A 282,989-nucleotide genomic window follows, 5' to 3' on the forward strand; every position below is an offset into this window, starting at 1 on the left:
AAGGACTTGGACTACTCAAGGTGTTTTAGCAGAAAGCTGGAACCAAAGTGTGGGGGAGCTGGGACCTGAACTGGCACTGCAACGTGGGACGCAGGTGTCCTGAACACCACTTTAACCTGCTGCACTACAGTGCCCAACTGGTCTCCTCCAGAAAGTTTTCAAAGCCCTGTTGGAATCTGTACTTGCCAGTTTAAGATACCTGCGAGCGACCTTGCATCACTTTACCCACACAGCTGCTTCAGTTCAAAAATCAGGAAAGAGTAGAGGGAGGGACACCGCCTGCTGATAAGCACAGGTCCCTGGTCCTGTTCTGGAAGGATGTAGTATGCTAGCTCCTGTCAGCTTCAGACTCTAAGAGTATAACATCCACTCGTGTTTCCTCTCCACCTATTCACCAATGGGTTTCAAAACTTGTCTTCTGTAAGATATTAGAACTCCCTTGGTAGTTCCACTGCAGACTAATTTTACTGCTTCAGACTATAGTTTGCAAAGCACCTTCTTGATGAAATGTCCAGACTGATCTCCCTCACTCCAGCAAACTCCAACTTCACCTTCCAGTCCACCCTTCTCACTGCTACCAGAAGTGGCTTTCCTTTGTCACTGCTTGAAATTGTTCAGTAATTATATGTGGCTATTCCCTCAGCACTCACATTTCTTTGCTTGTAAATAAAAATCTTTGTGACCTGGCTGGCTTGCAAAGGCACAGGCCCAGGGACACATCTTGTACCACTTCAGTACAGCCCCATCTCCTTTTGCTACCCCTGGATACCCGTGGATTCAACAGGAGCTGCCATTTTTGGCATAAGTCATGATCTACAAATAAGACCAAATTTCATCTGGCACAGAAGCCCATTGTCTGGTTGGATTATGCAGTACATATTTTTTTCTTTATTTTTGACATTCTTTACATAGCTAATTACGGCAAAAAGGTTCAAGCGCTACAGGAAAGTGGGGAAGACTAGCATTTCCATGTTTTTGTCATGTATCTGGGGTAAAGGGAGAGATAAAGGGAAAAGCCCCACCCAGTCTCCCACTCATCCCAGGTCCCTGATGCGGGACATGCTCCGAGGGTCTTGCTCAGGTGGTTTTGATAGTTCAACAGTTATGAATTGCTTCCACTCTCGCCATTCCAAGCACAAAGAAATCACTGCAGGATCCACTGGTTAACATAGTCCATCTTAGAGTCTCCGTTTGCCCAGTTTTTCACTGCCAACATATGGCTGAGGTAGATGACTGACTTGTTCTGTCCTCTGTCTTTTCATGGTTAGAGTTCTGAGTCCAGCAGTTCGATTGGGGAGATCCCCAAAGAAACTTGGTCTGAGGTGTTCCCAGACAGATTCTTGTATGTACTAGCAAGTACAGGGCCCGGCACAGTCCATCACCCCAATCAGCTGGTGGTTGCAATTGCTAGGTTGATTCTGTTTCCAGCCCTGTCTTCCACTGGAACCAATGGGTGTTGCAGTCCAGCCTGGTTCTTCCCAGCACATACTCAGTCCTCACATAAACCAATGGGAGCTGCAGCCTCGTCGGAGTGACCCGCAATAACCCCCACCAGGCCTGCCCCCTACCCTAGTTCCCATGCTTGCCATTATGTGCAGCAGACTAGTCCAGTCTGTCCCACATCCCATTCAGCTCTCATACATGTCAATGGGCATTGAAGCCTAGTTCAACCCAACCAGCCCGACTATCGAGCCCACACCCATGCTGTTGGGTGCCCTTCTGTCTAGCCACCCCTGTCCCTGTCCTGTTTTTAGTACCCTCCAGTGGTAGTGGTAACCCAAGAGGGAGGAGCCCACTATTTCCCTCCCAGGCCACTCCCACTCCCGTATTATGCACTCTCCAGGTGGTTCTGCAGTGTAACTTGACAGAATTAGCCCCCAGTGCCAGCTTCTGCCAGCTGATGCTGCAGCAAAGCCCAACCAACCCTCACGCACTCTAATTTTTGTTTGCACCAGTAGGAACAATCAGCCCAGCCTAGCTTTTCCCTGATCTATCCACATGAGGCCCACAGGTGTTGTAGCGCTGCCTAGTCTGATCTGCCCCCATCCCAGCTCATGCTCTCCAGTGGAAGTGGCTGTCCAGCAGGGGAGCCCCCCCCCCCACATTTCCCCTGCCTGCTCTGCCCTCTCCCTCCCTGGTTTTCATGTGTGCTGGTTGGGCGCTGCAGCCACATCCGTTACAGGTCATTCACCTTGGCATTCCGTAATGTGCACTGGTTTTTGTCGTGACCAAACCTGGCTCGACCCACATTCTGTTCTGGTGCTCGGATTCGCCAGTGGGTGATGTGAACGGGTTCAGCCTGGTCTGCCCTCAAAGTACATATTTTTTCTTTGCTGTTTAACCAGACATGAGAGAAAGAGAAAGACAATGCCCCTAGAAAGAAGACTTTCCCTGACTTTTATGACTTCTTCAGCAGTGTTTTTCAGACTTGACCCACTGCAGTCCATCAAAAAAACACAGACTTTAGATACATGATTCAACAAACATTTTATTTAACTATCTGTGCTAGAGGCTTGGTATAGAAAAATGAATACAATTAAGTTGGTACCTTAAAAAGACGAATAACTTTGGCTGGGGAGCAGTGGACTAAGGCAGTTATTACAGAAGTGCCACTTGGTATAAGAGCAGGAGCAGAGTTGTATGGAATACATATTGAGTTGTATATCTGAATTATACAAGTTGTATGATTATGTACTTCTTTTATTTTTATTAGAAAGTCTGATATACAAAGAAGAGGAGAGACAAAGAGCAAGATCTTCAGTCCACTGGTTCACTATCCAAGTGACCACAATAGCCAGAGCTAAACCAATCTGAAGCCAGGAGCCTCTTCTGGGTCTCCCACTCAGGTGCAGGGTCCCAAGGTCTTGAGCCAGCCTTGACTGCTTTCCCAGGCCACAAGCAGGGAGCTGGATGGGAAGCAGGGCTGCCAGGATTAGAACCAGCACCCGTATGGTATCTGGGCACATGCAAGGTGAGGTCTTTAGCTGCTAGGTTACCGTGCTGAGCCCTGATTATGTACTTCAATAAATCGTATTTTAAATATAGTGATGTACAATATATGCCCTATAATAATATATAATACATAACAATATAATAACAATATACAGTCATGTGAGAAAATCTTCCCACAAAAAAAGAATTTAGAAGTTTTAGCAATAACTGTGGTCTTTATAATTCTTTACCCATGCAGTTTTCCTGGGCACATGCTTTAGTTTTCCTCCCCAGAATTGTTAAAAAATTCAAACTTAGGAAAAAGTTGCAACTCCAATACACGAACTTTTTTCCCCTAAACCATTTGAGAGTATATGGCTAAGCCTGTCACTTCCAATGCTTTGGGGTCTCCTGCCACAAGGACATTCTCCTACTTAACAAGACTACACCATCAAAAGTAGGAATGTAATACTGATACATTCCTATCATGTAATGTTCATTTCCATTGAAGATCGCCCACTACCCCACATGTGTCCTCGTGAAAGAATTCGTTATATGAGCATGTGTTGGACTGAGCATCTCAATAGTCTTCTGAACCACAATGCTGAATACTAGATGCATCAGAAATACCCTTTAACTTCTAAACTAAGAGCTGAAGGCCAACCCGTCCTGAAGACTAACCTACGTTTCTCTAGCCAGTATAATATATATAAACACTTGTTACCCCAGGATGAGATTCAAAAAGGCACACATAAGGTAACACCCAGCTTTTCATCTTAATTTACTTAACATTATCCCTGTGAACAAAGGACAGTGTCAAGTCCTCTGCCTAGCATCCTGGTTAGAAACCAAACCAAGAAGCAGAGGTAGTATTCTGGGGAAGAAGGAAAACAGAGTGAAGGCCTAATATTCTGCATGTGAGGTGGTCCTGGAATGTAGAAGGCAGAAAGAGGATGGCAAGTGCCCTCTGGAAAAGCTCAGGGTAGCCAGCAGCCAGGTATGGAGAGCCATGGACCTATAGTAGAGCGAATATAGGACTTCCTGTTGCCTCTCCATGGCCCTTCCTTCCCTCTATTCTGATGTTAAATGGTCTCTTAAGTTAAATGGTGAAGACAGAAAGTAAGTGAGTTGTTTAGATAGATAAGAACATTTCTGGGATTCGGGATGTTGCACCTTCACCTGGAGGAACTGCACCTCAAAATTAGAGTAGGGTCTGTTGGTTCCATCCCCAACTTCCATTTTCATATGTTTATTTGAGAGACAGCAAGAGACAGGTACAGAGCCGTTACCTGCTGGTTCACTCCCTAAATGTTCTTAATGGGGACCAGGATTGTTAACTGAAACTCAATCCAGGTCTCCCACGTGGGTGACAAGAACTCAAGTACTTGAACCATTAATGTTGCACTAGCAAGAAACTGGAACAGGAGCTACATCTAGGAATCAGAACCATGTACTCTAGCATAGGACTCAAGCATCCCAACTAGCACCTTCATGCTAGAACAAGTCCCACCAACCACCAGCTTCCATTGTTGAGCCTGTGTACTTAAGACCCAGAAAGCAACCAACTATAGGAGGAGCCACACTATAGGGACAGACTTCAAAGGTGAGAACCTTCAATCTCTCTGAGGCAGAGTTTTGAAGCCTAATCAGGCTCCGTAGTAATACCAATCTGAAACTCCTGAAAGGATAGAAGCAAAAGTCAGCTATCCACTGTGAATCGTCTTGGCACCAAGGATGAACCCTTTTCACCTGGAGATCCTGCTGAGCCACTGAAGAGGCAGCTGAGGTGGCAAAACAATGTGAACTTGGTCAGTGTGTGTAAGTACACATGCATCAGCATGTGAGTGTGCATTCATCCGTGTGTACATTTGCCTCGTGGTCCAAAACTAGATAGAAAGTATCTCTAAATTCTCTACCAGTTGTGTGAAAGCCTCAGTCCTTCCTCCTGCAAGGAGAGCTTTTATGGATCAGGCGGGTCCCAGTTGTGAACCTGAAATTAAATCAGCCAATAGGAGAATGTGAGACAAACACAGGTGATGCTTAATGGGCACAGTACGTGGACCTCAAGACTTCCTCACCTCCTCTGTCCCTTGTCTGTCCACATCTCCATTCTGACCTCCTTTGGTTCCACAACCCATGTGGCAGGGCCAGGCACACAGTAGGCAATCAGTGTATTCTACATCCTGAACTCAACTGAATGCTTAACATTGATATATTAAGTCAGCAGGGTTACCACAACACAATACCATTCACTAAGTGGCTTCAGCAGTAGAAATTGAGGTTGGTTGGTTTGTTTTCACAGTCTCATAAGCTAGAAGTCCAAGATCAAGGTACCAGCAGCTTTGGTTTCTGCTGAGGTCTCTTTCCTTAGTTTACAGATGACCTTTTTTCTTGAGCTGCTGTCTCTTCCTCTTTTATTATCAGGACATCAGTTCTATTGGACAAGGGTTTCACTCTTCTGACTTTATTTAGCCTTAATTACTGCCTTATTGGCTTTTTCTCCCAGTGAAGTCACACTGGGGAGTTAGGGCTTTAACCTACAAATTTGGGGACAACACAATTCAGTTCTTAACAACTGATGAAACAAGCTTTACCTTATCCCAGCAATGTGCTTCTTGGGGAGTAAGTCTGTTGCCCTTTGGGAAACCCAGCTTCTCTCTATCTGTAACATGTGGCCAGTTTTCTGGGAGTTGTCAAGTAGCTGAAATGGCATCATGACTGAGGACATTTTCTGAACTATATGTTCCTACACAACCATAATAACTTGATGTTTCCTCCCATTAGGGCATCTTCTGAAATTTTACTACGTGGCTTAAAATGCATGGTATTGGGGAGATGGGAAGCAGGAGAGGGTTGGAGGAAACATCCCTGAGTCTAAGGAACTGTACTTTGAAGAATAAAAAGCAAGAAACAATTAAAAAATAAAATGAGCAAGGGGGAAAATGCATTGTATTATTCCACCTGCCAAGAATTACTGCTGTCATTCTAATTACAGAAACACCTAAAGAGGGAGCGTGTTTACAGTTCATGCCTAGAACTTGCTGAAGGGGTCAAGGTAGCTAATATAGAGGCTTTACCTATCGCTTCTCACAGAGGCTGCAGAAGATGCCCAACAGGCTGTTGATAAGGTGAATGATCACCAGGAGAAGCTGGAGGAGGCTGATGCACAGTAGGACACAGAAGAAGGACACGTGCCAAACCACAGCTCCAGAAGGTTCCAGACACACAGAGGTCCACAGCGAGTGGTCATACAAGTAATTCCTGTCCCCACAAAATATAAAGATCAGTGACTGGGGAGTAAGGAAAGCTCGGAAACTGGGACCTCTGCTATCCTAGGTCATAGGACTAGATTCATTTTATTTTATGAGTTATATGCACAGAAAGGGGCAAGATGCTAGACTATGTGACCCCAAAGGAGTTTTCCAACCATTTGTGAATTTGGGGAAGGAAGCTGCAAATTCAAGTGTCCCTCCATTTACCTGTTACGAAGGTCTTTGAAAGGGTAACCATATTTCCAAGCTTGTGTCTGATTGGAGGATGAGACGTCAAACATGCACAGAGGACCATCTTTCAGGGCTATTCCAGAAGTGATAAAGCAAATCATGGCTCCGAACAAAGCCAGGCCACTTGATAACAGGGTCGCAAGCATCTGCAGAGGGGACAGAGGGGAAGCAGCTAGCTGAGACTGGTGACTTGGGCTGAGCTGGACAGGTGTGACTGCTTTGGCTCCCAGATTTTCTCCTGTTCTGTAGCAGGGGGATAGTGGCAGCCCCCTGATCTGCAGACTGCGGAGTTTCTCAGGGTGGTGTCAAAAACCTGCACACGCACACCCCAGTCATTCAGCCTCTAGGTTAAAGCTCAGACTAGCTGTCACATGCCCACCTCTGACTCTTCTAAAAAGTATATTTTTAAAAAATTACTAAGCTTCCCATCCCTGCTTCCTCTTTTTCTCAAATGAAACATGGATGGATATTGGAGAGAGTGCTGGTGGAGAAGGAAAAATTGTGATCAAATTCTGGCATGACTTTAGTTCCAACCAACCTAGAGTGCCTTTGCTTAGGAATTTATGCTCTGCAACTCCCTCCCCCCAAATTACCTGAATATCTTGGTTGGTATCTAGTCTGCTTTGCCTCTGGCTTCCTAGGATATTAGAATTTTTTTCTCTACCCTAAACAGTATGTACTTTAATAATTTGAAGAAAACTTATAAGACTAATGCTTTGGCATAGCAAGTTAAACTTCCACCTGCAATGCTGACATCCCATTTAGGTACCAGTTCAAGTTCCAGGGTGCCAAATATTTGGGTGCCAGTTCCATGACAATGAGCCAAGTATTTGGGCTCCTGTACCCATGTGGGATAACCAGAAGTTCCTGGCTCCTGACTTTGGAAAGACAAGTGCCAACTGTTGCAGTCATTGCCATTTGGAGAGTGACCCAGTGGATGTAAGCTTCTCTCTTCCTCTCTGTAACTCTGATTTTCACATAAAAATAAATAAATCTTAAAAAGAAAACTTGCAGGCCTGGCGGAGTGGCCGAGTGGCTAAGGTCCTCGCCTTGAACATGCCAGGATCCCATATGGTCACCGGTTCTAATCCCGGCAGCTCCACTTCCTCTCTGTCTCTCCTCCTCTCTGTATATCTGACTTTGTAATAAAAATAAAATAAATCTAAAAAAAAAATTAAAAAAAAAAAAAAAAAAGAAAAGAAAACTTGCAAGCCCAGTGCTGTAGCCTAGTGGCTAAAGTCCTTGCCTTGCAACTGCTGGGATCCCATATCAGAGCCGGTTCTAATCCCGGCGGCCCTACTTCCCATCCAGCTCCCTGCTTGTGGCCTGGGAAAACATTCAGGATGGGCCAAAGCCTTGGGACCCTGTGTCAACACAGGAGTTCCAGAAGAAACTCTTGGCTCCTGGCTGCAGAATGACGCAACACCCGCCGTTGCAGCCACTTGGGGAGTGAATCATCGGACGAAAGATCTTCTTCTCTGTCTCTCCTCCTCTCTGTATATCTGACTTTCCAATAAAAATAAATCTTTTTTTTAAAATTATGGTTTGCTAAAATCTTACTCCTTTGACTTAACTCCAATTTACAAATGATACATGAAGTCAGAGAAGTTAAGCAACTTGTTCAAGAGCTTAGAGCTATTAAGGAGCATGATCAGGGCCTGAGAGCGAACCTATAGACCACAACTGCCTCTTCCCATTCTACCTCCAGCACAGTAGGCTTGGGGAAACGTTCGAGGTGTGGGCAGAGTAGAATCCCATGCTTACACTTCGGCAGGGCCCACTCTTACTGAAGCAGCCATACCTCCAGCCCATCAAGGAGATAAGGGTAGCTGCCATGAGGACCTGCAGAAAAAAGTTGAGAACACATTGAATCATTTATGTTTGCATCAGTTTCTAGCTGCTACCTGCAACTATTGATATAAAGTTGGTGACCTCCATAATACTGTTGGCTTTGACCCCTGGGACCCAATTTTGTATGATGAGCCTGATTTGAATCAGGATGCTTACATTCACACCCCGCCTATTTAGGCCCAAGCTAACCCCTGCAGCCCTGACCCCCCTGAAGCCGCTAGGAATCCTATTTCAGCTCCCAGCATCAGGCCTTTTTTTTTTTTTTCCACAAGAAATTCAAGCATTCCCTGCCTATCAATTTCTGGCCCCATCCCCGGGGGAATACTCTGGATGTTCAGACCCAGGAAGTCCTAGCACTTACCATGAGGCCTCCTCCCCAGAGCCCAGAGCCCAGCATGGCATGCCTGCCAATGAGGCCCCTCAGCAGGTAGATCACATCCCAATTAGGAAAGAGGAGTGCCAGGTTGGCCCCCATGGCAAACAAGGCTGAGGTTCCAAGGCTGAGCCCGAGGATGCGGGAGCAGGTCCGTGAGCATGCCATCCTGCAGGGAGAGGACAGCATCACAGCAGAAGTCACAACACACCTGCTGGCAGCAGTGTGAGGTTGGAAAACCCTAGAAGCACACAGTGGAATGGGGAAACACTGTGGACGTTGTCAGCATGTCTAGACACCAGTAAGCAAAATCAGCCCCTACCCCCATCCCCACTTCTGACAAACCCTTTCAAGGCAAATTTTCCTAGACAATCACATACGTAAAGGGAAGGTCAAGAACTTGAGAGTTGCCACTGGGATGAGTAGAGTTGGGAGAAGGCCAGCCAGCTGGACTATCTTAAAGACAAGCTATGGCTTAGCTGGGATTTCACTTCCTCAATCTACCTCAGTTCCCCTAGAAATGACAGCCGTTTGAGACATGCTTCCAGTGCCGGCTAGACGGGAGATCAGCAAAAAGCGTGGCTAACTTGGTGTGTAAGAAGACAAGTGGAATCGGAAGGTGAAATCTTAACAGTAAAATACAGGGGAGATTCCAACAGGCCAACATTCCAACTAGCAACTTTCAAGCGATGAGGCTAAAGCGATGGAGGCAGAAAGAGGTGCAGAGGTCCCTGTGCGTCTGTTTAGCTGGCTGGCTGCCAACTAGGGGCTAGGGACACAATGCTGGTAAAGATGGGGACCCTTTTCCTGAGGAAATTGGGGTCTAGTGGGGATACCGAAAATACCAAAAAAATAAAAAGTGATGATAAAATGTGACAATCACAGGGTCCGACTTAAAAGAGCAGGGCAGGACGGTAACCACACATCAGGAGACAGCTAACCCTGGGCAAGATAAAGCTTCCTGGAGGGAAGAATTGGCAGGAGAGGCTGGACTAGGAGTACTCCTTCCTGGTGTGTGCCACGGTGTGGCTTGGAGGCAGCACCTGGCCTCAGCGGGTTTGACAGTTCGTGCCCCGCCCGCCCGCTACCTCCAGGACCCTTTGGTTACCTGTCTGTGGCAGCGAGAATCCAGATGGGAGAGGTTGGAGACGAGTGCCCCCTTCAGAAGCCGCCCTGGGGTCCCTCAGCCCCTGCGGCGGAAAGCCTGAGGATCCTCAGGAAACCCGGGAGGCCCCAGTATATACGCAGCTGTCACCCGCGCCTGCCTGCAAGAGCGCGCACCCCCGCCCCGCTGCCCCCGCGGTCACCCGCTTAAGAAGCTGCCTCTGCCTGGACAGCGTCGCTCTGATGACCCACCCTCTGCTCATCTCCATGTGACTCTCGAGGGAAGGAAACGGGAGACATAGTCTCGTGAACCCCACGGCCTCAGTGAATCACTGGGCGCAGCCCTGGAGACACAGCCCCTTCCGCGCTTCCCCCACGGACTCATTCCTCTCCTGTGCGCCGACCTGCTGCTGCATCCTCCCCCTCACCCCCACCATGTCACCCCTAGCAGAGGGTAAGGGTCTTGGGGAAGAAGGGCACGGAGCTCAAGGCACCTGTTGTCACCCTCCGCGGCTGGCCGCGCTCTGGCTACGTGACCTGAACTGGCCCTCTGGTCCTTTCACGCTCCAGACCACCATCATCTCACACTCCAGTCAGGCTGGTTTCCTGGTATTCTGTGCCTTGGAGAGCCAAAGCGTTTTTTGACAAGCTCCTCCTCAAGATCAACTGGAACATCCCTGGGAAAATATTCCTGGATGTCTGCAGAGTTCAGCACTTCTTCCTCTGTACTCTCCCTAGGAAAATGTTGAAAATATGTATACATACATGCAATCAACTGCTTACATGTTCTTATACAATCTTTATTCATCCTTGATTAGTTTGTTGGTTTTTCTAGAATTTCATCTAATGGGACCTACACAATGTCTCTTTTCTTTCTTTTTTTTTAAAAAGGCTTTATTTTTATTTTTTTCCCCTAACCTTTTATTTATTTATTATTTTTTATTGATTACATTGCATTATGTGACACTGTTTCATAGGCTCTGGGATTTCCTCCAACCCCTCCCCACATCCTCCCCCCATGGTGGATTCCTCCACCTTGGTGCAGTGTTACAGTTCCAATTAAGTCAAGATTCTTTCATTGCAAGCATATACCAAACAAAGAGTCCAGCATCTAATTGTCCAGATAAATTCAATGGTTTCTTGGGGAGACCATCTCTGGTCTGAAGGTAGAGCTGGCAGAATATCATCCCGATCAATTAAAATCCACAACATAACATCAACAACAATTTACAACATTATGGAATTAATTGACATGGTATTGAGTAACAAATATGTTTAAAAATGAAAGTTCTTAACCACATCCTATGACTACTTCATTGACCCTTCAATTTTAGTTTATACACAGAACCGGCTGCTATACACCTTGAAATGGCTATAGGGTACTATTCGGTTGTCTTGTGTCTGTTTTCATTTTAGTATTTAGCAGTTTATTGTGTTGAAGCATAATTTTGCTGAACTTGGCAAATTTTAGAGTAATCTAAACTGGCTTATAACTCTAACAAGGCATATGTCAACAGTTGAAGTGCAGAACAGTTTTAGGAGGGGTGTGCAGAGAAATCTCCCATCCCCTTAGTGAGGAGTAACTAATCTTTGTGTCCTACCTAGAAGGGTATGTGTGAGTCCATGCTGACCACTTCCTGTCTGGTTCTAAGCTTTGCTTGTTGTTCTCTGTCTATCTATTCGTGTCGTGTGTGTGTGTGTGTGTGTGTGTGTGTGTGTATGTTTTGGGGTGGGGGACTCCGGAGCAATCCTGATAGTCATTGTAAGAGAGGGTGGGGATCCAGAGCCGGAACCAAACAAGGACCAGAGAAAGCGCCTCTCCCTGGTCTGAAGGAAGCTTACTGCTCTTCTGTTTCTGCGGACCGCTCAGTGTTCCTGGCTGTTGTTCCAATGACCTTGGATCCTGCGAGGAAGGATTTGGGCTTCTTTCATCCCATGTGGTAGATCCAATTGGGGGTGGATGACCTCAGAGTTCTTGGCCTCCGAAGGCATTCCAATTCCCCGTGCTCTCCTTGGCAGTTGGGATGTAGTCCTTGGTGCCCGTATTGATTGTGAGGATCCGGGAGTCTCCAGGGTCGGGATACAAGCCTCTTCCTGTCCACCTGCTCCACTCTGGGGTCCCCCCTACTTTGTGCATATTGCCTCCTGTTAAGAGGTTGTCAGGATCGCTCTTGATTCCCCCTGCATGTCTTTGTAGTTTTACTATTGTCTAATGCTGATTCAAGTCTGTTGTCTATAAGTTATCTGTTATGTTCCTGATAGGTTATACTTCATGTCTTCCTCACACAATGTCTCTTTTCTATCTGGCCTTCTTCACTCAATACTTAAAGATTTAATTTGAAAAGTAGATTTACAGGGCCCAGTACCATAGCCTAGTGACTAAGTCCTCATCTTGCATGCACTGGGATCCCATATGGGCATCAGTTTGTGTCCCAATTGCTCCACATACTATCCAGCTCCCTGTTTGTGGCCTGGGAAAGAAAGTAGATGGCCCGAAGACTTGGGACCCTTACAACCACATGGGAGACCCGGAAGAGGCTGCTGGTTCCTGGCTTCTGATCGGGGAGTGAACTAGTGGGCAGAAGATCATTCTCTCTATATCTCCTTCTCTTTACATATCTGCCTTTCCAATAAAAGTAAATAAATCTTTGGGGCAGCAGATTTACAGAGAGAAGAAGAGACAGAAAGAGAGATCTTCTATCTGCTGCTTCACTCCCTAAATGGCCACAACAGCTTCGACTGGGCTGATCTGAAGCCAGGAGCCTGAAGCTTCTTCCAGCTCTCTAATGAGGGTGCAGGAGCCCATGGAATTGGGCCTTTTTTTTTTTTTTTCTGCTTTCCTAGGAGCATTAGCAGGGAGCTGGAGCAGGGGGCAACAGCAGGCACTTGAATCAGTACCCATGTGGGATGCTGGCACCACAGGCAGAGGCTTAAGTTTATATGCCACAGTGCTGGCCCCATTATTATTCTTTTTACTTTTAAATATCATTCCATCATGTGACAATATTATGATTTTTTCTTGATGGACATTGATTCTATCATAAATAGTCCTTCTTGAGTACTCTTTACCCACATACTTTTATAAGAAGATGTATTAATTTTTATTGGAAAACCAGGTTTACAGAGAAAAGGAGAGAGTGAGAGAAAACTCTTTGATCCACTGGTTCACTTCCTAAGTGGCTGTACATCCAGAACTGAGCTAAACCTAATCCAGAAGCCAGGAGCTTCCTCCAGGTCCTCCACACATTTTCAGGGTCCCAAGACGCTGGACCATTCACCGCTTTCCCAGGTCACAAGCAGGGAGGATGGGTAGCGGAGCCCTGAGGACACAAACAGTGCCCACATAGGATCCCAGCACTTGAAGTGGGAGGATCAACTGATTCAGTCATTGCAATGTTCATATATACACACACACCCATATTAAAGATTTATTTATTTCCATTGGAAAGGCAGATTTGCAAAGAGAAGGAAAGACAGAAAAAAAGATCCCCCATCCACTGGTTCAAGTCCCAAGTGGCCACAATGGCCAAAGATGAGCTGATCTGAAGCCAGGAGCCCAGAGCCTCTTCTGAGTCTCCCATGCAGGTGCAGGGTCCCAAGGCTTCAGGTCATCCTCTGCTGCTTTCCCAGATCACAAACAGGGACTAGATATGTCCACATAGTTCAAAGGAACTATTTTTCTAATAAATCTACCAAGGAATTTAATTGCTAGGTTATAGGTTAGATGAATACTTTTGGCAAAAATGGCCACTCAGTTTCCTAAAGGAGTCTTGCTAATTCACACTCCCATCAGCAGGTAGTTTCTCCACAGCCTCCCCACAGTCCTAATTTTAGTGTCTCTGGTGGGTGTTTCACGGTTTGTCTCGTTATTATTTTAGTTTGCAATTTTTGATGAGTCAGCCCTCTTTTTCTATACTGTTGGGACATTTGGAAATCCTCTTTGGGGGAGGTTCCTATTCACATCTTTTGCCCATTTCCTTCTATCAGCCATCTTTTTCTTACTGGTTTGTAAGAATTCATTTTAACTCCAAGATATGAAACTATTATGGATGGAACCAGACTTGGCTCCCCAAAATTGAACAGTTAAATTTTTAATTTTTAGGTTAGCAGTGAACGAATTATTGATGGTGCTTGACAGACATCTGCAGGTCACTTGGGGCTTATGCTGAAAAGGTAGTTGTCGGAGAGGGCCTGGCCTTCTCTCAGGTCGCCAGCACACGCAACTGTTCCTCTGCACATGTCCACAGTTAGCCACCTCTGCCAGATGCCAGCCTGTTGGGAACCTCCAAGCTGTAAGCCAAAGCAAATCTTTTGTCCTCCTGAGTTGCTCCTCTGACTGATACAAATAATTTAGATAAAGATTTATTTTTAGTGGAAAGGCAGATTTACAGAGGGAAGGAGAGACAGAAAGATTTTCCATTCACTGGTTCACTCCCCAGATGGCCAGAGCTCAGCCAATCTGAAGCAAGGAAGTTCTTCAGAGTCTCTCCCATGGATGCAGGGTCCCAAGGCTTTGGGCCATCTTCTGCTGCCTTCTCAGGCCACAAGTAAGGAGCTGCATAGGAGGCGGAGCAGTCCTGGATCACAAATCGCCACCCACGAGAGATGCTGGCGCTTGCAAGCAAAGGTTTAGTATGCACTGCATGGGCTTCATATATGTAATTTTTATGTATCAGTCTTAAACATAATTTTTTAAAATATTTATTTTTTTTAATTGGAAAGTCAGATATACAGAGAGGAGGAGAGACAGAGAGGAAGATCTTCCATCTGATGATTCACTCCCCAAGCAGCTGCAATGGCTGGAGCTGAGCCAATCCGAACCAGGAACTTCCTCCGGGTCTCCCACACGGGTGCAGAGTCCCAAGGCTTTGGGCCGTCCTCGACTGCTTTCCCAGACCACAAACAGGGAGCTGGATGGGAAGCGCGGCTGCTGGGATTAGAACTGGTGCCCATACCGGATCCCAGTGCATACAAGGTGAGGACTTTAGCTGCTAGGCCACTGCACTGGGGCATTAAACATAATTTTTTAAAGCTCATTAATTAATGCACTCATACACTGAATAAAGTAACACATAACTTCAGCATAGAGATTTTACTTCTAATAATGAAAACAAAATTGGTGAGGAAGCTTTTGTTGTATATGTATGAGAAGGGGCCCTTCTCATATTAGCTATTTGCATGGCCCACCACAATAGCTTGATTGGCTAATATACCACCTTGCAAGTGCAGGGATCCCATAAGAGCACCAGCCCTTGTGGGGAGTGAGCCAGCAGATGGAAGGTCTTTCTTTCCTTCTCTCTATGCTGCCTTTCCAATAAGAATAAATCTTTAAGAAAAAATAATAAACTATTGTTGTACAATTCTTTTAATTAAACTGCATGGAGGTTACTGTCTGTGTAGGAATTCCCATGTATATACACATGTGTATGTATCAAACTAAATCTAATAAACAACCATGGAAAAGCTCATTAAGCATATAATTTATATTTTCATTGCAAAAGATAATCTTTCATGGGTTGTTGTGGCACAGGGGGTTAAGTCACCCACTGCAATGCCTGCATCCCACATGGGTGCCAGTACCATGGCATGGGAAATTAAGCCTCTATCTGTGGTGCTGGGATCCCATATGGTACTGGTTTAAGTCCTGGCTGCTCCACTTCCAATCCAGCCTCCTGTTAATGTGTCTGGGAAAGCAGAGGAGGATGGTCCCTGAGCATGAGCCTGTCACCCACGTGGGACAGAAGAAGCTTCTGGCTCCTGCATTCAACTTGGTCCAGCCTTGGCTATTGTGGCCATTTAGGGCTAATTGTTTGGGGTTTTTTTTTTAAGATTTATTTATTTTTATTGGAAAGGCAGATATACAGAGAAGGGAAGTCAGAGAGGAAGATCTTCTGTCCATTGATTTGCTCCCCAAGTGAACGCAGCGGCTGGAGCTGAGCCAATCCAAACCAGGAGCCAGGAACTTCCGCATCTCCCACACGGGTGCAGGTCCCAAGGCTTTGGGCCGTCCTGGACTGCTTTCCCAGGCCACAAGCAGGGAGCTGGATGGGAAGTGGGCCTACCGGGATTAGAACCGGCACCCACATGGGATCCTGATGCATTCAAGGCGAGGACTTTAATTGCTATACTATCACGACGGGCCCAATTTGGGTCTAATTTTACTTTTAAAATAAATAAATGCAAGTGTGAAGAACATCCTAGTAAAATAACAACAGAAGACTAAATCAATGAAAAATCCATTACTAAAATGACAGGACCAAGTCACCACCTATTTATATCAACCCTGAATGTAAATGACTTAAATCCATCAATCAAGCTTCATTAATTAGTAGACTGATTTGAAAAAACAACACCCATCTATTTGTTGCCTACAGTAGACAAATCTCACCAACAAAGATCAGTGGAAACTATATCTCATGCATTTTGATGTTTTTGTTTTTAGTTTCGTTTCTCTAAAACACTTCCTTTCTGATTAAATTCTTCAATGACTCATAGATCATACAGTACCATCATTTTCAAGAAGGTTCTTGGTTTTCTTTTTCATTTCTTTTTCATTTCTTCAGTGACACATAGTCATTCAGCAGCATGTTACTTCATGGTGTTGTAAAATTTTCTTTCTTTTTGTTGTTGACTTTGTATTGTGGCTTTTCATTTAAGGGGATGTATAGTAACTGTAATGGAGACTATCATATCCAGATGTGAGGATACAATGCATCTGTACTTCCAGACAAAAATGGACTCCCAATGAAATTGTTTACTATATCTTGACAATAGGATGCTGGACTCTCTGCCACTGTCGATGCTCACAATGATGGACTTATGACTGTATATGAAGAACTACGCTACTGTAATAATATAGGGGAACACGGGGGAGGGGGAGAAGCTCTTGAGGGGTATCAGTTAAGACAGGCCCTGGGATTTCCCACATCCCACACTGAACTACTTGGGTTGGAGTCCCAACTTCAGCTCTGGTTCTCAAGTTTCAACTTCCTGTTGATGCAGACTTTGGATGTGTGCAAGTTATAAGATGGGAAGTGTAGCAGCCGGGGTCAGAACTGGCGCCCATATGGGATCCCGGCACGTTTAAGGTGAGGACTTTAGCTGCTAAGCCACCACGCCCGGCCCTAAGATACCTATTTTTACAAAAAGTTCATCTTCATTTTATTTGAAAGTCAGAGAGTCAGAGATCGTCCACTTGCAGGTGGTGCCCACAAGTCAGGCTGGTCCAGGAATTTCAAGTGGGTCTCCTTTGCAGGCGACAGGGACCCAAGTGCTTGAGTCATTAAATGCTGCCTCCCAACGTGCACATTAGCAAGAAAATAGAGTAGAAAGTAGAGCCGAGATTTGAACCTAGGCACTGACACAGGATGCAAGTGACCAAGTAGTAACTCAGCTGCTACAGTAAGCACCTGCCCCTCAGACACCTTTCTAGAAAACTACATCCTTGCAATAGTCAAGTTTACTAAGTGAACTGCTTTACTTTTCGATGGTAAGCCTTCCATGTTAATAGAAGGATGACCACTGCCCCCAACAAACTAAATATGATCTTTTTATGCATCTGCTATACTATCTTAGAATTTGGCTAAGTAAACAAAGCTACTATTTAATACCTTTGTGGTCATATTTCTAGGGAGAAGTAAATGAGAGTCTGAGAACACAGATTAGGAATGGTGTGTGTGTGTGTGTGTGTGTGTGTGTGTGTGTAAAATAACCCCATAACAAGCTTGAGAACAGGGCAGATGTTCAGTTCTCAGGAACACTGTAGGGACTGGAAGTGCGCCTTGAGCCAGGAATAGAGGGAGTAGAGACAATGGGATCCATCCACTGGCAGATGGGAAAAGGAAAAGATGATACAGCTCAAATAATTGAGCCAGCTGTTTTCCAGTCTTTTGAAGAGTGACAGACTAGCCAGCTTCCTGTGGGTGACTTCCCATCTCAACTCACAGCTGACAACAAAATGGTTCATTTCCTTAATTGGAGAGAGGATAAAAGAGATGTCAAAAGTTCTGTCAGTTCAATAAAAAGGAAGTTTGGGGTCTGGCATGATAGCATAGTGGTTAAAGTCCTCGTCTTGCACGCGCCAGGATCCCATATGGGTGCTAGTTGTAATCCCGGCGGCCCTGCTTCCCATCCAGCTCCCTGCTTGTGGCCTGGGAAAGCAGTCCCAAAGCCTTGGGACTCTGCGTGGGAGACCTGGAAGAGCTCCTTGCTCCTGGCTTCAGATTGGCTCAGCTCCAGCCACTGCGCTCACTTGGGGAATGAACCATCAGACGGAAGATCTTCCTCTCTGTCTCTCCTTCTCTTTCTATATCCGCCTTTCCACTAAAAATAAATAAATCATTGAAAAAAAAAAGGAAGTTTGGATCTATCCTCACCCTACTCCCAGCATAAAAATACTGCAAACTTCAACCCCCTCTCAGTGGACTTCTGGCCAACACCACACTGACACCATTCTTAGTTTCTGAACCTGATGGATGCTTCATTGCCCTGTGCCTGTAGGCAGCCCAAGACATAATGGCCTCTAGGTTCTTGTCATTCTTAGTTCCCTGGACATCTCTGGTGTTTTTCCTGCAGCTCCTTGACTGGGTCTCTTTCTGGCTGTGGACTCTCCTAAATCCCATCTAAATTGCCTATTCCTTAAATCTCACCTCCAGGTTTCCAACTCAGACGTTAAACTTTCTATAATACATCTGCACTAGGAACTATCTACAATTTCTCCCTCACCAAACCGGGTCATCCACCATTCTTGTCTTCCTCAGTAGTGATACCACACTCCATCAGTGAAACAGGGTCCCCCCCCCCTTTTTTTTTTTAAGATTTTATTTGATTGGAAAGGCAGAGAGGAGGAGAGACAGAGTGAAAGATCTTCTATCCATTGATTCACTCCCCATGTGACCACAACGGCCGGTGCTGTGCCGATCCGAAGCCAGGAGCCAGGAACTTCTTCCAGGTCTTCCACATGGGTGCAGGGTCCCAAGGACTGCTTTCCCAGGCCACAGTCAAGGAGCTGGATGGGAAGTAGTACTGCTGGGATTAGAACCAGCGCCTATATGGGATCATGGTGCATTCAAGGTGACGACTTTAGCCCCTAGGCCACCGCGCTGGGGCCCAACTTTTAATTATTTCCTCCTTCATTTCCCCCACATTCAACACCAACTCCTTTCATTTCCATCTTCAAAATGCATCTGTAACATACCCAACACTAATCCAGGTGATCTATTTTTACTTTAGTTCTTCTTGCCTGCTCTCTTCTAGTCCACTCTCCACATATTAATGGCTTCTCACTATACCCAGAATAGCATTCAAGCTCATGATCAGGGTCCAGTGCCTTTCTCACTCTCAACCTCCCAATGCCTGACATCCCTCCCCCGCACCACCATCCCACATCCTTAGCAAGTCTCCCTCCTGCTCTTAGCATGGACTACTTCTTTTACATTCATTCGGTTTTCAGTTCTGCAACTTCCCAGCTTCCTATTTAAGGATGTTTCCATTGATTTTTCTGTAATATCAGAACCAAATCTGGCATTTTTTGCTTCTTATGATTATTATGTGTCCTGAACCAGAAAGTTCCTGACGGGGTAGGAACTTTCAACCAACACGTCATCCCTCCCATTTGGCATGTTAAAGGCACTACAGCAAGGTGACAAGCAATGCTCCACAAAACGAGAAATACAAACTAATCATGGTGGGATGGTGCACCAGCTGCCATCTCCACCTCATTACAGACGTCACGCTGCTCCTATCTCCCAGCTGTCCTCTCATTAATGCTTGCTCTTTCATTCTTCACTAGTCATTATTGCTGATCTGAGATTCTGGACACATGACTTGCCCAGAGATCAAAAACAGAATTATGCCTTCTTCTTCTTCTTTTTTTAAAGATTTATTTATTTTCATTACAAAGTCAGATATATAGAGAGCAGGAGAGATAGAGAGGAAGATCTTCTGTCCATTGATTCACTCCCCAAGTGAGCGCAAGGGCCGGTGCTGCGCCGATCCGGAGCCAGGAGCCAGCAACTTCCTTTCGCATCTCCCACACGGGTGCAGGGTCCCAAAGCATTGGGCCATCCTCCACTGCTTTCCCAGGCCACAAGCAGGGAGCTGGATGGGAAGTGGAGCTGCCGGGATTAGAACCGGTGCCCATATGGGATCCCAGTGCGTTCAAGGCGAGGACTTCAGCCGCTAGACCATGCTGCCGGGCCCAGAATTATGCCTCCTTAACAGGGTCAACCAACCCAGTGTTTTCATAATGCTTTCATCAACATTTGAACAGTACTCACCATAAATGTCCAGCACGCTATAAAGTTCACAAACATTAACGCTTGGCAATGGTACTATACATATCAGCCTGTCAATCAATATTCAATGTCTTCCACAGGAGAACATGAGACACGCATCTGGAATCTGAATTGCAAAAGTGGAAGTAATACATGCAGCCTTTTTTTTTTTTTCAGACTTATCTATTTTTATTGGAAAGGCAGATTTACAGAGAGGACAGATCTTCCGTTCACTGATTCACTCCCCAAGTGGCTGTGATGGCCAGAGGTCAGTTGATCTGAAGCCAGGAGCCAGGAGCTTCCTCTGGGTCTCCAACGCAGGCGCAGGGTCCCAAGGCTTTGGGCCATCCTCTGTTGCTTTCCCAGGCCACAAGCAGGGAGCTGCATGGGAAATGGTGCTTCTGGGACATGAATTGGTCCCCATATGGGATTCCGGTGCCTGCAAGGTGAGGATTTAGCTACTGATCTATCATGCCATGCTGGGCCCTACCAAAAGTCTTATCTTAGAAAAACAATGACACAAAAAAATGATACAGAAAATTTTTGTTTTTATTTCCAAGATCAAATATTACAACAGGACATTTACATGTATTTATAAAAAAATGCAGCAGTTGAATTTATAGATCAGAGGTTTCCTTGAGTTTGGTCCCTCTCTCAGCACAGTGAGCTGATGTCTTCAAAATAATTATCATCCCACTCCCTTCCCTCCCCACGCTGCTCTCCCACCCCACCCACCCCAAGTCAAGTTGCAGTATTAATATAAAGCAACTGGGTACAACACAGCAAGAATATTCACAATTTGGTACAGCCAAAACCAGAGGACCACCAAGGGAGAGAAAGATCCTCCTTTAAAAAGCATTTACCTATAGACTACATGTAGCTATAGATTTATCACTCCCAGTTATTGAAGAGTTCCCTGGTTTTAGAGCAAGTGGAAGTTCCAGTGAGTATTAGCTAGCAGTTACAGCTCTGGTTTACTTATGGGCATGCCTTTCTCCTCCAAGATTTTCTACCACTCCACATTTCTCCAAATTTAAGGCTTTCCCTAGCACCTTTGTACAGGAGGGTTTCTAGTATCTTAAAAGAATTTAGTGGCTGGTCCAGTTACCCCTTCTCACTGGTCCTAAAGCCTTCTTCCCACTTTGGGGAAAAGCTATAGAAACATGATCTCCTAGCACCATGGGATGAAAGGGCCAGAAAACTGAGAACTCTGTGTGCATTTTAGGGAGAACTTGCCAGAAACCAACAATTGGAGCACTGTCTCTGTCCATTGTGTTCTTGTACTGAGTCACCACGTTCCACTACTGATAACACTTAGAGCCTGTCCTGCAGTAAGAATTAAAACTCAGGAAGACTACCACTTTGTCAAGGTGAGGACACAAACCTCCCAGGGAATCTGCAAACACTGTTAGGAACTGCTAGAGGAAACACTTGAAAGCATATATCCCAAGTTGACTTCATTCAAGTCCCCAACCCACCCTTACCCCTAGCCCACACAAACTCCACTCCTTGACCAATCTCTCTGAACGAGATGGAAAGTGAGGTTTAGGAAACGATAGGAAAAAATGTTTTAAAACAGTTAGTGACGACATGCCAGAGCTGGAACATCCTAGAGGATTCAAAACACAGTTCCAACAGAACTCATACAAGGCATGCATAGAGCCCACAGTGTTTGCTCCTGAAGGCTTCCAGAGAACAATTAATAGCTACTTTAAAAAGGAGGACTTCCTTAAAGGATGGGGTGTTGGGGAGAAGATCCCAGATGTTTAGTAAGTCATTAATAATCAAAAGGAAAACCATCCTTGGAAAGAAAAAAAGATTCTTAGAGGAGTGAAAATCCTGTCAATGCTTGGATGGAAGGCCCTTGGAGTCCAGGTATCATGCTAACTAGCATCAAGTGGGGTTCATCTGTTTCAAGGACAAGGTGATTATCTCACAGCCCACAAGCCTGCTTCCCAGCAAGTGTCTTATATTGCCTTTGCAAAAGGTGGGACAAAGTGAGGAAAGTAACCAGGCCAACATCTCCAGACAGGTCAAACAGCTCCTACTAGAAGCTGGCTACTCATCAAATGAAAAAATAGTGGATGGCACATTCTACCTTCATTCTAATTAATAGGAACAATGGGATTTTTCTGCTGACAATGGGTCACTCACTCTATGGGAGGTATAACTTAGAGGGCAACAATTTCTGCTATCAAATAGTTATCAGGAACACGTTAGTGTCAGAAACCTACTTATATTTTGAATCACACCATTAATTTACTGATATTTTCCATATTAAGAACACAGACACACTGAAAAAAGTATACTATTATAAAATCATTTTTTTGAAGACAGAAAGGTACACAACTCAGTCCAATCCACTGAGATGGATCCTGGTGACAGGCACTGCAAAACTTGCTATCTTGATGGAGGGAAAAAAAGCATGGACTGGTTCCAGATCAAGATTCTTTCCCATATCAGTGAAGATTTCATGCTATAAAAAAGGCCATTAAAAATGAATTTAAGCAAGGGAGAATTTAGTCTCAGGTCTGAACTTATCATTTGAAATGCTGCCCATTTATTTACTAAGTCTAATGAATAAATGAATCAAGGTAACCTAGTTGGATTATCTTTTTGGGGGGAATGGAGATAAGCATATTACTTATGCTGCTCAACATTAGGTTTCCGCATTTGGAAACTGGAGTGACCTTAGAAGGCAGATAAAATCTTAGGGCATTCTGGTCTCTACAGAGCAAATACCATTAGACAAACGACAAACACTTGAAGTATTTGTTGCCACCAAATCAAATACAACAAGGTTAACTTCCCATATTTACCATTATGATTGTTCTTAGGCAAAAGTCTACCATTGTATCTGCATCTCTAATCTTACCTGTAAATCTGAATAGTTTTTTAAAAAATACCTCACCACTGAAATGCTAAATTTTAAGTAGAAATAAAATGAACTATAAGGATGCTTTTGCCTCAAATTCCTCTCCCGTATTTTAACTTATAAATAAAATGTGAAGACATCAAAGAGAAAAGGCTATGATTTTCTAATTACAGATTTCATCACATTGAATAATCTAAACATAAGAAAAATAACCATCACACTCTACAAAAATTTTTTCTTGATTCTCAGTTGACTCTAAAGCAGGACTGACATATAGGTCAGTCAGAAACCAAATAGCCAACACAGAGATCCTAACTCGCTCTATATATCAGAAGATATCAATATATTGGTACAGTGTTCTGTTGTTTTCCATTTTAAAGAATATATTCTTGCCACTGGACAATACTACATTCCAGGGTCTGACAGTAACTGAAATGATCAGCAAGCAAGTCAACCAAGCAGAACAGTCATGAGCATGGCTGTGTTCAGCTTAGTCATCAAGGCTGGTATAATGGGAAAACGCCATGTTCATCAGAAAGTTTGGCTTTTCCTATCCTCATTACTTCCAAGTTTTTGTCTTATACAACACATTCTTATTCATCAACCTGCAATACATGACTGACTGACTACTAAGTAGTTAAACAAAAGACAGCCAAAAAGAAGACAGAAACCACACAAGGAGGATACACTCCATGGGATAGGAAATGCTTTTCAAAGTTAGCCTAATGGGATACTGAAAAGTTGTACCAAATACAAGAGACAATTCTGCAACTTAGACAAATCAATTTCCCAACTGCTCAGCCAGTGAAGTTTTTTTTTTTTAAAGTAACAAGTAAAATAAAACTCCAATGTTGTGACACATTTAGTTCTAATTACATTTTAGTCTCAACATTAAATTGGCAGTTTAAAATTTAATGAACCGTTCAAAAGATTATGACAAGATCAGCAACTGTGACAGTAACTCTCCTTTTTGGAAATTTCAGTCATCACAGTGAGGCTAGTCAAGTTGTTGGGAAATAATACCTGGATTAACAGTTTCTCTTTAACTAGTCTAGGAATATACATAATAAGGAGAGAAACCAGAAGCATAAAGCATAAAGTCTTTAAGCATAAAGTAATAAAGGCCTTCATATACAATCTGTAATCTAGAATCTGAGTTCCTGGGGATCATCCAAGAAGTCTGGATTCACATGCACACACTTACATTTTTTCAACCTATGCAATTATATTAAACACTTCACCTGCACCATCTTAAAATCACAAGCCCTTCTACTAAAAAAGATCAGGAACTGGTTGAGTTTTCTCACTTTTCCCATGAGGAATTCAAGACTCCCAAGAACGAGACTTGCTAAGGTGACGATCCAGAGTGTACTGATACCACAGAGTAGCCTCTCAGAAGGGCTTAGAGAGCACACTGACCATTCCATACGCAGCTGAGAGACCAGGCCTTCAATTTCATTTGTAGTGGTTCTGGTATTCTTCCTAAGTGCTGAAGTAAGATTCCTGCTAGTTTAGCATTTCTGTGTGTGGGGTGGGGCCAACAATTCTTTTCTCCTTAGGTAATGGTTATGCTCTGTTGATGAATTTTGTGCCCCAAATCTAGGTGTAGTTAAAGAAATATGGATGACTCCTGGGATAATTTGAGCTAGTTAGGAATTGCCTTTTTTCAGCTTGCTTTCTTTGTGAAACCTTGCTAACTACACTTTTCCTTTCAAAATTTATATTGTAATTACACTTCAATCTCAAAAAGGAAAACATTTACATGCCTTCCAATCATCTTAAGTGCTGTGTCATGTCTAACTGGTTAGTAAAAAGGGGGCAGGAATCAGAACTAAATTTCAAAAACTTCCAAATTTGACTAAGAATTCAATCAACAATTGCTGACTTACAGTCAAGGAAACAGAATTTTATGAAAGATTTAAAAACATACTACAAAGTTCAATAATCTGGTATGGATGGAACATAGAATTTTTTTCTGAAAAATGGTTTAAAAAGATAGTTCTTACAAAATTTGTTTCACTTATTCTTGGCAAATAATGTCACACAGTTACTTTCACATTTTCATCAGTATATCATTTTTAAAAGCAATAATTGTTTTTCACAATAATGGCATAAATAAAAATGTATAGGCATACTGTAAATCCCACAAGCTTCACCTCAACTACCACCTATAGCTTAAAAAACTAAAAACACAAGATAACTTACAAATCTAAATGAAGTAACACTAATTTGGGCAAATCGATTTCCCTGCTGTATAACAGTGTGGATATGAAAAGAACATGGTCTTCAGATTCTAATTGTGACCTGCCACTTCCTAGCTGTCACATCCAAGACAAACTCTCTAAAGTTCAGTTTTTTGTGTGCTACTGATTGACTGATTGATTGATTGAATAATATGGGGGGGGGGGAGAAAACTGCTTGCTATTCAGAATTACATCCACACTCTTCCTTTATTTGGCACTGTTCTTTCTCTTATTGCTGAAACAAAAAAAATTTTTTTAAGTATTTTTTTCTTTGCTATTGTTCATTTCATCTCCCTGTATTTTTTCCTGTCACTCTCCAATTCTACCTGTTGCTCTCCTCCCAACATTTTAGCACTCTTCAAGCTGCTTCTGTCACCTCCAAGGAATGACTGAACCATCCTTACTGACCCCATTCAGTCTCATCTCTCCAGTGAGGATCAAAGGAACTGACAGGAGTATGGCAAGCTGGAAGAAGGATGCTCCTTAAGTTGATGAAGGTCTTGAACAAGCCAATGCTTCTTATTCTTCCCAAGCACAATCTATAAACCCTCCCCACGAGAGCCTCCTTATCAAACCAAGATAATCACACTCCTAGATCAGAATCAAACCAAACTCTCTACATCTTGTACTCTAAGAATCTCAGTTTGTAAGTTGCATGGATATGTCACACACTGTCCCTTAATTCATTTTATATACACCTGATCATTTCATAAAGCTGCAAGCTACTTTGGTTTCTCCTAAATGAATGTGTCACTGTTGTGAACGTAGTGAAAAGAACTTCATTGTCTCATCAACAAGAGGATTTGGTCTCGACTTCTCTGGGCATGTCCTAGTACTTGAGAGTGAGGCAGGCCTGCAGGAATAATTCTCAACTTCCCACTTCTGATGGACTTGGGCTTTTGTTGTGACTCCGCCAGGAATGGAAATGAGTACCCCCAAGAGCACAAAATCAATCAAACTCTCACTTCTGACCCTGGGCCTTGCTGACTTTCACTTTCTCACTTTGTCCACCACCAGCAGTTTTTTTGCCCTCCAGTGTACCCTTTACAGTACATGGCTTTGTTTTTCAGATAACAAGGATGCTAATTAAATTCAGAGACACACTGAGGAGTTAACATGACAACCATGTTTCCTCAACCATCACAAGCTGCTAGTTAAGCCTTGGGAGCTTATGGAAGGAAAAAAAAAATCCACACCAAAGGGTATAAAAAACACACCAAAAGGGTATTATTCAGTCATCAATCTAAAGAGAACTTTGACTCAACGTATAAATGAAAGTGTAATTATATAAATATATTTATAAATATTTATACAATTATATACTTATACATAAGCACTTACACAGACTTAGAAAAAAATGTAAGAACATTAATTCAAAAGGACTCACTGAAGAATAAAACAGAATTTTCCATGATTTTCTGAGGAGATACACAACTTTTTAGTAAGGGTCCCTCAAACTGCAACCATCGGAAACCATATCCTATAATTGTGTACTAGCAAGAGATTTATCTCAATTAAAGTAGGCGGGAGCCCAAAGACCTCTGAACAATGCAATTTATGCTCCTCAGGTAGAAATACTCTCAACCTTCAACTGATAAAACAGTTCCAACTCTAGAACAGTTTGATAACATACTGAGTTCTGATTAGGGCACCAGAATCACTGCTCTTCCTTCAGAGGACTCTATTTAAGGCTCACATTAAGAACTGAGCACAAGTGAAACTTACGATGATTCTGTATGGATTCAAAAGGGCATGTTGTAAGCACTATAGAAGTATCTGCCAACTATAATCTGAATGTGGCTTTTGTTGGCAGAAAAACACCTGCATCCAGAAGATGACTAGTAACCTCCCCTATTCCCTACTAAAAGTGTTAAGAATTGAGTTTAAAGGCCTTCCCCTTAGAGAATCTTCCTGTTTATGACATCCTTTGAAAGAAAACAGCATGAAGAAGTTAAGCTTGATCAGTTTCCAGGGCCTTTTACAGACTATTCCAACCAGAGGCTAAAAAAATGAACCATTACTTTTAACCCGAGGAATATGGCTAACAACTCTCAGCTACATTCTTTTCTTCTCCTCCCAGGACACATGTAAGTATGCCTTAAGCACACAGGACAATCAATAACCACAGTGGTTACAATCATAAGCCATGGCACTGCATGATTATTGAACCACCTTCCTACAGATCCCTGTGGACTCAAGACAATGGAAGGGCCAAAGGAACTAACATGCTGTACTGGCAAAAATAGCAAGCATTTTCCTCTCACAGTTACTACAGTATGCTAAGGTTCTACTCTTGGATTAGCAGGATCAATACAGTTAACAGAGTATTAATGAAAAGGGTCATCTCAGGCTAGGACAGACATTCAAAAAAGTCACCCTGTGCTACAAACTCCACATTTATCATTCATTTTGCCAATTACACGTATCACGGAAATACTTTCTGTAGCTGGATAGGAATCCTTTGAAAAAAAATTAAATGCAATGAGCAATAACCCTAAAGATTTTGTTTCCATGTAAATAAAAAACTCCAGATATTTCTGATATAAAGAACAAAACAAAATGTGTGTTAGACAATTTCTTGCACCTACTAAAAATGTGGGCCTATAAGAAAAGGGTGGGAGAGGGTTGTTCTTATGCTGAATCTAGCCATTCCTCTGCCACAGTCTGAGGAGTACCAACTTTATCATTTGATCCAAGAGAAAGAAAAAAAAAAAAAAAGCTGTGTAGATCACCTATTATTGTAACACACATATCCTGCTGCCAGTACTAGAGGTTTACATTTCCATTTGGTCACCAGTTTAGGTAAGAAAACAAGACAGAAATAGAAAATAGAAACAAGAAAAAAAGAGCGGGTATTAGGGGAAGAGACTGAGTATAGTAAGTAAAGAGAAGGAAGGTGACTTGCTTGTCCAACTTTGGCTCTGTGGTCCTATGAGCCAAAATGCATACTTAGTGACATGGTACCTCACGAAGACAAAGGAAGAAAAAGGGGGAAGCTGAGAGAGGTCAGGCCATAGTGTTAATTTCTTTCCTGCACAAACACAGTCTCTTGAGGACAAAGGCCTGCCTCTTGCAATGTGATGTCATAGTCCAGGTGAGACAGTTTCCTTCGGGGGAAGTTGGTAAGAAGTTCAAAACGTTCATTAGGATACCCTTTAGACTGCACGTGCTTCACCAAAGCCTATAAAAACAAGAGGAAGAAAAAGCTGTTAGATGGAAATCAGAGTTCAGTAGCAAATCAAGCACACTGAAGTATTAAAAAAAAAATGGACAGCTGAGTTTAAAATATAAGCTTATTTTGGTTCAAGAAATGTTTAATAATACACAAGGATTCTATACTAAATATAAAAAAAACTATGCATGGATTTCAAAATTGTTTCACCAAAATAAACTTGTACTTTTAACTGCTTCACAAACTGTGTGAAAGATACTCTCAGATAACAACATTCTTTCATACGAGGTGAAATAGTAACTGTGCGTTTTTCTTTCTAAAAACTAAAGCTTAGCCTGTGGAAAGGCCAATAGAAACATTTTAATGGGGGAGATAATGAATCTGTATCAAGTTAGGACCATTAAGTAATACTGAAATGATCAGAATTACTGTCTCTCCTACAACAAATCCAATTGTTTCCTGGAAACCTCATGTCCCAATTTTAAAATGCTTTGTCTTATCAGTTCTCCTTTCTTTTATCAGTGAAAATACATCTTCTAGTGATAATCAACCTTGCCACCCATGCAAATTCCTTCCTGCTTTCTTAGAAATCAAATCACTACAGAGTATCTCCTTCACAAGTTCTTCAATGTCTTCCTTTCCAGATGTTTCCCAGGAAACAGACAAGCTGTCTCTCCAATCACTTTTTCCCTCTGGCTACTGTCCACTCATGCTTCCCTCCAGCTTTACAACCACCTCCAAAAACTCATCTAGAGCAGGGCCCCCTTCTCCATGAGGGGATATGTTCCAATATACTAGTGAACGACTGAAATCACAAAGCACCAAACACCCTACATAATGGTTTTTCCTAAAGTTTAATTTATAAATCAAACACGCTAAAAACTTAAACAACAAAATTAGTTCTGGGCCTGGCGTGGTAGCCTACTGGCTAAAGTCCTGGCCTTGCACAGGCTGGGATCCCATATGGGGACTGGTTCATGCCCGGTTTCCCATCCGGCTCCCTGTTTGTGGCCTGGGAAAAGCAGTCGAGGACGGCCCAAAGCCTTGGGACTCTGCACCCACATGAGACCCGAAAGAAGCTCCTGGCTCTGAAATGACTCAGTTTTGGCCGTCGCGGCAACTTGGGGAGTGAATCATTGGATGGAAGAACTTCCTTTTTTGTCTCTCCTCCTCTCTGTATATATGACTTTCCAATAAAAATCAATCTTAAAAAAAAAAAAAATAAACAATTCTAATAATATACTGCACAACCACCCTTGAGCTTTGGATTCCTTGACCACAAGCACTGAGACACTGTAACAGGTGACTGGTTGGCTAATGAACAGACAGTGTATACAGTATTGGTACACACTATCCAAAAGGATGACTCAAGTCATGGACAGAAGAGCAGGAGACGGTGAGACGACATCACAGTACTCCAGAACGATACACTACGTAAAACATGAACTGTACCAAGCATTATGGCATAGCATGTTAAGACACCATTTGCAACACCAGCATCCCACACGGGTACCAATGTGAGTCCTGGCTGTTTCTCTTGCAATCCAGCTCCCTACTTAGGCCTGAGAAAGTAGCAGAGGATGGCCAAGTGTATGGACCTCTGCATCTACCTGGGAGACCCAGACGAAGCTCCAGGTTCCCAGCTGTGCCCTGGACCAGCTCTGGCCATGTGGTTACCTGAGGTGTGAACCAGTGGACAGAATTTAGCTCTCTCTATTAACTCTGCCTTTAAAACAAACCAGTAAGTCTTACAACACTTGTTTCCATTGTCCGAGTTATCTATCCTACAGCTTCCACAGCTTACTTGCATTACAGTCACTCTTCAGCTGAATTTGCTACTGTGAATGGCCAGAAACAGCACCTGATCCAAGAGGACTTCATTCAGATATCAACCTAAGTTGGTGACTCCTTCTCCCTTCCAGCAACAAATAAACACACAGGGCAAGAAGCAAGAGTTTAAAAATCTTGAGCACATATCTCAGAGCATGCCCCACATCCGGGACTTGGGGTGGGCGGGAAACCGGGTGGGGCTTCTCCCTCAATATCCCCTTTTACCTCAGATACATGATGGAAACAATATGGACATAATAGCATTGCCCACCTCCCTATCCCCCTGAACCTTTTTTTTTTTTCTTCTCTTTCTTGATTTTCCTTCAACTATAGTTAACTATGTAAAGATTGTCAACAACAATACAATAAAATGGATTATAAAAAAAAATAAATAAATAAAAATCTTTTTTCAAATGTTTAAAATATTTTTAAAATTTTTACATTAATTTTATTGTAAAGTTAGATGTGTAGAGAGGAGCAGCCACAGAAAGGAAGATCTTCCGTCTGATGATTCACTCCCCAAGTGGCCACAATGGCCAGAACTAAGCCAATCTGAAGCTAGGAGCCTGGAGCCTCCTCTGGGTCTCCCACTTGAGCACAGGGCCAAAGGCTTTGGGCCATCCTCCAGGGCTTTCCCAGACCACAAGCAGGAAATGGATGGGAAGTGGGGCTGCCAGCATTAGAACTGAAGCCCATAAGGGATATTGGCACATGCAAGGAAAGGATTTTTAGCTGCTAGACTACTGCGTTGGGCCCTGAATTATTTTAAAAGTAGATCCACACACCGCCCATGGGCTGGAGCATTATTCAAATCCCCACAAAATGCTTAACTGAAACCAAGAGCTGGAAACTCAACCTGGGTCTCCCATGAGGGTACCAGGCACCTAAGTGTTTGGGCCATCACCTGCTGCCTCCTGGGGCTCATCTTAGCTAGAAGCGGGAATCAGGAGTGGAGTAAGGACTTGAACCTAGGATTTCTGAGATTCGATCAGACTCTTACAATGAGTGTGCTAACTGCTTACCCCAGTGGTAGATTTTAGGTTAAAAGGTGCTCTGCATCTCCACCATAGACCACATGCAAGCTGAAAAGTACACAAACCTACCAACATAGAGAGGAGAATGTGTAGGACAGAATAAGAGGCTACACAAGAAGAAGTGATAAGGGTGCTTAACCAACTGACAGTTTCAGCTCCCAGGGAACAAACCCAACAGCCTTACTGCAGGTCTTCAAAAAAGCCCCACTCCTCTTTGTTCCAGAAATACATCATTCCAGTTGGGTTTCTAGTCCATACAGACAAGACACAGAAAAGAAGCTAGAAAAAATCTTGTGCAACTCACCCAGGACTCTCTGGAAAGGAAACAAACTGACAAGAGGTAAGATTCCACTATAGATATGAATTTCCAGTTAGAGATCAAACTGAATATCTAACACCTACTTCAAAAGCTCATTTAGCGGGCCCGGCGGCGTGGCCTAGAGGCTAAAGTCCTTACCTTAAACGCGCCGGGATCCCATATGGGCGCCGGTTCTAATCCCGGCAGCTCCACTTCCCATCCAGCTCCCTGCTTGTGGCCTGGGAAAGCAGTGGAGGACGGCCCAAGGCTTTGGTACCCTGCACCCGCGTGGGAGACCTGGAAGAGGTTCCTGGTTCCCAGCATCGGATCGGCACAACACAGTGAATCATCAGACGGAAGATCTTCCTCTCTGTCTCTCCTCCTCTCTGTATATCTGACTTTCCAATAAAAATAAATAAATCTTAAAAAAAAAAGCTCATTTAGCAATACTCCCTATCTAGCTCTAATTTATTAGTCTCTCTGCTTTCAGCAAATGCTTCCAATTACATATACTTACCAGCAGCTTCGCTTGTTCCGGCAGAGTGATCTGCTCCCTTTTTCCATCTGGATATCGCAACATCAGCTGTGCTTTTGGTCCTGATGGAAAGGTTAAAAAAAAAAAAACACAAGAGCTTAAGACAGATTCAGATTAATACATAAACAAAGCTATTCAACAATGCTCACATTTTCAAGTAAGTCTATAGTGTAACCCACCGTTGACATCTGCCCCCTCCACTATCCCATCTGACTTTTCAGCCGACATCTCCAAGATTTCAGAATCCATAGCTGGCAATCCTTGGTGGTTCGTGGTTGTTGCAGGCTCAGTTCTAGCAGAGGGCTCAGGGAGTGGCCTTCTGATCTCTTCTTTTCTATGCCCCAAATCTTTGTGGGGAGATTTTCTAGACTTGGCAAGATTCTCGATTTCCTCTTCTTCATCAGAGCCACATACAGATATGAACTCCTCACTACCAGAAAAAAGTTCAGAGTCAGATTCCTCATCTGAACGACTATCTTGCTTCGTCTGCGTGGAGTCAAAATGTGTCTCCTGCAAAGAGGCTCTGATGGCAGCTTCCAGCTGGCTGTCCTCACTTGCATCTATCAGGCTTTCCTGTGAGACGAAGGCAAAACACGTGGAAAGACAGGGGGAAAAAAGCAATTAAAACAAGGAACAGTCACTTCAAACAGGGCAGAAGTAACATAATAACTGGCCAGGATTATTTTCTGGTATACTGTCTCTTTCCTACTGAAGTTTAAACTACTGGAGAGCAAGGAACCTATCCTTGCTAAATTAGAATGGATATTTTAAAAACAGAACATTAAGGAAGAAATCATGTAACTGGAAAAACCAAGAAGCAAACACTTCTTAATTCACTGTGAGGGCAACATTAGCCTGACACCAAAACCAGACAAATGACATTACAAGGTATTACAAGGCAGAGGGGAATAAAACAAAGTCCTCCATCCCAAAAAACTGAAATCAACAAATTTCATGAACACAGAAACACAAATTCTTGACAAAATCAAATTCAATAATATATGTATGTAAAGAAACTAATGCTTGGCCTAGCAGCATGGCCTAGCGGCTAAGACCCTCGCCTTGAATGCACCAGGATCCCATATGGGTGCCGGTTCTAATCCCGGTGGCTCCACTTCCCATCCAGCTCTCTGCTTGTGGCCTGGGAAAGCAGTTGAGGATGGCCCATGTGGGAGACCTGGAGGTAATTTCTGGCTCCTGGCTCCAGATCGGCACAGCACCAGCCGTTGTGGTCACTTGGGGAGTGAATCATCGGATGGAAGATCTTCCTCTATATCTCTCCTCCTCTCTGTATATCTGACTTTGTAGTAAAAATAAATAAATCTTAAAAAAAAAAAAAAAAAAAAAGAAAAAAACTAATGCTTACAACTAATGATGTTTTGCAAGGAATGCAAAGTTGGCTTAACATCCAAAACCCAACCAATGAAATTCACTCCACAGAAGCATTTGGCAGCAGTTAAGATGCCACTTGAAACCCTCTGAGAGTCTGGGTCAGAGCCTCAGCTATGCTTTCAACTCCAGCTTCCTACGAAAGTACAAGTTGAAGGCAGCAAGCAGTGGCCAAAGCATTTGGTTCCTGCCACCCATGAGGGACGACCTAGAATGAATTATAGCTCCTGCTTTGGCCTGACCCAGCCCTGGCTATTGTAAGCACATGAGGCATAAACCAAGAAATGAAACTTCTCTCACTCGCTCTCCCCTACTCCTCTTAAATAAATTTGTTTTTAGAAAACAGAAAACTCTTCTATTATCTCCATAGATGTAAAAAAAGAAATGATGGCAAATTCATTCTGGATAAAAAACATGAAACTAATGGTAAAAGACTGAATATTTATCATCTCAAACTACAAACTAAGTAGAGATTTCTAATCTCATTATCTATATCTAATGTTGTACTGAAGATCATGCTCAAGTCTATTGGCTGATAGTATGAGCACAGAATCAATGAATTTAGTGAGGCTGCAAGCTACACAGCATTCAACACTATAAAGTGTTGCTGCAAGGAGTAAAGACAGGGACACATTCCATGCTTGCAGATTTGAGGACTCAATATTACAATGTAAATACTCAAAGTGATCCATAAGCTTCTAAAATTCCAGTCAAAATTCCAGCACCTTGCTGATACAAAGGGACAGGTTGATTCTAAAGTTTAACATTAAAATGTAAGGGACTTTAAACAAAATAATTTTTTAAAGTTGAAGGTCTTGGGCCCGGCGGCGTGGCCTAGTGGCTAAGGTCCTCGCCTTGAACGCCCCGGGATCCCATATGGGCGCCGGTTCTAGTCCCGGCGGCTCCGCTTCCCATCCAGCTCCATGTTTGTGGCCTGGGAGAGCGGTCGAGGACGGCCCAATGCATTGGGACCCTGCACCCGTTTGGGAGACCTGGAGGAGGTTCCAGGTTCCCAGCTTCGGACTGGCGCAGCACCGGCCCGTTGCGGCTCACTTGGGGAGTGAGACATCGGATGGAGGATCTTCCTCTCTGTCTCTCCTCCTCTCTGTATATCTGACTTTGTAATAAACTGAATAAATCTTCTAAATAAATAAATAAATAAATAAAGTTGAAGGTCTTCTATCATGTGATTTCAAGACTTACTATAAAGTTACAATAATTAAGACAGTGAAATACTATTACAAAAGACTGACAAAATGGTAAGAGTCCATAAACAAATCTAAGCATACAGAAGACAGAAGGGAATTCAATGGGAAAGGAAAATTTTTTCCAACAAATAATTCTGATACCCATATACACCATAAAGTTGAAACTCATATGTAACAAAATAAAAATTAAAAAACAAATTTAATCTGACACATAAAAAATAGTTCAAAATGGATCACAAGCTCAAGACCTAAAATCATAAAAATCTTAAAAGTAAAACCTTTGGTTCTGTAAATACTTCATAGGCCCCAAAGCATAAAGTGTAACAGAAAAATGTTGGAGGTGGTATTTGGGCCAATGGGTAAGGTTCAGCTCCAGCCATTGCAGTCATTTGGGGAGTGAACCAGCAGGTGGAAGCTCTTTCTCTGTATCTCCTTCTCTCTGTAAATCTGATCTGTCTTTCCATTAAAAATAAACAAATCACTTTTTTTAAAGATCCTCAACATCAAAACTTGGCAAACTTATTAAAAAGAATGAAATTGTACCATATGCAACAAAATGTTCCCAACTAGAGACCATTACACTCAATGAAATCCCAGGCAAGAAATCAGCAAAAGGATCCTGGGGGTCAGCGTGCGAGTGGACATGGACCCCAGAAAAACAAACAGGACCCCAACCAGCACACCAGCAGACAGGGTCTGGGAATCCCTGCACACGGACATGGAACAGCTGGAAAACCTGACTTGGGGATCTGTGTACTCCCAGGAATGGGGACTGTGAATTGCTTAGGGAAGGGGATATGCAAATGGGTAGGAGAGTGGTGATGGGCCAGGCTAGCATGACCATGGAACTCACCAACACTCATGAGTACTGGGGCCGGGAATAGGCCAGGCTGGTCGAGGCTACAGCATCTGCAAGTGCACTCAAGAACTGGGTGTGTAGGATGGTCCTGGCTGCAACATCTACCAGCATACACAAAGGCTGAGACTGGGGGGACAGAGGGACAGAACATATCGGCTAGAGGCCTAGCACTCAGTGGCCTGCATGAGATCCGAGTCTGGGAGTGAACCTAGTAGGGGAACTCCTACTAGGCTGTAGCTCCCACTGGTGAGCCCAAGAGTCAGGGGTGGGTGTGTGCCACACCTGACAAGGCCGCTCCACTTGTTGGCAGGCGTATGGCTGGCTTGCGGGGTGGACTAGGCAAGGCTGAGCCAAACTGTAGTACACTGGTATGCACAGGAGCCAAGATGGGATGTGGGTCATGCTGGGCTAGGCTATCATACCTACCAGTTTGCATGAGAGCCAGGGATGGCAACAGGCTGGGCAAGCCTAGGCTGCAAGACCCATTAGCGAGAGTTAGGACTGGGGATGAGCCAGGTCAGGCTGGGTCAGAGCAACCACCAGCATGCCTAAGATCTGTAGCTGGGAGTGGGCCTGGTAGGGGAGCTAAGGGGAACCTCCTGCTGGGCTGCAGTTCCCACTGGTGAGCTTGAGAGCCGGGAATAAGGGTGGAATGGACTGAACATGGTTATAACATCCTTCATTATGTGTGCACTGCATCTGGGTGTGTGAGTACTGGAGTTCATGAGACCAGAATGGGTAGAGGTTGGGCTGAGCTAGGTCATAGCACCATGATCAACATGAGATCTGGGCCTGGGGGTGGGCCAGGTAAGGCTTGGTTGTAGCATCCACCAATGAGAGCCAAACAGGTGTGGGCTGCTCTGGCAAAGCCACCATATCTTCCAGTGAATGTCTGGACTGAAGGTGGGCCAAGTCAGGCTCAGTCAAACACTCACTGGTGTGTGCAAGAGCTACAACTGGGTGCTGATCTAATAGAGGACCTTGAGGAACTCCCCTGTTAGCATAGCCCTGGCTGGTGAGCACAAGACTCAAGGCTGGGGGCAGTCCAGGCCAGGCTTGGCTACAGTACTCACTGGCATAACCTGAGTCAGATATGGGGGTGGGCCAGGTTGGACCAGTCTACAATACCTTCCAGCAGGTCTGGGAGTCAGGACGAGATGGCAGACCAGGCCAGGCTGGGCTAGGCTGCAGCACCCGTGGCATGAGCCAGAAATGGGGAGAGGTCAGCTAATGCCAAGATGAGATGGGCCATGGCAGCCAGTGGCACATGCCAGACCCCAGGCTAGGAATAAACCTAGTGGAGGGCTGTGGGACTCCACTGCTGAGCCACTGCTCCCACTGCTGAGTATGAGAGCAGGGACTGGGGGCACTCTGTGCTGGGCAGGGCTGCAACAACTCTTAGCCTGCATGTGAACTGGGTTTGGGGGAGGGCTGGACTAGGCCAGGCCACCGTATCCACTGGCCAATACAAGAGCCAGGATAAGTGCTGACGGGCCAGGCTTTGCAACAGCATCCACTAGCAAGTGCTGGAACAGGATGCAAGTTGTGTCAGACTGGACTGCAGTACTCCCTGTAAAGTGCAAGATCTGTGATGGGAACTGGGCCTAGTTAGGCAAACTGGGCACTCTGTTGGGCTGCAGCTACCACTGATGTGCAAGTGAGCCAGGACTGGAGTGGGCCAGACTGGACAGAAGCAGCTTCCATCAACATACACAGAGACCGGTTCATGGGATGAGCTGAGCTGAGCTAAATTGTAACACCCACAGGTGTGTATGAGAGCCCAATAGGGATGGAGCACAGATTGGATTAGTCTGCTATACATGCTGGTATGTGCAGGAATCAGCGCTGGGGACAGGCCTGGGCTGGACTGGGCTGGGCCACAGTGTCCATTGCTTTGTATGGGATGTGGGGCTGAAAACAAAACTAACCAGTCAATTATTTTCACCAGTGTGTTTATATGCTAATATGAGTGATGGACTGAACTGGACCCTGTACTGGCTGGCACATGCAAGAATCAGGCCTGAGGTCACCTAGGTGAAGTTTCTTGGACCATCGGACTCCAGTTACAGGATGAAATCATAGGATTTATGGTATGACCTTAGAATGCACATATCAGGACTAGGCCTCGACTGCTCATGTCTATGCAGTGGACGGCATGCCCAGGTGCTTAAGGGGCACATGATGGCCAGCTCATTTGGGCCTGCAGAGAACACTGACTGTCATGTAAGAAGATGGAGAGCAAACAGGTTGGACAACTCTTCTGGCCAAGCTTTGGCAGGTGTCTGGGTGAGTGGATGCGCTTGGGTGAACTTTGTCAGCCAATGGACCTTAGAAGTATTTTCTCAACCTTAGAGCAATAAAACCAACAGTGTCTCGGAACTACCAAAACCACTCAAGCAATACCGTCACAACATTATTCTCCACATTGGGGTTTCTTTTTGTTTATTACCTTTTTTAATTTTTATTTTTATTCCCACTTATGGAAATGTATAATGATGGAGTACTGGGTTCTATCACACAGACATGAGGGTACAATGGAACATGCATCCCTGCTTCCAGACGAAAGATGGATTCCCAATGAAATTGTTGGACATGTGTAGACAATGGGATGCTGGACTGTCTGGCATGGTCTGTACCAACAGTGACAGGGTACACTTAAATAAGAGACTGACAGAATTATGATTCCTTATGAAGGACTACACTATTGTAATAAAATGGGAAAAATCTGATGGGGGTGGGAGTTTGGGAGAGAATCCCAGCCTATACGAAATTGTACCTCATAGTTCAAAATTCAAAATTATATATATATATATTTATATATATATACATATATACACACACACACACATTTATCGCACAATTCTGCATAGTCTGGGGTTCCCCTCCCTCCAATTTTTACCCCCCGACTGATTTTTCTGATAACGTCACAACTCTTCATAAGGAGTTACAATTCCATCAGTCTGTTATTTAAGTGTGCCCCAACATTGCTGGTACAGACAATGTCACATAGTCCATCATCCCACTGTCTAGATATATACAACACGTTCATTGGGAGTCCACACACTGGGGTTTCTAAGATGACCTCAACTGGACAGCCTCAACCCCAGGTACTGATGTAGTCTGCCCTCTCCCTCACTCACCTGCCCACAGAGAAGAAAAGGAAAATTGGAAGTATGTGTTCCATCTACTTTCTCCCATATCTCAAACCCTCATCACCCTATTCAGTGGTTTTCAAGGGTCTGCATTCTTGTCAACTATGTAAACATCAAAAATTAAATAATTTTTTTAAAAAGAAGCCAATCCCAAAAGGACAAATATCATGTTTTCCCTAAGGTACTTCATGCAAAATACAAAATAAATAAATATATAGGTAAATATGTATATACATATATTCTCACAGATGAACTGCAGATTGGAGACTACCATACTAAGAAGTGAAGATAAGCTGTAATATGCATCTCCTCTCCAAAATAAAAGGAGGACTCCCAATGAAACTGTTAAATACATCTTAACAACAGGATACCAGTTTTTTTACCGCTGTCTATACCTACAATGCCATGATACATTTCATAGCAGAATGTTGGACTTGCAACTGTTTCTCAAAGACTGTACTGTTACATATATGGGAGGAAAACAGCTGGGGGGAAAGAAGGGGAATCCCTGTGCCTATGGAAGTATATCATGAAAAACAAAACTAAAATACTTGAGAACTACAAATATGTTAAGTTTCCTCTACTAGCTATGTCATAGTATCTTCAAATGCCAGAATGTTAAGCTTGTTACTGCTTAAGAACAAGAAATAGTCTTAAAGAAATGAAGGTTGGGAGGAGCAGGGAGAGAAGGAAGGCATCCTTATGTTTCTTCTTCTGTATCGTGAAAAAGAGCCTGGGTTCCTGACACTCCTACAGGGATCCTAGCTTCAGCCTAGCCTAACTCTGACTGTTGTGGGCTTCTGGGGGAGTGAACCAGAGGATGGAAGATCTCTGTCTCTACCTTTCAAATAAGGAAAAAAATTATTTTTTAATGCCTTAAAAAAGACTCATCTATACTACATCTTAAAGCTTTTTCTTTAAATAATTCAACATTTAACTTCTGGAATAGTTTGCTACTACTTGAGAAGACTAACAAAGTGAAAGGGTAAGAACTATTTCTATACTCATGGACATCATCCCAAATAACAATTAGTGTGAAGCTACTATATTTTTGAAGATCTACCTAATCTTAATACCAATCATCAAATACACCTGTTTAATGAAAGCTTTCTTTAGAAGGTACCAAGTTTAGAAATAATTTTTAGAAGGGGTAAGAGGCTGGTAGTAAACTACAATTAAACCACAAGTTGTTCTAGTAAATATTTCATTTCCATTGCTAAATCTGTACACCAAAAGCCATTTAATTACTTCCTGAAAAAACAAAAGCCTCTCCTAGGCTTGCCAAGTCAGATCCCCTTCTCTGCCCATTTACATCGCTTACTTCAAGATCCAGATGTTAATTCATATGCCTAAACTCTAGCTGCAAGAGAAATTACAGGTTACCCATCATGGGATTGCCTTAAGATGAAAAACAGTAAATATAACACAGAAATCTCCAATATTGTATAGTCAAAAACAGTAACTGTTCACTGCCCTTCAGTATTACCTCTGCCATCATTTTACACAGAAAACCTCCACAGTTACCCTTATTTACCCATCACCACTTCCTAGTCATACTTACTGAGCGGGCACATTTTTTGGGCGGGCCGCTAGAAAGTCCATCCAGTTGCCCATGTTCACCCAGAAATCCTGTCACTTGATCCAAAAAAGAAGACACATCTAACTGGTGCCATTCCACTAGCTTCTGACCTGAAGATTAGAAACCAAGACATACAATAAAATCAACACATTTCCTAAACATTCTTATTAGGTAATTTCTTTAGCACATGTACAATTAAAACTTAGAGTGAATCCATACCTCTATCCCTGTCAGGCTGTTACCTAACAGTGTCTTTATAATCAGAACATACCAATTTAACTCATTCAACAGATTCCAATCCACCATGATAGAGGAAATCATCTGATTGAGACTGATGTCATTTATTACCATACAGAAGGACACAGCCAAAGCAACATCAACATGAAACACATTCAATTAGTAATAGAACAACTCTAATCTCTGTTTCTCTGGTGGGGATTTCAATCAATACCTGAACAATCAATACCTCTATGATTAAACCCTAAAGGAATCACTTATAAAATGATGAGAACATCAGTTCTTTTTTCCAAAAATGTTAAAAAACATTAAAAACATTACCTTCTTCCAAAGTTGTCAGAAAAGTCCTCAAAAATACCAACTGGTATATAAGCAATTATAAAAGGAATGAATAGAAATTCTGTACCTAAATTATAACTCTGAAACCAGATCTAGTCAAATATTAAAGGTCCATCATTTAACTGAAGATACATGACAGTTTGAAGACCATACTGACAGTTCTTACCCGTCCGCGGGTCCAGGATAGACACATAGGGGAAATCCCCCAGCTTATAAAACTGTATGTATCTCTGACCTTCCTCGCTGTCATGATAAACCTGTTAAATCAACGATATAAAGAAAGAATCAATACAACTTTGCTTTTACAACAATACCAATTGATTTTACAAATACACCTTTGATAAAATTGCCATGTGTTGGAATTTCATTCCTTTGAAAAGAGAAGATGAAGGTCATCTGCGAGAATTCCCTCAAAATTTTGTCCTCAGTCCCCCTGGAAACTTAGCAATCATCTTTCTAGGTTAAGCAGAGGTACTGCTCTTTCCATTCAAATTATCTGTTTACCTACTTCATTCTTGACTTTCACATATGTATCTTGATAAATCACAATTTATTAACATTATAAATCTGAGGGCTTAGCACAGTGGTGGACAAAGATGCTCAATCAATATAAACTGAAAGTTTTCCTGCTTTAAGATTTCTTTCTTTATTTGAAAGAGCTAGAAAACAGAGGGATGACAGATCTTCCATCAGTCAGCTGGTTCACTCCCCAAACAGTACAATGGCTGAGACTGGACCAGGTCAGAGCCAAGAGTCCTGAGCTTCATCTGGGTCTCTTACATGAGTGCAGGGGCCTAAGGATTTGGGCCATCTTCTGTTGCTTTCCCAGGAACAGTAGCAGGGAGCTGGACCATAAGTATTGTAGCTGGGATTTAACTGAAGCCTATGTGGTTCCCTGGACTGCAAGTGGCAGCTTAAGCTACTGGACTACAAGGTAAACCCCAATAAAAATATTTATAAAGAATGCAATTACTATTAAAAAGATACACAGAATTCAGGGGCCTCTAAACTATGAATGGACAAATTAATACCACTAATAGTATAAGATCAAATTCATTCAAAAGTTTTTATTTTAATTTTTTACAAAATTTTAGAACTGATACAAAACTATTTAACCTCAGCTCAACATTAAATATGTCAAGAAACTAGAGTCAGAAAGACTAAGTGACATGTCAAGGACATAAATAGTTAAAAGAATATCAAACTTAGGGCCCCTGCACAGGGAAGATCCATAGCAAGTTCCAGGCTCCTGGCTTGGCATAGCCCTAGTTAGCACTGCAAAACTTGGGAGAATGAACCAGCAGATGAAAGATCTCTCTCCAGAACCCCCTTTCCTTCTCTGTGTGCGTCTCCTTCTTTTGCTTGCCTTCCACAAAATTCTTTAATCTTTCAAAATACTCACTTCCCATGAACTTTTTAAAGAGCCTTCCTGTTAAACAGCTGTCCCCCATCTCCTGCCCACCATCTCCTAGAAGTTCACTGCTGTCATCTGCTTGCCATTACTTTTATATCCATCATGAATATTTAAAAAACAAACAAAAAAACTTCACTTCACCTGCCAGAAAATGAAATGTTCCCGGATAATATTCTTTACAGCTTCATTACTCCATACATCACGGTTGAGACACTGGCATGCAAAGTCTTGTACATTCTGGATGTTTATCATCAGCCATTTATTTTGCATCTGGCCACACTCTTTGGCCTATCAGAATAAAGTTACACAACATTTGTTACAAACAATTTCTACCTGGTGATGTACAGCTTCAACTCAAAAGTTGTCCCCTTTCCATGTAAGTATCTTTATATAAACTTAAAAATTTTTCACTTTACTTAATATTTAACAAATTCAGTATAATTCTAAGAAAAGGACATCCCCTCCTCCTCATCTGCTCTTCTTCCTCTAACTTCTGAAATAACACATTTTAGACTTATAACAGAATGCTTCTTTACCGAATATGAACAAGTAAAAAGCAAAGAGATCTTAGTTTAGTGGGAATACAGGCAATGGTTATAAGCAGTAATAGAATAGACAAATAACTATTTCACCTGAATATAGTAAATTATAAAGTAATCACAGATCATTATATCTATAGTTGAATTATGGTCTGACAAAGTATAAAACAAATTTTACAAAACTATCTTTGCACCAAATGCACACCTCCAATATACACAGACATTCTTTATTCTTACTTTTCAGCTGTTTTTGAAATTTTAGCTCCCATGTAAATGGAGGACATGCAGTATTTTTGGGTTTAGTTTATTTCACTCGACATGATATCCTCCAGTTGAGTACATTTTGCTGCAAATGCAATTCATTCTCTTTTGTTAACCAAGTAATATTCCACTGTGTATTTACAAAACATTTTATTTAAAGTTTTAACTTTGTATTTATTTTTAAGGCACAGCCAGTGCAATGGCTCAATTGACTATTCTCAGCCTGTAAGCACTAGCATCCCATATAAGTACCAGTTCATGTCCTGGCTGCTCCACTTCTAATCCTGCTTATGGTCTAGGAAAGCAGTAGAGGATGGTCAAAAGCCTTGGGCATGCACCCACATGGGAGACCAAAAAGAAACTCCTGGCGTCAGGCCAGCTCAGCTTCGGCTGTTGCAACCATTTGCAGAGTGACCCAGTAGACTGAAGATCTTTCTCTCCGTAAAAATCTGCCTTCATAATACAAATAAATAAATCTTTAAAAAGAAAGAAAGGAAAGAAGGGAGGGAAGGAGGGAGGGAGGGAAGCCAGGCAGGTATGCAGCCTCTACTGCTTTTGCAGGAGCATTAGCAGGGAGCTGGATTGGAAGCAGAGTCACTGTCACTACAGACTGCAGCCATTTTAGGATTGAACCAGCAGATGGAAAATACTGTCTGTTGTTCCTCTCTAACTTTACTTCTCAAATAAACAAAAGTGATTTAAAAAAAAAAACATCAAAACAGTAAAGCTTCTCAAGCAAGGCCACACAAAGCTAATAATATAAGAATTTAACAAACAATTTCATACACTGGTAGGAAAAATACACTGTGCATCTTGATAGATGAAATGCAAGTCAAAGTAACCTTTAGTTATATCATGTACTTAATGCTTTTAAAGATTTTTTAAAAAGATTTATTTAGACTTTGAAAGGCAGAGAGAGAGAAATGGAGACAAACACACATGCACACAGAAAATATTCCACTGTTCATTCATACTTCAAATGACTACAAATAGCTAGAGCTGGCATGGCGAAAGTCAAGAGCCTGGAACTCCATCCAGGTTTCCTGTTGGAGTAAACATTCCACAGGTTTCACAAAAGCATTGCAAAAAGCTGGATCAGATAGTCCAACAGCTAGAACTCCATTAGGGGATGCCATCATTACAGGCCATGGCTTAACCTGGCCTACTCCAGAAATTCTTCCAAATATTTTTCTATATTCTGAAAATATTTTTTGGTCTCAGAAAAAGAAATGGCATTAACAATGAAACTCTCAGGGCCAGCGCCATGGCCTAGCACTTAAAGTCCTCACCTTAAATGCGCCGGGATCCCATATGGGCGCCGGTTCTAATCCTGGCAGCTCCACTTCCCATCCAGCTCCCTGCTTGTGGCCTAGGAAAGTAGTCGAGGATGACCCAATGCCTTGGGACCCTGCACCAATGTGGGAGACCTGGAGGAAGTTCCTGGCTGCTGGCGCCGGATCAGCATAGCACTGGCTGTTGCAGTCACTTGGGGAGTGAATCACCAGATGGAAGATCTTCCTCTCTGTCTCTCCTCCTCTCTGTATATCTGACTTTGTAATATAAAAATAAATAAGTCTTTAAAAAAATAAAACACTCTGAAAAAACTTACTGTTTCAAAGCTGCCTTTATGCATTAAGTCAATGGGTGGCCGGAATAAATCTGCAAGAGTAGTCAGTTTCTTATCTATTGCTCCTCCATTTCTTAATTCCTGTTCTTGCCGAACTGGAACACAGGAAGAAAAAGTTTCAATCATATAACAGTCATGAATGCAACAATAACAACAAAGCCTTGTACCAACTGGGAAAATTAATGAACAATGCACTTGAGTGCAACCCAAAAATCTAAAGCTGGCTCGGGGGGGTGGGGTGGGGTGGGGGTGGAACAGAGGGTTAAGAAAGGAGTCTCAAAGCTCAAAGGTGTTCACCCAAGGAAGGATAAAATCACAAAATTAATTAAAAACAGAGACACGTGGGGTAGGCATTGTGGTACAGTGGTGGTACAGTGGTAAGTTTGAGTCTTACTTTTTCTGCTTCAGTTTCCTGTTAATGCACACTGGAGGGAAGCAGACGATGGCCTAAGTGCTTAGTCAAGAGGCCTGGATGGTGCTCTGCACTCCTGACTGGGTCTAGTGCAGCCCTGACTGTTGCAGGCATTTGGACTTGAGCCAACAGGTAGAATATCATTTCCCCCAGGTTTTCAGGTAGATACAAATAAAAATTAAGATCTGAGACTCCGAATGAAAACAGTTTCATTCACATACTCAAAAATTTAGAAGAAAACTTTTAAGCCTCATTTATTTAGCTCTGAAAGTGATTTTTTTATGAGCTATTTATTTTTATTGGAAAGGCAGTACAGAGAGAAGAGCAGAGTCAAAGATCTTCCATCCACTGATTTACTCCCCAAGTGGCCGCAAAGGCCAAAGCTGAGCCAATCTGAAGTCAGGAGCCAGGAGCCTCATCTGGGTTTCCCATGCCAGTGTAGAGTCCCAAGGCCTTGGGCATTTTCTACTGCTCTTCCAGGCCACAAGCAGGGAGCTAGATGGGAAGTGGAGCAGCTGAGATATAAACCAGTGCCCATTTGGGATTCCAGGCTTGCAAGGCAAGGATTTAGCCACTATGCTATGGTGTCAGGCTCTGAAATGATCATAATTCATCTCTGCCTACCTTCATGCTCAATCTTTAAGGATTCTGGCAACAGAGACAATAACCTTTTCAATTCTTTTAAGATTCTCAATCTAGGACCCAGCGCGGTGGTCTAGTGGCTAAGGTCCTTGCCTTGAACGCATTGGGATCCCATATGGGCACCAGTTCTAATCCTGGAAGCTCCACTTCCCATCCAGTTCCCTGCTTGTGGCCTGGGAGAGCAGTCGAGGATGGTCCAAAGCCTTGGAACCCTGCACCTGCGTGGCAGACCCAGAAGCAGCTCCTGGCTCCTGGCTTTGGATTGGTGCTGCTTGGGGAGTGAATCATCAGGCGGAAGATCTTCCTCTCTTTCTCTCCTCCTTTCTATACATCTGACTTTGCAATGAAAAAAAATCGTAAAAAAAAAAAGATTCTCACTCTAACTTATTCCACAGAATGATACATACCTATTCCAAGCAATTGTAGCCAAAATGCTTAAAGTGACTGCTTTGGACAATATGACTTTTTCTTCTAGTTTTCAACCATTTGCAATAGCAAGTTTTGATACAATAATTCCATTTGTTGACAGATATCAGGATCCTTGGGAAAATTAGTTTTTTTTACATTATTATACTCAGCATTTCAGTACTTATTTAGAAGCCAATTAAATTCATAAATTAGCAAACTTCCTAATTATAACATTTATTCTACAAGCAAACAATTTAGAATTTAGAACATTTCAAATTTAGGAGCAAGTTAATCATTTTTAATAGCTTCATTTGTTTTTTTAATTTATCTGAAAGGCTGAGAGACAGACTTTTCATCCACCTGCTCACCTCTCAGATAAAGATAACTGCAACAACCAGTCCGGGAAACTCAATCCGAGTTTCTCACATCTGTGGCAGGAAACCTAAATATCTGGGCAATCACCTGCTGCCCCCAGTATATGCATTAACGGGAAGACAGAACTGAAAGCAGAGCTGGGACTTGAAGTCGGGCAGTCCAGGATGGGACGCAGGCACCCTAAGCAGTCACTGCACCAAAATATACACCTCTGCTATTTCATTTTGTAAACAAGGTGAATCCTCAAAGTAGGTTTAACTGCCTAACGTTAATCATCTTTTTCTTTTTAATAGGGCAAGGGGAGAGGGAAATAAGCTGGTCCACAGATACGTACTAGTTTCAGTTTGAAAATCTCGGAAACCATCAAATATTGATCGTGCAGGTCGTCGTCTTTTAGGAGCTTTAGGGGGAAAATAGAATTTATTTAAAAATAAACATTAAAAACTTTCTTATTATTATGTACTGATGATGCACATGATACTCTCCTTCAAAAACCAAAAAGTTTTCGAAACTTTCATCATTCATAATCCAGTCATCTTTAGTCCACTCATCTTGTGTCACAAATGAAAAAAACTACATATTAGAACTGACTAAACACGTGTGAAACGCCAGCGTCCAAGTGGCAGAATTAGAGAGCAAGATGACTTTCAATCTGACTCCACATAAATAAAATGGAAGCAACAGACACACAGTAAGCTAAACCAAAGAACGTGATGGGGTGCAGACAGATTGTGACACAGAGGTTCTGTGCCCACCCTTCCTACCTCCTCTACTGCCACTGAAGTTACCTGAAGGCCTGTGGCTGTGAGGCTCCTCCTTGCACATGCTCCACCCTTCTGCCTCCTGTGCCATTCAACTTAATTGACCCAGGGAAATGTCTCCAGAGGCTGCCCACACCTGACCCCTCCTGCCACTTTATTAACTAAATGCATGGAAACTTTGTCCTGTATGGCTCTTAATCGACTGGAAGATGAGAGCTTAAAAACCCAAGACTTCGACTTCTGCCTATGCCATAGTTCCCAGAGCACAATGGGAGTGGCTGTCACCAAGACTGGCCAATAAAGACTCCTATTAACATCTACACTTGTGTCTAGTGTAAGCTAACTGCACTCTACAACAAAGGCATCTAACACTATTTGGTGTGTGCCTCAGTAACAAGGTCATAAACCACAAGGTTTAAGGTCTCTTAGTGAAAGAAGTAAAAACCCACCCAAGATTCTGTAAAATTGAAAACCAGTTTTCTGCTGTTTCAGAAATACCTATTACTCATCTTTGAGCAATTAATACAGAATCTTCAATTTAATAACCAAAATGTACCTGGAAAAATTGGCCAGATCACTTATACACATTATAATACATAAGGACCTATTTCCTTTTTTAAAAAATTATTTTATGATAGTTCCATACACAAGGACTTTAAATGATTTTTTTTCAATATAACCACCATGTAACCAGGTCAATGATCATGTTAGTACATGATTAGGGTCAGGATTAGATGAGTATAAAGTCTCCCAAATCATGGCAAAGCATCTTTCCCAACAATCTGTGTTTTCCAATACACTGAACACTACTGAGTAAAGAACAAAACGAAAACACAAAAACTGCAGAACCATATGTTAAAACCTTCAGCTTTGCTGAAAACATACTTGGATTATGTCTTGCATACTTACATAGGTATCAATGTTTGTGTTAAAGATCACAATATTATTTCTAGAAAAAGCAATCTAGCAAAAAAGTAAAATACTTTAATGTTTCAACTCACAATGAATTTTTTTAAGTTTAAAAAACTTATCAGCTCTCCCTCTTTCTTTTGTCCTACTTAAGAAGACTCAAAGAATGTCATTTTCAATCTTAAAATTACTGATTAGAAATTTCTATTTCAAATATGTTTCTAGCAGGAATAACATAGTCTATCAAATAATATGGGTTTTTTAAAGAGTTATTTCTCCATTTAAAAGTAAGAATAATAACGAAAAATGTCTTCCATTTACTGGTTCACTCCCCAAGTGGCTGCAATGGGCAAAGCTGAAGCAGGCCAAAAGCAACAGCCAGGAGCTTCACCCAGGCCTCCTGCACAGGTGACAAGGGCATAGGCCTTGGATCATCCACGTGCTGCTTTCCCAGGCCATTAGCAGGAAGCAGGATAGCAAGTGAAGCAACCAGAACACAAACCAACACCCATATGGGATGCTGGAGTCATCAGCAATATCTTTATCCACAATGCCACACCCAAGTTATGCCTTCTTAAAACCAGTTGTTTGCTATTCCCTAACTATAACAATTAATAAAGTTGCATTAGCATTGGATATAGAACAACTGTGCTATTTCCTAACTATAATAATTAATAAAGCTGCATTAGCACTGGATATAAAACGACCACCTAAGAAAGCCTATTATAGGAGACATAGCACAAGTTTCTTATACTTCAAAATGCCAAAGGCAAGCCCGTTAGCTTTTCACATGATTCACTTTGCTTTCCCATTTCTTCTTTCTCTATTAAGCAGTTTTGAGTATTCTCATTAGTTTCTCATATTGCGAGCCAACTAGCCAACCTTTTAAAATCCTGTGCTCATAACCTGCTCCCACTTTTAACTCCTGCCTCTACTCTAAGTTTAGTCAAGAACCTCGCCTCAGGTCAAAACACGCTTAACCCAAAAACCACTATTATTGCCTGCCTCTTCAATGCTATTTCTTAGATCTTCCAAATTACTACTATAGGATTTACTTTCTCAAGGATGGAAAATAGAAACAGCACCTGTAGAAATTCAATGACAATTCTAATATGCATTAGAAAAGAATGCAAATTAAGACAGTGAGAATATGGTAGTTAAGTGGGTATTCAGAACACAAAAAACATAACCCATCTTTTATAGAACAGATTTGCTTCCAATACAAAGCAAAAATTCTTTTTATAAATCACTGTTAATCAACCGTAGAACTTTCCTGAAACAAGTACAGAAATACAAAAATTGAGCCAAAACTTGAAGTAATCTCTGACCAATCTCTCTGACCAACCTTTCACATCTTTTGATAATTTCATTAAAATCCCCAAGAAAGGTAACCAGAGCAAGTAAACCTGGGGGAAGGGGAAATTCACTTACCACCAAACAAGGGTTCTGGTTCCACCAATATTTCCTGCTTTTGAGGAATTGGGGCACGAACTTCTTCTCTATTTTGAAAGAAAAAAAAAGAGGAAAAATGAAAATGAAAACTGTTTTCTACTACCTGTTTTCTTGCTGTAAGTATTCCAAATGCATTCAAACTAACAGGTAGAATAAATTTTTAGGAAACATGCTAAATGTTTTAGACATAACTGGAATAAAGGACCTGACATAGATAACTCAATTGAATTAAAATCAATATTTGTTAATGTTTCCCTTTCCCGACCAAGTTCTCCACCCAAAAAAATTTCAAGGGGAAAAAAAGAAATTAGAAATCTTTCCCAGGATCTGGTGTGATAGTCTAGCAGCTAAAGTTACCGCCTTCCAGATGCCGGGATCCCACATGGACGCCGGTGTGTGTCCCGGCTCCACTTCCCATCCAGCTCCCTGCTTGTGGCCTGGGAAAGCAGTGGAGGACGGCCCAAAGCCTTGAGATCCTGCACCCACATGGGAGACCTGAAAGAGGCTCCTGGCTTTGGTTAGCTCAGCTCTGGCCTTGGGACCACTTGGGCAGTGAATCAACTGACGAAAATTCTTCCTCTCTGTATATCTCACTTTTCAATTAAAAAAAAAAAAATCTTTCCCAAAAATGAAGGTAAAAGTGAATAACAATTATGCTTTTATCACAAAAATTTCCTAGAATAAACAAACATGTGATATTATACTAATTGTGAAGAAATTTAGGGGCCTGGCGTGGTGAACTAGCAGCTAAAGTCCTCGCCTTGAACGCACTGGGATCCCATACGGGTAGCAGTTCTTATCCCAGCAGCTCCACTTCCCATCTAACTCCCTGCTTGTGGCCTGGCAAAGCAGTCAAGGATGGCCCAAAGCCTTGGGACCCTGCACCCATGTGGGAGACCCGGAAGAGCTCCTGGCTTTGGATTGGCTCAGCACCGGCCATTGCACTCACTTGGGGAGTGAATCATCGGAAGGAAGATCTTCCTCTCTGTCTCTCCTCCTCTGTACATCTGACTTTGCAATAAAAATAAAATAAATCTTAAAAAAAAAAAAAAAAAAAGAAAGAGAAAAGAAATTTAACAAAGTAACAATCTTGACTTACTTGGTAAAGGGACCTTCACATACAGAAGGGAGAAAGTAGTTAAAGGCTATTCTCTTTAAAGCTTATCTACACAATGTCTACTAATAATCATCTTTTCCAGTAAAAAAAAAAAAATACTTAGATATGCCATTAAAAAATGCCTACCGGTAACAGTCATTATTTCATAGTTGTAATTCAAATATTAAACTATGCTGATAAGTGCTAACAGCAAATAACAGTAACTTCCAAATTCATTATTTTCCTGTTCATATTATAAGCATACAAATACTATATAAAATTACATTTAAGGCAGGTGCAATAAAGCTTTTGTTCAGTGTTTGTCATAGTAATAATTGAGTTTAAGGACCTGTTTTCAATATCTAGGAGTTGAAACTGTAAAATATAATCTATAAAATAAAGTATGAATATTCTTGCCTAAAATTACTAACATCCTATAATTAATCACTAGTTAGACAGATAAATCTTCAATAAGCAAAATAACCAAGGATAAGTAAGAAACACTTCTTCCTGTCAGATATCAGCTAACTGAACAAACTGCTCACCAATTTTAAACAATTTGAAATAATAGGCACAAAAATTTAAGAGGAAGCTATTAATGTTTTCATCAAAAAGAAACACATCTGTTAATTATATTAAGAAAACTCAAATTTTAAGGCATTGTTCCCTAAGCAAATCTTTTCATTGTTGACTTATTTCTCCTGAAATTGTGTATGTGTTAGAAATGTCCCTACCAGGCCCGGCACAGTAGCCTAGAAGCTAAATCCTCACCTTGCAACCACAGGGATTCCATATGAGCACTGGTTTCTATCCTGGCAGCTCCACTTCCCATCTAGCTCCCTGCTTGTGGCCTGGGAGAACAGTCAAGGACGGCCCAAAGCCATGGGACCCTGCACCCGTGTGGGAGACCCAGAAGCAGCTCCTGGCTCCCGGCTTCAGATAAGCTCAGCTCTGCCCATTGCAGCCACTTGGGGAGAAAATCAACAGACTGAAGCGATTCCTTTCTGTTGTTCCTCCTCTCTGTATATCTGACTTTCCAATAAAAATTAATGTTAAAAAAAAATAAAGAATTTTTTTTCAAAATTTTTTGAGGCAACTAAAAATTTTCCTGGGACAATACAAGAAAATCTTGAAGTGAGAAACCTGACCATCACGCAGCATTATTTCCATAACAGCTACTTAACCAATGTGTAGTTTAGGAAACGACTGCGCTCCCGCTTCATCAAATAAAAAATGTGCGTAATAATGCATACTATACAACTTTCTTCTTTTTTGGTTGCCACACCTGGTCAGGCAGATCGACTTTCCAGACCACAAGGTGCCCTGCCTCCTGAACTATGCAGTAAGCCCTGATGGCTCTTCTGAGGAGTAAACAAGAGAGAGGATTCAATAACAGCTATCAGAGTACTCCACAGAATTTAAACTATGTAAGTACAAAAACATCGATCATATTTTCCCAGAAGCCTTCAACTTCTAGTTTTTCAAAACCAGACAACTGATATAACTTTTATAAAAATAAAACTACTTAGACAAGAGGTAATATTAAAGAAATTCATACTCTGTGTGTGCTCTGACAGTAGATACACTTGCAGAACTCGTACTGGGCTCCTCAGCAATTCCTCCGCCATCCAAAAACATTGTGACTGCCATTTCCAAGTTATTGTTGCAGGCTTCAAGCATATGTTTTCCTACACTTTCACTTGCACCTGAAATAGCAAAAAAGAAAAAAAATACTTAGAAAAAATAGCTTACATTCAACTTATATTATACTTGGTATTAGCCAAAAGGCTGAAAAGCGATCATTCAGTTTATATTAAAATACACAATTTAAGCATATTAATAGTATCATCTTCCTTTTTAGAATAAATGACCATCTGTGTTTAAAACATGTTTGTTAACTTACTGTTACTTGCATGATATGAAAAATAAAGAGCTAGATAGGGCCCGGCGGCGTGGCCTAGCGGCTAAAGTCCTCGCCCTTGAAAGCCCCGGGATCCCATATGGGCGCCGGTTCTAATCCCAGCAGCTCCACTTCCCATCCAGCTCCATTCTTGTGGCCTGGGAAAGCAGTTGAGGACAGCCCAATGCATTGGGACCCTGCACCCACGTGGGAGATCCGGAAGAGGTTCCAGGTTCCCGGCATCGGATCGGCACGCATCGGCCCGTTGCAGCTCACTTGGGGAGTGAATCATCGGACGGAAGATGTTCCTCTGTCTCTCCCCTCTCTCTTTATATCTGACTTTGCAAAAAAAATAAATAAATCTTAAAAAAAAAAAAGACCTGGAAGAACCTCCTAGCTTCAGGACCCACCCAGCTCCTGCTACTGTGGCCTTCTGGGGTATGAACCAGCAGATGAAAGACCTTGCACTTGTTCTAGCTCTCTGTAACTCTTTCAAATAAATCAATCCTTTTCTTTTAAACATTTAAGCTTTTTTAAATTTATTTTTATATATTCGAAACAGAAAGCCAAGAAGAGCTCCCATCCTCTGGGTCACACCCGAAACAGCTGAGCTGGCTCAGGACTGGAGTCAAGACACAAACACAACCCATGTTTCCAACAGGAGTATGAAGAATCCAACTGCCTGAGTCACCTCCAATGCCTCTCAGGACCTGTACTACTGAGAAGTTGAAGGCATCAACCACAGCCAGGAACAGAGCCCAGTACAGGCCTCTTTAATCACCAGACTAAGCACACAGTTATAATGGCTGGCATTATGGCGTAATTCCATGTTTAAACTGCCTGTGGGGACACCTGTATGCCATAAAGGAGGATTGTCTCACTACACCACGTTTTTCTTCTCTTGTCAAAGATTATTTTAATTGAAACACAGAATTACAGAGACAGAGAGAGAGACACAAAAGAAATCTGCTGGTTCACTCTCCAAATGGCCCAAATTGCCTAGGCTGGGCAGGCAGAAGCCAGAAACATAGAATTCCATCTGGATTTCACACACGGATGGTAGCAGCATAAGCACCTGGACCATCTTTCCAAAGCTGCTTCACCACTCCTGTTAGTAAGAAACTAGATCAGGAGCAGAGCAGGCAGGACTAAAACCAGCACACACATGAGAAGCTAGGATTGCAAGCAGTGGCTTATTTCTCTGTTCCACTGAAGAACCCTACACTGAGCTTCAGACCCTAATTTCCTATTATTGTGCCTAGAGGCAGAGGATGACAGCCCAGCAGCTTGGGTTCCTGCCACTCATGTGGCAGATCAGGATTTTCACTCCTGGTTTTGGGCTGTACTAGCCAACCACTCCGAGTGTTTGGGGAGTAAAACAGCAGATGGACGATCTCTCTCTGTCCCCATCAAATAAAGAAACAGGTTCTTTGTGGGGAGGGGAATCCCAGACTACACCGAATGATATCATAAAATTCAAAACTTAAAATAAAAATTAAACAAAAGAAAAAAGAAACAGGTTCTTCTGTCTCAACGGCCACTGAAAAGCAGTAGCCATGATCCTATGCTACCCCAGAAATGAGCCTCGACAAAGACCAAAAACAGGAGCAGGCAGCTGAGGCACTGGAGAAAACCAACAAGTTCATGTAGGACACGATTCAGGAGGTGTGTACAGATAGATATATCATGGCGCTACTCAAGGTCTCCAAGAATAAGCAGGCCTTCAGTTCAACAAGGAAAGTAGGTAGGGGGAGGGGACCAATGATGTAGAATGACACGTTAAGCTGCTTCCTGCAGCACCAGCAGTACCACCTGGGTACCTGTTTCAATCCTGGCTGCTCCATTTCCAACCCAGCTCCTTGTTAACACATCAGGGAAAGCAGTGGAAGATAGCCCCAGCTGCTCAGACCCTTGCCCCCCAAATGGGAGACCTGGCTTCTAGCTTCAGACTGGCTCAGCTCCAGACATTATGGCTATTGGAGAATGAACAAGAAAGATGGAAGACCTCTTTCTCTATAACATTGCCTTTAAAATAAAGAAATCAATCTTGGGGTGGTGGTGAAGAAAAGGGTAGGGACATGAATCTGTACTAAGAGTGGAAGGAACTGAGCAACATCCTGGCAGCTATGAGAAAAGCAACCCCCAAGGAGGAGTGAGGCCTATCCCTAGCACAGCAAACCCTTCATCTGCCTTCCAGAAGTCCAGGGTTGCTTCCTGGGGAGGATGGGGGAGGAGAGGGCCAGACCACAGGACATGACCTCAGCAAAGCATCCCGCAGACACTGGAAATGTTTTTAATTACAGTTAAATCACTCACTCAAGTCAAATGATGACGACGACGACAATGATAATGATAAGCAACACACGATCCAAAGAAGATAGCATTTTCTTTTTCTTTCCCCTTTTCTTTTTTTTGGAAAATCAGATATACAAAGAAGAGGACAGACAGAAAGATCTTTCATCCAATGATTCACTCCCCAAGCGGCAGCAATGGCCAGAGCTGAGCCAATCCAAAGCCAGGAGCCAGGAACTTCCTCCAGGTCTCCCAAGCGGGTATAGGGTTCCAAGCAGGGAGATGGATGGGAAGCGGAGCTGCCAGGATTAGAACCGGTGCCCATATGGGATCCCAGTGCGTTCAAGGCGAGGACTTCAGCCACTAGGCCACCGCGCCCGGCCCTAAAATAAACTCTTAAAAAGTATTGTGTAAGATATATTAAGGAAGTAAAAAATAAAACCCATTCCTTTTTAGACTCACTAATTTGAGCTCCTAGTAGAAAAAAAAAAAATCTTTAAAAAAAAAAAAAAAAGAACTTGGGAATGTAATCTTTAAAAAAAATTACATAAAACATTATATGAACAAACACGTCACATGTTAATACTGAGAAATGTGAAACATAAACAGGCCTAACAGTGGAATTTAAATTAAACTATCGATTTGATGGAACACTTTGTAGCCCCTAGGAAGATCAGGGTTTCCATTTAGAACTTCCCTATCTGCATTCTGACCCTCAGAATCTCATTCTGTTGACTAACCTCCTGTCTGACAGCATCTACATTTAGCTGTCATTCTTCGAAGACAGCTTTACTGGGTAAATCATTTCAAGTCTCACAGCTATTTTCTGAGTACATTTAAAACAGCATTCCAATGTCCTATGACTTCTGTCAACACTTCTGGGAAATCAGCTGTCAGGCTAAGGAAAAATATTTTCATAGCAATCTGTAGTTTCCAGCTACTTAAAAGATATTTCTCTTTGGCCCTATGTTTGCCAGAACTGATTTTATACTTATTCTCTTTGGAATTCACTGGATTTCTACCACCTAAGGATCATCTTTTGTCAATTATGAAAAACTCTCAGCCAGTTCTATTTTACCATTGCCTCATCCCTCCATTCATACTTATTTTCTGGAACTCCAACTGGATAAATGTAGAACTCTTCACTCTACCCTTTATTTCTCAACCTTTCTTTCATACAAATGTCTTTCAAAAGTTCACAAAAAGTATATACTACGAAAAAAAACTATGAATGTATTTTTGGCACCTAAATAACCTCTTTCATTCCATTTTCCATGAACTTTCTGAAATATCCACGTATATTTACCATCTTTTTCATCTATGGTGCATTCCTGATAATACCGTCAATGCTAGCTTCCTACTAACACATTCTCTCTTTCCCCTCCCCTTTTTTTACCCTTTCCCTTTCTATCTGTCTACATATCAAATAAATAAAACACGGATATAGGGTCGAGCTCAATAGTCTAATAGCTAGAGTTCTTGCCTTGCATGCCTGGGATCCCATATGGGCACCAGTTCGTATCCCGGCTGCTCCACTTTCCAGCCAACTCCCTGCTTATGGCCTGGGAAAGCAGTAGAGGATGGCCCAAAGCTTTGGAACCCTGTACCTGGAGGAGGCTCCCGGATCCTGGCTTCAGATCGGTTCAGCCCTGGCCGCAGAAGCCACTTGGGGAGTAAATCAGCAGATGCAAGATCTTCCTCTCTGTCTCTCCTTCTCTCTGTATATCTGACTTTCCAATAAAAATAAATCAATCCATACGTACACACACACACACACACACAATATACATTCCCATCCACTGCTGCACTCCCAAATACCTGCGACAGCCCCTTCTAGACAGTCAGGAGCCAGCACGCAAGTCCTGTCCGCTACACAGTCAGCAGATCCAACCATTTTTGTCATCACAGGGTCTGCACCAGCAAGAAGCTGGAGCTGGGAGTGGAGCTGAGTCCAAACTCCAGGCCCTTCAATAATGGGACAGGTGTTTTTGAGGGAATGGAAGAGTTCATATATTCCAAAGCAAATCCTATACTATGGAACTAAACATAAGTCAGGGGAAACAGCACAAATTCAATATATTTCAAGAATCGTATGCTTCCACGACCTTATGCATGAAATCCAATGCTTATTTCAGTGTTTTTGTAATATTTTTACATTGTCTCCAGTTGCGCTGTATTACCATAATTCTTAAACACTAGCCTGGAAGTTTATTATCATATTCTACCACTTTGGTTTATTTACCTACATAGTAGTTTCTGAAAGTTGAAGTTCTGGCACTGGTGCTGCGGTATAGCATATAAAGCAGCCATCTGCAATACTGACATCCTTTATGGGCACCGGCTAAAGTCCCAGATGCTCCACTTCCTTTTCAGCTCCCTAATAGCTGGGAAAAGCAGCAGTAGATGATCCAAGTGCTTGGGCTCCTACCACTCACCTCTACTATTGTCTGTGGTCTAGCCTAGCCCTAGACCCAGTGCAGCCACCCAGGGAGTGAACTAAAGGAGGAAAATTGAACTCTCTCGATCTAGCCTCCTCTCTCTGAAATTCTGGTTTTAAAATAAGTAATCTTAGAAAAGAGGCCCAGTGCAATAGACTAGAGGCTTAAGTACTAGTCCTGCATGCATCAGGATCCCATATGGGCACCAGTTCTAATCCTGGCAGCACCACTTCCCATCCAGCTCCCTGCTTGTGGCCTGGGAAAGCACAGCCCAAAGCCTTGGGAGACCTGGAGAGGGCTCAGGCTCCTGGCTCCTGGCTTTGGATTGGTTCGGCTCTGGCTGTTGCAGCTGCTTGGGGAGTGAATATTCGGACAGATGATCTTCCTCTCTGACTTTCCCTCTGTATATGTGACTTTGCAATTAAAATAAATCAATCTTTTTTTTTTTAAAGAAAACTCTCTGTAGTAGACTACTTTTGGCTATTTATTCCAGCAGAGATGCATGTATTGTTAACACCTGCTTCTTAATTTTCCCTAAATCTGCTTCCCCCCAGTAGTTACTGTTTTATTTTCAAGAATTACATGGCTGAGCTTATGTTATTTTGGCTTTCATTTCTCTAAGTCAGGGACGGGGAACAGCCAGCCACTAGGTCCTATACGACCCACAAGATCATTCTGTCTCGTCTTGCCAAGGAAACCACAGTTGGGACTCAAAATTCAATAAATCTACACAGACTAATTTTTAAGTTGGTAATGATACATGGCCAGCAAGAGGTAGTGTAAGCATCCAAATACCCTTGATGGAAAAAAGGCTCTAAACCCCTGCAGTGCTCACAAAACACTGAAGTACCACAAACAGCAGTGACCCCTTGTACTCATCTGATGTCAAAAATCTAACTCACAGGCAGCACAGCCTCCAGATGCCTCTATCACACCTCCACTAGCAGCAATCTGACAGGATGATTTCCAAAGATGGATACTGAACAGCAGGAACTTAGGACTGTTTTTTAAAGAAGGTAAGCACATACCAAGTCCCGGCAAAACTGAAGAAGACCATAAAGCAGAGTACCATTCATTTTCTTCACTAGAGAAACCACTGGAGCCATTTGGATAAGCATTTTTAATGTATCTCTTGTTGCGTCACTTAGTATACCATTTTAGAAATAGAAACATCATTGAAAGATAAAGAAAGCCTCTTCATTGGAGCTGGAAGAACATTCCTGGTGTTTCAGGACTGGGGAGAGGAAACTACTCTCGCTTTCAGTGGGGAGGAGCCAGGGATGCTGGGAGAGAGGAGAAGGACTGCTCACCGCCCCCACCCCCTACTTCATACTCCTGGCCTCCAGCACTGTGAGCGCATAAATGCATGCTACAACAGGCAATTTGCAGGAATCTGTCGCAGCAGCTGCAGGAAATGAGTAGTACACATGCTAACCCTTCTGCAATGGGCAAGAGTCCCATACCACCAAAACCGTCCCACCACAAATGCTAGTAACACGCCCCCTGAGCTCAACAGAGGACGTGATGGTTAATTGAGAAGGCAGAGAAAAATCAGAGAGGACTTAAATGAAATAAAGGAAAAAGCAAATATTTCAAATGTCACTTACTAACCCAGATGTGTAACAACTTCTGATGAGCCAGCTGTAAAGAACATGGATTTTTATTTTATTGTAGTTAAACAATGAGTTTACCTTTTAAAGGGAGGAATGACAAACAGGCTTGCAGACTTAAGCTATTTATTAACTTGTTAAAATGGTCTTATTTTGTGGTTCCGATGTATAGTTTGAGTCCCTGTACCTCCACAGGAGATCTGAAAGAAGCTCCAGGCTCCTGCCTTCAGCCTGGATGAACCCTGACTGTTGCAGTATTTTGGAGAGATTGACTCTGCCTCTCCTCCTCTCTCTAACTGCCTTTCAGCAGAAATTAATAAAGTGATCAATCCTTGTAAAAATAATGTGAAATAGGGCTGGGGATATGCAGTGGGTTAGGCTGGTGCCTGTGATATCAGCGCCCCAGATCAAAGTGCCAGTCTGAGCCCGGATACTACTCTATTTCCAATCCAGCTCCCTGCTAATGCACCTGGAAAAGGCAGTGGGAGATGGCCCAAGTATTTGGTGTTCTGCCATCCACCTGACATGGGAGATCAGGATGGAGTTCCTAGATCTCTGTTTCTCCTCCTCTGTAAACCTGCCTTTCCAATAAAAATAAGCAGTGAAAAAAAAAATTTTTTTTAAAAAAGCTACTACAGTAAGGAAAGTAGTGATTTGGTTGAAAATGTACAAGCCTGGGAACAGACACCAGGTGTTTGAGTCCCTGTTGCGCCATTATCTAGACCATTACTACCCGCTTACCTCTCCATAACACAATCTTTAAAATAATTAAATAAATAAATAAATTTCAGTGGAAATAACAGTTGGGGTAGTCATGGCCCGGCATGTAAGATCCTGCATCCCATGTTAGAGGCCTGAATTAGATTCCTGGCTCTGGCTCCTGTTCCAGCCTCCCACCAAGGCAGACCCTAGGAGGCAGAAGGTTATGTCTCAGACAGCTAGGTCCTTGACACCCAGCTGAACACAGGGAGAGAACACACATTCCTTCCACCCAACACTCTCCCCACTTTCATTTACTGTCTCTCAAACAAACAAATAAAAGTAATTTAAAGGGTATAATTATACCTTATAAGTATATTTTATATACTCACTATATATTTTAATGCTCACTATATTTTGCAAAGTATTGCACATAAAATTGGAAATAGCTTTAAAAAAAAAAAAGGAGGGTTCTTTTTCTATAAATATATTTGAGGAGCAGTGACTTAAGAGCTAAAACCCGCTCAGTTCATGCCTCTGTGTTTCCAATTCCCATTGTGTATGGTTCAAAAATGATACCTTCCAATCTTAACAAAACACACAAACAAAAGATCTATGACTTTTTACTCCAACAGTGTCTCTGGTCTGGATCACAATGTGAAGTGCCACGACTCCCCTAACTTTCCTCCTACATCTCTGGGTCCTCCTGAGTCTTCCCAGCAGTCCCCCCAGAGGATGGCATTCCTTAGCGTCCAGAAGGCAATCACTTTTATATTATGCTCTCCCCTCGCCCCAGGATGATGTCAGTCATTTTCATAGCTTTAATTACCATCAAAAAGATAGGTCTCCTCTAGATCCAAACAGTCATTTGTTTGCTGAACACTCCATTTGGAAAGCCCATGTACAGCACCCTAACTTAACCAAAATTGAACTAATTATCTTCCCCAAAAACTTCTATCTTCCTATATTGTTATAGACAGAATGCTACACATGTACCACAGACTCATAAACTTTATTCTGACTTAACTGATTTCTCCCTATATCTTTGAATGGAAACTAGACAAAAGGTCAAATATTTCACACACATTTTCTGACCTTTATAATAAATATGTACTCAGTCAGGAATTTTGAACAAAGATAAAACGTAAGACTTAAGATAAAACTTAAGACTCCAAGATTCTATAATCTCAAAAAGTGTGGAGTGCCTGCTCTTCACAAAGTTCTATGAAATTCCATACAATAATCCCTCTTACTCTTTTCAATGTTTTTTATTTGAAAGGTAGATTTTACAGAGAGATGACAGAGTGATCTTCCACGTGCTGGTTCACTCCCCAAATGGCCACAGTGGCCAGAGCTGAGCTGATCCAAAGTTAGGAACTTCTTCCCAGCCTGCCGGCATGAGTGCAGGGTCCCAAGGTTTTGGGCCATCCTCCGTTGCTTTCCTAGACCATGAGCAGGGAGCTGGTTCAGAAGTGGGGCAGCTAGGACGAACTGGTGCCCATTCGAGCTGCTGGTGCTGTAGGCAGAGAATTAGCCAGTTACTAGGGGTGCTGGTCCCTCAACCTCTACTTTCTGTCTCCTCACATTGGTCCTTATTTCTGATTGTCCGTCTATTTCCACCTGTCCTACAGTGCCTATGTATCCCTCTCTCACTTTCACAACACAAACTACCCTGATCAGATGTCTACATTTTGGACGTGTGCAGTTGGATGCCACCTCAAAGTTGGTGTTAATGGAATACTGCCAGGACTCAAAACATTTTTACCAACTGCTCTTTACAAGAGATCTAACAGCACTCTTTCTTTAGGTTTTGTGAATCGAGGGCTTCTGAAAGCAGGCAACAGAACTCCAAAGCCAAGTATGATAAATAGCAAAAGAGACAAAACAATATTACTATAAAATATGGTATGACTGTGAAGTAACAGTATTTGTATTCTTATGTAGCTTTAAAATGACTCTGAAGGCATCAATGGAAAAGGCAGCTTTCCAACATTAACTGCTTCAAAGAACATCATTTCTCCTGGTTGTTGCTTATCAGCTTGATCACAGAAGAAACCTTAATCATGTGAGGTGAAAACTAGAGGATTTTATGTTATGTATACCATAACCCACAATAGGTACACACATGTGGGCAGGCACTGTGGCACAGCAAATTAAGTCACTGCTTGGGACACCAACACCCCCTAGGAGAGTGCCAGTTAAGCCCCAGCGAGGTACTCCTCTTCTAACCCACCTTCCTGCTGATGTGCCCGGGAAGCAGCTAATGATGGCTCAGTACCCGAGTCTGTCACCCATGCAGGAGACTCAAAGATGGAGTCTTTGGTTCCTGACTTTAGCCTGGCCCAGTCTGGGACACTGTGACCACCAGGGAATGAACCAAAGGATGGAAGAGTCTTCTTCTGTTTCTACTATACTCTGCCTTTCAAATAAACAAGAACTGGAAGATAAAACGTAACATAAAGGCTGTTGTCAAAGTGAAAATACAGCTTCCTCCACTTCTTCCAAACTACTTCACATTGTGACACAATCTTTTTTCTTTTTACACAATATTTTGAATAGTTTTGTTAAAAATCAGCCATTTCAGGGCCCAGCACGATGGCCTAGCGGCTAAAGTCCTTATCTTAAACGTGCTAGAATCCCATATGGGAGCCGGTTCTATTTTTTTTTCTTCCATTTTTAATTATATTTTTAACAATCTTGCAAAAACATGGAAGCAACCAAAATGCCCACCAACAGAGGATTGGATAAGAAAGCTATGGTTCATCTACTCCATGGAATACTACTCAGCTATTAAAAAAAAAAAAATGCAGTTCTTTGTGGCCAAATGGGCCAAACTGGAAACCATAATGCTAAGGGAAATGAGCCAATCCCAAAAGGTTAAATACCACATGTTTGCCTTAATTTAAGATGATATGATGTTATGTATAACATGTTATGTTTTGAATGTTATATGTTGTGTATAAACTAAAATTGAAGTATAGGTGAGGTGGTCACAGAAGGTGACTGGGAACTCGCATTTACTTTTAACATATTGGTTACTCATTACTATGTCAATTAATTCCATAATGATGTAAATTTTTGCTGATGGTATGTTGGAGCTTTCAATTGACTGGGATGATACTCTGCTGGCTCTGTCTTCAGACCAGAGAGGGTATACCTGAGAAGCCGTTGAACTTGACTGGACAATAAGATGCTGGACTCTATGTTTGGTATACGCTTGCAATGGGGGAATCTCAACTGAACTTGAGCTGTGATTATGCAACTAGGTGGAGGAATCCACCATGGTGGGAGGGTTTGGGGAGGGGTGGGGAGAACCCAAGTATCTATGTAATTGTGTCACATAATACAATGTAATTACTGGAAAAAAAAAAAAATCTTTACATAGTTAATTACAGTAAAAAGGTTCAAGGGCTATAGGAAAGTGGGTAAGACTATTATTTCCATATTGTTTCCTTCATGTATCTGAGGTAAAGGGGGATATTGAGGGAGAAGTTTCACCCAGTTTCCCACCCACCCCATGGGAGCAGGTTCTAATCCCAGCAGCCCTGCTTCCCATCCAGCTCCCTGCCTGGGAAAGCAGTGGAGGATAACCCAAGGCCTTGGTACCCTGCACACCTGCATGGGAGACCTGGAAAAGCTCCTGGCTCCCGGCTTCAGATCAGCACAGTACCGGCCGTTGCAGTCACTTGGGGAGAGAATCATTGAACGGAAGATCTTTCTCGCTGTCTCTCCTTCTCTCTGTATGTCTGCCTTTGCAATAAAAATAAATAAATCTTTTAAAAAAAATCAGCCATTTCAAAAGAATCAAATAAAATTTTAAAAAATCAGCGCCCACCACGATATCCTAGTGGTTAAAGTCCTCGCCTTGAACACGCCTCAGGATCCCATATGGGAGCCAGTTCTAATCCCGGAAGCCCTGCTTCCCATCCAGCTCCCTGCTTGTGGCCTGGGAAAGCAGTCGAGGACAGCCCAAAGCCTTGGGACCCTGCACCCGAGTGGGAGACCATAAGAAGCTCCTGGTTCCTGGCTTCAGATTGGCTCAGCTACAGCTGTTGCAGCTGCTTGGGTGTGAACCATCGGACGAAAGATCTTCCTCTATCTCTCCTCCTCTCTCTATATCAGCCTTTGCAATAGAAATAAATAAATAAAGTATATGAACAAATGCTTAATGTAGTGGCAAGCAATGTTCACCCATGGACCATCTAGTGACAGAAATCATTTATCCTGACCCTGCTAAGGGAACAGTGACACTTGAAATTCAATAAATCTATAGCAGAGATAATTTTTATATTGATAATTTTGTATGGTTCACAAATGATATTATAAATATCCAAATGGCTCTTGACAGAGAAAATAGTTCCCCAACTCTTGTTTAAGTGGATCATGCATTTTAAATGGTTAATCACCATCTTGTAAAAACAGACCCAAAAATTATCAACAGAAATTCACAATACAGCAAGAACAGTGCAAAGTATTTACCCTTCCATAGACTAGCGGAAACTAGGGGGCGCTAATCAGATAAGAGTGGTCACTAGGGGTCATTAATCAGACCCAGCAATACAGAGCCCCGGAACCAGGAAAAACACTATCCACTAAAAACAGATTCACAGCAATTAGTGATTCAATTCATCCCCCCCCCCAAAAAAAACAAAACCAACACTACAAAATAGCTACAAGAAACAAAGCAGGGTGGACATTTAGCAGAGTAGGTTAAGACATGGTTTAGGATTCTCCCATCCAGTATCACACAGCTTGGTTACAGTCCCAGCTCTCTTTGTAACTCAGCTTCCAGTTAATGTGAGCCCCACCTAGCAACAGGTTAGAGCTCAAGCACTTAGGTCTCTACTCTCTTCATGAGAGACGGAGATGGAGCTCCTGGCTCTCGGTTCAGCCTGGCCTAATCAACCCCAGCTGCTAACTGCAAACCAGCAGATGGATGGAAGATATCCACCTCTCTACCTTTTAACTAAAATGAAAGTAAATTTTTAAAAATTTAACCTTGGGGGCCCGGCACAGTGGCCTAGCAGCTAAAGTCCTCGCCTTGAAAGCCCCGGGATCCCATATGGGCACCAGTTCTAATCCCAGCAGCTCCACTTCCCATCCAGCTCCCTGCTTGTGGCCTGGGAAAGCAGTCAAGGACGGCCCAGAGCTTTGGGACCCTGCACCCGCGTGGGAGACCTGGAAGAGGTTCCTGGTTCCCAGCTTCGGAATGGCATAGCACCTGCTCGTTGCAGCTACCTTGGGGAGTGAATCATCGGACGGAAGATCTTCCTCTCTGTCTCTCCTCCTCTCTGTATATCCAGCTTTCCAATAAAAATGAATAAATCTTTTAAAAAAAAAAATTAACCTTGGACCCAGCACAATAGCGTAATAGTTAAGGTCCTCGCCTTGAACACTCTGGGATCCTATACTGGCGCCGGTTCTAATCCGGACAGCTCCACTTCCCTTCCAGCTCCTTGATTGTGGCCTGGGAAAGCAGTCCAGAACGGCCCAAAGCCTCGGGACCCTGCACCCATATGGGAGACCCAGAGAAAAGTTCCTGGCTCCTGGCTTTGGATCGGCACAGCACAGGCCGTTGGGGCCACTTGGGGAGTGAATCATCAGACGGAAGATCTTCCTCTCTATCTCTTCTCCTCTCTGTACATCTGCCTTTTCAATAAAGTAAATCTTTTTAAATATTAAAAATAAATAAAAAAATAAAATTTTAACCTTAAGTGTCACATAAAAAAACTGCAATTAAGTGGCATTCCAAACCACTTTTATAAAGATTACATGCAAAAATATGCTTTTCAATTCTACAAAAATAAATTTGTACAATGTAACATACTAACTTACAAAATAATCTTTCTTATTTTTTTATTGGAAAGTCAGATATACAGAAAGGAGAGGGAGAGAAGAAGATCTTACGCTGGACGATTTACTCCCCAAGCTGCCGCAAAGGCTGGAGCTGAGCCGAGTGGAAGCCAGGAGCCTGGAGCTTCTTCCGGGCTCCCATGTGGATGCAGGGTCCGTGAGCAGGAAGCTAGACAGGAAGCGCCCCACCCCCCACAGCGCCAAACAACGACCATGTTGGATTCCAGCGCATGCAACGCAAGGACTTTAGTTGCCAGGTCACCGCGCTGGGCCCAATTTTCCTTTTTTTTTTTTTTTCCTTTAACATCTGCTTTTATTAGAAAGTCAGATTTGGGCCCGGCACGATAGTGTAGTGATTAAAGTCTTCACCTCGATCGCACCGGGATGCCATTTGAGCGCTGGTTCTAATCCCAGCAGCCCTGCTTCCCATCCAGCTCCCTGTTCGTGGCATGGGAAAGCAGTCGAGGACGGCAAAAGACTTTGGGACCCTGCACCCGCTTGCAAGACCTAGAAGAAGCTCCTGGCTCCTGGCTCAGAATGGCTTACCTCCAGCCGTTGGGGCCGCTTGGGGAGTGAACCATCGGATGGAGGATCTTCCTCACTGTCTCTCCTCTTCTCTATATATCTGCCTTTCCAATAAAAATAAATAAATATTTTTAAAAAGGCAGATTTACAGAAGACAGAGAAAAATCTTCCAACCGCTCGTTCACTCCCCAAATGGTCACAACCACCGAAGCGGAGCTAATCCAAAATCAGCAACCAGAAGCCAGGAACTTCTTCCGGGTCGCCCACGTGGGCACAGGGTCCCAAGGCTTTTCCCAAGCTGCAAACAGGGAGCGGCCTGGGACTCGATCCGGAGCCCCTTTGGGGTCCTGACGCATTCAAAGCGAGACTTTAGCCACTCGTCTACCATGCCGGGCCCACAAAATAATTTCTTAACAAATCCAGTTAGGCACTGGTAAATCAATTGTGTCTATTCTATCTTTAATAAACATGTTTAATGATACAACTTATGCCATCTCCCTGCTGCCAATTTCACTACAAATTTCACTTTACCATTTGATCTCACGCTTCATGCCACAAACCAGACAACAACGCACCAAACACACCTACTTCCCAACACAGAGCAAAGAAATTAAATAAAACCACTTCGGAACAGCCAGTTAAATAAACCTACAGTATTTAAAACAACCTAAAAACTGACCTCGGCATACCCTGCATGCCGCACCATAACCCAGTGGAACTCTTCTGGCAAATCACTCCCAGATATGAAATACAGCTCTTTTAAGAAAAGGAACTAACATTCTCATCTTCCTCCAAAATGACAAACCAGAACTGCAAAATTTCACTCAGGCACATGGAGTCCTAGTCTCTCAAATCACTCCACAGAGAACTTCATCATTTGCTCCGCCCTCTAATAACTCATGCAAAAAAAGTTGAGCACCATGAGAAAGAAACAAGACATAGAGAATTCACAGAATGGCTCTGGGCCTTTCCTCCAAGGCGGTAACTCGGCCAGTGTCCTTCGAAGGGACTGAAGAAAAACCCAAGCCTCAGGTTTTGGGGAGGGGGGGTGAATACTAAACACCCAGAAGCAATTTTCTCCCACAAGAAGTTTCTGCCGCCTTCCCTATTTTCTCGGCGGGAGGCCCCGGCGCCATGGTCTCTCAATCTGGATGGTTTTATTATGGGGAGGTGGGTAACACTATGCAGGCCTTCGGGCTCCCCCTTCCCATTCTCTCCAAGCTTCGGTCTCTGAGGTGCTCTTCGGCACCCCCCAGTTTCTGGAGGCCTGTCCCCCCTGGGATGGGTAAAGGCGCAGCCGAACCTTCCCCGAGCTTCGCCGTTAGAGGCGGGAGGGCCCCAGGCACACGCCAGGGCCACCGCGATGGCTCCAAGGGGCCCACTGAAGGGAAGGACGGGCCAGCGCCAGGAGGTGTGGGGCGGGGGGTGACCCGGCCGGGGAAGAAAGGAAATAAGAGGTGAGGAGACGCACTGCACCCCAAGACTGCACACGGAAGAGATGATGATGGAGGAGGAGGGCGGTGGCCCGAGTGCGGTCCCCCCCACCCGGCCGGCGAGGGCGGAGGGCCTGACCCATCCCCTGGTCTAGGCAGGCTGGAGGTACAGGGGTGCAGGGGGGGCTGTGCCTCCACGCGGCCAGGCGATCGAGGAGGGTAAGGGGAGCGCGGGGTAGGCGGAGGGCTGCCTCCCGCCTGAACCCCGAGACCCCGCCGCCGCCGTCGTCGCCTCTTCCTCCGGAGGGAGGACGAGAGCCGGGGGTGAAGCCTGAGGAGGGGACGCGTGAAGGTAAAGGGGGGGGCGGGGAAGCCCGGACACTCCCGCTGCCCCGTTCTGGACCCCCCTCGACACACAGACACCCTCCACCTTCCGGTAACCGCGGCTCTTACCGGTGATGGCGGTGAACTGCTGAATTAACCCCTTCAGCGCCGAGGACGCCGCGGAGCCCCCGTGGGCAGCCATCTTACCGCCGCCGCTGCCGCTGCCGCCGCCGCCGTCGTCGCCGCCGAACAACAACACAGACACACACGGCCCGCCCTCCCCCACCTCGCCGCCTGACTCGCGCAGGCTCGCTGCCTGACCCCAGGCTCCGCCCCCTCCGGGCGCCCGCCCCCCGCGGCCCGCGCACGCGCGCCGGCCCGCACCCCTCCCGAGCGCGCTGTGGGCTGCCCGGCCGTGGAGTGGCTTCGCTGCTCGCTCGCTGCCTGCTGGCGGCTTGCGTTGCTCGCCGGGCTCCGGGACCGGCGGTTCGGATTCCGATAGTTCTTTTGAGGGAAGCTTCCCTCTCGGAACGTAGTCGGTCGTTCGCACGTCTCCTTCACAAGCTGTTATATCGCCAGACCCACCCACTGATGACCTTTAGTTCAAATCCTACCTCTTGTCGCTGAGGCGGCTAACATCTGAACTCACAGGCTTAGCCAACATAGGGACAAAACACAACAAACCTACTGTGGGCGCACAATAGAGTTTCACAGAGAATTGTTCGTTTGCGACACGTCACAAAGCTTACCAACGCCCAGGGTCCCAGTCAGGGTACGTCAGATTTTCCCCGCCTGAAAAACCAGCAGGAATGCCTCGGGGAAGTTAGGAAGTTTGTGCATAATTTCGTTTCGGCAGCCACAGGTGCCAGTGAATTCTCAAGAGGAATTTGAGGGGGAAGCGGGGAGCGAACAGACTATTTTAAAAAACGATAATTGAGTTTATGTTCCACCCTCCCACCTCCATCTACCTGTTGTGCATCTTTCTAGGGAATGGCCCAGTTAAAGACTGCCTAGGACGTTGGCCTATCTTAACTGCTGGGAGCAGGGGAAGGGGCGTGAACTGAAAATAACCAAAGTAAATCAAGGTATACCTAAGGGCTGTATCTTCCTGGAGACAGGATTGCTATGAAAGAAAAGCAAGTTTCTGATCAACAGGATAAAAGACAAAATTGAGTGCTGGGGGCAAAATCCTGACCTAGCATGAGCCAGGATCCCATGTGGACATCGTTCATATCTCAGCTGCTGCACTTCCCATCCAGCTCCCACCCTGTACCCTGGGAAAGCCTCAGAGGACAGCCCAAGACTTTGGAACCCTGCACCTGCGTGGGAGACCTGGAGGAAGCTCCTGGCTTCCAACTGAGCGGTAGTTGCAGCTACTTGGAAAGTGAACCAGCAGATGCTAGATTTGTCTTTCCATAAATATGAGCTGCCTTCCCAATGAAAATAAGTAAATCTTGGAAAAAAAAAACACAAGAAAATATACTTGGAATGAGCATTTGGCTCAACAGTTGCATAGCAGCTGAGGTTGGAGAACCTGTGTTCCATATCACATTGCCTGGTTTGAATCCCAGCTGCGTCCTCAGTTCCAGCTTCCTGCTAAGGTTCACTTGAGGAGGCAGCAGTGATGGCAATGCTTGGGTCCCTGCCACCCATGTAGGAAACCCAGATGGGGTTCCTGATCCTTGGTTTCAGCCTCCAACAACCCTAGCCACTCCACTGTGGGCATATGGGAAATGGACCGAAGGATGGGCCTTTCTAATATTTTTCCTTAAATTGCACTGTGTACATAAACGAACATAAACTGTAAAACTATTGTAGATTGAATGGAAAATGAAAGGTTTTTTATATGAAAAAGAGCAAATAGCCTGAAAACAAAACATCAGTTACTGTTTGAATTATCATCCCCAATTACACTAAGGTTTTGTTTTTAATTTAGATCTATCTTTAAAGCTCCCAATCTGTTTCCCAACATTGTGTACCACATTATTGTAACTTAATGAAATACAGAGTAAATGAGTTAGAAGGTATAGTTATGATATTCTGATTTAGTGCTTGCCTTTGATCATGACTCTCCTGAAATTTAAAGAGTTTGAGAAGTTTAAAATCACACAGTTGTGGGTAGAGACTGGAACGCAACTCCCTTGAATGCCAGAGAAATGCACTACTTTCATTATAAATTAAAATGACAATATTTCTTCTGCTTAAAAAACATAATTATTTAAAATCCAACTGTATGCTGCTGACAAGGAGGGAGTTATAAAAATATTTACAGAGTTACTTTTAAGGAAATGAAAGCTGGAGTAGTTATGTAAGTTTCAGGTAAGGTAGACCGTAGAGTGAAGTATATCACTAGAAATATAGCTGGTTCACTCCCCAAGTAGCCACAACAGCTCAAGTTGAGTCAATCCGAAGCCAGGAGCTTCTTCCGGGTCTCCCACGCAGGTGCAGGGTTCCAAGATTTCAGGTCGTCCTCTACTGCTTTCTCAGGCCACAAGCAGGGAGCTGGATGGGAAGTGGAGCAGCGGGGACTCAAACCAGCACCCATATGGGATCAAGGCAGTTGCAAGATGTTGATTTTCACAACCTGGTTATCGCACCAGGCCCAACTTTTTGTATTTTGCCTTTGACAGTTTCCCCTTGCCTCCACCTCTTTGAATTTACTCATGGTTTACCATGGCACTTGCATTCCAATGCAATACTCTGCCCACCATTCCTCCTTGGAGAATTTCTCTCGGTTATTTACATAGACAGTATTTGGGTTAAGGGTTTATGTGCTTAAGGGATTTGCTTCCATAGAATGGTATTTCAATGCAATCAAACAGAATACAGCCCCCCTTTTAAAAATATATTTATTTATTTTCATTTGAAAGGCATATTGGGCCAGGCACAATGACCTAGTGGTTAAAGTGCTCGCCTTGAACGCACCCGGGATCCCATATGGGCGCTGGTTCCAATCCCGGTAGCTCCACTTTCCATCCAGCTCCCTGCTTGTGGCATGGGAAAGCAGTTGAGGATGGCCCAATGCATTGGACCCTGCACCCCTGTGGGAGACCTGGAGGAAGTTCCTGGCTTCTGCTCTGGATTGGCACAGCACCGGCCGTTGTGGTCACATGGGGAGTGAATCATCGCACGGAAGATCTTCCTCTCTACTCTCCTCCTCTCTGTACATCTGACTTTGTAATAAAAATAAATAAGTATTTTTTAAAAAAGAAAGGCATATTTACAGAGGGAATGAAAGACAGATCTTCCATTTGCTAGTTCACTCTCCAAATGACCTCAATGGCCAGAGCTGAGCTGATCTGAAGCCAGGAGCCTCCTCTGGGTCTCCCACATGGCTGCAGGATCCTAAAGCTTTGAACTATCTTCTTCTGTTCTCTGAAGCAACAAGCATGAAGCTGGGTCAGGAAGCAGGGCAGCTCTGACATGAACCAATGCTAATATAGACTACTGGTGCTAGCATGTGAGTCACTGTGCTGACCCCAGAATACCGCACTTTGGATTGGCTTTTTGCACTTGCCATAATGCCTGTAAATCATCATGTGTTTGTATCAATTTTTGTTCCTTTCTGTTGCTGAGTAGGATTCCAGTGTGAGGATTTAGTAGTCTCTATCCATTCACTACTTGAAGGACATTTGCATTGTTTCCAGGGAGGGGCAATTAGAATAGAGCTGCTATATACTCTTGAATGACTGTCTGCACAAACATAAGTGTTCATATCTCTTGAGAAAATACTTAGGTGCAGAATTGCTGGTTTGAATAATTGAGTATATGTTTGATCATATAAGAAACTAAAAAAACTGTTCTATAACTTTTTAAGAAAGATTTATTCATCTTTATTAAAAAGTCAGATATGTACAGAGGAGGAGAAACACAGAGGAAGATCTTCCGTCCGATAATTCACTCCCCAAGTGAGCGCAAATGGCTAGTGCTGTGCCGATCCGAAGCCGGGAGCCAGGAACTTCCTCTTCCGGGTCTCCCACACAGGTGCAGTGTCCCAAGGCATTGGGCCATCATCGACTGCTTTCCCATGCCACAAGCAGGGAACTGGATGGGAAAGGGAGCTGCCGGGATTAGAACCGGTGCCCATATGGGATCCTGATGTGTTCAAGGTGAGGACTTCAGCCGCTAGGCCACGCCGCCGGGCCCTGTTCTCTGACTTTTTTTTAAAGATTTATTTTTATTACAAAGTCAGATATACAGAGAGGAGGAGAGACAGAGAGGAAGATCTCCCATCCGATGATTCACTCCCCAAGTGAGCCGCAACGGGCCGGTGCTATGCCGATCCGATGCCGGGAACCAGGAACCTCTTCCAGGTCTCCCACGCAGGTGCAGTGTCCCAATGCGTTGGGCCGTCCTTGACTGCTTTCCCAGGCCACAAGCAGGGAGCTGGATGGGAAGTGGGGCTGCCGGGGTTAGAACCAGCATCCATATGGGATCCCGCGGCGTTCAAGGCGAGGACTTTAGCCTCTAGGCCACGCCACTGGGCCCTGTTCTCTGACTTTTAACTTTCAATTTTCTGATGTTCGACAATCATCACCTTAACCAAGTGTGATATCTAGGAAGTATGAATCATCATTATAGTATATTCTTGGAAAAATGACCACCAATCAAGATTCTAGACCTGATTCCTTTAAAAAAAAAAAAAAAAAGAATTTTATTGGAAAGGCGGATATTCAGAGAGGAGAGACAGAGAGGAAGATCTTCCGTCTGATGGTTCACTCCCAAAGCGGTCGCAACGGCTGGAGCTGAGCCAATCCAAAGCCAGGAGCCTCCTTGGGGTCTCCCACACAGGTGCAGAGTCCCAAAGCTCTGGGCCATCCTCAACTGTTTTCCCAGGCCACAAGCAGGGAGCTGGATGGGAAGTGGAGCTGCCGGGATTGGAACCGGCACCCATATGGGATCCTGGCACATTCAAGGCGAGGACTTTAACTGCTACACTATCACGCCGGCCCAACCTGATTCCTTTTTTAAAAAATTTATTTTTATTGGAAAGGCAGATTTACAGAGAGAAGGAAAGACAGAAAAGATCTTTCATTCACTGGTTCACTCCCCAGGTGGCAGTAATGGCTGGAGCTGAGTCTAACCAAAATCAGGAGCCCGGATCTTGCTCTGGGTCTCCTACCCACACACAGGGTCCCAAGGCTTTGGGCCATCCTCAGCTGCTCTTGCAGACCACAGGCAGAGACTGGACGAGTAGTGGAAAACCCAGAATACAAGCTGGTGCTCATATGGGATGCTGGCACTTGCAAGAGAAGCATTAACCAGTTGAGCCAATGCACTGGCCTGGACCTGGTTTATAAACTAACAAAAATGCAGGAAGATTAAGAAATGAGTTTTTTTTTTTTTAATTATTTATTACGTTGCATTGTGTGACACTGTTTCTTAGGCTGTGGGATTCCCCCATCCCCTCCCCATGCCCTCCCCCCATGGTGGATTCCTCCACCTTGGTGCAGTATTACAGTTCCAATTAAGTCAAGATTCTTTCATTGCAAGCATATACCAAACAAAGAGTCCAGCATCTAATTGTCCAGATAAATTCAATGGTTTCTTGGGGAGACTATCTCTGGTCTGAAGGTGGAGCTGGTAGAATATCGTCCCGATCAATTAGAAGCCCCAGCACAACATCAACAACAATTTACAACATTATGGAATTAATTGACATGGTATTGAGTAACAAATATGTTAAAAATGAAAGTTCTTAGCCACATCCTATGACTACTTCATTGACCCTTCGATTTTAGTTTGTACACAGAACCGGCTCCTATAAATCTTAAAGTGGCTATAGGATACTATTCAGCTGTCTTGTGTCTGTTTTCATTTTAGTATTTAGCAGTTTATTGTGTTGACGCATAATTTTGCTGAACTTGGCAGATTCTAGGGTAATCTAAACTGGCTTATAAATCTAACAAGGCCTTTGTCAACAGTTGAAGTGCAGAACAGTTTTAGGAAGGGTGTGGAGAGAAATCTTCCATCCCCTAGTGAGGAGTAACTAATCTTTGTGTCCTATCTAGTAAGGTATATGTGGATCCATACTGATCGTTTCCTGTTTGATTCTAAGGTTTCCTTGTATTTATATATTCTATTTTTTTTCGGGGGGGGGGGGCCCTCCGGAGTGATCCTGATGGTCATTGCAAGCAAGGGTGGGGATCCAAAGTTGGAACCAAGTAAGGACCAGAAGAAGCTCCTCTCCCTAGTCCCGAAGGAAGTTTGCTGTTCTATTTCTGCAGATCTCTCAGGGCTCCTGGCTGTTGTTCCGATGACGTTGGGTCCTGCGAGGAAGGATCTGGGCCTCTTCCATCCCATGTAATTAAGAAATAAGTTAAGGGGTGCCCGGCGGCGTGGCCTAGCGGCTAAGGTCCTTGCCTTGAAAGCCCCAGGATCCCATATGGGCGCCAGTTCTAATCCCGGCAGCTCCACTTCCCATCCAGCTCCCTGCTTGTGGCCTGGGAAAGCAGTTGAGGATGGCCCAATGCATTGGGACACTGCACCCGCGTGGGAGACCCGGAGGCGGTTCCTGGTTCCTGCCTTCGGATCGGCGCGCATCAGCCCGTTGCGGCTCACTTGGGGAGTGAATTATCGGACAGAGGATCTTCCTCTCTGTCTCTTCTCCTCTGTGTATATTTGGCTGTAATAAAATGAATAAATCTTTAAAAAAAAAAAAAAAAAAAAGAAACAAGTTAAGGGGCTGGTGCCATAGCATAGAGAGTTGATCTTCCACCTGTAGCAGAGGAAATATCTCTGGCTTTTCTTCTCTCTGTAACTTTGCCTTTGATTTATTTTTATTTGTTATTTAAAAAGATTTATTTCTTCTATTTGAAAGGCAGATTTTACAGAGAGAAGGGCAGTTAGAGAGAGGTCTTGCACCCACAAGTTCACTCCTTGAACGGCCATAATGGCCAATGCTGAGCCAATCCAAAGCCAAAAGCTAGGAACTTCTTCCAGGTCCCACACGGGTATAGGGGCCCAAGTACTTGGACCATCCTCCACATCTCTCCCAAGCTATAAGCAGAGAGCTGGATTGGAAGTGGAGCACTAGCACAAGAACTGATACCCATATGGGATGTTGGCACCACGGGGTAGGGGACTAACTGGTTATGCCACTGTGCCAGCCCATATTTATTTTATTTTTATTTAAAAGGCAGATTTTACAGAGAGAAGAGAGCCAGATAAAGATCTTCCATCAACTGGCTCACCCCCAAATAGCTGCAAGAGCAAGAGCTGAACTGATACGATCTTTTTTAAAGATTTTAAAAAGATGGTTGCCTGTTTGAGCTCTGGCTAAACAGAGCTCTGCGATACTTGTAAGCAATTTTTTATTTATTTATTTATTTTTAGTTTTGGTTTTGGTGAGACATCAAAGGACAATAAAGGAATAACATTTTGGTCAAATAAGCATAAGTCTTAGCACACAAACTCATGCAATGAAAGATGTGATTTTTCTCCATAACTCAATTTAACTTTTATTATTCCCAAACCAGAGGATCTTTAAGCAACCTAAGGATGGCATAGTCTAGTTATTAGCTGTCAGTTATTCTCCCAAATCTATTGTGTTTACTCCAGGTTTGGTTTTATTAGACCATCCTGAGACTATGGGTTTAAAATTCAAGTCAAAATTCTGCTGCCCCCTTTCCTCCTTTCCTATTAAATCAAAATGGTTTCCTATTAAAATGGTTTTGGCGGCACATAATACAAGACTTGACTGCCAGTGGCTCTAGTACAGAAGAATTGCTTCTTCGCCAGTGCACTAGGATGCCAAGAGGTAGGCAGGCTAGTACAGGTTCATTGGAGTCAAGACCATTTACCTCTTGGCCTTTTGCTCATGTTTGCAAGCTAATGCATGCACCTGTAGACATCACACCAGTATTTCAGGAAGGAAGAAGGGGCAGGACAAAGCACAAATTGCCTCTGAACCCCCCAGCAGATTTCTGCAGTTTTCTAATTGATTACTATTGTGTTAGAGGGCAAAGGAAGCTATTACTTTTTTTTGTTTGTTTTAATTGGAAAAGCAGATATACAGAGAAGAGGAGAGACAGAGAGGAAGAGCTTCCATCCAATGATTCACTCCCCAAGCGGCAGGAGCCCAGAGCCTCCTCTGGGTCTCACACAGATGCAGAGTCCAAGATCGTGGGTAATCCTCGACTGCTTTCCCAGGCCTCAAGGGTGAGCTGCTGGGATTAGAACCAGTGTCCATATGGGATCCCAGTGCATTCAAGGTGAGGTCTTCAGCTGCTAGGCTATCATGCTGGGCCCTAAAGGAAGCTACTATGCATATGCAAGCTCCCTCACCTTCATGCTGATAGGAGATTGGATTATTTTTTTTCACAGATTAGATTCCAACAGGACAGGAGCTCCCTCTTCCAAGCTATTCAGAGCTGGGCTAGTGATGTTATCTGAAGGGTTTTTAAAATATGTAACACTAGAATCAGAATTAGAGCCAGAGCTTGGATCCAGGCATTCCAATAAGGGATCAGACTTCCAAATTGGTGGTCTCCCCTTGTGCCCACTGCACTGCTTCCTAGTCTCTGGGTTCAGGCCTGGGGAAAGGAATGGCAGGTGGAAGGATGGAGACTCATATTTAATAAGAGGAACAAATATCTTAGAGACTAAATAAATACTGTAAGAATACTTCAAAAAGTTCATGGGAAACTTCTCTTATTATAAGTTGATTTTGATGACAAAAATTTGAATATATACACTATATATATATCTCAAATTCTGATAGGTTTCCCATGGGAAAATGGTACCTAATTCCCCTCCTCTCCCAAGTGGGCCAGATTTAATGATGTGCATCTAATGAGAAGAATCCGGTGGAAGTAAAGTCTTCTAAGATGCGGTCATAAAAGGTACTGCAGCTCCTGTTGGCAACCTGTTGCATCCCCTGCTCTGGGGGAAAATCAGCTGCCATGGACAAGGATACTCAAGCAGTTGTGCAGAGAGGCACATGTGGCTAGCTGGATACTTTCAGCCCAGACAACTTTCAGATGACTACAGACTTACCTGAAATCTTTCTTTCCCCTGGAATATGAAAATTTATTAGTATATGTCTGACACCAACATTTATGATCTTGATCTCTTTCTTGCCTTTGTATAAGGTCAAGAGGGACACGTTTGTTACTTTGACCACCTTAAAAAGAACTCCAGGAATGTCACCAACAGTGTGGCCTTTTTGACCAAATCCAGCCACCAGAACCTCATCATTTTCCTCAAGTGAAGTTCAGACAGCCATCCTTGGGCGTGAAGGCCGTGATCTTCTGGCCTTGACCAGCTATACCAGAACGCATTTCCTCATGGCCACATCGGGCTGCTTAGCTTCAAACCCCACTTTCTGCAGCACAATCCCCTTGGCATGGGAGACGCCCCCGAAGGGATTGGCCTTGAGGGCCATGCTTGGGTACACCTTCTTTTACTGTTTGTCACGCCACTTCTGGTTCCACCGGTGGCTATGCAGCTTTCTGGCTGTCCGGACACTGCAGCAGCTGCCCATCTTGCCCACGCATGGGCATGAGCAAAAGAGCTTCAGTGAAATCTTGACCACAGCTTGATGAGAGCCCTAGCCAGAACTCTGCCGCTGAGCCACTCCAGAATGAGAGGGTATATTGCTAATTCAACCTACAGCAAGGATTTAGGCATTTCTGGCTTAAGATGTGTCATAGGGTCCAGTGCAGTAGCTTAGCATCTAAAGTCCTCGCTTTACACGCACTGGGATTCCATATGGGCACAAGTTCATGTCCCAGCGGTCCCGCTTCCCATCCAGCCCTCTTCTTGTGGCCTGGGAGAGCAGTCAAGGATGACCCAAAGCCTTGGGACCCTGCACCTGTGTGGGAGACCCAGAAGAGCTCCGGGCTCCTGACTTCAGATCGGCACAACACCGGCCATTGTTGTTGCATGGGGAGTGAATCATCAGATGGAAGATATTTCTCTGTCTCTCCTCCTCTCTCCAAATATCTGACTTTGCAATAAAAATAAATAAATCTTAAAAAAAAAAAAAAGGAGAGCTGGTCGTCAAATAAAAAGACAAAAAATACAACAAAAAAAGCAAATTAAAAACAAAAGAGCTGTGCATGTGCATCTATGTATATTTTTCTCTGAAATCAGTTAACGGAGGTGGCCCAGTCTTGGCAATATGTGTTCCATGGTCAGACCACATTTCTATGAGATGTTCCCTGAGATCGGGTATCTTGTTGGTCTAAGGTACCCATATGATTCAGGGAGTCTACTTCGGACCAGGTCACCTGATTTTGTCTGCTCCTCGACAGGTGCTACAGCCTGATCTAGACCACTAACTGTAGTTGTATCAGTTTGGTTGGGGGGACCCCCTCCAGAATCCTTATAAGGCTAGACCCTAGCACTAGATCCTGTGGGCACCAGTGGATATAGTAATCTGATCTGGGCTGCCCCCTTCCACACTATACACTGAGAGTGAACTAGGTGAAAGACCGTCTCTCCATAACTCTGCCTTTCAAATCAAATAAAAAAAGAATGCATATTGTAGGACAACTGATTGGATATCATTTGAATGGGAACAATTGATTGGATATACAAAACAGATATTTTCAGACAAGGATGTGGAAACAATTGATGGGTTCTATAGATAGGCTTATGGGAACTACGTAAACTCCTCAATACCTCCTCCCTTATCCTCTATGACCCTCCGTCTATAAAAGCCTGATGCCACTAATAAACTTCAGCTATTGAAGTTGGTAATCCAAGTGTGTCATTATCGGATCTGTGCCCCAAGTCCATTGCTGCAGGACAGTGAACAGCATATCATGAAAAAGTTGCAGGGATTTCAAACAAAATTGCTGTTTAGTAAACTTTTTTTAGCTGTTTTCCATGAACTCCTATCAGAAAATGTTGCCTCCCAGCCATGTGTTCCTTACTGACACTGAAACACGTCCACAGGTCTCCTGGCTCATTACAGCTGCTCCTTCATCCCTTCGCTGCATCTTCCCTCCCTTTTTGTCTAGTAAATACTTCCTCCCCACCCTTCCCTCAAAATTACTTCTGGACTGCTCCTGCCCCACGGTGCAGGCAACCCTCTCTCACTGGGTCTCAAGCAGCTGATGCTGCTTGTGGTGACAAGTTTCTGTCTTTTCCACAGGATCTGACCATGGGCTGGCTCCCTGCCCACAACAGGCTGTGTCAGGTCCAGTTCCTTATGTTACTGCCTCTCCTCCTCTTCCCCTGCTGCTTTTCCACTAGCTGCTCCCTGTGTCTCCAGCCCCACCCCAGGCCCAGCGCTCTTCTCCCTCAAGATAGGACAACATCACCAGAAGGAAAGGGAATGTATAAACATCACACGCAATAGTTATTTACTCCACAGAATATGAATTTAACAAGGTAGCGCCTTTTAAAATATTTATTTGTATTTATTTATTTATAAATACTTACTTATTTTAATTGCAAAGTCAGATATATAGAGAGAGGAGGAGAGAGGAAGGTCTGACGATTCACTCCTCAAGTGACTGCAATAGCTGGTGCTGAGCCGATTCGGAGCCAGGAGCCAGGATCTCTTCTGGATCTTCCACATGGGTGCAGGGTCTCAAGGCTTTGTGCCGTCCTCGACTAACCTCCCAGGCCACAAGCGGGGAGCTGAATGGGAAGCAGGGCAGCCAGGATTAGAACCGGTGCCCATATGGGATCCTGGTGCATTCAAGGAGAGGACTTCAGCCACTAGACCATCGCGCAGGGCCCTAGGGCAGTGTCTTTTGCTTCATAAAATATTGATGTTTTCCCCCATCCTGTCAGTGCCATCTTCGGAAGTAAGAGCTAAAGTGCTTCCTCTATGGAACTGTGGATACCTCACGCCTATGTCAGGTGTAGAGAACTGTACGTGATCCCTTCTTTATCTCCCAAACGGTGAAAAAATGCGGACCAATAAATTCCCCATGAATTTCAAAAATTGCCCTCCCAAGGCCCCAGGATTGTTGTCTACCTTTTTCCAGGGGGTCCTAGCTGGCTGTCCCATGGCTCTGTGCATCTGTCCCCTGGGGTCCAGACGGTTGAGGTGAAGGTGCAGCGATGCAGTTGGATACAGTTGAAACAAGATCATAGAATTCCACAAGCTTTCTTGCGAAATGGCAGGGAAGCCATGTGGAGATGCTACTCAGGAGGCCATCAGATATCCTAGGGAACAGTAAGTCCTTTATATCCAATAATGGCTGCTCGAATGCTCGTTAACCAGAGGGATCAGATATCCCTTTAGGGAATATTACTGTGGTGCCTTCTCTGTTGAAGTCTCCAGTGTCATTCTGTGGCTCAGTTATATTTGTAAAATTTTTCCAACATTCTCATTTCATGTCTGCAATAGTGTGTCTGTGCCCTGCAGTGTGTGTGTGTGGTGGGGGGGCGAGGGTAGGGGTCAATTCCGCATGTGAAAATTTCATCTGCATTGTGATGTCTGTGGAGGGCGGGTCTTTGGGAGGTGGTAGTAATTCCTCATGAATAGGATGAATACCCTTCTACAAGAGACTCAAAAAGCTCCAGTAGCCCTCCTGCTGTGTGAAGACACAGTGAGAAAATAGCCATCTAAGAACCAGGAAAGGGATCTTCACCAGACCCTGAACCGAGAGCCTCGGTTCTGGACTTCTTTATCCAGAACTGAGATAAAGACCTGTTGCTGATGAGGAAAAAAGATCCCACCAGTGATGGTGGAAGGAAGTCGAAAGCTTTACAGCTTTATAGAGGAAATCCTTTCAACACACATCCAAAATCCATTTCTCCCTGGGTCAGCCCCTGTCACTGTGGCCATTTGGGGAGTGAATTAGTAGATGTACGATCTTCTTCTCTTTTAAAGTAAATAAATTTTTAAAAAGTCAAAATATGAGACCCACACTTTAATAAGACTCCAAATCTGGGCCCGGCGGCGTGGCCTAGCGGCTAAAGTCCTCGCCTTGAAAGCCCCGAGATCCCATATGGGCGCCGGTTCTAATCCCGGCAGCTCCACTTCCCATCCAGCTCCCTGCTTGTGGCCTGGGAAAGCAGTTGAGGACGGCCCAATGCTTTGGGACACTGCACCCGTGTGGGAGGAGCCGGAAGAGGTTCCTGGTTCCTGGCATCGGATCGGCGCACATCGGCCTGTTGCAGTCACTTGGGGAGTGAATCATAGGATGGAAGATCTTCCTCTCTCTCCTCCTCTGTGTATATCTGGCTGTAATAAAATGAATAAATCTTTAAAAAAAATGACACCAAATCTGTTTCTAATTTAAGGGAGAGGTATGCTGATGGCATAATGACACTGCACAAAGCAAACTGCTGATGCCTATCAGGGTTTAAGAAGTGCAAAGGTGGGCTGCCATCATCACTCAATGACTAAATCCTCACCTTCCAAGTACCTGGGTCCCATATGGGTGCCAGTTTATGTCCTGGCAGCTCCACTTCCCATCCAGCTCCCTGCTTGTGGCCTGCGAAAGCTGTAGAGGACGGCCCAAAGCCTTGGGACCCTGCACCCATGTCGGAGACCTTGGAGAGCTACCGGCTATGGATTGGCTCAGCTGTTGCAGCCATTTGGGGAACGAACCAGCAGATGGAAGATCTGTCTCTTCATAAAATCTGATCTGCCTATCAAATAATAACAATAATAATAAATTTAAAAATATGCAAAACAGGAAAACAAAGCAACCAAAACCACTTTTATTTGTGCTTAATAAGGAAGGTGGGAAACCATGATATTACACGTGTTTTTATGTCTTTTTCTCACCGTGAAAAAAAAAAATCTTAAAAATGGCCACAACTGCCAAGATAAAGCCGAGACCTGAACTTTCCCCAGGTTTCAGATGTGGGTGGCAGGACGATTCGTGCTGCCTTCCCCAGCAAGTCAGCAGGAGCTGGTTCAGAAACAGTATTGTGACATGGAATATGTCAATGTTACCAGCAGCAGCTCAACTCACTGTGCCATAACACTGGTCCACAAAACCAACTTTTCTAATTTTCAAAATGAGTTATTATTACTTTTTTATTAATGTGTTGGCAGATAATTTCCACATAGAGAAAATTAGTTCTTTATAATAAACTGCAACTATTCCCACGCTTCCCCCAGTTTTCCAATTTTCTTTTATGGTTATTTTTATAATGTACAATGTATAGTTATGCAACCAATCTTTATTTCTAAACTGTAGTAAAACATACATAATACACAATTTATATTTTTCAATAATTTTTAATGTTTTCAATATTTGTACAGATTCAGCACTCCCTGAGCAATCCAACATTCTCACATCCTTTTCACAAGAGAACCAGAGCAGTACACCCTGTGGACTGATACATTTAATTTCCAATAAAAAGGCATACATGGTAGGAATAGCAGAAGATAATCAGAGAAATAAAACATTTTAAACCAGTTTTAGTCTGGAAGACTTCTTCACAGACAAGTAAAGGGCTAAATACATAAACCCTAAATACATGTATCATCGGCTACCTTTGTTTCCCTTTTGGTGATGGATTATTCCAGGAAGACCGAGTTAGACAATTTTTAATTTGAGGATTTCCAACAACGCTTACCGTAGAACATAGAAAAAATTATTAGTTTGACAAGATGTATTTTAGTTTATGTTAGCCAAATCTGGTCAGTTCTGCCTATGGTTTATTTCACCACATTAATATTCAGGAGGCAGTTACTTGAAAGGTCATTTTACCCATCATTATTTAATCAGTGTTCGCATAGATGCCATCAAGTATGCAAAGACTAACAATTTCAATTGTAAAATTTAGAGAAGAATGTAATGACATAAAATATTGACAAACTTAACTAAAATTAGCTCTAGAACATTTTATTGTATTTTTATATTAACTTATTCACATTAATGATATAGTTTCTAAATTCAATTTCATGACATCACTGTCTTTTGAATTAACTTTTGGAATTAATAGAGGACAAGACCCAGGTATCACATTTTAAAAATTTCTTTTCATAAGCAATGTTAATATCAACATGGTTCAAATTCAACATACTGTGATATATAACATTGCACAGTAAATTCACCCCCTTTTTCCCTTTTTTTCCTGGAATATTAACCTAACAGAAATGTGGATTTTCAAAACTTCAGTTAATTTAGGAACTATTTTTTATTTTGACACCAGTTACTAGCGTCAAAAGCAGTAAAATCAAACAAAGGATGGGGGCAAATACTCTGCCCAGCAACATGTTTCCCCAATTTGGACCCTGTCTCTGGTCACTCACTCAGTTCCAGGTGCTTCCACAGGGTGACTGCACCCCACTCAGCTTCATTTCAATTCAACACTTTTTACATAAGGGATCTGATTTCCTGTCAACTAATTTCTAATTTTCTAGAAAACCAATGTTCTGATTTAATACTGATCCTAATCTATTTTAAAGCAAAGAAAATAGTATCATGCTTCAAATTTTATGAAACGAGATAAAAATTAATTACTTTAGTGTTACAGAAGATACATTTCAAGGGTTCTGTAAACGTATGGGAAAGTAGCAGAGATATGTAAGACTTTAAACTCTGTATGGTTTTGTTAGCTACTTGATTTAGTTTCATCTTGCTTTGATATACTCATAACAAAAAGGTAAGCAAAAGTCATAAAACATGCACTTTTTTGGAAAGGGGATGGTATGAGAAGATTTTGAGCAGTTTTCTATCTTTGGGAGGTGTCAGTCCATCAGTGATTAGCAATGGTAAGAATAACGACCTCTGTTTCTTAAGCGTTCTGCAGAAGTGTCTGTTCTTCTCTTGTGTCCCGCCCTCCTTTCAAGACAGTGAGTGGTGTGTCTACACAGCAGAAATGGATGACCAATGTAGATTCTGGGATAGAAAAGAATTTCATAATCCAACTTTATCGGATTATAAAACACTCCCCTCTACCGATGCATTATTTTGTGTATTTCTGAAACATCTGGAAAATACTTTTCTGTGAATTACTAGGCTGTAAGGAAGAAGCACTTTTAGATATATTACAGTTATCTCTGGTAGAATTCCGCACTCTTCTTCCATTAGCAGCTGGAGTCTTCACCTGGATCTTGAAAGGAGGTTGCCGGTTTTCGTACCCGCAGCCTCTCTGCGGTTTGGAATGCTCCTTATCAGTCTGCCTTCTGCTGTTCCTATCCTTGAGATTCTGCCCCTGTCCTGTGAGCAGCTTGTCTGGAGGTGAGGTTGTAGCTCGCAACTGATACTCACCTGGGGATCCCTTTTGCCTGTTCGGTTTCATTCGTTCTTGATCCTCCTGTTTCTGAAGTTCTAATGCTAATAATCTATCTTGTTCTTCCTGTTTGTGCCTCTCAAAAAGTAGACGTTCCAAATCCAGAAGTTTTTGGGTAAAGGTTATATTTGTTTCCTCTTGACCTGAAGGAGATTTGGGACATATTTTCCTTCTTTTGGCACATAAGTCTGGCTCTGTGACTGTTTCCAATGCAGATGCCTGGTCTTCACTGTTAGAAATAGCCTGGCTCATCAGGAGGCAAGAGTCTTGGTTGGCTACCTCAGCTGTGTTGTTTGGCTGCGTCAGAGCTGATGGGGTACATCCACTCTCTGTGTGGCCAGCAGGCTTCACCATGGCTTCTCCAGCGTCGGGGGCTGTGGGTTTGAGTTCCTCATGACTTAGGACATGTTGTTCCTTATCCTGATTGTCTGGTTCTGCTTTGACTTCTCCCTCAAGGCACTCGTCTACATCATAGGCACATAAACAAGGCATTGGTGACTCTACTGCAGACTCTGCTCTTTGTTCTTGAATTTCAAGGCACATCTGAGGAGAAAGTGTTGGCATATCTTCACTGTCTGTGTCTTGCCATGTAAGGTTTCCTACATCACTACTGTCTGTTTCCTGGAGAAAACAGAAAAAGACTGGGCATACCACAGGAAGACATCAAACCATAATATATTACTGCAGCAAGCTAAGTCTCCACCTGTGGTGCTGGAATCCTATATGGGCACTGATTCAAGTTCTGGCTGCTCCACTTCAACCCAGCAATATGCTTATGGGCTGCGAAAGCAGCACAGACTGGCCCAAGTTCCTGGGTCCCTACACCCATGTCATAGACCTGGAAGAAACTCCTAGTTTCTGGCTTTGGACTGGTTATTTGGGAATTGAACCTGCGGATAGAACCTCTCTCTCCTTCTTTTGCCTTTGTAACTCTGCTTTTCCTATAAAAATGAGTAAATCTTAAAAAGCTTACTTACACTGTTCCCATATCTGCACTGACAATATGTATTGTTAATATTACCAATAAAGTACACTGATTCTTAGCATTATTTTGTGTGCCAATTTAAATGAAGGTATTTCTGTTTTACTCTCATACCAGCATCTGGATGAAAATCTACAAACCACGTTACATATGGAAAACAGCTGGCATCGGGACCAGACCTCTGGGCCACCTTATAAATGTCTTCCAGCCCAGGAGATCTAAATCTCTTTCAGTGCTGGATCCACCTTTAACCATTTTAGGACACTCCTAGGCCTTTTCTGAGAATTATCTTTATATGCAAAAATTAGGATACATGGCCTTACAAGGGAAATAATTTATATTATATCAATTATTAAAATGATTTTTAAAAATTTTATCTATTAATCTGACAAGATAAAATAGAAAGCTTCATAACTCATAGTACGGGTATGATAACAGATGATATTTTTTGAGATCAACAACAAATACAATGTCATGTGAAAATACTTTGAGGTACTATTAACTAACTGTATCACTGCTGTCTAAATTCATACTTAAAAGAAACAATAAAATCAGAAGTCAGAAAAATATCCAATTTTTTTTAAACATTTATTTATTTTTATTGGAAAGGCAGATATATAGAGAGGGAGGTATACAGAGAAAGATCTTCTGTCTGCTGGTTCACTCCCCAAGTAGCCACAACAGCTGGAGCTGAACCAATTCGAAGCCAGGAGCCAGGTCTCTTCCAGGTCTCCCATATGGTGCAGGGTCCCAAGGTTTTGGGTCATCCTCCACTGCTTTCCCAGGCCACAGGGAGCTGGATGGGAAGTGGAGCAGTTGGGACATGAACCGGCAGCCAAATCGGATCCTGGTGTGTGCAAGGCGAGGACTTATGGCAATTCCCATAATCTCAACTACCTGTTGTCGATATGTAAACTCATCAAAGCCTCCCCTTTTATTCTAGATGATACTCAGTCTATAAAAGCCTAAGGCCACTAATAACCTTTGGTTGTTGAACATCAGTGAGTAGTTCAAATGTGATTATTAGCTCTGTGCACCTAGATATAGCTGCCAGACAACAAACAGAAACATATGTTAGCCCTACAATGCCTGTTGTACCTACACTCAGTTCCATTATGAGCTAGACTATCTGAACTGGAAGGCTCTGGATTAACTACTTGAGGGACAGGGGGCAAGTCTCTTCAAACCCTGGACCTTAGGTTTTTTAAACTATAAAATGGGCACAAGGATAACTGTCTTGCAGAGTTGCGGATCATAATAAAAATGAAACAAAATAATCCAGACTACTGTATTATAGGTGTTAGTGGCAGTTTAGCCCAGCAGCTAGGATGCCTGATAAAACATTAACATCTCACATTAAAGTGCCTGGATTTGGGCCCAGCACAATAGCCCAATGGCTAAGTCTGCATCTTGTATCCGAGGAATCCCATATGGGAGCCGGATCTAATCCTGGCTGCTCCACTGCCTATCCAGTTCCCTGCCTGTGGCCTGGGAAAACAGTTCAAGACAGCCCAAAGCCTTGGGACCCTGCACCATGTGGGAGACTGGCTTCAGATTGGCTCAGCTCTGGCCATTGTGGCCACGTGGGGAGCGGACCAATGGACAGAAGATCTTTTTCTGTCTTTCCTTCTCTCTGTAAATCTGACTTTCCAATAATTAAAATCTTAAGAAAAACAAAGTGCCTGAATTTAATACTTGGCTCTGGGGCCCGGCGGCGTGGCCTAGAGGCTAAAGTCCTCGCCTTGGACGCCCCGGGATCCCATATGAGCGCCCGTTCTAATCCCGGCAGCTCCACTTCCCATCTGGCTCCTTGCTTGTGGCCTGGGAAAGCAGGAGAGGACGGCCCAAGGCTTTGGGACCCTGCACCCGCATGGGAGACCTGGAAGAGGTTCCTGGTTCCTGGCTTCGGATTGGTGCTCACCGGCCTGTTGCGGCTCACTTGGGGAGTGAATCATCGGATGGAAGATCTTCCTCTCTGTCTCTCCTCCTCTGTATATCCGGCTTTCCAATAATAATAAATCTTTAAAAAATAAATAAATAAATAAATAAGCAGATACTGGTTGGGAGTGATATTGCTTTGGTATTTACATCCCACTGTATTCATTTAAAAAAACAAAAAATACTTGGCTCTGGCTCCTGACTCAAGCTCCTTGCTAATGTGGATCCTGGGAAACTGTGGTTCCAGCTTAAGTAAATGTGTTTCTCACACCCATATGGGAAAACTGGGTGGAATTTCTGCTCCTGACTTCTGCTCAGCCCAGTGCTGATATTTGTAGCTGGCGAGTAAACTAACAGTTTGGAAGATCTACATCTTTCTTTTTTAAAAAGATTTATTTATTTTTATTGGAAAGGCAGATATACAGAGAGAAGCAGAGACAGAGAAGAAGATCTTCCATTTGCTGATTCACTCCCTAACTGGCCACAACTGGGTCTGAGCCAAACCGAAGCCAGAAGCCAGGAGCTTTTTCTGGGTCTCCCACATGGGTACAGGGTCCCAAGGCTTTGGGCCATCCTTCACTGCCTTCCCAGGCCACAAACAGGGAGCTGGATGGGAAGCAGGGTTGCTGGATCACAAACTGGCACCCATATGGGATCCTGGTGTGTGCAAGGTAAGGACTTGAAGGCACTAGGCTACCAGGCCGGTCCTTTATCCCTTTCTTTCAAATATGTACATTTTAAAAAATAACAATAGGCATCATAAGACAACTTAACTGATATAAACAAAAGAAAAAATGTTAGAAACCCTTGAGTAAATGCTTAACAAAACTGACTTCAGGAAATTGACCTTAGAATCAAGTTTCCCTTTCTTAGCTGTTTTCCTGGAAACCTGACAAAGGTAGAAGATCAGGCCGCACAGGTTACAGGCCTGCATCTGTGCCACGACTAGAGTATCTTACAAAGACAAAGGTGGTCTTCTGAAATGACTTGCGGCTTTTCTGACTTTCCAGGAACCCCTCCCATCTAGGAGCTACGCCTATGGGTTCCTACAGGAAATAACTGACTCTGGTATGGCATGAGTTCTCAGTGCTTGCCAGGGTCACTGTTGCAGCACAGTTTCTAGGTCTCCACCCAGGAGCTCTGTCTCACTCCGTATCCTCTGTGAGCAGCAGGTGCTAGGTGTAACATAGTCTTTCTGGTTTGAATAGTCACGTCAGACATCAGCAAAGTATGGCCCATGGACCAAATCCAACCTGCTATTTGGTTCTATAAACTAAGCTTTATCAAACACGGAAAAGCTCCTTTGTCTACCTGACATCTATGGATCTCCCGTACTATAATGGCAGAGCCAAGAACTCGGTTACAGGGTAGCACTATTGAGCCTTGCTGACCTGTAGTTTAAGCAAGCCTAAGATGACTAACAAAGTTGTTTCATTGACTCCTGTGACTTTAAGAAACTTGCAGTGGATTCTTCAACAATTGGAGTGGTGAGACTGGCAGCGATTCATAACTGGTGAACTATCAAAACCACCTGCGCAAGTATCTCAGAGCATGAACCACATCCGGGACTTGGGGAGGGTGGAAAACTGGGTGGGGCTTCTCCCTCAATATCCCCCTTTACCTCAGATACATGATGGAAACAATATGGACATAATAGTCCTACCCACTTCCCTAAAGCTCTTGAATCTTTTTACCGTAATTAACTATGTAAAGATTGTCAAAAATATAATTTGAAAAAAGAAAAAAAAAAGAAACTTGCCTATGAGGACCATCTTCACATCTACATACCTTGGATGTGGAGTTTTTCCTGATTTCTTGAATAACTTCAGACCATGATGCTGACTTTAATTGAGATTTAGGTGACAAATATCTTTAAAAGGAGAAAGGAGTAAAAAAATTTGAGTGTTTTGAACGAAAGGTGGTACATATTCAAAATAATACAATCAGAAAAATTAATGTGTGAGATTGGTTTTTTGTTTGGCAAATTTATCACAGTGTTTTCATCTCATTTCAGGTATTTTGGTTTAACTTAAGGACAAAAATTAAAAGGTAAATACTGATTCATTAGTGAGAGACAGAAAAGTAAAAAGATAAAATCTAAATATTTATTAATTGTTCAAAGAATTTCAAAAGGAAGACAATACCAAAACAATGCAAGAATTTGTAGTCATTCTAAAAATAATGGAAATGACATTTTTAAGTCAGCAGAAAGTTCTTTTTTCTGCCAGAAATGTGGCCTATTTAAGTTTTGTCTTTACTATTAGAAAATGGTCTATGAAAAAACAAACAAACAAAACCGGTATATGACTATGATCAGATAGATGTTTTACCATGGTAGTATGGATGTTTTATTCCATATGCTTACAATATCAATCATCTACTTAAAATATACATATATAGCAGAATATCACATTAACAGCATATATCTATAAATTTTAAGAATTTTTAGTAGGCTGTTTGCTCCTAAAAGTCTGAAATCTGTAATAAAATGGAAAACACTAGAGAAGAGGTAGGAATAAAAGGTACATTACAATATAAGAATGCTCATTTTAAAAACTGTAAAATATTTAAACATATAAAAATAGTGCTACTAAATGGCAGAAATCTCCCAAAACTATTGGTTGTCTTCAAGGGATGGTAACTCCGTTGATTTTCCAAAGAATAGGGAAAAGCAGTGGAAGATGGCCCAAGTGCCTGGGCCCTTGCAACCACATGGGGGACCCTGATGAAGGTCCTGATTCCCAGTTTTAGATCAGTTCAGCTCAGACTATTGTGGCCATTTGTGAATGGAAGACTTTCTCTCTCTGTAAAATCTGTCTGTTTACAAAAATAAATATAAATAAGTCTTAAAAAGCAGAAGTGGTCGTAAGATGAACCAGGCATCCCGATACTGGACACGGACATCCCAAGGAGACTTCACTGCTACATCAGATGTCTACTATTCTTCCCATTTTAAAACGCTTTGTCTTTAGTTGTCGAGTTACTAGAACTTTTTTCTTTAATGTTCTACAGACTAGGTTTTATCTGTTGTTTTCTTATGATCTTAATTTGGATTTCCCAATGAATTTTTTTCTAAATGTATCAGTTTGTCCTTACATTTCTAGTAATTACTTATCTTCACATATTTCAAAATACATAATTTAGGTATGTCAAGGTCCATAAGGCAGATAATAATCCTGTTAAAATACCCGTGTCTCATGCTGGGGAACTGGGTTTGATGTCTAGTTCCAGCTCCCTGCTAGTGCAGAGACTGTGAAGTAAACTGGTGATGGCTCAAGCAGCTGGGTCCCTGCCACCATGTGGAACATTTGGACTGAGTTCTCAGCTCTCAGCTGGCCCTAGTCATTTCAGGCATTTAGGGAGTGAATCAGCAGGCAGTTTCTATGCTTCTCAAATAGATAAAGACAAAAAGATTGATGAGTTCAGATTTATTGATTTTTACTTGAAAGTCACAGTTACAAAGAGAGGGAGACAGAGATCTTCCATCTAGTGGTTTACTCCCCCAAATGGCCATAATGGCCAGAGCTGGGCTAGTCTAAAACCAGGAGCCAGGAGCTTCTTCTGGGTCTCCCACATGGGTGCAGGTGCCCAAGGCCTTGGACCATCCTACACTGCTTTTCAGTAGAGAGCTGGATCAGAAACTAGATCAGCTGGGATTATAACACACATGTATGGGATGCTGGTGCTGCAGGTGGAGGATTAGCCTGTTGAGCCACTGTACTCGGCCCCATGAGCTACATGCTTAACCAAAAAACATCCATCAATAATACTTATGCTTCCCTCCTTTGTTGAACTCTACATGTCATCAGTATTAATGAGGGGATGGCACTCTGTTGCGGTGGGTTAGGCAGAAACCTGCAAGGCGGCATCCCTATCAGGTGCCAGGGTAAGTCTTGGATATTCTAGTTCCAATCCAGCTCCCTGCTAATGTTTCTGGGAAAGCAGCACATGGTCCAGGTATTTGGGACTTGGTCAACCACAGGAGAGAGTTCCTACTTCCTATTTTTGTCCTTGCTTAGCCCTGGCCATCTGGTCATCTGGAGTCTACTTACTAGTAGAGGGGAGATCTATCTCTCATTCTATCCCTGCAATTTTGCCTTTCAAATAAATGAAATCAATCTTTTTTTTTAAAGATTTATTTATTTTATTACAAGGTCAGATATACAGAGAGGAGGAGAGACAGAGAGGAAGACCTTCTGTCTGATGGTTCACTCCCCAAGTGACTGCAATGGCTGGTGCTGCACCAATCCGAAGCCGGGAACCAGGAACCTCTTCCAGGTCTCCCACGCAGTTCCCAAGGCTTTGGGCCGTGCTCGATTGCTTTCCCAGGCCACAAGCAGGGAGCTGGATGGGAAGTGGAGCCACCGGGACTGGAACCGGCACCCATATGGGATCTCGGGGCGTGCAAGACAAGGACTTTAACCACTACACTATCATGCCGGGCCCGAAATCAATCTTTTTAAAAAATATTACCACATGTATTTTTTAAATTTTTATTATCAACTGTGTATTTTTACTGAACTACCAGACCCCAAATCCAAACTCTGGAAGCAGGTGAATTCTCTGCATATCCTTAATCAGTTGAACTAAGTAGCCCTTAGATGTTTCTTATGTCTACATTATGTTACTATGTTACGGACATTTCTTCTTTTTTTCAAAAGATTTATTTTTATTGCAAAGTCAGATTTACAGAGAGGAGGAGACAGAAAGGAAGATCTTCTGTCCAATGGTTCATTCCCCAACAGCTATAACGGCAGGAGCTGAGCCAATCAGAACCCAGGAACCTGGAGCCTCTTCCAGGTCTCCCACACGGGTGCAGGGTCCCAAGATTTTGGGCCAGCCTTAACTGCTTTCCCAGGCCACAAACAGGGAGATGGATGCAAAGCAGTGCCCATATGGGGTTCCGGCACATTCAAGGTGAGGACTTTAGCCGCTAGGACATTTCTATGTTATGTTAAACTTTTCCAACTGTGAAGTACTATGGGAAAGTGTATATATTCATTAAGCTATCAGCTCTATTTGCTGCTGAAGGAATCTTGGGAGGGGAAAGTAAATTACTCCACCACCGTTTACCTTGAACTGATGGGAAAAGGGAAAGAGGGAGAATGGCCTACATGTCAAACTGTAAATTCCTACAATGAAGAGCTTATGTAGCAGCAGCTTTTCTCACTGGAGTTTAAACCAAGAGAATTAGGAGGAATTCAACCTGTTCATTTGGGTAAATGGTAATAACTTGAACCTCTGAGGAAGCAAGATAATAAGTACAAATCTGCCAAAATTAACTGGCTGGTAAAAACAGGTGAGATTTCAAGTCTCTCTTCATGTTATATAAATCTCAGATTATCTTGAGGATTTTCTGTAGGAGGATGGGAAACCTAGCTAGTGTAAAACTGTAACCAACTGTAATTTTGTGAGAAATCTCCGAGACTTCAGGATAAAGGCCCTGAAGCAGTTGAAATGGGGAAACACAGGCACAGGAACTCCTTTGTAGGAAGACAACTGATTAGGACAGGATAATGAGAAACCTTGCTGGTGTAAAATCATAACCAGCTGTAACACTGCAACACTGCTAGAAAGCTCCGGGAACACAGGGCAAAGGTCCTGAGGCATGCAGAGAGGAAAACATGGGTGTAGGAACTCAACTCCCTGATCCTCCCAGCTTCGGTAAAAGATCAAAGCGGGGTGTTTTTTTAAGTATCTTCCATGTGTATGCTGTTTAATTATTAGTAAACCGCTAGAAAAACACATTGTTCACTGACGGACCACCCCTGCATGCAAAATCACATGCAAATCACGTCCTGCCTCAAACCCTCCCTCCTTTTGCCTATGTGACCTGCAGTCTTTAAAAGTCTTTGCTGTTAATAAACTCTGGCTATTAACCATGTAATTATTGTCCCTGTGCACCAAGTCCCCTCACTGCTGGACAACAAACAATTTTCTTTTTGTTTCATATTTCTCCCACATGAGTGGCAGGGCAGAACTATTTAGGCCCATTATCCACTGCTTTCCTAGACACATTTTCCACAATTTTTCTAGCAGGGAGCTAGATCAGACATGGAGCAGCAGGATCTCAAACGGGTGCTTTGATATGGGATGCAAGTGCTGGCTTAACATGCTGTACCACATTACTAACCTGTTGAGGGCTTTCATGTAGAGCTCTGAAACAAAACTTACGTTTATAAAGAAAAAAAGCACTGGGGTACACAGTAGACATAAAAAGGTTATCATTATAATCACTTACTTTTGAATATTTCCTATGTATCTCTGTTTATTGTTATTTTTCTTTTGTGACTTGGTTGTTACCAAATCAGATTTTCTGGAATCCAATGGAGAATCCAAGATACTTCCTTCAGAGGAATTATTCTTCAACAACAACAATAACAACAGATTAATACATCATTCAGAATGTTTCTTAGGAATTACCCTAATACTTAAATTCTACACATCCATTGAATAATACTCACCATGTAAACTTCAGTATTGTCAATCTACCATGTTTATGGGATTTGCAGCAGATTCATACATCCATAGTTCAAAAATATTTTTTAAATATGTGGCTAAAAAAAATGATCTGCTTTGAACATATACTTTCTTTTGTTGTCATTAATCCCTAAGCAATACTATAACAAATATTTAGATTGAATTAGGTATTCTAAACAATACGCCTGCAATGGCCAATGTTGGCCCAGGCTTAAGCCAAGAGCCTAGAATTCAATCCAGGCCTTGGGCCCGGCGGCGTGGCCTAGTGGCTGGAGTCCTCGCCTTGGACGCCCCAGGATCCCATATGGACGCTGGTTCTAGTCCCGGCGGCTCCACTTCCCATCCAGCTCCCTGCTTGTGGCCTGGGAAGACAGTCGAGGACGGCCCAATGTATTGGGACCCTGCACCCGCGTGGGAGACCTGGAAGAGGTTCCTGGTTCCTGGCTTTGGATCGGCACGCACCGGCCGTTGTGGCTCACTTGGGGAGTGAATCATCGGATGGAGGATCTTCCTCTCTGTCTCTCATCCTCTCTGTATATCTGACTTAGTAATAAAAATAAATAAATTTAAAAAAAAAAAAAAAAAGAATTCAATCCAGGCCCACATGAGTGACGGGGACCAAAATAGTCCCCGTCATGCTGCCTCCCAGTGTATACATTAGCAGGAAGCTGGATCAGCAGATGCAGGTGCTTTACAAGGCTCTTTAGCCGCTAGGCCATGCCACCGGGCCCCAACTTACGAGGCTCTTAAACACTGACAAGTGCCTGTCCTGATTTAGAGATGAGTTGAAGGTATTGGCAAATAGTACACCCTTTATATAAGGACTTTGAGTATCCAGACTTTGGCATCTGCAGGAACTTCTGGAACCAAACCTCCTATGGATACTGACAGATGAATATATAAACAGAATTAAGTCTATCCAAAGTGGTTGAAATTAACTACATTTTCATTGTACATTACGAAGCACATAAATGGTGCCAATTATATTTCTTTAGCTGATAAATTTAATTTTAAATGTTTGATACATAGGTGAAGGATACTACAGACCCATGCAGGTCTCGGAGTGGGATGGGGAGGGATGGAGAGAGGAAGAGGGTAAGGGAAGAGACCCTGCCCTCCTGTGACTGGTGGGGGAAGGCAGAGGAGACGTTGCACTGCTCTTCGCTGCCAGAACACATCAGCATCAGGGCACAGAGACAGCCTCTGTTATCATCTCAGGGACCCTGAATAGGGAAGAATATCCTGAGGTTGTTACTTTAGTCGATTGTTCGATTGTTCTGCTTCATCGTGCCAGGTGTGAGATACCACTTTCCACACTTGCTGGCTGTTAATGTCTGTTTCAGTATGTCCATGGCCTCAGATGCTAGGTAGAGAATTTAGTTTGTAGTTGTTCAGCCTGCCATTCTCTCCATTTTTTATTGAGGCACTCAAGTTCCTCTGCTGACTCACAGAGGCTGCCTGTACATGCCGGTATGTTGTCTCCTTCTACAGAATCAGACACGGGATCAGTCCAGTTCCACAACATATGCTTGGAGACTACATTAGACTTCCATGTGCTGTTTCATGAGATTGGAGATTAGATGGAGTAGACCCACTGGGTTGATTCCTAACAGCCCCTGCTGAGTTGGTTCCTAGACATGGTTTTCAATGTGTGCCAGTGGGTGCCACAGCCCAGCCCAGTATACCCCAGACCCAGCTTTGTGTGTGCCAGAAGGTGCTATAGCTTAGTCAGGGTGACCCCTAAGGATCCCAACCCTGCCTGCGCACAGACCTGGCACCAGTGTATATCAGCAGGTGTTGCAGGTTGGTCTAGCTCATCCGCAGACCCAGCTCTTACTTATACCAATGGGTGCTGCACCCTAGTCAGGAGACCCCTAAGAACCTTTTTCAGGTCCACCACCAGATCCAGCTCTCAAGAGCACCTGTGGGTGCTGCTGCCCATCCTGTCCCAGTCCTTATTTGTATCATGAGGTGCTGCAGCCTAAGCAGGAAGACACCCTAAGGGTCCCTTCCAGACCCGCCCTCAGCCCTGGCTCATGCATGGTGGCCAGGGACCAGTAGGTCTATGGTATGGTCAGCTATGCATCTTATGTTTTTTCTAAACATGTTTTCATAAGATTATGGAAATGACTATTAAGCAACAGGCAAAAACTCAAAAGTTTTGGATATACCAGGAATGAAATTTAGTTTCATAATTAATTCTAGGTTTTAAAGGTATAACAATAAGTATCACAAATATTTACTTGTGCTATCAGTCTCAGAAGCTTCTTACCACCTTAGTGGGAAAAGTCATATAATCTGTGATAGTGAATATGTGGCTGTGGACCAAACTTTCACAAGTAAACCAAAGTTTACTACAAAATACCAATAAATATACTCTGTAACCACATGTGAAAAACCAGAAGGCTTAAAATCATAGACACTTGAAAGAGAGGCACACGTGACTGCAAATTGTCCTTTCTGCTTCACTGTTACAAATCTTTAATTTCCTGACTGGGTATGTTGCTAAAGCTGTTCTATTAAAATTTTGTAGGAAATACAATCTAAAACTTGGAAACATTTTTGTGAACTGCATCCCTTTCAGAAAGAGAAAAAAATGCCGCCAATTCCCATATGTCTCATTTTGGTAAGTATACCTTTAAAGATATTTCTTGTTTGAAAAAAACGAATTGTTATCAGAGGCCTTTAAACCTGCATTTCTAAGACGTACATAGTCAGACTCTATTTTCCCTCCAGACACTCTTCATTCAGTAGATTTAGGATAGGTATGAGACTTTGTGTTTTAAAAGAACCTTGGTAATTCTGCCAGGCTCTCCGACTTACCAGGTTCCACCCATACCCTTTGGTCTTACTGAATGTTTTATTATCCTTTCATTCCTTTTCTGATAGGCAGTAATTTAACCACAGCAAGACAATAAAATCCAGGAGACCGAAGTAATGGACAGGAGGAAGAGCAAAGAGGTAGAATGGGAGAAAGCAAATTTTCATTTTTTTCACTTGATAAGTTTCCCTACATACTAACAATATTTTAAAAATTTTTTTAAATAATCTGATTAGAGCAAGTATGTAACACTAAGTTAATAAAAATATATATTTTATCAACATTCAATTCATTTTCTTATAGGCTGTAATTTACAGCAAGTTGATAAGATCCACATAATACTGAAGAATATTTGTTTTACTTTCAAAAAGTGATTTACGCTGTTGGCTGCTGGTGGGTGCCAGGCCGGGATCATCTCCATGCTCAGAGCCCCAATTCCAGCCACTGCGTACATGTGGGTCTGCCCGAACTCCAGAGTCTGCTCCCTTCATGGTGAGTACACTGAAGGGGGAAGTCTGGAGAGCTGGGCGGGCCTGGGCCCCACCCGCTGCCATCATTGCATGGCGGATGGCATTGGGGCGGGGGCAATCATGGGGTCTGGGGATTAAAACTTGCAGCAGCCTATTGGCTACTGGTGGGTGCCAGGCCAGGATCATCTCCATGCTCAGAGCCCCGATTCCAGCCACCGTGTACATGCTGTGACGTGTACCTGGGTGGCCAGCTCTCGGATTTTGGGGCTTTGAATTGCTGTTTCAGTAGCTCCATATTAAGCCCACAGTACTTCTGGGATGTCAATCAATCCTAAAGACTCCAGGACAGAGTAACTTTGAAGGTAAGTGAGGGCAATGAGACCTGGTAGGTTTGAAGAGGGACCAGATGATCTTTATGGAACAGTTTGATATACCAAACTCCTTTAAATCCTGTGCAGAACTTGTAATCACTGAAAATGATGACTACCAAACACCAGTCCATGCAAAAGCTAAGGCTCGGGGCTTGTCTAGCAGGATCATATCCTATTATCTGACATGATGATGGATCAGGAGACGGGCCTCATTAGGCAGGGCCATGACATTAACTAGCACACAAGAGAACCATATCTGCAGGTAGATTCTGTGGGGGATGTGTGGGCCAAACCCTGTGGAAATACTAGCCCCACTAGTTAGCTCAAAAGTTGGTGTGGTGATGGACTAAGCTAGGTGTGACCAAGCAGCCTGCCATCACTCACAGGTAAAGAAACCGACAACAGTCTGGACTGGTCAAGGCAGCAGCACCCACATGTACATCCTGAATTGGGTGTGGGGTGGGCCGGGCTGCAACGTTCACCAGCTCATACAAAGCCAAATGGAAGGCCAGACTAAGACGGACACTGGCCTAAAACCAACTGGCATGTATAAGAACTGGGTCTGGGAGTGGGTCAAGTGGAAGAACTTGGGAAACTCCTCTGGCAAGTCATAGCTCCCACTGGTGAACACATGATCCAGACCTGGGAGTCAGACAAGCTGGGCTAAGTAGCTCCAATAGCTGGCTAATGTGTGGGTTGGTAATGGAACAGGGTGGACCGGGCAGGACTGAGCAAACCTTAGCCCACAAGCAAAATCAGAAATCAGGATGGAGCACAGGTCATACCGAGCTAGGCTCTTGCACCTACTGATCTGCGTGAGCCAGGGATGCTAAGCCACAGCATCTAGGCAGGGGCCGGGACAGGTAAGGGGCTCTGCCAAGCTGAGTCAGAGCAACCACTGGCATGCTCATGATCTATGGCTGGGATCAGGCCTGGTTTGACAGCTTTGGGGAGCTTTAGGGACACCCTAGCTGGGTTGAGATTCGCAACAAGGAGCTCATGGGCTGGAATCGGGGCTGCGTTCTGATCAGGATATGGCTGTAGTCCCCATTGGCATAAGTGTGGGCTGGGACTGGACGCACCAAGCCGGGCTAGACTCCAACACCGTCTGGTGCTCTGGAGGACCAGGTAGATGTGGGACGGACTAGGCTAGGTCTCAGCCTCTACTGAGCCATGTGTGAGCAGTATGCAGGTATGGAAGAGCCGTGGCTGGGCTGAAACATCCAACAGTAATAACCAGATTGGATTGAAAGCCAGTCAGGAAAGGACACTGTTCCTACAAGAACAGGAGGTGAACTGAGTAGGGCTGGCTCATGGACTCACTGGTATGCGTGAAATCTGTCATTGGGAGAGGTTCTGAAGGAGGAGCCTGGGCAACTCCTCTAGCAGGACACAATCCCTACAGGTAAGCACAAGAAGCATAATAGGAAACAGCCCAGAACAGGACATGGGAAGTTTCCCACTGGCACATTTGGCATGGGTCAGGGGCAGACCAAGCTGAACCAGTTCACATCACCCACTGGCAAATCCAAGCACCAGAACAGAGTGTGGGTTGAGCCAGGTTTGGTCACGACAAAAACCAGTGCACAATACGGAATGTCAACGTGAGGTGACCTGTACCAGATGTGGCCACTGCGCCCAACCAGCACATGTGAATACCAGGGAGGGAGGGTGCGGAGCCAGCAGGGGAAATGTGTGTGTGGGGGTCCCTTGCTGGACAGCCACTCCCACTGGAGAGCATGAGCTGGGATGGGGGCAGATCAGACTAGGCAGGGCTACAACACCTGTGGGCCTCATGTGGACCAGATCAGGGAAAAGCCAGGCTGGGCTGATTGTTCCTACTGGTGCAAACAAAAATTAGAGTGGGTGAGGGTTGGTTGGTTGGGCTTTGCTGCAGCATCAGCTGGCAGAAGCTGGCACTGGGGGCTAATTCTGTCAAGTTACACTGCATAATCCGGGAGTGGGAGTGGCCTAGAAGGGAAATAGTGGGCTCCTCCCTCTTGGGTTACCACTACCACTAGAGGGCACAAAAACCAGGAAAGGGGCAGGGGTGGCTACACAGAAAGGCACCCAATAGCATGTGTGCGGGCTGGATAGTGGAGCTGGTTGGGTTGAACTAGGCTTCAATGCCCATTGACATGTATGAGAGCTGAATGGGATGTGGGACAGACTGGACTAGTCTGCTGCACATAATGGCAGGCATGGAAACTAGGGTAGGGGGCAGGCCTGGTGGGGGTTATTGTGGGTCACTCCGACGAGGCTGCAGCTCCCACTGGTTGATGTGAGGGCCGAGTGTGTGCTGGGCAGAATCGGGCTGGACTGCAACACCCATTGGTTCATGTGGAAGACAGGGCTGGAAACAGAATCGACCCAGCAATTGCAACCACCAGCTGATTGGGGTGATGGACTATACCAGGCCCTGTACTTGCAAGTACACACAAGAATCTGGTCTGGGTTCACCTCAGACCAAGTTTCTTTGGGGATCTCCCCAATCGAACTGCCAGACTCAGATCCCTAACCATGAAAAGACAGAGGACAGAACAAGTCAGTCAACTACCTCAGCCATATGTTGGCAATGAAAAACCAGGCAGATGGAGACTCTAAGATGGACTATGTTAATCAGTGGATTCTTCAACGACCTCATCGTGCTTGGAATGGCGAGATTGGAAGCAATTCATAACTGTTGAACTATCAAGACCACTTGAGGGCTCGGCAGCGTGGCCTAGTGGTTAAGGTCCTCGCCTTGATCCCATATGGCCGCTGGTTCTAATCCGGGCAGCTCCACTTCCTCTCTATCTCTCCTCCTCTCAGTATATCTGACTTTGTAATAAAAATAAAATAAATCTAAAAAAAAAAGACCACTTGAGCAAGACCCTCAGAACATGCCTCACATCGGGGACCTGGGATGGGTGGGAGACTGGGTGGGGCTTCTCCCTTTACCTCCCTCTTTACCCCAGATACATGACAAGAACAATGTGGAAATAATGTTTAACCTACTTTCCTGTAGCTCTTGATCCTTTATGCCCTAATTAACTATGTAAAAAAGTCAAAAATATCATAAAATGAATTTTAAAAAGTGATTTACATCTATACAATGGAATAGTATTCTACTCTTAAAGATTCAGACTGTGTGCTGTATACATAAAAAGACTAGAATTTATAAGTAAGAAAACTCAAGGGCCAAGTGATATGATATAATCCTTTCCAGGTAAATAGGGGGGAAAAGTTGTAAGAAATGGGTAACAATAGTTACTTTGTATTGAGACTAATACAATGGAACAGGAATGAGAGAAGAGAAGCAGAAATGGGGAGAAAGGAAGCTTTCATTTTTCACAGAACAGTTTCTCTATGAAATTTGAATAGACTAATAATTATAACACATAATGAACAGCTTTAAGTCCTCTTCTAACACTTACAATATCAATGCTTAGTCTTCTTGCCAGTTGCTCGTCATTTCTCAGTTGTTCTTCCATCTCATTTCGCCTTTTTTCTGCTTGTTTCTTTTCTTCCTCCTCCTCCTCAGCCAATAATCTCTGTATGTACTCTTCACTGGCTTTGTTTTCTTCCTCCACATTTGCTCGTCGCTCTGCTTCCACCTTAATAAGGATTAATAAACAATACTTCCCTGAATTTTCAACAAGCCTGCAATATATCTTAATAGTTTAAGAGGGCCCAGTGTGCAGTAGCCTAGCAGATAAAGTCCTTGCATGTACCAGGATCCCATATGGGCACTGGTTCTAATCCCAGTTTCCCTGCTTTCCATCCAGCTTCCTGATTGTGGCTTGGGAAAGCAGTTGAGGACGGCCCAAAGCCTTGGGACCCTGCACCTACATGGGTGACCTGGAAGAAGCTCCTGGCTTCTGGCTTTGGATTGGCTCAGCTCGGACCATTATGGCCACTTGGGGAGCAAATCAACAGACATAATAGCTTCCTCTCTGTCTCTCCTCCTCCCTGTATATCTGCCTTTCCAACAAGTCAATAAATTAAAAAAAAAAAAAAATAGTGAAAGAACACAGGTTGGTAGGAATCTACCTCCAAACAAAGTAGAGATCTGGAAAGGTTGTCAGAAAGCATTCTTTGGGGTCAGCCCAAGGAAGCCTTGACCATAGCCCTCTTCTCACCTGTCCTTCCTTCAGTCACTACACTACAATGCCACACATTTGTTTGAGGGTTTCTTGGTAAAACATTCTCACGTAATAGAATGCCATGTTCTTACTGAGGTGCCCCTAACTTCCTGCACCCACTCAAATGATTAAAGGGCCCAGGAGCGATAAGGGCCTATCATTGAAACGGGGATTAATCCCCATAACGTGCAGATTACATCAGTTTCCCAATAATTATGTAGTAAAATAGCATTTTTAGAGATATTGGGTTAAGTACAATATTATCTTTTAAATGTTACTATTAGAACAATTTAAGCTACAGATGGGGTCATGTTGTATTTCTCATGCTGCTCTACACAAAGCAGGCGTGTGGGGGCACTGCTAGGGTTTTTCTAGGGTTGTGTTGGACAAGTGTGAAGGCTACCCTGTCAGCAGTACTCCTTTTTCTACGTAAGTCCTTCCCAATTAGTCCTTTCCGTATGCCTCATCTAACGTTACATCCATCACCTTCTCCATCCTTGAAGCTCAAAACTTCAGAGAAATGTAACCCCTTTATCCTTTTTTTTTTTTAAGATTTATTCATTTTTTATTACAGCCAGATATACACAGAGGAGAGACAGAGAGGAAGATCTTCCGTCCGATGATTCACTCCCCAAGTGAGCCGCAACGGACCGATGCGCGCGGATCCGAAGCCAGGAACCTGGAACCTCTTCCGGGTCTCCCATGCGTAAACCCCCTTATCCTTAAATGCTTAGTCACTATTATAAAGCAGTACTAATTATATCAATTATAGTTCATAACTAACTCAAACACATAATTGAGCCTTTACAAAAGCATGCAATATACTTCAATTTCAATATATACTAGTTATATCAGCACATAGAACTCTACGTAAACAAAAAAAAATTCTATGTAAAACCTGAAACTGAAAATAGAGCAGGAAAAAACTTCCCTCCAAAGACAACAATGGAACACCTTACCTTGCTTATCTCTTCTTCATATTCTTTTCTCAATTCCCCAGGCTTACTTATCAGACGAACTGGTTGATAGTCTTCTGCTGTTTCACATCAAAAAAAGGAAAATATTTTAGGCACTACAGATTTTTATGACCAATCTTTATCTTCCAAGGTTATATTAATTACTATGTTAGAGCTAAATTGTAAAATTAAAATTTCAATGAAAAAGTCAGATGTCATAGCATAGTAGGTTAAGTCTCTGCCTGTGGTACAGACATCCCAAATGGGTTTAAGTCCAGGCTGCTTCACTTCTAATCCACTTCCTGTTTATGACCTGGAGAAGCAGCAAACAATGGCCCAATTCCTTGGGCTCCTGCACCCCATGTGGGAGACCCTGAGAAGGATCTAATCTACTGACTGGACTGGCCAAGCTCCAGCTGTTACTGCTATTTGGGGTGTGAACCAGCAGATGGAAAACTTCACTGTCTCTCCTCTCTCTGTAAATCTATAATTCAAATAAAAATAAATAAATCTTAAGAACAAAAAAAAGGAGGCTGGGACAGGACAGAGGCACAGTATATAAAGCTTCTGTCTGTGACTGCATATGGTGCTAGTTGCCTGCTCTACATCGATCCAAAACTCCCTGCTTACGGCTTGGGAAGTCAGCAGAGAACGGTCCAAATTCTTGGGCCCCTATATACATCTGGGAGACCCAGAAGTTGTTGCTGGCTCTAACTTCAGATTACCTTAGCTCCAGCAGTTATGGCTATTTAGGGAATGAATCCAAATCAGATTTCTTTGTCTTTCCTTCTCTATGTAATTCTGCCTTTCAAATAAAAATAAATTTTTAACAACAGGGTTTTTTTTTGGTTTGTTTCAAAATAGCATACAAATTCATGTATCTAACCCTTCCTCTAAACTCCACTAAAATAATAATAAAAAGATTTTCAAAAGAATGCATTCCCATAGCAACATAGATTAGGAGAAGGAATCAATCAAATAAAATCAAATTTTAACCAATCTCAGGAAAACAGGAAGTCAAAGAGAGAAAATGAGAATGAAGAGAAAAAAAGTTCCGAGATGGTTGTTGGTGGTGACGGTTACACAATGTCAATGTACTTAACGCCACTGAGTTGAATCTTTAAACACAGTAAGATGGAAAATTGGGGGCCTGGCGCAGTGGCCTAGTGGCTGAAGTCCTCGTCTTTAATGTGCCGAGATCCCATAAGGGTGTCAGTTCTAACCCCAGTAGGCCCGCTTTGCATCCGGCTCCCTGCTTGTGGCCTGGGAAAGCAGTCAAGGATGGCCCAAAGTCTTGGGACCCTGCACCTGCATGGGAGACCTGGAAGAAGCTTCTGGCTCCTGACTTCAGATTGGCTTAGATCCAGCCATTGCAGGCACTTTGGGAGTGAATCAGCAGATGGAAGCTCTCCCTCTCTGTATATCAGCCTTTCCAATAAATAAATAGATCTTAAAAAAAAAAAATTTAAGGGCCCAGCAGCGTGGCCTAGAGGCTAAGGTCCTCGCCTTGAACGCCCCGGGATCCCATATGGGCACCGGTTCTAATCCCGGCAGCTCCACTTCCCATCCAGCTCTCTGCTTGTGGCCTGGGAAAGCAGGAGAGGATGGTCCAATGCATTGGGACACTGCATCCGCGTGGGAGACCTGGAAGAGGTTCCTGGTTCCCGGCTTCGGATCGGCGCGCATCGGTCCACTGCGGCTCACTTGGGGAGTGAAACATCGGACGGAAGATCTTCCTCTCTGTCTCTCCTCCTTTCTGTGTATCTGACTTTGTAATAAAATGAATAAAATCTTTAAAAAAAAAATTAAAAAGGTAAAAAGTCCCATAATAGTTCTTTCATCCACTGGTTGACTCCCCATATGACCTAAACAGCCAGGGCAAGACAAGGCCAAAGCCAGGAGTTAGGAGTTTCCTGTATGTCTTATACAGGTAACAGGGGTACAGGTACCTGGGCAATCTTCCACTGCTTTTCCCACGCCATTAGCACAAAGATGAACTGGAAGTGCAGCAGCTGGGACTCAAACCAGCAGCCATATGGGATGCTGACATTGCAGGTAGCAGCCTTGCCCACTACACCACAATGCTGGCTCTTCTTTACATGGATAAAATAAACTTATTGGAAAGTTAGAAAAAGATCTTCCATTCACTGATTAACTTTCTAGATGGCCAAAATGGCTGTGATAGGGTGCAGTCACTTGATAGCTAGCACGTGCTCCTGGGCTAACTGATAGCAGGGACAGCGCAGAAAAGGAGTTTGGGGTCCTGCCCTTCCTACCTCCTCATGCACTGCTCAAGTTAATTGCATGAAACTTGCTCCAGAGGGCCCAGTGTGGTGGCCTAGCGGCTAAAGACCTCACCTTGAACACACCAGGAGCCCATATGGGCGCCAGTCCTAATCCCGCCAGCCCTGCTTCCCATCCAGCTCCCTGCTGGTGGCCTGGGAAAAGCAGTTGAGGACAGCCCAAAGCCTTGGGACTCTGCATCCACGTGGGAGACCATTGGGAAGAAGCTCCTGGCTCCTGGCTATGGATCGGCTCAGCACTGGCTGTTGTGGTCACTTGGGGGAATGAATCGTCGAAAGGGAGATCTTCCTCTCTGTCTCTCCTCTTCTCTGTATATCTAACTTTGCAATTAAAAATAAATAGATCTTAGAGAAACAAACAAAAAAACTTGCTCCAGAGGCCCCATGGTGCCCCATCCTTCCTGCCTCTGGTGGACCAATTCAAGTTAACTGGCAGCACAGAAAAGGCTCCAGAGGCTCCATGCACCTAGCCTCTCATGCCTTACATCATGTTACTTTAGGCTAATTAACTGCAGGGAAACTTTGGGTTGGGCAACTCCCTTCCTGCCTCCTGCCACTTAATTAATTGCATCCTTTGAAACTTGCTCCTATATAGTCCAAGCTTAGGCAATAGACTTCTCCTAACATCCTATACTTGTGTCTGGTGTGATCTCTCACACCACCATAGTGTAACACCACTATAGCTGGGCCAGGTCAAACCCAGGAGCCAAGACTTCATCTAGATTTCTTGTGTGGAGCAGGTGCACAAACACTTGCTCTGCTTTTCCCAGGCCACAAGCACAGATCTGGGTAGGAAGCGTAGCAGCTGGGACACAAATCAGTGCCCATATAGGATGCTGGCACCTGCAGGTGGAGGATTAGTCAGTTGAGTCATTCCATAGCCCCTGACTGGTATTCTTTCAAGAAAGGCAATGATCAGGTAAAGACAGAGAGAGATGGAGAAATGGTGACAGGGGGAAGAGATTGCAGATATGCAGCTGCAAGCCAAGAAAGTGACACTACGGATTATCAGTGATACCAGAAACTAAGAGAAACCCATAACTCTCCTAGAACGTCCAACAGAGCATGTCCTTACTGACATCTGCATTTTGGATTCTAGCCTCCAGATGTGGAGAATATCTATTTGTTATCTTAACGTACCCATTTTGTGTGTACATTGTTATGACAGTCATAGGTAAAGAAGAAATTTCCATTTATGTTAAGTTCTAGAGGAGGCTAAACTTAGCTATTGTGGAAAAAAAATAAAAACAGGGATGTTAATTTTTGGCAGGTGTGGGGAAGGGGGATTAACTGAAAGCAACATGAGATAACTTTAAGGAGTGGTAACATTCTGTATTTTATATTTCAAAGGGTAACATAAATATTAAAGAATCAATGAAGGTAGAATGAAAACATGCATTTCACGTATAAATTTTACATTAAAGAAAAGTTGGAAACTAGTACGTATCTCTAATATGTATACTTGTATGTTTAGGAGAACGTGAAATACATGAAAAAGGTACTAATAAGTGGGTTGAAGTGACATGTGACACAGCAAGTACAGCAAAATGATAATTGTCTCATGGGATTACAGCTGTCTGTTCACCATAATGCAACTTTCTGTATGCTTTACATTGCCACAATAAATTAATACTACTACTAAGTTTGCTTTTGAAAAGCTATACTGGCAAGCGTGCCAGTTTGACAACTGCACAGGCAGAGGTTCTCCACAAATATGACCAGTTACTATGGTTGCTGCCCTAAAGAAGCAAAATGTCTAGTATTCCAATCACTATGTAGATCTCAATAACAGATCATTTTTACAATAAACAATGCTGCCTAGCAACACCACTGACATTTTTATTCTGTTTTAGAGGACTAACACTAAAGATCCAGTCAAAGGTTAGGTTCTCACACAGTGCAGGAAAGGATTTAAACTCTATCATTCCAGAATTCCATATATATATGCAAATATATATATGAATATAACCAACAGAAATGTAGACACACATTCACTAAAATACATGTGTGAGAATGTTCACGACAGCACTATTCATACTAACAGGCATTGAATCTTCCATAGCTTTTACTATTTAATGTCCATATAATAATGCTATTCAGTAATGAAAATAAACCACAATCACAAATAACATTACCAACATAACGGTAATCTAGGAGGAGGGGGCTGACAGAGGAGGTGAAAAGAGAAATATGATTATCTAGGAATTTTATATATGCAAGGTGGTTGCAGTGGTTCTACACGTTAATCCTCTGCCAGCAGCACCAGTATCCCTTATGGGCACCAGTTCTCCCAGTTGCTTCACTTTCAATACAGCTCCCTGCTTAAGGCCCATGAAAGCAGTGGTGGGTGGCTGGGGTTCTTGGGACCTTGCACCCATGTGAGAGACCAGGAAGAGGCTCCTGGTTTCAGACTGACTCAGCTCCAGTGTTGGTGGCCATTTGGGGAGTGAACCAGCAGATGGGACAGCTCTCACTTTCCCTCTCTAGCTCTCCTTCTCTCTGTAAAATATGCCTTTGAAATAAACAATCTTAAAAAAAAAAAAAATCTGGGGCCCAGCGGCGGGCCTAGAGGCTAAAGTCCTCGCCTTGAACGCCCCGGGATCCCATATGGGCACCGGTTCTAATCCCGGCTGCTCCACTTCCCATCCAGCTCCCTGCTTGAGGCCTGGGAAAGCAGGAGAGGACAGCCCAAAGCTCTGGGACCCTGTACTCGTGTGGGAGACCCGGAAGAGGTTCCTGGTTCCCAGCTTCGGACCGGCACAGCACCGGCCGTTGCGCTCACTTGGGGAGTGAATCATCGGATGGAAGATCTTCCTCTCTGTCTCTCCTCCTCTCTGTATATCTGACTTTGCAATAAAAATAAATACATCTTTATAAAAAAAATCTGTATCTATGAAATACATGAAAAGTATCCTTTATATTAATAAAAATTAACAAGAAATCATGGTGAACTAAATTATATATATATATAAAAGGAAAGAAAAGTAGAAGATTCCATACATCTAAAGGTTCAAAAACAGGAAAAATAATCTTAGCGTCACAGGTCTGGATAGCAGTTACAGGGATAGTCAGTCAGAGAAGACTGGAAAAGGACAACATGGAGGATCCAGGAGTTCTGGTAAAGGTCTGGGCCTTAACTAAAATGCTGGTTCTATTGATGTAGTCACTTCTGTGTGTTATACTATCTATGTTTCGTTATCTAGACTTCAACTAAAAGAGGCCTTCAGAACCCAAATCACACTCCAGACACCTGATGACTCCTACCTTCTATCAGGGACATTTAGATTAATCCAACCCCACCCCCACTGAAGAATACCCTTCTACCGTTGCTCAAGGCCCCTTTTCAGCCTGAGGCAGCCAGAGTGGTCATCACTCCCTGTCCTTAACAGCAGTTAGGGTCCATTCTTCTGGGGGAGGGAATGTGAGGAGTCAGATGGGATAGTACGCAGTTAGGGTCTTAGGTTCCTGGCAAAATTACCTTTTAAAATGTGAAATCTTGGTTCTCCCCATTACTTATCCTTCCTTGGTTCTCCCCTTGGAGGATAACAAAGAGACAGATTCAACATATCAATTCCCATTCTCTCAGTTGCTGTCCCAGCAAAAGCAAGGAGATATGGCCTGTGCTAATCTCATCTATGTGTCACCTTCAAAGGGATGGTGGTGCCTTACTCTTCAGCTTATCATCAGGATGCGAGGAGGAAGCCATCAGTCCCACCCTTCGGGACCTCCTTTTGCTCTGGGCAAGGTGGCAGACTTTGCTGACTATTGCAAAAGAGGGGTTTTTTTTTTTCCTTTTCTTTTCTCATTTTTTACTTATCCTTTGAAGTGACTTCCCTGAGTTGTATAAAAGATACTACGTCTACTGGTTCCCAGGATACCCTCCCTTAACAACTGCCATTCAGTCACTAAAGCAGGAGCCCTCTTTCAGCCTTTTCCTAAACAAACTGTACTTTGCAAACTAAAAGTACAAAAAAAAGTACTTTTATTGGAAAGGCAGATGTACAGAGGGAGACCCAGAGGAAAAGATCTTCTGTCTGCTGGTTTACGCCAAGCGGCTGCAATGGCTAGGGTTGAGCCAGTCTGAAGTCAGGAACCAGGAAAGAAACATGAAAGTATGGATAATTTCTCTCTCTCTTTAAATTTGTTTGTTTTTATTGGAAAGGTATATTTTACAGAGAGAAGGAGAAACAACGAAAAAGATCTTCCAACCACAGGTTTAGTCCCCAAGCAACCGCAACAACCAGAGCTGAGCCATTCTGAAGCTAGGAGCCTCTTCTGGGTTCCCCACGTGGGTACAGAGTCCCAGGACTTTGGGCCATACTCTACTGATTTCCTAGGCTACAAGTAGGGAGCTGGAAGGGAAGTGGGGCTGCCAGGATTAGAAGCAGCGCCCATACGGAATCCCAGTGCATGCAAGGCAAGGACTTTAGCTGCTAGGCTATGACGCCAGGCCCAAGTATGGTTATTTTCAAGAAACAAAATCAAGTTAACAGAGTTACCCCTGAACTGTCTAGAAAAATACCTGGATTTCTTGGATATGACACCAAACTCAAGAGGTCAAAAGCAAAAACAGAGGATCACATTAAACTTCCTGTAGAGCCCAAATTTAGCTCCAGCAAAAAAAGGGTCAATAGGATGCCTGCAGGCAGAAGACCTTGTGAGATAGGGAGCGGCAGAAGACCTTGCAAGACAGAGAGCTAGGAGCTGTTGGGTGCTTTCCAAAAGCTTGGAACAGTTAAGTTTCAGTTTCCCAAGTTTCTATTTTACAAAACAGAGATAAGTTCCCATTTCTCAGACACTGAGCCATTCTTGAAAACTGCTTTAAGCAGGGGCAGCTCCTGTACCAATCATAGCCTTGTGTGACTTAAAGGTGCCAATGGGATCCCTGTAACTATGCATCTGCTTCTGTAACCCCGCTTCCTGCTTCCCATATCCTATAAAAAGACCCAGCTTGTGCAGCTCGGCGCGACTCCTTATTCGATCAAGCGGGAGTGCCCACGAGCCCGTGTGAAATAAACCTTGCCTCATGCGTGATTGCATCTCATGGTCTCCTGTCTCGTGTCTGCCGGAGGGCTCCGTTCGTCCAGGGGCGAGGGGCCCCTGGCCACTGCCCACTCGGGTTTAACATTCCCTTCCAGCTCCCTGCTTATGGCCTGGCAAAAGCAGCAGAGGATGGCTCAATGCCTTGAGATCCTGCACCCGCGTGAGAGACCTGGAAGAAACTCCTGGCTCCTGACTTCAGATTGGCTCAGTGTCAGCCATTGCAGCCAGTGGATGGAAGATCTTCCTCTCTGTCTCTCCTCCTCTCTGTATATCTGACTTTGCAATAAAAATAAATTAAAGAAAGAAAGAAAACACAATCAACAGAGTCAGAGTTTCAGGCTCTTAGCTTTGGTCTGGCCTAGCTCTAGCTGTTTAAGGTATTTGCATAACTAGAGGACTGGAAGACTCTTAACTGCCTTATAAATACAAATAGCACTTTTTAAATAAAAAGTACTTTTTAAAAAGAGGCAGGGACAGGCACTGTGGCCCAGTTGGCTGAACTGCTGCTTATGACACCCTCTTGAATCCTGGCTTTTCTGCTCACATGATTTATTTATTCTTACTGCAAAGTCAGATTTACAGAGGGAAGGGAAGACAGAATGATCTTCCACCTGCTGGTTCACTCCCCAAGTGGAAGCAACAGCCAGAGCTGAACTGATATGAAGCCAGGAGCTTTTACAGGTCTCCCATGTGGGTGCAGGGTATCAACACTTTGTGCCATCCTCTACTGCTTTCCTAGGTCACATGCAGGGAGCTGGATGAGAAGTAGAACAGCCAGACATGAACCAGTGCCCATATGTGATCCTGGTACCTAGAGGTGGAGTTAGCCAATTGAGCCACCATACCACTCTCTGCTTCTCATCCAACTTCTGAATGACTCCAGATGGCGGCAACAGTGAGTGTTGAGCAAGGCCAAAGCCAGGAGTCGGTAGCTTCATTATTTCGCCCGTACAGGTAGAAAGGAGCCCAAGTAGTTGGTCTACCTTCTGCTCCTTTTCCAGATGTATTAGCAGGGAGCTGGATCAGAAGTGAAACAGCCAGGACTGGAACCAACACTCATATGAGATGCTGTCATTATAGGCAGCAGCTTTATTTATTTCACGACAAAACCAGCCTCCCAATCCAACTTCTTACCAATGTGCCTGGAAAGGCAGCTAGCGGGTTTTTGCCCTAGTGCCTGTGTTCCTGCCACCCATGTGGGAGATCAGGATTGAGTATTAATTCAGACTTTGGCCCATCCTAATCCTGGCAACTGTAGGCAGTGAACCAGCAGATGAAGAGCATAGCTGTCCGTCTCCCCTACCACTTCTTTCTCTCTCCACCCTCCCTCCCATACCTTCACACCAGCCCAGCTCCAGCCAATGCGGCCATCTGGGGAGTGAACCAGCAGCTCAAAGATCTCTGTCTTTCCTTCTAACTCTGCATTTCAAATAAAAGCAAATTCTTAAAAATTAAAAAAAAAAGGGGGGGGGGGAGTGGAGGGAGTGCCGTAATGCAGTGGGTTAAGATATCAGGACATCTTTATCCTATATGGACACCTGTTCAGATCCTGACTGCTCCACTACCAATCCAGCTCCCTGCTAATGCTCCTGGGAAAACAGGACAAGATGATCCAAGTGTTTGGGCCCCTGCACCCATAGAGAGACCAGGATGATGCTCTTGGCTCCTGGCTTTGGTCTGTTCCAGCCCTGGTCACTGCAGCCATTTTGAGGGTGAATGAATTGATGAAAGGGCTCTCTTTCTGTAATTCTGCCTTTCAAATAAATTAAAGATAAATACCACCGGGCACACTCATATTCCCCATTGAGGAGTCTGGGTTCAAGTCTTAGTTCTACTTTCAATTCCAACTTCCTAACACAGGAAGCAGCAGTTGATGGCTCAAGTACTGGGGTCACTGTTACCATCCTGGGAGACCTGGGTGTAGTCTCTGGCTCCTGGCTTCGTGCACATTTCGGGAGCATACTAAAGGATAGAAAATTTCTTTGCTTTTCTGCCTTTCAAATAAATAAAAATTCTAATTTTTTTTCTTTTAAAAAAGATGATACATAAATGGCCTAAAAAGATATGCAAAGATGTTCAGCACCATTAGTCACTGGATAAATGCAAATCAAACTACAGTGAATCTCATACTCATTACAATGGCTATTATCATAGAAGCCAGAAAATAACAAGTGCATACTGTTGATGGAAATGTAAAATAGGGCCCAGTGGCGTGGCCTAGCGGCTAAAGTCCTCACCTTGAACGCCCCCGGATTCCACATGGGCGCCAGTTCTAATCCCGGCTGCTCCACTTCCCATCCAGCTCCCTGCTTGTGGCCTGGGAAGGTAGTTGAGGATGGCCCAATGCTTTGAGACCCTGCACCTGCGTGGGAGACCCGGAAGAGGTTCCAGGTTCCCGGCTTCGGGATCAGCGCAACACCCGCCGTTGCAGCTCACTTGGGGAGTGAATCAATGGACGGAAGATCTTCCTCTCTGTCTCTCCTCCTCTCTGTATATCTGACTTTGTAATAAAATAAATAAATCTTTAAAAAAAAAAAGAAATGTAAAATAGCAGTCACTGGAAAATATTACTTAAGTTCATTAAAAAGTTAAACACAGATTGGCACTGCAATGCTGGCATCTCATATGGATACTAGTTCCAGTCCTGACTGTTCCACTTCTGATCTAGCTCCCTGTTTGGGATAGTGTTTGGCCCCTGCATCCACACTGGAGACCCAGAGGAAACTCTTGGCCCCTGGCTTCCCTGTGGTACATCCCTGGTCATTGTGGCCTCTTGGGGAATTAATCAGCAGATGGATGGGCTCCCTCTCCATCTCTCTAACCCTGCTTTTCAAATAAAATTCATCTCTCTTTTGCTTATTTATTTAATTTCAAAGGCAGATTTACAGACAGAAGGAGAGGTGAGAAATATAAAGTACATATTTTTTTAAAAAAATTAAACATGTGGACCCTGGCACAATGCCTCATTGTCTAATCTTCCACTTCCAAGCACTGGGATCTTATATGGGTGCTGATCCATGTCCCGGCTGCTCATTTCTCATTCAGCTCCCTGCCTGTGGCCTGGAAAGGCAGTGGAAGATGCCCCAAAGCCTTGATACCCTGCACCAGTATGGAAGACCCGGAAGAAACTCCTGGCTCCTGGCGTCAGATCAGCTCAGCTCTGGCCACTGCAGCCATTTGGAGAGTGAGCCAGTGAATGAAAGATCTTTCTGTTTCTTCCTCTTTCTGTAACTGATCTTCCAATAAAAAATAAATAAATCTTTAAAAAAAAAATAAACAGAATTATTGTATGATCTAGAAAGTTGGCTTATGGGCATTTACTCAAAAGAAGTGAAAGCAGCACTTTAGTGAGATATCATTACATCCAAGTTCACAATAGCATTACTCATAATAGCCAAGAGACAGAAGCAACCCAAATGTTCCCTGTTAAAAGAATGGATTTTTTTAAATGCTGTAAAAGAAAAAACATATACTACATAGTTTTTAAAAGATTTCTTTTTAATTTATTTATTTTTATTGCAAAGTCATATATACAGAGAAGAGGAGAGACAGAGAGGAAGATCTTCCATCCAATGATTTACTCTCCAGGCGGCCACAACGGCCAGAGCTGAGCTGATCCGAAGCTAGGAGCCAGGAGCTTCTTCCCGGTCTCCTACACAAGTGCAGGATCCCAAGGCTTTGGGCTGTCCTCACTGCTTTACCAGGCCATAAGCAGGGAGCTGGATGGGAAGTGTGGCCGCCGGGATCAGAACCAGTGCCCATATGGGAGCCTGGTGTGTTCAAGACAAGGACTTTAGTCTCTAGGCCACCGTGCCAGGCCCTAAAAGATTTATTTTTTGAAAGACAGAGATACAGAGAGGGAAAGACCTCCCATCTATTGATTTATTTCACAAAAGGCTGGATGGCCAGGGCTAGGCCAGACTGAAGCCAAGAGTTACGAGCTCCATCCAGACGTCCCATTGACCTGCACAGGCCACCATCCACTGCTTTCCTAGGTTACCTTAGCAGGAAGCTGGATCAGCAGCAGAGCAGCCAGGACTTGAATCCGTGCTTACACATGATGCACGCAGCAACCTGGCTCTCTGTATCACACACATCACACACATGGGCCTATACAATGGAATATTATTCAGCCTTAAAAAGCAAGGGAGGGGATGGCAAGTTAAACCACTGCTTGGGACAACTGCATCCTGTATTAATCGAGTATTCCATAATGGAACGCCCTTTTCAGTCTTGGGATACTCCACTTCAGTTTCAGTGCCTTCCTAATCCATCTGGAAAAGCCCAAGTACTTAAGCCATCTGCCACACATATGGGAGACCCACATTAAGTCCTGTTTTGTGGCTTTGGCCTGGCCCAGGAGGCCATTGTTGCCACTTGGGGAATGAATGAATGAATGAATCTAAGAAAAGGGAGGGTGGGAATCCTGTTACACACTGTGAGTATTAACCTTGAAGACATGTTAAGCAAAATGAGCCAGAAACAAATGATCAAATATATTCTACTACATAGACACTCTGAACAGTCAAAGTCACGAAGAGTGAGGGTTGCTACGGGTTGGAGGAAAAATGAGTTAGTGTTTACTGGAAAGGAAGCTTCAGTTTGGAGAAATTAAAAAGGGTGAAACGAATACCGACGCAGGAAGCCGCAGTTGCCGTCTGTGCTCGCGGGGCCTTTCCAATACTGCGCACCTGACCACTTACAGCCACAAGCCCGGGCACTGCAAGCGGGGGCGTGACCCTGACCTCCACCTTTGACACTCCATAAAACGCCAGGTCTCCCAGAAGTGAACCAAACGACCTTGGGGTCTCCAACATCCACCCCGCCCCATCCCCCAGGCCCACACTCACCGATTTCTCCCGTGTCCTGTCCGGAAGCTCTGAGCTCGCATTCCTTCGGATACAGTCTCTGAATCATCTCCCACAGTTCCATATTGACAAGGGTCTTTCTCCGGGTATGGTACCGAGCCCATGAAGAGACTCGGCGGCGACAGAAGGGACAGCACAAATTCGCCTTCTCCACCGTGGACTGGAAGCACGGCTTACAGAGCGTGTGGTTGCACGGGAGGGTCACGGGCTCAATCAGGATTTCCACGCAGATCCCGCACCGGCACTCCGACAGGGAAGGGACGCCGTCTCGGGGGACAGCCATTTTTACCAGTGCTCCTCAAGGCCTCCTCCACATTCACACACACACACACCTGCAAGCAGGCGAGTCGATGGGGCGCTTTCGCTGCACGACGGAGGCCCCGAATTCAGTCTCCTGTGTTAGTCTGACGCCCAGCGCCGGGCCGACAAGGCCGAGACGAGGAACTTCAGACACGTCCTGCTGCCAGCAGGCACACGCAGGAAGACCGACATCCCCGCCAAGGGGACCAATGGACACCTTGTGTCGGCCGAGGCAGTAGGACTGCGAGGCTGCGGCGGCGCGCGGGATGAGCCGACCCGCCCGCGGCTGAGGAGGCGCCAAACTCGCTCCTTCCTCTTTCTACCTCAGGACGCCGGGTCCCCGAAGCCGGGACGAGCACCGTTCCCGGCCGGAAGTCGAGCTCCCTTTCACCGGCGCTGTGTCTGGGGCGAGCGGGAGGCGGACAGCCGCCAGTACCCCCCGTTCGAGGCTCGGGGAGGCTCGGGGAGCCTCGCGCTCCGCTCCTCTCTGCTCAGAGATTCCCAACTTCTACTTGTGCTAGGGCTCCCGTAGCAACCAAACACGGACCAGTGACGTCACAACAGCCGCCAAAACGACACTTCCGATCCACAGAACCGCCAAGAAACAACAGCAGGAACGTTGGGTGAGGCGGGACTTCCGAGGCCGCCGGCCCCGCCTCCCGCGCACGCGCGGTCCCGTCCAACTCCGCCTTCCAAGCTGGACGGAGGTCCCTCCCGCCGCCGCCCTTGCAGTTTCCCAGGGTTGGGTGCGGAGCGTCTTGGGTTCTGGATGGCATCGCCTCTGGATAGTGCCATCTCTGGATGGCGGCCGAGATCCTTGAGTGTTTCGAGATGGCAACCTGTGCAGGAAGCCTGAAGCCTTAACCAAACTTAAAAAAGAGTCCACGTAAGGAATTTTTCGAGAGATTATTGATTTCAAAAGCAGTTACAAAAAAGATATTTCCTGTCCTTTGGTTCACACCTCAAATGGTGCCCCCCAGCTAGAGCTGGGCCAGCCGGAAGCTAGGAACTTCTTCCAGTCACCCACACAGGCGCAGGAGCCCAAACAGTTGTGCACCATCCTCCTTTGCTTTCCCAGACACATTAATAGGGAGCTGGATCGGAAGGGAAGCAGTAGGAACTCTTACCCTGGGCTCCTATGTAAGGCTGACATCACAAATAGAGGCCTCAACCACTATGTCACAACGCCATATAAAAGCCCTGGCACTTTAATTTTTTCGTTTATTTAATCTGTTTAAAGATTCATTTAGTTGGGCCCAGCGGCGTGGCCTAGCAGCTAAAGTCCTCGCCTTGAATGCCCCGGGATCCCATATGGTCGCCGGTTCTAATCCCGGCTGCTCCACTTCCCATCCAGCTCCCTGCTTGTGGCCTGGGAAAGCAGTTGAGGACGGCCCAGAGCTTTGGGACCCTGCACCCGCGTGGGAGACCTGGAGGAGGTTCCAGGTTCCCGGCTTCGGATCGGCGCACATCGACCCGTTGCGGCTCACTTGGGGAGTGAATCATCGGATGGAAGATCTTCCTCTCTGTCTCTCCTCCTCTCTGTATATCCGGCTTTCCAATAATAATAAAAAAAAAAATTAAAAAAAAAGATTCATTTAGTTTTATTTGAAAGGTTTACAGAGATAAGGACAGACACAGGGAGAAAGATCTTCCATCTGCTAGTTCACTTCCCAAATGGCTGCAACAGCCAGAGTTGAGCTGAGCCAAAGCCAGGAGCCAGGATCTTCCACCATGGCTCCCACACGGGTGCAGAGTTCCAAGGCTTTGGGCCGTCCTCGACTGCTTTCCCAGGCCACAAGCAGGGAGCTGGATGGGAAGTGGAGCAGCTGGCGCCTATCCAACAGGAGCCTGTACGTGTATGTGATGCCAGCACTTAAAGTTGGAAGCACCTGTTGAACCTTGGCACCAACCTCTGGCGTTTTTATTGTGGATTCGGAAACTTGAGGTTGTCATTTAGCTACCTCCGGTGCCAATCTCTTAGCCTGAAATTCCAGACTCCCTGTTAGGTTCACAGTATGCTTTACTTGTAGAAGTTGCCATTATTTAAAAATATTCACCTGTGATTTCCCCATGTGCTGCCCCTCTTCTAAATTTACCCAACCATCATTCCTAGTAATAGTGGGTTTTTATTGTAAGACATTTAATGACTGCATTCTGATTTCTATCTGCAGGGGTTTATGTCTTGGCTAAGGGGTGTGTTCAACCTTGGATTTCCTTGGCTTGCTGGTTTGCTGGAGCAGCAGTCGCTTGCTGTGCCTACAACTGAACAGATGCGTTCCTGGCATCTCTGGCTGCTCCTGCCCCTTTGTGGACAATGGCAAGTGCTGGTTTCTCAGTGGCCGCTGGAAGTATCCAACCCTCAACCCACCTTTGTCCAGAAAAACCTTGGCAGATCGAAAAAGGTAGACTGAGCACAACAACACACCAATGCCTTCTCCTTTCTGCCTAGGCCTGCTTTCTCCAGTGTGTCTGGAGAAGGACAAGACTGAGTGGATGTACCTGCTGCACAACTTGCTGTGTGTCTTGTCATCTCCAAGGAGGGGCTGGCTTCACCTGGTATCACTTCATAACCTTCATAACCCAACCCTTCCAGCGTGTTACTTAGCTCTGACCATCCTGAATTTGTACTTCAAGACGGTGCATCAACACCAAATCCTTGCCTTGATGGCTGGGTGTATATTATTAAAATTTATTTATTTATTACTGTATTTTTTTAAGGGAGAGAGAACAGAGACAGAAAACACATAGAGGATCACCCATTAATTGGTTCACTCATCAAATGCCCATAGCAGCCAGACCTGGACCAGATCCAAGCCAGGAGTCCAGGTCTCAATCCAGATAGCGCATTTGGGTGGCAAGCAACCAACCACATATATTATCACCTGGTGCTCCTAGGCTGTGCCTTAGCAAGCTGGAGGAGACTGGAACAGGGACTCAAAACCAAGTACCTGATATGAGCTGAATGATCACTTCCACATCTTTTAATGTTTCTGTAACAGCACACAGCACATGGCATTAGGTGTTCAATTAATATTATCATTAAATGATCAGTATGTAAGAATTACCTTTCAAATAAAGATAACTCTGTTACCATACTAGCAAAAAAAATCAACATCAACATATGGTGTGTAGCATTGCATGTTAGGTGTGTTTTATTACTTATTTGCCTTTAATAGTAATAAAGTCACATAATTCAAAATTCAAGATATATAAAGTGGATTAATAATGAAGAGACTTCCTAGTCTTTTTTCCTAGTCATCCTCTAGTCTCAGGTTTCTTCCTAGGATGGCAAATACAATCACTTTTTTCTCTGCAAAAGTTTATGGATATATAAGCTAATATGAATTCTATTTTTATATTTGCCATACTGGCTTGTATTAGATGTTTATCTCCATTTAACAATATATTTTGCAAATAGTCAAGAGCAACAATAAATTTTGGTGATAACTGCAAATCATTATCCAGAAAGCTTCTTTTTCCGTTATGTAGACAAAAAGAAAATGTTCGTTCAAGCCATGACTAGGCTGAAACACCCAACATTAAGAACCAGATTGGATTGAAAGCCAGTCAGGAAAGGACACTGTTCCTACAAGAACAGGAGGTGAACTGAGTAGGGCTGGCTCATGGACTCGCTGGTATGTGTGAAATCTCATTGGGAGAGGTTCTGAAGGAGGAGCCTGGGCAACTCTTCTGGCAGGACACAATCCCTACAGGTAAGTGCAAGAAACATAATAGGAAACAGCCCAGAACAGGACATGGGAAGTTTCCCACTGGCACATTTGGCATGGGTCAGGGGCAGACCAAGCTGAACCAGTTCACATCACCCACTGGCAAATCCAAGCACCAGAACAGAGTGTGGGTTGAGCCAGGTTTGGTCACGACAAAAACCAGTGCACAATACGGAATGTCAACGTGAGGTGACCTGTACCAGATGTGGCCACTGCGCCCAACCAGCACATGTGAATACCAGGGAGGGAGGGTGCGGAGCCAGCAGGGGAAATGTGTGTGTGGGGGTCCCTTGCTGGACAGCCACTCCCACTGGAGAGCATGAGCTGGGATGGGGGCAGATCAGACTAGGCAGGGCTACAACAACTGTGGGCCTCATGTGGACCAGATCAGGGAAAAGCCAGGCTGGGCTGATTGTTCCTACTGGTGCAAACAAAAATTAGAGTGGGTGAGGGTTGGTTGGTTGGGCTTTGCTGCAGCATCAGCTGGCAGAAGCTGGCACTGGGGGCTAATTCTGTCAAGTTACACTGCATAATCCGGGAGTGGGAGTGGCCTAGAAGGGAAATAGTGGGTTCCTCCCTCTTGAGTTACCACTACCACTAGAGGGCACAAAAACCAGGAAAGGGGCAGGGGTGGCTACACAGAAAGGCACCCAATAGCATGTGTGCGGGCTGGATAGTGGAGCTGGTTGGGTTGAACTAGGCTTCAATGCCCATTGACATGTATGAGAGCTGAATGGGATGTGGGACAGACTGGACTAGTCTGCTGCACATAATGGCAGGCCTGGTGGGGGTTATTGTGGGTCACTCCGACGAGGCTGCAGCTCCCACTGGTTGATGTGAGGGCCGAGTGTGTGCTGGGCAGAATCGGGCTGGACTGCAACACCCATTGGTTTCATGTGGAAGACAGGGCTGGAAACAGAATCGACCCAGCAATTGCAACCACCAGCTGATTGGGGTGATGGACTATACCAGGCCCTGTACTTGCAAGTACACACAAGAATCTGGTCTGGGTTCACCTCAGACCAAGTTTCTTTGGGGATCTCCCCAATCGAACTGCCAGACTCAGATCCCTAACCATGAAAAGACAGAGGACAGAACAAGTCAGTCAACTACCTCAGCCATATGTTGGCAATGAAAAACCAGGCAGATGGAGATTCTAAGATGGACTATGTTAATCAGTGGATTCTTCAACGACCTCATCGTGCTTGGAATGGCGAGATTGGAAGCAATTCATAACTGTTGAACTATCAAGACCACTTGAGCAAGACCCTCAGAGCATGCCCCACATCAGGGACCTGGGATGTGTGGGAGACTGGGTGGGGCTTCTCCCTTTACCTCCCTCTTTACCCCAGATAAAGAAAAAAAAATGTGTGGAAATGATAGTCTTACCCATTTTCCTGTAGCCCTTGAACCTTTATGCCTTAATTAACTATGTAAAAAATTGTCAAAAATATAATAAAAGATGGAAAAAGTTCATTGTAACCATTTGTCATAATATTTTAAAAATATTTTATTCATTTTTTATTGGAAAATCAGATTTACAGAGAGAAGGAGAGAGAGAGGAAAAGATCTTCCATCTGCTAATTCACTCCCCAAATGGCTATAACAGCCAGAGCTGCACCAATCTGAAGTCAGGAGCCAGGAGCTTCTTCCAGGTCTCCCACACAAATGTAGGGTCCCAAGACTTTAGGCCCTCATCTGTTGCTTTCCCAAACTACAAGCAGGGACCTAGATGGGAAGTGGAGCAGCCGGGATATGAACCTGCACCCATTTGGGATCCTTGCACATGCAAGGTGAGAACTTTAGCCACTAAACTATGGTTCCAGGCCCTATCATATTTTTAATAATCCTCTTATTTTCTGCTTAAACATAAGCCTTCACTAAACAAATGATGTTTTTTTATTTGTTTTAAGAGCCAGGCACAGAGAAAGAGAGATGCCACCTGCTGGCTCCAGGTTAGCTTTTGACTGACAGTATGAGCTCTTTGATGGATGGCTTTTGCTCTTCAGAGCTCCTCCCTGCTTTTCCCTTTTCAATGACCTGAACAGCCTTCAACAAAGCATCCCGTAGAGCCTGGTTCTTCACCATGTTGGTGATCAAGAGTGAGACATCTTTGATGTACATCTGCCTCACTTTAGCGGCGTAGTGTTCTGCCTTGCTCCCGTGGACGATAAAGAAGGTGCAAAGCGCTGTGACATCTCCTTCTTCTAGCCCATCCTCTTCCAGGACAGACTGCCACACAACTCTAACGCGCTTGTTCTTGACTTTCCGCCTGAGAACAGAGGCTAAAGTGGGAAGACTCCTCACCAGGTCAGGCAGCTTCTCGAGCACGTGAGTGTGTAGATGGATAAGTACTTCAATGACATAGCTGTATAAAATACTGAATTCCATTGAAGTGAACCTACCAGAAGAAAAAAAAAAAGAGTTTCTGGAGCAATAGTGTGTGCCAAACATAAGGTGATCTCTGCAACACAACACCACAAACCACTAGATGCACTAGCTGCTGTATTTTAGCAAATAGCTCAGATTTGGTGTCTGCCCTCTGCTGGGCAGCTGAATTCTCAAACCATGCATACTCTAAGTTCCTCGGTGGCTAGGGAGTTCTATTAAACATTTCTGTGTTAGTAAGATTTTGACAAGTGAGAGACTCTGTGAGGAGGTTTGTAGCACAATACCAGTAAATGAAGCTGAAGTTAGTATGTCCTGAATGAATGAATCTCCCAAATGTAGTTTCTTCACAATCCAATCTTGGTACAATATTAAATTCAATTTTTGAAAATCTCCTCCCAAAGTCACAACATTTCCTGATTTCTCATTTAATACTCACTTAAGTGCCAGTACTGCTGTCCACATCTCATCTTGGGCTGCTTGGTTTGCCAGAGTTTTATTATGATGTTCAAATTTCTGTGTCAGATTATCCATGGTGAGGTCCAGGTCTTTGAATTGTGTTTGCAAAGCTTGGAGTTTGTGGTCTACTCTATAAAATGGAAAAAACATAGATCCAGGGAATAAACAGAGATTTAGACTTAACCTTAGATTTTAATATTTACAACTTCTTTCAACATTGGATAACTGAGTTTAAAATTATGAACACATATTGCCATTGACACTTCCTTTAGCCCTTGTCCTTATTTATTGTGTTGTATAACTTGAATTAATTCCTTGAATTATTTTTCATGTCTTACTTATATATTAGACTTTAAAAGAGTATATAAGAACTACTGTTACTCTCAAAACAGCCATAAGAAATGAATCAGTGATATTTTACTGTTTTACAGATTTTAAAAAGTTGAATCACAAAAGAAGACTCAGTTTTCATGTCAAAGCTGGTTGTGCTGGGACCATCACGCTATAAGATGTTTTTCACGGGCCCGGCGGTGTGGCCTAGCAGCTAAAGTCCTCGCCTTGAATGCCCCGGGATCCCATATGGTCTCCGGTTCTAATCCCAGCAGCTCCACTTCCCATCCAGCTCCCTGCTTGTGGCCTGGGAAAGCAGTTGAGGACGGCTCAAAGCTTTGGGACCCTGCACCCGCGTGGGAGACCTGGAAGAGGTTCCTGGTTCCCGGCTTCGGATCGGTGCGCATCGACCCGTTGCGGCTCACTTGGGGAGTGAATCATCGGATGGAAGATCTTCCTCTCTGTCTCTCCTCCTCTCTGTATATCTGACTTTGTAATAAAATGAATAAATATTTAAAAAAAAAAAAGATGTTTTTCACTATGCTGTTCTGCTTGTCCAGAGCCTAACCTTCCTTCAAAGCTTGGTCCTCATTCCACTGGAGTTCCCCTCCCCACCTAGAGATCTCTTCACTTTCTAAATTCTCTCAGGGTCTGATTTTCCAGCTCTTACTTTAGTTTTCATTTTTCATAAATGAAAATCTACATTTTGGAAGGGAAGGATCAGAGATCATTTCTTAAATATTTTTTGTTTGATCTGCTCCCCTGACTGGCAGCAGAGGCCTTACACAGAAATAATAAAATACATCTATACTCTGTGACTGACAGCTGTGATGTAAAGGAGATTTTAAACTGTGCAAACCACCATGGTGATGTGAATAGTTTGAAGAGCCCTAATCATCAGAGGGCTCACACTGCAAAGAACAGCACAAAGACCCACAAACAGCAACAGCCACACAACTCACTTGCCTAATACCACTCACAGTGTCTCTCATGGCTGGAGTGAAGCACAGACACATGCCACTCCCACATGACCTAAATACTTTTGAGGTTGCCTGGGCTTCTATGTTTGATCATCTTCTCTTCTTGCTTCCAAGTTACTCTTAAGGCTAGATCAGCTCTACATCTGTGTTTTCAACTCTATTTTGCATGTCTCCACCTGGAAGCAGTTGTCGAACTCAATTGCCCTGAACTGAATCTAAGTACACTGCTTCTGCCCACTCCCATCTTCAGAGATTACTATGAAGGAGTTCTCCCACTGCTTTGGATTCTATTTACGCGTAGATAAGAACAGTATGGAATTTGACAGTAAAACCCTGTAATAAATGAGGATTTTGTAGGGAGTATAAGCCTGTATAGCCATATGCCAATAGCCTGGCTGCAAATCAAAACATGTAACCAAGAATATATATGGGTGGTATTAATCTTTGGACATTTAAGACTACTACCATGAGTCCTCTTTCGCTTAAATTTTAAAGATCAACCCTAGCATGTCAATCAGTATAAAAATTTACCATTGCAATAGTTCTTTGGAATTTTCTCATCAAATGGCATTCTCAGACCATCCAAAGAAATCTTAACAAGTCAATAGAACAGTCTCTTTGCTACAGATCTCCACCATCAAACTAACTGCAGAAACTGGACATCTCAGAATAATTTCTACCTTTTTTCCCTTCCCTCTTAGTATCTTTCTGATCAGCCCTTTCTTGTCATCCCCTTGCTAATCATCTTTCACTTGACCTTGGATTGGAATAGCCTAACCAGGACCTTGCTTCAGCCTCCAATGCGCCCTTCAATTAGAGTCTTCCAAGCACAATGCGGGTTATGCAACTCACGTGGTTATGTGCCTTCTGGGCCATCATGACTTGTTCGTAGTATCTCAGAGCCAAGTTGGAACTCCTCATCAGGACACACAGAGCTGTTTTCCCTTTGCGCCCATCTTTTACCAGTCCTCTCAGACCCGCTAGTCATCCATATACAATCACAAGCTGCCATCTGGTTTCCCAGTGCTGTTTCCTCTATCTAGAATTCATTTCCATTTCTTTCTCTCTTTCAAAGCCCACCAACCCTTGCAGATCCAGCTTAAGTGTCCATCTAGCAAAGGGTTCCTTTTCCTAAGGTCAAAGACTAAATTGATTGATCTTCACATTCCACAGCCATTTAGGAGCATGTCCTTCCTAGATCACTTGCTTTAACTTGTGATTTTAAATATGTCTACCATTTATACAAGCTGTGAGTTCCTGAAGGGCAGCGGCCGAATTTCACTTAATTTTGTAAATTTAGACACATACACACAAATTACATGGGCTTACAGCATCCAGGAGTAGGGTTTTTTTTTTATTATGAAATTAATTATGGCTTACGCCTGGAAGACTGAAGCCGTTTTAGCAGAGACAAGTCTGTATAGTTCTTTACTTATTTCTAGTCTTCATCCTTCTCTTTCCCGTCTTCTTAGAATAACACACCCATGCTTGCTCCCTCCCTGTGGCCCTTAAAAACCTTTTCATTGCCTCCTTCAAGGATATCAGGGTTGTGGTTTCAATGCTCATCTTCTTAAAGCAGAATGAAGAGAAATAAAACAAGATCCCAGAGATGTTTGAATTCCAGTTTTCTGTCTTCTACTCAGCCACAGGCAGCAGCAGCAGCGTGGGCATTCAATCTAAATTCTGCCCGAAAGGTCGCTCAGTACAAGAAGCTTTTAATAGCGTGGACATCCAAATATAGTTTCACAGAACTGATCCTGTGAACACAGGTGTCCTGGAATGCACTACAACATTTGCTTTTGAAAACTGAGTCATAGTCCATCAACAAAGGGGAAGCGTTGAGTCTGGCAGGTCACATGGCTGCATCCTACTTAGGAATGCTGGAATCAGGATGTGGCTCTAGATCCTAGTTCCAGCTTCCCTCTAACGCTGCCTCTGGAAGGCCGTAATGATGGTGCAAGTCAGGCCTGGGTGGAATTCCAGGTTCCTGGCTTCAGTCTGGGCAGGTCCCAGTATCTAGGGAGCAAATCAATTGATGGATGATATCTCTCTCTTTCTCCCCCCTACTTCTAGAAAGGAATAATAAATAAATAAAACTTCAAATTTTCTTTATGATATTGTTTACCTAATTGAAAGAAACGCACCCCGATGTGGGCCTCCATACAGGGTGGGGAGGGTCAGGTAGATAGGAAAGTGATTGGGATAAATGTTTCCGTTTTTCTTATCCTTTTTTTCTTCTTATGTCTTCAGGGGAGGAGGAAGATGGGGCTGCTCCTTGCTGTCAAACTACGTCAGTACTCAAGGATGGAGGATAGTTATTTAATAATGCCTTAGAGATTCGGATGTGGGGAAGAATGTTCCAAGGGTGTTGTTACTTGAGTGGTTTTGATAGTTCTGAGATATTTTTGGCTTTATTGCTCTAGGGTTGAGAAAATCTTTCCAAGGTCTACTGGTTGACAAAGTCCACCTTAGTGCATCCCCAGGCCCAGAAACATGCTGCCAGCTTGGCTAGGAGACTTGTCTAATCTGCTCTGTTTTCCATCCTCTGACAAGGCACTCAACATACCCTGCTGTCCTAGATGAGCTGGCTGCCATGTTCCCCACGTGCATCTGGGCGTGCTGTTCACTGCACAAACACCAGCAACTGTGGAGGCTCAGACCAATGCATGCATGCATGCATGCACTCTGAAGTGCGACCACACATTCTGTGACTTTCCCTGTAGCTGGGGTCTAAGTCCAGTAGGCTAGTTGGGGAGGCCACCAAGAAACCTTACCTCAGATGACCTCAGACTTGTGTGTGCCAGCCAGTGCAGGGTCAGGTTTGGTCTGTTACCTGTACCAGTTAGCACACATACCAGTGCATGTAGCTGCCTGATCCCAGCCACATATCGCGTGTAACCCAACGCAGGTGCTGTGAACCACCCCCCACAATCGGCCTGCCACAGACTCAGTCCTCATGCACACCAGCGGGTGCCATGGCCTAGTTGGGGCAACTCCCAATAACTCCCACCAGGCCCATCCCCAGCGCCAGTTTTTGTGCATGCCATGCTCTGCTGTAGCCTAGTCCAGCCCAGCCGCATTCTATCTGGCTCTCATGCACACCCATGGGTGCTGCAGCTAAGCTTAGTCTAACCTGCCCCCAAACCTAGCCCTCAGGTATGCCAATAGGTGCTGCTGCCTTGCCCAGCCTGGTCCACCACCTCCAGCCCTGATTCACATGATCACCAATGGGAAGTACAGCCTAGTAGCAGAGTGCCCACAGTTCTCCTGCCAGGCCCATTCCACCCAACCCTGGATCTCACACATGCTGGTGGATGCAGTGCCTCTGCTTGACATGGTCTGCCCTCTGTCCTGGCCTTCACATTTGCTGGCAGCTGCTACAGCCTGGCCCCATCCAGTCTCCTCCCAGCCAAAACTTTAAAAACTATATGTCAATTGTATGGCATATGAATTCTACCTCAACAAAGTTCTTAATAGTGTGTGAACTGGGCCTTGCGCAGTGGCATAATGGCTAAAGTCCTTGCCTTGAACACACCGGGATCCCAAATGGGCACCGGTTCTAGTTCCAACAGCTTCCCATCCAGCTCGCTGCTTGTGACCTGGGAAAGCAGTCGAGGACGGCCCAAAGCCTTGGGACCCTGCAACTGCGTGGGAGACCTGGACGAGGTTCTGGGCTTGGATTGGCTCTGGACTTTGGATTGGCTCAGCTCCAGCCATTGCGGCCACTTGGGGAGTGAACCATTGGACAGAAGATCTCCCTCTCTGTCTCTCCTCCTCTCTGTATATCTGCCTTTCCAATAAAAATAAAAGAAAAAACAAAAGAAAAAAAAAGAAGAAAGTAAAAGAATCCATTTTGTACAGAAGTAATAAAGTGTTCAAAAATACAGAAATTTTCTAGTGGAGATAGTCTGGCCTACTTCTAGTTCTGTGCTGTTTCCCTCCTCTGCTCATGGCAACTCTGGCTGCTTCCAGGAGCGAGGGTGATTGTTCTGGCCTTTCTGAGCTGAGTAGGAGCAAAGTAAGAGCCTATGGTAAAGCCCGGGCTCCAACTGACAGTGGCCTTGAGGGTTACCGTGCCAGATAGCAAAAACTGTTTTTGAAGACTTACACACATGAGCACTGGAGCTTCAAATCTGCAGGCACCCAGGAAAGTTCTGCTGTTATCCAAATCCAGACGTTGACAGGAGGGTTTTGATAATTCGGTGGTTGTTAAGGTCTGCCCAGGAGTTATGTGAGGCCCAGGACCATCTATCTCTTCACATAAGGTACTGGAAGCGACATCATAAAGGAAGTGTGAAACTCTATGGGGAGACATCGCATTGATTCCCATTACCTGGCTGGACAAAGAGGAGAGCTGGCTTGAAAAGGAGGCCGGTGCAGAACAGATGGTTCCTCTGGATAGAATACACAGCTTTACCTATGACGCTGGTGACCCTAGGCCATTCCTCCATGGAGATGGATGATTTGGGAGCTGGGCAGAGTGAAGGGCTTCTGACTTGTGGCCCACTATGGTTCTGACCAGCAATTCTTTGACCTCCAGGACAGTTCAATTTCTAGTAGCCTGGTTCTTGGCAGAGCTGACACGATTCTTTGAAAGCCTTCTATCAATGGCAGCAGTTTCCCTGACCTTCTGGTTTCCCACATTGCAAGCAGGTGCTACTTGAGGGTGCACTGGCCTTGCTGGGTCTTCTTTACTGTATAAAGCTGCATTAATGAGTCCCCTGCTGCCTAGCTTGCTACCCTTCCTCTAGGTCTCTGGTAAAGTGGGCCACAGAGGCAGCTTTAGGATATCACTCAAGGGGATGCTCAATTCTATCCCTAAATTCTTAGCAGACTAAGTTAGAAATTTGTAATCACGGGGACATCCTGACATTTTAAAAAAGATTTGTTTTTATTACAAAGTCCAGATATATATGGAGAGGAGGACAGACAGAGCGAAAGATCTTCCACCCGATGATTCACTCTCCAAGTGAGTGCAATGGCCAGTGTTGCGCTGATCTGAAGCCAGGAGACCTGCAAGTCTCCCACGTGGGTGCAGGGTCCCAAGGCTTTGGGCTGTCCTCTATTGCTTTCCCAGGCCACAAGCAGGGAGCTGGATGGAAAGTAGCACTGCCGGGATTAGAACCAGCATCCATATGGGATCCTGGCGCATTGAAGGCTAGGACTTCAGCCACTTGGCCACCGCGCCAGGCCCAACAGTTTTAAAGTAATGTTCATGAAGAGATAATTAGGCTCTTTTGTTTAATAAGAGTGATTTCTTTTATAAGGTCTGGTGATCAAAATGTGCAGCTTGAGTCTCTCAGCCTGAGAGAGAGAAAGAAAGAGAGAGAGAGAGAGAGAGAGAGAGAGAGAGAGAAGGGGCAGTGGACAAAGGAATTAGAAACACCAGATTAATGATATAACATTGTCAAGTGAAAACTATCAAATAACAAGCTCTAGAAAAAGGTCTGATACCTGCTATAAATTTGAAACAGGAGCACAGGTTTACAATTAACATAAACTGTACATTAGAAACAAGCAATGAAAAAAAGATAAAGAAGAACTAAAAAAAAAAAAAAGAAAAGAAAAAAGAAAGAAAGAAAAAAGAAGCAATGAGATCTATGCCCAATAAGAAATGTCTCTCACATACAATAATGGGACAGTCTTAATTTGGTTTATTCCAGAAACAAAAGAATTAGACAACTTTGCAAGGTAATTCCAAGAAGCACCTGTCACCCAAAAGGGAAGGAAGCCACCGCAGGTTGTATTAAGCATAGGTTGCCTCAGTGGAGCTGTGGGTCCATGTCTCTGGGGGCCTTTCAGTTCTGCTGTGATCCCACTTTATGGACACACGACCACAAGCTAACTACTGAGTAACCTGTGCCAACTCACATAGCTACTAAAGGGTGGAGAATCAGAATCTATGCCAATTTCATCAGAACTGAGGGAGAGCTTGGGCCGAGGACTTCAAAAGCATGGGCACCAGAGAGAACACCAGAACTAGTCATTAGAGACTGGCATCTATGTGAGTGGGCAGCAGGGAACCATACACAGGTTAGGTGTAAACAAAACCGTTGGCTAGAATCTGCACTGTTTCATGTCTTTTGTATGACTCAGAAGGAAAACAGAAGGGTTAAAATTGGGCAGCCAGGGTTAAAATTGAATGAGGAACTGAGTCAAGTTCTCAGAAAAACCACAGAAAGCTTGGCAAACTCAGAATGGACAGACACCAGAATCCCCGTGTCATGATGACCAGGCCAAGGACTAGGTTGAATCTGATGGTGCAAGTGATAACATATCTGGAGTTCTCATTTTCCATGACTTCTTCTGTATTACATATCAATTTCTAGGTTAAATAAAAAATCCTCTTCCACAAATTGGTATTGTGGTACACTGGTTGAGCTGTCACCTGCAATGCCGGCATCCCAAAGGAGAGCCAATTCCTGCCCTGGCTGCCCCACTTCCATCCAGTTCTCTGTTAGTGTGTGCCTAGGAAAGCAGTGGAGGATGGTCCAATACAAGTGTTTTGGCCCCTGCACTAATATGGGAAACCTGGAAGAAGCTCCAGGCTCCTGGCTTCAGCCTAGTCTAGCCTCAGCCATTGTGGCCATCTGGAGCATAAACCAGCAGATGAAAGAATCTCTTTCAGGCCCAGCGCGGTGGCCTAGCAGCTGAAGTCCTTGACTTTAACGTGCCAGGATCCCGTATGGGTGCCGGTTCTAACCCCGGTGGCCCTGCTTCCCATCCAGCTCCCTGCTTGTAGCCTGGGAAAGCAGTCGAGGATGGCCCAATGCCTTGGGACCCTGCACCCATGTGGGAGATCCAGAAGAAGTTCCTGGCTTCTGGCTTCGGATCGGCGCAGCATTGGCTGTTGCAGCCATTTGGGGAGTGAATCATCTGATGGAAGATTTTCCTCTCTGTATATCTGACTTTGTAATGAAAATTAAATAAATCTTAAAAAAAAGAAAAGAATCTCTTTCTCTGTCTCTTTCTGTGTAATTCTGCCTTTCAAATAAATACATTTTTTAAAAGTAGAAGACAGAGAAATCAATGAAAAAAATCGTCTTTTCTAAACACTGGTGCAGATGAATATCTGGGCAGAGTTTACTCCCTTAAAGATTGCATTGTGAGCTGATTTAGACTGGCAGTCCCTGCCTGGCAAAGTATGGCTTTAATTGCAGATCTGATTTCCCTCCACATTTGCTACTGTTGCAAAACCTCTTCAGGCAAGGTGGCCAAAAAGCACTATATCAAAGGCAACTTCTTCTCTGGTTAAGAAAAACAAAACAAAACAAAACAAAACAAAACAAAACACCTTATTGGATCTTTTTCCTGACTCGGAAGTCTGGAATAACATTACCTTATTAGTAACTGTACTTTGGGTTTAGGGCTCAAAGGACAGTACCCAAAGGACTCAGGATATTCACCTGTTAGTGTTTGATCTCGTTCTACAATAATAAAGCCTGCTGTTCTTTCTAGGGATTTCTATCAGTAGAGCAAAGCACCATTCACTTGGCATTAGGGTTGAGTTCCTGAGCATAGCACCTTTCTAAAATCTCTTCCCTGAAACAGAATCTAAGCTGTGACTTTGTTTGTAGGAGAAAATATTTGAAAAAGACACAACAGATGCCTTTGTAGGCATTTGGGGTAATGAATCAGTAGATGGGGGCTCTGTCTCCTCTGCATCTCTCTAATTCTGCCTCTCAGGAAAATATTTTAAAAATTAATACATAGGGTCCGGAGTGGTAATTCAGAGGCTAAAGTCCTTGCGTTGCATGTGCTAAGATCACATTTGGGGGCTGATTCCAACCCTGGCAGCTCCACTCTCCATCCAGCTCCCTGCTTGTGGCCTGGGAAAGCAGTCAAGGATGGCCCAAAGCTTTGGTACCCTGCACCTGCATGGGAGACCTAGAAGAGGTGTCTGGCTCCTGGCTATGGATTGGCGTAGCTCTGTTTATTGCAGTCAAATGGGGAGTGAATCATCGGACGGAAGATCATCCTCTTTGTCTCTCCTCTTCTTCGTATATATATCTGACATTGCAATAAAAATAAATAAATCTTTTTTTTTTACAAATCAGTGAAAGATGGCCCAAGTTGTGTCCCTGCCACCTATGTGGGAGACCTGATGGAGTTGCTAGCTCCTTGCTTCTGTCTGGCCCAGACCAGGCTATTGCAACAATTTGGATAGAAAACCTCTTTCTCTCATTTGCCTTTCAAATAAATGAAAACATTTTAAGAGTTACTTTATTTATTTGAAAGGTAGCTTGACAGAGAGAGAAGGGGAGAAACACAGAAGATTTTCCATCTGCTGGTTCACTCTCTAAGTGGGTGCAAGAGCTGGACCAGGCCAATGTCAGGAGCGATTAACTCCATTTGGGTGTTCTGCCTGGGTGGCAGAGCCCCAAGTACTTGGGTCATATTCTGTTGTTTTCTCAGGCTCATCAGCAGGGAGCAGGATAGGAAGTGGAGCAGTGAGGACTTACGCACGGCTCATAGGGGTATGAACAACAGAGCTGACAGTTTAACTTGCTGAACAACAACACCGACCCCTAAACAAATACTTTTTAGAAATTAAAATGTGGTCACCTGAGGAGTAAATCGGCAGAGAGAAGATCTCTGTCTATCAATCTTCATCTCTCTGCTAACTTAAAAAAAAAATAAACAAACATTTCCGACCCAGTGTGCTAGCCTAGCGGCCCAAGTCCTTGCCTTGCATGCACTGGGATCACATATGGGCGCTGGTTCGTGTCCCAGCTGCTCCACTTACCTTCTAGTTCCCTGCCTGTGGCCTGGGAAAGCAGTCGAGGATGCCCCAAAGCCTTGGGTCCCTGCACCCATGTGGGAGACCCAAAGAGGCTCTGGGCTCCTGACTTTGGATCAGCTCAGCTCTGGCCATTGCGGTCACCTGGAGAGTGAATCAATGGATAGAGGATCATCCTCTTTGTATGTCTCTCCTCTCTGTATATCTACCTTTCCAATAAAGATAAATAAATCTTTTTTACAAAAGAAAAATAAATAAAATATATACTACTACATGATCCACAAATCTCTTTTACTAGGAATATACCACAGGAAATGAAAGCATCATGTTGAAAAGAATATGCACCCATGTTCATTGCAGTGATACTCATAATAGCTAATGGAATTAGCCTAAGCAGGTAAACGCAATGTGGTATATCTACATAATGGGGTCCTATTTGTCCTCCAAGAAGGAAGTCTTGCTATTTACAGCAACAGGAAAGAGCTTAGACTGCATTAAGAAAAGGAAGTCAGGAAAAAATAAGTCTGAAGGGTCTTACGTAAACATAGACTCCAAAGCATCAAACTCAAAGACACAGTGCATAGAGATCTATGTAGAGCAGCGGTTTCCAGGGAGGACTGGGGGGGGGGGGATGCCAGTCAAAAGGCACAACATTTCTTTCTTTTCAAAAAAGACTTATTTTGTTTTTATTGGCAAGTCAGATATACAGAGAAGAGCAGAAACAGAGAGAAAGATCTTCTGTCCGATGATTCACTCCCCAAAAGCCACAAAGGCTGGATCTGCCCTGATCCGAAACCAGGGGTCCGGAGTCTCTTCTGGGTCTCCCACGGGTGCAGGGTCCCAAGGCTTTGAGCCATTCTCGACTACTTTTTCCTAGCCACAAGCAGGAAACTGGATGGGAAGCAGGGCTGCCAGGATTAGGACCAGCTCCCATATGGGATCTCGGCACATGCATGGCGAGGGCTTTAGCTGCTAAGCTGCCATGCCAGGCCCAAAAAGACACAACATTTCAAACACCAGAAAGAATGGGTTCAAGAGAACAAGTGGGGCCAGTGCAGCGGCATCCCATATGAGTACAGCTTCAAAATCAGGTTGCATCGCTTTTAAAAAAAATATTTATTTTTTAGAAATTTTTTATTGGAAAGGCAAATTTACAGAGAGGAGAGACACAGAGAAAGATTTTCCATTTGCTGGAAACAGATCTGTTTCCGAGTGGCCACAACAACCAGAGCTGAACTAATCTGAAGCCAGAAGCCAGGAGCTTCTTCTGGGTCTCTCACATGGATGCAGGGACTCAAGACCTAGGGCCATCCTCTAGTGCTTTCCCAGGCACATCAGCAGGGACCTGGATCAGAAGTGGAGCAGATGGGACTCGAACCTATGCCCTTTTGGCATGCTGGTGCCCCAGGTAGATGATCACCCTGATATGCCACGGGACATCCTTAACTCTGCCTCTAAAATAAATAAAAAAGATTCTTTTTTTTTAAAACAAAAGTTAGGGTGTTAACTGATTAATCTGAGGCCACCAAAAATATTGATGACACAGTAAATACATGCATTGTGCCACCAGAGGGAGCTAAACTGCCACAAATCAACTAAGGAAGAGACACCATTTCAATTTCTAAGAACCAAAAAAGCAATGTCTCAAGATCAACGTCATCTAGAACGTTAGCGTCCAGTTTAAAAAGGAGCAAGTTGCAGTCAGCGGGATGGCTTAGTAGACTAATCCTTGCCTATGGTGCCGGCATTTCATATGAACTCGTTCTGGTCCTGTAGTGTTCTACTTTCCATCCAGCTCCCTGCTTGTGGCCTGGAAAAGCAGTGGAGGATGGTCCAAGTCTTTGGGACCCTGCACCCACGTGGGAGGTCCAGAAGAAGCTCCTGGATCTTGACTTTGAATTGGCTGAGCTCCAGCCATTGTGGCCATTGTGAGAGTGAACCAGTGGATGAAGATCTTTCTGTCTCTCCTTCTCTCTGTAAATCTGTCTTAAGGAGCAACTCTCAGAGCGAGTCTGACAGGAGGTAGACAAACTCTGTTTTCTCTGAGCTGTGTCTTCCTCTTCAGTGTGGCTCTACCGTGTGCACCTGACTGCCAGCAGAAGGTATGTGGCACCTAGAGATCAGGTGGCAGTGCCACAGGATGACTTGTCTGGGCTGGACAGGGCCAATAAAGTGGGACGAAGCAGTCAGACCTGCTCCCCCTCTGCCGTTCCCTCCCTGGGTGATGGCACCAGGATGCACCCAGGAATGGAAGCCAGAATGCCTGGTTTCAGTGGTGGCTCCAATCTCCTCCCGTGGCACGGCTGTTTTTCTTCCCTACCTGCCTTAGGGGAAAAACGAAGAATCCTCTGTGTTCTACCAGAACACTCCATTTCCACCATTTCCACCACAGATTAAGGCGATTTTTTTTTTTAAGATTTATTTATTTTGTGGGAAAGTCAGATATACAGAGAGGAGGAGAGAAAGATCTTCTGGCTGACGATTTACTCCCCAAGCAGCCACAACAGTTGGTGCTGAGCCGATCTAAAGCCAGGAGCTCAGTTCCTCTTCCAGGTCTCCCATGCAGGCACAGGGTCCCAAAGCTTAGAGCCGTCCTCAACTGCTTTCCCAGGCCACAAACAGGGAGCTGGATGGGATGTGGGGAAGCTGGGGTTAGAACTGGCAGTCATATGGGATTCTGGCACAAGCAAAGCTACCGCGCCGGCCCTAGGGCTTCTTTTTAAAAGTCTGTTTTAGATTTGTTTGTTCATTTGAAAGGCAATTGGAAAGCAAGAGGAGGCAGAGAGAGAGAGAGAGAGAGAGAGAGAGAGAGAGAGAGAGAGAGAGAAGAGAGAGAGAGAGAGAGAGGAGAGACAGAGAGCAAGCGTCCAATCTTCTGATTCCCTCCCCAGAGGGCTGCAATGTCTGAAGCTGGGCCAATTTTCAAAGTAAGGAGCCAAGAATTCCATCAGGGTCTCCCATTTAGGTGGCAGAAGTTGAAATACTTGGGTTAACATTCAGCTACCTTCCCAGGTGATTCAACAAGAAGTTGCAATAGAAGTGGAGTGACCTGAACTCAAATCAGAGCTCCAAAATGGGATGCCGTCATCAACTGGAAAGCTGGCAGCTTAACTCACTATACTACAATGCTAGCCCCTAAACTTTGTTTTAAATTTAAGTTTATTTTATCTTGTTATTTATTTGAACAACAAATCTCAAGAGCAATATCAAGATTGATAGAGAGAGACAGAGGGAGAGAGAATCTCCCCTGTATTGCTCTACTCTCTAGATGCCTCCAGCAGCTACAACTAGGACAGAGCCAGGAGCCAGGAACTCAATCCTCATCTCCCCTAACCTGGGTAGTGGGAATCCAAATACTTCTGCCATGATTCTTCTTTTCTTTCTTTTTTTTTTTTTTAAAGATTTGTTCATTTTTTATTGGAAAGTCATATATACAGAGGGTAGGAGAGACAGAGATGCAGATCTTCTGTCTGCTGATTTACCCACCAATCAACCGCAATGGCCAGAGCTCAGCTGATCCAAAGCCAGCAGCCAGGATCCTCTTCCAGGTCTCCCACACAGGTGCAGGGTCCCAAGGCCTTGGGCCATCCTTGACTACCTTGCTAGACCACAGAATCCTGGTGTGTACAAGGAGAGGATTTTAGCCACTGGGCTACTGCCTCAAGCCCTCTTCTTTTTTTTTTTTTTTTTGAAAGATTTATTTATTTGTATTAGAAAGGCAGATTTGCAGAGAGGAGAGACAGAGAAAAAGATCTTCCATCTGCAGGGCCTGGGTGGTGTGTCCTGGTCCAGCATTTCCCACTTTCCCTGCATATCTTAAAGAAAAAAAAAGAAATAGAATAAGAAACTGCTGACACACTGGTATAATTAACAGAAATTTGGTATTAATCAGGCCCAGAGTACCCAGTTGCCTACAGCAGGAACATTTATTCACATTAAAAAATATTTTTATATTGTTTGAGTTTTTTCCAATTAAAGATATTCGATGATAGGTTCTTGCTGTTACTGAATGGAAGATTGATGACGGGACATTGGGGAAGGTGTTTGCTTATTTAAAAACATTGGAGGAGTGCATGTGGGCATAACAGTGACAGGATAATCCACCACTTGAGACACCTGCATCTCATATTGGAGTGTTAGTTTAAGTCATGGCTACTCTCCTTCTGGTCCATCTTTCTGCTAATGCACTGGGGAGGAAATAGATGGCAGGTCAAGCTTTGGTCCTGCCACTCATTTAGGAGACCTGGACAGAATTATAGGATCCTGACTTTGACCTTGCCCAACTACAGTTGGGTTTGGGGAGTGGTCATTTAGAGAGTGAACCAGTGGATGTGAGATCTCTTTCTCTGTCTTTCCTTTCTTCCCTGCCCCTCTCTCTGTCTCTCCCTCTTGAAACGACTATAAAATATATTTGAGGAGTAGAAATACAGAGCTGGAAATCAAGAGAAAGAGAGAGAGATCTGCTGGTTTGTCCACAAAATGCCTATAATGACCTGTGGCTGAGCCGGGGCAAAGCCAGGACCCAGGATCATAATGTAGGTCTTCCACATGGGTTTCCAGAATCCAATTACATCACTGATGTAATCGAGTCATCACTGCTGCCTCTAAGGGTATGTCATTTGCAGGAGAGAACTGAACCCAGGCACTACCATGTGGAACATTGGTGCAGGGAGGGGATGCTGGCTTCAGGGAACAATCATTCAAGATTGCTGTTTAACATGTGCACAGTTAAACTCTGAGATGTATTATTATTTCTTTTTTTAAAAAAAGATTTATTTGGGACCCGGTGTGATAGCGTAGTGATTAAGGTCCTCACCTTGAACTCACCAGGATCCCATATGGGCACCGGATGCGGCTATTGGGGTCTGTGCAGTGGATGTGGGGGACACGAGGGTGTGAAGACATTGTTCCATTGTAGGCAGGGCCACAGGGAACTTCCCGCTGAGGCAGGGCCCGGTGGATATCTACAGCCACCTGGATGCAGCTCCACCTTCCTTTGCATGGATACCGGACCACCCTGCGGAAGAATTCTAATCCGTCCAGGCATTTTTGCTACTGTGAGACTGGATTTTTACACAATGTGAGCTTGGAGGTTAATGTCAATAATAATGTCTTACAAAAGGGCCTTCTATTACTCGTACTGTCTTGGCTGTCCCCATTGACCTTATGCTAATCAAAGGACCTGTATTTAGGGTTTCATTCTTTCCTTAATCTTTAGGTGCTCCTTTTCTTTGTGATACAAGATTAGGTTGTAGAATAAGAATTGTAGGAGGAACTTCTATTGTTTTTGGGTAAAGCAGGTGGCAGGGTTGTCCTTAGAAACACCCACTTGACCATGACGTGGAAAGTCTGAGCCAGAGTTTGACTGATTCTGCTTAAATAAAGCGGACGGCATTATTGCAGCATCCACTATCATCAAGGAATCCTGGTGGTCCGTCTCTTTCTTTCTCTCTTTGCACCAACTCCACACACACTTCGCTAGTTCCGAACCTGGGCTTGAGCTGGACTCCGGCATGCGGCCCCACATCCCATCTAGATTTATTTATTTTCTTTGGAAAGGCAGATATTCAGAGAGGAGGAGGAGAGAAAGGACGATCTTCCGTCCAATGATTCATTCCCCAAGTGGTCACAATGGTTGGAGCTGAGCCAATCTGAAGCCAGGATCCTGGAGCTTCTCCAGGTCTCCCATACGGATGCAGGGTCCCAGGGCTTTGGGCCATCCTCAACTGCTTTCTCAGACCACAAGCAGGGAGCTGGATGGGAATTAGGGCTGCCAGGATTAGAACTGGTGCCTATATGGGATCCCAGTGCGTGCAAGGCAAGGACTTAAGCCTCTAGGCTACCACATTGTCCCAAAGGTTTATTTATTTTTTTTGGAAAAACAGATTTTAGAGAGAGAAGGAGAGACACAGAGAAAGATATTTCATTCACTGTTTCACTCTCCAAATGGCTACAATGGCCACTGTTGAGCCAATTCAAAGTTTCTTAGGTAGGAGCCAGGAGCCCCTTCTGAGTCTCCCACATGCGTACAGGGTTCTAATGCTTTGGGCCATTCTTGACTGTTTTCCCAGGCCACAGGCAGGGAGCTGGATGGGAAGTGGAGCAGCCAGGACACAAATCAGCACCCATATGAGATCCAAGTGGTTGTAAGGTGAGGATTTATCCACTGAGCCCTTGTATTGGGTCCTTATCTTGAGTTTTTACATTAGAAACATTTTGCAATAGGTTTATTTCCTCCTACCAAAGAAGAGCTATACAAAAGAACCGACACACACAAAGGAAGGACTTGGCCACTGCCACTAATTCTGTTTTAGTATGTGTTCTCTCTTCAGCTCCTACTTCTGAGTTGCATACTCAGGACGCTTGTGAACAGCTGGCCAAGTTCTAGGGCTTGGATGGAGAGGAATGTAAGCTAAAACAAAGATGGTGGGCTAGTGGGAATGCCAGCTCATTCTTTCTTTTTTTTTTTAAAGATTTATTTTATTTTTATTACAAAGTCAGATATACTGAGAGGAGGAGAGAGAGAGAGGAAGTGGAGCTGCCGGGATTAGAACCAGCAGCCATATGGGATCAAGGCAAGGACCTTAGCCACTAGGCCACGCTGCCGAGCCCGCCAGCTCATTCTTTCTATGCTCAGAGAGAAGGACAAAACTCCAGAAGAGCTCTAGCTCATGGTGACATGCCATTCCCAGGGCCCTGTGCCATAGCTCTATCCATTCCAGGCTTTCAATTTGTTCTCAGCTCATGAACTTAAATTATCCATTTTCCTTCCTTCATAAGTATAGCATGCCCAGGTGCACCAACCTGAATGTCCTCACTAGTCTACAGTTATGTAATTCCTGACACCTGCTGTGATATGACATCCTATTGTATCTTAGTGGTTTAGAATAAAATATGCGAACATACTGCATTTGTCTAGCCACACATTGGCTATTCATTTCAGGTATAATACTTGATGAATTTAATAACTGAACTCTTGAGCCTGGGACATGCATTCTATGAGTAAATTTGAAAAGTACATTCTAAGACTATACTTTCAGGGATCATTTTTATAGTCTCTGACTAGAGAAGTTTTTCTGATCCTGTAGAAAGGCACATTCAGATTTTGTTAAGTCTGTTGACTGATAAGTCCTAAAATTCTTACAAAAACACTTTTTCGGATCCAGTGTGGTTGCCTAGTGGCTTAAGCCCTTGCCTTCCACACTGGGATCCCATATGGGTGGGTGCTGGTTCATATTCTGGTAGTCCCGTTTCCTATCCAGCTCCCTGCTTGTGGCCTGGGAAAGCAGTCAAGAACGGCCCAAAGCCTTGGGACTCTGCACCCGTGTGGGAGACCTGGAGAAGCTCTGGGCTTCTGGCTCTGGATCAGCTGAGCTTCAGCTGTTGTGGCCACTTGAGGAGTGAATCAATGGATGCAAAACCTTCCTCTCTGTCTCTCCTCCTTTCTGTGTATCTAACTTTCCAATAACAAATAAAATCTTAAAAAAAAAAAAAGATGCAGACACTCTAGACACTTACCTGCTAGGCTGCACCTTCTGCTGATGAGCACAAGAGCCAGGGTTGGAGCTGGCTGGGTTGGAGAAGGTGGTGGCACCTGTCAGTAAATATGTAGTCCAGATCTGCAGGTGGGTTGGGCTGAGCACCCGTAGGTGTACATGAGAGTCAGAAGGGATGTGGGACAGACTGCGCTAGGTTGCAGCATGTATTGGAATACACAAAAAGGCAGGTCCTATGGGAGCTATTAGAGGTTGCCCCAACTGGACCACAGCACCCATTGGTGTTCGTGTAAACTGGGCCTGTGGAGGGCAGTGCTGAGTTGCAACATCCATTTATGGGAGAGTTGGGGCTGGGGGTGGAACTAATCAGGCAGTTGCATCCATTGGTATATGCATTGGCTGGTGCAGGTGATGAACCAAATCTGACCCTGTATTGGCTAGCACAGAGAAGAGTCAAGTCTGAGGTTACCCCAGGTAAGGTTTCTTGAGGGATTCCCCAATTAGATCATTGGTCTCAAACCCCAGCCTAATGGAAATTCGTAAGATAATGTAGCAAGACTATGCTTCCTCAGTTACTGATGTCTGTGCAGTGGACAGCATGCCCAAATGCACATGGTGGATATGATTATCATCTAGGCCAACAGAGGATGCTGAGTGCCTTGTCAGAAGATGGAAAGCAGAACAGGTTGGATTGTCTTGGACAAGCTTTGCAGTAAGGTTCTGGGTCTGTGGATGCACTAAAGGTGAATTTGGTCAGCTGATACAGATATTCTCAACCCTGGTTCGATGCAAGCAACATTGTCTCAAAACTATCAAAATCACTCAAGTAAGACCCTCAGAGCATTGTTCCTCACCTCAGGGTCTCTAAGACATCATCAAATGACTGTCCCCATCCTTGGGTGCTGATGTAGTTTAACAGCAAGGAACAGTCCCCTCCTCTTCCCTGAGAATACAGGAGGGGGAAAAATGAAACATTTGTCCCTCCCACTTTCCTTCCTCCGGACCTCCAATCTCCCCACCCTAATCAAAGGCCCATATGGGCATACATCCTTAACAATATAGACAATATTAAAAATAAAATCTAGATGAGGGCGAACCGGGAGCTGGACTAAACTAGCTCCGTTCTGTCGCCACGGCGGCAGGACCAATCAGGGCGGATTCCTTTCTTAGGGCTGGGACAGACTGAACCACTCTGCAGGTTGGCAGCTGCACGGTGGCGTCTTGGCTAAGTGGGATCCGGCTAAGGGCTCTAGCCAAAAACACCCCGCAAGGAGGTGGATGAGCCCTTGGTTTTGGGCCGCCAGTGCACCATGTGGTGCCAGGCTCTGCCTGCTGGCCACCCGGCAGCGAGCTCTGGGTCTTTTTAAATTGTAAAAGCTGCTCAGGGACACTCATGAATTAGACCAACTTTTGTATAGGTGAAACATGAATTCAAGGCGATTACCAGTGATAGGGGCATGTAACTTTGTGCATCCCTACTTTAGTCAGGGATGCTGGGCCACAGTGTCTTGGGCAGAGGCCGGGACAAGTGTGGGAATGAGATAAGCTGAGTCAGAGCAGCCACTGTCAGATGCAGGATCTGCAGTTAGGAACAGGCCAATTTGGGGAGCTGGGGGGACACCCTAAATGGGATGAGGTTCCCACTAAGGAGCAAGTGTGCTGGAATGGAGGCTGTGTTCTGGCTAGGTAACAGTTGTACTGTCCCGTGGCACTAGTGTGGCTGGGATTGGTTGCGCCAGGCCGGGCCAAACACCAACACCAACTGGTGTCCTGGGGAACCAGGGTAAATGTGGGACTGACTAGGCAAGGTCTCAATCCCCTACTGAGCCATCTGTGAGCTATACATGGGTATGGACGAGCCATAGCCGGGCCGACACATCCAATAAGAACCAGAATGGGGTGAAAGCCAGCCAGAAAAACCACTGTCCCTGCTAGAACAGAAGGTGAACTGAGTAGGGCTGGCTCATGGACCCCCTGGTTTGTGCAAAATAAGCACAAGAAGCAGGATGGGAAACTGCCCAGAATAGGCTATGAAAAGTTTCCCACCAACATACATTTGGCATGGGTCAGGGGTGGACCAAGCTGAAACGGTTCATGTCATCCACTGGCAAACCCAGACGCCAGAACGGGGTGTGGGTCGGGCCGGTTTTGGTCACGACAAGAACTAGTACATAAGACAGAAAGCCAAAGTGAGGTTACCTGTACTAGATTTGAATGCAGCACCCAACCAGCACACGTGAGAACCAGGAAGGGAGAGGGCAGAGCCAGCGGGAGGATTGAGGGGCTGGTCCCCTGGTGGGACAGCTACTCCCACTAGATAGCATGGGCAGGGATGGGGACAGACCAGACTAAGGAAGTGGTGGGTTCCCCCCTCTTGGGTCACTACTCCCGCGGGAGGACATCAGAACTAGGACGAAGGCTGGGGTGGCTAGATGGAGAGGCACTCAGCAACATCCGTGAGGGCTAGATGGTTGAGGAGTTGGTTAGAAGGAACTAAGCTTTAATACCCATTCCATCGATAGGTATAGGAGCCAAATGGGAGGTGGGACAGACTGCACTAGTCAGCTATGCACATTGGCAGGCCAGGGTGGGAGGCATGGCTGGAGGGGGTTATTGTGGGCCGCCCCCACTGGGCTACAGCTCCCACTACTTGATAAAAGGGCCGAGTACGTGCTGGGCAGAACCAGGTTGGATTACAACACCCATTGGTTCCAGTGCAAGTTGGGACTGAGAGCAGAACCAATCCAGCAGCTGCAACCACCAGCTGATCGTGGAGATGGACTGTGCCGGGCCCTGTGCTTACTAGAACATACGGGAATCTGATCTGGGAATACCTCAAAGTTTCTTTGAAGATCTCGCCAACCGAACTGCCAGACTCAGAACCCTAGCCAAGAAAAGACAGAGGCCAGAACAAGTCAGTCAACCACCTCAACTATATGTTGGCAGCGAAATACTGGGCAGATAAAGATTCTATGATGGACTATGACAATCAATGGATTCTTCAATGACCTCATCGAGCTGGAAGTGGCGAGATTGGCAGCGATTCACAACTGGAGAACTATTACAACCACTTGAGGAGGTATCTGAGAGCATGCCCCAAATCCGGGACTTTGGGCGGGTGGGAAACTGGGTGGGGCTTCTCCCTCAATATCCCCCTTTACCTCAGATACATGAAGGAAACAATATGGACATAAAAATCTTACCCACATCCCTATAGCCCCTAAACCTTTACACCGTAATTAACTATGTAAGATTGTTAACAATAAAATATATATATATATATATATATAATGGAAATAAACCTTTTAAAATACTGGAAAAAAATAAAATCTAAAAAAAACTTAAAAAATATTTTTTATTATGATCATTTATGAATCCTAAACTGCAAAAATTCTTTTACCAAGTAAGGAAAAGTTAATATTGTGTCAATAGGACACTTCATGCTCTCAATGTCTGCTTATTCATTAACTTGATCCCCAGGAAAAGTCATGCTCAACTGAACTATCCCGGAGAGTTACACCCAGATGCCTGTGGGGGAGATCCATTGGCTTCCTGCAGACAATGTGGATCAGATGTCCATTTCCTCTTGGTCACCTGGGTGGTCCGCTGGCTAACAGGCTAAGGTTTGTTTAAAATGATGCTCAATTCTCTGAAAGGTCAGGCCAAGGTGCTTCCTTCTGTGACTTCACCCTCACAAAGCCTTTTTTTCCTTTTAATTGAGGTGTAAATCAGGAAGTAGTTGTGTACTTCACAAAACATTCTTAAATATACAAACATCCTCATATCCGTAACACCCACTGACTAATAATAGCTCTCACAAATTGAAACTCAAACTATAAAATGGCCAGCACTCCCAAGAACACTTCATTTTCACATCATTTTATTACAAGGTGAGGTTGTAGACTTCAGGGGCTGTTATTTTAGCCGGTGAGTGTGGGCCCTTTTGGCATCCTTCATCCTCCAGGACAACACTCTCCAAGCAGAACTGATGGAATCAAGGGTAAAGAATCTGACAGGCCAGATTCTCTTGAGTTTTGGGTCTTGGTGTTAGTTATTTAAAAAGATGGTAGAGTTCTAGTTCATACGATATTACGATATTATTACGCGCAGCTAATTCCCACAACCTGGTTCTTTACCGTGAGCTGAAACACACCAGACGCAACGAGGTATCTTAGGAGGTTTATTCCAATGGGGCAGGAATGGGTAGAGGTGGTGAAAATCAGGAGGAGAGAGAGCAGAGAGACAGAGACCAGAGAAGGAGGGATAAGGCACCTGGGGGGGGCTTTTGTCTTCCAGGTGTAGGGGGTGGGGATTGGGAGGGATTGAGGCCAGGCCCCCAGGGGATTGGCGCCTGCAGGTGAATGCCTAGGGATGATTGGCGAGTGGGCGGAGTTGGGGAGGGGGCTGGAAGATTGGGAGGTGGGATTCAGGTGGAGTGCCAGGTTACATCCAATTGGTGGACGGCTGGGCCGGCACGAACTGTGAGCTGTGAGGAAGAAGGAATGGCACGCTGGGTCCAGGGAAGGATATTGGAATAACTCCTTACACTTGGACTTGGCAGCAAGAAGGATTATGGATGTAGCCCCAAAATGCTTTTTTTAAAATTTTTATTTAATTTTTGCTAAATGAAAGGCACTGTGTACTAGAAACAGCCAAGTTGATAAAGATAGGCAGTTAGCTAGGGGAATGCTGAGGTCACCAGCCTCTTCCATCCCACCTACTCCACCCAACACTCCTCCTTCCCACTTGCGCTGCAGAAAACAGCTATTTCTAGGAAATTCTCAGGAACTTTCAACTGAAGACACAAATATGGTTACTGATAGCACTATACCAACCCACAACATACAGTTCACTACAGTATAATTCTAATACAATTATCATGGCTGACACTTAAACTCTGCCCCTTTTATATTCAATTAAACCCTGCCTCAAACATCATTCCCCGGGAATATTCAATTTCTCCAGATCATACAAAAGGACAACCCTGAAACTTAATGGGTGCAGCTCATTTTTTAAGATTTATTTTTTATTGTAAAGTCAGATTTTACAGAGGAGAGACAGAGAAAGATCTTGCGTTCACTGATTCACTCCCCAAGTGGCCACAATGGCTGGAGCTGAGTTGATCCGAAGCTTAGCTTAGCTTAGCTTAGGAGCCAGGAGCTTCTTCTGGGTCTCCCCAGTGGGTTCAGGGTCCCAATGCCTTGGGCCATCCTCTACTGTTTTCCCAGGCCACAGCAGGGAGTTAGATGGGAATGGAGCTGCTGGGACACAAACGAGTGCCTATATGGGATCCCATCACATTCCAGGAGAGGACTTTAGCCACTAGGTTACCATGCCAGGTCTGCAGCTTAAGTGTACTTATATTCCTTCTTGACTGTGTACTTTTGCTGTTAACGATAAACTTTATTCTTTGTCCTTGAATTCTTGCACAGACAAGAACCTGGACCCAGCCATAGGACAACAAAATGACCATAGGACTTAAGACTGAAGTGTAAATACTTGGGTTGGTTTATTTGTTTGAAGGCAGCTGTCTTTATTTTTACTGACTTATTTCCATTTTATTTGAAAGGGAGATCCAGAAAAATCTTCCATCTGTGAACTCACTCTCCAAACATCTGCAATAGCCAAGGCTGGGACAGAACTCAATCCAGGTCTTCCATGAACAGCAGGACGATCGGCTAAAACCTGCTGCCTCTCAGGGTGTTCACTGGGAAGCTGGAATGAGAAGTGGAAGCTGACTGAAACCCAGTGGATCTGATGTGGGATGCAGGTGTCTGCTGTTGATCACTGCTTCTTACTCACCCCTCACACCTCATGCCTTCATCCTCACTGGCATCCCTGGTTAGTACTCCAAGAGCAGCAGAGCTGTTTCTCTGCTATAGACTAAGTCTACACCCTGTTCTCCCCTCTTTTGGATAAAACATTTCCTTTTTTGCTTAGCCACTGCTGAGTGGGTGTCTGTTACTCATACTTAATAGATGAAACAATGTTGTAATATCTTTTCAAAAGATCCTTCTAAAAATCCCAGATTGCCCAAGATTTTTCCTGACATTTTAATGCATATCAGAACCATTAGAAAAGCACTTAGCACAACACTGCAATGGCACTGCTTTCACTTCCTCAAGCGGCAGAGACATCTCAGATGTCTATTTCAACACACACACTCTCAAATAAACGAAGGCCCCAAGCTGCCAAGACAATCACCCAGTACGGGGATTAGATCTGTTTGTCAGTACTCAAAAATCAGTCCTTGGTCAATGAACTTTTCAGGACCAACTTAAAATGCCAAGTGAGATCATTAAACATTATTTATTGATTGTCTATTTCTCAGGACTTTCATTAGCAGGCTAAAAATCCAGCTCAAACTAGCTTAAGTAAACACACATGCACACAAAACAGGTTCAAGGAATCCACCTGTTTCGGGAATGGCTGGTTTTAAGATTAAAATTGCCAAGCCTTCTCTCCATGCCTAGGCAACTTTCTCAAAGTGGAGCACTCACAGGTCACATCCTGTCAGCATAGCTGCCCCACAGGACATACCTGACTACCCCAGGGCCTCTTAGTTCTCTGAGGCAGATAAGTTCCTGCCCATTCTCTTACGCATTTGGTGTTTGCCATTGTAAAACAAGCTCTGACTCAAACAAGGGCAACGGTCAACAGCTTCCTCCTTTAAAGCTCTTCAAAGAGTAGGCAGTATGAGCAACAGAACAGAACATGCATGGAGGTCAGGATGAGAAGCAACTGTTATTGATACATGAAATGTGGCCTATGCTCCACTTTGTGTTTTCTGCTTCTTTATAAATCCTTTGTTAACTTCAGCTCATTCTTGTTCCTACCAGTATCACATCCTGGACTGCTGCCTAATATCCTCAGCTGACTGGGGTCTCCTGGAAGCTTTTTAGAAGCACTGCAGGAAGTAATGAGCACAGCCTCTGACCTTTATACAGATCAAGTGGTAAGATTCCAGCCTGGTAAGCCTCCTCCTGACAATGAACGTGGTAACCACAGTGGTAACTGTATTTGGGTTGGGAAGAGGGCTTTCCCAAAGTAGGAGGCTACACAGGCAAGGGCCTTTCCAGGAAGTCATGGTGCCGGCAGTTTTCCAGAATCCTTACGTGGCTTTACATCTCTGAGTCTTGATTTCTGCTGCAATTAACATAGGAGAGAAAAAAAAAAAAAACCTACTGTATTGATTTGTATTAAGAAATGAAATACATGTAAAACAGGTGGAACAAGTCAGGACTCAATGAACACTGATTCCAAATTTTTATTTATGTCCTTTACGAAACAGAGTAGGATCCAATCTTTACAAATGTCTTAACATTTATGCCATGGAATGGCATGATTCTATATGTAATAATACACAATTCAAATGAACAATCTAGAATTTTTCAAAATATATTCATTTTAAAGGCAAGAGTGACAGAAACATAGAGGGAGAGACATCTTTTATCCACTGGTTCACCCCTAAATGGCCACAGCAGCTGAGGATGCGTCAGGCTGAAGCCGGGAGAATGAACTCCCTCTAAATCTCCCACATGTGTGGCAAGGACTCAAGTACTCTGGCCATCTCTCGCTGCCTTCCCAGGAACATTAGCAGGGAGCCCGACTGGAGGCAGAGCAGCCAGGCATTCAAACAGGCACTGTGATATGGGATGCTGGTGGTGCAAGCAGGAGCTTAAATCACCGCATCACAAAGCCAGACCTAGAATACAGAATTTCTAAAAAAATGACTTACTAGAGAGGAAGGGAGGAAGGAAGAGAGAGAGGGAGGGAGGGAGGGAGAAAAAGATGGGAGTGGGAGAGAGGGAGGGAAGGAGGAAGAGAGAGGAAGAGGGAGAGAGATGGGAGAGATATCCACTGGTTAACTTCCTAATTGCTTAATCAGCCAAAGCTGGGCCAGGCTGAAGCCAGGAGCCATAACTCCACCCAGCTCTCTCAAGGGTGGCAGGGGTTGCAGGGTCCCTGCCAATTGAGCCATCAGCAATTGCCTCCCAGGGCATGCTGGATAGGAAGCCAGTGGCCAGGATTTAGACCCAGGTGCTCTGATATGGGATGCAGGCAGCCAAAGTCACATCTTAATCACTGTAACAAATGTCTGCCCCAGAATCTGGAATTTTTTTAACCTAAAAAAGGTTTGCAGTTGTTCAAATGTCTTTATTGGAATTAAACTTCATTTAAGGGATATACCGATATACAACTAGTTTGATCAGCGACTAATATAGTTTGATGTCCCTTTAGTTTTGTTCCCAAAAGCCAGTTCACTTTTTCCCCATGTTCAATATTGAGCTTTGGAGAAATTCTGCCATGGTCTTCCCGTTCTGTTACTGAAGCACCAGTATTTCTGCCCTGCTTGGTGAAAGTGGCTCTTTTAGGTTTCTTCCGGTGGGGGTGTTTTGTAGGACTCTTCTGTTTTTTCTCAATTTCACTGCTTACATCCCACAGCCTTATCATCCCATCATTCCCGCCAGTAAGCAGCAAATAGGATTCTGGCAGGAAACAGACCTGGGATACCCCCAAAGAGTGGCCCCTAAATCCCAGTTCCTGTTCACACTTGATTCCCATCACCCTAAAGATTCGGACTTTACCATCTTCTGCACCACAACTAAAAACATTGCCACACGATGCGACAGAGACAGAGTGGGCCAGAGCAGGGTTTAAGAGCTGACCAGGCGACTGCAGGCCTTCTGCTTCTTCCGCTTTATCCTCCTCTAAGTTTGTAATCCAGAGCGGCCGTGCTTTCTGAAGATTCCACAACATCACCTGTGAACAAGAGGAAGTTAGGGTCACACAGCGCTCTACTGTCCTGATTACTCAGCAATTTCAAGCAATATTGAAAAAAGAAAAAAAATCAGACACTACCAAAATATTCCAGTAGGGATGCTACCCTGCGACCAAAGCCAGAAGGCAGATGGGAAGTCAGCATTTATAAAACAAGACCCTGAATAAGTTTTGATTAACAAATCCCATTGCAGTATAATCATTAAGCAGCTGCCAGGTTCTAAATGTCTTTCTACTCTCAACTCTTCAGTCTTACTCAGAGTATGAAATTTGTGAGTTTTATTCTGTGCTGTGTATATCAGCTAAATAATGAAATTTGGGCTATCATGGGAATAATTTCCATCTGGAACGCCTTTCCTTTCACATTATCCAAGCTACCTGGGTGGGGGCTTAAGCTGAAGTCCCTGTCCTCTGCGAAGATTTGCTCCTCTTTCCCACAGTTAGTTCTGAGTCTATTAACTGACATACACTTCCAGCTTGTCAGTTTCTTGAGATTTATTTTTTTTAAATATTTATTTATTTTATTACAGTCAGATATACAGAGAGGAGGAGAGACAGAGAGGAAGATCTTCCATCCGATGATTCACTCCCCAAGTGAGCGCAACGGCCGGTGCTGCGCCGATCCGAAGCCGGGAACCAGGAACCTTTTCCAGGTCTCCCACACGGGTGCAGGGTCCCAAGGTCTTGGGCCGTCCTTGACTGCTTTCCCAGGCCACAAGCAGGGAGCTGGATGGGAAGTGGAGCAGCCAGGATTAGAACCGGCGCCCATGTGGGATCCCGGGGCGTTCAAGGTGAGGACTTTAGCCTCTAGGCCACGCCGCCGGGCCCAGTTTCTTGAGATTTAACCCATCTTTGCTAATGTCTAACATAACGCCTCTGAAGCTGCAGAAATTCCAAACGGGACATGAACCAGTGCCCACATGGGATCCTGACGCTTGCAAGGTGAAGATTCAGTCATTGAGTCATTGTGCTGCACCTGGTACTAGATTTATAAAATCATAGTTAGTAGCTAACAATGAGCTATGGTAAAATATCAGAAAACATAACACAAATGAGTGCTGAAACCCAAAATATATGAACATAAGGAAAATGACCAATTTGCAGCTGAATGAATAACAGGCACCACTATGGGTCTCCTCATTTAGCCTCAGTCAAGCCTAGGTTGTATTTACCAGCCTGACGCAGTAAAGCATGCCCTGCACCCTAGTGCCTACAGCAACTGAAACATTTTTTCTATTTGGCTGACCATCTGTGTTAGCAATCACTCAGACTCTACCATTTCCAAGTACTGAGGAATTACAGACTGTTCCTGCCTGGACATTGCCTTTTACACTTTTTTACTTTTCCAAACTGTCAAAGACTTCAACACATATCACACTTACTTTTTCAATCAGCTGTTTGAGCAGTTGTCACTCTAAGCAAGACAGCTGGAAACTAAGACAAGAATGAGAGGCTGGGGCTTATAGACCCGCAACACATCAAAGAAAACAGTTTGCTGGCCTCAGTTCCTAAGTGAATGCAATCATGTCAAAGTGGTCCTGCTCAAAAGATCCTCCCCCTGGGCCCAGCACGGTAGTCTAGTGGCTAGTCTCCGCCTTGCATTTGCCAGGATCCCCTATAGGTGTCGATTTGTATCCCAGTGGCCTCACTTCCCATCCAGCTCCCTGCTTGTGGCCTGAGAAAGCAGTTGAGGACAGCCCAAAGCCTTGGGGCCCTGCACCCACATGGGAGAGCCAGAAGAGGCTCTGGACTCCTGGTTTTGGATCAGCTCAGCTCTGGCCATTGCAGCTGTTTGGAGAGTGAAATCAATGGACAAAAGATCTTTCTCTCTGTCCATCTGACTTTCCAATAAAAATAAATAAATCAAACATTTTTAGTTAATCTATAATTAATCTTAAAAAAATTTTGCCACAGGCCCAGCGGTGTGGCCTAGTAGCTAAAGTCCTCACCTTGCATGCAGGGATCCCATATGGGCACTGGTTCCAATCCCGGTCGTCCTACTTCCCATCCAGCTCCCTGCCTGTGGCCTGGGAAAGCAGTCAAGGATAGCCCAAAGCCTTGGGACCCTGCACCCACATTAGAGACCCAGAAGAGGCTCTGGGCTCCTGGCTTTGGATTAGCTGAGCTCCAGCCGTTGTGGTCTCTTGGGAAGTGAATCATTAGATGGAAGATCTTCTCTGTTTCTCCTCCTCTCTGTATATTTGACTTTCCAATAAAATTAAAAGAAAAAAAATTTGCCAAGACAATTGAAATAGGTAACTACCTAAAACTCTATTACTTTCCTTTCCTAAGTATTTGCTTTCTAGACTTCCCTGTCAGCTACCTGCTGTAAAAACATCTTGCCTAGAACTAGAGACAAAAAGGTAAATTCTGGATGTCCATTACCTAACTGCAGGGTATAGGTCACCATTGTGTACTTGTCTGTTGCTACAGCTAATGAACGAATAATAAATAAATATGTAATGAAAGCTTGGTATGGTGGAAGGATGACAGAAGTTTGTCAAAGACAAATTTTAGATACGATGTCTATCTAACACAGATATCCCCCTGGCTGTGCAGGTGTTACCTCCCCAGTGTTGAGATATATTAGATGCAGAAGGTTTGTAAATGGCTTGGTCAAGACCTAGGAGTGGAAAACGAATTTCTGGAGAGTGATTGTCAAAAGAGGTGCTACAGATATTTTTGTCAGGACAATTTTTAATCATTCTGGGACTATCTTAGCATTGCAGTATATCTGCTGATTGGGCCTACCAAATGCTAAGAGATAGGTAGGGGCAATCATTGTGATAAAAACAAACAAACGAACAAACAGACCCATCAGGGGCTGGCATTATGGTGTGGCATGTAAAAACTTCGGGCTGTGACACTGGCATCCCACATGGGCAAATCCTGGTTGCTCTACTTCTGATCTAGCTCCTTAATAACAGCCTGGTTTTAAAGCAGCAGAGGAATGGCCAAATGCTTGGGTACCTGCAACCACGTGGGAGACCCAGTAGAAGCTCCTAACTTTGGATTGGCTTTGCTCTGGCCATCCTGGCCATTTGGGGAATGAACCAGTGGATGGAAGGTCTGTCTCTTCCTTTTTAACTCTGCACTTCAAATGTATTTTTTTGAAAAAAAAAAATTTTAAAGCAAAGCTTGACACTTGAATTCCTAAATTGTAAGAGTTATGGAAGATACAGGAAAAGAGAGCAAAGTCCACTAGCCAAGAAGATGCAAAGACAAAACCTTTGATGCTATTAAAAGGAACACACAGTCTTTAGAAGCAAGATACTGTATAGTAGTATCGAGAGCACCAATCAAATTTTCACAACAGTGCTAGACACATAGGTCACTGATGAACAATGGTTCAAAATGGTTTGGGAGCTCACTGATTCCCAACCAAGGATACTCTGCTCAAACAACTGACGCCACAAAGAAAACAGTTCACAGTTAGAGATGAGGTTTGAACCGCAGTCAGCAGTTGTGTGGACATTTAACTTAGATCTGTTTCTTCATTTATTAAAAAAGGGCGATAGCTATCTGGAAAGATATGATTTGGACTTAAAATGCTCCAGACAACGGAGATTCATGTTCTCACAAGGAAGCACACACCTCTGTGGGGAAGTTAGCTCTTGAAGAAAACTCTTCTAATAAACCAAAATCTGCCTCCCCATCATTTCTGCTATTTAGACTAACATGTTTTTTCCCCCAGAAAGATAACTAGGAGCTAAACTCTTCCAGTTCCCAATATACTGGGATGTCTAGATATACCTGCTTTCCCAATGGTGGGACTTTGGATTTGGGCTAACTTGTGATGTTCTATTAAAAACCCAGGACTGAATACAATGCTCTAATTTTGATCACCCATACATAATCTTTCAATTAACTTCAGAAAAATAGAAATTCAAAGTGAAAACAAATCCATCTCCTACAACGTGCTCTTTCAGTTTTTAAGCACAGGGCTTATATAGGATGGGCAGAGCAACTCTGATTTCCCCTTTGTTTCAACAGATGTTCAGAATTGAGTATGTGAATTCTCAAATCTCAGGAATGTCTTAAGACACAGAGAAAGGAAGACTAAAGGATTAAGGTTTGCTCTGAATAAAATCAATGAGATTTTTTTGGGCTGGCACTAAACACAGAAGGCAGGCTTATAGTTCATAAATGAATAAGACATGTCAGCACAGAGAACAGAAGATGCAAAGGTATATTTAGACTGATCAATCATTTGATTCTGTTAGCAAATCCCATTTGGACATTACCCAGGGACTCCCTGCAAAAGCATCACCTGCATATCCAGTCCACACGACACCAGGCTCAGAGGCCTCTGCGGTCGGAAAGCCACAGAGGAACAGATGTTGGAATGTCTCTTCAGGGATCTGCTGACTTTCTTACTTTCCAAGTCTAGGATTTTGATTGCCCCAGAGTCGTCGGCAGAAGCCAGCAGGCTTTCATTTTCATTCAGGGAGAGACAGTTGATTTCTTCTTCATTCACATGGAAGTGGTCCACGCAAGCTTTGAGGGCCCTGACATCCAGCACACTAATGGTTTCTCCATGGGAGGCAAAGAGCTTGGTGGGGCAGGAAGAAGAAAATATGACACTGGTAACATCATCAGCTCCTGGGAACTGTGTGTGTCCCAACAGATTCCCGTCTTCACCCCAGGCCGTGAGTTCTCCACCTTCCGCTCCGGAGGCCAGTAGCCCTTCTTTACTTGCATTTAAGCAGAGAATGGGAGAAGAATGTCCACCAGTCCACTTCACTGACATATTGGCCTGGAAGACTCTGTGATGGGGGCAGAAAGGGAGCTATCAGCTCAAGTGTTGTATAAGAACTAAAAGGTCAGACTTTTTTGTAGTTTTTTTTTTTTTAATTTTAACTTCTTTTTAAATTATCATCATCATTCTATGATACAGTTCTCTGGGATTTCCCCTACCCCCTCCCAAATAAGGTTATATATCATAGACAATGTATCACTGAAATACGAAAAAGACATGTTAAAAAAAAACCTGCCTTAATCAAAAATAGTTTTAAAAAAATTAAAGCTCAAGAATACCAAAGGTAGTTGAACAATGTCTGGCAAATGTCTAAGTAGACTTCTGCTGTTAGGGACCCATGCAAGTTTGGTCTTCCAGTCTTTGACATGAGAACAATACTGAACATTATATAAATTTAGAAAAACTCTCAATGAGAAGGCTATGCAATCATTAGACTATACTTTTCATCTGAATGTTTTAGGGAGTGAGCTCTGTAGACAGACTTTTCAGGTTTGTGCTGGTTGACTCTAAGCACCTCTGTGACTCACACTGCTTCTCTACAAAATGGGAATAACATCCTTTGTTAAGGTCATTAAGATAATTGACATTATATGTAAAGCCCAAATAATAGTACGTTTTGAAACAGTGCTTGATAAATATCCCTGTTGTTACTTTTCTCTTTTTATTAGGCTAGTCAAAGTAGTAGCATACACACACACACACACACACACGCACTATACCAAGGATCTTAAAAGTATGGTCTCCAGGGTTCGACGGCATGGCTTAGCAGCTAAAGTCCTCATCTTCAACGCGCCAGGATCCCGTATGGGTGCCAGTTCTAATCCCGGCTGCTCCACTTCCCATCCAGCTCCCTGCTTGTGGCCTGGGAAAGCAGTCGAGGATGGCCCAAAGCCTTGGGACCCTGTACCCGCATGGGAGACCTGGAAGAAGTTCCTGGCTCCTGGCTATGGATCGGCATAGCAGCGGCCATTGCGCTCACTTGGGGAGTGAATCATCGGACAGAAGATCTTTCTCTCTGTCTCTTCTCCTCTCTGTATATCTGACTTTCCAATAAAAATAAAAAAATAAATCTTTTTTTAAAAAAAGTATGGTCTCCAGATTAGCAGCAAGAGCATCACCTGGTACCTTGGACAAATAAGCTGTTTGAGGATTGGCACTGTGGAACAGCACATCAAGCTGCTGCCTGCAACACTAGTATCCCATATGAATACTGGTTCAAGTCCTGGACCCTCCACTTCTAATCTAGCTTCCTGCTAATCCTCCTAAGAAAGTGGTGGAATATAGCCTGAGTACTTGGGCTCCTGCACCCATGTGGGAAACTGGAATTGAGTTTCAGGGACCCAGCATCAATTTGACCTAGCCCCAGTGATGGTAACCATATGGGGAATATACCTGTGGAACTCTCTCAAATAAATCTTAAACAGTAAGAACACTAACAAATATAGCTTGTCAAATCAGGTTATTAGAAAAGAGTCTTCATTATTTACACATTTGGGATCCCTTTCTATTAGATCGCATACTGGAATTTCAGAACATGTAACATTTGAGGAACCGGCTGAAAATGCAGACCCTTGGAGTCGTACTTCAGATATTCATTCACTAAGTTATCTGATTTTGGTCTTAAAACAATCCATTTGATTGGCTAGAGTTCCTTTTACAGATGATAAAGTTGCAGAAATGCTGAATGATTTGCCCAAGGTCTCTTGATTCTTACAATTTGTACATAGGGTCTAACATAAGGACATCCTAAATGTTTACATAACAAAGGCCTTTTCTCATTTTTAAAAAAGTTACTTTTTAAAATTTGCAAGGCAGTTACAGAGGGAGAGAGAGAATATTTTAACCTGCTAGTTCACTCCGGATGGCCTCAATGTCCACAGCTGATCTGGTTTGAAGCCAGGAACTTCTTTTGGGTTTCTCATGTGGGTGTGGGAACCCAAGGTCTTGGGTCATCTTCTGCTACTTTTACAGGCACATTAGCAGGGAGCTGGATCGTAAATGGAGCAGCTGGGACTGGTACTGGTGCCACATAGGATGCTGGTGCTGCAGGCAGTAGTTTTACCCACTATACACCCATTATGCTACAGCACTGGCCTCAATACCCTTCTCTGAATAACTTAACAAGCTTTGTTAGTATTGTTTGCAGGAAATGGCCAAAAGCTACTAACAACTCCTCATTGTTTAAAAAAATACATTCACCTACTTTTCAGCACATTATCATCTACCTACACTTACACAACAGGACTTGAGTACAAAATCTAGATTCCTCATCTCTTAGGAATCCCAAATATACAGACTAGAATTGTTGCACCCTGCTATAACTGCCAAGATAACTGAGAAAATTAGGGCAATTTAGACTCTTATGGTCAGATGAAAGGAAGCAAACAAATCTATCCGGACAAAGCTAATTTTCCTTTTACAAAGCTAGGGAGAATATACCAAGCGAAAAGTTGCTAGAATTGTTTTGTTGTTTTCCGATATGACACTTGGATTTAGTTGCATGGCGCAAAGACAGATTTACCAATCCAGACTGGAAAAGTCACTTAAAATAATCTGGCAATATTTCGTATTCCAAATACAAAACTGTTTATTTCTTCTACTTTGATATCACCCCTGATTGGTAAAATATACAAATTACTAGACAACAACAATAAATCCCTGACCTATTAGTAACTGAGGTAACAGAATCATGGTCACACACACACACAAAATCACACAAAATTTTCATCAAGATGACAAAATACACAAAAGCCCCTCCCCCTCTCTTTTAAAATTTTGAGCAGAAACACAGAGTTAGTATACAGAGGAAACTAATTCAATAGAGACTCGAGCAAGATTTAAAGGAGCGGCTGAGAGAGGAAATGACTCAGAGGGAAAGACAGAGAGTCCGGCGGCTTGATTCTTGCTGACAAGCACTGAAGCAAGAATTAATTCTCTGCTCTGAGAAAGAATCTGGCAAAATTTCCAGACAGATCGAGGGGAAAAAAAAAAAAAAAAAAAAAAAAGCCCATGATTTCAAGCGAAAAGGTATTGATGTGATTTAGACTTAGTGTTATGGAGACTTAGATGATGTGTAATAGTATCCCACCTTAAAATATGAAATCTGAATTAGCTATTTAAAAGGCAACTGAAGTTGGCATTTTTCATTGTTATGGACTTTGAAGGCATTAACCACTTCTTTCCTTATGTCAGTTCTCTTGCTGCTAAGAGGAATCAATCTGACGCTCAGCACATCTGTTCTCTGCAGCCCTGACTCTGCCTGACTCAAGGAAGCCCAGGTTTTGCCTCCCTCCTGGGATTTCAGATGAGGCAAGTTTCCAGCACTTCCTCTTCTCCTTTACAAACCCATTCACAGGAGATCCAAATAAATGCTCACTGGCAGACAGGAGTCTTTGCAGATTTTCTTCCTTTTTCTGGAAGAGTATTCTATCTCTAGAGGCATGTTTCGGTTCAGTTCTGTCCTCAAATGAACAGGAGTTAGGCAACAAATGAAATCCGCTTAAAGGGACTATTAGGGGGCATGATGTGGTGGCTCAACTAGTTAATCCTCCACACCTCTAAGTGCAGCATCTCATATGGGCACTGGTTCATGTCCTGGCTGCTCCACTTCCCACTGTCACCTGGGAAAGCAGTTGAAGATGGCCCAAAGCCTTGGGTCCTGCACTGGCATGGGAGATCTAGAAGCTCCTGGCTCCTGATTAGCTCAGCTCCAATGATTGCGGCCATTTGGGGAGTGAACCAGCAGATGGAAAATCATTCTGTCCGTCTCTCCTCCTCTCTGTAAATCTGGCTTTCCAGTAAAGATAAATAACAACCTTTAAAAAGCAAAGGTACTATTATCAATAATACATTTCCTATATATTTTTCTGTAGTGAAATAGTAGGAACTCTTGTTCTATTAATCTCACAAGACCCCAAAATAGCTCTACATTAAAATATGCGCCATAATAAAAATAGGCTGAATTACTAGTTTCTGTATCACACAGTTAACCTTTTTTTTTTTTTTTGATAACCTACCCAGCCAGAAAAATTAAAATGAAGACCTATTACTGGAAATGTTAAGAAAAAGTTGGGAAAGTCCCCAAAAGACAATCTGAAGTTAGTGATTTTAGTCAACCAGTGTTTCCCATGCAGAGTGTTGATTGGCAATCAAATCAGACACTTGGTCTGTACGAGTAAAACCATCATTATCTGAGCTACACCCAAGACCGTCATTATAAAGTGTGGTGAATAAGCTGCTGTGGTAGATGGGTAGTGGGAAAAAAAAATAACTAAATTGGGGTCAAATCAAAACAACCTTTCAGAAATGAGTTGGCAAGTCCCTGTGTCTTGTTTTTCCTGTGACTGAACTGGAAAGCCTAGCAGAAACAGGCAATGCCACGTCAACCAGCCTCTTGTTTCTGGTGTTACCTGGGGGTCTGAGCAGAGCAGTCAAGCACATCCCCCATGGGAATTACTTAACATAAATGCATCCCTTCCTTCCAACACCTAAGGAGATCATGGAGTGGATGAGCGAAAGGTGGGGGTATTTCAGGACACTTTCTAAAAACGGTAGAGTGCCACTGACTATGGGGAGAGGGCCTGGTGGGGAAATGGGATTAGTAGATGAAGGATGTGCAAAAAGAAAAAGGGGAAAGTGATAGAGGCAACCTTGACAGTCTACCAGGGCTACTTGGGGGGACAGACTGCCACTTAAGCCACCTCAACCATGGACAATATGACAATGTGTCACAGACTCTACCTCACCTTCCCTGTGACACACAGGACACAGAGTAGGGTTAATGGCTAGGAGTTCTGTACCCTCAGCACTCTGCTCCAGTCCTGACTCAACTTACCCATGCCCATAAACCTGCTCATTTGGCAAGGCTCTAGACTCCCTTTTCTCAGGTGGACCAATTCCATTGATCCTTGAAGATTTAAAAGAAACGCACAACTTGGACAAAACTTGGTCCAAACTTAGGAACCGTAATCTGAAAGTCACCATCACTAATAGCCAAGATAGGCCAGCTTTTTATCTACAGGTTTGCCGCTTCTCAAGTCCCTCCTATGTGAAGCTGGACAGCCATCAAACTCATTGACAGAGCTGTGGCCACGGTGGGAACTGAAAAAAATAAAATCTGGGTTCTGGAGCTTGGTGAAAAAGGCATCAGGAAAGACAAAGATCAACAGGTTATCAACTACTACAGAGGGTATGAGAGGTAGTTATTTTCACAAGAAATGGATGACACAACAGGGAAGATTTCTCACCAAAGCAAGGTGGGGACACACTGACTGTGAAACCCATTATTATAATTACTTACCTCACAGAGTTGTTTGGGGAAATTATATTTAGTAATGGGGCAAGGCTCTCTCTATCGTCAGTAGGTGCCTGGCTCACATTATGGGTCAATCGATAGCTATTCGTTTAGTAGACGCCCTTAAAACATTCCCTGAAAAACGTGGGGCCCCCCTAGGAAGGCTCCGTATGATCACACAATGCTCAAATTCTTCCCCTCCCAACAAACCTTACCTACAAGTACAGCCCTGCGTGTCACTCTCCCTAGCGCAGTGTTGCATAGAAAACACACTGCTTTAGTGGATCTGGGGAAGACCATATTTTGTCTAATGTGGCACTTTGGCCCTAAAATGGCACTTCATATTATTCAAATTGCGGGGGGAAGAGGTAAAGTGTGAGGGGTGCAGTGGGACGGTGTTAGAATGTTAGCCATCTTTCTTTCCGACCAGTCGCTGGGGCAGAAGTTCTAGACATCTGTTCTCCTTGGGAAGAACCACAAGGTCTGACCAAGAAAAGACCCAGAAACCCCAAGATAATCAAGCCTGAGTTGGTGGTGGGGGAACGAGGAATTGGCTACCGAGGTAAGCTTCAGAGACCTAACTCAAAACGGAAACTTCATAGGAAAAGAACCCCCGGCCCCAACTCTCCCCCAAGAAAGCTGACCCGAGGCTGCCACAGCAAAAAGAAGGAACAGTCGCCACGGGGAAGTTCTGAACCCACTCGCGCCAGCCCCATACCTGCGTTTCCCGCTGCCCTTCTCGGCGCCTCGAGATGACTTCACCCGCCGCTGCCCAATCGCATTGAGCGTAGGGTGCGAGGCGCCTCAGCCAAACAGTCACATCCGGGAGCGAGAGGAACCGCGAGCGAGCTGGGCGTGCGCCCTTGCTTCGTGCCCTCAACCCGCATGGCGGAGCCACGGGCGCGCCGCGGGGAGGCCGGGCGAGCCGGGCGGTTCCGGCGCCCGCGCTGAGTCGCGGCGGGAGGGGCGGGGGACGCCCCGGGCAGCCGGAACGTCTGCCCTCAGTGAGGCGGGGCGCGCGGCGGTCGCCCCCGGGCAGGGGCGGGAGTGCTGGAGGCGCGGGCGGTGGGCACTGAAAGGGGGCGGTGAGCGAGCTGCTCCCGGCCGGTGTCAAGGCACGGCTCGGCCTCCCGCGCAGGGACGGCGGCGGCCTCCGGGCCGGCTGGTGAGGCGATGGCGGCCCCGGCCCCGGGGGCTGGAGCAGCCTCGGGCGGTGCTGGCTGTAGCGGCGGTGGCGGCGGTGCGGGTGCGAGCTCGGGCTCTGGGTCCGCGGGGGCCGGCGGTCGGCTGCCCAGCCGCGTGCTGGAGTTGGTGTTCTCCTATCTGGAGCTGTCGGAGCTGCGGAGCTGCGCCCTGGTGTGCAAGCATTGGTACCGCTGCCTGCACGGCGATGAGAACAGCGAGGTGTGGCGGAGCCTGTGCGCCCGCAGCCTGGCCGAAGAGGCTCTGCGCACGGACATCCTCTGCAACCTGCCCAGCTACAAGGCCAAGGTGAGGGGGCCCCGGGGCCACGACGCTGCTCGGCGAAGCTTGGGAATCAGACGGCTCGCTTCTCCATCCAGCCTTCCCAACGCTCCCCATCGGTGCCTCCCTTGCCTCCCGCCCCCGCAAAAAAGCATCATCTTTTCCCTCTGGAATGAAGTTCTGTTCTTTACTGCACTCCACTTCCACGCTTTTTTTTTTTTTTTTAAGGCGGGCTGGTTTTCTCTGATTGCCAGCACCCGTTCTACTTTTAAAAGAGACCATCGCTATTGTTATGCCTTTTCATCCTATTTCCACACCTCCCTCCCCCCCAGCCTCTGTTGTTTTAAACCTTCATTTCTGTGAGCTTGTCATTCATTCCACCTTTCCCAAACTCCATCCGTAACCAGTTTTTCTTTATTTTCGCTCCCGTTTCTCTTTCGTTCCCTCCGCTGCTGGTCCTAGGCACTGCTTAACCCTCGTAGCATTGCCTAGTGCTACTGTGAATGGCTGTTGATGGTCAACTTTCTCATAGTCCTCCCTTGAATCGGTCTGTTCGTGTGTCATCCAAGGTGCTGATTTCGCCCTTCACCTGCTAGGATCTTGAGGCATATTCCTGCCACGTTCATGTACCTAATAATGGCAAGTAACAGATCGTGGGAGGACGAGAGGATTCTTGAGGCCATATAAACAAAAGACCTTGGGCTTGCCATCGGGTAACAGTTACTCAGCACTGTGGGCACCAAGTGTTATTGTGAAAGAGAAGTCTGACCTGGAGTGTGGTAAACAAACAAAAAAGTAACTAAAAAACAGGAGTGTATACCCTTTTTAGTGGGAGACTGCTGGGAGCAAGGGTTTGTATCAAAGTAACAAATGAAAGTTTTTTTTTAGTGAAGTGGATCTAAAATTTATCCCTTCATAAAGTAGGCTTTTAGTTTAGTAAGGAACTTTGCTGTGAAGTATGAAAGCTATCAAGTTGTTTTCATAGTAAATAAAGCAGCATTTATCAGGACAGTATTTGTGCATGGTAGATGTGCAGTGGGCACCAGGTGAAATTTATATGAGAGTGCAACAAAGTGTAGTTTTCTCCTTTCTCAAGTTTTATTTAGCTTTGACTTTTTTTTTTTCATAAAGTTCATTGGCTTTTTTTTTTTTAATGTTTACATAGTTGATGGGGTGGAAAGGATCCAGGGTTAGGGAAGGGTGGGAATGATCATTGTTTCCAAACTTTCTATTTCATCCTCCCATTTCTTGGGGGAGGGGAGAGATAAGGGGAGAAGCCGTATCCAGACTCCCTACCACCTCAGCACCCGGCCACCTGATCTCAACCCAGGGCCCCCAGTGTTCTTTGGCTTGGGTTTTAAGTGAGGACTTATTTTGTAATAGGTTACATCTGTTGGCCTACATCATAAGCTTCATTAAAAGATAATGTGTTCATGTGAGTTAAGTTTTAGTAGAAGCACTCTGAGATCCAGCAAAGTGTCTTCCTCTGGTCCTGTCCCCCTGCCGCCCAGTTGCCTCGTTGGAAGCAGCCTGTGCAGTGATTGCTTGGGTCTCCATCCTGCAGTGTTTTAGGTTTTGTAAGTGGTTTAGACTTTTTGCTTTTCTGCAGTGTGCCCTGGAGGTATTGCAGGCTCATCCTAATGACCTGTTCCTTCAGACATTGCCAGACTTTTTTTCTCTCTTGAGATTAATTCAAAAGGGTCAGGTAGACTAAGGGGGAAGCCCCCAGTCTAACAGAAGAGAAACTGTGTGAAGTAGTTATGTTGTATGCAGTAGAAACCCAGTGTTAGTGATATAGGAAAGTATACCAGCAGTTTAATGAAGCGAGACATTTAGATGGAGTGAAGGTCTGGGGAAGGTTTGAGGTTGCAGCTGTGTTTGAGTTGAAATTTGAGAAGGATCTGAACATTGTAGCAAGAGAGCAGGTTGAGGCCAAGAGAAGGCCAGGAGTCTACAGCGTCTGTTCTTACTCCGGAATGGAAGTATCAGGTGTTCTATTCAGTTTTGCTGAAGAAGTGGGACGAAAACAGACTCAGACCCTTATGGATGCCGTGGCTGTTGAAGCTCACAAGCTATTGGGGCAATGGGTGCTCACTGAATAATGATTCACATTGTAAACTGCATAGACCAAGTATTACAATGCACAAGTGCATGGTGTTCTGAGGGTAATCGCAGATTTGACTTAGGTGGGGAGGTTGGAGAAGGCTTTCTTGCAGGTAGCCCACGTACTGAGACTTGAAGGATAAGGATTCATAGGCCAAGGGGAAAGAGAAGAGCCTTCTCAGAACTTCCTTAGTGTGAGGGAGAATAGTGAGAACAAAGGTGATGCCAGTTGGCAGGCTGGTGGGAGAGGTGGGCCAGGGCCACACTATAGGGAAGCCATGTCAAATTGTCAGCTACAGAGATTTAGGGCTGTGCGAAATGGCTATGTGATTCTTTTCCGTTTTTGAAAGATTTATGAATAGAGTAACATCCAGAAAGCTTCAGTCTGCTAGTTCACTTCCCAGATGTGTGCTCCTGCTGCTGCAGCTAGACCACATTGAAGCTGGGAACTCAACCCAGGTCTTCTGCTTGGGTGGCAGGGACCCAACCACTTGAACCATCATCAGCTGCCTCCCAAGAGCTATGTTAATTAGTAGGAAGCTGGAACCAGGAGTCAGAGCTAGGTTCCAAACCCAGGTACTCCAGTGTGGGAGTGGACATGGACATTTTCATAGTACCTTAACCATTAGGCCAAATGCCCACCTCTGATTATTTTGCATTGTTGAGAGGTGATTTCTGAATTCAGTGTGAAGAACGTGTTGGAGAAGGACCTTAGGTACATGGTGTATCAGGAAGGAAGTCGTGGGAGGGATGGAAGGAACTTAACAGATTTAGGAAAAACCTGTAGGACCAGATAATAAATTTTTAGTAAGATTTATTTTATTTGAAAGGCAGATTTTGCAGAGAGAAAAGGAGGGACATAGAGAGTCTTCCATCCACTGGTTTGCCCTCCAGGCCACCATGGCCAAAGCTGGGTTGGTCAGAAGTCAGGAACCTGGAGCTTCTTCCAGGTCTCCCTTCCATTTGAATGCAGATGCCCAAGGACATGGGGGTCATCTTTCACTGCTTTCCTAGGCCATTAACAGGAAGCTGAATTGGAAGTGGAGCAGCTGAGCCACAAACCAGCGCCAGTATGGAATGCTGGTGCCACAGGCAGAGGCTTATCCTGCACCAAGACGCCAGCCCCTTGAGAGTGATTTTAAACAGGTGGGAAGAGGGAAGTGCTAGAGACTAGGGGACTGCTATGAGAGACCCAGCTCACATAATAGAGATCACTTGAGCTAGGATTTGGAGGAGTTGCTGTGTTTTTGAGATAATTGAGATATTTCAGAGAGGTAGCTGTTAGAAGTTAGAGCTAAGGGGCCAGCATTTTAGCACAGCAAGTTAATCCACCATCTGTGATGCTGACATCCCATAGAGGCACTGGTTTGAGTCCTGGCTGCTCTGCTTCCACTACAGTTCCCTGCTTATGACCTGGAAAAGCAGCAGAGGATGGCCAAGTGCTGTGTCCCCTTCACTTGGGGTGTCTGCACGTGGGAGACCCTGATGAAGCTCCTGGTGTTCGTTCTGGTCTAGCCCTGGCAATTGGGGCTTTTGGGAAATGAACCGGCATATAGAAAATCCTTTTTATCCCTTTTTAAGTGCCTCTCAAATAAATGCCCTTTTTTTTTTTTGAAAAAGATTAATTTTATTTGAAGGACAAAATCACAGAGGGGACGGAAAGAAATCTAGGATTTGTTACTTCACTCCCCAAGTGGCCACAACAGGAAGGGCTGGGTGAATCCAAAGCCAGAAGCCTAGAGTTTCTTCCAGGTCTCCAACATGGGCAGTCTTGGGGAGTCTTCCTTTACTTTTCCCGGTGTATTATTAGGGAAATCAATCAGGTGGAACAGCTGGGTCTTGAACCAGTACCCAGATGTGATGACAGCATCACAGACTAAGGCTTTAGCTGTAACACAACACCAGCCCCCAAATATCTTTATTATTATTATTTTGAATTTTGTGGTACAAATTCATATAGATTGGGATTTCCCCCCAAACTCCCACCCCCCCGACAGATTTCCCAATGTTGCTACAATAGTATAGTCCTTCATAAGGAGTCATAATTCTATCAGTCTCTTATTTATGTGTGTCCCGACATTGCTGGTACAATGTCAGACATTCCAGCATCCCATTGTCTACACATTTCCAACAGCTTCATTGGGAGTCCATCTTTTGTTTGGAAGCAGGGATGCATGTTGCATTGTACCTCTATATCTGGATATGGTAGACCCCAGTACTCCATCATTATACATTTCCATACATGAGAAGCCATGAAAACAAGGTCAACAACTGGTATGAATTAGAACAACAGCCACAACAACAACAAATTACAACACAATGAAAAAACGTACCACTGAGTAACCAATACATGAGTGACAAAAAGGAGACACAAAAGTCTCTTGGGAAAAATGATGCCACTGTGTAATCCATGAGCCAGCAATGAATTTGACAAGAGAAAAGAAAGTATTTGGAATAAATGAAACTGAAATAAAAAACATCAAAACACATGGGATGCAGCCCCCCAAAAACCAGTATGAATTGATTATTTGAAGTTACACTTCCCAAATATCTTTTTTTTCTTTTAATGTTGGCACTTTAGGGAAGTCTAAATATACAGAATTGTCAGATAGGGCCTGACACGGTAGCATAGCAGCTGAAGTTCTCGCCGTGAACATGCTAGGATCGCATTGTGTGCCGGTTCATGTCCCAGCCGCCCTGCTTCCATCCAGTTCGCTGCTTGTGTGGGAGACCTGGAAGAAGCTCCAGGCTCCTGACTTTGGATTGGATCAGCTCTGGCCATTGCAGCTGCTTAGGCAGTGAATCACTTGGGGGAGTGAATCAGCAGACAGAAGATATTCTTATCTCTCCTCTCTCTATATCTGACTTTCCAATAAAAAATAAATCTTTTTTTAAAGAAGGTCAGGTAATAGTGGGAAGTGCACTAGTTGTGACATGAATGGCCTTGGAAATACAGCTTAGTATGTCATTTGGGCTTTGTTCTACAGTGATTTTGAACAGAGGAGTGATTGAAAAAAAATCCAAAAGACTGTACTTAAAAAGAAAACAGACTGGCCAGAGAGAGCATTTGGCCTAGCATTGGAGACCCTCACATTTCACCGTGGAAGGCTTGAGTTTGAGACCGTGCTCTGCTTTTTCCTCTGCTTCCTGCCAGTGCCGCCTCTGGGAGGCAGTGGTGGTGGCTCAAATAATTGGGTTCCTGCTACCCACCTGGGAGGCTGGGTTTGTGTTTCTGGCTCCCAGCTTTGGCCTCCAGCCAGGAGCCTTTGTGGGCATTTGGGGAAATGAATCAGTAGATGTGCAGGTCTGTGTGTCTCAGGGGGAAAAAAAAACAGGCAGAAAGATGAATCCAAGAGGACAGACGTTGGCACCTGTACCAGGGGTACCCGAAGCCCGCTGGTTCTGTGGCAAGAGAAGCAGGAGAAGCAGGTGGCTCAGGTAGTGGACAGCTTACCGGGTGAGCGGATGCGGAACAGTGCGGAGCCAGAATCATTGAGGAGCCTGGGTAAGAGAAGGGCGGGTACAGGCTTGGTCTGGCAGAGTACTGGAAAGTCTTTGGAGCTGGTCGTTGTATTTATGGGGTTTTCTTTTTAAATGTTCGTGTTTTATGTGTTATCAAGTCAGTCGTGCTTGGCTTCTAGAATTCTTTTTTTTTTTCGTTAAAGATTTAGTTTTCTTGGAAAGGCAGATATATAGAGAGGAGGAGAGACAGAGAGGAAGATCTTCCATCTGATGATTCACTCCCCAAGTGGCCACAACGACCGGTGCTGCACCGATCCGAAGCCAGGAGCCTCCAGGCTGTCCTCGACTGCTTTCCCGGCGCACTCAAGGCAAGGACTTTAACTGCTACACTATCGCGCCAGGCCCAGCTTCTAAGCTTCTGGCTTAGATCATTGGTGTTAAAGCTGTTTGCTATAACGTAAAATTTGGTTTGTGCGTGAGACAGACAAAAACTGTGGGTTGTTTCTACTATCTTTGGTGTGTATTTTTCATTTCAGCTGGATTATTCAGCTTCCCATCTCTAAAAAATAGTAATCACATAATCACCTTACTGTTCTCACATCTACAAAAAGTTAACAGTAATTCCTTAACAAATGCAATATCGATTTCTAGTTGTCTCATTAAATGTCAGTGTTATTTTTAAACTGACTTTGTTTAACCAAGCTCTGCATGAAGTTCCTATGGTGAATGACTGCATGTGCCTTTAAGGACGTTGGAGTCTGTAGTAGAAGCAATCTTTCCCCGATCTTCCATCCCTGCAACTTTTGTTGGAGAGAGCAGATTGTGTATCTTACCCTGGATCTTACTAATCTCATTTCCATGGTATTGCTGAACATGCTCTTTTGCCCTCCACTTTCCATTATAGTGGTTGATCAATTTAGATTAGATTCTGTTTTTTCCTCAAATGTTTCTTTCTCTAGAATCAAGTGGTTAGAGGTGCATTAAAAAGCAAGACTGACGGGTGGTATGCTGTGTGATGCAGACACTACTGGGAAGAAATAGGTAGAAGTGGAGGGATTTCGGTGGCCGTGGCCCTGGGTAGGAGTAGCTTCCTGGAGGTGGTCGTAGAGAACAGTGTGTGGGAGGAAGAGAGCAGATACATGATGCTGTGGCCGGGGAGAACAGAGAAGTAGGAAGGGAAATTATGAAACCAATCTGGAGTGCTTGGAGAGATGGGCAGAAGAATTTACAGTTGATAATGATCTGGAGCTATCAAAGTTTATTACCTAGGATTGAATGTGTTAAAGGTGCTGCTGTAGGAAGACAGATCTGGAAAATGTCAGGGTAAACAAGGAACGAGTTTGGAGAATTTTGGGGTGCAGAGGAAAGATGCTCACTGAAGAAGATTCCAGTAGAAGATACATCCAGGGAAATTAGAAGATATCAGAAGTCTGAGAAAGGGGTTGTTGAAGTGTCAGTATGACAGAGGGAAAGCACCTGGAATTTATAATGGTTGGGAACTCTAGGCATAGGGAATTATTAATATTTTTTTAATAAGGAAGAAATTAACTTTCTAAAAATTTTATTTTTCCCTGAAACAGACACACAGAAATCTTCCCTCCACAGCTTTACTCTCCAAATGGCTGGAATAGCAGAGATTAGGCCATGCCCAGGCAGTGGCTGGAGCTCCCCTGTGGCGGCTGAGCCCCAGCTGCACCATCACCTGTGTGCCTATACACAGGAGCTGGAATTAGAAAAGAACCAGGATTTGGACCCCAGCACTGAGTAGAGGATGTCCCCCGTAGTGCCTTGCCCATCAAGCCACGTGCCTGCTCCCAAGTGTGTTTTTTTTTAAATTATTGACTTGAAAGGCACAGACAGAATGAGGCTAGACAAGAGAAAGAGGGGTCCTGCATCTGCTGATTAACTCTGAATGGCCTCAGTGGCTAGGGTTGGGCCAGACCAAAGCCAAGTTCCTGGACCTTCCATGTGACTGCAGGGGCGCAAGCACTTGGGCCCATCTGCTGCTGGCACATGAACAAGGAGCCCGGTCTAAGCAGCGCGTGTGGGCATGAACAAACACCCACATGGAATACTGGTGTCAGGTCACGGCCCACATTGACTAATAGTCTTGAGCATTTTAGTTAATACTATTTTGGTTACTTTTCCTCTATTACTCATTTTGAACTTTTAAGTGCTTAAAAACATGTTATAATAGACGCAGACAGGGGAAAATATATATTTTTTAATACCATGATTTCTTTTATTTATTTTATTGGAAAAGCAGATTTAGAGAGAGAAGGAGATACAGAGAGAAAGATCTTCCATCCACTGGTTCACTCCCCTAGTGGCTACTACAGCCGGAGCTGAGCTGATCCGATCTGAAGCCAGAAGCCAGAAGCCAGGAGCTTCTTCTGGGTATTCCACACGAGTGCAAGGTCCCAACGCTTTGGGCCGTCTTCAACTGCTTTCCCAGGCCACAAGCAGGGAGAAGGAAGCAAAGCAGAAGAGCCAGAATACAAACTGGTGTCCATATGGGATCCTGGCTCATGCAAGGCATGGAATTTAGCTACCAGGCTACCGTGCCAGACCCAGAAAAAAATTTTTTTTTAATTTATTTTTATTGGTACCCAGTGTGGTAGCCTAACAGCTAAAGTCCTTGCCCTGCACACACCGGGACCCCATATGGGCACCAGTTCTAATCCTGGCAACCTTGCTTCCCATCCAGCTCCCTGTTTGTGGCCTAGGAAGGCATTAGAGGAAGGCCCAAGGCCTTGGGACCCTGCACCTGTGTGGGAGACCTGAAAGAAGCTCCTGGCTCCTGCTTCGGATCAGCGCAGCTCTGGTTATTGTGACCACCTGGGGAGTGAATCATCGAACAGAAGATCTTTCTGTCTCTTCTCCTCTCTGTATATCTAACTTTTCAATGAAAATAAAATAAATATTTTTAAAAATTTTATTTTTATTGGAAGTGCAGAGCAGATTTACATTGAGAAAGAGTCAGGGAGAAAGATCTTCTGTCTGCTAGTTCACCACTCCCCAAAAGGCTTCAGTGGCCAGAGTTGAGCTGATCTGAAGCCAGGAGCCAAGAGAGTGTTCTGGGTCTCCTATGCAGCTGCAGGGTCCCAAGGCTTTGTGCCATTGTGTGCTCTCCCAGGCAATAAGCAGGGGGTGGATGGGAAGTGGAGCACCTGAGACACAAACTGGCACCCATATGGTGCTTGCAAGGTGAGAATTTAGCCTTTGACTGTCATGCTGCTTGGTCCAGATAAGAAAAAATGTAAGAACATTTCAGATTTATCATTTCTTTGTAAAATTAGGAGCTATTTGAAGCCACAGGTTTGAGGGTTTTTTTTTGTTTAATTCTCTTGTGGGTTTTTTTTTTTTTTTTTTTTGGTTTAAGATTTACTTATTTTTATTTGAAAGGCAGATTTTTAGAGAGGAAGAGAGTGATCTTCCATCTCTTGGTTCACTTCCCAAATGGCTGCATTGGTCAGAGCCGAGCCAGTCCGTAATCAGGAGCCAGGATCCTCTTTCAGGTATCCCATGTGGCCTCAAAGGCTCAAGGACGCAAGCCACTCTCCACTGCTTTCCTAAGTTGTAAGCAGGAAGCTGGATCAGAAGTGGAGTATTGAGAACATGAACTGGAGCCCATAGGGAATACCAGTGCCTCAGGCAGAGGATTAGTCTACAGTGCCACTGCACTGGGCCCTTATTTTGTTTTTTAAGAAGAATAGGGCCTGGTGTTGAGGTATAGTGGGTAAAGCACTGCCTGGGTAGGTACTGACATTCTATGTGGGTGCCGGTTTGAATCCTAGCTGCTTCACTTTCATCCACTCCTTGCTATCAACTTGAGAAAGAAGCACAAGATGGCTCAAGTATGCTTGGGTCCCTGCCCTGTGTGGATTTTCTGGATGAAGCTCCTGTCTGTATCCTGGCCCTGGCCTAAGCCCCAGCCCCTGCCTTTATGGCCAACTAGGGAGTGAACCAGTGGACGGACGCTCTCTGTTTCTCCACTTCTCTCTAACTCTTTCAGAAAAAATTTTTTTTTTTTTTTTTAATCTGTGCAATCCAGGAAGAAATGACTAGTCCAGTTTTGGCTGTTGGGAAATGAACACTGATGAAGGCAAGGGTGTTATTTTCCTAGGGCCTCCTCTACCTCAGGAGCTGTCCACTTTCAGGAACTGGACTAGGTGACCCTTAAGACTCTTTGTAATGCTGCCTGTTGACTGGGATTGTTTCTGGACTAACCTAAGCAGTAGTTCGCAGCCAGTTGCTCAAGATTTTTGAGCAATTTGAATAAAATGAAGGAAGTATTTTAAAGAAAATACACAAAACAAAAGTTTGAGATTGTTAAAACATGAGAGATTATTTATACAAAGAAGCTGATTTTTCATGTTGGAGTGCTGCGTGGAGTCCATCCTACTCTGCTGCCTATCCAGCTTCCTGTTGAGGTTTCTGGGAAGGCAGCGGGTGATGACCCTGAAGTTTGGCTCACTGCCACCCATGTGGGAGAACAGGATGGAATTCCAGGCTCCTGACTGCTGAGGCCAGTTGAGTGAATCAGTAGGTGCAAGATGTATCCTTTTCTCTCTCTCTCTCTTTCTGCCTTTCACATAAGTTTAGAAACAAAAAAAGGCTGGATCTGGCATGATAGCCTTGTGGCTAAATCCTCTCCTTGCATGCCCTAGGATCCGATCTGGACGCTGGTTTGTGTCCTACCTGCTCCACTTCACGTCCAGCTCCCTGCTTGTGGCCTGGGAGGGCAGTCGAGGATGGCCCAAGGCCTTGACCCCTGTACCCGCATGGGAGAACCAGAAGTTCCTGGCTCCTGGCTTCACATCAGCCAACTCCGGCCATTGCGGCCACTTGGGAAGTGAACCAACAGACAGAAGATACTGGTCTCTCCTTCGATGTTTATCTGCCTTTCCAATAAAAAATAAAAATCTTTAAAAAAAAAAAAGGCCTCATAATTAATGTTAGGCTACCGCATTTGTTGTACATATCCTCTTTTTAAAAAGATTTATTTATTTTTATTGGGAAAGCAGACGTACAGAGAGGAGATACAGAAAGGTCTTCCATCTGCTAGTTCACTCCCGAAGTGACCGCAGTGGTCAGAGCTGAGCTGACCTGAGCCGAAGCCAGGAACCAGGAGTTTCTTCTGGGTATCCCATGTGAGTGCAGATTCCCAAAACTTTGTACTGTCTTGTCCTGTAGCGCTTTCCTACAAGCAGGGAACAGCCAGGATACGAACCTGTGAGCATATGGGATCCAAGCACATGTAAGGCAATGACTTTAGCTACTAGGCTACTGCACTGGGCCCTGTACATGACTCTTAAAGAATGTCTTTTTCTGCTTTTTATTTTTGATGATTTTTACATAATTGATTATGGTGATAAGGGTCAAGGGCTGCAGGAAGGTGGGTGAAATCACCATTTCCACATTCTCTTTTAGAATATCTTTTTATTAAACCCTGCTAGTTGAATTTAGATGCTGTTTTGGGGATTATTTGGTTTCATCAAGAGATTGATACTATCTCAGTATATGAGTAACTCCCAGCAGGTGGGTTAAAGACCCATGGAGGTCTGTGGTTTCTAAAATTTATTATTAACTTTAGATCTACCTAAGGTCTCTATTTTACAAAGTATAACTTTTTTATGACAATATTACCAATCTGAAAACAGTGCATCACTTTCTTTTGATATAAAATATCAGATAAAAAGGCCAGTGTTGTGGTATAGCATGCTAAGCCACTGCCTGTGATCCCATACAAGTGCAGGTTGGAGATTTGACTGCTGCATTCTAATCCAGTTCCCTCTTAATGCACCAAGAAAGCAGTGAAGGATGGCCCAAAGCCTTGGGTCCCTACAGCACATGGGAAGCCTTAAGAAGCTCTAACCTCCTGGTTTCAGCCTGGCCCAACCCTGGCTGTTGTGGCCATTTGGGGAGTAAACCAGCAGATGGAAGATTCTTTCTGTCTCCCCTCCTCAGTAACTGACTTTCTAATTTAAAGCAACAGCAACAAAACAACTTTAAAATTTAAAAGTCAAATGCAAACAGAAACAGAGAAACCAACTCTTCCCTATTATCATCCACCAGTGACTGACTGCGGTGTATTGAGTTTCATGGTGTCCCTCGTTGTCTTCCAGTCCACCCTGGGCAGTTTGAAGCATTTCCCGGGTATCATTGTTTCATCCGTAAGCCTTGCATTATTGTCTTTAGAACAGAAGATTTATTGTGTCTTTTGATGTTTTAAGAACTCTATTTAGAGAAGTTATGCTACATGGTATAATTTTGATCAGTAATGAATTAATTGCTGGTTATTTCAATATTATAGAATTTATTATGTTAGTATATTTTATCATCATTTGGAAATATTTATTGTGTTATGAAGCATATAACTTTATTTTTTTTAATTATTTATTATTTAACTTCATTAATTACATTGTATTATGTGACACAGTTACATAGATACTTGGGTTCTCCCCCCACTCCCCATACCCTCCCACCATGGTGGATTCCTCCACCTTGTTGCATAACCACAGCTCAAGTTCAGTTGAGATTCCCCCATTGCAAGCGTATACCAAACATAGAGTCCAGCATCTTATTGTCCAGTCAAGTTCAACAGCTTCTTAGGTATATCCTCTCTGGCCTGAAGACAGAGCCAGCAGAGTATCATCCCAGTCAATTGAAAGCTCCAACATACCATCAGCAAAAATTTACATCATTATGGAATTAATTGACATAGTAATGACTAACCAATATGTTAAAAGTAAATGCGAGTTCCCAGCCACCTTCTGTGACCACCTCATTGACATTTCAATTTTAGTTTATACACAACATATAACATTCAAAACATAACATGTTATACATAAGATCATATCATCTTAAATTAAGGCAAACATGTGGTATTTAACCTTTTGGGATTGGCTCATTTCCCTTAGCATTATGGTTTCCAGTTTGGCCCATTTGGCCACAAAGAACTGCATTTTGTTTTTTTTAACAGCTGAGTAGTATTCCATGGAGTAGGTGAACCATAGCTTTCTTATCCAATCCTCTGTTGATGGGCATTTTGGTTGCTTCCATGTTTTTGCAATTACTGATTGTGCTGCTATGAGCATAGGAGTGAATGTTGGTTTCTCATAAAACAAGTGTTCTGGATATATTCCTAGGAGTGCTATTGCTGGATCATACGGTATGTTGAAGCATATAACTTTATTTTAAAGATTTATTCATTTTTATTGAAAAGCCACATATACATAGAGGAGGAGAGACAGAATGATCTTATGTCTGCTGGTTCACTCCCCAAGTGGCCACAATGGCTGGAGCTGAGCCAATCCAAAGCCTGGAGCAATGATCCTCCTCGGGGTCTCCCACACTGGTACAGGGTCCCATGGCTTTGGGCCGTCCTCGACTGCTTTCCCAGGCCACAAGCACGGAGCTGGATGGGAAGTGGGGCCACTGGAACTAGAACCAGCGCCCTTATGGGATCCTGGCATATGCAAGGCAAAGACTGAGCTGCTAGGTTTTCATGCCGGGCCCCACATATGTAACTTTTTAAAAAGTTATTTTTATTTGAAAGGGCAGAGTTATAGCATTGGACAGAGAGTTGTTCCACCTTCTCGTTACTCCTGAAATAGCCCCAGTGGCCAGAGCTGAGCTGATGCAAAGCTAGGAGCCAGGATTTTTTCTCTGGGCTGCTACATAGGTGCAGGGCCCCAAGCACTTGAGCCATCTTCTGCTGCCTTCCCAGGCCATTAGCAAGGAGGTGGATTGCAAATGAACATCCAGGATTCAAACCAGTTCCCAGATAGGATGCTGGCGCCTTAGGCAGAGGCTTAGCATGCTATACTAAAGTGTCAGCCACAAAATATAACTATGATTTCAAAGCATATATCTTGAAGTTGGGGTACTTCAAAGGAGAATCAGATTTCTGTTTTTTTAGTGTGTTTCTCCTCTTTTCAGGTCCGTGCTTTCCAACATGCCTTCAGCACTAATGACTGCTCCAGGAATGTCTATATTAAGAAGAATGGCTTCACTTTACATCGAAACCCCATCGCTCAGAGCACTGATGGTGCAAGGACCAAGATTGGTTTCAGTGAGGGCCGCCACGCATGGGAAGTGTGGTGGGAGGGCCCTTTGGGCACCGTGGCAGTGATTGGAATTGCCACCAAGCGAGCCCCCATGCAGTGCCAAGGTTATGTGGCATTGCTAGGCAGCGACGACCAGAGCTGGGGCTGGAATCTGGTGGACAATAATCTACTACATAATGGGGAGGTCAATGGCAGTTTTCCACAATGCAACAATGCACCAAAATACCAGGTAAGAACCTAGATATTTTCTCATGTGTGGGCTTTTGTCAAGTCATACTTTAATTTGTTTTGATTTACACATTTTGATGCAACTGTCTTTTTTGGTCATTTAAAAATAAATGGTGGGGCCCGGCGGCGTGGCCTAGCGGCTAAAGTCCTCGCCTTGAATGCCCCGGGATCCCATATGGGTGCCGGTTCTAATCCCGGCAGCTCCACTCCCCATCCAGCTCCTTGCTTGTGGCCTGGGAAAGCAGTCGAGGATGGCCCAATGATTTGGGACCCTGCACCCGTGTGGGAGACCCGGAAGAAGTTCCTGGTTCCTGGCTTCGGATCGGCATGCACTGGCCTGTTGCGGCTCATTTGGGGAGTGAATCATCGGATGGAAGAGCTTCCTCTCTGTCTCTCCTCCTCCTCTCTGTATCCGGCTTTCCAATAAAAATGAATAAATCTAAAAAAAAAAAAATTCTTTACACTTTAAATAAATAAATAAATAATAAATGGTGTAAATGGCATATCTTGGTATTTGTTTCCTAGTACCTCTTTGACCTCAGGCAGTCCATTTTTGCTGTAGCTCAAAAAAGGCAAGCTTTTCTGTGCAGGGTCTGATAGTATTTTCAACTTCAACTTTCGTTGTTACAGCTTGAAAACAGCTGTGGATAATATGTAAACAAATGGCCCTGGCTGTGTTCTGATACGGCCCTATTTATGTATGGGCTGTAAGGCAGATTAAGCCCAGGGGTCTTAATTTTTGTCAGCTCATGTTCTAGATTATCATCTTAACTATGTCATGGCATGTCCACATGTTATTTCTGGACATCTTACTGTGCACCTGTTTGCATGCACAGGCATGCTCACCCTGTGGTACTTGTTAATCTGTGTGTGGATTCAAAGCCCCTGGAGGCTTCAGGTATTCCTATATATAGGCAGGTTCAGATAGACAACTACATTTTTGTTGTTTAATTTTGGACTTATTTTTACTCATTTGATTCTAGAATCAAAATTACAATAGGAGGGCAAGCATGTTTAACTAATGTTTCAGATGCGCACATCCCATGTTGGGCAGTACCTGGGTTCAGTACCCATCTGTGAGTCCCTGAGGGGAGAACTGGTTTGAGTTCTTGGTTCCTGGCTCTCACCTGACCCAAACTTGTTTGGTTTGAGAGTTTGGAGAGTAAAGCAATGGGTAGGAATCTACTGTCTATTTCTCTCTTTCTCTGTGGCTTTTTCAAATAAATTTAAAAATTACTATTATTTTAAAAAGCTGTATTATTGGCATAATTTTGGCAGAAATAAGCAGTGTGATGAGAAATTGGACATCTTGAGGAACTGTGAGTTGCATATTTCAGGGGCACATGTGTCTTGAAAGCTCCCAGCCTCAATAATGATCTCAAGTCAGGCATATTAATATAGAAGAACTAAAAATGTGTCCTATTTCCTGAGGTTTAAAAGCTGGAAGGATTTATACCGAAGTCCTTTCCTGATTGATCTTTTGGTTCTGACAAAACCCTAAGGAAAGGGGTATCTGGACTTCATGATTACTGAAGATACAATCCTGTCATTAGCCTTAAGATGAAGTTGTGAGAGTACTTAAGTCTGTTCGTAAGATTTTAGTCCTCTATATTGATACAGATTTGATTTTTTCCCATGATAAAATTTAATCTTCGTGTTTTCTGGTGCTTAAAAATAGTATATTCTGTTGGAGGGGATATTCTTTTTTCTAAGATTTATTTATTTTTATTGTAAAGGCAGATTATCTTTACAGAGAGGAAAGACAAAGATTTTCCATCGACTGGTTCACTGCCCAAATGGCCGTGACAGCTGGAGCTGAACTAATTTAAAGCCAGGAGCCAGAGCCTTCTCTGAGTTTCCCACACGGGTGCAGGGTCCCAAGGCTTTGGAATGTCCTCCGTTGGTTTCTCAGGTCACAGGCAGGGAGCTGGATGGAAGCAGAGCAGCCGGGACGTGAATTGGCACCCATTCAGGAACCTGGTGCTTCCAAGATGAGTATTTAGCCATTGAACCATTGCGCTGGTCCCACATGGAACATTATTTAAATGGCGATTTGTCATGTTGGTTAATAGTGTTCCAGTCCTGTATATTGTTGATTTTCCTTTGTACTAATTTTTTTGTTATCTTTTCAATATGTTTATTTCAATTGATTTTTAAAATTTTGTTATGCAGTTTAATAAGCACGTGGATTTCCCACCTCCCTAACCAAGCTCCCTCCCCTCCCCACTGATTTCCCCTCTAGTTCACAATGGGTCATTGAAATGTCTCCCGGCAGCGTAGGCATGGACAATGTCGGAGGGTCCAGCATCCTACTGTCAGGACATCTGGAGCCATTTTCCTGGGAGTCCACCCTTGTCCTGTATGCATAGAGACACTGCTCTCTGTCTCCACCTCTGAACATATCAGTCTCTGTTACACTTCCATTATGTATCCCCTTAAATACAGAGCCAGGGCTTTGTACAAATTCATTTATTTATGGTTAGAAGCACTAAAGTCTCCAGTTTACTACTTGGTGTTTCCACTTTGTCATCTTTGCTTTACATGTTTTAGAGCATGTACATTTCCAATTGTTTTGTCTTCCTATTTTGTCATGAGTAGACCTTTCTTGTCTCTAGTAACTCTTTGTCTTGAAGTTTGTTTGCAAATATTAATATATTCACCCAGCTTTCTTTTTTTTAAGATTTATTTATTTTTATATTACAAAGTCAGATATACAGAGAGCAGGAGAGACAGAGGGGAAGATATTGACGTCCAATGATTGACTCCCCAAGTGACCGCAATGGCTGGTGCTGCTCCGATCCGAATCCAGGAGCCAGGAACTTCCTCCAGGACTCCCATGTGGGTGCAGGGTCCCAAGGTTTTGGGCTGTCCTTGACTGCTTACCCAGGCCATAAGCAGGGAGCTGGATGGGAAGTGGAGCTGCCGGGATTAGAACTGACACCCATATGGGATCCTGGCGCATTTCAAGGCGAGGACTTTAGCTGCTAGGCCACTGGCCGGGCCCTCACCCGAGCTTTCTTATGCTTAGTATTGCAAATTATGCATTTTCCATCTGCTTATTGTAATTCTGTCTTTGTATTTAAAGTGAGTGTTCTAGATTGAGTATAGCTCAATCTTCCTTTTTATCTAATTTAGTTTCAATCTCTACCTGTTGAATGTTTGGTCCTTTTACATCTAATGTAATCGCTGGATTACTTGTCAGTGTCTGGTTATATTCTTCTTTGCTGTTGTTCTTTGGTTTGGATAATTTCTGTTGCTGTCTCTTCAAGTTCATAGATTCTTTTCTCCTCTGCCGCAACTTTGTTATTGAGCCAGGAGAGTGAACTTTGGTTATTGTATTCTTCAACTCTGGAATTTTCATTTGGTTCCTTTTCTGTTTAAAATAATTTGTATTGATATATATATATATATATATATATACATATATATATACACACTTTTTAAGATTTACTTATTTTTATTGCAAAGTCAGATATACAGAGAGGAGGAGAGAAGGAGAGGAAGGTCTTCTGTCCATTTACTATCCAAGTGGCCGCAACAACTTGAGCTGCACCGATCCGAAACGAGGAACCCAGAGCCTCTTCTGGGTCTCCCACGTGGGTGCAGGATCCCAAAGCTTTGGGCCATCCTCGACTGCTTTCCCAGGCCACAAGCAGGGAGCTGGATGGAAAGTGGGTCTGCCGGGATTAGAACCAGCACCTGTATGGGATCCCAGTGCATTCAAGGCAAGGACTTAACTTCTAGGCTACTGTGCTGGGCCCTTGAGCTATCTTGAGAGTTCCAAGTATTCTATCTGTTGCAGGGTGCGAGCAAGATCACACCAGACATGCCTAAGGTTTATTAAGGAGTTTTTATTAACTAAGCTTGGTGATAATAGAGCATAATAGCAAATCACAAGTCCATACAGCAATCCAACCATAATCCAACCAATCATAATCCAATGAATCATAATTCGCAAAGGAACAAATGGTCATTACTCTTAAGTCCATCCATTAAGCTGAAGGCTTATGTCCCAGCTTCCCCAACAATATAAGTTATCCTAAGAGACATGCAACGAATAACCTGGACACACTCACAAAGAACCTGGACACACAAAAGCTGCAGGCATTCACCTTTCCCTGGCTTCTCTGCCCACATTCTACTACTGCTAGGCCTCACCCCTCCTGGAACTCCAGATAGTACACAGACTAGAAACAACATTATTATAACCATTGCCTCATCTAAGCAGTACACAGGGACCATGCTCAGGGGATTACCTGTCCTGGGTCAGCCAAGAGTCGAGGTGCCAGAGTAATGGGAGCACCTGGCCAGAAAGAGAGTTGAGTGAGAGCCCCTGCTTCATGGGCCTTTTAATGGGGCTTGTGAGGGGAGTGGTTACACCACAACGCAATACCTTCCCTCTCAGTTGATAGGTGAGTCACAGGTAGGCAGGAGCGAATACCTAAGTGTTGTAGGCTAAAGAGTTGATTAGTGCTGGTAGGGATGGGCAGGAACAGGAACTGGGCTTGTAGTTGAAAATGCCTAGACTAATTGGACTTGTCTGCATCCAATATCCTGGCTAAATTAGGACATGGGGGAAGTGGTTGAGGATGGATTATCATTCCATTGCTGTAGGACCCACCCTCAGGACAGAGGATAGGGGACCCAGCCAAATTTCATTTGCCCGCTGTCAGTGGGTGCTGGCTATCACTGCTGCACCCCATAACATATCCTCTTGATCACTTCCCCCAAAATGCCTGAAACATCCTGGACTAGGCCAGACCAAACCAGAAGCTAGGGACACAGTTTGAGGCCTCCTTATGGGTGGCAGGGATCTAAGTACTTGAGCCCACCGCTTCTAAAGTGCACAGTAATGTGAAGCTGAAATCAAGAATAGAGTCGGGACTTTCAGTACTCTGAGATGTGGACATCCCAAGTGGCATTTTAACTGTTAGATCAAATGTCTGTCTCTGGTTCTTTTTCTCAATTGAAAAATCGCTATTTATTCATTCATAAATACTGTATCTTGGACTCGGCATGATGGCTAGATTGGCTAATTCTCCAGAATCTAATATGGGCACAGGTTCGTGTCCCAGCTGTTCTACTTCCTATCCAGCTCCCTGCTTGTGGCCTTGGAAAGCAATAGAGGGTGGCCCAAAGTCTTGGAACCCTGCATCTGCGTAGGAGGTCTGGAAGAAGCTCCTGGCTTCTGGGTTCAGATCACTTCATTTCCATTGTGGCCATTTGGGGAGTGAGACAGCAAATGCAAGAAGTTTCTTTTTCTTTATTTTATGATTTATTTTAATTGGGAAGTAAAGATTTTGTAGAGAGGAGAGACAGAAGGATCTTCTATCCACTGCTTCATTCCCCAAGTGGCTGCAACACCAGGGCTGGGTGTAGGGTCCCAAGGCTTTGGGTCATCCTGTACTGTTTGATGATACAGTGTTATTATGCAAGGTGAGGATTTAGCCATTTGGCTACTGCTTCAGGCCTGCGAGATGTTTATTTTTGTCTCTCTCTGTAAATCTGCCTTTGCAATAAAAATACTTTATCGGGTCCAGCGCGATAGGGTGATGGTTAAGGTCCTTGCCTTGAACATGCCGGGATCCCATATGGGCGCCAGTTCTACTCCCGGCAGCTCCACTTCCCATCCAGCTCCCTGCTTGTGGCCTGGGAAAGCAGTTGAGGACGGCCCAAAAGCTTGGGAATCCTGCACCCGCGTGGGAGACCCGGAAAGAAGTACCTGGCTCCTGGCTTCAGATCGGTGCAGCATGGGCTGTTGCGGCCACTTGGAGAGTGAATCATCGAACGGAATATCTTCCATTCTGTCTCTCCTCCTCTCTGTACATATATCTTTCCAATAAAAATAACAAATAAATCTTTAAAAACAATACTGTATCTCTCATTGTTGACATTAAAAAGTTTTTAAGTTTTTTTGAAGGTGAGGGGGTCAGAGCCATGTGGGATTCCCGTTAGGATGGAGAGGGTAGATGAGGATGAAGTGAGGTAGATGTTTCACTTTTCCCTCCCGTGTCCACAGGGGTGGAGGGGAAATGCACCGCTCCTGGCTGTCGCTGCTGTAACGGCACTCGGAGGAGGCCCTGATGTGGGAAAGAAGGTTCCAAAGGTGTTACTTCAGTGGTCTTGATTGTTCTGAGAAGTCGTTAGTTTTGTTATACCGGAGGTAGGAACTTGCTTGTTAGGCTTGTTGGCTGTCCTTGTCCACCTTCACCTGCCCACAGGCCTAGGTGCTGGCTTTAGAACCTGGCTTGGAGTGTTCAAACTGTCCATTATTCCTATTTTTGATGAGCTACTCAAGGTCTTCTGTTGGCTCAAAGTGGCTGACTGTCCTGCTCTTCAAACTCATCTAGGTATGCTCTCCATTCTTACGCAAGGGTCAGCAGGCCCTGAGGTGGTCCAGCCCTGCAGCTGGAACATGTGCTCCAGGATTAGACCACGTGTCTATGTGATTTTCCCTGGGGTCAGAAATCAAGTGCAGTGGTGTAGGTAGGGAGCCGTTTTTGTAGCTTTTTGTGTGTGTGTGAGTGGTGTGTGTGTGAATGTTTCCTTTTTTATTTGTTTGCTTAAGATTTACATATTTATTTTTATTGGAACAGCAGATTTACAGAGAGAAGGTGAGCCAGAGAGAAAGCTCTTCCATCCACTGTCTAATGACGATCACACACTCACTTGGGCAGTTTATTCCCATCAAGTTGTAGAGCTCGTCGCTTTTCGTGGTTCCCTTGCTTCCCAGGGTCCGCCTGTGTCCAGCTGCTCTGCCACCTCCAGAGTTTACCCACTGATACCCACAGTTTGTAGTACTTTCGTCTGCTGCCTGTGCTTTTGCTTGCTGCTTGTCCAAGATGAAACACCCTTGAAATTACAGCAAGAATACCTCTTAATTTTGTCTTTAGTAAAATAAGTGTTAACTCCTAAGGTTGATGTGAGGATTAAATAAGGTAATAGAGATAAAGCACAAGATAGTTACTCAACAGAATATTAGTGTTTTATTCCTTTTTTTTTAAGATTTTTTTTTTTTTATTGCAAAGTCAGATTTACAGGGAGAAGGAGAAATAGAAAGATCTTCCATTTGCTGGTTTAGTTCTGCCCAAGTGGTCACAGTGGTGGCGTTGCCAATCCGAAGCAAGGAGTTTTTTTCCGGCTCTTAAGCCAGGGTCCCAAGGCTTTGGGGCATCTTCGACTGATTTCCCAAGCCACAGGCAGGGAGCTGGAAGCGAAGTGGAGCACCTGGGATATGAACTAACACCCATATGGGATCCCAGTGCATGCAAGGCAAAGACTTTAGCAACTACACTACCATGCTGGGCCCTATTCCTGTTTTTTGTTTTTTGTACTTTGTGGGTATTGTGGTGGTAGTGATGAATTGGAGGTTCTTTGATCCATAAGATGGATTATGGATGAATCTGTAAGTAAGGAAAACAGAGGAAAAGCATCTTGGCAGTTATTTGTGACAGGATATACAGTGAGAGAGAGTAAATGACAACCATAGGGTTATCGTAATTAAGAAGTAGGGAGTTTGGATTTTTTGGAAGTATTGATTTATTTTTGTTGGAAAGTGATATATACAGAGAGGAGGAGAGGCAGAGAGGAAGATCTTCCGTCCGATGATTCACTCCCGAAGTGGCTGCAACAGCCGGAGCTGAGCTGATCAGAAGCCAGGAGCCTCTTCCAGGTCTTCTATGTAGGTGCAGGGTCCCAAGGTTTTGGGCTGTCCTCGACTGCTTTCCTAGGCCACTAGCAGAGAGCTGGGTGGGATGTGGGCTGCTAGGATTAGAACCAGTACCCATATGGGATCCCAGTGCGTGCAAGGCAACGTCTTCCACTAGGCTACTGTGTCGGGCCCAGATTTTTGATTTTTTTGATTGCAGATTTTAGATGTAACATTCTTAATTTTTTGCTTTTCCAAACAAGAATTGGATATACTGAGCTTACCATTTAACAGGTAGTGCTGCTGTTGTCACAATTAAAAGGTGTCTCAGAGCAGGGAGCTACAGTTAACTATCTAATAAGCCTATTTTGCATGTTTGGAATCTACAGTTGGAACTGACTTTATAAATTCTATATTTTATGTGGAACTACTGAACGTTAAAGAGATATTAAGTGTCATGTTACCGTGGTGGTTTTGTGTGTGTGTGTGTGTGTGTTGTGAGTGTAATAACATATTTGAGATAGTTGCTGTGGTCTAGTAGACTAAACTACTGCCTAGAACCCCCAGATTCTGTATCACGCTGATTGGGAAGCAGACGATGATGACCCGAATGTTTTGGTTTTTGGCTCCCAGCTTCTCCCTGACCCAGCCCTGGGTGTTTGCAGCATTTAAGGAGTGAACAAGAAAAGTGGAATTCAAAAAAATTGTGTATTGTGGTTCAAAAAACTTGCAGTTGGGGCTAATGTTGTAGTGTATTATGTTCAACTTCCGCCTGCAACAGCAGTGTCCTAGATACTATATAAGTGCTTGTTCGTGTCCTGACTGCTTCACTTGCGAATCAGCAACCTACTAATGTTTCTGAGAAAGCAACAGAGGATGGCCCAAGTCCTTGGGTGCCTGCACTCATGTGACAGATATGGAAGAAACTCCAGATTGCTGGCTCTACCTGGCTCAGCCCAAGTTGTTGCTGTTTGGGGAATTAACCGATGAATGTAAGATCTGTCTGTCTCTTCCTCTCTCTGTGTAACTCTAACTTTAAAATAAAAAATCAGGGCCTGGCACAATAGCATAACAATTAAGTCCTTGCCTTGCACACCCCGGGATCACATATGGGCGCCGGTTCTAATCCTGGCGGCCCCGCTTCCCATCCAGCTCCCTGCTTGTGGCCTGGGAAAGCAGTTGAGGACGGCCCAAAGCCTTGGGACCCTGCACCCACTTAGGAGACCCAGAAGAAGTTCCTGGCTCCTGACTTTGGATTGGCTCAGCTCCAGCCATTGCAGCCGCTTAGGGAGTGACCCATTGGACAGAAGATCTTCCTCTCTGTATATCTGGATTTCCTAGAAAAATAAATAAATCTTTTTTAAAAATAAAAAAAATCCTTTTTTAAAATAGTGTTTATCAAAATTTGGCGAAGTAATATTCCTGAGGGTGTATAAAGCAATCTGCAAGCTTACTTAGAAAGCCTTCTATGAGAACAGTAAACTTACTTCGGGACTAGGGAGGGAAGTTTTCTCTGGTCCTTGCCCGGTTCTGACTTTGAGTCCCCACCCTCTCTCGTAATGACCATCAGGATCACTCCAAAAACCCCTCAAAACAAACAAACAAAAAATCTAGAATAGATAGATAGAGAACAACAAGGAAAGCTTAGAATCAGACAGGAAACAGTCAATGTGGATGCACTTACACCTCACTAGGTGGGACACAGAGATTAGTTACTCCTCACTAGGGTACTGAAGATTTCTTCACACACCCCTCCTAAAACTGTTCTGCACCTAAACTGTTGACATATGTCTTGTTAGAGTTATAAGCCAGTCTAGACTACCCGAAAAACAGCCAGGTTCAGCAAAATCATGCTTCAACGCTATAAAATGCTAAATACTAAAATTAGAATAGACTGAATAATAATCTATAACCATTTTAAGGTGTATAGAACTCGGTTGTATATAAACTAAGATTGAAATGTCAATGAAGAAGTCACAGGATGTGGTTCAGAACTTGCATTTTTTTTTTTCTTTTAACATATTGGTTACTCAATACTATGTCAACTAATTACATAACGTTATAAATTGTTACTGATGTTATGTTGGGGCTTTTAATTGATTGGGATGCTATTCTGCTGGCTCTTCCTTCAGACCAGAGATGGTCTCCCCAAGAAACCTTTGAAGTTATCTGGACAATAAGATGCTGGACTTTATGCTTGGTAAATGCTTGCAATGAAAGAATCTCAACTGAATTTGAACTGTGGTAATGCAACAAGGTGGAGGAATCCACCATGGGGGGAGGGTTTTGGGAGGGGTGGGGAGAATCCCAGTACCTATGAAACTGTGTCACATAATACAATGTAATCAATAATTTAAAAAAATCATATAAACTAGAGGAAAAAAAAGTCTTCTATGGTAAAACACAAGGAGGCTTAAGAAAAGCCTTTAAACAAAATGTAAATAAAACCTGGACATTGTTTAGAGAGAACATTTAAGTTGTTAGTAATTAAATGTGGATCCCATGTGAGTCTTTAAACAAAATGATCAGAATAAGCATTTGCAAGAAGACTGATGTATTTTCCGTAACTATATCCTTTTCCCTGACCCAGCAAGCTTCCCTTCTGATTATTCTAGAAAACTTTCAGGATACATTCTCATTGTGTTTCTTCCAGTTGTATTCTTGGTGAATTTTCTTCTAACCATCTTTCGATATCTGTTTGCAGATAGGAGAAAGAATTCGTGTCATCTTGGACATGGAAGATAAGACTTTAGCTTTTGAACGCGGATATGAGTTCCTGGGGGTTGCCTTTAGAGGACTTCCGAAGGTCTGCTTGTATCCAGCAGTTTCCGCTGTATATGGCAACACAGAAGTGACCTTGGTGTACCTTGGAAAACCCCTGGATGGATGACAGTGGCTTTCTTGAGATGAAAGAAGAGAGTGCCGCTTCTGGGAATCATGAAGTGATGGTTTGTTATGTGCATGTCCAAGTAACATCCTCAGCAACATGAGAAGTTGTGAACTGGAGAAGCAACTCGGCTGCAGATTATTTTAGTGTTTTCTCTTTCCACCGGGCCAGAGAACGCCTCAGGGTTGCAGTTGGTTGAGTGGGCAGTTGACCTATGCAGGTTGCAACAGATTTTGTCTCTAAATTAGCAATGTTTTCTTTCCAGCTTTAAAGGTGAGGTTTTAGAGATGCTGTGAGAGAGGAATAAGGAAGTAGCACAATTTTCAACTAGTGTGTTGGTGAAGAAAGATTGATCCCATGTTACAACCGCCTGTTCTTTCTCCAGTCCTTTCCCCCCAGCCAGCTTGACTATCAGAGAAGTATGAAACTGGCTGTGTTCTATTTAATATTTTTAACATATTGAGAAGCATGGTCTGCCTGGGACTGCACTTCTCTGAGATAGAAAATTGTGCAGCTATTTTAAAAGTTGTATATACAATATGTGTGTTTAAAAAACTTAAAAAAAAAAAAGGACAAAGGGGTGGCTTTGTTCTAGTTCAGTTTCTTAAAAACCACTACATGGTACAAAATTAGAATAACATTTTGGGACAATTGCATTACTACAAAGAAGAGGATTTTAACAGGAGATAAGTTTTGGCTCATTTTGTATTCTTTTTGGCTTACCATTCCCATAGGTTTTACAGTCTATTGCTGGATTGTAAGGTTTTGTAGCCATTAAAGTTACAGTAAAGATCCTTCAGTTTCCTGGTTAAACACTGAGGGAAGGCACATCTGTTTCTATTTATACATATATTGGCAAAGACACACATCCAAACACACATCCAAAACATACCTTTTGGTGTCTGGTTTTATGTTTTGGCTGAGAAAGTGTCTCATAATACAGAACATTGCTGTTTACTCCATGAAAGCTCTCATCACAGACTTCTGGCAAGTAACAGAATGATGTTCTTTTTATTTTGTAACTTTATAATGCTACAGAAAATATTGAAAAAATTTCATTTCATACTGTTTACGTCATGCAGCAGTCCTAGTTTCAGATTCTTCACTGGGGCTGTCACAAAAATGTTTACTCACCTCCCAGAAACTCTGCCAGTCTGAACCCAAGTTGAGAACATCTTTAATTTAATGATAAAAATTTGCCCCCATGGGACTTGAAATGTGACAGCTTCGGGTTGGCAATATTTTGAAAGTTTCATCCTAGACAAATCTAACATTACCTCCTATTTAGACTGATACACTTTATTTCTCTTCATTCATATTCCCTGTGTCGGTGATCCGTTACCCCTGAACTGAGATTTTCTTTTGTTAGAAGAGAAATAAACAATATCTTTCTGTATGAAAGTATAAATTGTATGGTTTCTGATAATAAGAATTGACGAAGGCAAGTGAAATCTTTGTACTTTGAAATTGTTGCTGTAGGTATATTTTGTTTTAAATCTAATAAAGTTAGGAACAGCAAGCAGCTTGCTGGGGATCTTGAGTTGCTTTGAGAGTTGAAATTGTCACTACTGCAGTGAAGCCAGGGATTTCAACCATAGAACAAAGGCTGCTGTTGCCACCTGAAAGGTTTACAAGTATTTATTGTGTATTTGGTATGTGGCTTGAAAGGGTAAAATTTATTGAAGACTTTTTGATATCTGTGTCAAAAGAAGAAATCTTGTACAGAGTAATGTTAAATGTATTAGAGAATGTAGCTGATCAAAGAAATTGGTTTTACTTGGTGTAGAACAACTCAATTTGGCAAAGTTTAAAATTTGATTGCAGAGAACTGGTTCAGGGTGGAAATTGGCTACTTACAAAGTGATAAAATTCTGCAAGTACTTGCTTCTTTTTCAGGTTATGGTATGGCCAATTCCAAGAGCCTTTTTTTTTTAAGAGTGTTTATAATCTTTGTTTTGTCTTACTAGTAAATATTCATTTGTAACAGTGTTGAAGGTGCAGAATGGAAAACAGAAACACATGGTTTTTGCACATTAAGCCTAGCATCAAATAATTGTCTAAATATTTAACAGTAAGCCATTCCTGTAGCAAAGGTTGAAACACAATATCCAGTTTGTACCTTTTATAATAAGATGGAGACTCCAGGTCAGCAAGAGCATCAGGGCAGTGCAGAGCCTTGTTTATAGCCTTGTAAGAAGATGTATTCCTAGATCAATAGTATCTGTATACAGTACTAACCTGCTACATCGTTCATAGACAGTCTCTTTTTTCATTGGTGCAGAGAGTATTTGTGTAGAAGACAATTGCACCTGAAAATTGAGTATAAATTATCAAAACCAGTGGTTCTCTACCTTGTCTGTCCTTTGGAGTTTGACGTGCGTTTTTGAAAATAATGATTTTGGGGTCCCATACTCTTGATAATCTGATACTGCCATGGTATTAGAACTGACCATAGTGATTTTTGTTCAAATTCTTTGCTGATTTCCATATCCTACTAAGGTTGAGAACCATTGATCTAAAACTCATCTTGAATTCTCATTTGCAAATGAAAAACCTTCCCTCCCTCCCTCCCTCTTCACTACCTCACAGGATATTGAGGGTAAAGGGAAAAAATCATGGGCAGCTGCTTGTGTTATGGATGAAAAATTACTGTTGAAAAAAACAAAGTCATATTTATTATATTTCAGCCAAAATTATGATCAGGAAAAAAAATGTATTTGAATTTGTTTGGGGAAATTGGGAGCACTTTTTTTTCTCCTTAATGCAACATGCAGATGTGGGAGCCAACTTGACTCTTATGTTACCGTCTTCTGTTACCCTTGGGATGGATGGTCTTAAAGGTCTGGTTTGACACAGGAAGGAAGAAGTCTCAAGGCTTAAAGTCTGTAATTGTCCAGTGGCTCATAGTTTATTAAAGTTTTCATACAAGGAATTCTTGGTTGATAGAATCATTTCATCATTTTCACTCTGACTTTTGAAGCCGTCTCTATCATCTGCCATTCTTTCAGTTAAAGCACCTAAAGTTGAGTGGGTTTCATCCCCATTGACGATTTGAAATCATGGTTTCAGTGATTAGACATTTGCCTTGGGAATATGATTAGCCCAGGAAAGAGTTTCAAAAATAATAGCCTGATACCGTGTGGAAGCTGGCCAAATAAACCTTTTAGCTTACATCCTCAAATTACCATATATGTAGACTAAAATTACTAGTTCTTGGTTGTTTTGAGAACTAAGTGGTTTGGAGAGTTAGCTAGAGAGTTTTAAAGATGAGTGCTATTAGAAGGATTACTGCCTGAGGCGTGGGGTCTGAAGCGGCCCCAGAGTCTGGGATGGCCACTTCGGAGCCTTCACTAGGAAGGAACCACCTCCCCCAGCTCAGATGCTTCCCCACAGAACCTCTTCCAGGTCTCCTGGCCAAATGTAATCTTCCTTGAAATGTCCTTAGTCCTATATTTTACCCATACTGAATTCCTGCTGTGTTGCTTTATGCCTTGTGTAACATTATTTATATTTATTAATTATTTATTGGTGTCTTAGCTCCCTCAAACTAGGACAGGCTTATCTTCATAGCTGCCTCTTCCAAGCCCACTAGGCAGGTGCTCACGTTTGCTAAAGTAACAGAGAACCATGTAACAAGACAGAAGCTCCTCTGAAATCACAGGCTATAGTGGCAAAGGACAGATGGAGAAGAAATGCTTTCTCCGAGTCCAAGTGGAGTAGGAAGGAAAGGGTTGCCAGCCTGAGGCTGGGAAGGAGAAGTAACAACTGAACATTGTCGCCGTTCCCCGTTCTTCACAAAGACTGGCAAACTAATTTTTAGTTCTGGATGTAGATTTCCTATTTGTTCAAAATTATCTGTATTATTATTTTTTTTGAATTCTGTTTTGCTTTAGTTTCCTAATAAAAAGTTAAAAAGCACCACATGTAGTTGGCTTACGTTTTTTAAAAAGAGCAGTTGTTTTTACATATTCTTTATTTTTGATGCTTTTTACATAGTTAATTAGGGTGATAAGGGACAAGGGCTACAGGAAATTCGGTGAGATCACCGTTTTCACATTCTCTTTTTTTCCTTGCTGTATCTGGGGGAAAGAGGAGAAACAAGCAGAGAAGCCACACCCAGATTTATTACAGAATTGTTGGAGGGCTTCTTACAGGTTTGCATTTATGTAATAATATGGTGGCTAATGGCTTGGGTTCTAGAGTCGAGACTTGCAGAAATCACCCTCCAGTTCTATCCCTTATTAGCTGTGTGACAAGGGATGGGATCTGCAGTAGCTCTGTGCGTCAGTTTCCTGCAAAATGGAGGTGGGGTTGACTAGGCTACCTGTGGTCTCCCAGGTAGGTGCGTGTGTGTGTGTGTGTGTGTGTGTGTGTGTGTGTGTGTGTGTGTCAGTGTGAAGAGGGTTTCCTGGGGGGAAATCAAATGCTCGGGTCATCTTCATCTTCTCCAACCCTGGGGCAGAGAGCTAGATTGGAAATAAAGCAGCCAGCCAGGACTTGAACTGGCACCCTGTGGGATGCCAATATCTCAGGCAGGTGGTCATGCAGACACCAAGCAAAGTTCAGCCATAGAATGCAAAGCATATTTAAGGAACCTGATTAGGACCAGAAGCTGGAGAGTGAGGGGGGAAAGATAACCAAGTGGGGAGCAAGGCAACCCCACAAAGTAGTGGAAGAGACATCAGTGGGGACAAGGACAGCGGCCCAGCCCAGCCTGCTGAACACAGGGCAAGAACTAGCAGTTCAAGGCTTGGCATTGTGAAGAGAGCAGCCATACTGGTTGTATGTTCTTGTTTCTTTCTGTGTTTGAAGAAAGGGCCTGAGGACTGGCTGGGGCTGAAGCTGACTGGGCGGCTCCTTGCCAGACAGGTCCCCTACCTGCACTCTCATCTTGGTATGAAAAGTGACAGGGGCATGTGCTGTGAACAAGCCGCATCCTCTCCTCGGGGCAGCATGTGCCCATCTGTCTCCAGACTCATCCTCTAAGAACCCCCAGGACTTACTCTTGGTTGCACTGCAGGCTCTAGGGGCCCAGGCTACAAGTGAAGGGGTCAAGAGAGAAGGCAGCAAATGAGTTCTCAGTGTCTACCCAGGACTGGTGGCTGCCGATCACCGCCAGGCTTGGTGCTGTGGGTTTGGGCTGGACAAGGGGTTCTGGTAGAGAGATGGCGCTGGCCATCCTCCAGAAGGCTTCCTTCTCCCACAGGAGCCTGCATGGGTCCCCTGGCTCTCACCATGAGCACTCTCACCCAGGGATCCCAGGAGGAAGGCCAGGCTCCTCCTGCAGCCGCCACTCCCGCGAGGAGCCCTGGTGTGTGAGCCCTGGTCTTCCCCAGCTGTGTCTCCTACGCAACCTTCTTCTAAAGCCTGATCAGTGGAAGCTAGTGGAAAACTTGTGACTGTGATTTTTTTCATCTCTAGCCATGACATATTAAAAAAAAAAAGATTTATTTATTTTGAAAGAGTCACGGAGAGAGAGATCTTCCATCTGCTGGTTCACTCCCCAAATGGCAGCAATGGCTGGGGCTAGGTCAGGCTGAAGCCAGGAGTCAAAACCTTCTTCTGGGTCTCCCACCTGTGTACCAGGGCCCAAGCATGTGGGCCATCCTCCACTCCTTTCCAGATGCATTAGCAGGGAGCTGGATCAGAAATGGAGCAGCCAGGACTCCATCCAGACCTATGTGGAATGCTGGTGCTGCGATGCCACAGCTCTGGCCCCTCTCGTTTCTTATTCTATCAGACTCATGCCTGGCAGAGTGCACAACCTGATGGACCCCCAGCCTAAGTAATCAACACGCTGCTCCCTTGTCTCATGTGGGTAGTTTCTTGCCTTGAGCACATGTGTGCACCCATGAGTGCACTGAGCGCAGTGCTTGCCCTGTCTGGACCAGCCCCCTGCACTGTGGGTTTTCAAGGGTGTCACGCTCAGTACTTTGTGGGGACACCTATTCTGGGCTTTCCCCTCACAATGTCATTGTTTTATATCCGTACCTCAGCAGTATCCATGCTTGATTGTATAGGCAGCTAGGATCACAGAGGCCAAAACGACTTGCTCAGGGCATATAGCTTTCCACACTGAAGCCTGCCTTTAAAGCCAGATCTTAGAAAGCAAATGGTGGGTCAGCAGCCACTCAGTGGGGAGACAGATACACGTAATGGATGAGTGTCCTACATCAATATAAGCAAGCGCTGTCACAGGGGGAGACCCTGCTGGCCATGACATGGCTGCTTGGTGTGAGAGTCATGTAGACCCTCCGCAGCCATGTCATTCATCAGGATTGGGGACAGATAGGGGACAGTGCATAGCCCCTGTGCTTAGTGTGTGTGACTTCCCTGTTCCCTTGTGGGAAGCAGACCTGCTACCATGAAAATCCTTGCCCATGGACCCCCAGCTTGTATCTGGGTTGCCACCTAAAATGTGGGCCGGCTGATACAAAGTTCATTGAATAAATGTTTTTGATAGAACCATATGTTACATGAGATCTAATGATGCTAAACAGTTATTCACTATTTTTCTGAAATTCAAATTTCATTGGGCACAACACATTTTTAAATTAAAAATACACACATGTCCCATCTTAATCGGTTTCAATGGACAGCTCAGTGGTAATAAATACATTTATTTATTTTTTATTTTTAAAAGATTTTTAGGGCCCAGTGCAGTAGCCTAGTGGCCAAAGTCCTCACCTTGCACACACCAGGATCCCATACAGGTGCCAGTTCATGTCCCAGATGCTCCACTTCCCATCCAGCTCCCTGCTTGTGACCTGAGAAAGCAGCCAAGGACAACCCAAAACCTTGGGATCTTGAACTCGTGTGAGACCCAGAAGAAGCTCCTGGCTCCTGGCTTCAGATCAGCTCAGCTGAGACCATTGCGGCCACTTGTGTAGTGAACCAGTAGACAAAAGATCTTTCTTTCTCTCTTTAAATCTGATTTTCTAATAAAAATACATCTTTAAAAAAAAAGATTTAAAATTTATTTTTGTTGGAAAGGCAGATATGATAGAGAAAGACGTACAGAGAAAGATCTTCCATCCTCTGGTTCACTTCTCATATGACTGCAACAGCTGAGTTGAGCCAATCCAAAGCCAGGAGCCAGGAGCTTCTTGTGAGTCTCCCATGTGAGAGCAGGGGCCCAAGGCCTTAGGATAAGTTTCATTGCTTTCTTGGACTGTAAGCATGGAACTAACTAGAAAGTGGAGCAGCTAAGACATGATCTGACTGTATCCATTCAATAATAACTCTCATTTAACCTCCAAGCCCTGGTGCTCCCAATCTCACTTGCTATTTTAGCAATTTTGACTTCTTTAAATACCTCATGCGAGAGGTATCAGCATGTATTGGTCTTTTGGCGATGGGTTTTTTCACTTAGCACAATGTCCTCAAGGTTTACCCAAACTGTAACAGGCGTTAGAATGTTCTTCCTTCCACAGGACTGAATCATGTTCTAAGGCAAGTGCTGAGGGTAACCCCATTTTCCTTATCCATGCGTCCTCTGCTGGAGCCTTGTGCTGCTGCAACATCTCAGCCATCATGAATTATGCTGCAGTGAAATTCGACGGGCCCGAGTCAGCCTGCTTTCAGTATCTTCAGGTAGGTATCCAGAAGTGGGGTTGCTGGGTCATGTTGTGATCTCACGGTTACTTTTTGGAGCAACTGCCAACACTTGTGTGTGTATATATACAAAATCAAAGCCATCCTAATGGATATGTGATAGAGGCAACCAATCATTTTATTTGCTAAATGTAGCAACCCTAAAACTCAGCCTGAGTCCTGTCGCCCGGTCCTGGCCGCCCACAGCTTACCTTAACCTTAACCTTGACTGTGGGGTAGAACATCCTGACTCTGGACTCCTGGCCCCAACGCAGCTGCTCAGCATTTGCTGCTGCGTCAGGCCCCTGGCACAGCACGCTGAGAAAATCCCTCAGCATGTTCTGTTACTTTGCTTTTTCCTCTGAGAACACCACCCTGGCACCACACTGGTAGGCTGGTCCTGAGGGCTGTGTAGAAACCAGCAGAACTGTGTCTCCAAGGAAGTGACCCAAAGGAAATGTTGAAAGAGCAGATGTCAGGGGCCTGAAGCCCAAGTGCAGGCTGCAAGAGATGACTTCCATTGGCAGCTGCAAGAAGCAGACGCCGGTATTTGATGCGTTCTGTTATTAAGATCCATATCGAGGATGTCCCATGAGCACAGGCAGGTGGGTCAGGACAGGTCAAATGCTGTCCTCGCCCATGGTGAAGCCCAGCAAATGGCCTATCTGTGTACAAGTGCATGGTAGAATGTGGGGACGCCCCTGGGGAGTGCATAGGGCACTATACACGTGCAGGTCCCGGGCACAGGCACACTTCCTGCAGATAAAGACCACTGTCACCTGGGACTTGTGTCATTGCACAGGCACAAACAATAAAATAAAACCGCAGTCTGACAAGTAGCCCAAGACGCGTTCAAGGTGAGGACTTAAGTTGCTAGGCCATGGTGCTGGGCCCTATTTATTTTTCAAAAAGCAGAGTCACAGAGGGAGAAAGAGAAACATTTTAAATATTTACTTATTTATTTATCTATTTATTTGTTTGTTTGTTTGTTTATTTAAAAAGCAGTTACAGGGCCTGGCCCGGTAGCATCTTATGTGTATCAGGATCCCATATGGGCACTGTTTCATATCCTGGCAGCCGCACTTCCCATCCAGCTCCCAGCTGTCTTGGGACCCTGCACCTGTGTGGGAGACCTGGAAGAAGCTCCTGGCTCCTGGCTTTGGATCAGGTTAGCTCTGGCCATTGCGGCCACTTGGGGAGTGAATCATTGGACAGAAGATCTTCCTCTCTGTCTCTTCTCCTCACTGTATATCTGAGTTTCCAAAAAAAACCTTTAAAAATAAATCTTAAAAAAAAAAAGCAGTTACTGAAGGAGAAAGAGAGAAACAGAATCTTCCATCCATAGGTTCACTCCCCAAATGGCCATGGCTGGGTTTGTCTGAAACCTAGAGGCAGGAACTTCTTGCAGGTCTCAGATGCTAGCATCCCATATGGGTGCTGGCTTGCATCCCAGCTGCTCTACTTCCTATCCAGCTCCCTGCTTATGACCTGAGAAAGCAGTTAAGGGTCGTCCAAATCCTTGGGTCCCTAAACCCATGCAGAGACCCTGACAAAACTCCAGGCTGCTGTCTTCAGATTGGCTCAGCTCCAGCTGATGTGGTTATTTGGGGGAATAAACTAGCAGATGGAAGGTCTCCCTGTCTCTCCTTCTCTCTGTAACTTTTGCCTTCCTAATAAAAATGTGTAAATATTTAAAACAACTAACAGCATGCTAAATATATACAGCACATGATACTTGATGCAGTAATAGATGACAGCTACTGGTTCCTGCATCTACTCTGTTTTCAATCTTTATTTGAAGTTTATTCCTGTACTTATTTAAAAAGAAAAAGAGCCAACTCTAAAACGGTCTGCTGTATTATGCTGTCAGCAGCTGCATCCATCTTGTGTAAACAGTGATTCTTATGTCATCCTCTCTTGTGCTTAATTTGATCTTGTTTTGTTCACAATTGGCCCAAGGAACAGTCGGCTGTGCCTGATAGCAGTTGGACCACCAGGGTTATTGTAAGAACACTGTGCGGTGTTCGCACAGTGTTGGAACCACCAAACACTGCATTTGTCAGAACATGCCCTGTCCTTAGTGGCCCACAACCCTGTGTTCATTTCTGAGTCCTCAGTGTGAACTTTATATAGGAGGACTCAGGCTCTGCGTTCTCAATTCTAGACAATGTTCAAGCAAACAAAGACAAAAGTTTGTTTACAGCTTTGTTTGTGTACTACAAAATTTACTAGCCGATGTATACAATATGATAGTTTCTTCATATAGACTCAAAGCTGTATAATCATCACCACTGTCTTATTCCAGAATATTTTTTTAAAGTCTTAGTTTATTTTTTGTAAAGCAGTTACAGGGAGAGATGCTTTAATCTCTGCTTTACACCCCACATGGCTGCAATGACCAAGGCTGTGCCAGGATGAAGCTAGGATCACAGAGCTGCTTTTGGGTCTTCCATTTGAGTGCAAGGACCCGAGGACCTGAGCGTTTCTCTGCTGCTTTCCAGATGCAGTAACAGGGAGTGAGTATTGGATCAAGAGTGGAGCAGCTAGGACTTAAACTGGTGCCCATATAGATTGCTGGCATTGCAGGCTGCAGTTTAACGTGCTATGCCTCATTCCAGAATAATTTATAGCCCAAATAAACTTAATACCCAGTAGCACTCACCCCTCTTACCTCCTTTCCTGCAAACCCTGCCAAGCAGTGTTCCACTATCTTCACTAATCCACCTAACATGAATGTTTCATATAAACGGAGTCACATGAATTCTACCTTTCATGTCTGTTTTGTTTCTGTAAGAATAATGGTTTTCTAAACAAACAAACAAACAAAAAATCTAGAATAGATAGAGAACAACAAGGAAAGCTTAGAATCAGACAGGAAACAGTCAATGTGGATGCACTTACACCTCACTAGGTGGGACACAGAGATTAGTTACTCCTCACTAGGGTACTGAAGATTTCTTCACACACCCCTCCTAAAACTGTTCTGCACCTAAACTGTTGACATATGCCTTGTGAGATTTATAAGCCAGTTTAGACTACCCTAAAAACTGCCAGGTTCAGCAAAATCATGCTTCAACGCTATAAAATGCTAAATACTAAAATTAGAATAGACACGAGACAGCTGAATAGTAATCTATAACCATTTTAAGGTGTATAGAACTCGGTTGTATATAAACTAAGATTGAAATGTCAATGAAGAAGTCACAGGATGTGGTTCAGAACTTGCATTTTTTTTTTCTTTTAACATATTGGTTACTCAATACTATGTCAACTAATTCCATAATGTTGTAAATTGTTACTGATATTATGTTGGGGTTTTTAATTGATCGGTATGCTACTCTGCCGGCTCTTCCTTCAGACCAGAGATGGTCTCCCCAAGAAACCTTTGAAGTTATCTGGACAATAAGATGCTGGACTTTATGCTTGGTAAATGCTTGCAATAAAAGAATCTCAACTGAATTTGAACTGTGGTAATGCAACAAGGTGGAGGAATCCACCATGGGGGGAGGGTTTTGGGAGGGGTGGGGAGAATCCCAGTGCCTATAAAACTGTGTCACATAATACAATGTAATAAAAAAAAAAAAAGAAAAAGAATAATGGTTTTCGCGGTTCCTCTAGGTGTGGCAGTTGTTGCTCAGTCCTTCCATGGCTGATTAATGTCCACTGTTGGTGTACCATATCTTGTTTGTCCACTCACCACTTTTTGGTGTTGTGAACATTTGTGAACAAGTTTTTTTTTTTTAAATGAATTTAGACACGAACACGTGACTGGTTTCAATACCTTTGGGTGGAGTGGCCAGGCAGCATGTCCACGCCACACTTCACTTTGTGAGGAAAGGCCAGACTTTTCCATGACACCTGTGCTCTCTCACATACCTGCCAAGGAGGCAGGAGTAGTCTGGCTAATCCAGGTCCTCACCAACACTTGTTATTTTCTGTTCAATTCCAGCCATCTTGGTCAGTTTGCAATGTGATTTTTATTATTTTACTTCTTTTTATTATTATCACTTTATGATACAGTTCCATAAGCCCTGGGATTTCCCTTATCCCCTCCACAATTCTCTCCCCTCTCACTGAGTTCCCCTGTATCATTACTACAGTATAGTTCTTCATACCACAGTCATAAGTCCATCATTGCAGGCATGGACAATGGCAGAGAGTCCGGTATCTGATTGTCAAGATACAGTAAACAGTTTCATTGAGAATTTATCTTTTATTTATTTATTTATTTATTTTATTACAAAGTCAGATATACAGAGGAGGAGAGACAGAGAGGAAGATCTTCCGTCCAATGATTCACTCCCCAAGTGAGCCGCAACAGGCCGGTGCGTGCCGATCCGATGCCTCTTCCAAACCTGCCCTGCAAATGATACTTCAAGATGTTCTCTTGACAGAGAAAAAGAATAGTGCCCACCAAAACCAAAGGCAAATGGGAAGAACATCCCAGTAAAATAGCTACAGAAGGCTAAATCAATGAACAACCCATTGCTAAAATGACAGGTCCAAAGTACCATCCATTCATATTAACCCTGAATGTAAATGGCATAAACTCATCAATTAAATGTCATAAATTAGTAGACTGGATTAAAAATGCATTGTGATTAAGTGCTATAGAACACATGTTTTATGTAATACAGGGTAATTGTTCATCTCATTGGAGAAATGGTTATTCAAATCCTTGGACCATTTTGGAATGTATCCATCTATGAGGGCGACAGAGAGAGACAGAGAGGGGAGAGATCTCCCATTTACTGATTCACTGCCCAGTACCCACAACAGGCCGGGTGAGGGTAGACCCAAAGCCAAGACTTGGGGACCCCAATCTGGGTTTCCTGGTGTGAGCAGGAACTCAGGCACCCAAGCCAACGATGTTGCCTCCCATGGTTTGAGTTTGCAGAGAGCTGGAGCTCTGCATGTTCGAGGCACACAGCAGATCCAGTGGTAGACACTAGTGCCTCCATCTGGTGTTTAACCAAGCCTAAACACCTGCCCCTTGGTTCATCGTTTACAAGGATAGTTTGCCTCTGTATTGTTTAGTTGTGGTTCTTTATAGATTTAAAATGATGCTGTACTTTTGAAATCAAACTATTTTTTATGAAGTCCAATTTATCTATTTCTTCTTTGACAAGTTGGGCTTTGAGTGCCACATCTGAGCAACCACCTTCCAACTGCATCAAGGCACCCCGATATGGGATGTGAGCATCCCAAAGTGGCATCCTAGCCAAATGCCCATTGCCAAGTGAACTATTATTTTTTCCATTCTTCCTTCGTTACTGTTTTCTCTACTGTTGTCTTCTGAGGTTTTTAGATGAAAATATAAACTCAAACTGCTGTTTTAAATAGTGTTGCATATTTTTAAATATTTGAAACGACTGATCAAAGACACACACACACACACACAAAGAGATCTCTTCCCTCCATCCGTGGTTCACCCTTCAAATGCCCACAACAATCTGGGTAAGGTAATGTAAAAGTCAGGAGCCAGGAACTCCGTCTGGGTGGCAGGAACCCAAGCACTTGGGCCATCCTCTGCTGCTTGCCCCTCCCAGCAGATCACCAGGGAGTAGGATCAGAAGTGGAGTTACGTGGGCCTGTGAGGGTTAGAATAAGAGGTAAGGGAAGGCTTGCTGAGGCATTGGAACAACTTTTTAAACCATGTCATCTTTGACTTTTTTTCTATGCCTAATGAATGAATGTTGTGTTTCAGGATGGTTATTATGCTAAAGATGGGCTCCACGCAGGTGGACAGTGGATGCATTAAAAGCTGTCCCCTTCCAGGTGACCACCCTCTGCTTTGCTTGTCCATGACCTCTAGACATAAGGCCTTGTTCTGGCAAAAAGGTATTTCAGACTCTTGGGGTCCATCGTCGCTGCTCACTGCTTGGGGTCCTCTCTGGTCCTGCTTCCCTCCCCCGACACCCCAGAGGTGGGCCAGCCCTCCCAGCAGGGGGCAGCAGCGGCGCGCAGAGGGCCGGGCAGGGGCTGGGAGGGGCCCCCGGGGAGGAGCTTGCAGCAGGAAACGCAGCAGGCGCAAAGAAGGTAACGGCAGAGAAGGTAACGCCCGCAGGAGCTGCCGGGCGCGGGATGAGGGACCGAGTCCCGCTGGGCAGGCCTCTCCTCAAGCCTCCTCCGGAAGCACCAGGCCCTTCCTGTCCGTGATCCTCTCTTTGGCAGTCCTAGTTACAGTTTCATTCTGACCTTATTCTGTCATTTTCCAACAGTCAGGATTATGGGTCAAACCAAACCATTGCATTTGGTCCTGGAAAGAGGCACCGTGTGCCAGCCTGGCGTCTCGCTTACCTGCCATGTTTTCTCGTGGGTCTCAATGACTGTAACTGGCCAAGGCCAAGGTTAGTTTGGGTTTCTCTCGCGTACTTGTAGGGCTGGATACCAAGACTCAGTGATGAGGAACAGGATGTTTTCTTCCTTTTCTACAGACTCATTTTTATTTGAAGAGAGAGAGAGGCCTTCCATTCACAGGTTCACTCCTCAGATGAGTGCAATGGCTGGAGCCGAACTGATCTGAAACCAGGAGTCAGGACCTTTTTCCAGGTCTCCCACACGGTGCAGGGTCCCAAGACTTTGGGCCGTCCTCCACTGCCTTCCCAGGCTACAAGCAGGGAGCTGGACTGGAAGTGGGGCAACCTTTGGTTATGCTGTCTCTAAGTGGGAATTCATCGTGCCTTTGGCGATTGCCTCCTAGAGTTGAGATCCTCTAGAGACCTGGAAAAACACCTTGGCCCTTGTTTCGTGGGTACCTAGCTGGAACCTAAGCCATGGAATTAAGTGTTGGAAAAACTGGATTCCCAAGGGTGCCAGGACCATGGAGGGGTACCCTAAGATAGCACCCCCTGGGATTGTTCCCAGGGAGTTGGCTCCCAGCCCTTTTGCAAGTGGGGGAACTTAATTTCTTTGAGTGAAGCAAGGGATTCTGTTTCTAGAATCCGGGGCCTGGAGGAGGCCACCACTGGGGGTTAGGCCATACATAGCTTTGCCGCTCACCAGAGGCTGCATCGAGCCAACCTACATGGGTAAGGGAGGACAGAGCTTACAGCCTGTCTACTAGAAGATTCCGTATTCACTCCTGATGACCCAGGACTGAGGAGGTGTTGCAGTGAGTGTGGCTGTATGTTTGCCTTCTAGCCTTTCTCCTGCAGCCGAAGGTTGTGATGGATCTGAGAACCGGAAAATCTCCTGTTCATCTTTTGGTTCCCTTGAAGAACCTAAGTGTTTTCTGCCTTTGTGATTCCGCCGTAATTGCTTGGCTGGGGGCTGTGTGAACTCCAGGACTGACACCCGGCAGGACACCTGGCAGGTCATGTAGGCAGACCACTCCTCAGGAAGGAAGTACCTGGTGTTTGATAAGACCCACTATCTTATAGCTCATCAGTTTGTATCTTTTGAAAGTTGCTTGCTTCTAACCCTCCAATAGAAGTCTGCCAACTTGCTCTTTATGAAAGTTAACAGTTAAACTGACCAATCGTGACTGTACAATTATATGGAATTGTCCTCAAATGTATAAGAACCCTGTGCTGTTGATCCTCGTTCTTTTTTGTTTGTTTGTTTTCCACTCTGCTCTTCCTGTTGCAGCCTTGGCTGCAGCTGCCGCTCCCCTGCCCAGCCCTACTGGGCTGGGAGGAGGGGTGGCTGGGAGACCTAGGTTAGCCATGCGTTAGCACCAGCTTCAGGCTCGATGATTTTCAGAGGATCTCAAAATCCAGCACAACACCCTCTAAGTCCAGTACAACGCGGCCTGCTCCGTCGTCTCCAGAGCCAGGAAACGCACTGGTTCCTATTCTTCATCTGCTTGAAACGCACCATTTGGGAAATTCAAAACAAACCTGGCTGCAATTTAGCTTGCAGCTTCTCTTCCTGGTTGTGGGGTAGGTTGGAAAGGAGGCCAGAAACATCAAGACCACATGGTCCTTTCTGCTTGGGGGCAGTTCCCCTAGAGGGCTTGCCAGAAGCTCCCCGCCCTTCCCTTATCAAATGCAATCAGCCACCTAGATGGGCTTCTCTAGATGGTGAGAGACAGGAAGCCAAGGCCCAGCTCCCTCACTTGCAGGCCACAGGTCACCTTGGCTGCATCTCCATCTCGGGCTCATCAGCTCCGGCCCCACCTGCTCTTTTCTGGGGTCCTGGCATCTGAGGCTGCGGAAGCCTGGAGGAGTCGTCAGGTGTAGCACCCCACCCTCAAGCCATTCCCAAAAAATCCTCCAGCCCTTGTTCCACACCTCCAGAGATGGAATTTTCACTGCTTGATCAAGAAATCTGTTCCATCTTAGTTCTTTTAATTATTTATGTTCATCTACTTGAAAGGTGGAGCAACACAAGCAAGGAAACAGAGAGAGAATTTTTTTTGCCCAGTGTTTTACTGCCAACAGCAGGGGCTGGGTCAGGCCAAAGGTGGCAGGGATCCAAGCACTCGCGCCATCATTTGCTGCCTGCCATGATGCCTTTGCAGGAAGCTGGATCAGCAGTGGAGGAAATGGAAAACCTGCTGCAACACAATGCCCACCTCCCTCTTGCTTTTTGTTCTCTGAGCTCTATGTCTTCCAGTGGCTTCTGCTGGCTTAGGGGACCCCTCTCCTCTATGGGACACCCCTCAGAGCCCTTGCTCTCCAGGCTAACCCCTGTCCTGGCCCTCCCCCCTGGAAAGTCCCTTGATAGAAGCCCAAGTTTCTCAGAAATCTGTTAACCCAAAGAAAAAGTCAGGGAGTGAGCCTCGCAGGAAGGAAATATAGAGAACAATGCCATTCGTGGACCTGTCCCTGGCCAAGAACACACGTGTGCCGGTTTCACCATGCTGTTCACTACAACCTCCACATGCTGCTTCCCCCACTCTGCTGCCCGGTGCCTGGTGGGAAGAGTGCTTTTCCAATTCAGCTCACTTTATTACTTTTGATGGAATATTTAAAAGTGCATTGAAAAGTATCAAGATATCACATTCCTAAATACTTCAGTATGTATCTTTAAGAGTATTTTCTGGGGGTAGTGTTGTGGCATAGCTTGTAGAGCTGTTTTTGCAATGCTGGCATTGCCCATTCGTACCATTTTGAGGCCCAGCTGCTCCACATCTGATCCATCTCCCTGCTAGTACATCTGGAAAAGCAACAAAAGATGGTTCAAGTGTTTGAGTCCCTGCACCCACATGGGAGATCCAGATGAATCTCTTGACTCTTGACCCAGCTCCTCCCACTGTGGCCAGTTGGGAGAATGAACCAGTAGATGGAAGAGTCTCTTTTTCTGTCTCAGTCTCTCTTCATGTAATTTTTAAGATTTACTCATTTTTATTGGAAAAGTAGGTTCACAGAGAGAAGGATATACAGAAATATCCTCCATCTGCTGGTTCACTCGCCAAGTGGCTGCAATGGCTAGAGCTGAACTGATCTGAGGCCAGAAGCCTCCTCCAGGTCTGCCACGCGGGTGCAGAGTCCCAAGGCTTTGGGCTGTCCTCTACTTCCCTCCCAGGCCACAGCAAGGTGCTAAATGGAAACTATATGGGATTCTGGCGCTTGCAAGGAACTTAACCACTAGACTACCATGCCAGGCTCTCTTTGTGTAATTCTGCCTTTCAAATAAATAAATCATTTAATTAAAGTATTTTCCACATGGACAGAAGAAAAATGTGTTAGCTAACAAGGGGCCATAACTTCCTAATATTATCTAACACTTAACCCATACTTTTTCTTAAAGGATTTATTTTTTATTTGAAAGGCAGAGTTATGGAGAGAGAGGGAGAGATGAGAGAGAGACAAAAGTAAGGGGGAGAGACAGTGAGAGAGAGAGAGGAAGACAGAGAGAGGGAGAGGGAGAAATCTGTCCACTGGTTTGCTTCCAAATGGCCCAAATGGCAAGGGCTGGGCCAGTCTCATGGGCAGGAGCCAGCATCTCATCATGGGACCAGGAGAGTGGCCGGGACTCAGGCCAACATCTGCTGCCTCCCAGGATGAGCATCAGCAGGAAGCTAGGATTGGAAACAGAGCTGAAACTTCTACCCAAGGACTCCAGAACTGGCTGTGATCTTTCTTAATTGCCGTTTTCCATGGATGTTTTCATGATCTTTCATGTGCAGGGATTTCAAACCTTTGTTTTTGCACCAAAATCACTTTTCTTTTTCTCATGAGCTTTTTGAAGTGTCCCCATGTAATTTTCAAGCATTCTTCCTATCCAATGTGTTGTCTTTTTATTCTGTTGACGATGTCCTTTGATGAGCATAGAGTTCTTGAGGGAGTTTGGAACTGCAGTTCTTTTGCCCATCTCTGGCCCGGAGCTGCAGTATGAGGACCTTAGCCACTGTATTGCTGTCCTCTTGAAGACACACGTTTCGCAGTGGATTCTAAGTCAGGGAGGCTAGAGCAGGCCTTGACGACTCAGCCAATCTCACTCTCATGACTGGCCGCCAGAGCCCTCCCTGGCCATTTCACCCCACGTCTCCTGATTATGGTAACAAACTCCCTGGGAACCCAAACCGATGACGGAAAGGCAACAAAGGGGGCACTACGTTCTAGTGAGACTCTCCTATGCGGAAAGCTGCGCATGGTTGTTCTAAGGAATCTATTTATGTATCCTCAAAGCCGCCTACCTTCTAAAAGGGACTGCTTACCATCTGTATTTGGGGACAGTATGTGTGTTTTCTCATCTCCAGGAGCTGGCTTAGGGACCAGGAGCAAGAGATGGAGGCCGATGCGCAGCCTTCAGCTCTTGCCAGAAACCATGGTAACATCGGGGAGAGGAGGCCACGCTTCTATCCGCCAATCCTCCCTCCCTGCTGCTTCTATTGAAAGCACCTGATTGAGGGCCTCCTTTCCCCTCTGCATTTAGGTCATGTCAAATGAGTGGCATTTGGGGAATAGGCACCTGATCCAGAAAAATCAGCGTACTCCATTGCCCAACCATGGAGACTGGTTAGAGGAGAGGTTGTTCACTCCAAGCCATGCCAAGGATATTCAGGCCTTGGTCATTTGCTGGACTTTGTTTGAAAGAGGCTTCTTTCCCCTGGGCATTGCTAACCTGGTAGCCATTGGCCTAAAACTTCTCGAAAACCATCATCAATGTTGCCTGGGTGAGAGAGACATTCCTTAATTAGCCATAATGGCCAGAAATGAGCCAATCTGAAGCCAGGAGCCAGGTGCTTCCTCCAGGTCACCAAAAAAGGTACAGGGGCCCGAGACACTGGTTCATCTTCCACTGCTTTCTCAGGTGCATTGGCAGGGAGATTCCTACCAGTACTCATACAGAGCCTCATACAGTGGCTTAACACTGTCACAATGCCAGTCCACCGTTTGTTTCTATTACTAACAATCAAAGGAATTCTGATTATTCCAAATTTTATTCTAGATACTCATATACATTATCTGGAGAGTCATCTAAAAATAGGAAAATATTGGGCCTGGCACAATAGTCTAGTGTGCCTAAATCCTAGCCTTGCACGTGCTGGGATCCCCTATGGGTGTTGGTTTGTATCCCAGTTGCTCCATTTCCCATCCAACTCCCTGCTTGTGGCCTTGGAAGGCAGTCAAGGATGGCCCAAAGCCTTGGGACTCTGCACCTGCATAGAACACCAGGAAGAAGTTCCTGGTTCCTGGTTTGGATCAGCTCAGCTTTGGCCATTGCATCCACTTGGGGAATGAAATCAGCAGATGGAAGATCTTTCTCTCTGTCTCTCCTCCTCTCTGTATATCTGCCTTTCCAATAAAAATAAAATAAATCTTTTTTTATTGGAAAGGCAGATATACAGAGAGGAGGAGAGACAGAGAGGAAGAGCTTCCGTCCATTGATTCACTCCCCAAGTGACCGCAATGGCTGGAGTTGCGCCAATCCAAAGCCAGGAGCCAGGAGCCAACAGCCAGGAGCTCTTCCGGGTCTCCCACATGGGTGCAGGGTCCCAAGGCTTTCGACTACCTTCCCAGGCCACAAAGTTGCGGCTGCAGTCTAGTTTGGACATGGATGCAGTGCCCCTCGGCACAGGTGTGGGCTGGGTCTGGGGTGTGCCAGAGTGGGCTAGACTCCAGCATCCACTGGTGATGGTGAGAACCAGGGTAGGTGTAGGACAGGCTAGGTCTTTGCCCCTTCTGAACCATGTTTGAGGCATGTCTGAGTGCAGACTAGGCTTGGCTGGGCTGTAACATCCAACAGTAAGAACCGGAATGGGTGAGGGCCAAACAGGAAAGGCCACTGTTCCGGCTAGGACAGGAAGTAGATTAATTAGGGCTGGACCCACCCATGTGCATGAGATCTGGCATTGGGAGAGGTTCTGATGGAGGAGCTTGGGCAACTTCTCTGTTGGGATACAGTCCCTGCATGTGAGCACAAAAACCAAGAAAGGGAACAGCCCAGACCAGACCAGGGAATCGTACCCATGGTCTTATCTTTGGCCTAGTTCTGGGGCAAGCCAGACTGGGTCAGTTCATATCACCTGCTGGCAAATCCATGAGCCAGAATGGAATGTGGGTCATGCTAAGTTGGGCCGCAATACCAGCCAGTTCACATTAGGGATGGGATTGGGAGCTGGCTGGGCTGGCTAGGCTATAATCTCCACCAGCATGAGTTGGAATTGGAAATGAGCTTGGCTGGGTCAGGCTACCGCACCCACTGACAAATGCCAAGGGGAGGGTGGCAATCCCAGACTGGGCCGCAGTGCCAAACCAGCATTTGTGAGACCCAGGGGAGAGTGGGTGATGTCGATAGGGGAGCTGCAGAGAGCTCCCCTACTGGGACAGTATTCCCACTGGTTGAGCATGAGATCTGGGATTGGGGGCAGACCAGGCCAGGCAGGGCTACAACACTTGTTGGCCTACATGTAAGCTGGAATGGGGACAAGCCAGGATGGGTTGACTGTTACCTACTGTACATGCATAAGCCACAGTGGATATGGGTTGGTTGCACTTTGCCACAGCATCAGTTGGCAGATGCTGGCACAAGGGGGCAAATTTTGTCAAGCTAACTGCAGAACCACCTGGAGAGTGCAAGATCCAGGAGTGAGAGTGGGCCCAGTAGGGAAACAGTGAGCATCTCCCTCTTGGATTGCCACTCTGTCTGCTTAGCATAAGAACCAGGACTGGGGCAGGCATGGCTAGACAGAGACTGGGACCCGCTGGCACATGTGTGGGTTGGATAGTGGGGCTGGTTGGGTTGAACAGGCTTCAATGCCCATTGACATGTATAAGAGCTGAATGGAATGTGGGACAGACTGGACCAGTCTTCTGTGCATACTGGCAGGCACAGGAACCCACACACTTGCCAACGGATGGAGCTACCTTGCCCAGCCTACCCAACACCCAACCTGAACCACATGCTCATCAGCAGGAGTATGACCCACTAGGGAAGTCTCCCAAGTTCCCCCACTTGGGCCACTCCCAGACCCAGATCTCATGCATACCAGTGGCAGCTTGACTCTTACCCAGCATGCCTGCTCTATCTGTCCTGACCTTTGTATGTGCTGGTGTGGCCCGGCCTGCCCCACACCCTGTTTTAGGGTGCTCATGCAGGTACTGCAGCCTGGACCTTCCCGGCTTGTTCCCAGCCCCAGTACCAGTGAGTGCTGGTGAATTCCATGGTCATGCCTAGTTCAGCCCATTACCATCCCAACTCTCAAGCTAACCAGCAGGACTTGGCAGTTCCATAGGAATGAGCCCACATATCCCCCACAGAATTCAACCCCAGACCTAGTTCTCCTACATGCTGGTTAATGTCATGGCCCATTCTAATGTGACCCATCACCTGTTCTGACACTGTCAGGTACTGGGATCTAGTCCTGCCAGACAGGTCCCCAGCCATAGCTTGTGTGTGCACTGGCATGTGGTGGTCAGGCATGTTCCATGCTAACGAGCCCAACCCAGGACTCCCATGGGGCTTGGTGCATCAGTCTGACCCATAAAGATCTTTGAAACACCAGGTCTCAGCCCCTTCACTTACCTGCAAGTGCAGAAACCCTGTCATTGGGTGTTCCTCAGGATTCATTCCTCACCTATACACTTACAGTGTCTTTAGCCATGGATGTCCCTAGGCAATAATTCCAAACCCCTAAGACCCCGGAGCTCACTGCCAGGCTGCCAGCAAGCGAAGTCCTGCGCCAGTTGGCATTCCTGCCTCAGGACCCTCTCCTGCCTAGCAGCGGTAGATGGGTAACTAGGATCTCCAGCAGGAAGCCTGGCCTGACACAGGTTCCCCCAGCCATGTGGCTGGGAGATCCAAACACCCGCCTACTTCTCAGATTTTCCTGGACTCCACTGTGAAATCATTTTTAAAAGATAATACTTCATTGAATAAAAACAAAAATGAATGGGAATGTTTCAAATAAATTTCATGGAGAGACAATCAAAGAATTAAATTGTCAAATGAAATTTGTTCCAGAAAACACTGTGGATGAAAATAATCAATGTTGGTATAATTCGTTTGAAATGTTCATATTGGAAACTTCCTTGGGGACAAAATGACAGGGATCCAAATGTTCTCTAGTGCCCTGTATCCTTACTACAGACCACTCACGATCTCTTTGAGGCACTCCTTATTAGTTCATTTGCTTACTTTTTAAATGTGACAGGCAAAGAGAGAGAAAAAGCATGCAGTACCAGCCACTGATTCACTTCCCAATGCCTATGATGCTTAAGCTCAGCCTGCAGAAACTAGAAACCAGGAACTTAATCCAGGACTTGCATGTGATGGCAGAAATCCACATCGTTAAGCCATCCTGGCTACCCACCGGGGTCAGCATTAGCAGGAACCTGGAGTCGAATCTGGGACTCAAACCCAGGCTCCCCACCAACATGGGCTGGGGGGATCTTAACCACTAGGCTTTCTGTCCACGGCAGTCCTCCACTTTGGATCTGGAAATGCACGAACACAGGGCCTGCTGTGTGGGCAGTTCGGTGTCCTCACCATTCTCATCATTGTTGTAAATGCTCATGCCCGGAGGTCTGCCCCTGACACTGCGTCTCCATGAGGGGTGTTCTTTTGCAAGGCTGCCTCACTTCTGCAACCTTCTGGGTTCTCATCAGGTTCCCGGAACTCCCCAGAGAAGAAGCCTGCTTTGGCAAGTCTCTCGTAGCTTGTTCCTCCCAGCTTGGGTTCACTTTTCCCCTGGGTGTTCAGCCCTAAGCGCGATCCCTTCGGCAACAAAAGCAGAAGCAAGCTCGAGATCGTGGAGTTCTGCTTTCTCTGTCACCCACCAACGTGACAACATCAACCACACACGGTGTGGCCCGCTCTTGTTTTCAGTGTGAAGTCCTTGGTGAGGGGAGGCCGTCACTTTCGCAGCAGCATCTTCCACACTTCTTCCATCTGCCTTTCCCCCGGAGATGATGATGATGATGATGAGTGTGTGTCCTTCGGTTCAGCTCCCTCCTGTAGTTCGTCAGACAAATACCTGTGACCACCGAGGTATTTGTGGGAGTTTCTGGGGTGATCCCCGAGGTCAAGAAAATGCTCTGAAAAAGTTAAGGACACTTGCAAATGTCCCTTCCCTAGCCCCCACAGCCATTGTATTTTTCTGTTAATTATGAGCAATCTGGGGATCACATTCCACTGGCCCCAGCATTGCTGTCCTGTCATCAGCTTGAAGAAGACGCAGCTGCCTCCTTCCAAGTTTCCTGTCACTCCCACTCTGCCAACTAATTCCTCCTTTGGGCCAAATTTAGGCTCAGCAGGGCAGTTCCCCTTAGCACTTCCTCTCCTCTGGAAGATGAAATGGTCAGCAGGCAAGAGCAACAGCTCAGGTGGCCTGAGCTCCCACTGGGTGAAAGGCATCTCTCCATTGGAAGCCCTGGCTCTGGGTCAAGGCCGTCTGTCTAGCAGGTGGAAGGCTGTGGGTATCCCAGGTTCTGGCCCCTGCTGGCAGGGCTGTCTCGTGGGCTGCTGTCAGTGTGCCTGAGGATGCCAAGACACATCCTCAGCATCTTCTTGCCTCTCTCGGGGCCTTCTCTGTGACACGGAGGGGCTTGTGAGCCATTGGCTGTGTCTGCTTGTGGGAGCTGAAGTTGACCCTATGAGGCACCTTCCAAGAACCTCTCCTTGCTGTGATCTGGCTATTGCTTTGGAACCTGACTGTCCCCTGAATGCTCATGTGTCAAAGTCTTGGTTCCTAGGTGGTGTCCTAGGGATGGAGAGGAGAGGTGCTTGAGTCACTGCAGAAAGGCCTTGGGAAGGGGGTTCCCACGGTGGTATGTTCTAGAAGCCCAAGTTTGGGTCCAGCCTTTGTCTCTGCATCCTAGTTTGGCACAGGCTCCTTCCTGCACATGCATTCTGCCTTTGTCACCTCCCACCCTTGTCAGAGGTCTAACCAAGGAGGCCTCCCGATTTTGGACCTTACCCTCCGCAGGTGTCGGCTCAATCAGGCCTTTCCCTGCGCCGTTAGCTGCTTCAGGTACATCACTGTAGTAACAGAAGCAGATGAACACATGCCTCCCCTTCCACCCTCAGCTCTCTGTTCTTGCAGCACAGCACCCTTCCTCACCTAACAGGTGTTCCCTGATTCTCCCCGCAGATATCTGCATCCTCTCCCCTTACGATCTCATTTACAAGGTTTTTATTTCCTTTTTTCAAAAAGATTTATTTATTTTCATTTGGAAGACAGAGTTACAGGGAAAGAAGGAGAGATGGAGAGAAGGGAGAGAGAGAGAGAGAATAAGAGAGATCTTTCATTCACTAGTTCACTCCTAAATGGAGTGGGTAGATCTGAAACCAGAAGTCAGGCACTTTATCCAGGTCTCCCACATGGGACTTTGGCCCTCCTCTGCTGATTTCCTAGGACATTAACAGGTACCCAGATTAGAAATGGAGCAGGAGGGACTTGAATTGATGCCGTATGCAATGCCGGCACAGCAGGCAGAAGCTTAACGTACTATGCAATGGTGCCAGCCTCTCTTCCTCTCTTCTTCCCTCTCTCTCTCCCTTCCTTCTTTCCTTGTATTTTATTTATTTGAAAGGCAAAGTTACAGATTGAGAGAGAGGTAGTCTATCTGCTATTGCCTTCCCAAATAACTACAATAGCTAGACCTGCGCCAGGCCAAAGCTAGGAGTCAGGAGCTTCTTCTGGATCTCCCATGTGGATGCAGGGTTAGGTCATCCTCCATTGCTTTCCTAGACATGTCAGCAGGGAGCTGGACTGCCAAGTACAGCAGTCGGGGCTTGAGTTGGCTCCTATATGGCACACCGCCACTGTGAATGGCAGCTTAACTTGCCTTGCCACGGCTCTTGTCCTGCAATTTTGTTCTCGTCACCCTAGTTTCCTTCTGCCTTCAGACTGCTTACAGATTTGGGTGTCAGAAAATAGCAGTGGGACGTTACAGTGCTAGTGGCAAAATAGCCACGATCCTCTCTTTTTCCTAAAATTGGAGAAGTGGAGGGAGTGAGACACTGTTGTTAACATGCCACTTTGATCATCATATCTCATGCGGAAGTCGCTGCCTAGGTTAGTGGTCCAGCTCCACTTCCAATCCAATTTCCTGCTAATGCGCATCTTGGAAGGTAGCAGGTGATGACTTGCAGTACTTGGGTCCCTGCCGCCCATATAGGAAACACAGACTGAACAGTACTTGGGTTCCTGCCATGCATATGGAAAACACAGACTGAACTCCGGGCTCTTGGCTTTGGCTTGACCCAGGCCTGGCTATTGGAGCGTGAATCAGCAAATGAAAGTGCTCTCTATCTCTGCATCTTTCTCTGTCATTCAAATAAATAAATAGTCAAACATTAGATAAGTTTTTAGAATGCCACACCTTTTGTGTTTCTTTCCTTTTGTTTAATTCTTACTTATTTCTTTTTTCTTTTTAAGTTTTAAAGTTTATTTATTTGCAGGGCATAGAGAGAATTCCTAGCTGCTGATTCTTCATCTTGTCTGAGCTCTGCTGTGTTGGAACCAGGAGCTAGGAACTCAATCCAGACCAGGGCCAGGCCCACGGGGGACAGGGCGGGGCAGCCTGGACTGCAGGAAAAACAGTTGGGTTTAAGAAAACACTTCCCAGACAAACCCAAATTCAGCTTCATGGAAAAAAGCAATTGGTGGGAGAGGAAGCAGTGAGAGCCCATGGTCCCAGACCAGACCTCCATCTACACCTCCTGCACAGATGCGGGGGCACAAAGAGGTGCCTGGATTCTCTGCTGTTGTGCCCCGTGCCAACCCCTTGGCGCAGGGCCGTCGTCAGAGGGACAGGTTAGTTAGTTGGGCCATCCCCGTTGCCTCCCAGGAGCCACATCAGCAGGAAGCTGGAACCAGGAACCAGAGCTGGGAATTGAATCTAGGCACTCTGATACTGGATGTGGGTATCCTACCCAGCTTTTTAAATTCTATTCCACATGCCTGTCCCTGTGTTTCTGAAGTGACCTTGATTCAACTAGATCGCTGCCCTAGGCTGCCTCGGCTTTCACTGCCATTGAGAGTGCATCAGACTTTATTCCAAATGACGGCCGTTTGTAACAATTACAGTGAAAACGACTAATGCTAACTGAGCTGCTAGTACAGCTGAGGACTTAATTGAACAAAATCATGATACTAACTAATGGTGCACAGCAACTCTGGGGAGTAGGTCCTATTACCAAAGCTTTGCAAATGTGGAAGTAGGCACAGAGAGGCCACGGCAACTACGAAGCAGGTCATTTCTGCTGAGAATAGTCAGTTTGGGGCTAGAGTAAAACCAAGCTTGCACAACTTGGTGTATTTTGCAAACTTTCCACTAATTATTCTCAACCAATTCCTGTGATCACAGTAACTCTAGACTGAAACAAGCGGCATTTCATTGAAATGACCTTAAATTCAAATGACCAAATTCTCCCCATAAATCACTAGAAAGTCTTTTCTCTTGTTGACAATTTCATTTCTATGTTTTCTGTTAGAAATATATACAAGAGGCTGGCATCGTGGCTCAGCAAACTAGACCTCTGTCTGAAAGCACTGGCATTTCCAGTGGAGTACTGTTTGTGTCCCACTGCTCCACTCTTGATCCAGTTCCATGCTTATGGAATGGGAAAGAAGTAAAGGATGGCCAAGGTCTTTGGATTTCTGCACCCACTTGGGGGACCTAGAAGAAGCTCCTGTCTCCTGGCTTCAGATCAGCTCAGCTCCAGCTGTTGCAGCCGTTTGGGGAGTGAAGCAGCAGATGGAAGATCTTTCTCTCTTTGTAAATCCACCTTTCAAATAGAATAAATAAATCTTTAAAAAGAACTATATAGAATTGTAATTTCAGAATAGCTTACGTAACAACTATAATCCCACCTGCAAATAGTCTTACCCTCTAACCGACTGTAAGTCAGTTGTCACATTTGATCTAAGATTACTTCCTGTGTCAGCATGCATTGTCTGTGGGTGTTTCTCCTAGTGTTTCGGGCATGTGGAAAGTATTTCAGTTCTTCCCATATTATTGACCACTTTGGGCTCGTATTCAACTCTTCTTCTGGGTCTGCAGATTTCAATGAGACTACACCCACCAAGAAACATCATCTCAGAAAATCAGACGCTCTGCCTCTGATGGAATTCTTTCATTCTGGCACTCAAGTGTCTAAGTTTCCCCATGAACGGTAGACTGCAATTTGATTTGATTTGTGCCCATTGAGTTGCGGCTGTGGTTTGCTCACACCTGGCAGCCTGGCTGCTAGTGCAAGTTAATGTGGCTTTAGCAAGTTCTTATCTGTCACTATTTTCTGGTTATTTCAGAAACACCCTTATTTTACCTTTCCACACCGCAAGACCTCGCTTCTTTTCCTATTTCTTTCCCTTCTTCCTCCCATCTCCTTTCTTAACTTCAAAGGGTTTGTACGTATGGCTTTCCTACTTTGAGAGAGTCAGAGACATTTGTTCTTTTACGATTTATTTATTTTTGTTGGAAAGTCAGATTTACAGAGAAGAGAGACAGAAAGCTCCTTCATCTGCTGGTTCACTCGCTAAGTGGCTACAGGGCTGGAGCTGAGCCGATCTGAAGTCAGGGGTCAGAAGCTTTTTCCAAGTCTCCCACACAAGTGCAGGGTTCCAGGGCCTTTTTCCCAGGCCACAAGTAGAGAGCAGGACAGAAGTGGAGCAGCGCTCATATGGGATCCCAGCAGTGGTTGCAAGGCAAGGACTTGCAACCACTGAGCTGTCACAGTGGGCCTGAGAGTCAGGTGTTTTGAGTTTGTCACTTACAAGTGACAGCAGCTGATGCTGGCTCACTGAAGCAGGTGAGGAAGGCCTGGAGGGTGGAGGGGGTGGGCATCTGCACCAAGGCTGGGGACGCAGGTGAACAAAGATGTAGAGAAGGAGGTCAGCAGTGACCACAGCTCACACTATGCCATGAGGACAGCCTGGCTATAGGGCTGTGTCATGGTAGCTGCCAACACCGTTCTGGCATGGCTGCTCCACTGCCCAAGACATCAGAGGCCACTGCTGCCTGCTGTAGAGCCAGCTTTTCCATATCCCTTGCTCTGGACCCTAGCTCCTGGCACACAGTCAGAAGGTGGAGCACAGGTCACACATTATCTTCATTTCTCAAGGGTGGGCCTGTTTTACACCAAGACCACACATAGAAAGGCTCCTCTAGGGGTCTAAATTTCTGCCTATAGTGCTGGCATCCCTTATAGGCACCAGTTTGAGTCCTGGCTGCTCCATTTCTGATTCAGCTCCTTGCTTACAGCCTGGAAAAGCAGTGGATGATGGCCCAAATCCTTGGGTTCCTGCACACAGGTGGGAGACCCAGAATAAGCCACTGGCTCCTGACTTTGTACTGGCCCAGCTTTAGCCATTGCAGAGAGAGAGTCATCTGGGGAATGAATTAATGGATAGAAGGTATCTCTCTCTGCATCTCCTTCTCTCTATAACTCAAATAAAAAAAAAATTTATTTCTTAGCTTGCATTTGATTGGAAAGGCAGAGAGACAGAGAGTCTGCCATTAACTGGTTCACTTCCCAAATTGCTGCAACAACAGGGGTTGGACCAGGCTGAAGCCAGGAGCCTAGAACTCCACCCAAACATCCCACGTGGGAGCAAGGGCTCAAGCACTTTGGCCATCCTTTGCTGCTTTCCTAGGCCATAAGCAGAGAGCTGGATCAGAAGTGAAGCAGCTGGGACTCAAATTGGTGAACATGAGATGCTGGCCCCTCAGCCAGAGGCTTAACATGATATCCCATGGCACCAGCCATGGGCATGCTCTAGAATGAGTCATAACCCACAAGGCTTGGAATGTGATCTGGAGGCATGGAGGGGTGTGATGCTTTGGGAAGAATAGGGTGGGAATTTCCAGGCAACTGGATGAATTTTCTGATCATATTAGAAAGTCTCAGAAGTGCCAGGTGCATGATGGGAAGTGTCATCCACCTGGTTTCATTCTAATGTCATCAGAGGCTGCAGCTCATTGCCAGGCTGGATCTTTACTGCCAGCATTGGTTCAGGGCAGTGGTCTTCCTGCAATGGCCATTCCAGGTTATGGTCAAGGGAGGAGTCCTAGAGGCCACCTGGGCAGGTAGGGTGTGGGGACATAGTTGCTCCAGCTCTTTCTCGGGCCCCTGTCTTCTTACCTGTACTAGAACGATGTGTCTATACTTCATTTGATTTCATGATTGAGTAGCAGTCTGTTGTCTACATATATAGCTGGGCTTCCACACCTGCAGAGTCCACATCCATGGATTCAACCAACTTGCATAGAAAATATTGTTAAATGTGTGTCAATGTTTATTTTCATTTGTTTGGAAGGCAGAGAAACAGAGACAAATGGCGAAAGATTTTTTTTTCATACAATGGTTCATCCCCCACTACCTGCCTGCTACAGCTAAGGCTGGGTCAGGCTGAAGCCAGCAGTCTGGAACTCCATGTGGGTTTCCCATGTGGGTGGCAGGGGGCCAAGCACTTGAGCCCTCACTCGCCAGCTCGCAGGAAGCTGGCTCTGCAGCACAGTAGCCAGCACTGAAACCAAGGGCTCCTGTAGTATGCGTGGGAGTTCCTGCTGTGCCACTGCACCGGCCCCTCCTCAGAGCTTCATTGCATCTCCTGTGTGATGCGCAATGCCAATCTTTTCCTCTTCTTACTGGCAGTTATTTGTTTTTTTCTGGAGAGCTGTGTCGTCTATACTTTTCGTAAAACTGGGTCACTGATCTGTGACTGCATTTTGGAATTCTTGACATCAGTCAATCCGTACAGCTGACAGCCTCATCAGGCGCCTCTGACTGATGGCAGGATCACAAATAGGCTCTGCCGACAGCCCACTGACTCTCACCGGACGCTATCAGGAGAAACCCAGCCACAGTTCTGGGGTGCATCCTATGTTCCTCTTTATTTTTTCTTTCTCCCTGCCACCACCTCTTGTTCTCAGTGACTAATGCTCTAGGGAGAGGCCAAGGGTAAGTCCGTTTCTCACAGGGATGATGCACCTTGCCTTGGAAGTGGTTTCCTGTTGTGTTTGGGACCACTGTGGTTGCCAGTGGTCTGCTTTCTGCAAGAATGAGGTAGCCTTTCACATAAGTTGGGATTGGACAAGTCGGGAGTAATGGGGGGAGGGGGAACCAGCAAGGCAGGAGGTGGCTCCAAGGCCAACGAGGGTAGGGTGCGCCGTGGCCTCTAGCACTAGCTCCCATGAAAAGGAGTTGGTGGCGTTGAATAGGGGGATGCAAGCCATTTTGGTCTCTAGGGTGAGAAGCTGGGAGGAGGAACGAAGAGTCGTCCTTTGCCCTCAGAGCTGGGCAATGAGGATATCAATAGCTTCATCCTCCTTAAGCTTTACTGGTGTTAAGAAAAACTCCTCGCAATTTCCACCTCATCAACACCTCCTCCTTGGTCAACCCCAGCCAGCGCGCAGCTTGCCCCCAGCTTGCGGCCAAACTGCCCAACTGCCAGTATAAACCCACTCTTCCCAGCATGCTTTGCACCAGCCAGAAGCCCCCACCTTCCCCTCACCCCCACCATTCATCCTGCTCAGGGTGGCTGTGAGCGGCCCCAGCGAATCACCTGCCGGAGTTGGGGCTTCCGCCGCAGGGCCGCGCCCCCACCGCCCCTCGCTGCGGCTGACCCTGCCACCACTTGACGGCAAACCGGCAAACCGCACTTGACACAGGAAGCACAGGCCCACTGCCCTGGGCCTCCCGCAGCATCAACAAGGGTGTGCCCCCCCTACACACACACACACACACACACACACACACACACACACACACACACACACGCTGCCGCTGAGCTTCCGCCCTTCCTTTGCTCTTGGTCTCTGGAGGCCCAGCACGAGCACACACACACACCCACGCCTGCCTGACTCCGGGGTCTGATCCTGGTTGGGGAAAGAGGGCCTGCAGTTCATCTGGGAGCATTGCTCTCTGCTCTGCTGGCGACTCCCCCTCTGGCCTCTGTCACTGACTTCCTCCTTCCCTGTAACTCCCCCTTCAGGAAGCTGCAGTTGACCCCCTCCACCCCGAGGCCCGCACTCCTCCCTGTTCTAGGAATCCACCGTCACCCTGGCTTCCTTCTCCCTGTGCAGCCAGGACCTTGCCTCGCAAGACAGGACCTTCTTGGTGTTGGCACTCCGAGTGCTCTAATTCAAGGTGAAGTGGACAAAGACTATAATGTCCACCCCCTGCCCAGGCAGTGGGAATGTCTGTGGTTGTTGCTCAAACACTAGGGGACACAGTCCCAGACTATATTGGAGAAGGTTGCTTTTTTTCCCTAAAGATTTATTTGAAAGGCAGAGTTATAGAAAGAGAGGCAGAGAAAGATTTTCCATCCACTGGTTCACTCTCCAAATGATTGCAACAGCCTGAGTTAGGCCAGTCCAAAGTGAGGAGCCAGAAGCTTCTTCAGCATCTCCCACGTGGGTGCAGGAACCCAAGGCCTTGGGTCATCCTCCAATGCCTTCCTAGGTGCAACAATAGAGAGCTGGATTGGGAAGTGGAGCAGCAGGCACGTGAACCAGCTTGTGCTGCAGGTAGAGGCTTAACCTGTGAGTGGTTATTAATGAATGGCAAATGCTCTCTGTAGCCTCTCCAAGCCATGAAAAGCTGGCTTTTGTGTGTGTGAGTGTGTGTGTATGTTTAAGGATTTACTTATTTTTACTGGAAAGGCAGCTATAGAGAGAGGGAGAAACAGAAAGATCTGATTCACTCCCCAAGTGGCTACAACGGTCGGAGCTGAGCCGATCCAAAGCCAGGAGCCAGGAGCTTCATCCAGGTCTCCCATACGGGTGCAGGATCCCAAGGACCTGGGCCATCCTCGACTGCTTTCCCAGGCCACAAGCAGGGAGCTGGATGGGAAATGGAGCTGCCAGGATATGAATCGGCACCTCTATGGGATCCCGGCTCATGCAAGGCAAGGATTTAGCTACTAGTCTATTACATTGGGCCCAAGCTGTGGTCTTTCAAACATGCTGGATCCCATGTTTTAGGCTGAGGGTTCGAGGCTTGTGCAGTTACACCATGCCAAAGAGGGCGAAAGAGTTTGTTACCAGCATTGATAGGGCAAGACACTGTGGAGCTCATTGTACTCCTGTCTATGAGGGACCCAGGGGCGGGGATCCTCCAGGCTGTTGTGACACCTGCACCCTTGCCAAGGAGCACAGAATCGGCTTTCACTTGTGTCTGCACCCTGATACATGCCCGGGAATGGCCTGGAAAGCAGCGTGCCACAGGCTTCACGGTGGGTCGCCTCCACCTCGTGGGTCTGTGGTAGAGTTTCTCAGCCTTGCTTTATCGGTAGCCACGTAATACTTCTGTAATTAGAAGTCTAACCGAAAAAACCAGTAAACGTTACTAAAAACAAGCTGGTAATGACACTTTCGGCTGTGTGACTTGGGGCAAATCGTTTGGTTAGCCTGGGCCCTGGTTCTTTCTCCTGTGAATGGAGACTGTCTTTTAAAGACTTATTTTTATTTGAGAGGCACAGTTACAGACAGAAGGAGAGACACAGAGACAAGAGAGATCTTCCATCCACTGATTCACTCCCTAAATGTCAGTAAGAGCTAAAGCTGGGCTGAACTGAAGTTGGGAGCCAGGAGCTTTTTCCAGGTCTTCCATGTGGGTACAGGGACCCAAAACATTAGGCCATCTTCTGCTGTTTTCTCAGGCCATAAACAGGGAGCTGGATCAGAAGTGGAGCAGCTGAGACTTGAACCGGAATTCATATGGGATGTTGGTGCTCAACAGGAGCCATAGCACCAGCCTCCAATTTTTTTTCTCTTAAATGAAGTGTTACAAACTAAGAAAACTTGCCTAAGGGCTTGTTAATTAGCAGAGACACAGAGTTTGTCAAGCACTACACTCCAAGGGAAAAAAAATAAGACAAAGTAAAACAGCCGGGATCAAAACAGCATCCACACAGGATGCCGGCGCCACAATCGGAGGGTTAGCCTGTTGCCACTGTATTAGTACTGTGGTTACCCTTTCATACCTGAGTCCTTGCTGAGGATGTGGGGGACTTTCACATCTCTCTGTCTCTTCTTTCTACATGGCTGTCATTGCCTCTGCACCTGCAGAAGGCTTTTCACCTTGTCAAGGTCACCCACATCATACGTACCTGAGGCCCCATCTCCTTGCATCTCTCCTGACCTGCTCGGCCCACAACCACTGATCCTTCAGCTGTTCTGGGGGACAGGCACCCCTGACCCTACCTGTCATGACCCTCTTTTCTGTCCTCCCTGTGTTGACTTCACTGCCGTGTGCACTAATTAACCCACCCTGGCAGCCTGGCCTTGGGGCCCACCACTCTGTTTTTACAAACTCCATCTCCCATTCATTCATGCATATAGAAATGTATGCATGCTAGGTCTGTGGCAGGCTCTGTCCCAGGCCCTGGGGACAGCAGCAGATAAACAGGCTGGGTCCCTTCTTTCAGGAGCATGCAGTCTAGCTGGGGAGGCAGATCATTAGAAGGCAAATATATAATGAAATACTGGGCAGTGATACATGTTTTTTAAAAATGTGAAGAAAATGCAAAGGAAGAGAGAAGCAAGGTGGGAGTGCTGTTTTAGACGCTGTTGTCAGAGAAGGACTTTTTAAGGAGATGATGTTATGAAGAGGTACTTTTTGGTGGCCAGTGAACGACCTTCCAAGTCCTACAGTTCACCACCTGTTTCTCCAGCAAATGACACTTGACCTTCATTCACTTAGGGAAGCTTGCTCAGCACCGAGGAGGTTCTAGACTGAATATGGTTTCAGGATGCTCACAAATGCCAACAGAACACAGTCCCTGCCAGCTGAGACTTGCTGTTCCCTGGGACAGGTAGAAGGTGACGGACAAATATGATTTTTATCCCCTCCTATGGTGACCCTGGACAGTTCGGGAAAGAAGTCCCATGAAGACACACAGACCCTCTCAGTCTCTTCTGCATTCTGTCCCTATGCTCAGTCCCACTCCCTGAGAGTCCATTTAGGAGCCGTGTCCTTCAAAAAGTTCCACATGAAGTCTGCAGTCAGGTGTGCTCTCGGCCTCCCAATGCTCCCCGCTGTCCCCATCGCCTTGTTTCTGGGACATCTTCTGGTCCACCTGGGGCAGGACCATGGCTGGTGGCGTAGACCCTCCCCTTTGCCATCCTTCAGGTGGCCATGCCCTGGGACCAACAGGATGCTTCTGGGAGCACCTGTGGTATCTTTGAACAGCCTATAGCTTTGGTCACAGTGTTGCTGACATTGTCGGTGTTTCCAGATAAGGACGGGGTGATATCTCCAGTCGGTGGCTGGAGCTAGTGACCGAGGGCGGCATTGGGCAGCAGGAAGTATGGGGAGCTGATTTCACGGTCTGAGAGCCCTTCATCCCGTCCCTCAATGGTTAGTACACATGGCATAAGGAAGTCACAGCCAAACTATCCTCCCCTGTCTCACTTGGTCTCCGCATCACCCCCTAAGCTTTTCTGATACTAGCATCAGGAGGGCTTGCAGGGTGACCGGTGTGGGCGGGGGCCTCGCCTCCTCTCTGTTTTTGATTTTTGGTTCTGAAAATCTCCATTCCAGATGGGGGAAATGAAACTGCTGCAGACTCCCCCACCATGGCCAGCTGACGTGGGGTAAGTGAACAATTCCCAGTTAGGGCCCCAGAGGAAATCCCCCCTTGTCATGTGCTGAGGCTGGGAGAGGTGGGGACTGTACTCATGCCTTATCTCAGCCCAGCCATCCAAGTGAAAGGCCAGGAGGGAAGGGCTCACCAGGGGCTGAGAGCTTGATGCAGAGTGGAAAACAAACCAACGCCAGAGCCAGAGGGCCACCATGGAGGGCTGGGGCTGTGCTGCTGGTACTAGTGCCCTACCACTCTAGGGCAGCTCCAATGGACTTGCTCCAGTTTCTTGCAGAATTTATTTATTTTTTATTGGGAAGGCAGATAGATTTATAGCAAGTAGTAGAGACAGAGAGAAAGATCTTCCATCTGCTGGTTCACACCCCAATAGGCTGCAGTGACGAGCTGAGCGAGCCAAAGCCAGGATTGGGCTTCTTCTAGGGCTTCTTCTAGGTCTCACAGTGGCTGCGATCCCTCACATACTTTACTCTCATCCTCACGTGGGTCTCCTTACACAGTCTCTGCTGCAGCTGCCCCCACTGCTGCTGCCATCCTGAACAGTGTGCGGATACCATCCTCAAAACCAATCTCTTTGTGAGATCGAGAAGTCACCAAAGTGGTGAAGTATGATGCAGCTCCGTTGGAAGCAAGGAAGGGAAAGAAACTCAACCTTCAGAAAATGACACCTTGTCATAGCCAAGGTAGACTTACGGTTTCACTTCTTCCCCCTCTTTCCTCTTTTCCTTCTTTTTTGAGCAAATACTCACTGAATTTTTTCACTTATGTTGGACAATACGATTTGGAGTAATGCAAGACCTCTGCCTTCAGGAGTCTGCAGCATAGCTAGGAAAAAAATAGAAATGCACAAACAAATAAACAAAAACATAGCCTAAGAGATGCCACGTGGGCCTGTGAAGCTGTTGTGGACACTGCTGGCGGTGTGGGCAGTTTCCCAAAGGACGGGGTGGTAGCCACACCTTTGCAACAGGGAGGGCTGGGGTAGGCAGCGGAGAGGCTATGCCGAGCAGGAGAGCTTACTCTGACAGAGGCAGCGCAAGGATGAGGAGGAGGTGTGGCGCTGCTGGGGAAGCAGTGCGTGGGCCAGCCTGGACGGCAACTGCTTGCCCACTGTGATGGAGGTGTGGGCGGCCACTGTGGAAGAGGCAGGGCCAGGCTCAGGCCTAGTGGGATTTCTAGACTTTTCTCCTGCCCGATTCCTTGCTTTCACTTCAGCTCCCCTTGAGAGCATTCCTGGTGTACTGCTTGGCTCTGCTCTTGCTCTATTGTTACTGAGCAGGGGGCTGGGCACAAATGTCACCACACGTGACTCTGAGAAAGAGGACCCAGCCCCCCCGGGTTCTAACTGGTTGTGGAGGGGGGCTGTGTGTGTGGCCAGGGCAGCAGGATTGGATGCACCGTGGGTTGTATTCAGGGAGGAATGCCTTGATGCCCTCTACTTCCCATGGCACAGATGGGACAGAGCTCAGAGCCCTGAACTATGCCAAAGACTCCCGAACTGACAGACTGGCTGGCATGAGGACTGGTCTGTTTTCAGCTACAAATCTGCTTTTGGTTTGCACTGCAGGTCAGGGTCTGCGTGCTGGGCTGATCTGCTGCCAAGCCAATAGAGAGGTGTTGTTTTCCAACTAAATTGTTTGTCCCTAAGCAACCTCGAAGTTCACTGGCTTTCTACATTTTCTCAGTGACTTGTGGCTGTCTTTCTCAAAAGAAAGCCCCAATGTAGAAAATACTTAAAGGGGCCCAGCACGGTGGCCTAGTGGCTAACGCCCTCACCTTGAACGCCCCGGGATCCCATATGGGCACCGGTTCTAATCCCAGCAGCCCCACTTCCCATCCCACTCTCTGCTTGTGGCCTGGGAAAGCAGTTGAGGATGGCCCAAAGCCTTGGGACCCTGCACCCATGTGGGAAAGAGGCTCCTGGCTTCGGATTGGCACAGCTGTGTCTGTTGCTGTCGCTTGGGGAGTGAATCATCAGATGGAAGATCTTCCTGCCTCTCCTCCTCTCTGTATATCTAACTTTTCAATAAAAGTAAAAAATAAAAATCTAGAAAGAAAGAAAGAAAGAAAGAAAGAGAGAAAGAAAGAGAAAGAAAACAAAGTGGGCCTTGCTGGGATGGGAAGGGGTTGAGGGTGCCTGAGGTCCTACACCTGTTTCTATTGAACCAAGAATGTTAAACTGTGGGGCCAAGTTGTGTCCAAGGATGTAAACCATGGGTGTTAAGCAGGGGTGAGATAATGGGATACAAGTCTCAGAAGGATGCCTGTGGCTGCTGGATGGAGTCTGTACCAAGGAAGGAGAAGATAAGGAGGGGTGGGGACCGGCTTAAGGAGGCCCCATAAGTAGACCAGGCAGGGGTTGATGAGATCTCGAGGATCCAGGAGCACTCTCTAAGACCCAAGAGAGAGTTAGGTTCTAGTCACAGTCACTGCGACTAATCAGATGTGAAGGGCGGGGTCTCTGAGTGCTGGACTGCTTGGGTAAGAGATTGCCACCCATGGTGACAGTCATACTGGGGGAGAAACCGGCTGGGACTTCAGGTCAGAACATGTCACGCTGAAGTGGCTCTGGGAGATCCAAGTGCTGATGCCAACAGAAGAGATGGTAAAAAACACATTGGTCTGAATCTTTGCTTGTGGAGGGGAAATTTGCAACAAGAGATACAAACAGTGCAAAGGGAGGCACTTGTCTCCGAAACCCTGGGCTTGGGATAGATGAATGTTGAGCTTTTTCACTGGTGTCATTGCTGTCGCCATCACAAAGGAGTATTGTAGCAAGCAGAGACCATTTGCTGCATGTCTGCCTGTCTCTTACGACAGATGTGGCAAACGTGATCACTGCATCATGGATCTCCAGGCTGCAAAGAGGTGGTCAAATCCCACAGGCTGTCTTACCTCTGCAGCCCTGATGGGAGCTACAGAATACAGGAGCCCCCCGCCAGCCTGAGCCCTGACTCTGGTTGCCTGCAGCACTCGTTTGGCAAGTGACAGAAAATCACAGTGTTTTGCCTTCCCCAGGTTCTAAAACAATTGTTTATAGAACACCTCCCAAACAATGCCTGCCACATTTTTGGAGGCAGCTAGTTCATAAATTCACATGGCCCTTTTGAATTTGTGGCAAGAGTTAGCAGAGAACTTAAAAACAAAATCCTACTAGTTGCACTGACCTGTGTTGTAGCATAGTGAATTCAGCTACCACCTGCAATGCCGGCATCCCATATGGATGCCCGCTCAGGTCCCAGCTGCTCCACTTTCAATCCAGCTCCCTGCTAATACTCCTGGGGAATTGCTTCCCACTGGATCATAGATTAAGCATGTGGACCCCTATAACCAATTGGGAGACCAATTGGGAACAAGTTCCTTGTTCCTGACTTCAGACAGACCCAGCTCTGGCCATTGTGGCCATTTGAGCAATGAATCAGCAAATGGAAGATCTCCTTGTCTCTGTATCTCTCCACCTCTTTCTAACTTTGTCTTTCGAATAAGCAAATAAATATTTTTTCCCTTAAACTCTCAATAGATGCAGAATAAACAACAACAATAATACAGACATTTAGCCTAGAAGTCACCCTTCGCCACCACCTTACTCCCACTCCCATGGAGTGTTAGAGCACATGGCTTCCGCACCTAGTTCCAGCTCCTGACTCCAGCTTCCTACTAGCATGCACCCTGGGAGGTGGCACATGTTGGCCCCAGCAACCAGGTCCGTTTGGGAGACCTTGCTTGTGTCTGATTTCCAGCTCCTTCCCATTCAGTCTCAAGATGTGAACCTTGCATGCTTGCTCTCTGCTGCTCAATTTGATTAAAGAGTACAAATTAAAAAAAAAAGTTTAAGAGCCAGTTCGTTGGCGCAGTCCGTGATGGAGATGTTCCAGGCACTCTCCAACCAAGCAAGTCCCCTTCATTTCTGTCATTCTTTTTCCATTCGTTTTCATAGCATGGATACTGGATCCATTGAAGACTGGCTGAACGGATGACCCTCCCCGACCGCGGACTCCCCTGTTCTGTAACAGGAATATCTGTGCGCTGCCCAGTCCCCAAATCTGCCTCAGTTTGGTCCTTGAACAGAATTGTGAAGATGCCTTCCTGGGTAGCCAGCCCTCAACGGCCAGGACCCCAAAGCCTAGGGAGCCTGCTTAGCAAGCTGTCGCGAGATGGGGCTCACAGCAACAGCTGCACTCCTGGGTGACCTGGGTGACCCAGCGTGGCAGGTAGCCAGGGGCTGAGGGGGTGCGCCCCACCCTCCGCGTCGCCGGGGGCAGTTCCCTCCAAGGGGGCTGGCCCGAGTCGCCGAGCAGCGAGCGCGCGCTCCATGTGACTTCAGTTTCCGTCCGTTCCTTCCGCAAGTGCGAAAATAACCCGATGCCCTAGAGAGCAGGCAGCCCAGCCCCGCGTTTGGCTGCTCACAAGGAGGCGGGAGCCCTGGGAGAGGATGCACCCCGCCGAGCCGCCTGGGCCTGCGGGAGGAGCCGTGAGTATTTCGCGCGCAAGAGGACGTGGGGGAAGCCACCTGGAGGTGGGCGCGCCGCGGAGGGCTGGGGAGATGAGTGAGATGGTACGCGCCCTGGCCCACGCAGCTGAGCTCGGAACTGAGTGGGAAGTTGCGGCTGCAGGTTGGCTCGGCCGCCGCCCTGAGGCAGTGGGTGGGCTCCAGCCTTGGCATGGTCAGTGGAAACAACGCCCTCCAGGAGCGCTTAGGGGTGAAAAGGTGGTGGGGTGCGTGGTTACAGCCTCAGACGTGCCTTTGAGTCCTGGCTCTGCCCCGGGGGGGAATGCCAGCCGGTCCCCTGTGTGATCCTCAGTTTTTCCATCTGCAGAATGGGAACAGCAAAGCTGTCCTCCCTACAGTTTGGTTCGGCTTTCCAATGCCCTGCTTGGAAGGAGAGCCATCACCAGTTCATAGTGGAGGACCCTGAGACTGACGGTCATCAGTACCCCAGCCCACCAATGTCTTCCATGTGCCAGGCCCTGGGGATTCAGCTGGGTTGGCAGAGCCACCACTCCTGCCACCCCTACTGTTGACTCCAGGCAGACTGAGCTATTACTTGGGGCCCCACTAGTAAGGGCCAAAGGGAGATTAGAACCCCAGGCCCTTCTGACTCCTTGTTCAGTGCTCTTCTGTGGTCCCCATGGCCTCCCAATGTAGGCCAGGTGGTGAAACAACCAACACTCACCCTGGTGGGCCCAGAAGAAGCAAGGAGGCACTCATGTGGCTCCTGCTGCCCCCTGGAGTGGGCTGGCAGCTCCGCCTTGCTCCCAGAAGAGAGGAACACGTGCCTGGCTGATGGTGGCTGTGACTAGAGGAGCGGCAGGCTGACAAGATCGGAGCCTGGACACCGTCGGTCCTGGGAGGAACACTTCTAGGGATCCCACCCCTGCTTTGTGGTGGAACGATTCCCAGTGTGTGGAGCTGGCCCTCATGATTTCCTGAGGCCCTTTTTGACTCCCAAAGTGGCCAGGGATGGTCGGGTGGTTTGCTAGACTTTGTCATCCTGAGCTGTGCGTGTCTTTCACACACAACTCCTAGATGTGTACTTATAAGCCCCGGAGCTCCTGAGACTGGAGAAAAACCCTGGCTCTCATCTTATGTTGAAAGCAAAACCCCAGGGTCCAGTGTTCGGCACGGAGGTGAGGGCGCCTCTGGGGAGAACCTGGCTTCAGCTCTCAGCTCCAGCTTCCTGCTGATGGGCATCCTTGCGGGAGCAGACACTGGCTCAGATCCTCAGGGATACCCAGGTAGAGTCGCAGGCTCCTGACCTTTGCTGGACCCAGCTGTAGGTGCTGCAGGTATAGGGATGGCCTCTCTCTCTCTCTCTCTCTCACACACACACACACACACACACACACACACACATCTCTTTCTGCCTTTCAGATAAACAAAGACTCAGGTTCACTAGTAAAAGTGTTTTTCCAGGAGGGAACTCAGTGTGAAGACCCATTATACCTGATCCCCCAGCCCTAGCCCTCATTCAAGAGCAGGAACCCTCCTCTACCGAGAGCTGGCCCCCCACTGCATATTGCTGCTTGGGCTCCGTATTAGCAAAGTGCTGATCTTGGCTCTGGCCTAATGACAAAGCTAGTCCTGATGGTGACTCGCACGTAGGCTGCAGTGGACATCTGCACAGCAGAAATTGCCTCCCCGTGTGACGGAGGGCTCTTGAGCCTCCCCTCAGACACACGCCTGTGTCTGGACCATCCACGTTACAGAGGGCGAGCTTCCCACCGTGGCCCAGAACCTGTTTCCAGGCTGTCTGTGCTCCCTGAGTGCACCTGAGTGACAGCCAGTGGCCGGGGTTGTTTAGCATTGTGCTTTTAGTATGATGTCTTTGTTACATTCATTCTCTTCAGCTTCAGTTACATTCATTCGTTCTCAGCTTCATCAGGAAATAAAAGCTGCATGCTCCATTTGTGAGGGGTTCTGGGACAGGTTAGGTAATAATTAAAAAAATATGTATTTGCTTTTAAGAGACGCGCGCACCCACTTACACACACACACACACACACACACACACACACAGGTAACTAAGGAGAGCTGCTTCAGCCTGCATGACACAGTGGATAGGCCACAGCTAGTGCAGGCATGTGGGGGAGTGAACTTGTTGAAGGGAGTAGATTTGCTCACTCACTCAGTCACTCTCTCTCTTTAAATGTGTATATATCTGTTTAAAGCTTTATGTGTGTTTATTTATTTTGAAAGAGTCACAGATAGGGGAGGAGAGACACATAAAGAGACTCTCCCACCTGTCAGTTTACTGCCCGAAGGGCTGCGATGGCCAGGGCTAGGTCAAGCCCAAGCCAGAGCCTGAAGCTCCATCTGGGTCTCCCATGTGGGTGCAGGAGCACAAGCACTTAGGCCACCCTCCGCTGCTTTCCCTGGCACATCAACAGGGTGCTTGATCGGAAGTGGAGCAGCTGAGACCAATGGGATGCTGGCACCACAGGGTGGAAGATTAGGCTGTTGAGTCACCATGCCAGCACTTATATATATTTATTTTTAAGGGGAGGGAGAGAGACAAAGAGTGTGAGAGAGAGACCTTCCTTGTACCAGTTCACTTCCCAAACACCTGTAACAGCCAGGTCTGGGCCAAGCTAAAGCCAGAAGCCCCATCAGATCTCCCACCTGGATGTCAGGGATCCAAGTACTTGGATCTATCATCCGTGGCTTTTTTTTTTTAAGATTTTTTTTTTTTACAAGATCAGATATACAGAGAGGAGGAGAGACAGAGAGGAAGATCTTCCGTCTGATGATTCACTCCCCAAGCGAGCCACAATGGCCAGTACTGTGCCAATCTGAAGCCAGGAACCAGGAACCTCCTCCGGGTCTCCACGCGGGTGCAGGATCCCAAAGCCTTGGGCCGTCCTCGACTGCTTTCCCAGGCCACAAGCAGGGAGCTGGATGGGAAGTGGAGCTGCCGGGATTAGAACCGGCACCCATATGGGATCCCGGGGCGTTCAAGGCGAGGACTTTAGCCGCCAGGCCACGCCGCTGGTCCCCATCTGTGGCTTTTCAAGGAGCATTAACAGGGAGCTGCATTGGAAGAAGAACGTCTAAATCCTGAAGCAGCAGGATTTATGTTCATATGCTGTGCCTCCTCATCAGCCTCTCTCTCCCTGTTACTCTAACACTTATCCCAGAGCTCTTTTCACTCTGATGAGTCAAACTAGGATGTTCTAACAGGCCCAGTCCTAATCACAGGCCCCACTCTGCCATCAGGAGTTGGGATGAGAACTAAACCGAAGTGAACTTCTTAGGAAAGGGAGGGGCTGGTTGCATAGTGATGTCAGTGTCACACTTCTGTCTTAAATGGTTAGATGACACATTCCATCATAACTGACGGTCTTTTAGAGAGGAAGGGCGGGGAAAAGAGTGGTTTCCTGCAGGGGGACCTGAGGGGCTGCTATCAGAAGGAAGAATGAAAGTGGGTAGGCAAAAACTACCTGATTTCCGGAGCAAGTGGAGCCAGGCACCGGTGGGCGAACCACAGGTATCTTTTGTTCACTTCCATGTGTGATTTCCTGACCCTGCAAAAGCGCAAAGGAGGAAGATGAGACCCGTCCTGGTTTTCAGCAGTCAAGTGGGCGTGAGCGGCAGGGCTGGTCCCTGTTAGGGGCTAAATGTGGCTGCAGGGTCCTAGGAAGTCACCAGACCTTTCTCCCAGGCCCACCCAGAAGGTCAGTCAGGTGCTGGGCTGGTGCCCTGAGCAGCTCTCTGCTGCTTCCCCCGCTAGAGAGAAAGTTGTAGGCAAGGAACCTCAGCTGGGAATGGCACTGGGGCTCTGCCTTCCCACTCTGGGTCTTGGCAAGCAGTATTTCAGTGCCCGGGGTACACCCACGCCCTTGGCTTGTCCCCCACAGTGCCAACAGGGACTCACTTGTCATGGGTGTGCTTCTGGACTTCTGGATAACATCAGACTGCAGACCGGCCCTTCTGCCCTGCTCACCAGCCCACTGCTGTCACTCCTGCCTCTCCTAGCCCAGCCCTGACTCCTCTGGTCTCTGCTGTCTTCTCAGGGTTTTCCCTCAGGGGATCCCTGAGCAGCTGCCCTCTACCTGCCAATTCCCCATTGAGGAGGATTTTGCTGCTGGCCAGGATTGGGGGCACCTCCCCCAGCTCAGGCAAGTTCCTGGTCCCCTACCCCTGTCCTGTCTACACCCTGAGACCTCTTCAGGGGCTTGACCAGTTTCTAGGTTACTAGGCCCCACCCCAGTCCCCTAAACCAAAATTTCCGTTTTAACCAAGAGCCCTGTTACCTTCACTCCTTCCTTCCAAGTCCCCAGGTTTTTCTAGGCCCTTCCAACTCCTTTGATGGAGCTGCTAACAGGCCCTCGTTTTATATCAACACCACAGGAGAACATGACTCAGATCATGGTTTAATATCTAATGCTGCTCTGCCCAGACACTGGCAGATCAGAAGGGATTTCTCCCCTGCTGGGCCAGGCATGGAACCTCCATGGTTACTGGCTCTTGGTGGGGTTTCCAGGAGTTCTGAAAGGACCAGGCAGCTGAGCAGGGCTCACAGGGTGGCTGTTCACCCAGACACACATCCTGGTCCTCAGATGAACACTCACTTGACCCTCACTGCTTCCAAGACAGGCGCATGCACATGTAGACCCTCCTTCCTGGGTCTGGACTTGGTTCTCATTCTGGTTTCACCATAGGCTGCGTGACTTGACCAAGTCTCTGCAGCCTCTTTTGAGTTTGGGATTAAAGATGGGAAATCATCAACAGGGCCCTGCACAGAAACCAGTAGACCAGTAGTCACGGCACTTACAACAGCCAAGAGATGGGAACCATCCAAGTGACAGACCAACAAATAGAGTGTGACTAATGCATAAGGTACAATATTATTTAACTTTGAAAAAGGAATGGAATTCTGATATATGCTAAATGGATGTTGTTGAAGCTGTATGGATGAATCGTAAAAACGCTATGAAGTGAAACAAGCAGACACACAGGACAAATGTGTGATTCTACTTCTAGAATATTTACAGTAGGCAAATTCATGGAGAAAGAAAGAATAGTGGTGTCCAGGACCATGCGAGAGGGAATGTGGAGTATCAACAGGTGGAGTTTCCATTTGGGATGGTGGGAAAGTCCTGGAGAAGGATGGTGGGGATGGTTGCATAGCAACGGGGGTGTCTGTGATGTGCTAAAGTGGTTCAGTTTGTGTTCCACAGTAGCAATGGAAATAGTGCCCATGGTGTAAAAACCGCTTCAGACATCAAATATGATCAAAGGTCTACAAGAGGCCTGGCCACTTCCATGGCTATGACTGTTACTGATCAAAAATAGCATTAAGTTATCTTCTACTTCACTCTGCTTTCTCCCCAAATAATTCCCTAACCATTCTCTCTCTCTCTCTCTTTTTTTTTTTTTTTTTTTTTTTTTTTTTTTTTTTTTATCACATTACTCCCATTTCTCTATGAGTTCAAATATGTTCTAGAGGGTAGGGGTCAGTGTTGTGGCACAGCAGGTTAAGTCCACGCCTGTGACTCTGGCTGGCATTCCTTTTTATGCTGGTTTGAGACCCAGCAGCTCCCTTATCCAGCTCCCTACTAATGTGTTTGGGAAGGAGGTAGAAGATTGCCCAAGTACTTGGGTCCCTGCCACCCTTCTGAGTGGTTGACCAGGATAGAGCTCCAGGCTCTTGAGTTTGGCTTGGCCCAGCCTTAGCTGTTGCAGCCAGTTGGGGATTGAACCAGTGAAATGGTTTTTCTTTTCTGTCTGTGTAACTCTGGATTTCAAATAAATAAAAAGTTCTTAAAAATTTTTCATTATAAAATGTTAGGAGCTTCTCCCTCAATATCCCCCTTTACCTCAGATACATGATGGAAACAATATGGACATAATAGCATTACCCATTTCCCTATCCCCCTGAACCTTTTTTTTTCTTTTTTTCTTCTTTTTCCTTTAACTGTAATTAACTATGTAAAGATTGTCAACAACAATACAATAAAATAGATTAAAAAAAATGTTAGGAGAAAATTAAGGAACTAACAGTACCTAATAACTGCTCATGTTAAAAGCCAGAAAACCTTCATAGGAACTGTAACTACCTGTAATAAACTATTCTGTGCACATTGTTGCTCTACTGAACTATGAGCTGTGGTGAGGACAATGAGGCACTCAGTGGGCCTTTAAGGATGAATAGGAATTGACCAAGTAAATACGACCAGAGAAAGGGCCTCCCCCACAGAGGAAGCAGTATGTGAAAAGAAGCACTTGGTTCAGTCAAGGAGAGCACGTAACCCAGGGTGGCTGGGCTTGTGGTCTTGAGGTTGAGTAGATGCAACAGCACTCGCAGACCTGGGCTGAACTGCAGCTCTAACGTTGTTTAGCTACGTGACCTGCACCTCTTGAGTTTCCCATGTGTGAAACGATGGAGTCTCCCGCTGTGGATTATGCTGTGCAAAACACCTGGTACCTCCAGGTGGGCACCGAATAAACGTGTTATGACAGCTGGGAGCCCAGAAGGAATCTGGGAACTACTCCACAACCCTTACATACTCTGTTGGTCAGCTTTTCACTGCTGCAACCAAAGACACCAGAGAAGCCCCTTATGGCTGGAGGACGATTATTTTAGTACGGTTTTGGAGAGTCTCAGGCAAAGATCAGGGTAGGCCTATTGGGGTCTGATGAGGGCAGTGGATTTTGGAAAGGTGGGGAGGGAGGCTTACATAGCAAGCCAGGAAGCAGAGAGAGACATCATGTCTGTTTCTCTAAGATGTATGTATTTTTTGAAAGAGAAGTGGATGGAGAAGAGACAGAAAATCTTTCCATCCTTTTGTTCACTCCCCCTAATGATCACCACAGCTGGGTCTAGGCATGGCCAAAGGCAGGAGTTTGATACTTCCTCTGGATCTCCCGCATGAGTAGCAGAGGCCCAAGTACTTGGGTCATCTTCTTCTGCTTTCCAAGCAGTATTTGCTGGGAGCTGTGTTGAAAGTAGAGGACCCGGAACTCAATCCATTGGTTATATGGAATGCCCGCAGCACAGTGCTGCCCTCTACCCTATTTCCTCATGAAACTCCCATGACTTGATTGTGGGGCTCCTCCCCAGCAACCTCAATACCACAAGCCCAGCCACCCCAGGATACCTGCTCTCCTTGACTGAATCCACATTTTCACATGCTGGTTCCCGCCATGGGGAAGGTCCTTCCTCTGGTCTTTTTCACCTAACTTCTACTTGTTCTTTAAGGCTCACTGCATCTATTGCTCTCTTCATCACAGCTCAAAGTTCACTTGGGCAATCTTCTAGTGACTCATGAGAATATATCCAGTCTAATAAATCTGATACCTTTGGGTTGACCTAATCGATTAGCCATTCACCTAAGATGCTGGGAGCCAAGCTGTAACACCAGGGCCTTTCGGGACACCCAAACCATTCCACTGAGTTGAAGTGGCCCATTGTCAGGAATCTGTTATCAGTTCATTCTTCAGTAGTGCTCTCTTTTAAGAAAGTCATGTTGGGGTGGTTGATGTCTTTTCATTTTCATTCTGTTGCAGCCAATGATAAATCCAAATTGTCACCTTTAATCTTGCCCACAGCCTGCTGGGCTGCCTCCCCTCTCCTGTATGTCCCAAGATGCACATTCCACAGTTTACAAGGGTGTGCCTTCTTGCAACAGCTCCCTTGTGCTATTGAGCTCCATGCCAGCTCCCCTGCCTGCCTGGAACTCTACTGTCTCTGCTGTCTTTTTAATTCTGCCTCAGAAAATGTCTGCTCTGTGATGAGGAAGATGTCCTCCTGCAGCCTGGGAGGACCCCCCCCCCCCATTCTGCCCATCTGGGGGTGGTTCCTATGTCCTTCATATTGACCAAGGTTTTTCACATACCTTTCCTCATTCTGAATTCACACAACTCGGTGAGAGGAGCAAGGCTGGTGTTAGTTTCTGGTGGCCACTACTGGAGTGAAAGAGCTGGGCTTGGGCCCAGGGTCCCTTACTCCCAGTCCAGGCAAAATGCTTACGTTGCTGCTTGGGACATTCCTGTCTCTTATCTGAGTATCTGGTTCAAGTCCTGGGTACTCCTCTTCAGATCTAGCTTCCTGCTGATGCGTACCTGGTATTCAGCAGGTGATAGTTCAATTACTTAGATTCCTGTCACCTCCTCCTAGGAGACCCAGACTAAGTTCCAGACTCCTGGCTTTGGTCTGGCTCAGCCCTGGGGTTGTTGTGGACATTTAAATTTTTTAAAAAAATTTTAATGTTCATTTTAAAATTTATTTTTGATAATGATTTCATGGTTAGTCAGGGTGAGAAGGATCGAGGGTTAGGGAAAAGTGAGTGAAGTCATTGTTTCCAAATTTGTTTTACTTTTTCTTGTCTCTGAGGGAAGGAAGAAGCCACACCCACTCTCCCAAATGTCCCAGTATCCAGGGATGGGGAACCTCCGCCCGATATCAACCCAATGTCCTGTTCTAGTGCGTGTTCTGAGGGTTCTGCCCAAGTGGTTTGGATTGTTCTGAAATACTGTAGATTTCTCCAATCCAAGGGTGAGGCAACCCTCCCAGTGTCCACTGGCTGGCCGCCACAGTCAACCTCAAGTTTCCATCCACCCTGAATTTTGCTGTCATCGTTTACTGGCCTAGTTGTCCAATTTGCTCTGTTCTCCTTCTTGTTATAGTACCAAATGGGCTGCTGTTTTCTCCATGTGCATCAGCGTCTGCGTCCATTGCTCCACCTTTTTCACTTGCAGGCAGACCCAAGGACCAGGGCCAGGCGACCGAAGCCCTGCCAAATCCCCCATTCTCAGGGCTCACGAACCCAGCACCTACCACACAGGTGGGCCTCAGGCCCCGGGCCAGGCAACTCAAGCCCCCGTCGGATCCTGTTGTAGACATTTTCTTAGAAAAAGATTTTTCTTTCTTTCTGTTGATTTTTTTTAAATTTTTATTGGAAAGATAGGTTTACAGAGGGAAGCTAAGTCAGAGAGAAAGATACTTCATCTGATGGTTCACTCACCAAATGGCCATAATGGCCAGAGCTGAGCTGATCCAAAGCCAGGAGCCAGGAGCTTCCTCCAGGTCTCCCATGGGTGTAGGGTCTCAAAGCTTCGGGTCATCCTCCATTGCTTTCCTAGGCCACAAGCAGGGAGCTGGATGGGAAATGGAGCAGCTGGGACATGAACTGATGCCCATATGAGAAGCCGACATTTGGAGTTGGAGGATTAGCCAGTTGAGCTGTTATACCAGGCCCTGTTGTGGATATTTGAGGAGTGAATCTGAGGATGGAAGTTCCTTTCTCTGCCTGGCTTTCAAATAATAAAAGAAAACAAATACATGTATTTAAAAATTTTGTTTAAAAGTAATAATACAGAAATGGACAATAAACCTATAAAAAGATGTCCGCCTCTTTACTCATTCAGGAAATGCAAATGAAAACCATAATGAGTTATAAGAGCTCCTTCACACCCACTAGGAGATCCTAATAGTGATGACAGGTGATAACAAGTGCCAATGCGGCTGTAGAAAAATTAGACCCCTTTTGGTGTTGCTGGGAGAGCAAATGGTGCAGCCACTCTGAAAAACAATCTGCCACCACTTCATAGTTTACACACAACATTGCTGTATGGCGGAAAAGTCTTGCAATTCTGCCTCCAGCTATGTATCTAAGACAACTGAAAACATGTGGCCCACCACTGCACGCTCAACCATGAATGTTTATAGCAGTGTCCTCCACAATAGCCCCAACTACCCATCAGCTGAGGAGTAAGTAGAGAAATGCGGTGTATTCATGCAGTAGAACTCTACTGAGCAGGCTTGGCGTGATAGCCTAGAGGCTAAGTCCTCGCCTTGCATCTGCCCAAGATCCCATATGAACACAAGTTCATGTCCCAGCTGCTTGAGGCACTAAAAAGCGGTAGAGGATGGCCCAATGCCTTGGGATCCTGAACCTGAATGGGAGACTTGGATGAAGCTCCTGGTTCCTGGCTTCTGGCTTCAGATCAGCTCAGGTCTGACCACTGCAGCCATCTGGGGAGTAAACAAGCAGATAGAAGATTTTTCTCTCTGACTCTCCTGCTTTCTGCATATATGCCTTCCTAATAATTTATTTATTAATAAAATAATCTCATTTATTAATTATTTTCTAGTAATACTTTAAAAATATTTTTAGAAAAAGACTACTACTAAGCATAGAATGGAGGGAAGAACTTTTCATTGCAACATGGGTGAGGAAGTTTGAATGCATTACATGTGCTAAGTGACAGAAGCCAGGTGCAAAAGGCCACATAGTGTATGATTCTGTCTATAGAAAAATCTCCAGGATAGTAAATCCACAGGGACAGAAAATTGATCACCTGCTACCGGGAGGTGGCAATGGGAATGACTGCCAATAATGTGGCGTTTCTTTTGGAGGCAAGGCAGAGATTCTATAATTAGTGGTTGTGGTTGCACAGCTTGGCAAATATGCTACAGAAACAGTGAATTGTGCACTTAAAAGGATGAATTTTATGTGAATGATATGCCAATTTTAATAAAGTACAGATTGTGCCTTGTTTTTAGGAAATGGACTACATGGTATCTTTTTGAAAGTATTCAGGTTTGGTAACTTGCTCTCAAAGTAATCCTGAAATCATTTATCTACAATTGAATGGTTTCCATATTGTATTTAAAGTTTGGTCCACAGTGCCTGGCTCTCTCTCCCCCATCTTTCTTCTTTCCTTTATCGGCTTATGTATCAGCAATACATAAACTTGGATTTTGCCAGACTATCTGCTTGCACAAGTGTGATTTCTTCAAGCAAAATCCTTGCAAATGAAATTATTTTTGGCAGATTCTTTTTTAACAGGATGATTTGTCACTACTTAAAAGCTAAATCATTTCTCCTATGTTACATGAATCTGATGAGTGTTAGAATGCAGTTTAAAAAATATTTTTGGGGCCCGGCGGCGTGGCCTAGTGGCTAAAGTGCTTGCCTTGAACACCCTGGGATCCTATATGGGAGCCGGTTCTAATCCCGGCAGCTCTACTTCCCATCCAGCTCCCTGCTTGTGGCCTGGGAAAGCAGTAGAGGACGGCCCAAAGCCTTGGGACCCTGCACCCATGTGGGAGACCCGGAAGAGGTTCCTGGTTCCCAGCTTCGGACTGACGCAACACCAGCCCTTGGGGTCACTTGGGGAGTGAATCATCGGATGGAAGATCTTCCTGTCTTTCTGTCTCTCCTCCTTTATGTATATCTGACTTTGTAATAAAAATAAACAAATCTTTACAAAAAATATTTTTGGTAACACAGCAAGACAGAAAGAGACAGATGGAGGGAGAGCTCCCAACTGCTGGTTCATTCCCCAAGTACCCAGACTGAGCTGGACTGGGCCAGGCCGAAGCCAAGACCTGGGACACAGCCCAGATCTCTCATGTAAGGACAGTTCTCTCATGTGGGAACTGGCTTAACCAGTCACAAAGCTGGACCCCTTTTATTTTTTTTAACAAAATTTCCAACTTACTGAAAAGTTATAAGAATAGTATAAAAGAATCACACAAAATTTTATCAGACTCAACGATAGTTAGCATTTTGTGCTACATTCTTGTATATATATAGATATGTATATCACATACATACACACGCATGCATATTTATACACACATCCATCATTTTCAACAGTTTCTCTGAATACTTATAGCACAATAATTATTAAAATCCTCAAAGTTAAAAAAAAAATCATAGGAAAAAGGAAGGAAGGGAAGGAGCAGGTGTTTAGCCTATGGCTGATATACGAGGCCCACAGTGGAGGTCCTGGGTTCAATTCCTGACTCCAGCTCCAGATTCCAGCTTCCTCCTAATGCAGACCTTGGTGGTGACATGCCACCCACATGGGAGACGTGGATTGCATTTCCCCTGCCTGGCCCCAGTCCGGATCCAGCCCTGGGATCATTTGGGGTCATTTGGAGAACAAACAAGGACATGGCATGCATCCTATCTGACTCTCAAATACACAGTAATTTTGGGGGAGAGGTGGGCAAGCAATTTGAAACGTGAATATTGATACAATGCAAATATTTCCTTCACAATCTAGATATAAATTTTGTCCCAGTAAAATATTCAAGATTGAATTTTGGAAATATTCAAAATTTCCACAGTAATGCCTACTTCAGCGATTTGATTGAGGTGTATGCTAGTTTCTCCACCATAAAGCTTCTGTTTTCACCTTTGTGGCATTCATTAAAAGGCTCTAGGGAGATACTTTGAGATGGCATTAATATCTTGCTTTCCAACACTTTTTCCCCCTCTTGTTTTAGTGCTTCTTGAGGACTCGTATCCGCAAGTTATACTTTGAAACATACTTTCCTGGATACCGATGTTAGCTACTTGCTCTTCAGTTTTAACAGGAAGCATACTAAAGCCTACATGTGTTATTATGGATTTATGGTTTGGTCTTCTGCATCTAAGCTTTTTGTAGAGTCCAAGTCCCGTTTCAGCAGATTCCTTCTTTTTGCCAAGATGCAACTTTTTTTTTTTTTTTGAGACAGCTCTTGAGGGTGAGGCTAGGATGGGTGGTTATCATGAGAAAACACGAAGTTGGAAATGAACTTGGCCTCTAAAAGAGGCGGCTGTGTAAGGAAGCCATTCGCTGCACCCTCTCAGCCCTCATAACCCATCCTCTCATCCTCTCGTCCTCGTCCTTTCTATCTCCATCCCTCTTGTTTCATTGTTTTCTGTTCACACACCTTGTTATCTGCTTTCATGACAAGCTCTTAATCCCCACCTTCCCTTGTGCCTCTGTGCTCCCATTTCTATTGTTGATGGCTGAGCACTCTCCCTTGCCTGAGGGTGCCAGGCTCATTCAATGGGTGCTGGTGGCAGCTGAGAATGGGCCTCCCCTGGGCTGGTGCTTCCCCGGTCCCTGTCAGCTTGGTGGGGTGCAGGCTGTGTGACTGCTACGAGTGGCTCCCTGGAGGGCCTGCGTGTAGTGGACAGAGCCATGACCTTCCAAGTGGATGCTGGATCAGCCCCTCATCCCTGTTTCATAAGCTACAATCAGGACACATCATCTGACACATTTGCATCCTCTCAAGCATAAAATGCCATCTGGACGCTTGGCTTTGAATGCCAAAATGTTAGAATTTTTGAGACATATTTCAGGCTTCTGTGTATTTGCTTTTTAAATTTAAAACATGAGCACCTTTCTGAGAAGATTTTTTGAGAAAGGAATGACAAGATTCCTGGAAACTTCTAAAACAAAATGTTACCATCATTGTTTAGGAACTTGAATATTTATTTTATTGCCCATATATTTCTTATTTTTAAAAAAATTATCAACTATTTTATTTTTTATGGCTTTTACACTGTGTTTAAATTTTCTAAGAAAATGATGCAATATCAGGTAATGGAAAGAGGCAGCAGAGACCAGCCTGTTGCCCTAATTTTTTTTTGGATCCTCCCCCAAAACGTTTGCTGGTTAGACTGTTGCGCATGCGCTCTTTAGGATGTTGTTGAGGGAAACTGTAGGTTATCTTCAGAAAGAAGTAGCCTCTTGGGACTTCAGATGTTTGTTTACTCAGCTTCTAGATAGGCAATTGAGAGGAGTGTACTTTGCTCACCCTGTTGACAGTGTTTAATTTCTGTTTGTTTTTTAATTATTATATTTATTTTTGATGATAATTAATTAGGATGATAAGGGACAAGGGCTACAGGAAGGTGGATGAGATCACCATTTCCATATTCTCTTTTTTTCTTTCCCGTATCTGGGGGGAAGAGGAGAGACAAGCAGAAAAGCCACACTCAGCCTCCCAAACACCTCTGCAACTAGGAGGGGAGGACAGCTACCCGACACCATCCCCGGGTCCTCGTTGTGGAGTATGCTCTGAGGGTCCTGCTCAAGAGGTTTCGATAGTTCAACAGTTATGAATTACTGCTGATCTTGCCACTCCAAGCACAGTGAAATCTCTCCAGAATCTACTGGCTGACATAGTCCACCTTAGAGTCTTTGCCCAGAAGACTCACTGCCAACCCTTGGCTGGGATAGTTGATTGATTTGTTCTGTCCTCCATCCTGTTACGGTACCAGGTGTCCTCCACAGACTACAAAGTACTGCCGTATTCTCCATGTGCATCTGGATGTGCTGTCCACTTCTCCGTCTGAGCCACTGAGGAGGCCCAGCTCTGACACATACACTCCATAGTCAGACCATGGAAGCTGCAGTTCTCTCCATGGTTGGGGTTCTGAGTAGAGCAATTCAGTTGGGGGATCCCCATAGATATTTCACCTGAGATGATCCCAGACCTGATTCTTGTGTGTGCCTGGCAATACAGGGTCTGGCACAGTCTGCCGCTCCAATCAGCTTATGTACATGCTGGTGATTGGAATTGCTGGGTCAGTTCTGCCTTCAGCCCTATCTTCTACACAAACCAATGGGTGTTGCAGTCGAGCCCGATCCTGCCTACCAAAAACTCACCATTCACGGACACCAGTGGGAGCTGCAGCCTAGTCAGAGCGACCTGCAATAATCCCCACCAGGCCTGCCACAGTCCTGGTTCCCATGTTTTCCAGTAGTACAGCAGACTGGTCCAGGCTGTCCCATATCCTATCCTACTCTCATACATGTCAATGGGCATTAAAGCCTAGTTCAACCCAACCAGCCCCACTATCCAGCCCACACACCTGCTGGCAGGTGCCACTTTCTGTCTAGCCATGCCTGCCCCTAATCCTGGTTCTCATGCTCACCAGTCAGAGTGGCAACCCAAGAGGGAGGTGCCCACTGTTTCCCTACTGGGTACACTCCCACTCCCATATCTTGCATTCTCCAGGAAGTTCTGAAGTTTAACTTGACAGAATTAGACCCCCATGTCAGCATCTGCCAACTGATGCTGTGACAAAGCCCAACCAGCCTATACCCACTCTGACTTACGCATGTACCAGTAGGAATAGTCAACCCATCCTGGCTTTCCCCTGATCTAGTCCATATGAGGCTAATAAGTCTTATAGCCCTGCCTGGTCTGGTCTGCCCCAATCCCAATTCTCACAGTCTCCAGTAGGAGTGGCAGTCCAGCATGGGAGCCCTCCACATCCCTAGTACCAGTTACGCCCACTCCCCCACCCTCAAGTCTTACATGTGCTGGTTGGGTGCTGCAGCCCAGTCTGGCATTGGCCCACCTCTCCTCTACATTTGCCAAGGGGTGTTGCAGCCTGGCTAAGCCTGGCCCGCCCCAATTCCAGCTCATGCTGGTGGAGACTACAGCCTAGCCCAGCGAAGCCAGACCCCAGTCTTGGTCCTCATGTGGACTGGCTTGTGTTGTGACCTAACTAGCCCTGGCATGACCCACACTCTAATCTGGTGCTTGGAATCAGCAGTGGGTGGTATGAACTGACCCAGTGTGGTTTGCCTCCGACCTGTGTCAAATTTATGCTTTTAGGTACCATTACCTGACCTGGCCTGGGCTGCTCCCTATCATGGTTCTTGTGTTCACCTGCAGGGACTGTGTCCCAACAGAGGAGTTTCCCAAGCTCCTCCATCAGAACCTCTCCTAATGCCAGATCTCACCCACACTGGTGGGTCCATGGCCAGCCCTACTTAGTTCACCTCCTGTCCTAGCAGGAACAGTGGCTTTTCCTTACTGGCCTTCAACCCATTGCAATTGTACTACTGAGTGCTATAGCCCAGCCAAAGCCTGGCCCATACCCAGATGCAGCTCACACATGGCTCAGCAGTGGCAGAGACCTAGCCTAGCCTGTCCTACATTTACCCTGGTTCTCATGATTACCAGTGGGTGCTGGAGTCTAGCCCAGTCTGGCACATACCAGACCCAGCCCACACTTGTGCCGAGGAGCACTGCAGACATGCAAAGACTAGACAGCAGCCCCCACTCTGGCCTTCACACTCACCAGTGGGAACCACAACCCAGCTGGGGTGTTCCCTTTGTTCCTCAATCGAGCCTGTTCCCAGCCACAGACCTTGCACATGCCAGATGTTGCTCTGACCCAGTTTAGCACAGACTCTCATCTGTCTTATCCTTTGTCTTTGGATACTGTAGCCTGGCCTGACCTGGCCTGCCCCAAGTCCCAACTCTGACTAGCGGGTGCTGCAACCTGGCTCTGCTCAGTCTGCTCCCCATCCCTGGCTAATGCAGACTGGCAGCCTTGATGTGACAGCCTTGTCCAGCATGACCTGCGCTCCAGCTAAGGTTTGCTCAGTAAACTAAGGTTTACTCGGCCCTACCCGGTCTGCCCCCTTCCAAAACCAACCCGCACATTAGCCAACAGTTGTTGCTACCTTGCCCAGCCTGCCCAACCCCCAGGCCTGGGGGTTCATCAGTAGGAGATATGACCCACTGAGGGAGTTTCCCAAGTTTCTCCACTCGGCCCACTCCCAGACCCAGATCTCATGCATGCCAGTGAGTGCCAGGCCCTTGTCCCGCATAGTTTGCCCCTCCATCTTGGCCTTGTATGAGCTGGTGAATATTGCTGCCCACCCCACCTCAAATCCTTGTTTTAGGATGCACATGTGGGTGCTGGAGCCTGGATCTGCCTAGCCTATTCTCAGGCCCAGTACTCATGAGTGTCGGCAGGTTCCATGGTCACACCTAGCTCAGCCCATCACCACCCCAACTCTTGAGCTCACCAGTGGGACGTGTATTTCCACAGGGTTTGGCCCACGTATCTGCCACAGAATCTATGCCCGGACCTGGTTCTCTCACGTGCCGATTAGTGTCATGGCTCTGCCTAATGTGACTCTTGCCCTGTTCCAAAAGTAGTCAGGTACTGGGATCTAACCCTGCTATACATGCCCCCAGCCCTAGCTTTCACGTGGACTGGCAGGTGGTGGTCAGCAATGTTCTGCACTAACAAGCCTAACGGCAAATTCCCAAGTGGGCTAGTTCATCAGTCTGACACACACAGATCTGCAGGTTCTTCCCTCCAAACCACCAGGTCTCAATTCCTTTGCTTACCTTCAAGGATAGTGACCCTGTTGTTGAGTGTCCCTCAGGATTCATTCCTCACCTACATGTATGGTGGCCTTATCCATGAATGTCCCTAGGCAGTAATTCCAGACCCCCAAGACCCCAGAGCTTGCCTCCGGATGGCCAACAGGTGAAGCCCAGCTCCATTGTTGCTCTGGAATCCCACAAGCTCAGGATTCATCCACTGCTTGGCAGCAGTGGACAGGGAACTAAGATCCCCAGCAGGGAGTCTGGCTCGGCACGGGGGTCTCCCAGCCACAGCCATGTGACATAGGGGATTCAGTCACCTGCACCTCTGAGCAGACTTACCTAGACTACGCCCACCAACGTGCCCATATTTTTCTTATTTTGATAACCTTCACATTTATAGAAAAGCAAACAAAAATACAATGCTGACTTTATCAGTTAGTGATATTTCGACTGTCAAGCTATTTAAAAGCTCATTGTACAAATCATAGACATCAGGAAGCTTCAAACCTAAAGACTTCAGCATGCATATCCTAGGGATCAGGAGACACTCACATAACCATGGCATTATCATACCCCAGGAAATTAGCAATAGTCTGATGTATCCCTGGATGTGATATACCTTTGAAAGCATATCCTGCCATAGAGACGTGGATCTCCTCAACTGTCTCAGAAATTCTTTTAGAGATTTAAAAACAAAACAAAACAACATAAGACTGAATCCTCTCTGCGCTCATGCGCTGTGGTTGGCTATGATGCGTCTTAGGCCCTTGTGTAGTTGGAACAGCCTTACTTTGTTTCCCGAGAGGCATCAAAGCCAGGTATCTCGCAGGAACGTCTCACAACCTGAGTCTATCAGATTGTCTCCACATGACTGGATTTAAGATCCATGCTTTTGGCAGGGGCACTGCCAGTGCATCGTGTCAAGCCTCCTGCCATGCTCAGGGCTCAGAGTGGCACGCATTCTCACTGTGGGTGACACTTACAGTGAACATTCGGTTCTGTTCTTTATTCTCTGTGGTGTGTGGCCAGCTGCCCTTCCATCGCTCTCAAGATTCCAGGTGCGATTTGATCTTTGGCTTCTATTTTTTCTTGTAAAAATTGTGCTTATCTATTGGAGAGGTAGAGATGCAAAGAGAGAGAGAGAGAAACATGCTCCTATGTGCTGATTCACTTCCCAAATGCCACAGAGCTGGGACTGGATCAAGGATAAAGCCAGCAGCCAGGGATACAATTCATGTCTCCCTTATAGGCGGCAGGATTCAAAACACTTGAGCTGGAAAGCTGGAATCGGGAGCCAAGTAATGATATCCATGAGCTCCAATGTGGACACTAGGCAACCTGAGTCTTTTATTTAAAAAAAAAAAAGTTAATTCATTGTTATTATTCCAAAAGCAGAGTAACAGGCAGAGAAAGAGAGATCTTTCATCCATTGGTTCCCTTCCTAAAAGCCTGCAACAGCTGGGGCTGGCTCAGGTAGACCCCAGGAGCTAGGATATCCATTCCATCTCCCACATGAATGGCATGGCTCAAAGTATGTGAGCCATCACCTGCACCTCCAGGGGTGTGTTAACAGAAGGCTCAGCTGGAAGCAGAAGTGGGATTGGATTCCAAGGACTTCCATAGGGAACATTAGTGTCCTGAGTAACTGCTAGGTCAGACCCTGTCCCCCCCTTGACTCTCAAAGGCAGGTACACTTTCTGGGGCAGCCTGCCATCCACTGCTTCAGCGTGCCTTTCAGTAGTAGTGGGGCCACCATCACTCTATCACCGGCTTATACTCACCCTGCTCCTGGAGATTCCCTCCCATGTGCCAAACTATAAATATTTTCTTCTAATTCCAAGTATCCCTGAAAGCTTCTTTGAGGGCTTTTGGGTGTTCTAGTTCTCTCAAAGAGAACATTCTGCATCACACAGTAATGCTGGTGTGACACTTGCTAACAGCTCTTTCGGCCAGGAGGTTGCAGACCCAGCTATGGCTGCAGCTGCCACAGCAGTGGCAGTAGGAGGGGCTGCCAAAATGGGAAAATGTGGGAAACACAGGTGGGGTGGGGTTGAGTGCAGAGAACTGGGATGTGAGGGTAGGGAGAGGACACAATACACCATCACTATTTCTGATGTGAGGGGTTTCCCCTGAATATTAAAATCTAGCACCTTTTGGGCTCAGCAGCGTGGCCTATTGGCTAAGGTCCTCGCCTTGATCCCATATGGCTGCTGGTTCTAATCCAGGCAGCTCCACTTCCTCTCTATCTCTCCTCCTCTCAGTATATCTGACTTTGTAGTGAAAATAAAATAAATCTTTAAAAAAAAAATCTAGCACCCTTTGCTAGAAGCTCATCCCTGAATTACTCCTTAGAATTCCCAAATTTTTGAGCATGAAAAGATTTTTTTTTTTAAAGAGAGAGTATTAATTTGAAAGACAAGGCTATAGAGAGGTAGACAGTTTGAGAGAGAACCTTCCATCTGCTGTTTTGCTTTCTGAATGACCACAATGACTGGGGCTGGGACTGGGCCAGGCAAAAATCAGGAAGCTGGAACTCCATCTATAACTCCTATGTGAGTAACAGGGGCCCAAGCACTGGGACTATCCCCCATTGCTTTCCCAGATGCATTAACAGGGAGCTGGATCAGAAGTGGAGCAGCGGGACGAACCAGCACTCATGTGGGATGCTGGCCTCACAGGTAGTGGTTTCACCCATTATGCCACAATGCCAGCCACAAGGGCACTCCTTTATGATCAAAAACATCATCCATAGGATGTATCCCTTATGATGGTAGCTGTGGTTTATTATCATCTGAGTAAGACACTACATAGTGAGAGAAAGCTATTGGAAGTAATAACCACTAGGCAAAGAAATGTAGGAAAAGTCCTACATACACTTTGGAGGAAACAATAAAATACCTATGTGTTGATCAGAAGGCCTAACAAAAACAGGGAGCTTGCTGTACTCCTGAATTACCTGGAGTTCTATGATGGTAAGAAAATGGGGATTTCAGGACATTGAAAAGTGGAGGGCAGCTGAAAGATTCCTTTAGAAACTGAGTTGAGGGGGCTGGCACTGTGGTATATCGAGTAAAACCACTGCCTGCAGTGCTAGCATCCCATATGAACACCATCATGTCCCAGTTGCCCACTTCTGATCCAACTCCCTGCTAATCACCTGGAAAAAGTAGCAGAAAATGGCCTTGAGCTTCCTCTGTGTCTCCCGCATGTGTGCAGGGCTCAAGTCCTTGGGTCATCTGCTGCTGTTTTCTCGGTAGTAGCATTAGCAGGGAGCTGGATTTGAAGGGAAGCAGACAGGACTTGAACAGGTACCCATATGGGATACTGGTGTTACAGGCAGTGACTTTATATGCTAAGCCGCTGTGCCAGATCCTCTCCTTTGCCTTTTCATTAGTCACCACTGACCCAACCAGCTGGAGTGTGGGAAGCAGATCCTTCAGGAAATCAGCCCACTGCCCTATAGAGCCAAGCAAGCGCAGGGGACAAATCGCTGACAACCAGCACAGACATCTGTTTCTGGAAATCAGTCTTATTCTAAAATTCATTAACATGAAACTTCTGATCCAACTGTCTGGCCTACTTTTTAGACATTTAGTTGGTATAAAACTGTCTCCATTTCTCCACCCAAATTAGTCATCCTTTCTTTCGGGCTTTGTGTAGCTGTTGAATTACCTTGCAGAATGAACACAGGAATAACCACCGCTCAACCAGCTCACTGGTGTTTAGAATTCATGAATAATAATTATGTTATTAACTACCTTCACAGGTTCTGGCAACACAGTACTTTCATGTATTACAAGCCTCTGTGGATAGTTGTTATTATTCTTTTTTTTTTTTTAACAGAAGGATTATGTCTGTCTTGGACTTTGGTGAGTTGCTAAAGGACTAAACAACTACTGGAGATAGAAATCGAACTCTGGGCTTGAGTTTCAGATTTAATCATTCCAAGGAATCCTTCTGCTTTAAGGCAGGGGAGCGGGCCAAGGGGCATAGCGAGAACTGTTCCGGGCCGGCTGGCCAAGTTTAAGAAGAAGGAGAGGATATGCTTTACATCTGAAAAGTTCTTGATCCAGGAGTTGGAGTTAACTCTGGAGTGTAAGTCTAGTGTAAGGAAGTGTAGAAGACAATGAGGTCTGTCTAGCATGCCCATCTGCTCCCAGATGAAACTGCTCTCTTGCCCTCTACCCTATAGATTATTTGTTTGCTTGTTTTTAAATATCTATTTCAAAGGCAGAGTTGCAGAGAGAAAAGGAGAGGCAGAGAGAGGTCTTCCATCCACTGCCTCATGCCCCAAATGGCCACAATGGCCAGGGTTGGGCCAGTCCAAAGCTAGGAACCAAGAGATTCATCCAGGTCTCCTGTGAGGATCCAAGACTTAGACCATCCTTTGTTGTTTTTCCAGACACATTAGCAGGAAGCTGGATCAGAAGTGGGAGTAGCCAGGACTTGAATCGGCACCTATGTGGGATGTTGCTACTGCAGGCAGCAGCTCAACCCCACCTGCCATGCACCAGACCCCTTGATTCATAATTCAGTTGTAGAGCTGGCAGTTCTAGAAGTCAGAGACAGCATTCCCACCCAAGCCTGATAGGGTGAGGATGAAAAGCAGGGAAAATTCTCTGCAATAGAATGTGGATGTCAGATAAACAAGTTTTTAGTGCAAGCATGTGTCTGACATTCAAACGGCATCTTGCAATTTGCTGTATCTGGCAACTTCATCTGGAGGTGGGCAGTGATCTCCAGGTTCCAGGACATGTGGGTGGGCAGACAGCAGGTGCAGACCCAGAGGATGCTGAGGACAGGAGCCCATGTCTGTGACTCTGCTTCTGCCAGTTTGTGTCTTGGTGTGGGCCATGAAGGTGCTTGCTCCTGCCCAGGTGCACAAGTGGCAGGAGGGCCTGGAAGGGGCTTCCTGGTGCCAGCAAGCGTTGCTGCATGCTGCGCTGGAGTTCTCTCTGCAGTAAGCAGAGCTGGCCTAGCAGGAATGAAAGGTTCCAGTTGATTTACCTGATGCACCTAGCCTTTCTGTTGCTCTGCTTTCTAGGCTGAGCATTTTGAGATCTGACCAGGAAGTTAAAATTAGCCCTGGAGATGGGGAAGCTTATTCATATAAAGGCCAAGAGGAAGGGATCAGAGTTGACCCTGATGAGCCCCATGGTTACAGCAAGAATAGTGTGGTGCTGCCAGTGCTGCCGGGCCGGGAGGAGACTGAGGTCCAGTCCTAGGTGGGTGGACATCAGGAGAGGATGAGGATGGGGCAGCTGGGATGCTGGGCACACCTGCCTCTAAATCTGAAGAGAATGGGGCTGTCAGTGCCCAGGAGGAGGGCAGTCCAGGCACAGGCACCTCCAGGGCGTGAAACCAGCCTGCTTTCTCCTCCCTGGGCTCAGGGAGGGAGCCCTGGGGCTGCTCTAAGCCCTGCACCGGGCATGAGCTGCTAACCTGAATGAGCTATTACCATCTGTGGACCTTGTCATGGTGCAGGACATGCAGACAAAGCAATTAAAGGACTGTGTATTTTCCGTGAACTTTTTTAAAATAATTTAATGCCATTTTTTAAAGATATTTTATTTTTATTGGAAAGTCAGATATACAGAGAGGAGGAGAGACAGAGAGGAAGATCTTCCATCCATTGATTCACTCTCCAAGTGGCTGCAATGGCAGGAGCTGTGCCAACCTGAAGCCAGGAGCCCAGGAACCTCCTTTGGGTCTCCCATGTGGATGCAGGGTCCCAACCTGACTGCTGCAGGCAGGTTAGATCACTATGCCAGCATGCCTGAAAACCATGTTAAAAAGACAATTAGTAACTGTACAGGTCCCAAGGCTGCAATTAGTATTTCAATCCCAGGTCACTCTTTCTTCCTTCATTCTGTCATTAATTCAGCAAACATTTATTGTACTCATGTGATGCGTCAGGCTGACTGGAGTTGGAGCAAGGAAAGGTAGCAAAGCTACAAGACATGGAAAGCTCCAGGTGACTACAGCGTTTGTGTCCAGCCCCCTGTCCCTCAAAAGAGAGACTTGGGTTCATGTCAAGAGCTTTAATGAAAGGTTGAAAGTGTTGGTTTACCCGGGGTATTTGAATACTCTGTGGGTTCCCACCTACAGGCGGGCTGTGGCCTCCAAGCCCAGATAGAACTAGGAATTGGCTCCTGCTACTGATAATGCAAAGCAGCCCTCTGGAATGTCCATCTCTGACTTATTCCCCTCTGCCCTCTGTCCACAGGGCTGCCCTTGAGATGGAGTTGCTGCCCCTCTGGCTCTGCCTGGGTTGTCACTTCTTAGCCGTGGGATGGACAAAGAAAAGTGGAGAGGACACCGCTGTGTCCCAAGGGAGCTGCAAGTGGGTGAGTTTTCTGTTTAATCCTGATTTGTCTGCTGTTCCTGTGCCAACAAGGTTTGGTCCATCTGGGAGAAGTGACAGATTGTCACTCATGAGGGGCAGGGGTGTGAAAAAGACCGAGTTGCTCTCTGCCCACCTGGCGTCACAATGCTGTGTACCAGCTGTTCTTTAGCCAAAGGCTTTTTAAAGGATGCCTAGGAAAGGCCAAACTGCCTCTATCCTGTCTTTTTTGGAAGACAGGGGACCCCAGAAACAGGTGTAATCAGCCTCCCTTTTAACAGGATCTGGATGATGGAGTTCTGTGAGTGGGATTAGAATCTATGGAGAGGCACGCTGAGGTGGGAGAAGTCCAGACTCCACAGTGTGTGTGTGTGAGCCATGCTTGTAGGTGTATAGTGGCCGGGCGCCCGGCAGGGCAATCCCTGGCTGTGCTTAGGCTTCCAAGGATGCACAGTAGATTTATGAGCTTTTACACTTTTCCACCTCCAGGGTTATCACAACTTGGATCATAACTGAAATACGTTTCTGAAAATCTGGAAACAGACTCGAGTTGTAACTGTGCCCATTTCCAGATGCTTTGTCCTTTGCTTTTGACTCAGTGATCCAAGAGTATGTTGAAAGATACACATTTAATAGACATTCCTTGAGCCCTAGCAAACCCAGGGAAAACCAACTGGATGTCAGGGGTAAGACATTTGAGAACATGTTCCCAACCTGATTAATCGGAAAAACTCAATTGTCATGGTTGCTAACCACTTGTAGTAACCTCTAACCACGAGTGCATGTTAGTATGCTATAAGGGTTATGAGCCAGGCTGACATGCTGAAACCCCAGCCCTACCACTTCTGAGCTGGTGACCTTGAGGCCACTCTGTGCCATAGTTCTCTCATCTGTATGACAGCAAGGTAAAGAAAAGCACTGACTAGTAATACCGCTGGATCCTCGTGGCAATTAAATAAGTTAACTTAGCTGCTCAAGGGCTCCTGGAGTGGATTTCCTGTGACTCTTGGAGGGAGCACTCAGTCTGTGTAGGTGCCCCCCCACCTCGCCCCTCATTACATCAGCCCTTGGAAGGGACAAAGACACAGACAAGGCTAAGGGCTCTGGGCTCTAGCAGCCAAGTGGTCTTCTACAGTACTCCAGCGGGGCCCCTGGGACGGTAGAGGCCTATCTCCTGCAACTGCCACAGGCCTGGTGGGACAGGGTCTCCTAGCTCAAGGAAAGCCCCTGACCACAACCCTCTCCACAGAGTCCCCAAGGAGCAGGGAAACCAACACTGACTCAGATAAACAAACACACCTTGTTCCTGGAAGGGGAGATTCAATTTTGTCAAAACCAAAATTGTGCCACTCATGAATGACAGGGTTTTTTTTTAATTTTTATTTTTAAGTTTGAATCTTATGGTATAATTCCATAGAGTCTGGGATTCCACTACCCCTGCTCAAGTTCCCATCCCCAACTGATTTTCCCCATAATGTAACAATAGTACAGTCCTTCATAAGGAGTTACAATTCCATCAGTCTGTCATTTAAGCGTGCCCCGAATGAATGCACAGTTGTAATACTGACCCAGCTGAGGCACTGACTGCTTCGGGGGTGAGTGGAGGTGTGAAGGAACACAGCTATTTCATTCCACTATTCGTCTGGAAATCACAAATAATGCATATACTCACCAACAGGAGATGGATAAGACCATGCTAATACTTACAACTAAAGAAAGAATGTGTTTACATACGCAATCACAGGCAAACCTTGGTATGTGTGTGTGACAAGTATGATTTTCCTTTTACAGGTGGTCCTGATGGGCCTGGTAACCAGCCCAAGGTAACCCACTGCATACAAAGCAGAGCCAATGGGCTGACCTTGCTCCTCTTCCTCTCAGTTAGTGCTGTTCATGAATGAACCCGCAGAGCTGCTAAAAAGAAGTTCATCAAACTTATTGCCACCAGGGCTGGTGTGACAGCTCAACTGGCATACCATATGGGCTCCAGTTTGTATTCTGGTTGCGCCAGTGCCCATCCAGTTCCCTGCTTATGGCCTGGAAAAGCAGCAGAGGATGGTTCAAGTCCTTGGGACCCTGCATCTATGTGGGAGATACGGAAGAAGCTCCTGGCTCCTTGGTTTGGATCGGCTCAGCTTTGGCCATTGTGGCTATCTGGGGAGTGAACCAGCAGATAAAAGATCTTTCTCTTTCTGTGTCTCTCCTCCTCTCTGTACTCTGCATTTCCAATAAAATAAATATATCTAAAGAAAAACTTACTACCACCAAGGCAGTATGCCTACCATGTATTATTTAAGGGGGGAAAGTAGACCACTTGGCCATTTGCAGAATATAATCCCGTGTTTTTTAAAGATATAAGAAAGAACCAGAAGATGTAGTAAAAGAACAGTTTTAAATTATTACAAGATTTAATTTTAATGATTTATTTTGTGAATTTGAAAGGCACAGTGACAGAGAGAAAAGGAGAGACAGAGATCAGTCTGTTGGTTACTCCCCAATAGCACACAGCAACAGGGGCTGGACCAGGCTAAAACCAGGAGCCCAGAATGTGACCCGGCCCTCAAGTGCTTGGGTTTGCATCTGCTGGTCTCCCCAGGCTCAGGAATAAGGAGCTGGATCAGAAGCAGAGTAGTCAGGACTTACACTGGTGCTTACAGCAGATGCCCAGATCTTAAACTCTCTGAGCATCAACCCCTACAAAGCTTTAGTTTAATAATTTGATAGAAACTTGAGGTTCCAAAAGGTGAACTCCTTGCCAAGGGTCCAAGGCTAGTGACAGAGCCGAGGTCCTGTCTTGGCCAAGTGCCTGCCTCTGAACATTGAAGAAGGCTTGGAGCTCAGCTCCTAGCTAAGTGTGAAGGTCAGTAACACCTTCCTTGCTCACTGGAAAAGCCTTAGTGTGGAGGGCTATTCCCAGCAGGATCGCCAGATCAAACAAGCTGGGTTTGGGTTCCCGCACTAACCCATGTGTTTTTGCACCCAGGCCTACCGAACCGTTGACTGCCGTGCTCAGGGCCTGGCATCGGTACCCAGCAGCCTCCCTCCGCACTCTCGGACGCTCCTTCTGGAGGCCAACCCGCTTGAGATCCTAGGGAATCACTCCCTGCTGTCTTACCCACTCCTGGAGAGCCTCGGCCTGCGTGGCTGCCACCTGCACCGTCTGGACCGCAACGCCTTCCGCCAGCAGCAAGGCCACCTCCGCAGCCTGGACCTGGCTGACAACCGACTGGCCGAGGACTACCGCGAGGCAGCCGCCGCCCTGCACACCCTGCCGCACCTGCAGACGCTCGACCTGTCCGGGAACTCACTGACGGAAGACATGGCGGCCGTCCTGCTGCACAACCTGTCGTCGCTGGAGGCCGTGTCTCTGGCCAAGAACACCCTCATGAGGCTCGATGAGTCGGTCTTCGAGGGCCTCGAGCGCCTCCGGGAGCTGGATCTACAGAGAAATTACATCTTCGAGATCGAAGGCGCCGCCTTTGATGGCCTGCCGGGGCTCCAGCGTCTCCACCTGGCCTACAACAACCTGCCATGCATCGTGGACTTCCGCCTCACGCAGCTGCGCTTCCTCAACGTCAGTTACAACGGCCTTGAGTGGTTCCTGGCGTCGAGGACCGAGGCCACCTTCGAGCTGGAGACGCTCGACCTGTCCCACAACCAGCTGCTCTTCTTCCCGCTGCTGCCCCAGTGCCCCAAGCTGCGCACACTGCTGCTGCAAGACAACAACATGGGCTTCTACCGGGACCTGTACAACACCTCGTCGCCTCAGGAGATGGTGGCCCAGTTCCTCCTGGTGGACGGCAACGTGACCAACGTGACCACCGTCAGCCTCTGGGACGAGTTCTCTGCCAACAGCCTCCCGGACCTCCGCCTCCTGGACCTGAGCCAGAATCAGTTCCGGTACCTGCCCGAAGGCTTCCTGAGGCAAATGCCTGCCCTCGCCCATCTCAACCTCAACCGGAACTGCCTGACCACGCTCCACATCCAGGAACAGGAGCCCCCCGGGGCGCTCACCGAGCTGGATCTGAGCCACAACCAGCTGTCACAGCTACACCTGACGCCCGGGCCCAGTGGCTGCCTGAGAAACCTCCGCTCCTTCAATTTGAGCTCCAATCAGCTCCTGGACGTGCCCCCTGGTCTTTTTGCCAATGCCAGCAGCATCACTACAATCGACATGAGCCACAATCGGATCTCACTGTGTCCCCGGGCTGGCCCGTCCAGCTGTGTGGATTTCAGGAATCTCACCTCTCTGAGGAGCCTCTCTCTGGAGGACTGTGGGCTGGACACGCTGCGGGACTGCTCATTCCAAGGGACACCCCTTACGCACTTGGACCTGTCCAGCAACTGGGGTGTTCTGAATGGGAGTATCAGCCCACTCCGGGATGTTGCCCCCATGCTGCAGGTCCTGGCCCTCAGGGATGTGGGCCTCAGTTCCAGCTTGACCCAGCTGGACTTCTCCGGGTTTGGGCACCTGCAGAACCTGGATTTGGCAGGAAACGCCTTGACCAGCTTCCCGAGGCTAGGGGGCAGCCTGGCCCTGCAGACCCTGGATCTGAGCAGGAACCGGCTCACAGCCCTGCCCCACAGGGCTGTGTCTGAGCAGCTCCCTCAGGGTCTGCAGATCATCTACCTCAGTCACAATCCCTTTGACTGCTGCCTGGTGGAGGGCTGGGATGTCCTGCAGCACCTGGGCGTCGTGGCTGACGCAGCCTCCATCACCTGCAACCTGTCCTCCAGGGTCATTCGTGTGCTGGAGCTCCCCGGTAGTGTGTGGCATGACTGTAAGTGGGAGCAGGTGGACACGGGCCTCCTCTACCTTGTGCTCATCCTGCCCAGCTGCCTCACCCTGCTGGTGGCCTGCACTGTCATCTTCCTCACCTTTAAGAAACCTCTGTTTCTACTGATCAAGACCCGCTGCCGCTGGTCCTCTGTATACTGAGCCGGCGGCAAGCCTGGGTTTGCCACTGGGCCTGGGCAGCTGAGGACATCTCTGGGCTGGGCTGGGGGCTCTCCACGCAGAGGCTAGTCTGATAAGCCAGGGTTTAAATTAAACTGGAAAATGGTTCCATCCCTTAGCCTCCACCTGTAAGTTTTTCTCTCATTTTGATGGTTCAGTCTCATCATTCTGGTCAAATATTTATTAAATGACATTGTATGAAAATAAAAGACAATTGTCTAATATATTTTCTTTTTCTTAAGTTTTTTTGTTGGTTTCACCTAGATTTTTTTTTTGAAAGATTTACTTATCCATTCAGAAGGTAGTTATAGAGGGAGAGAGGGAGAAACAGAGAGCTCTTGTATCTGATGGTTCGCTTCCCAGATGATCTCTTTGGCCAGGACTGGGTCAAGCCAAAAGCAGGCGTTTCATCCAGGTATCCCATGTAGGTTGTAGGGGCCCAGGCATTTGGGCTAGCCACTTCTGCTTTCCCAAGCACATTAGCAGGGAACTGGATTGGAAGTGAAACAACTGGGAAAGAAACCTATATGGGATGCCAGAATCACAAGTGGTGGCTTAACCCACTGTGCCATTGTGTTCTCAATTAGATTATTGTTCAGTACTCTTCCTTTGGTGACATCCATGGAGCCAAAAGGTTTGCTACTCAGTTACTCAGTGGTCCCCTCTAGCACACACAGTTCCAAGAGCATATCCTGGAAAGGGTGGGAATCTGTGGCCCGGTGACTAAGGACAAAAATTTCATAGCATGACTGACAGGTTTGGTATGGATTCAGAAGTCCCACCCTGCTGTGGTGGCTAACCAGGATTGCCAGCACATCAGACAGCTGTGGTGGGGTCAGGTGCCTGGCTTCATGCCTGCAGTCTGGCAGGAAGACCTACAGCCTTCCCGTGGAAGCACTAAGAGAACAGGAACCTGACCTGGAGTTTATCCAATCAGTAAACTGAACACCAGGTGCAGCCTGGGTTCTGAGGACCACTGCAAAGTGCAGAAGGGAATGGAGTCTGCTAACTGGACCAACCAACTTCGCACAGAGGGATCACCAACAGCTACTTTGCAGGGGCTCAGTATCTGCATCCAGCAGACTCCCGGCACCCTTTTTGCCTCCAGTCCTTCAAGCCACAGGAAGCAATCCCTGTGCTCCCTTCTCGGGGCCTGGGGAGAGGGAGAAGGGAGGTCAAGGCACATCCTCTGTCCTTATGCTCACCCTGGCTTAGTAAATGCAGAGAGAGCTGGGGGAAGATACAAGAGTAGCAGTCCCACAAGCTGATGGCTGTTGGCACACAGACAATAAATGTCAGCAGAAATATTGGGGTGAATCAGAGATCAAAATCAGTGGTCTGATTTTGACACAGCAGAAACTTATACCCCAGCTGCTCCACAAAGCCATTTCCGTACGGTCCTGTGTTCAGGGGTGTGGTGGCAGACATGGTCAGATAGTGGTGCCCTTAATGTCACCCTGCCTCTCCTCTAGTGTGGCTCTCTATTCTGTACTGCTTGACTTTTGCATCTCAGAGGCTCCTCATGGTGCCTTGAAGCCTTAGTTTAGTCATTGTGGGCAGGCTCCATCAACCAATAGCCCCTGAAACCACACCCAGGGGCTGGCATAATGGCTCAACCTCTGCCTGCCAAGTGCCAGTGTCCTAGCTGCTCCACTTCCAATTGAGCTCCCTCCTAATGGCCTGGGAAAGCCATGGAGTATGACCCAAGCCATGGAGCATGACCCTACACCCATGTGGGAGACTTGCAAGAATCACCTAGCTCCTGACTTCAGAGCAGATCAGTTCTGGCTATTGCAGCCATTTGGGGAGTGAACCAGTGGATGGAAGATCTTCCTCTCTGTGTCTCTCCTTCTGTCTGCAAGTCTTCCTTTGAAATAAAAATATAATAAGCCTTAACAGCATTTGAGAGAATGTGGCTGCACCCACATCGGATGCTGTGATTTGCACTAACTGTCCCCCCCTCCTGCCAACCACTGCCCAATCAGTTTTCCCCAGATGCTGTTCCTTATCTCAGGACCTTCTGACACAACCCCTGCCCTCGCCACACAAAATGCTGGGAAAGCAAAATGCTGTTGCTCTGGGTTTCATGCCTGTGGGGGAAGACAGGCTCTACCTCCTCCAATTACTGGTTAGGGGCATGGCTGTCCAAATATAGAAAGGGACTTGGGGTGCTAAGCAGAGAAGAGAGTGTCATGTGCTTTTTGGTAGTGTGACCTTTTATTAGAAGCCTTCCAGGAGCAAGTTCTTTAGTACAAAAGAATGACTCAAATGACAGAAACTTCAGGCCGGTAGGGCAATGGTTTGGGGTCCAGCATGTCTTTGGAGAATTCCCTGAGTCAGACCATGTAGCTGATCACCCACTTTTCCAGTCCTTAAGACCCAGCCTAGAAGGATGATAAGATGGAGATACTGGGACAGAGCCCTACCCTGCTTGTGACAGTGACTGCTTATGGCTGTGGGCTGTCCTTCCCCACTGAAGCCTTCCCTGGGGACCAGAGTTGTGTCCCAGACCTCTTTCAGTCTCCTGAGAAGGTTAGCTCTGGGGCAGGTGGATTTTTGCCTCTAATCCTGAGCTGTGGTTTACCTTGCTTGTCTGCCTACTCCACCCCTGCCTGAAGGAGGAAGCACTGTCCACTCACTGTCAGAGGGGAACAGACTCCTGAGCTACATGTTCTTTTCTGCCTAACATGTCCCATTTGGCCAGGCTGAGAACTGAGCCACCTCATATTGCCACATGTCATTAATAGGCAGAGAGGAGAATGTTCAAAGGCACAGATAAGAGATGCCAGGGACTGGCCTGTTAGCATGAGCAGCAGTCATCAGACTCCAAGAATCTAATCAAATAATGAAATAAAAGCCTCACCTGTTCCTAGACACGCAGCATATAAATAGGGAGCCCACCAATGTGTTGAAGCCACATAGTTGCAAGGAATGGAATAAACTACAATCTGCAATTCCCACCACTGCTTGTCTTGGTCATCCTTGATGGGTGTCCTGTTTTTATTTCTTGAATTTCCACATGTGGATCTCACATTTGCCCTTCCAAAACCACCTTGCACCCTCTCCACACCACCCTGTCTCCTCCTACAGATTTATCTTAAATTGGCCGCACCTGTCAACCAAAGGCCGCAGGACTCTCCAGGTGGCCCTCTGTGGCCATGTCTCTGCCTTGTGGTTGTGGGAGCTGCTGGCTATGTGGCTCCTTCCCTTTTGGGCCTGTGGATAGTGAGGGTTCTGTTTCCGCAGCTCCTGTGGCCATGTTAGCTCTGTGGTTTGTCTTTTCCTGCCTGCTCCCCTTTATAAATAGTCCTGGGGCTATCTGTGTTTGGATGTGCCATTTGCTTCCTGCTGAGACCCGGAGTGGTACAGAGGGTTATTGGCTTAGTCATTCTGAGCTGGAGACATCCCAGTACTTGCATCACAGAGCCCCAGCATGCCGAGAGTGCAGCCAGAGCTAGGAACGCAAATCACCCTGAAGGTGATGTTTCTCCAATTCATCATGGGAGGACATGAGGAAGATGGCACATTTGTTGTGTTCCAAACATATTCATGTTTTACCCAAATTGAAATGGGACAAGTTCACAGCCTTGGAGAACTTCTGAAAGATTTATTTGTTTTTAGCGGAAAGGCATATTTGCAGAGAGGAGAAACAGAGAGACAGAGAGTAAGGTCTTTCACTCATTGGTTCACTCCCCAAGTGGCTGCAATGGCCAGAGTTGAACCAAACCGAAGCGAGAAGCCAGGAGCTTCTTCCAGGTCTCCCACATGGGTGCAGGGTCCCAAGGCTTTGGGCTGTCCTCTGCTGCTTTCCCAGGCCACAAGCAGGGAGCTGGATGGGAAGTGGAGCAGCCAGGACATGAACTGGCACTCTTATGGGATCCTAGAATGTGCAACGTGAGGAATTATCCACTGAGCCATCATACTGAACCTGGAGAATTTCTTTAAAAGAGTGGGTGATGCTATGACCAAAAGATGGTGCCAGGAAATAACCAGTGGGACTAGGAAAAAGCTGTTCTACATAAACATGTGTATATAAACACACACACATGCATGTGGTGCACATTAAAAGGAAACACTCCTGACTTCACCCTCATCACTTACCAAGCACTTTGTGCCCAGTGCTTGTATGGATGATTTCAGACTCACAGGGGAAAGCCTAGGCTGAGAGCAGCTAAGATCCTCCCAAGTTCACGCAGCATGGTGTCGGGGGAGGGAGAAGGATGTCCTCATTATGCTGAGGAAGAGACAGCGGCTTCAGTAACTTGCCCAAGGTTATCAAGTCCATCAGACTGTCAACTGTAGGCAGTTAGAGGTTGCTCAACAGCACACATTTGCTGATTAAACAGCCAATGCAGAGACAGTTCATGTGGGGCCAGACAGGGTTGAAGATCTCCCACTTCCACTAAGACTCCTAGCAAGGCAGCAGAATGGTTCAGCCACCCACCAACGACTCCTGCTCTATTCTGTCCCTGCTGCGTCATCAGCATGAAAGGCTGATGTGATAGGACTTGGGGCTTTATGATTTCAAAGGTTCATTACAGGTGTGGGAAGTGATTAGTGATACCAGTTCTTCGTGGAGGGGACTGTCTCTGGAATAATCAAATAATGAATAAGGCAGAGTTACAGATGGAGAGATCTTCCACTCATCGGTTTACTCTCCAAATGGCTGCAATGATCAAGGCTGGACCAGTCTGAAGCCAGGAGCCTGGAGCTTCTTCCAGGTTTCCCATGAGGGTACAGGGACTCCAGGACTTAGGCTGTCCTCCACTGCTTTCCCAGGTACATTGACAGGGAGCTGAATCAGAAGTGAAGCAGCCAGGATTTAGACCAGTGCCCATATGACATGCCAGCACTGCATGCAGCTGTTTAACTTGCTATACCACAGTGCCACGCCCCTTGATCCAAGCTTTTCAAACGCAGGACCCAAATGTTGTAGATGTAATTTCTCAAGGAAGAGCAATTAGGTTAAACACCTGTAGGCATATGTTATGTTCAGTCAGTGGCCTAGGGGTTGTTGCAACATTGACCATTCACGCTAGGGCCTCTAAGCTTGATTCTTAGTGTCGTCACAGATGGCAGGAAAGGGCTGGCCAACCCTCTGGAAAAGCTTGAAAAGAGGATTGCAATGTGAAGGGCTGACACACCAGGTGGAGTCTTTCTCAAATTATACTTCTCAGGACTCTTTAAAAACTTGTCACATGAGGGCCCAGCGCGATAGTGTAGCAGTTAAAGTCCTCGCCTTGAATGCACCGGGATCCCATGTGGGCTGCCGGTTCTAATCTCGGTAACCTGCTTCCCATCCAGCTTGTGGCCTGGGAATGCAGTCCAGGATGGTCCAAAGCTTTGGGACCTTGCACCCAAGTGGGAGACCCAGAGGAAGCTCCTGGCTCCTGGCTTCAGATTGGCTCAGCTTTAGCCGTTGTGGCCGCTTGGGGAGTGAACCATCGGGTGGAAGATCTTCCTCTCTGTCTCTCCTCTTTGTATACCTGCCTTTCCAATAAAAATAAATAAAGCTTTTAAAAAATTAAAAACAAAAACAAACAAAAAAAAAACCTTGTCACATGAAGCAAGCATTTGGCCTGGTAGCTAAGACCCCTGCTTTCTACACTGGAGTCTCTGGGTTTGGTTCCCAGCTCTGGCTCCTGCCCCCAGCTTCCCAGCTGTGCACACCTCTGGAGGCAGCAGGGATGACTCGAGGGGCCAGATTCCTGACACCTGCACAGGAGACCTGGCCTGAGTTCCTGGCTCCCGGTTTCAGCTCCAGGCCCATCTAAGCAGGTAGGAGTCACCCCTTGTGCCTTCACGTCCATCTCTATTGTCTCTGTGCAACTCTAAAGATTTGTTTATTTTCACTGGAAAGACATGTTTACAGAGAGAAGGAAAAAAATAGAGAAAGATCTTCATCTGCTGGTTTGCTCCCCAAGTGGCTGCAACAGCTGAAGCTGAGCTGATCTGAAGCTAGGAACTCTTCCTGGTGTTTCATGCAGTTGCAGGATGCCAAGGACTTCAGCCATCCTCTACTGCTTTCTGAGGCCATTAGCAGTAAGCTGAATTGGAAATGGAGCAGCCAGAACATGAACTGGTGCCCATTTGGGATGCCAGTGCCAAAGGCAGAGGATCAACATGCTATGCAACCACACCAGTTCCAATAAATATATTTTTCAAAAATTCTTCTTTGATGACTCTTCCAAGAGTTATTTGTGCCATGCACTCCTCCTAGACCCAGCTTTGCCTGTAAATGTCCCATCTTCATGCCGGTGCAATCAATGAGCGTCATTCGCCACTGAAGAATTGCTGTGATATTTCTTGAGAGACTTAGTTCTGTGCTCCCACAGGATACGGAAATATAAAAACCAGATTCCAAAGCAACCAAAAGAGTATATAACTTTGTTTTGTTCATTTCCAAGGTGTTCTGCTTAGGAGCAGCACAACAGTCATTCTATACACAAGAACATGCTGAGCAATTCTGATACCAAACAGCATCAGTTCTCAACAACTCTACACAGCACATCCTTACACGTTCTGCTGAGACGGAGAGAAGATGTAATAACAAGAACTTAAAAGAGATGGTGTTAGGGGCTGGTGCCATGACAGAGTAGGTTAAACCTCTGCCTGCAATGTTGGCATTCCATATGGGTGCCAGTTCAAGTCCCAGCTGTTCCACTTCCAATACAGCTCCCTGTTAATGTGCCTGGGAAGGTAGTAGAAGATGGCCCAAGTCCTTCGGCCATACACTCCCATGAGGGGGCCCTCCATCCACATGGGAGACCTCGAAGAAGCTCTTGGCTTCGGGTTTGCTCCACTCTGGCTGTTGCGGTCACCTGGGAAAGAGACATAGCAGCTGGAAGATTCTCTCTCTGTCAATTCTGCCTTTCAAATAAAAAAAAAAAAAAAACTTAAAATTTGCAAAAGTTATTGTTTTTTTAAGAGATGGAACTAGCCAATCTCAGTTTGGAGACAGTTTTCCGCAGATCTCCAAAAATAAGGATCTAATCGGAGCACACAGGCACAGCAAATGGCTGAACCAGATTTCAATGGGGGCAGACTTTTGGTTGTCTGAAAGGTGAACCAGTGCTCCATTTGGGAGTCCTCTGTCTCTCTCTCTTTCTCTCTCTTCTCTCTCTCCCTCTCTCCAGTGCTCTGCCTCTTATAAAAATGAAAATTTAAAAATTTTTTTCAATGGGGATAAATTTGGCCTGCACCCTGGGGTGCCCAGAGTAGTGCACCCTCAGCAAGAGTCCCATGAAGGCGCCAGTGCCAGTGCGGAAAAGGCACCAGGGCATGGGGGTAGGGGAGGGCTCTGTGCTCTGGAGGTTGGGTGTGTTTCTCTCTTTTCCGGCTCCTGTTTTCGATATGGTGAGCACATCCATTTAGTTGAATGCCCTGGAGAGGAAGCCTAGCACTTCCTGTTTTCTTACCAGTCTGAGAAATGCAACTTAAAACAGAGGAAAAATAAGGTGAAAGGGAAATCAATGCTGGGAAGTTCTCCTAGCTGGGCTGGGGATGGCAGCCTGGAGGAGGCAGCTCAGCACTCTGTGTCCTGGACATGGAGAGGAGGAAGCTCATCCCAGATGGTCAGCTTCATCTCCCATCAGTTTGGGTACAGAAAACAATCTCGCTATTCAAAAAAAAATGAGGACATTTTCAGATGCAACAGAAAACAAAGTTGAAAAAGTCTGAGAGGGTGAATAAGGAGAAATGTTGTCTAGGATGAGGTTGCCCAAGAAATAACTAGCCCCTGCTTAGGAGTCTTAAAGTGGTTCCAATCTAAGAACTGCCCCATAGTCTGCAATGTTGACAAGAACCTTTTGAAACATATTTGTTTATTTGAGGGAGAGAAAGAGAGCTCTCTGTCCCTGGTTCGCTCTCCCCACAACAGTAGGTCCTGGGCTTGACCAAAGATGAGTGCCAGGAACTCAAATCAGATAACCAGATTACTAGATTACATGTTTGACAGGATCCCTGTGACATGAGCCAACACCACATCTTTCCAGGGTTTGCATTAACTGGAAGCTCAAACCAGAAATTGAGCCTGAACATTCCAATGTGAGAGGAAGGCAGTGTGACTGGGGTCTGTCCACCCCTAAAGGATTGTTTCCCCATTAGCTTTCGCTTTGCTGCTTAGCTTCTCTGGCACTGTGTTTAGATACTTCAGATTTAGCAGACACATCATTCCAGCTCCTAGGTTGGAGCATACAGGGGCTGCTGACACATCATTATATATTTTTGTGTTTATTTATGTCATTGTAAGTCAACAAGTATGCTGATGATGTTACAATACAGTGCATCACTTACAAAAGCATTCTCTCACTTCTTTTTGTTTTTGTTTTTACTGACAATCTCTTTTCATTTGATTCTTCAAAAGGCAAGGCCATTTGTATTCCCACTAACATTTCCTATTAGGGTGCAGCTATTAAGACCCTGTTTATGACACCCTCATCCCATATCAGAGAGTCTGGGTTTGAGTCCCAGATCCAGTTCTGATTCCAGCTTCCTGCTGATGTGCAGTCAATGGATCCAATAGCTGGGTCCCCACAACTCATGTGGGAGACCTAAACTGAGTTCCTGGCTAGCAGTTTTGGTTCCAGTCCAGACCCGGCCCTAGTGAACTGTTTCTAGTCTCTCTCCCCACATTCATCTCTATCTATTTCTTCTCACCTTAATACATATACACACACACACACACACACACACACACACTTTTTTGGCTGTTTATCTTCCCCATATTCTCCTGTTAAATCTTTGGAAAAGACTACACTACAATCGATAATGCTATGTCTCCTAGTTTTGCAGTTATACGGGTGATTTCCAACTAAACCTGATTGTTTGTTTCTTTTTATTTGAAAGACAGAGTTACAGAAAGAGGGGAGAGAGAGAGAGATCTTCCATCCATTAGTTTCCTTCCCAAATAGCCACAATGGCTGGGGTTGGGCTGAAGACAGGGGTCAGGCACTTCTTCCAGGTCTCCCATGTGAGTGAGGTGGCCCAAGAACATGGGTCATCTTCCACTGTCTTCCCAGGTGCGTTAGCAGGAAGCTGGATGAGATGTAGAGCAGCCGGGACTGGAACCAGCATACATATAGGATGCCACAGTGCCAGCCCGTTTTGAATCTGAGTCTTTGAACAATATCATCTTCCTTTGGCAACTGTGCCTCACCCTTCCTCTAAAACAAAGGGAATAACAACAAAAATTCAGCTATGATCACAATGATCTGTCAGAAAGGAGACAGGTACAGTTTTCTAACTTTTCAAATATCACACTTTCCTCCAGAAAGATGATTAACTTTTACATCGCCAGCTGCGTGGTGTACAGTTTTCTTAAAAGGCAACTATGGACTGTTTAACAGGTGAAGAAGAAAACCAAGCAGGCTTGGGCCCCTTTGCTGCTGCCTTAGCTTCTTTTTAAATTACACCCAGTTTTATTTCTGAAGATAATGTCTTCCTACTTCACGTGTCTTTACCAGAAGTCCTAATGTACTTCTTTAATTATGTACATATATAATTATATAACTGGAAAGCAGAGAGCCAGAGGGAGTTGGAAAGACAGAAAGATAGAGATCCTCCACCTGCTGGTTCACCCCTCAAACACCCACAGCGATCAGGGCTGAGCTGGGCAGAAGCCGAGAACTGGGACCCCAATCTGGGTCCCCCATAAGGATGGCAGAGACCCAATAATTTGAACCATCACCTGCTGCCTCCCAGGATCTGCACTGGTGGGAAGCTAGAGTCAAGAAGTGGAGCTGGGAGTTAAATTTCAGGCACCCTGCTATGGGATATAGACAGCTCAAGTACTTAGATCCCAGCCATCCATGTGACAGAATGGAGTTCTGGGCTCCTGACTTCAGCCTGGCTCAGCTCCAGCTGTTGTGGAAATTTGGGGGAAGAGAATCACCTGATGGAAGTTCTCTGTCTCTTTCTCTCTGCCTTTCAAAGAAATCAACACTTTTTAAAAGACAGTGCATAAATAAAAAAAAGAAGAAGAAAATCCCAGCATACTGAGTAACAAAGTCCTATAGGATAATTCAGAATCAAAAAATTGAAAGGGTGCAAAAGAGTTCAGGAAAGAAACTGTATTGTCAATAGGCATCTTATGTAATGGGGGAAGTGGACAAGAGGAAGGCAGTACAAATATTTGAGTGTACAGGAACAGTTGCATTTTGAAATGAAAGAACTTGGCATGAAGAGTGCACTCACAGGCCGCGAATTGGCATTTTCCTTGTTAGTCACAGACGGATGATGCTGTGTGAAAGTACTTTGAAATGTACCAAGTCTTGGTGAGACGTGCTTGAGTTCTTGATTGTTGGTGCTTTCACTGAGGCTCCCAGGAAGGCAGTTTTTGCAACATTTCAGCTTTCTCTGGATTTGTTTACTTATGCATTTAAAAGTCAGCGCTACAAAGAGAGGTCTTCCAGCCATTGGTTCAGTCCCTAAATAGCCGTGACATTTGTGAGTAGCCTAGGCCAAAGCCAAGAGCCTGGATTCTCCTCTGAGTCTCCCTTGTGGGAGGGAGTCCATGCTCTTGGGTCATCACCAACTGCTTTCCCAGGCACATTAGCAGGGAGCTGGGTTGGGGGTGGAACAGCTGGGACTCAAACTGGTGCTATATAGGATGCCACTGTTACAGGTGGCAGCTTACTGCGCCACACTACAGGGCTGGCCATTCCTCTGGAATTTTTTGGATCTCCACTTCTCTTCTCCAAACCTTGTCCCAACACCAAAGAAGTGTTACATATTTTCAGAGTTTATTCAGGCCAATAGAGAAATCTTTAAACACCTCATTTTTTTTCCCCTTCTAATGATCATTAGCTTCAGTGTCCTCCTGCTTTGAGCATTTTCAGTGTTGTAAGTAGGTGCAAACTGTTTTTCAGGCTCCAGAGGATGAGCTAGTATGTCTTCCCTGGAGCCGCTCTGTCTCTGGTGTCTGGCCTTGAGTTCCACAGACTCATTACTTATCAGCTGTTCCTGTACTCATGCATTTAATTTTGCTTGTTCTCAATTTCTGGCCATTTACTCTCCTTTTCTTTCATTTAAGAAATTATTTATGGAGGCTGACGCCATGGCATAGAAGGTATAAGCATCTGCCTGTGGCACTGACATCCCTTATGGGCACCAGTTCAAGTCCTGGCTGCTCTGTTTCTGATCCAGCTCCCTGACTGTGACCTGGAAAAGAAGTCAAGGAAGGCCCAAAGCCTTGGAACCTGCACCCACCTGGGAGACCCAGAAGAAGCTCCTGGTTCCCAGCTCTGTATCAGTCCAGCCTTGGCCATTACGGCCACTTGAAGAACGAACCAGTAGATGAAAGATCTGTCTCTGTCTCTCAAGCAAAATAAATCCTTTAAAAATAAAAAAGAACTTGTGCATTTACTTATTTATTTGAAAAACAGAACGAGAGAGAGAGCGAGAGAAAAGATCCTTCATCTTCTATCTCACAACAGCTAAATCTGGGCCGGGTCTGGGCCAGGAGCCTGGCACTCAATGCAGGTCTCCAATTTGAATGGCAGAAACCCGGTATTCAGCCATTGCCTATTGCTTCCCCAGATGAGCATCAGCAAGAAATTGTAAGCACAGTACGTAGATCTTGAACTACACACTGCAGTGTGGGATGCAGTCATCCCAGGTATCAATTTAGCCGCTGCATCAAACTCTGGACTTTGGGTTTAGTTTTCAGATGCTGACATCTTTGTCCCCAAATGCCAGTCTCTGTAAGTCTTGCAAGATGTTGCACTTACTGCTTCTGCATCGGTTGATGGCTTTAACCTCTGTACGTGTATCCCTCGGGGAGCCGCATTCTTGCTGCAGTCACACAGGTGGTGAGTTCCTTGATGGAGTTTTTAGGACTAAAGTATCTGCTATAGTTTGATGTCTTCAGATTTATTTATTCTAAGAGGATGATTTGCCTGGTTGTTTGTTTGCTTGTTTTGTTTTTAAGATTTAGGGTTTTTCTTTTTTATTTGAAAGAGTAATAGAGGAACAGTGAGAGACAGAGTGAGATCTTCCGTGTGCTGTTTCATTCCCCAAAAGGCTGCAATGACCAAGGGTGAACCAGGCCAAAGTCAAGAGCTTCTTCAGGTCTCCCACATGGGTGCAGGGACCCGAGTGCTCGAGTCATCATCTACTGCTTTCCCAAGAACATTAGTAGAGATCTGGATCAAAAATGGAGCATCCAGGACAGGAACTAGCACTCACAAGACACACAGACTGACTCCCTACACATCAATGCTGGCCCCAAGGACGATTTGCTTTCAAGACGCTGCCTGAAACCAGGAGCTGATGACAGGGCTGAGTTTCGGTATTAAAGGTTAGCGCTTGCTAGTTTCTGGTGACAGGTGCTCAGTGCCCCTTTGGAGCTGACTGAGCACACCTCCCTTCAGAGGCTTGTGACAACCCTGATGTGTTAGGGGAGTGTGGCTGATTGTGTGGTCACATTCCCCTGAGTCATTGATGGCTCACAGTTTCTATGTTTTACTAGGACATACTGTCTTTCTCAATCCTAAACCTGTCTTTTCTAGATACATGATTTCTAAGTCAACCATAAGATGATTAGCTTTTTCCACTGTCAGGGTCCCGGAGTTTTGATGGGTAGGAAGGTCAGGCAGCCTTGGGTCTGGTGTGGAATCTACTAGAAGTCCATCAAAGCAGCATTACAGGGCAGAAGGTGTATATCTGCAAGCTAGGCATCTTCCTGCTGGATGTGACCCTCCCCACTGGGTCAGAAGAATGCTGAGCTACATCACTTCTCCAGGTCCCCGCCAATCCTACATTCTGTGATTCTAAGGAGCATGCTGCTTCACTCTGGGTGAGGCAGGCAAAAATATGAATAATAGAGAGAGGGGTTGGTTGATCTAAGAGAGACTCTGTCCACAGATGCACTGAGGTTAACGCTGAAGTGGCCTTCCCTTCTGTGACCCCACCCTGCACTCGTGCTATCTTGCCGGGTACGGGCTGGCTTTCAGGGCCATTTCAACAAAACCAAAGCTCTTTGTCTCTGAGTGTTTGAGCTAACTTGTCCCCAAAGGCCAAGGACCCATTGCTGGGTCCCAACTCCACCACCTGCCCATCCAAGTTTCAGGATCCGTGCATGAAGACTGGCCAAGAACTTGAACTGCCCCATCAGCAGCTCCCCTACCTCCTACCCCAAGCCAACTGGCAGTGACCAGAGAGAACAGGGCCAGAGGAAGTGGTGGGTTTCTGAATGTGACAAAGAGTGTACTGCTGCAGGCTGCCCACAGCCAAACCTGGAAAGACCAGCTACCACACTGGTCCCCAGGCTTATTTATTTTGATGCAATTTTTTGATACGCATTTTTTCATAATGCTTCTTTTCCCATCAACAATTTTTAAAAACTTATTTATTTTTATTGCAAAGGTAGATATACAAAAAAGGAGAGACAGAGAGGAAGATGTTCCACCCGATGGTTCACTACCCAAATGACTGGAGCTGAGCCGATCCAAAACCAGGAACCAGGAGCTTACTCTAGGTCTCCCATGCAAGTGCAGGGTCCCAAGGCTTTTGGCTGTCCTCAACTGCTTTCCCAGGCCACAAGGAAGAAGCTGGATGGAAAATGCAGCAGCTGGGACACAAATCGGCACCTATATGAGATCCCAGAGGTGTGATGCTAGGACTTCAGCTGCTAGCTACTGAGCCAGGCCCTCCCATCAACATTTCAAGCACTCTTGTACAACAGTAACAGTCTCCTTTTAAGAAATTTATTTATTTTGGGCCCGGCACAGTGGCCCAGCGGCTAAAGTCCTCGCCTTGAACGCCCCGGGGTCCCATATGGGCACTGGTTCTAATCCCGGCAGCTCCACTTCCCATCCAGCTCCCTGCTTGTGGCCTGGGAAAGCAGTTGAGAACGGCCCAAAGCTTTGGGACCCTGCACCCGTGTGGGAGGCCCGGAAGAGGTTCCTGGTTCCCAGCTTCGGATCGGCGCAGCACCGGCAGTTGTGGTCACTTGGGGAGTGAATCATTGGACGGAAGATCTCCCTGTCTCTCCTCTTCTCATATATCTGACTTTGTAATAAAATCAATAAATCTTAAAAAAAAAACAAATTCATTTTTTATTGGCAAGAGATTTACAGAGAGAGAGAGAAAGAGACAAAGGGAAAGATCTTCCACCCTCTGAGTCATTCCCCAAAACACTCAGCTAGAGCTGAGTGGATCCAAAACCAGGAGCCTCTTCTGGGTCTCCCACACAGGATCAGGGTCCCAAGGCTTTGGACCCCCCTCTGCTGTTTTCCTAAGTCTTAAGCAGGGAGTTGGATGGGAAGTGGAACAGCTGGAACACAAACTGGAGCCTATATAGAATTCTGGCAGCACTTCAAGATACAGAGTTAGCCAGTTGAGCCATGGTGCCAGCCCCACAATGGGCCCTTTCTGTTAGTTTCAAGGCCAGGTTGTCGCTGTCCCGCAGCGATGGACTTGGTGCACGGAGCCAATAATAACACGCGTGGACCCTGACTGATGGTCAAAAGCCGAGGTTTATTAGTAGCATCAGACTTTATACTCTGAGGGTCATATAGGATAAGGGAGGAGGTGTTGAGCTTATCAACAAAACCATTAATGCTTGTTTGGAACTCCTTTTGTCTTGCATATTCCACCAGGTGTTCTCATATACATATGCAGATGATATCAAATAAGGTATACAAAAGGTAGCCATTTGGTTATTCTCCTCCAAATATTATCCAACCAACTGTAATCCTGTTCTCACTGACCTACAGCCACAATGTCCTCCTACACCAGGTGACATGCAACATCAACAAGCCACAGATCCAGTCATCTGGTAGACACATTGGGCCAGGCTCTGAGCTCAGAATTTCAAAGAAACTGGAAGACTAATTCAGCAGTGCTGAAACTGGATCAGCCCTAGTGCAGTCGAATGCCTGGAACTTCTTCTAAGTCTCTCACAGGGTGGCAGGGGCCCATGTTCCTATACTATCTTCCACTGCCTCCCCAGGCAAAGCAGCAGAAAGCTAGTTTGGAAGTGGAGCAGCTGGGGTTTGCACCAATGCTCCAATATGGGGTACTGGAATCACAAGCAGCGCTTAACTAGCTGTACTGCAGTGTCAGCTCTTCAGATCTATTCTTGCCCCAACAATGAGAAATAGGCTTATTTTCTTTGTAATTTCCTCTTTTAAGGGACATTGTTGCTTTAAGCCGGTGATATGTCTGTTTCTGTTTTTGTTTTATTTTTATGACAAGTTGCAACCTAGAATATCTTGTCAAAGGGCTCCTTCATTAGCAGAGGCACAGAGTGTGGCAAGCACTACTCCCTAAGGAAAACAAGACAAAAAAAAAAAAACCCAAAACACTGGAGAGCAGCTCCTAAAGCACAGAAAGGAGGCTGCGGAGCCTGCTTGGCTCAAGTGGCAGGGGCAGGCTGAGCCAGGCTCCTGGGGGTACAGGTTCCCTTTGAGAAAGAAGAGGAGGTGGCAATGTGTGTGGGGGCATCTCCAAAGCAGGTGTGACAGGAGACAGAAGCTGTTCACATCTGGCCCCCACAGAGGGGCACCCCAGATCTCTGGCCTTGTACCTCCGGCTTTCGGGGAAGCAGGTGCACCTGAATTCAGCCATATGCAGTGAATGCTCGCCATCACACAGAGACTTGGTACTTGCAACCTGGATTATGGACTACTGGGCTTCCCAAGGCCTTAGGTACTTATACTTTGAAGCACCCACTGTGAGAGAGAGAGAGAGAGAGAGATTGAGAGAGAGAGAGAGAAACACAGGAGGCCTGAGCCTGGAGTTGGGTAAGGCTTGGGGCGTCTGCCTTCTTTTGGGATCTGGCTCATCCCAGAGGATCCTTCACCCTGGGGTCACACAGTTCTGTTGAGCCCTATGGGGAGCACCTGTCAGTCCTCAGGAGGCCCCTGCCAGCAGCTGGGGCTTCGGTAAACAGGTCTGAGCTCACAGAAATGATTGTTGACCCGGTCAGGGCACCAGCCCAGCCCCAAGGGGTGAGAAAGCGGACGGGTGGGGAGTGTAGATTTAATCTAATCAGCACACAGGGCTGGCATCTTTAAAAGAAGTTACAGACAGAGGTGGCCTCTGGGGGATGGGAGCTCTCTGTCTCTGCCTCTCAGAGTGAATTACAGATGGAAATTGGTGGAAGATCATAGGACTTGTAGACCTTCAGCACAGAGAGGGTCAGGAATCACAAAATCAGAAAGAAATGAAAGAAGAGTTATAGTAATGGTGTTTTAAGTTTTCTTACTGTATTGCTAAAAAAAAAAAAAAGGAAAAGAAGAGAAAGACCTGTGAAACATTGTGGAGGTACAAGTGGCAATTTTAAGCTCAGGGGAGCCAGTGAAGAAGTGGCGTGTAGCCCGAGTGATTAAGATGCCCACGTCCCACACAGCAGCGCCTGGGTTGATAACCTGACCTTAACCGCGGTCTCCAGCTTCCTACTAATGTGCCTGGGAGGCAGCAGGTAATGGCTCAAGTGGTTAGGTCCCTGCCACCATGTGGGAGAAGTTTCAGGCTCCCAGCTTTGACCTAGCTCTGCCTTAGCTGTTGTAGGCATTTGAAAAGTGAACCAGTAGATGAAAATCCTCTGTTTCTGGGGAGAAAAAAAAAAAAAAAGCACAGCTGGCCTCCATGGATTCTCCAGGCCGTCTAAATCCCGCCCCTCGGGCTCCGGTAAGGCCAGTCCACCTGCTGATTCCTTCCCCTGCTGTGTTCCTTGTCAGCAAATCCCAGACAAAATCTTCAACACCCAAACCAACCTATAGTTGGCGCACGCCTGCCCCCTGGTGGCGTATGCTAGAACTACGTGAACGGTGGCCAGGCCCCCCCCCCCCGAAAAAAACTACCCAAACTGAGCTTGCGAACTGTTTTTTCTTATCTCATTTCTTCATCTTAATGCTTTCTTCTTCTCTTTCCTCTTACAACGGACAGTACTCTCTCTCTGAAGCAAGTTTCCTGATAACAGAAGCACTTATGTTTTCATGTTTGTTTTCCCCTTCCCTGGAGTACACATGGGGTTGTGCCCACCTGTCTTCATGGCATTAGCAGGTATCTTCACATCATTCACAGAGCCAAATGAAAGCCATGAGAAAGCAGCTAAATCCAACTAGAGGTCATTTAAAAATATGGAAAAATCCACTGTAACCCTAGCAGGTGCGAAGAATATGGAAAGAATCCCTGTTGTTGATTTTGTATTGCAGCTTTTCATTTAAGGGGATGTATAGTAACTGTGTAATGGAGACTATCACATCCAGATGTGAGGGTACAATGCAGTATGCATGTCTACTTCCAGACAAAGATGGACCCCCAATGAAACTATTAATTATAGCTTGACAATAGGATGCTGGACTCTCTGCCATTGTCCATGCTGGAAATGATGGACATATGACTGTGTATGAAGAACTATAATATAGTAATGATATAGGGGAATTCAGTGAGGGGAGGGAATTAGGGAGGGGATAAGGGAAATCCCACAATCTATGGAACTGTATCATAAAATAATAATAATAAACAGAAGTACAATAAAAAAAAATGCAAGACTGCATCACTGGTTGAGAACCTGGATGGGGTGCAGGAGGGGCCAGGTAAGGCCACAACACCAGCCAGTTCACATCAGGACCAGGGCTAGGGGCTGGCTAGCTGGACTGAGCCAGGCTTCAGCACCCATTGGTGGATGCTGAGTTGAGGTGAGCCATGACAGGGGGTGATGGGTGCCAGGTCCATGAGCTCCAGGGGTGGGGGTAGGGTCCAGCAGGGCCCGTGTTGCCTGGCCTGGGTCCTTGGCCTGCCTGCACAGTGGATGCTGGTGCTGTAAGTCCCAAGGGTAGGGGTCTTGCGGGTCCACCTTAAAAAACTGGTCCTCCTCAGTGGAAAAGATGGAGTAGCAGACAGCTGGCCCAGTTCCACATGAAAGATATGGCAGCCCGTTGAGCCCTGCAGGGGACATCTGATACCATCACAGAAGGACAGAACAAATTGGACAACTATCCCAGCTAAACAATGACAGCAAATATCTGGGCGAGTGAAGACTCTGAGGTTAACTTTGTCAGCCAATGGACATTGAAAGGGTTCCCTCATCCTTAGATTGGTGAGACTGACATTTCAGAACTATTGAAACCACCTGGGCAGAACCCTAGGAATTTGTGCCACACTGGGACCCTGGCTTGATATCGGGTGGCTGTTCTCCATCCCTGGGTACTGGAGCAGTTGAGAGGCTGAGTGTGCATTCTCTCCTTATCCCCCCACTCCCAAAACAAGAAAGAGAAATGGAAAATGTGCAAACAATGATCACACCCACTTTTCCCTAACCCTTAATCCATCCCACTCTGATTAACTTTGTTAGCATCTAAAATTAAAACTAACAGTAAACAACAACAACAACAAAAGAATTCAAGACTGCATGAAGTACTAGTGATTTATTTGAATGGATTTAATTAGGGCATGAGGCAATTGAGGTATGTGTCCCAGTCAGGTAGTTAAATGAAAAACAAAAGAGAATCAAATAATCAGAAGACTCTAGGGGTGGGGGAATGGACATGGTAGCAGTTTGTGCCCAGCTGCTCGGCTTCTGACTGAGCTCCCTGCTCCCGGCCTGGGAAAGGCAGCGGTACACAGAGGCCGGGATGAGGCCCCTGCTCCCGGCCTGGGAAAGGCAGCGAGCGGTACACAGAGGCCGGGATGAGGCCCCTGCTCCTGGCCTGGCTGAGCCTTGACCTTTTGGCTATCACTGGAGTGAGCCAGTGGATGAAAGACCAATCTTTCTCTGTAAGTCTGCCTTTCAAACACACCAATCTTTTTGTTTAAATGGGGTCTTAAACTGGGCTCAAGTGAATGGATTATAAATTAATTAGTAGGACAAGTGTCTTTTTAAAGAAGATCATGGATTTCTCGTCCCCCTTTCCACAGCAGTAACTGAGAGTCTGGAGCTGAAGTTGGACGGGGAGGCCAACAAGCCTTGACCAAATATGGTTGAGGAGGGGTGAGAGCGCAGCCCCAGCCTGTTCTGGGGTACGCTGGCCCACAGCTCCCGCATGTCAGGCTGCAGCCCTCCCCAACACTCAGCACTTGCCTGGTCACCGTCCTGCGTGTCAGCCCACCTGGCTGTCCCCCTGTAGTTTCAAGCTGGGCCCGTTGTCATTGTTAACATACGGAGCTGGCATGTGATGCCCTTCCTATCACTGGCGCCAACCCTAGCTAAGGCGGCTGGATCCTTGCAAGGAGAATCCAGAGCGCTTGCTTGCATCCCGCTTGAATAGTCATTCACCAAATCGGCACCCCTGGGACCATGGCTTGCTTCTCTGTAGAAATGGGCATATGTGGGCCTGGTGCTGTGGCCTAGCGGCTAAAGTCCTCACCTTGCACGCACCGGGATCCCATACGGCGCTGGTCCTAATCCCAGTGGCCCCACTTCCCATCCAGCTCCCTGCTTGTGGCCTGAGAAAGCAGTCGAGGACGACCCAAAGCTTTGGGACCCTACACCCTCATGGGAGACCTGTAAGAGCTTCTGGCTCCTGGCTTCAGATTGGCGCAGCACCGGCCATTACAGTCACTTGGGGAGTGAATTGTCAGATGGAAGATATTTCTTTATCTCCTCCTTTCTATATATATATGTGCAATAAAAATAAATGAATCTAAAAGAAGAAACGGTGTATCTGTCTCCTCTGGCTCATCAGGAGCCAGGTAGCTGGCAGGTGTAGACACAGGCACGCACTTACAGAAGGCAGGGTTTTTGTCCGTGTGCAGCTGCGTCACTGGTAGCCAGCAGAGGTCCGCTGTCTGCTTCCTTCCCTAGCAATACCAAGGCGTCTTCTCTTCCTTTCACCCTCTCCTATCACCACCTGCTCTTCTCAAATGGTTACTCCGTATATTTTAGTGACAGTAAACCACAGACATACACAATTGAATCCAAGATGGTGGCTCCTTATCCAGAGATACTCACAAACTGGACTCCTCTGTCTTCCAGTAGTAACCACAAACCCACTGAGTTCTGTGATCAGGGACATTTGGCCTAATGGTTAAGACACCCACATGCTGCCTTAGAGGGTCTGGCCCCTGACTCTAGCTTCCTGCCCATACAGACCCTAGGAGGCAATTGTAATTGTGCCACTAACTGGTCCCTATATCACCCATGAGAGCTGCTTTGGGTTCCTGGCTTCAAGCTGGCCCAGCCCTGGCTTGTGCTTGTTGGGTGAATGAGACAATGGATGGGAGCTTTTGTCTTTCTGCCTCTCAAAAACAAATAAATAGGGCCTGGCACGATAGTGTAGTGGTTAAAGTCCTCACCTTGCATGTGCCAGGATCCCATATGGGCGCCAGTTCCAATCCCGGAGGCCCTGCTTCCCCCACCCAGCTCCCTGCTTGTGGCCTGGGAAAGCAGTCGAGGACAGTCCAAAGCTTTGGGACCCTGCACCCACATGGGAGACTGGAAGAGGCTCCTGGCTTTGGATTGGCTCAGCTCCAGCTATTGTGGCTGCTTGAAGAGTGAACCATCGGATGGAAAATCTTCCTCTCTGTCTCTCCTCCTCTCTGAATATCTGCATTTCCAATAAAAATAAATAAATCTTAAAAAAAAAAACCAAATAAATAACTACCACATGTAGTGCTTGTTCAAGAAACGTTCCCCAGCATTTGGGAAAGGGAGAAAAAGGTTTTCCTGTGCCTTGAATCACTGCCTCTGGACTGGACTTGTGGAGCAATCTTCAGGTGTCTTAAAGGGCTGGCTGGACACTTCATGTTGTTTGCCTACTCACAGAGTCCCTCCTTTCATTCCGAAGCTGGGATCCCATTACAGCACCAGTTAGCTTACAGTGGGCCCTCAGGGTCCAGCCACAGGCCTCATATTGAGCTGGATAAGATGATCAGGGTTTGCATCCCAACTTATTACCTGTGTGCCCTCAGCCAGGGTGTTTAGCTGCTCTGGGTTTCACCTTTATCATGGTAAAGTGGAGAAAATTAATAATCCCCATGTCAAGAGGGTTGTTGGGGGGAGTCAGCAAGTGAGAGATCTCAAACACTCAGAAGTGTCTGCAGCTCAAAACACGTTCCCTAGAGTTACTACCGTTGCGTACTTGATGTCACTTAAGTCATCAAGAGCTTTCATTTTTAGAGTAAAACACCAAGAGCTGGTGCTGTACCACAGCACACTAAGTCTCCACCTACAGTACCAGCATCCCATACAGGTGCTGGTTTGAGTCCTGGCTGCTCCATTTCCAATCCAGTTCCCTGTTACTGTGCCTAAGAAAGCAGCAGAGGATGGCCCAAGTGCGTGCACACACGTGGGAGACCTGGAAGAACCTCCCAGCTCCTGGCTTCAGCCCCAGCCACTGCAGCCATTTGGGGAATGAACCAGCAGGTGGAAGCCCTCTGTCTCTTCCTCTCTTTATGTAACACTGGCTTTCAAATAAAAATAAATAGACCTTTAAAAAAATAAGGGGCCCAGCAGTGTGGCCTAGTGGCTAAGGTCCTCGCCTCAAACGTGCCAGGATCCCATATGGGCGCCGGTTCTAATCCCGGCTGCTCCACTTTCCATCCAGCTCCCTGCTTGTGGCCTGGGAAGGCAGTCGAGGACAGTCCAAAGCTTTGGGATCCTGCACCTGCGTGGGAGACCTGGAAGTGGTTCCAGGTTCCTGGCTTCGGATCGGCGCAACACCAGCCCTTGCAGTCACTTGGGGAGTGAATCATCGGAACGGAAGATCTTCCTCTCCGTCTCTCCTCCTCTCTGTATATCTGACTTTGTAATAAAAATAAATAAATCTTTAAATAAATAAATAAATAAATAAATAAATAAATAAATAATAAAACACCAAGTTAAGCTCCTCACTTCCCGCCTTAGCGGGCTATACCTCAAGAATGTTTACCAGTGTCTCTTATTAAATCCTGGCATTGAAGAGGACCCTCAGTTGGACAACTTGTCATTATGGGCTCCCTGTATAGTCAGGCTAGTGAGGTGTTATTTCAAGGCCCTTGTGTCCAGTGCCGCCTCAGGGCTCATGGTGGGCCCCAGTGCACCCCCTCCATGTCTACTGAACCCACATCTCATCCAGGGCTACTTGGGGTGGCCTCCATTATCTTCCCTGTGCGAGCTCCCTTTCGACATGTTTCCTTGGCAGGATGCAAGGGCATGGGGCTAACGCCTCTGAGGACGTCCTCATTAGCGCCCTGGCAGCTCATATCCGATGGAGTAAAGCTCTTGCCACACCCTGTAGTGATAGGGGCTTTTTTTTTTCCTGCAGAAAGGAGTGAAATTTTGTGTCCAGGGCCTTGGGACCAAACACACCCATCCCTCTGATAGTGCTGCCTTTCCCAGACAGCACCCCTGCCCTGGTGGAGTGGAAAGGGGGTTGTGGCCTCAAAACAGTTCCCTAAGCTGTGGCAGTGAAATCAACATAATGGACTAAAATGGTTCTGGCAACACTTAGCCTCCTTCCTTGATGTACTTCCCCTCATTGAAGAGCTAAGCTGCCCCAGCCCCCACCAGCCCTGCTCCCTGGTGTCCAGGCCCAGCCAGCTGTAGGCCGTCCCCCACCCCCCACAACTCCATAGCAGGGCTGGGACCTAGAACATTTCCAGGCACAGCTGAATGTGTTCAAGGTTATTGCCTGAAGCCTGGAATGAAACTGGCCTTGGCCCTGGGCCCAGATTCCTCCTCGGATGCTGGGATGAACTCATCCCTCATTTCCCTGCTGTCGCTGTTTCCTGTGGTGTATCCCTTCTTCCTCACCTGGGGGACAGCTGCAGCAGCCTCCTGGAAAATGCCCTGGACCAATTATCCTCGGAAACCCCACCACTTTGAGGGGCGGGCAACTCCAGCTGTGGCTTTGGTGGGACAAAACATGTTCCTCAGTATCACCCAAAAACATGGGTGACATAGGATCACCATTAACATGGCTCCTGCTACAGATGCTCCTCTTGGCAGGGGAGGGGGTGTGCAGGGGTGAAGGCACTACTTAGGACACTCCCACCCCACACCAGAGGGCGTGATTGTGTGCCAGGCTTCCCCCAACGCTGACCAGGTGGTGGATCTCTGCCACGCATGGGGGAGGCCCACACTGAGCTGTGGCTTCGGCTCGGCTTGGCTCAGGCCAGGCAATCATGGGTATCTGGGGAGTGAATCAGAGGATGGGAGATCTCTCTTCATCTGTCTGCTTCTCTTTGCTCTCCAAGTAAATAAAAAAAATTAAATGACTCTTAAGTTTTAAATATATAAAAAAGGGTTCTTTCCACTCCCTTATAAACAAGCCTCCCAGGTCTGCCACTGTGGCGTAACAACAACAACATTCCATACGAATGCAGGTTTGTGTCCTGGCTGCTCTACTTCCTATCCAGCTCCCTGCTGATGTGCTGGGAAGGCAGTGCAGGATGGCCCAATTGTTGGAATCCCTACCACCCACACGAGAGTCTCGAAGAGAATTCCCAGCCCAGTCCTGTTCAGTTTGGAGCGTGAACCAGAAGGTGGAAGATTTCTCTCTAACTCTTTCATATAAATAAGTCTTTTAAAAAGCCAAAAAAGTCTCCCTCAAGATGCACTCCAATCAGCCCTTTTTAGAACCTTTCTACATGAATCCTCTGTAGGGTTTTTCTTCCCCCCAAGACAGCCTTGTGAATGCATGGCCCCTGTACAGGGGTGAATCTCTGGTCCAAGAAGTCAGCATTTGGGGAAAGGCTTAAGACAGGTCACTGCATAACTGAAGCCTACAGACATGGTTATTTTGAGAGGCCTGCTTAAACAGATACCCTGGAATACACTGGTGTTAATATGAACAAAAAAGGGATGTGGACTGAAAACACCTGCACCTACAAAAACAAGGAAGGATGGTGCAAGCCAAGCTTGGGGCTGCTCAGCCTGTGTGTGCAGGGTTGAAATGCATATTCTCAGCCCCAGATCCAGGCCTACCCAGTCACGCCTCATAGCAAGTCCTGAGAGGTGACTGCAACGCATCAGGAGACATGGTGTAAGGAGAGACTTGAAGTTTCTGTCCCTTTCATCCTGCTTTATCTAGTACCACGTGACATTTCTCTCCTGACTTTTCTCTCCCTATTGAAATGTGAGCTCCCTAAGAAGCAGGGTTCAGGCCAAAATCAAGTAAGTCAAAGCAGTGGCACGGGTGACCGGATCACCCACCCACGTGGCTGTGGCTGGGAACACCCGTACCAGCCCAGGCATCCTGTTGGGGATCCTAGCTCCTCATCTACCAATGTTAGGCAGGGGGAGGGTCCTGGCCTTATCTAAGCCCAAGGTCCAAGAATTTCCTCTGTCCACAGTGACCATGTTGGGGACACATCTCAGACAGCTCTGGGCACACTCAGGATCATAGCTCCGCCCACCACCGCCATCTTGGTGGGCAAAATCCAGGTAAGTCTGAGCAGTGGCACAGAGGACAGGATCCCTCAGCCATGTGGTTGTGGCTGGGGGTACCTGTACCAGCCTAGGCTTCATGCTGGGGATCCTAGCTCCCCATCCACAGCTGTTACGCAGGGGGAGGGTCCTGAGCTTGTGGACTTTCACCTGCTGGCAAGTTCTGAGGTCTTGGGGGTATGGAATTACTGCCTAGGGACATCCATGGTTAAAGCCACTGTATGTGTAGCTGAGGAATGAATCCCGAAGGACACTCAACAACAGGACCACTGTACTTGCAGGTAAGTGAGGGGACTGAGACCTGGTGGTTTGGAGAGAGTAACCTGAAGATCTATATGGGTCATGGGAGTCCTGGGTTTGGCTTGTTAGCATGGAACATGGCTGACTACAACATGCCAGCATACACGCAAGCTATGGCCTGTCTGGCAAGGCTAGATCCCAGTACTTGACAGTGAGTGTCAGATCACTGGGTCACATTAGACTGACAGCAACCAGCATACAGAACCAGGTCGGGGGCTGAATTCGGTGGGGAATATGTAGGCTAAACCCTATGGAACTGCAAGACCTGCTGGTTAGCTTGAGAGTTGGGGTGGTGATGGGCTGAGCTATGCATGACCATGGAACTCACCAATGGTCAGTTACTGAGGCAGGGAACAAGTGGGGCAGGTCCAGGCTACAACACCCACACAAGCACCCTAAAACAGGGTGTGGGTGGGCCGGGCCACACCAGCTCATACAAAGGCCAGGACGGATGGGGCAGGCCATGTCAGGTAAGGGCCAAAAACCCGCTGGCATGTGTGAAATTTAGGTCTTGGAGTAGCCTGAGTAGGGGAATCTGGGAAACTCCCCTAATGGGTCATAGTTCCCACTGATGAGCACATTTTAGCACTGAGTGTTGGGAAGGCTGGGCAAGATAATTCCATCTGTTGGCAAGTGTGAAAGGGGGCAGACCTGGTGGGGACAAACAAACCATAGCCTACTGGCAAGTGCATAAACCAGGACGGAGTGCAGGTCACTCCAGGCTAGGCTGCAACACCTACTGGTTTGCATTAAACAGATATAAGAGCAGACTGAACAAGTCCAGGTTGCAGCACCTGCCAATAGGAGTTGAGACTGGGGGGCCAAGCCAGTTCATGCCAGGCTACAGCATCTGAAGGCAAAGTCCAAGACAGGGGAGGGGCTATGCCAAGCTAGGTCAGAGCAACCACTGGCACATGTGAGATCTGTGGCTGGGATCAGGCCTGGTTGGGGAACAAAGGGGATGCCCAGGCTGGGCTGTGGATCCCATTGGTGAGCACAGGGGCCAGAGTTGGGAATGCAGTCTGGTCTGGACATGGATGCAGTCTCCCTCAGCACAGATATGGACTGGTTCTGGGGCATGCAAGCCTGGGCAAGACTCCAGCACCCCTTGAAGCTTAGGAGAATTAGGGTGAGTAGGATGGGCTGGGCTAAGTCTCTGTCCCTGCTAAGCCATGTGTGAGCTGTCTTGGGATGGACAATGCTTGGCTAAGCTGTAACATCCAACAGTAAGAACCAGAATGGGTGAGGGCCAGTCAGGAAAGGCCACTGTTCCGGCCAGAACAGGAGCTGGGACTAAGTAGGGCTAGCCATGGACCCACTGGTGTGTGTGAGATCCGGCACTGGGAAATCTTCTGATGGAGGAGCTTGGGCAACTCCTCTGTCAGGACACAGTTCCTGCAGGTAAGCATAAGAACCAAGAAAGGGAGCAGCCCAAACCAGGCCTGGTTATGGGTCCCTTGGGCTTACCTTTGGCTCAGGTCTGGGGCAAGCCAGACTAGGCCAGTTTGTTATCACCTCCTGCCAAATCCAAGAGCCAGAATGGTATGCGGGTCATACCAGGTCCAACTGCAATACCAGCCAGTTCACATGAGGGCCAGGACTGGGGGCTGGCTGGGCTGGACTAGGCTGTAGTCCCCTTAAGCATGAGCTGGAACTGGGGGCAGACTGGGCCAGCCTACAGCACCCATTTGCAAATGCTGAGGTGAGGCGGGCCATACATACCAGACTGGGATGCAGAACCCAACCAGCACATGTGAGACCCGGGGGAGGGTAGGTGAACCCAGTAGGGGGGCTTCAGAGAGCTCCCCTACTGGGCCACCATTCCCACTGGTGAGCATGAGAGCTAGGACTGGGGCAGACTAGGCCGGATAGGGCTACAACACCTGTTGGCCTGCATGTAAGCTAGATCAGGAACAAGCCAGGCTGGGTTGACTGTACATGCATAAGCCAGAGTGGGTAAGGGTTGGTTGGGCTTTGCCACAGCATCAGTTAGCAGATGCTGGCACAGGAGGAAAACTCTGTGGAGAGTGCAAGATCCAGGAGTGGTATGGGCCCAGTAGGGAAATAGTGGGTACCTCCCTCTTGGATAGCCACTCTGACTGGTGAGTATGAGAACCAGGATTAGGGGCAGGTATGACTAGGCAGAGAGTGGCACCTGCAGAACATGTGTGGGCTGGATAGTGGGGCTGGTTGGGTTGAACTAGGCTTCAATGCCCATTGGCATGTATGAGAGCTAAATGGGATGTGGGACAGACTGGACCAGTCTGCTGTACATAATGGCAAGCACAGGAACCAGGGCACGGGGCAGGCCTGATAGGGATTATTGCAGGTCACTCCAACTAGGCTACAACTCCCACTGGTTTGAGTGAGGGGCAAGTGTGCGGTGGGCAGGATCGGGCTGGACTGCAACACCCATTAGTTTGTGTAGAAGATAAGGCTAGAGACAACTGATTCAGCCATTTTGATTAACAGCGTGCACACAGGCCGATTTGGGCAATGGACTGTGATGAACCCTATATTGGCAAGCACACCCAAGAATCAGGTCTGGGATCACCTCAGATGAAGTTACTTTGGGAATCCCCCCCAACTGAACCGCTGGACTCACAAGTCCAACCATGGAGAAAATTGTAGGTTCCATGGTTTGATCACAGAATGCATGTAACAGAGCTGGGCCTCCTCAGTGGCTTAGATAGAGCAATGGACAGCATATCCAGATGGATATGGATGATATGGCAGTACACTGCAGTCTGCAGAGGACACCTGGTACTATAACTAAGGATGGAGGACAGAACAAATTGATCAACTACCCCAGCCAAGTGTTATACCTGGGCAAGCACAGTCTCTAAGGTGGACTATGTCACCCAGTGGAGTCTGGAGATTTCATTGTGACTAGAATGGCAAGACTGGCAGCAACACAGAACTGTTGAACTATCAAAAAACCACTTGAGCAGGACCCTTGGAGCATGCCCTAATCTGTGACCCTGGGATGGTTGGGAGGCTGGGTATGGCTTTTCCTCTTATCTCTCCCCTCCCCCCCAGATACAGAAAGGAAAAACAGAATGCTAGAACAATGGTTTCACCCGCTTTCCTCTAGCTCTTGACCCCTTGCACCCTGATCAAATATGTAAAAAGTATCAAAAATAAAATTTATACAAAAAAAAAAAAATGAAGCAGGGTCCTTGACTCATTCTCTGTATCCTGATTATTTACCTGGAATAGAACTAGGTACATTTTTAAAAAAAGGATCTATAGATGCATTTATTTGAAAGTCTGAATCATAGATAAAGAGAGATCTCCCATCTTCTGGTTCATTCCCCAGATGGCCACCATGGTCAGAGCTGGGCTGGTTCCAAAGCCAGGAGCTTCTTCTAGGTTTCCCACGTGGATGTAGAGGCCTAAGGCCTTGGGCCATCCTTTGCTGTTTTCCCAGGTGCTTTAGCAGGGAGCTGGACTGGAAGTAGAGCAGCCAGGACTTAAACTGGTGCCCACATGGGATGCAGGTTAAACAGGCCGGAGGTTAGCTTATGAAGCCATGGCACCAAACCCATGAGGTATATTTTAATTGCTTAAAATAGATGAGATGCATACATTAAGACTGATTCTAGGGCCCGGCGGCGTGGCCTAGCAGCTAAAGTCCTCACCTTGAACGCGCAGGGATCCCATATGGGCGCTGGTTCTAATCCCGGCAGCTCCACTTCCCATCCAGCTCCCTGCTTGTGGCCTGGGAAAGCAGTCGAGGATGTCCCAGAGCTTTGGAACCCTGCACCTGCGTGGGAGACCCGGAGGGAAGTTCCTGGCTCCTGGCTTCAGATCGGCGCAGCACCGGCCGTTGTGGCTGCTTGGGGAGTGAATCATCAGAATGGAAGATCTTCCTCTCTGTCTCTTCTCCTCTCTGTACACCTGCCTTTCCAATAAAAATAAATCTGTGCTTGCTAGAACACACAAGAAACTAGTCTGGGAATACCTCAAAGTTTCTTTGGAGATCTCCCCAATCGAACTGCTGGACTCAGAACTCTAATCAAGAAAAGACAGAAGACAGAGCAGATCAATCATTCATCTCAGCTACATGTTAGCAGTAAAAAATGGGGCAAACGGAGACTTTATGATGGACCATATCAATCAGTGGACGACCTCATTGAGCAAAACTGGCAGCGATTCATAACTGGAGAACTATTGACACCACTTGAGCACATATCTCAGAGCATGCCCCACATCCGGGACTCGGGGTGGGCGGGAAACCGGGTGGGGCTTCTCCCTCAATATCCTCCTTTACCTCAGATACAAGATGGAAACAATATGGACATAATAGTATTGCCCACTTCCCTATCCCCCTGAACCCTTTTTTTTTTTTCTTTCTTTCCTTTTCTTTCTTTAACTGTAATTAACTATGTAAAGATTGTCAACAACAACACAATAAAATAGATTATTTAAAAAAAAAATAAAATAAAAAATAAATCTTAAAAAAAAAAAAAAGACTAAGTATCACAGGCATCGCAGCATTTTAGAAGGCTCAGCCAAGGTTACCCTAGAAAAGGACAAAAGCACACTGTATAGAATGCAAGAAAATACAGTTTATTTCCTACAGTCTCAAGCCAAAGCTATCTTTCGATAAATAAATAGTGCCCTCTAATGGTGGTGGTTTTTTGTTTTTATTTTTTATTTCAAGTGTTTATTTTCACTTACTTGAAAGGCAGAGTGACAGACACAGAAAGGAAGAGAGCTCCCATATCCTGGTTTATTCCCCAAATTCCCACAGCAGTTAGGGGTGGCCAGAGGAACCCCACCCACCTCTCCCACACGGGTAGCAGGGGCCCTAATTCTGAGGCATTATCTGCTGCCTCTCAGGAGGCATTACAAGGAAGCTGATTTTGGCATCATCCTTGCGCAGGGGCCATGTTAATCTCTGTATTGTCCCAATGTTAGTGTATGTGCTGCCCAAAGTGAGCACACCAGGAAGCTGGATTGGAAGTGGAACAGCTGGGACTTGAACCTGCACTGGGATATGAGAACCAGATGTCCCAAGCTGTGATTTAACCTGCTATGTCACAAAACCCACTCCCTTTATTTTCTTATTTTAGCAGTAATATACATACTTATCTCATTAAGATCAAATTAGGGATGCCGGCAATGGCACAGCCCCTGGGAGGGGTTTTAAAATGCATAATGCTCCCCCTGCCCAGAAATGGAAGAAAATCTGTCCCATCCACCTTCCCCCATACCTCAACCCTCCCCACCCTAAACAGTGGTCCTCACGGGCATGCATTCTTGCCAACTACGTAAACAACATAAAAAATTAAATTTAAAAATTTTAAGTTAAACAGTAAAATCCCATCGAGCTTTGAACTCAGATTGCTGGATTCGGAGTCCAGCAGGAAACTCATCAGAGTAGTGTCATGGGGCTCTGTTGTCCACACGGAAGCAAATGGAAGGTCTCCAAGTCAACAGGTCAGCCAGGGAAGCAGCGTCACATGGGGCAGACCAGTGAGGTGGCCCAGGAGGCAACAGGCAAGGCTTCTCAGGGTCAAAGATGGTGGGCTGCCTCCAATTTGGACAGAATTCATTTACTTCTATACATGGAAACAAGAAAAATTATTAGGAGAAAGCATTTTGGACTAAATGGAAAGTGCTGGTGGCACATTTAACCCAGTGCTATTCCCCACAGACTGTAAAGTAATGAACAAACATGGCTCTGGTCTGTGGTCTTCTCAAAGTCTCCTCTAGACCTGGCTGCATTCTTCTAGCTTGTCTGCGGGTGCCCAGAGTGATGAAACACAACGCCCTTGGATAGGTGAGGGAAATCTGAGGGGGCCTTCACTTCCATGTCAGTAATATAAGAGCAATAGTTCTGTTCCCAGAGTGTGCTTGAACTGTGATTGCATTGCCTAGAGTGGTCATCATATACATACTTTAAAAAAAAGAAGAAGAAATAAAATCTAATACTAGACTGCAAAAAATAAATAAAATGCATGATATGGGGCCTGGTGTTAAGTATAGCACATTAAGCACGTGTTTGTGATGCTGGAAACCCATATGGGTACTGGGTCGATTCACAACCGCTCCATTTCCGATTCTCTCCCCTGCTAATGTGCTTGGGAAAGCAGGATGGCCCAAGTGCTTGGACCCCCTGTACCACCAGAAAAAAAGTCTGGGCCCTACTTGTTGTGGCCATTTGGGAGTGAATCAGCAGATGCAAGATTCTCTGCCTCTCCTTTTTCTGTAACTCTGCCTTTTAAACAATAATTTTTTTAAATACATGACGTCCTTGCTGTATATATGTGTTTAACACAATTTTAGCCACTACCTCCATGCCCCAACCTCTCTGGCTGGACTGCAGCCTGCTAGCCACTCACACAGAAATTCTGCAGATTCACAGGTTAACTTGCAAGTGCTAGGGTGGGTGTGCCCAGAAGGGCTGCCGGCTTGCTTGCTCGGGACAGCAGGGGACCCAGGAAAGTGGTGGCCCCTAAGGTGGCAAGTGTTCTCTGGATTCTCAACTTTTGCATCTCTAGCTTTCTGCTCTTCCCTGCTTCTACCAGCTCTTCCCATTGGTAGAAATGTGGGACGTTTAAGTACAACAGTCCATTTCATCAAAAATGGGTCCCCAGAGACCAAAAGGATGTCAGCCTCTTTATCCTGCAGGCTGTCTGTGCCGAGGTATAATTATTAAAACCTCACATCCACAACTCAGGTAAATATGAAATACATACACATTTAAGATCTGAAACACACTGATTAAGAGGACATCCCGTAGGCTGGTAAAGTTGGTTCAACGAGAATTTTCAGAAAGTTAACATTTAACAGGCAGTTTTAAAAAGATGTTAAAAGAATGCTGTTCGGTTAGATGCAGAAATGGTTTGTGTCCTACAGGGAAATGAACCATAAGTCCGTGGTTATCTTCTTCAACAGAAATCTTTAGCTCAACACGTGACTGCACCATGAGGAGGCTCTCAAGCAGTAAATAGAACAGAAAAAGTGACATTGTTTTAGGGAACTTCACAGTCCCTGGCAAGCTTGGGGAAAACGTGCCAGCATGAGCCAGACAAGATCACGGCCCTAATTAACACACAGTCATGTATTTTTCAAGGTCTTTACTTTCTCCTTTTAGTCTCCTCCTGATTTGAAGTGTGGCAGCACTTCCCAAACAGTATGCTCTTACCTTTCCTTCTTCAATTTTCACTTGTATATTTTTATATATTTGGAAGACAAAGGGATCTTCCATTTGCTGGTTCACCACCCATAGCTGGCATTGGCCCAGGCCAGAGCCGGAGTGCAGGACTCAAACCAGGGTTCCCACATGGCTGGCAGGGATCCAACTACTTGCACCATCATTGCTGCCACTCCAGGAAGTGCATTAGCAGGAAGTCAGAATAGGAAAGACAGCCAAACTCAAAACCCAGGTTCTTGGATGTGGGGTGTGGCCGCCCCAGGCAGCATTTGCATAATCACTACACCAAAGCCTGCTCCCATGTTCTCCTTTAAATTACCGATGCATTTGCCATCATAGGGCATTTTAGAGAGGAGTCTTCCAAAACGTTAATGGAAATTTTGTATTATGAGAAAACCATGCATAGGTTTCAATATCTTTTGCACCAAAACAGACTTATCTTCAAATGCCAGAGGACTTGAAGATCTGGCTCTTTTTCCTCTGTCCAGGATCCCCCAGTATCTATGTTGTTGCTACATCAGACTCCTTGAATCCAAAACTCTGCCGACTGCACAGACTTCCCTCTCCGAGATCTCCTTTGGGTAAGTTTAGATGCTGGGTCTCATTAGCAGCAGT

The 282,989-nt window shown here is 45.6% G+C and overlaps 7 protein-coding genes, 1 long non-coding RNA gene and 3 pseudogenes across 16 annotated transcripts; 4 read left to right on the forward strand and 7 right to left on the reverse strand.

Moving 5' to 3' along the window:
* Window positions 1-4,730: 4,730 nt before the first annotated feature.
* TM4SF19 (transmembrane 4 L six family member 19) lies at window positions 4,731-9,961 on the reverse strand. Of its 2 annotated transcripts, XM_058662070.1 has the most exons (6): window positions 9,767-9,961; window positions 8,647-8,827; window positions 8,199-8,276; window positions 6,411-6,580; window positions 6,009-6,192; window positions 4,731-4,921 (listed from the first exon to the last, which is right to left on the reverse strand). In XM_058662070.1, the coding sequence occupies exons 2-5, from the start codon at window positions 8,824-8,826 to the stop codon at window positions 6,009-6,011; spliced, it is 612 nt and encodes a 203-aa protein (XP_058518053.1). In that variant the 5' UTR covers window position 8,827; window positions 9,767-9,961; the 3' UTR covers window positions 4,731-4,921. The 2 variants fall into 2 exon arrangements, with proteins under 2 accessions (XP_058518053.1, XP_004578308.4); XM_004578251.4 differs by lacking the exon at window positions 9,767-9,961 and having other exon boundaries at window positions 8,647-8,847.
* Window positions 9,962-26,426: 16,465 nt separating this feature from the next.
* Window positions 26,427-68,420, reverse strand: UBXN7 (UBX domain protein 7). 2 transcript variants are annotated; one of them, XM_058662064.1, is made up of 11 exons: window positions 68,371-68,420; window positions 52,241-52,388; window positions 49,566-49,633; window positions 46,799-46,864; window positions 44,610-44,722; window positions 42,342-42,488; window positions 40,953-41,043; window positions 40,193-40,320; window positions 32,203-32,596; window positions 32,006-32,085; window positions 26,427-28,335 (listed from the first exon to the last, which is right to left on the reverse strand). In XM_058662064.1, exons 1-11 carry the CDS (start codon window positions 68,393-68,395, stop codon window positions 28,174-28,176), a joined length of 1,422 nt encoding a protein of 473 aa, XP_058518047.1. In that variant the 5' UTR covers window positions 68,396-68,420; the 3' UTR covers window positions 26,427-28,173. The 2 variants fall into 2 exon arrangements, with proteins under 2 accessions (XP_058518047.1, XP_004577881.2); XM_004577824.2 differs by lacking the exon at window positions 68,371-68,420 and adding an exon at window positions 67,886-68,038.
* An 8,162-nt stretch (window positions 68,421-76,582) lies between these two features.
* On the reverse strand, window positions 76,583-77,613 carry LOC101518989 (small ribosomal subunit protein uS12-like; annotated as a pseudogene).
* Window positions 77,614-82,866: 5,253 nt separating this feature from the next.
* Window positions 82,867-114,585, reverse strand: RNF168 (ring finger protein 168). 2 transcript variants are annotated; one of them, XM_058662062.1, is made up of 6 exons: window positions 114,256-114,585; window positions 102,063-102,139; window positions 100,396-100,575; window positions 93,079-93,200; window positions 88,626-88,707; window positions 82,867-84,460 (listed from the first exon to the last, which is right to left on the reverse strand). In XM_058662062.1, exons 1-6 carry the CDS (start codon window positions 114,554-114,556, stop codon window positions 83,591-83,593), a joined length of 1,632 nt encoding a protein of 543 aa, XP_058518045.1. In that variant the 5' UTR covers window positions 114,557-114,585; the 3' UTR covers window positions 82,867-83,590. The 2 variants fall into 2 exon arrangements, with proteins under 2 accessions (XP_058518045.1, XP_004577880.2); XM_004577823.4 differs by having other exon boundaries at window positions 82,867-84,538.
* Window positions 114,586-115,370: 785 nt separating this feature from the next.
* On the forward strand, window positions 115,371-117,281 carry LOC131479920 (uncharacterized). The gene is made up of 2 exons (XR_009245173.1): window positions 115,371-115,459; window positions 116,745-117,281. It is a non-coding gene; the product is annotated as an uncharacterized LOC131479920 (long non-coding RNA).
* Window positions 117,282-120,233: 2,952 nt separating this feature from the next.
* Window positions 120,234-124,133, reverse strand: SMCO1 (single-pass membrane protein with coiled-coil domains 1). Of its 2 annotated transcripts, none has more exons than XM_058662068.1 (3): window positions 123,975-124,133; window positions 121,129-121,278; window positions 120,234-120,702 (listed from the first exon to the last, which is right to left on the reverse strand). In XM_058662068.1, exons 1-3 carry the CDS (start codon window positions 124,022-124,024, stop codon window positions 120,258-120,260), a joined length of 645 nt encoding a protein of 214 aa, XP_058518051.1. In that variant the 5' UTR covers window positions 124,025-124,133; the 3' UTR covers window positions 120,234-120,257. The 2 variants fall into 2 exon arrangements, with proteins under 2 accessions (XP_058518051.1, XP_058518052.1); XM_058662069.1 differs by having other exon boundaries at window positions 123,311-124,113.
* A 14,089-nt stretch (window positions 124,134-138,222) lies between these two features.
* On the forward strand, window positions 138,223-138,323 carry LOC118758910 (small nucleolar RNA U3; annotated as a pseudogene).
* Window positions 138,324-146,834: 8,511 nt separating this feature from the next.
* Window positions 146,835-158,385, reverse strand: WDR53 (WD repeat domain 53). Of its 4 annotated transcripts, none has more exons than XM_004577821.3 (3): window positions 158,246-158,385; window positions 151,746-152,241; window positions 146,835-147,457 (listed from the first exon to the last, which is right to left on the reverse strand). In XM_004577821.3, the coding sequence occupies exons 2-3, from the start codon at window positions 152,223-152,225 to the stop codon at window positions 146,861-146,863; spliced, it is 1,077 nt and encodes a 358-aa protein (XP_004577878.2). In that variant the 5' UTR covers window positions 152,226-152,241; window positions 158,246-158,385; the 3' UTR covers window positions 146,835-146,860. The 4 variants fall into 4 exon arrangements, with proteins under 4 accessions (XP_004577878.2, XP_058518050.1, XP_058518049.1 ...); XM_058662067.1 differs by lacking the exon at window positions 158,246-158,385 and adding an exon at window positions 157,481-157,618; XM_058662066.1 differs by lacking the exon at window positions 158,246-158,385 and adding an exon at window positions 157,253-157,442.
* A 314-nt stretch (window positions 158,386-158,699) lies between these two features.
* Window positions 158,700-183,862, forward strand: FBXO45 (F-box protein 45). Its single transcript, XM_004578249.2, has 3 exons — window positions 158,700-159,018; window positions 172,501-172,857; window positions 183,209-183,862. Exons 1-3 carry the CDS (start codon window positions 158,701-158,703, stop codon window positions 183,392-183,394), a joined length of 861 nt encoding a protein of 286 aa, XP_004578306.2. The 5' UTR covers window position 158,700; the 3' UTR covers window positions 183,395-183,862.
* A 38,395-nt stretch (window positions 183,863-222,257) lies between these two features.
* NRROS (negative regulator of reactive oxygen species) lies at window positions 222,258-250,819 on the forward strand. Of its 2 annotated transcripts, XM_058662061.1 has the most exons (3): window positions 222,258-222,396; window positions 245,520-245,640; window positions 248,620-250,819. In XM_058662061.1, the coding sequence occupies exons 2-3, from the start codon at window positions 245,533-245,535 to the stop codon at window positions 250,573-250,575; spliced, it is 2,064 nt and encodes a 687-aa protein (XP_058518044.1). In that variant the 5' UTR covers window positions 222,258-222,396; window positions 245,520-245,532; the 3' UTR covers window positions 250,576-250,819. The 2 variants fall into 2 exon arrangements, with proteins under 2 accessions (XP_058518044.1, XP_004577877.2); XM_004577820.2 differs by lacking the exon at window positions 222,258-222,396 and having other exon boundaries at window positions 244,882-245,640.
* A 29,240-nt stretch (window positions 250,820-280,059) lies between these two features.
* LOC118758972 (U6 spliceosomal RNA) lies at window positions 280,060-280,157 on the reverse strand (annotated as a pseudogene).
* Between the last annotated feature and the right edge of the window lie 2,832 nt (window positions 280,158-282,989).

This window comes from Ochotona princeps, chromosome 3, assembly GCF_030435755.1.
Source record: "Ochotona princeps isolate mOchPri1 chromosome 3, mOchPri1.hap1, whole genome shotgun sequence".
In the NCBI taxonomy this organism is placed as follows: Eukaryota; Metazoa; Chordata; class Mammalia; order Lagomorpha; family Ochotonidae; genus Ochotona; species Ochotona princeps.

Bases quoted from the DNA above. Each gene is read 5' to 3' on its own strand.
- TM4SF19 (XM_004578251.4), bottom strand. From the start codon at position 8,847: ATGCTGTCCTCTCCCTGCAGGATGGCATGCTCACGGACCTGCTCCCGC. The intron at 8,277-8,646 runs GTAAGTGCTAGG...TTTTTTCTGCAG, and splicing joins TCTGGGGAGGAGGCCTCATG to GTCCTCATGGCAGCTACCCT. The intron at 6,581-8,198 runs GTAAGCATGGGA...TCCCCTCTGCAG, and splicing joins AGAGTGGGCCCTGCCGAAGT to ATGCTTGCGACCCTGTTATC.
- UBXN7 (XM_004577824.2), bottom strand. From the start codon at position 67,958: ATGGCTGCCCACGGGGGCTCCGCGGCGTCCTCGGCGCTGAAGGGGTTA. The intron at 49,634-52,240 runs GTATGAATTTCT...CTTTCAAAATAG, and splicing joins ACTGTCAGAGCACACACAGA to AGAAGAAGTTCGTGCCCCAA. The intron at 44,723-46,798 runs GTACGTATCTGT...CCTGTGTTCCAG, and splicing joins AGATTTTCAAACTGAAACTA to TTCGGCAAGAACAGGAATTA.
- RNF168 (XM_004577823.4), bottom strand. From the start codon at position 114,556: ATGGCTGTCCCCCGAGACGGCGTCCCTTCCCTGTCGGAGTGCCGGTGC. The intron at 100,576-102,062 runs GTAAGGTGTTCC...ATCCTTATTAAG, and splicing joins ATGAAGAAGAGATAAGCAAG to GTGGAAGCAGAGCGACGAGC. The intron at 93,201-100,395 runs GTAAGTGTTAGA...TTGTTGTTGAAG, and splicing joins GAAGACTAAGCATTGATATT to AATAATTCCTCTGAAGGAAG.
- SMCO1 (XM_058662068.1), bottom strand. From the start codon at position 124,024: ATGAGCATTGAAACCACAACCCTGATATCCTTGAAGGAGGCAATGAAA. The intron at 121,279-123,974 runs GTTTTTAAGGGC...TCCATTTTATAG, and splicing joins TTGAAGGAGGCAATGAAAAG to AGTAGACCACAAACTCCAAG. The intron at 120,703-121,128 runs GTGAGTATTAAA...TTCTTCTGGTAG, and splicing joins ACAGCAGTACTGGCACTTAA to GTTCACTTCAATGGAATTCA.
- WDR53 (XM_004577821.3), bottom strand. From the start codon at position 152,225: ATGTCAGTGAAGTGGACTGGTGGACATTCTTCTCCCATTCTCTGCTTA. The intron at 147,458-151,745 runs GTGATGCTTTTG...TCTTGTTCACAG, and splicing joins CGTGTGGACTGGATATGCAG to GTGATGTTGTGGAATCTTCA.
- FBXO45 (XM_004578249.2), top strand. From the start codon at position 158,701: ATGGCGGCCCCGGCCCCGGGGGCTGGAGCAGCCTCGGGCGGTGCTGGC. The intron at 159,019-172,500 runs GTGAGGGGGCCC...TCCTCTTTTCAG, and splicing joins TGCCCAGCTACAAGGCCAAG to GTCCGTGCTTTCCAACATGC. The intron at 172,858-183,208 runs GTAAGAACCTAG...ATCTGTTTGCAG, and splicing joins ACAATGCACCAAAATACCAG to ATAGGAGAAAGAATTCGTGT.
- NRROS (XM_004577820.2), top strand. From the start codon at position 245,458: ATGCAAAGCAGCCCTCTGGAATGTCCATCTCTGACTTATTCCCCTCTG. The intron at 245,641-248,619 runs GTGAGTTTTCTG...TTTTGCACCCAG, and splicing joins CCCAAGGGAGCTGCAAGTGG to GCCTACCGAACCGTTGACTG.